Genomic DNA, 281,888 nt, shown 5'->3' with positions numbered 1-281,888 from the left:
GGGGGAGGCTGGGAGCGTGTCCCAGCTCGGGGGGACCCTCAGAGGCTGGGAGTGTGTCCCAGCTCGGGGCGGGGGGGATCCCTCGGGGGATAGGAACGTGTCCTGGGGGTGCTGGGAGCATGTCCCAGCTTAGGGGGACCCTCAGAGGCTAGGAGCGTGTCCCAGCGGGGCTGGGAGCGTGTCCCGGGGGGGCTGGGACATGTCCCAGCTCAGGGGGGGAACCCTCAGGAGAGGGGAACGTGTCCTGGGGGTGCTGGGGGCATGTCCCAGCTCGGGACCCTCAGAAGCTGGGAGTGTGTCCTGGGGGGGCCTGGGAGTGTGTCCCAGTTCGGGGGACCCTCGGAGGCTGGGAGCGTGTCCTGGGGGGGCTGGGAGCGTGTCCCAGCTCAGGGAGACCCTCAGAGGCTGGGAGCATGTCCTGGGGTGGGGGCTGGGAGTGTGTCCCAGCTCAGGGGGACCCTCAGAGGCTGGGAGCGTGTCCCAGCTTGGGGGGGATCCCTTGGAGGCTGGGAGCGTGTCCCAGCTCATGGGGGGACCCTTGGAGGCAGACCAGACAGTGGCTTGGGGCCGAGTTAGCCTAGGCTCTAGCCGGCACCGCGTTCTGTGGAGGGCAGATGGTGCTCTGGGACTCGGATGTGTTATTTGGGTGGGTGCACGGGGCAGAGGAAGTACCAGCATCAGGGCTCAGCACCCTTGCCCCCACACAGCCTAGCAGGTGCTGGCCAAGAATTCCAGGAGAGGGAACCAGGGTACCACAGGTGTTGGGCACAGAAAGGAAGGGGGAGGGTCAGGGGAGGACCCTGAGCTAGGGCCCCAGGCGAGCCCAGCGCTTTCCGAAACCTCAGGACAGGAGATGAAATCTAGATCCTTCTCCCGGGTAGGGCTGTGCTTCCACGGGGTAGCCGAGGGCCCCGTGTGGGCCGGACCATGAAACTGAGCACTCAGAGGGACCAGGTTTACGTTCTGCTTCTGGCCCGTGTCTGTTGAGATCGGCTCGGTCCCCGACCGGCGTCCAGCGTCCCTGCCCCCAGACTCACCGGCTGTCAGAGACACAAGGGGCAAATGTCCGTTGCTCTGCCCGGGAAGGTGTGCAGTCAGGGCCGTGTCTCCTCTGGGCAGGGAGGGCGGATGATGACAGAAGCAGGGACGCTGGTGACAGGGTCCTGGCTCAGGCAGCAGGTCTGGAGCCCAGGGAGCCTTAAGAGTAGCTGTTTGCGGCAGCGGTCGGCAAATGCACATCCTGGACAACAGATCTTGGCGCACGACCCAACGCTGAATGTAGTAACACGGGAGATGTGGGCTTATTTCTAACGCTTTCACTAATACTCCTTCGGCTTAGGGGGGAAAAAAGCCTCGACCACTGCAGGCCTGAGTCCGTATCCTCTGCTGATTCCGCCTCCCAAGCAAAATAACGAGCCCTTCCCGGAGGCTCCAGTGGGGAAAGGAAGCACACGGGCTGGGAGCCCTCTGTGCGGCCCCTCGGCCTGGCTGGCCTGCCTGCACCCGCTGCCCTGTGCTCCGCGCCCTTCCCGGCAGGTGCAGAGCCTTCCAGAGCCCCCGCTCTGCTGTCCTGCAGCCTGGCTGTGCCTCTGTCTCTGCGTCCGTGCGTCCCTGTGAGTCACAGCTCCCGAGGAGAGCAGCCACCGACTCAGGCGTCCCTCCTGGCTGTGGGGTGGCTGCGGAGATGCCGCCGCCCGGCCAGGTGTCCTCAAGGTGGTCGTCCTGGGCGGGAGCAGCCTGGTGAGATCTTATCAATCCTAACGCCAGATGAGCTGACAACAATGTCTTTGCAACAAGGTGCCACGCTTCCCATTGTTACATCAACAATTTAGATGTCTTCTTTGGAGATAGCGTTGTGCCCCAGGGAATTTGTTCTTGCCTTTTTTCTTTCTTTTTTTAAAAATTGTTTAAATGTTTATTTATTTTTGAGAAACAGAGACAGAGCGTGAGCAGGGGAGGGGCAGAGAGAGAGAGGGAGACACAGGATCTGAAGCAGGTTCCAGGCTCCGAGCTGTCAGCACAGAGCCCGACGCGGGGCTCGAACCCATGAACTGTGAGACCACGACCTGAGCCAAAGTCAGACAGTCAACCGACTGAGCCCCCCAGGTGCCCCATTTTCTTTCTCTTTTTTTGAACCCAGGTTTCAGTTTTCAGTGCGTACCTCTCAGGGATTCCAAGCAGCCATCATTCCAGAGACAGGGGCTGCTGTTCGTATTTTGAATCTGGGAAAGACGAGTATTTCAAATGGCGTATTTGCAGGCAATCAGCGAGTACGGTTTGTGAGTGTTTGTTTTCCGCATTTTTAAGACGCCGTGTGCCTGTTCCGACTGGTAAGGGCCCTTCCCGACTGCATCTTCAAAAACATTTCTGTGCAATAGCTTCTATTATCTGCGTTCCGCGGGAGAGGAAGTCAAGGTTACGTGACTCCCTCCATCATGCAGCCAGTACGTCTCTCTCGCACGCCCGCACACCACATCTTTTTCATTTCATCTTTTTCATTTCTTCACCCGTTCCTGCCGCCAGCCGCCCTCTCTGAGTGTCTCCCACGTCCCAGCCTCAGCTTACACACTGGGAACACGGAGGCAAAAACAGTGTTTGCCTTTGAGGACTTTGCTGTCTGGTGGGGAAGTTGGATCGGCAATCAAGAATGTCAAGGCAATATGCTAAGATAATTGAGAGCATTTTTAAATTTAAAACTGATTCAGTTCACGTTCACTGAGCAGTTATGGGCACTTCACTCCATAAGACACGGCAGAGATACAAAAGTAAGTACGACACAGACCCCTCCAGGGGCCCCCGGGTGGCTCAGTCGGTTAATCGTCCGACTTCGGCTCAGGTCATGATCTCAAAGTCCATGAGTTCAAGCCCCGCGTCAGGCTCTGTGCTGACAGCTCGGAGCCTGGAGCCTGCTTCGGATTCTGTGTCTCCCTCTCTCTCTGCCCCTCCCCTGCTCTTGCTCGCAAAAATAAATAAATAAACATTAGGGGCGTCTGGGTGGGTCAGTTGGTTAAGCGTCCGGCCTCGGCTCAGGTCATGATCTCACAGTCCATGGGTTCGAGCCCCACATCGGGCTCTGTGCTGACAGCTCGGAGCCTGGAGCCTGCTTCGGATTCTGTGTCTCCCTCTCTCTCTGCCCCTCCCCTCCTCTTGTTCGCAAAAATAAATAAACATTAGGGGCGTCTGGGTGGGTCAGTTGGTTAAGCGTCCGGCCTCGGCTCAGGTCATGATCTCACAGTCCGTGGGTTCGAGCCCCACATCGGGCTCTGTGCTGACAGCTCAAAGCCTGAAGCCTGCTTCGGATTCTGTGTCTCCCTCTGGCTGCTCTCTGCCCCTGTCCCGCTCGCGCTCTCTCGCTGTCTCTCAAGAAATGAATAAACGTTAGAAAACTCGAAGACACAGCCCCCTCTGCAAAGCGTCCCTGCCTTGCAGGTAAGGTGCACAGACAGGCAGTAGGTCTCATCTTGCAGACTCAGGTGTGCGGGAAATGCACCTGCGTGTCCCTGCTTCCACCTGCTTCCATTCTGGCTCCCGTTGCGGGAAAGCAGCAGAAACTCACCTCAGTCAAGGGCCCTGCCAAGGCTCCTGCACGTGGGCGGGTCCTGGGGTGAAGGTTTGAGGAGGGGTCCACACGGGTCAAAGCTGAGATGCTTTATTCTTTCTGTGCTGCCCCCATGTCACACCTGGGGGGCTGGGAACATTTCTGCTACCCCTGGGCCACAGGTGTGTGTTTATGGAGGGGAGGGAGGTCACCAGGGACGCCTCTGGGAGGCGGGCTAAGGTTCCAGCCACACAGATGCCCCTTCTGGGGACTGGCTGCCTCTCCTAAGAGAGACGTCATCCATGGCAGCGACGGAGGGACCGCTCCAGTGGGGCTTAGCGATGGGGGAGAGGGACTGAGCTCAGCTAGGGGCACAGCAGGGACCAGGGAGCAGGTGGGGGCCGTGGATGGAGATTCCTAAGAGGAAGCAAAGGGGGGAGGGGGGATTCTGCTAAATGAACTTGAGGACCTGTGCCGAGAGCAGCCCTGCCTGTCAGGTGTCCAGGGTGGGGATGGGCGCTTTGGTCAGATATCAGGGGTGGGGATTCCCTCACACCGTGCGGGACTCGTGCTAAAACACGGCTACGCAAGGGACAAGGACAGAGCGCTAGGCAGGGCCTCCTCGTAGGGAGGATGCAGAGGAACCCGTCTTGGCTCGGGCTGAGTCGGGGAGGGTCTTTGTCCCCCACCCAGCTGCTCTCCCACCTTCTCTGTCCCCCACCCTCACCGCCCCCCCCCGCCCCCCCTCCTCTCCCATGGGAGCCACAGACCCACCTTCTCCTTCCCTTCCTTCGTTCCTTCCTCTCCAGGTCCCTCGGCTGCTTCCTTAGAAGGCTCTAGCACAGTCTCCTTATTTGACTTAGGAAAGGACAGGACAGGGAGGGGGTAGGGGGAAAGACCAAGATGGGGGGGGGGGAAGACAAGGGCAGGGAAGGGGAGGGGGGAAGACCAGGACGGGGAGGGGGGATGGGGGAAGACCAGGATGGGGGGGAGACGAGGACAGGGAGGGGGAGGGGGGAAGACCAGGACGGGGGGGGGGGGGGGTTGGGGGGGGGAGACCAGGACGGGGTGGGGGGGTGGGGTGGGAGACCAGGACGGGGGTGGGGTGGGGTGGGAGACCAGGACGGGGAGTACAAGCAGGGTGGATGTTGGAAGTGTGCTCCTGTGACCCCCCAGACGCAGAGGGGTCGCACCCGCACGCGCAGAGCGACGGACGCCACGCAGACGCGCGGCCGGAAGGCCTACCAGTGAGCGGCTGCGGCCCGGGCCCGAGGCAGGGGAGCCACGCGGAAAGTCCGGGAGGAGCCGCAGCCGTGGGTCCGGAGAATCGCAAGGCTCCCGTGGCGGCGGGAAGGGGGTGAGGTGGGGGCAGATCGGGGCACCGGCCAGTGCCGTGGGAGCTCAGAGCCCGAGGGCGGGAGCGAGCACCATCCGGGGATTTGTCCTGGCTCCTCCTTGGCAGCCACAAAGATGGAGCCTCGCGCCACCTGCTGAGACGAAGGCTGACAGAGTCCCTCCCCCCCCCCCCAACCGTGTCCGAACCGGGTGGACATCCACCAACCGCCGGGCAAACGGAGCGGGTTGGGGGAGAGCCCGGCGTGTCCTCCCCGAGACGCGGGGCGCGGAGCCGCGATGCCTGGTCACCTGCGTGGGGCGGAGGGGTGGCTCGGGGCCGTGCCCTTGGGCTGTGTCTTGGCCCGGGGTCCCCCCCACCCCCCGGACAGCTCCCCGCGGAGGGCACGCTCCAGGAAGCGACCGTGTGTGGGCAGGCCAGAGGGTGGCACCCGGTTCCGGGCCGGCGGGCGACCTGGGCGCGGGCAGCAGCTGGGGAGGCGCCCGGCCGCCCTCGGGACCCAGAGCCCCGCCCGGCCTCCCCCGTGGCCCCGGAGCTCCGCTGGGACGCCCAAACGGCCGGTCCCGACAGGCCTCCCTCCTCCAGCCGCCGTGGCTGGCGTGCCGACGCCTCGTTTGCCAAGTGACGGGCTCGGTGACAAACGAGCCCGGGACTCACGCACCGCCGGGAAGCCACGGAGCCTCTGAGGCTGCGTCCCGGCGAGAACCAGGTCTGTGCAGCCAAGCTCAGCGAGACCGATCTGGCCGAGCCCCTCTTCTGGCTCCGGGATCTCACCTCGGGGAGTGGAGGTCACGGGTGTCGTCCCATACCTCTTCTGCCCTCCTACGTGTTCTTGGACGGGAGTCATTTCCTTGTTAATCAGAAGCCGGCTTCTTCGGTATTTTAATTCAAGAAAGACGCGGCTCCGTGGGCCAGCTCGGATGCTTCTGGAAACAGGACATCCATGGTCCTGAGGGTGAGGTCTGCATGGGGAAGGAAACCGAAATACGGGGCGTGAAGCCTTGCTGCGTCCCTGTTCCTCTGTCGTGCAGGTGGTTCGAGAGCCGGATTGGAGAGGCGGGCAGGCGTGAGGTGCAGCCCCGGGGAGGGGGATGGCAGGCGAGCAGGTGAGGCCCCTGTGCTCAGGGGCCAGTCCGCAGGCATCCAAGGCGGCTCCTAACCTTGGCTTTGGCTTTGTGCAGAAGAGCCAGAAGAGAGCGGGTCACAGTGAACACGCTGGAGGCCATGTACAGGCCAGCCACGCTTTGTTAATTGATTTGTCCCTGGAGGGCCTGGGCCGGTGACGGAAGGTGTGCTCAGGATCACGGTACGCTTGGGGAGGCCACATCAGAGCAAGAACCCAGACTCTTCCCCTCCCTCATCCTTGTGCCCCATCCGCCCCTGCCTCCGTCCCCCCATTCGGGACTCAGTGGGCTCTCATCAGGGGCCTGGTCCTTGCTGGACAGTGGAACCTGCCCACGAGCCAGTGGCTCACCTAATCTGACGACAGACAACGCACAGCCCCTGTATTCACGAGGGGGGCTCAGGGCGCCGCAGTGGGGACTCACCAAGTTAGGGGAGAGCACAGTGCGTGGCCCGTAGCGCCCCGCAAGTATCCGCCACCAGGGAGACGGCATAAGGACCCGCGTGGACAAGAGGCTGGGCCAGCTCTCCACGGGGCAAGTGCTCTGCCAGAGGGCGGGGCTGCGTGTCGGGAGGTTGACAGCGACGGTGGTGCACAGCAAGGACCAGAGAAGTTGCAAGAAGCCTGGGGCGGAGGTGCTGAGGGGAGCGCGAGATGGTGTGAGTGCAGACAGGGGAGGCCTCGACCGCCAGACGCTGGGACGTCAGAAACCTTCCCGACCGGACCCTGGAGGTGAGGAAGGGGACGGTGGAGGGTTTCTCAGGGTGCCGGGGAGGACGGCGTCTTGTTTACACAGGACAGGTGACACGGGCAGAGGCGTGGGGCCCCGGGCCTGGCCGTGGGGACCGCTGGCGATGTGGTCATTAAGGAAGCAGACAGAGAGACAGAGGACAGACACAGTTGCACTGAGGCTGGGGCCGAAGAGAGGTCAGAAGGATGGCCAGACGGCAGGCGTGACGGGCTGTGTCGAGCAGCACACCGTGCAGGTGCAGCGGGGACTCGGAGAGGGGACAGTTAGTGTCAGGGCTGCTTAGCGGACAGCTGCATCTCTGGGCGGACGGACGAGCCTGAGTGGCCTCCCCCGTCACCTTTCCAGCCTTCCTTACTAGCCCAGAATTTCGCTGTGGGTCCACGCGACCACCTGGCCCTGAAGGGACACCGCCACCACCGACCGCCGGGACCGTGCAGCCTGCCTGACGGCTCCCCTTCCACCCGGCCGGTTGTTAAGGTTTCAGAGGCTCCCTCATCCATCCAGGAACTCAGGGATGTTGCTTGAGCTGGATGGTTTCCATGGAAACCGAGCCCATCCGTTGGGTAATGGCTTCTCCGGGCGCTCATGTCTGCGGTGACCGGCTGGGCTGTGCCTGCGCCTGTGGGCGGGGTGGGACCCGCCACCCTGCCTGCGAAGCTGCCTTCCCTCCCTCTGCGCTCTCCCTGCGCCACACGGACGCCGGCCCCCACGCAGACCCCGTCTAGCAGGGCCTCCACCAGGCAGGTGCAGGGTGCGGCGACGTATGAAATGCTCCCAGCCCCAGCCCACTCCGTCCCCGTCTACAAAGTGGAGACCAATCCTAACTCAGGGCCAGTGTGGGGTTAAAGGAAGGGACATATTAAAAGTAGGGCAGCGACCAACAAGCTGGATTATTAAACATTTCGATCGTTTCTGACTGTCATCGTTAGGGTTCTGGAGACCGTTCACTTTCGAAGGGGGCGAGGAGCTCATTTGGGCTCTCCCTGGCCTGTTCTTTGACTCTTTACGGTTTTACTTCAAACCTGGAGGGGGAGGGAAGCACACGTACATTGGCACGGGGCCCTGATCGGAGAGGCCGCACGTGGACAGTAAGCCTTGGTGGGTTCGAAAGGGAGCACGGAGGCTAGGATCCTGCTTCCCGCTCCGGGGAGACATTTGTCACGGCCCCTGCCTGTCACTCCGTCCTCCTCACCCCAGCCCTGGGATAGAGACCAGACACCACCCTTCCCTGCCTCCCTCCTCCTCTCCCTCCTCCTCCCCTTCTTCCTCCTCCTCCTCCTACTCCTCCTCTCCTCCCTCTTCCTTCTTTCCTCCTCCCTTCCCCTCCCCCTTTCTTCCTTTCTCCCCCTCGCCTCCCGCCTCCTCTTCTCCCTCCTCTCTCTTCTCCCTCCTCCCTCCTCTCCCGCTCTCTCCTCTTCCTCTCTCTCCTCTCCCCTCCTTTCCTCCCGTCCCTCCTCCCTCCTCTCTCCTCCCGCTCCTCCCTCCCTCCTTCTCTCCTTCTTCCCACTAGGGATCAATGATGATGAGTCCAAACAAATCACTGGCCCATCATGCATTTGGGGTGAAAAGCTCTGGGGTTTTTGACTATTTCTTTATAAGACTGACCAGTTATACGCTACCAAAACTGAAACAGGAAGAAATAGAACATTTGAACAGACCATAACCAGGAAAGAAATCAAATTAGTAATCAAAAATCTCCCAAAAAACAAGAGTCCAGGGCCAGATGACTTTCTGGGGGAATTCTACCAAACATTTAAGGAAGAGTTAACACCTATTCTCTTGAAGGTGTTCCAAAAAATAGAAATGGAAGGAAAACTTCCAAACTCATTCTATGAAGCCAGCATTACCTCGATTCCAAAACCAGACAGAGACCCCACTAAAAATGAGAACCACAGACCAATTTCCCTGATGAACATGGATGCAAAAATCCTCAACAAGATATTAGCCAACCAGATCCAACGATACATTCAAAAAATTATTCACCACAACCAAGTGGGATTTCTACCTGGGATGCAGGGCTGGTTCAATATCTATAAAACAATTAATGTGATTCATCACCTCAATAAAAGAAAGGACAAGAACCATATGATCCTCTCAATAGATGCAGAGAAAGCATTTGACAAAATACAGCATCCTTTCTTGATAAAAATCTTCACGAAAGTAGGGATAGAAGGAGCATACCTCGAGATCATGAAAGCCATATATGAATGACCCAACACTAATATCATCCTCAATGGGGAAAAACTGAGAGCTTTCCCCCAAAGGTCAGGAACACGACTGGGATGTCCACTCTCACCACTGTTATTCAACATAGTATTGGAAGTCTTAGCCTCTGCAATCAGACAACACAAAGTAATAAAAGGCATCCAAATAGGCCAGGAGGAGGTCAAACTTTCACTCTTCGCAGATAACATGATACTCTATATGGAAAACCCAAAAGATTCCACCAAAAAACTGCTAGAACTGATCCTTGAACTGATCAGCAAAGGGGAAGGGTATAAAATCAATGCACAGAAATCAGTTGCAGTCCTATACACCAACAATGGAGCAACAGAAAGAGAAATCAAGGAATCGATCCCATTTATAATTGCACCCAAAACCATAAAATACCTAGGAATAAATCTAACCAAAGAGTTGAAAAATCTATACACTGAAAACTTTAGAAAGCTTATGAAAGAAATTGAAGATGACACACAAAGAAACCAAAAATATTCCATGCTCCTGGATAGGAAGAACAAATATTGTTAAAATGTCGATACTACCCAAAGCAATCTACATATTCAATGTAATACCTATCAAAATAACACGAGCATTCTTCACACAGCTACAGCAAACAATCCTACAATGTGTATGGAAGCAGAAAAGACCCAGAATAGCCAAAGTATCTTGAAAAAAGAAAACCAAAGCAGGAGTCATCACAATCCCAGACTTCAAGCTGTAGTACAAAGCTGTAATCATCAAAACAGTATGGTCCTGGCACAAGAACAGACACTCGGATCAATGGAACAGAATAGAGAACCCAGAAATGGACCCACAGACGTATGGCCACCTAATCTTTGACAAAGCAGGAAAGAATATCGGATGGAATGAAGACAGTCTCCTCAGCAAATGGTGTTGGGAAAACTGGACAGTGACAGGCAGAAGAATGAACCTGGACCACTTTCTTACAACATACACAAAAATAAACTCAAAATGGATGAAAGACCTAAATGTAAGACTGGAAACCATCAAAATCCTCCAGGAGAAAACAGGCAAAAACCTCTTTGATCTTGGCCGCAGCAACTTCTTACTCAACACATCTCTGGAGGCAAGGGAAGCAAAAGCAAAAATGAACTACTGGGACCTCATCAAAATAAAAAGCTTCTGCACAGCAAAGGAAACAATCAGCAAACTAAAAGGCAACCCTCAGAATGGGAGAAGATATTTGCAAGTGACATGTCAGATAAAGGGTTAGTATCCAAAATGTATAAAGAACTGATCAAAGTCAACACCCAAAAAACAAATAATCCAGTGAAGAAATGGGCAAAATACATGAACAGACACCTCTCCAAAGAAGACATCCAGATGGCCAACTGACACATGAAAAAATGCTCCACATCACTCATCATCAGGGAAATACAAATCGAAACCACAGTGAGATACCACCTGTCAGAATGGCTAACGTTAACAACTCAGGCAACAACAGATGTTGGTGAGGATGCGGAGAAAGAGGATTCCTTTTGCATTGTTGGTGGGAATGCAAGCTGGTGCAGCCACTCTGGAAAACAGTATGGAGGTTCCTCAAAAAACTGAAAATAGAACTTCCCTATGACCCAGCGATCACACTACTAGTCATTTATCCAAGGGATACAGGTGTGCTGTTTCGAAGGGACACATGCACCCCCATGTTTATAGCAGCACTATCAACAATAGCCAAAGTATGGAAAGAGCCCAAATGTCCATCTAGGGATGAATGGATAAAGAAGAGGTGGTATGTATATACAATGGAGTATTACTCGGCAATCAAAAAGAATGAAATCTTTCCGTTTGCAACTACGTGGATGGAACTGGAGGGTATTGTGCTAAGCGAAATTAGTCAGAGAAAGACAAACATCATATGACTTCACTCATATGAGGACTTTAAGACACAGAACAGATGAACACAAGGGAAGGGAAGCAAAAATCACATAAGAACAGGGAGGGGGACAAAATATAAGAGACTTAAATATGGAGAACAGACTGAGGGCTACTGGAGGGGTTGTGGGAGGGGGGATGGGCTAAATGGGTAAGGGGCACTAAGAAATCTACTCCTGAAATCGTTGTTGCACTATATGCTAACTAACTTGGATGTGAATTTTTAAAAAGTGAATAAATGTTAAAAAAATTATTTAAAAACCTGAACAACTGATGACTGACCATTCTTCTTTTGGAGTTGTTTGGTCTTCTCATTTGTCCAATTGACTTCCTTTTTAGAGTGCTTGTTTTTTTTTTTTCTTGGTAATAGTTTTTTTTTGTTGTTTTAGTGCGAGTATTTTGACAGATTTTTCAAACATTTGCCCTGTTTGCTTTTAGATGGACACTATACATATGTGCACAAAATATAAAACATTCCGATGGGTTCATAGTGCAAAGAAAGCTCCTTCCTTCCCCTCCCCCCATCACCCATTGCCCCTCTCTAGAGGCAGCTGTTGAGAGAGGACACTGGGCATCCTTCCTGAGGTTTTGCGTGGGTACACATATGGTGTATATGTATGTAGATATACACATGGTGCCTGTGTATGTATACATACGTGTACTCTTTCTGTGCACATGTGTGTATGTAGGATGTGTATGTATGTCTATCTATAGATCTACGTGTGTATGTAGATATGTTATAATATGATAAATATTACAGACTTTGCTCTATATGAAACATATACACGTGTATTTTATATTTATTTTTTTTCAACGTTTTTTATTTATTTTTGGGACAGAGAGAGACAGAGCATGAACGGGGGAGGGGCAGAGAGAGAGGGAGACACAGCATCGGAAACAGGCTCCAGGCTCCGAGCCATCAGCCCAGAGCCCGACCCGGGGCTCGAACTCACGGACCGCGAGATCGTGACCTGGCTGGAGTCGGCCGCTTAACCGACTGCGCCACCCAGGCGCCCCACGTGTATTTTATATATACCAAATCTTCATCCATTCATCCCTCAACCGACACGGGGGCTGTTTCCATGTCTTAGCTGTTGTGAATAATGCCGCCACGAGCGTGAGAAGGCAGATATCTCTCCCAGATACTGCTTGTGTTTCCACTGGTGGTATACCCAGAATCGGGATTGCTGGACCATACGGTAGATGTATTTTTAACTTTTTGAGGAACCTCCACGCTGTTTTCCACAGTGACTCCCAACGTACCTGCCGGCCAACAGTGCACGAGGGGGACCTTTTCTCCACGCCCTCGCCAACACTTGTTACCGCTTGTCCTTTTTGACAAAAGCCATCGTAACAGTTGTGAGGTGACACCTCATCTGTATTTCCCTGGTGACTCGTGATGTTGAACGCCTTCTCCTATGCCTGTTGGCCGTGTGTATGTCGTCGGGAAGGTGTCTCTTCAGGTCTTTTGTCCATTTTAGAATCAGGCTATCTGTTCTTTGTTTTGTTTCACCAGTAAGTTCTATGCGTCCTGTATTTTTCTTGGATATTAATCCCTTATCACGTATATGTTTTGCAAATATTTTCTCCTAGTCCGTAGATGGCTCTTCCGTTTTACTGATTGTTTCTTTCGCTGTGCAGAAGCTGGGTAGGTTGGTGTAGTCCCACTTGTTAGTTTTGCTTTTGTCATCTGCGCTTTGGCGTCGTGGCCAAAAACTCATTGTAAAGACCGGCGTCAGGGACTTTTTCCCTATGCTTGCTTTCTTCTAGGAGCTTTATGGCTTCTGATCCTCCCTAGAAGTCCTCGATCCATTTCAAGTTAAGTTTTGTGAGTGGTATAAAATGGGAATCCACTTTCATTCTTTGGCATGTGAATATCCAGTTTCCCCGGCACCATTTATTGAAGAAACCGTCTTTTTCCCGTGCGTGTTCTGGGCACTCTTGTCGAAAATTAGCTGATCATATATGTGTGGGTTTATTCCTGGGTTCTATATCCTGTTCCATTGGTCTATGTGTCTGTTTTTACGCCGGTACCATACTGTTTTGTTTGCTATTCCTTGTAATAAAGTTTGGAATCAAGAATGCTTGTTTTTTTTCTATTGAAGCATCTCTCTCGTTCATATTGGTTTATACAGACGTTTACATAAATTAGTGAATGTAGTCATTTGTAACGTATTTTTTCACAGTTTTATTTCTTTGTCTTTTTTACCGGTATTTTTGTCGCACAGAACTTTATATCTAATTAGTTAAATGTACTTTTTATATGTAGGTCACTGATCTATTTAGAATTTGTTTGCTGTCAGGTGGTGAACTGTTTTGCAATTTTAATTTTCCACCCAGGTGACTAGTCGCTGTCCCAGCCATTTGTTGTAGCCTCTTGTCAGATTGACCCTTGTATCATGCAGTTCCCTTCTTTGTCTCTTATTACAGCCTTTGCTTTACGGTCTGTCTTGTCTGATAGAAGTATAGTTGCTCCAGCTTTCTTCTAGTTTCCATTTGTATGGAATATCTATCCCAGATGTGGGTAGAAGCTTCTCTCTGGGAGACACCGGTGCCCTGGAGCCCAACAGAAGGGGATACAGAGGTGACACTCGCTGGCTGGAGCGGGGCAGAGGGGACACAGAGGTGGCACCTGCCAACAAAGAAAAAGGAAAAGAAAATAAAAGAAGGAAAAGAGAAAGAGAAAAGAAAGATGGTGCCCCCTGGCTTTACACGGCATGGGGTACAGGCAGAAAGAGGGTGCCCACCAGTTCTGTCCCCTGAGAGGACCCTGGTGGCCCCTGTCCCTCACACCACTGCTTTCAAGTTAGGAAATGAGGCTTTTTCACACACAGTCTGGGCCCTGGGCGGTGAGCGTGCACCAGCCCATTGAGAGCCATGCCTCAGCTCGCCTATGGGTCTCGCGCCAGCCCCGTTGGTCTTTAAAGCCAAATGTTCTGGAGGCTTCTCCCTCAGCTGCCATTCTTAAAAGTTGGGGTGGCCAATGTGGGGTGTGAACCCTTCAGTCCTCGGGGCGAAGCTGTGGGTTTTGGGTTCCCTCCCGCTTACGGGCCGCCTCAGAGGTGGGTTTTGTGGCGGGATTGGTCTTAGCCTTTCCTGCCCACTTTGAGGAGTTTCCCTCATGTTTGCGCGATATCAGGGGGGTCACTCTGCCAGTTTATGCTTTTTTTCAGGGGAGATTCGGTGTGTCCAGGGAGGAAGTGGGTTCAGGATCCCCCTAGTCCCCATCTCGAACCAGACGCTGAAATATTCCATCTTGACACTCAGGAAACTGAGCCCTTCCCTCATTCTGAAGTTCTGCAATTCTCTACTTCTATTCATGAGAACCATTGCCAATGTCGCGTGAGCCTTCTCTCCACCCGGTCGGAAAGACACATCCTCGCCTCTGTTCCTGACAATGACCTTTGAGGAAAGGACTGTTAACTACGACCCACCCCACCGACCTGACCGTTGTACTGAAGTGTGTGATCCCAGAGGTGGGTGGGATCTCAGAGCTGACGTTTCCAGCCCTTTCTCTCAGTCCCATTGAGATGAACAGTGTGTTCCCTGCCCTGGCTGGTGATAGGAGACTTCTTGTTTGTCCCTTTGTTTGTTTCCACAGTATTTACCGTGGCGCCTTTTGTGTCTATTTCCCTATGGGTCAGTTTTAGTAACTGTTTACATTGACCATTGGCTTCAAGGTTATGGCCAGGGGAGACTTACGATGCTGTATACAGGCTGCTGTGGGACAGGAAGTGTCCATGGGGGCTCAGTAGCAGGGGCTTGGGTGCCCCTGGGGGTACAGTTTCAAAGCATTTTTCATCCAAATCAAATCTATCAGGGTACAGTTTAAAGTGATACTGTTTCATTTCCTCCTTATCTGTAACTAGACATCCATCTTTAGCCCTAAATTTGAATAATCACTTGTTTTTCCTAATTAGATGAGTTTTGCCTAATTTATAGGATTAATGAAAAAAAGCAGCCTCTGGATGAACTTATTAACTTTGCTTTTTTTAAAAAACTGATTATTCATTGTTGTTCATATTATTTTTTCCTCCTCTTTTCCTTACTGTGTCCCCTCTGTCTCTTATATGTGGAGTTAAGTACTTAATTGTTTATATCTTTATTCTTTATTTTTTAGTAATAAATACATAGTATGTGATGACTTTGTTTTTATTATTGCTGAAGTATTGACATGTAGCATTCTCTTGTTTTTTAAGCATTTCATAATCGCTATTTTTAATTTTATTTTAGTTCCTGTATAGTTAACGTATAGCGTTATAATTGCTATTCAGATGTTTTTTCTTTTACCTGATAGTTAATTAGGATCCTGCTTTCTTAAGATTTTCAAATGATTGGATTTAAATTTTTTTAATGTGTATTTATTTTTGAGAGAGAGGGAGACGGAGTGTGAACAGGGGAGGGACAGAGAGAGAGGGAGACACAGAATCCGGAGCAGGCTCCGGGCTCCGAGCCATCAGCCCAGAGCCTGACGCGGGGCTCAAACTCACGGACCACGAGATCGTGACCTGGGCCGAAGTCGGATGCTTAACCGACTGAGCCACCCAGGCGCCCCACTCCCAGTAGCATTCTTCTGCTGAGTAGGAGATTGCTCTGGCCTGAATGTTTGTGTCCCTCCCCCGCCAAGTTGTATGTTGAAATCCTAACTTCCATGTGAGGGTGCTTGGAGGTGAGGCCATTGGGAAGTGGCCAGGTCGTGAGGGAGGAGCCCCACGGATGGGACAAGTGCCCTTACACAGGAGACCCCCCGCCACACAGAGCCCCCCAGCTGTCCTCACGGGAGGACGCGGCAAGAAGCTGGCTGTCTGTGAGGCGGAAGGGAGTTCTCTCCAGACACTGGCTCTGCTGGCACCTGGAGCGTGGATTCCAGCCTCTAGAACCGTGTGAGCTAAACGTCGTCCCCTCGGTTCACGGCATTCTGCTTCGCGAGTGGACTCAGGCAGGGGCGGGGGTCGCGGTCCTGCCCAGACACTGCACGCCACCCGTGACCCGTCTAATGAGAGGCCGAGAGGCCTCTGGGCATCGAGGTTAAGAGTGAGCTCGGTGGCCCGCCCCCGCTCCCCCCCCACCCCCACCCCCGCCCCAGGCCGCCAGCCCCAGACTGGCTCCTTGGCCTCGGCCACCCCGCCCTCGTGTGTGAAATGGGGTGTCGGCAGCTCCCACGTCGTCAGGTTTGCCGTGAAGATGGAGTGTGCTGATGCACGCAGGCTGTTCCCCACACTGTTCCCCGCTGCCCCCCGGCTCTCGCCCAGGACCCCGGAGCCTCACACGCACAGTCATCGCCCTTAACTCAGCCGCAGACAGACGCGTTTCGGCGTAAGTTGAATGTCCCCGGCACCGTGCTGCTTCTTGTAGGAAGCTCAGTACCTATGGGGCGGGGGGGGGGGGGTGTCAATATAGGAGTCACAGGACATGGTGACTAACAATTTGCTGCAAACTGAAAATAATAGAATAATGGTTACAAAGCAGGGTAGGGGATGCAACAGCCACACTTCGTCCCGGGACCACAGGACAGGGGAGCCCCTGGAGGAGGAGGGCAGGTGCCGTGGACAGATTCCGGGCTGCGTCTGAGCTGGGTCCACACGCGAGGACACAGCACCGGGGAGGCGCGGGCCAGGCTGCCCCGTGCCCCCCCCCCACAGAGCACCTCCCCAGCCTGCTGTGGCCCTGTGACCGCTCCTGCCCGGCCCAAGCCCCACCTCCCCCAGGAAGCCTGTCCCTCCCGGCTCTGTCCCCGAGCTCGGCCCGCGGCATCCCGGGACGGACGCCTCCCAACGCGCCTCCCTGGTGTCACGCGGGGCCCGATGCGTGCTGATGGATGGCGGGTGGATAACGCGATCACATAATGAACACAGGGTCCCACCAGCACGGCTGCGAGGGCCCTTTTCCCGCCAAAACCCCCATTGGTCTTTGAAGATGAGGAGAAACCAGAGTGACTTGTCTTTTGGGGGCTCACAATACACGTTCCTCTTCAGGAATCCAAGGGAGCAGAAGGGACCTGGCGCGTGATGACAAAGCGGGGGGGGGGGGGGGGGTGGCCAAGAAGGAAAGGGCGCAGAGACCCGGCGCACACAGCCCTGGCTGCCGAAATGTCAAATCGGCTGGAGTCAAGCCCATTAATCTTGTTTTATTGCAAGGTTCCCAGTCGTCCGCTGTGGCAGCCACACACTCGATGGATGGCTTTCCCTGCATCCGCCCGGCGCCTCGGCTGCCTGGGAAGCCAGATCTCGGATGAACAGGGAGAGGAAATTAAACGCCTTCCGAGCTCTGTCAGCAACCGCTGCCGGAGAGAGATGGGGCATCGGGGTCTCTGGCTGCCGGGCTGCTTCCGCTTAGTTTTCGCCGCATTTTTTACAAGCAGATCAAAGACGCTGCAGAGCTGAAGTCATCGCCGTAAATCTTCAGCGACCACCCGCCCCAGCGCGGCCAGAGTGGCCACAGCCACCAGGCTGCGATTCTGTTTGACTTCTTGTTGACGACTAGGAGAGAGCCCGTCCTGCCTGGCTGCTTTAATGCGCCATTCTTTGACCGCTGGGGGGGCCTAAACCTTTTCCTGAAGGTCGGGCTTCTCATCACATTTCTTCTTTCATCAATCGCCATTTGCCCTGTGCCCCTGATGTAATTAACAGTTCCAGCCAGCCACTCTGGCTCTATCGGGGGGCCTCCTGCCTGGTCAGCACAGGTGTGCAGGTGCGTGTGCACTCTGCTTCCTGTGGGGGGGGAGAGGGGAGGGGAGAGGGAGAGCAGGGAAGGGAGGGAGAGGGAGAGAGGGAGCCAGAGGGGTGGGAGGGGGAGAGAGAGCAGGGAAGGGAGGGAGAGGGAGAGAGGGAGCCAGAGGGGAGGGAGGGGGAGGGGGAGGGGGAGGGAGAGCAGGGAAGGGACGGAGAGGGAGGGAGAGGGAGAGAGGGAAGGACTGAGACAGAGGGAGGGGAGAGGGAGGGAGGGAGAAGGAGAGGGAGAGTAGGGAAGGGAGGGAGAGGGAGAGGGAGAGAGGGAGCCAGAGGGGAGAGAGAGGGAGGGAGGGAGCCAGAGGGGAGGTAGGGGGAGGGGGAGAGAGAGCAGGGAAGGGAGGGAGAGGGAGAGAGGGAGCCAGAGGGGAGGGAGGGGGAGGGGGAGGGAGAGCAGGGAAGGGACGGAGAGGGAGGGAGAGGGAGAGAGGGAAGGACTGAGACAGAGGGAGGGGAGAGGGAGGGAGGGAGAAGGAGAGGGAGAGTAGGGAAGGGAGGGAGAGGGAGAGGGAGAGAGGGAGCCAGAGGGGAGAGAGAGGGAGGGAGGGAGCCAGAGGGGAGGTAGGGGGAGGGGGAGAGAGAGCAGGGAAGGGAGGGAGAGGGAAGGAGAGGGAGAGGGAGTGAGGGAAGAACGGAGACAGAGGGAGGAGGAGATGGAGGGAGAGAGAAGGAGGGAGGGGGAGGGAGAGAGGGATCTAGAGGGGAGAGAGGGGGAGGGAGAGCAGGGAAGGGAGGGAGAGGGAGAGAGGGAGCCAGAGGGGAGGGAGGGGGAGGGGGAGGGAGAACAGGGAATGGAGGGAGAGGGAGAGGGAGAGAGGGAGCCAAAGGGAAGGGAGAGAGAGGGAGGGGAGGGAGGGAGAGGGAGGGGGAGGGAGAGAGGGAGCTACAGGGGAGGGAGGGGGAGGGAGAGCAGAGAAGGGAGGGAGAGGGAAGGAGAGGGAGAGAGGGAAGGAGGGAGACAGAGGGGGGGAGAGGGAGGGAGAGGGAGAGGGAGAGTAGGGAAGGGAGCTCTGGAGAGGGAGGGAGGGAGAGAGGGAGCCAGAGGGGAGGGAGAGGGAGGGAGAGGGGAAGGAGACCAGGGAAGGGAGGGAGGGGGAGGGAGAGAGGGAAGGAAGGAGACAGAGGGAGGGGAAGATGGAAGAAGAGAGGAAAAGAGTGAGAGGGAGGGAGGTCAAAACCAAAATACCACTCACCACAACGTGGCTGATAAGGCGATTTTCCCAGAATATTCTGCCCGGTTTTATTGTGATTTTTGTTACTTTTGGGGAACATAGAGATAATTCTATTTTTTAATCAATCTTATCCATCATGTGTTTTTTTCCCCTATCATTTCTTCAATATTTATTTCGGTTTTATTTTCATTTCTTGTGGTCAAATTTTGAAAAGTCTCAAATCCAGCTGAAATTTATCGCGTGATTGATATGCATGAATCACAAGTCTTCTTTCTTTTTCTAAATTACTTTGATTTTGCAACCATGAAACAAAACCACTTTCTCCGTGGTATTTGTCGCTCTTTTGTTTGTTATATAGAAAATTCAGGGGCACCTGAGTGGCTCAGTCGATTGAGCATCCGACTTCGGCTCAGGTCGTGTTCTCACGGTTCGTGGGTTCAAGCTCCGCGTTGGGCTCCGTGACAGCTCAGAGCCTGGAATCTGCTTCGGATTCTGTGTCTCCCTCTCTCTCTGCCCCTCCCCTGCTTGTGCTCTGTCTCTCTCTCAAAAATAAGTAAAAATTAAAAAAGAAACTCACATACCTGCACACACACATCATGTGATGTGTTTTTTTCTTGTGCAAATACTATATACTCTTCTATTATTGTTTATTTAGCATCAATTTCAACAGCCGACAGAACTAATACGTCCTAGAATTTCCTTACAGTTGATGTCACGTATTATTTATTTATTTTTACAATGATCTTTAGCCTGGACATTCATTTAGACGAACCAATATGTTCATGAGATAAGCTGGCTACCATTCGTGATCATAATGTTTCTCCTCTTACACAGATTTTCTTCTACTTTGCCCAAAAGTTTTATGTTTTCCTTCTAAAGATCACTCTCACAAAAACACTGCTACGTTGAATATAATTTGCGCGTCTCGCTATAATTTAGACGGGGCTTCTTTTTAAACCTGGTTTTTAGTTAGCTGTTGACCACGTGCAAGGAAGTGACTGTTTCATTTTATATATCTTGCCCCTGGCCAACTTAGTACACGTACAACAGTGAATTCTAAAGGCGTTCAGTTAACACGCTGCGCTTCTGTAGGTCTGCGGTCATAGTTTCCATATTTAATGGCACTTGGTCTCTTTTCTTACGCCATTTCAAGACTATGTGAGATGCAAATGACCGGGGGCATCCCGTGTCCCTGGCTTGAGAGGGAATCTCTGAACACTGTCACCTTGGAGTATAATGCTGAGGACGCCGAGATTGGGGCAGTTCTATTGTAACGACACCCACCGTTAACTGGTGCTTATCACGTACCGGCCAGTGTTCTGTGAACTTTTACACAGGCCGCTTCGGACACTGCTCACGTCGAAGCTTTCTTCCCCCCGTTTTCAGGGTGGGCTGTGCTGTTCCCGGGGACGGTTAACGCAGAAGGAGGGCCCAGGGCCTGGCACGTGGCTCCGTCCGGCTCTTTGCCGCTTCTGGAGGGCACGCTTGCGTTCCTATCAGGAAGCACATTCCGTCGGGACTGGGCGTTGAACTTGATCAGCCTTGTTTACGATGACCGTGAGATCTTTCCTGCTTGGTCTAACCCCGACTTTGGCACAGATTTACGCTTACCTCACATTCACAGGATAAGCCTTAGTTTGCCCCTGGAATATTCTATTTATTACCGATTTGATTCGTTGGTACTTTGAGATTTTTTTTTTTTTAATATGCACAACAGTGCTTGGTTTAGTCCAGACTCTTTCTGGTTGTGTGCTTTCCTTTAAAAGTTTCCTCCTTCAGGGCGCCCGGGTAGCTCAGTGGGCTGAGTGTCTGTCTGACTTGGGCTCAAGTCATGATCTCACGGTTCGTGGGTTCAAGCCCCGCGTCGGGTTCTGCACTGACAGCTCGGAGCCTGGAGCCTGCTTCGGATTCTGCGTCTCCCTCTCTCTCTGCCCCTCCCCTGATCACTTTCTGTCTCTCTCTGTCTCTCAAAAATAAATAAACGTTAAGAAAAAAAATTGGGGGCATCTGGGTGGCTCAGTCGGTTGAGTGTCCGACTTCGGCTCAGGTCACGATCTCATGGCTCATGAGTTCAAGCCCCGCGTCGGGCTCTGTGTGGACAGCTTAGAGCCTGGAGCCTGCTCTGTCTCCCCCTCTCTCTGCCCCTCTCCTGCTCACGCTCTGTCTCTCTCTGTCTCTCAAAATAAATAAACATTAAAGAAATAAAATAAAGAGCCCTTATCTTGCACCCCGAGTTTCATTCCCCTCTGAGGCTCCCAGAGAACACCATTTGCATGAATTTCCTCCTCTTTCATGTGTGGAGGAGGAGTGCCAAACCCAGGGCCCTGGGGCCTGGACTTGAGACACGACCCCCTCTTCCCAGCTGGGCCCCCGTGTCCTCACGAGGAGGAGGAGGAGGAAGTCAGACCAGGCCTCCTCTGAGCCTCCTGCCTTTCCTGGGCACAGCGCCTCTGGCTACAGGCAAACCACCTCGACCGCTGAGAAGGAGACAGAGTGACTGGGAATTCTAAGACGACTTGCTCACCCGCAGACGGTTACAGACATGGGCTGGGCCCCCCAGGTCCTCCAAGCGTGAGGGGCTGCGGGGAGGGAGCCAGGCCCCCAGGGGTCAGAGTCCAGGGACAGAGGAACCCGGAGCCTCGGCCTGCTCTGAAGGCAAGAGCGGGGACGAAGCAGGCCTCCCTGGTCTCTGGGCCCAGGTCTCTGGGCCCCCGGCTCCCTCCACTCACGTCCCTGCCCCGTCCAGGCTGAGTCAGTGTCTGCACGGAGACGGAGGTGTGGCCTAGACAAAACGATCTGGCTCAGGAGGGGAAGCACCGTGGACTCTCGAGTCTCTGGGAACCTGGGATAATTAGGTGGTAGGACGGCTAATGAATTTAAGGCAGATAATTGCAACTTAATGCACATCGACAAAACAATTTAAAGTACTCGTGCACATGAATGGCTTCTGCTTCTTGGGGAATTCTCCCGAGAGTAAGAGGAGGCTGGCTCTGGGCTCTGACACAAGAGATCCTGGTTCAGAGCACCAGGGGGTCTTTGAGGCCTGACTTGCCTACAGCTGGGATCCCCATCCTCAGGAAGGGCTTCCTGGGGCCTCTCGGCAGATAAGAGAGAGAGCCCACCTGCTGGGAGGACCCACCGCTCCCCAGACAGGTAAAGAAGTCTCCTTGTGATGCAACCCGGAGCCCCCTGGGAAACACAGTGCCTGCAGCCTGTCGTGAGGCCATAGGAGCCCGGGGCTTGGCGCCCACCCGTGAGGACAAATGTTTGGAACCATCCATACCCCTCACAAGTGAGAAAGAGGGTGTAAGGCCCTCAGCACCCGGGCTTCTGAAGCTGGGCTCACTGGAGGAAGCAGGCAGCCAGGGAGCACTGTGCTGGGGGCAGGGGTCCCACGACCGGGCCACACTTCAAGCCAGAACAATGGTTAAGCATCTGACCGGGGGGAAGGGCTTGTCTCTTAGTCATTTCCAGCCACTGAGCACCTCCTGGGGGGCAGGCGGGATCTGGGCTGCTCATGTGCCCTGTGACCGTGCTGGGGACTGTCAGCTGTGAGTCACAACATCTCTGGGCTCCTGAAAAGTCAGGCCATCCAGCCACAGTGGGCCCGGCTTCCAAGGTGCCAACAGTCAGCAGGAGCCGTGGGGCTCTCTTCTCCCGACGGCTAGGGGTTTCCTGCGGTCCGCACCCCCACTCTCTCGTCTTTGTCGCGGCGGCCACCTTCCCCGACCCGGCGCACATTTGAGTTTGTCTTCTTTTCTACCCGGGCAGGTGCTGTGTGGGCAGTGAGATCCGCGGGTGAATGGCTCGGGCCACCGTTGTGCGGGAGTCTGTTGGGCGCGCGAGAGCCCTCCTCATTCCCTCAAGAAGCCGCGGGCTGTTCTGGGCTCCATGCAGGTGCCCAGAACCGAACCCCCTTTGGCATTCGTAAGAGCGCACAGTCTCAACAGGGGCCACGTGAACAAAGGGTGAAACACGAAGTGTTTCCAGGTGGTGCCGGGTGGGAAACGGAACAACGGGCAAGGGTCCCCTTCGCGAGATTCTGCCACGGTGCCGTTGACGCCCGTCGGTCTCTGACAGGTTGGGGGTTGCCCCCAGCGGGGCTGTGAGTCTGCCCGGGACAGTCCTGGGGGGTTCACCGGGGACGGGGCCCGGGGGCCGACCCTTGAGGAGGAGCTCAGAGCGCAGGTAGATCCTAGTGGGGCAGGTGGGAGCCTGCAGAGTGAGCGGACTTTGAGTCAGGGCTTGGGAGTGAGTGAGGTTTGACCAGGTGAGGGGATCGTCCTCCCTGCGGGGAGGCCGAGCACGAGACACGGCCAACGCCACAGAAGACAGGGAGGTGGGCACGGATGCTTCCAGGGCTCCGCAGACAGAGGTCTGCCTTGGAGATGTTTCCAGGCAGCTCAAGGTGAATTCAAGGATGAGGAGCTGGCAGCCGTGACCTTCAGGTTCCTCCTTCTTCTCCAAGGTCATTGTCTATAATTTAGGGACCAGGGGACTCTGGTGGCGGGTGGCTGCGCAAAGCACACGGTAAGGTGTCCCGTGGCTGCTCAGCTAGCCTTGGTCTCGCGCCCTCTCTGCTCCGTGCTCGTGAGGGAGGCGCCAGGCCAGGTCCGGCCAGCTCAGCCGCGGGGACTCTGCGGGACCACAGGCAGCGGCCGCGGGAGGATGCCGCTTCCCGCGCCCTGACGTGCGCCCACCCGGATGGCGCCTCGTGTATTTACAGGCTTGAGCTCATTCCCAGGCACGGAAAGTCCACGCGTGCAACTAACATGTTCCGTTGTCTCGGTTTCTCCTCCCAGGGTGCGTGCTGGGTGGATAAGTCTCCTCTTTGGGGCAAGATTAGAAACCAGGCAACCTCACACACTGACCGGCATGGGGACCCCGTGCACCTCTCGTCTCGTCCTGACTGGGCCGCCGTGAGGCCGGCTGTGCCACCTTGTTCTTAGCTTCGTGGTCCTGGGCCAGTGCCTGAAACCCGGTGGGCCTTTCCATCTTTAAAGGAGGAGCGTTTGCCCGCATTTCGCTGTCAAGGTCAAGACGGGGTGTTTGTGGGAACTGTGATAAACTGAAGTGCACAGAAGTCAGCCACCGTCACTGTTAATATTGTTAAGACGGCTCCGGCATTCTTGAAAACACGTGGAAGCTCAGACAGAGCTGACACAGTTGGTTTTCCGGAAATTATTTCCAGAAAGTTATGGCATTTTTAGCTAAAAGACACAGGAAGCTCTCAGCCGGCTTCTCAGTGGGAGCAGAGCCGCAGCCATCGAGTGGGTTTTAAAACACGAACTACAAAGAGTGAAGTTAGTTGATTTCTCAGTTCATTGACTTGATTGATTCTCCCTCCAGAGCTGGCACAACCTGGTTTTGCCGCCAATGCGTCTGCTTCGAAGGCAGGCGGGGGTGGGGGTCGGGGGCCAAAGTGGCCGGAGGTGACAACCCTTGTCACGCGGGCACGTGGGCTGGATGGCGCAAGGCCCCGGGCTGATGGCAGGATAGCAGAGGTACTTAGACCGGCTCCCCCTGCCCGTTCCATGGGGTCCACAGACCCCCAGCCACCCCCCGTGTCTCCCGCCTACAACCAGCGGCTTCCACGTCTGCAGAGAAGGGTCCTCATGCCCCGTGGGACGTGCCGACCCCCTGCACGCCCCAGAGGAAGCAAACGCACTTGAACTGGGTCACTAACATCCTTCAGCTCCACGTCGATAGATTTTCGGGGGGGGAGGGTGGAGGGGGTCTGCCCCCTGCCCCCTCCCTGCACGGTCATCCCAGGCCCAGCGTAAACTTCCCCACTGGATTTTCGGGATGCACCTGGTCACGGTTGGGCTCTGCAGAAGCAGACTCTGACACGGGGTTTGGGATGCAAGCTGTTTATTGGGGGTCAACACCTGCAGAGGAAAGAGAAGAGACAGACTCAGCAAAGCCCCGGCCGACCCGGTGAGGGCCGCGGACGGACGACGTCCATCAGAGGTGCGCCACGGTGGGCGGAAACGGCCGGGCCTGCCTACCCTCTCGGCGCCGGCCACCAGAAGTGGGTTGCGCTGGGAGGACAAGGAGTCTTACTGCTGCTGGGGATAATCCTGAATGCTGATGGAGGAGGCTGTCTGACGGTGGAGGCTCTGTCTGACGGCGGAAGCTGTCTGACAACAGAGGCTCTGTCTGATGGCAGAAGCTCTGTCTGATGGAGGAGGCTGTCTGATGGTGGAGGCTCTGTCTGACGGCAGAGGCTGTCTGATGGTGGAGGCTCTGTCTGACGGTGGAGGCTGACAACAGAGGCTCTGTCTGATGGCGGAAGCTCTGTCTGATGGAGGAGGCTGTCTGATGGTGGGGGCGCTGTCTGACAGCAGAGGCTGATAGTGGAGGCTCTGTCTGATGGTGGAGGCCATCTGATGGCAGATGCTCTGACAGCGGAGGCTCTGTCTGATGGCGGAGGCTGTCTGATGACAGAAGCAGTCTGATGGTGGAGGCTCTGTCTGACGGCAGATGCTCTGTCTGATGACGGAGGCTGTCTGATGGTGGAAGCAGTCTGATGTCGGAGGCTCTGTCTGACAGCGGAGGCTGCCTGTCTGACGGCGGAGGCTGTCTGATGGTGGAGGCTCTATCTGATGGTGGAGGCTGTCTGATGGCAGAAGCAGTCTGATGGTGGAGGCTCTGTCTGATGGCGGAGGCTGTCTGATGGTGGAGGCTCTGATGGTGGAGGCTGTCTGATGGCAGATGCTCTGACAGTGGAGGCTCTGTCTGATGGCGGAGGCTGTCTGATGGTGGAAGCAGTCTGATGGCAGAGGCTGTCTGTCTGATGACCTCTGTCCCCACCGTTGGCAGCAGGGCCTTCCTTGAAGGGGCCTGGGCAGGGCATGTCTAGCGTCTGCACTCCTCAGTGGCGCTGCTTTGAACTCATGCAGGGGGCAGCTCAGCCAGAATCTGGCAGCCTCTCCTCCTCAGATGCTAGGAGTGGGGCACCAGTGGGGTCAGATGGAGCTGGTCTCCAGGCCACAGCTCATATGCACTGACTCCCTTCTCCACTAAAGTCCCCTGTCCTTTACCTACCCCTGCTGGCCTCCCTGCTTTCCTGGTGAGGGGACCAGACTCCCCCCTCCCCCAAAGGGGCTGAGTCCTTTGTCACCGTGCCTGTCTCAGGCTGGCAGTATTGTAACTCATCTGTTTCCTAGCTCAGATGGGCAGGCAGATGTGCAGAGGGACCCAATGAGTCAGAGGTTCCACACGTGTCTCCACACCCCCATCGAGAGTTGTCAGCCTGCCCCACCCCGACAACCGGGGTCATCCTACCCTGCCAAGGGGGTGACCACCTCTTGCCGCTGGCCCCTCAGTAAGAAATCAAAGTGCCCAGGCAGCAGCCACAACATGTTATCCAGTGGGACTTCTGCCGTGTCCCCTGGAGAAAATGTGTGCCGTCTGGGGACCAGGACCTCCAGCCCAGCGGAGCCCAGGGTGCTGTGGATGGGAAGTATAGAGTCCACCTGGGGGTCAGTAGGAGTCTGGGGTACGTGGGGACCCCCCCTCTTCTGCCCCTTGCATCCTGGACCTCTGTGTTCTTGCCCTTGGGGACACAGCTCCACGTAAAGATCTCAGATCTGTGCATGGACCCCGTGCTGCAGGCTGTTCTCCCATCCTACCTCCGCCCGGCATCTGGCGGAGGCTTCACGGCCGTGTAAGCTCTCGGACTGGCAGCCTCAGGGCGGCCGGGCACACGTGACCAGAGGGTCTCCTGGTCACTGGTCCCCTCCCACGACTCCTGTGCAGAGCTCAACCAGGAGCAGCCCACCGCGCGTGGTACTTCTGTCTTCGTGGTGGGAGGTACAGGTTGCAATGCTTCATCTTTTACTTTGGAAGAAATGTCCCAGCACATGCCTGACCGCGGGGCCCTGCAAACCGTATGGATGTGGCAGGACTTCGCGCTGTTTATCTCCAACACGCTGGGTGCACGTGTGACCGTCACCTCTTTCTCATCCGAATGGGCAACCTAATGCCGTTGATGTAATGGCCACCGTGACATGGTGTGGTGTGCTTACGTGTGCTGTGACATAGGACGTCCGGACGGTCCAGGTCTCTTCCGGTTATATCAGGACGGAGGATAGGAGACTTAGCGCGTGTCTGGGGCAAAGCCATCAGGGTGTATTGTTGCCTTTCCCACGCGGACGCAAGCTGTCTCTGATCCCCTTTTCTGAATGGACGGAAAAGAGCACACTTACACGTCCCGGAAGCTGGGTTCGTCTGTCACATAGAGATCCTGCGGTCGCAGTCGGGTTCTGACCTGGCTGAGCTGGCAGCCGTCCCCGGCTGCCCCCGGTACCGTGTGTTCTCTGCAGGTGCCAGGTGCACCAACCACCTGGGGACACGAGGGGACGGCCACCTCTGCCTGCTTTCCATCTCCGAGGGCAGCGGTTTCTTCCGCCACCTTCCCAGAGGCGTTATGTGAGTTTTGATTTACCGTCTTGTCCGGGGCGGGGGGGGGGGGGAGTAATCTCGGAGGCCTCCATCTGACCCGTCCACGCGACGGCCAGTGCCCCACAGGCCAAGGACCCAACGTGCCGGTCACCTGCCCTGCCAAGTGTGTCCATGAAGTCGGGGAAAGGGATCGCTGTGCGGGTTCGTGGCTACAGAGGGCCCTCAGGAAGTTGGTCCTGGGCAGGGACCCATCCCCCACACGGCCCTCACATCTCTGCACCCCAACAGCAGGGCCGCGATGGCATTTGGATCTCGGGGGGAGGGGTCACTGTCAGCTGTGACAAACAGTTCTGGAAGTATGTGGTCATTCCCCTTGCCTGGCTGTCCGGTCGCCCTCCTGAGTGGCTGACGGTCCTTTTGTGAGAGGGCTGGATGATTATTTGGTGTATGTGTTGGCCAGAAAGACGAGACGGTCCTTCCGTCTGGAGAGACGTCTCCTTCCTCCTGGAGACCCAGCCACCTGTTCCATCAGTGACTCTCCATCTGAAATTCGACTCCGGCACGGAGACAAGACAAGGGTTGGTGACGTCGTATTGGGGCAACTTCCATAAGCCTGTTGGTCATCTGACTTCTGCTGCTGCTGCCTGCCGGCCAGTGTCCTCATCCGCGGCCCATCTGTTCGGCTCTGAGGAACTCCCCGGCCACGGTCCCTCGCTTCTGTTCCGTCCTTGCCGGTCGTTACAGTAACTGCAAGTCCTTGGTTCTTGGCAGTTAACTGCCTACGCCTGTGTTGCTCCGGGGTCCGGTCACCCCAGGAGTCACGTTGTGTAACAGCCTCTCCACCATCAGCCTGGCCGGCGGAGGAGACCCCCGTGGGGCGGTGCAGCGGGGCACCTGTCTGACGGGTTTGGTAAACAGTCTGTCTGCTGGATCTTCCAATCAAATTGGGCAGAAGGTGAAGCAAACGTGGATTGTGGGCTGGACCAAGTTTTTGCCAGGCTCACAGGGTGCTCTGGGGCAGGAAGTGGCCGCCAGAGCCCAATTCTCTTGCAACTCTCGGTGTCCTGGCCTTTATCCCACCACCTCAGTGTCCAGACAGAACGTGCACAGGGAGGGGGTCTCAGGCACGGTGCCTGCGGGCGCCTGGCCGCCCTCCTGTAGTTGGGTGGGGCCCCTGGAAGCAGTTGGTAACCCATTTCCGTGTCTCCCACAAACCCCTGCGGCCCGTGGCCCTGATGGCGCTTCCTAAGCCTCTCTGAGACATGGTGGTGATGCCTTTGTTAGCCGTTCCCCTGCGGTAGTCACTGTGCCGGAAATGTGTGCGGGGTCTGGTCTGGGGCCCTAAAGGCTTTGGGCCCCAGTGACACAGTGGGGTAACTGCAGATGTAACAGGGCTTTGAGTTCTGGGAGATAAATCCAGAAGGTTCCCTCTGGCCAGTGGGCCTTTGAGCTCTGGGAGATAAATCTGGAAGGTTCCCTCTGGCCGGTGGGGCTTTGAGTTCTGGGAGATAAATCTGGAAGGTTCCCTCCGGCCGGTGGGGCTTTGACTTCTGGGAGATAAATCTGGAAGGTTCCCTCCGGCCGGTGGGGCTTTGAGTTCTGGGAGATAAATCCGGAAGGTTCCCTCCAGCCGGTGGGGCTTTGAGCTCTGGGAGAAAAATCTGGAAGGTTCCCTCCCACCGGTGGGGCTTTGAGTTCTGGGAGATAAATCTGGAAGGTTCCCTCCGGCCGGTGGGTCCAGGCATGAAGACCAGAGTCTGAAGACAGAGCAGAAAGCAGGCAGTCAGGGGACACTGACATGCTGGGGACTTGAGGCCGTGACCTGTGGGCAGGGTGGAACCATGGAAGGATTCTGAACTCTGGGGTGACGTGTCCAGAGGTGTGTTACCAGAAGGTTCCCCGGCAGCCCGAGTGGAGCATGCGGTGGAGGAGACCGGCATCGGGGCCCCGTTCACCTGAGGGGGATGAACTGTGCCGGGACTGGGACGGGGGTGGGGGTGGGTGGAGGGGGACAGCACAGGGACACCTGGGAGGTCAGGATGCACAGCGTGTAGGTAGCGGGAGGGCAGAGGCATTAACTCCACTCTCCAGTTTCTGTGTCTGGATCCACTGTTCTGACCGGGCCATTTTCCACAGAGTAGCAGGGAAGTCAGGTCAGGGGAAGGAGGCAGAAGTGGGGGGGTTGGGGGCGTCTCCATCTCAGAGTCGCAGGAATCAAAGCTCAGAGGCTGGCAGACGGCTAGAATCTTCCTCAGCTGCTGGTACCATATCTTCCGGTTCTGCTCTCCTGACGACGCTGGGGTCTCCTGCCCCTCAGGCCCCCGCGTTCCCCCCAACCCCGGAGCGTGAGCAGCCGACGGAGAGGCCAGGGCCAAATACATCCGAGCTCTTCTGACGCTGGGTCTACTTCCCGGCCCGGTCCTGTCCTGCCCTCTCGCGGAGCCGCTCCCGGCAGAGCGACAGCAGAGACCCCGCGGCTGCACGCACACCCGGGCCAGAGCCCAGCCCCCCACCTTGCAGGGCCTTGGTCAGGCTCTCCTCCGGCCGCACTGGCTCCGAGGGGCAGTGGAACTGTCCTAGATCGTGGCTAGCGTCCGGGGCCCAGAATTCCTGCCCAGTGGCCCCAAGTCTGCAACCAGCTCTTCCCCGGACCCAGTTCTTTTCTGCCCCTGATGTGCGCACCTCCAGGTTTTGGGGGTGTGGACAGGGTTCCATCTGCAGCCGGGGGTGTCCATACGTGTGTGTGCAAGGCCTATCTTAGTAGGGGAGGAGCCGGACCTTCATTTGCACGCTTGTTCTGGACCCTGCAAACATTAGGGGCTGCTGTAGAGCCGGGTCCCTGCCGTAGAGCCGGCTTCGTATCTTCGGTAACAATTGACATTTGGGACCGAGTAACATACAGGACTGCACACTATAGGGTGTTAGCACATCCCGGCCTCTACCCACCAGATGCCAGCAACACCGTCCCAATCACAACCATTTAAGGTGTCTCCTGGGGGCCTGGGGGCTCAGGCCGTTAAGCGTCTCTCAATTTCAGGGCAGGTCATGATTGCACGGTTCGTGGGATCAAGCCCGGTGTCGGGCTCTGTGCTGACAGCTCAGAGCCTGGAGCCTGCTTGGGATTCTGTGTCTCCCTCTCACTCTGCCCCTCCCCTGCTCATGTTCTGTCTGTCTCTCTCTCGAGAATAAATAAACATTGGGGCGCCTGGATGGCAGAGTCGGTTAAGCGTCTGACTTCGGCTCAGGTCATGATCTCACAGTCTGTGGGTTCGAGCCCCATGTTGGGCTCTGTGCTGACACCTCAGAGCCTGGAGCCTGCTTCGGATTCTGTGTCTCCCTCTCTCTGCCCCTCCCCCCACCACTCGTGCTCTGTCTGTCTCTGTCAAAAATAAATATTCACTGAAAAATATGCGTTAACTTTGTAAAAGAAAAATATATACTAAACAAAGAAGAAAGTCAGAATCTCCCGTGTAGCCCCCACTGAAAGGAGCTTAATCAGGCTCCACCTTTGAGAAGATTTTCAAAGAATTTGTGGACACATGTTAAAGCCTCATAAAGGGGTGTCAATTTTATTAGTCTTTTCTTTTTTATTTTTTTAACGTTTATTTATTTTTGAGAGACAGAGACAGAGAGAGACAAAGCGGGAGGAGGGGAGAGGCAGACAGCTCCAGGCTCGGAGCTAACAGCACAGAGCCCGACGCGGGCTCGAACCCACGAGCCGTGAGATCATGACCTGAGCCAAAGTCGGATGCCCAACTGACTGAGCCCCCCAGGCACCCCTATTATTAGTCTGTTCAAAGAACCATTATTCGGTCTGGTCGTCTGCATTATAGACCTGTCCTCTATTTCATTAATTCCCATTCTTTTCTTTATTATTCCCTCTGTCCTGTAGTCTCCCGTGTAACCAATTCCCTGCATCAAATTGATCCCCTTGTGCCCTGATACAGGTCTCCTCCTCCTTCGAATGTTGGGAAAAAACCAAAGGAAACAAAACTCTGACACACACACCCCATCCTTCACTCGCGCGCTCACACACACACACACACACACTCACACTCACACTCACACTTTACTGACTTGTGGACAGATTCAGGAGGAGTCTAGACTCCCTGTAGCTCCTCACTCATGGGCCTCGACCGCAGACCCCGGCCGCCATGTTGGTATTTTTCCAAAGTGATAATTTGGGGTGCTGAGTCAGCGGCCTTTCCCGCTGTGCCCTGCTAACCAAAGTGTGGAGTGCTGCATCAGCTGGCCCGCGGCCCTGGGACCAGATCGTGCCCACTGTATATGGGCCCCAGAAGCACAGCCTCCGTCCGGAGCTGGGCCCGACCCCTGGAATATTGCCAGATGGTTGCCCCCGATGCTTCAGGTAAAATGTTCCTGGAAAGGGTCATCATTCAAGGTCAGTGTGTACTCAGGGATCGATGCCAGGACTTCATCCAGAAGACTCTCCTGACCACCGTGAATAGCTCTCGCCCCGTACTGGGACAGACGTTCACCTCGACATCAGACGTCTGCTCTCTTCGGGGCTGACGCAGTCCCGCTTCCCCTCTGCTTTCCCATCACTGAGTGCCCGTGGCCACAAAGGTGGTCTTTTGCCCAGATGGTAGCTTGGCCGGAGGAAGTGGTGTTCTTGTGGAACGAAGTCATCCCTCAAAAGTACTGGATTTGCATGGTCTTATTCTCTCTCACTCATACATAAATTTCCTGGCGGGCATCCCCCCACCAAAGCTCCAGGCAAGGTGAGCGCACTGGCCCCCCGTAGAAGCACATGGTGCAGGACCTGTGTTCCTCCAATGGCGAGAGGAGGTGGGAATCCTGCCTGCACCCCCAGACCCAGAGAAGTGTAGGAGGAAGAAGAAGACAGTCGGGGCCAAGAAGCAGGTAGAGAGACAGGTGCATCCTGACTCTCTCCCAGCTGCAGCGAGCTTACCTTTACTTCCCCGGAAGGTTCCTCAGCTCCTGGAGGGGAAGGACAGTGGCTGGCATTTCCTGGTCCCCCTACAAGGTCACAGAAGCTGATGGTTCGTCTGGGAGGTGTAACCGGATCACAGGGAGGGCTGTTGCTGTGCGGTCAGGGGTGCCGGGGCTCTGGACTCTGTGACCAACCCCACCAGGAACTGACTGGGCATCCAAGCCCGACATCAGGGGACATGTGGCCCCAGAGAGGGTTGAGGTGGAGTCAAGGGAGTAGAACTTCTGAACCCAGATGGGACCAAGAGGATGGGCTTCTGATTCTGATGTCAGCAGGGCTCCTGCCCATCAGGGAACAGCAGTGCCACCAGAGAGACTGGAGAGCTGGAAGGGACGACTGGCCGGTGGCCCATACGGACCTGAGGTCTTTCCCTTCACCACTGGATCACACAAGCCACCTTCCTGCTATACCCAGACACCATCTCGGGCATGGACAAGCTGAAAGGGATATAAAAGACAGAGCATTTATCCAAAAGGAGCTGAATTCTCTAAAGAGACCATTTTGAATTATTAGATCAGACCGAGTTTCCTTGGATCAATTATGGTTCATAAAGAAGCTAGGGGCACCTGGGTGGCTCAGTCGGTTAAGCGAGGTTGCATTAAGGTCATGATCTCGCGGTCTGTGAGTTTGAGCCCCGCATCGGGCTCTGTGCCGACAGCTCAGAGCCTGGAGCCTGCTTCAGATTCTGTGTCTCCCTCTCTCTGCCCCTCCCCCATTCACGCTCTGTCTCTCCCTGTCCCCAAAATAAATAAACGCTTAAAAAAATTTTTTTTTTAAAAGAAGCCATGCTTTCTTTGCAAATCTTCACTTATAAATTTGCAAACCTGGCACAAGTCGGTATGTAAACATAACACTTTTGCTGCCAGTAGAAAGGCCACCACGGAGAGGGCTGAGTCTGAGCGAGGCTCTTCTCGTGACCCTTCCCCACAGGGATCGGAGGCAGGGGGCACCTGCAGAGAGGAGTTTTTCCTTCTAGGGGAAGATAATTGGCCTGGAGATTGCTTTCCCCCAGTTCCGCCCCAGGGAAGTTATTACGAAGCACGTAAGATATCTCTTCGAGAACAAACACCCCAGGCCCCTCTTAGACCCTCCTTCCTCTGCAGAGCTTGGGATCTGGGGGACGCTCCCCGCTCAGGCTTTGGCTCTGACGGGGCAAGTCCGGAAGCTTTCCTGGGCTTCTGGTCTGTCAGTGGGGATCGAGACACACATAGCCCTCGTGCCTCATGGCTGCGGCAGGAGCTGCTGGAGGCGAACAGGACCAGGAAGGTGCAAGTTCTGTGCTCATTCCGAGCTTCCAGACGCCTTCCTGTTCCCTCGGGTGTTAATGATGGACATCGATGGAAAGCCGTACTTCCCCACTTCTCCGTGCCAGGAAGACCCAGGGGAAAGAAAGTAGTTTTTGGAGCATGGCCTGGCAGCTAGGCTTTACAGAACATTCTGGAAAAGATTTACAAAACCAAAGCCTAATGGGAGCTTCCCGTTCCCCCACACTGGGCTGGCATTGCTGGGTCCCGTTACAGTCGGTTGCAGGGTTGAGGTTAGCCCACGGCACCCATGTTTGATCACAAGGAAGTCACTCTTTCGTGGACAGATCGGAAACGGCGCTCCGGGGCACACGAATTAGCAAAAGACAGCCCCCGTGGGCAGAGCAGACACGGAGGGGCAGGCCCTCACGTTCTTCTGTTGATGTCGCCTCCGCCAGGGAGCAAAGCCTGGCGGGTGTCAAGTGCCTGCTTTCTCCCCCGAGTGCCTCGATGCTGGCACGGCTGGGCCACAGCTGCCTGGTGGGCAGCCGGGTCCTGCTGGCGAAGGACACCCGCAGGCGGTCTGGTCCGACCACCCCCACCCCCGTCTCGCGGCGGGAACACTCAGCCCCAGCGCGGGGCCAGAGGGGAGCCCGCTAGTGGGATGGGCGCTCAGCAGAGCAATAGCTGGGCCCCTCCCCCGCGCCGCCCAGGCCATCCACGCGAGGCGCGACGTCAGCAGGGGCCGGGGGAGCATCCGAGGGTGCCAGGCTGCCTCCGAACCCCAGCTGTTGACTAAGGGCAGGCTGGCCTCGGGGGATGCACGGGGACAGAATCGTGGCTGCCGGCCGTCCTCCCCCATGGGAGCGCGATGGGCTCCCGTGTCCCCACCCCGGGGGCTGATGCAATCCTTCAGCAGGCCTCTCTGAGCACCGACTGTGTACCTGGGACGCTGGGGGAGGGGGGCAGAGCCTCTGCCACGTGGACTGCCCCGTGCGTGAGGATCTGGCACATGGGTGGTCAGGTGTGCGTGGCACGGACCTCCAGGGGACACATAGGCGCGTGGGAGTGGCGAGGAGGTGGCCGTGGTGGCCCCGTGTGACAGCGTCAGAGGCCAGCTCGAGGGCCAGTCTCTGCAGCAGTGTCACCAGAGGAAACACAGGTGTTGCCGCCTCCTCCATCTCTGCGGCCCCCTCCCCCCTCTCCCTAAAGCAGAGGAGAGACCGCTCACGTCTCGAAATCAAGCTTGCTGAAGCCGTGGTCCAATTGGGCCCTGGGAGATTGGCTAAGTGGTACTTTGTTTTCCTGGTGCATCCGCCTGGACGGCATCCTTCGTTCGTGTTCAAGCCGCCTTCATTAATATGAGCCCCCCCCCTTCTGCCCACCTGCCCCAGCCCAGGCCACCAAAGCCCAGCCCCTCGTCTGCAGGGACGGAGAGGGTGGTCTTCACGTGCGGGGCGAGGGCCGGTCGGAGGAGAGGGCTCCCGGCAACGCCGGCCCTCAGGACAGCACCAGGGGGGAAGCTGGTCCCCCCAAGTCAGGCTCGGCCCGGCAGGGGCCTCGGTGACAAACCACTGCTTGTTACGCGCCCGCGCTGCACGAGACACGGCTCGGCGCCTCGCCCGAGCCACCACGTCCTGGACTGCTCCGCACAGCGTGCGGAGGGATCGAAAATCCACTGCCCCATTTACAGATGGGAAAAGTGAGCCTGAACAAGGTCAAAGAACTGCCTGGGGTCACCCGGCTGGTAGACGGCAGAGCCCAGACTCAACTGCGTGCCAGGGTGCCATGTGACCTGTTACGGGTGCAGAACGAGAGTAAGCCAGAGACCGGGTGCCCGAGCCAGGACGGAGCAAGACAGCCGCGGCCCCACGGACGTGAGGAGGAGGGGCCGCCCCGGCCCCCACAGCGGAAAACCAGGGGAAACCGGGCCTGTGGCAGGGACTCATCGGGCTAACAGATGACGTCTGCCCCCCGACCAGACTGTTGCTCAGGGACAGACTTGTTCTCCCGGGGAGTGTCAGCCGCCCCAGACGACGTGGACTGAATTCTACCTCCCGAATGATGCCGAACGAAGTCCTAGCCCTGGGACCTGTGCCTGTGACCTTATTTGGAAATAGGGTCTCTGCAGATGATTAAGTAAAGATGGGGTCACTGGGGTGGCCTTAATCAAGTGTGGCTGGTGTTCCTATAGAGAGGAGGAAGTTGGACACAAACAGTGAGGCGCCCTGTGCACGTGCAGGCAGAGGCGGGACGGATGCACCTGCCGGCCACGGAGCACCACGGACTGTCAGCAAAGCAGCAGAAGGCAGGGGACGGGCAGGAACAGACCCTCCCAGCCCTCAGAAGGCTCCCTCCCTGCAGAGTGGCTGGTGTCGGACCTCCAGCCTCTGAAACGGTGACATTTCTGTTGTGGAAGCCACCTAGTTTGTCGTACTTTGTTATGTGAGCCGGAGAAGCAAACACCCCACCGCTGGGACGTGTGAGCCGCTCGGCCCCTTTCCCCGGGGGAGCCCCAGATTCCAGGAAGTCCTGCTGCCCTCACCGGCCTGAAGGGACCCGACAGTGCTGTCTGGTGCCAGGAAAGGCCCGAAAGCACTTGACCTTGGCCCAGGACTGACCCCGGCCGGGTCAGGTGAGCACAGGTAGTGGGTCCCTGGCTACAGGAAGCCAGGCGGAAGGCGGCTGCACTCAGGGCCGGGGGGCAGGGACGGTGGCTGTGTCCTGTGCTGCTGCGGGGACAATTCGCATCAGAAGATTAGATGCATAGTGGGCCACTCATTTTCTCTGCCCGTCACCGCTGTCTGGCGGAGAATTGGAATTCTTAATCCCCCCCCTCCCCGCCCCCGCTCTCAGCGAATGCATATTAAACTGTTTGGACAGCTTGGAAATTTTGTCGCAGATTCTTGATGAGCTCATACGTCAGGACGAATTTGCAGCCTTGTTTTCAGCTGAGTTCTTGAGTCAGGGCTTCAGGGGATCCGGCTTCTCCCGAGTCTACCACTGAGGCGTGGCAGGTGGCGATGGTCCCGGTGAGCCCACGAGTGGGTCTGATGTCCGGACCCACCAGGAGCCCTCTGAATTTTGCTCAAGGAACAAACAGTGAGCTTTCTGCCCGACTAAAAGTACACGTGCAGCCTTTGCCGGAGACCCCGAGAGGCCGGCAAGAACATTCGTGAAGCTTCCGGCTCGTTCTGGCGTGGGACAAAGGCCGCAGGGCGCAGGGGGAGAGGGCGGTGGGTAAGACCGTGGGGCGCCCACCCCAGCTCTGCTTGCCGCTGACCGTCCAGCTTGGGCCGGTCGCCCACGCTTTTCTGAGTTTCCTCTTCCTCGCCAGCAGCGTGGGGGCAGTGGGACAGAAACCTTATGGGGCTGCTGCCAATAGTGAGGAAGTACGTGTATAAGGGTTCTTTCTCCGTGCCCTCGCGTGATGTCCGTGAAGGAGGGAGGTTCCTCGTGTGAAACAGCAATGTCTCTTCCTTCACCCTCTTCCTCTCCGTCATCCTCCCTCGTGCCTGGTTCCTGTCGCCGGTCAGAGAAAGTCTGCAGGACTCTCCCACGGAAACGGTGCTGAGCCACAGGCCGTGGTCCAAGCCCCTACAAACGCTACACAGAACACACGGCCGTTTCAACAGGTGGTCGATCTCAGCGTCACTACCAAGACCCTTTACCCTGCGGCCCCCCTGCCGAGCCCCGGGTGCCGCGTGCCAGTCACGCCGACGGCACGTCCCACGCGCCACGCTTCAGGCGCTCCGTCAGCCACGTGAGGCGGGTGCCCGGGCCGTCGCTCAGCCCTGCTCCACACGTCCTCACGATTCCCCAGAACCTCCCCCACTGTGCCCTCTAGTTCCTAGCCTCCTCCTGCCCAGTGTGTCCCCGCTGTGGCCCGGGAGACCCCCACCTGCAGGCACAATGGCTCCAGAACCAGCCCGAGGACTCACGGAGGGATGCGAGGGATCCTGCCATGCCGGGAGGGTCCTGGGGTTGAGCCGCCCTCTCCACATCCACAATCAGGTGGCCTCTGTGCCCCACGCCTGGGCCTCTGGGCCCCACGCCTGGTCCTCTGGGCCCCACGCCTGGTCCTCTGGGCCCCACCTCTGGTCCTCTGTGTACCACGCCTGGTCCTCTGGGCCCCACACCTGGCCTTCCTGGTAGAACCTTCAGGACTGCGTTAGCCGGCCATTCTACTACTGCCTGGCTTCCTCTTCCGTCCTGAGCAGCCTGGGCTCCCAGAGGAGAGGCCAGTGGTGCCCCGGGCCCGATGACGGGGCAGGTCCGCTGGTCAATCAGCGCTTACACTTGCCACACGGCACCGGCCCAGCCCGGCTCACTGCTGCCCCAGGCTCCCGGCCATGTTGGACTCCGGGTCACCAGGTCACGGTGGGGCTGGAGGGCGGGAAGCTCGTGTTGACTTGGAGCGGCCGCCCAGGCAGGGGGAGCCGCCCCGTCTGCTCACGGCCCACCTCGTGGCTGGGCTCTGTGGTGAGGTCTGGGGGCCCGGCCACACGTGGGACGCCGAGCCGGCTGGCGGTGGGTGGCACGTGTGTGCAACGATTAACTGCCACACGGTGGCGGCTTGCTCTGACCACGGTGGGGCTGGAGAAAGAGGTGGATAAAAGAGCTGAAGGTAGGAAATGTAAATCTTATGTCGAAGGATGGAGATGAGGGCTTTCTTGGTTGCTAGAAACAGGAGCCTTGAGCCAGCTTAAGCCCGAGGGTGGCCACGGAGGTGGCTGTACCGAGGGCGCGGGGACTCGGCCGGCAGAGGAAATCCAAAGTCCCGGGCGAGGCCGCAGGCCGGCTTCTGGGGCAGCTCTCACTCCTGTGCTCTGCCCGGCCCTGTCCTCGACGTGGCCCCGGCCCCCGGCCCAGTCCTGTTTGCTGTAGTGTCTCCACAGGATCCCGGAGGTGTCGCCCACGAGCACGGGGCAGCCGGGCTGGCGGCCACTTTCTTAAATTCAAATTCAAAATTTGGGAGAAAGGACTCGACTCAGCTGGAACCCAGCACAGCTCGAGTTAGGTGGCCGGGAGATGGGGCCACGTGGGACAAGCACAGCTCCCTCTCTGTGACTGCGTGGACGCGGGAGAGCGGGATCCCCACCCCCACTCAGAGGCCTATTCCCGGAGAGGCGGGACCAGGTTGCAAACCGAGCGGCCGATGTTCCCTACATCCTGCCCTCCGACTGCTCCCGCGGGTGTGCACGTGTGTGCGTGCGTTGCACGAGTGTGTGTGAGTGTGCATGCCTGTGTGTAGGTCTGTGTGCATGTGTGGGCGTGTGGACGCGTGCGTTGCACGAGTGTGTGTGTGAGTGTGCATGTCTGTGTGCATGTGTGGGCGTGTGGGCGCGTGCGTTGCACGAGTGTGTGTGTGAGTGTGCATGCCTGCATGGGCACTTGTGTGTGCACGCCTGTGTGTGGGTCTGTGTGCATGTGTGGGCGTGTGTGCATGTGCGTTGCACGAGTGTGTGTGTGAGTGTGCGCGCCTGCGTGGGCACTTGTGTGTGCACGCCTGTGTGGGCATGCATGAGTGTGTGGGCACTTGTGTGCCTGCATGAGTGTGCACGCCTGTGTGTAGGTGTGCGTGCATGCCTGGGCGTGTGCGTGAGCATGCATGCCTGCATGGGCACTTGTGTGTGCACATGTGTGGGCATGCATGAGCATGTGGGCACTTGTGTGCCTGCACGAGTGTGCACACCCATGTGTAGGTGTGCATGCGTGTGTAGGCGTGCACATGTGTGTTGCACGAGTGTGTGAGCGTGCATGCCTGCGTGGGCACTTGTGTGTGCACGTGTGTGGGCGTGCACGAGCGTGTGGGCAGTTGTGTGCCTGCATGAGTGTGCACACCCGTGTGTAGGTGTGTGTGCATGTGTGGGCATGCACGCATGTGCGTTGCATGAGTGTGCGTGTGCATGCCTGCGTGGGCACTTGTGTGTGCACGCCTGTGTGGGTGTGCATGAGTGTGTGGGCACTTGTGTGCCTGCATGAGTGTGCACACCTGTGTGTAAGTGTGCGTGCATGCGTGGGCGTGCACGCGTGCATTGCACGAGTGTGTGCGTGAGCATGCATGCCTGCATGGGCACTTGTGTGTGCACGTGTGGGCGTGCATGAGCATGTGGGCGCTTGTGTGCCTGCATGAGTGTGCACACCCATATGTAGGTGTGCATGCGTGTGTAGGCGTGCGCGTGTGTGTTGCACGAGTGTGTGAGCGTGCATGCCTGCGTGGGCACTTGTGTGTGCACATGTGTGGGTGTGCACGAGCGTGTGGGCACTTGTGTGCCTGCATGAGTGTGCACGCCTGTGTGTAGGTGTGCGTGCATGTGTGGGCATGCACGCGTGTGCGTTGCACGAGTGTGTGCGTGAGTGTGCATGCCTGCGTGGGCACTTGTGTGTGCACGCCTGTGTGTGGGTCTGGGTGCATGTGTGGGGTGGGCACACGTGTGGGTGTACAGTCTGGGGAGCACTCCTTCCACTCTCTCTTTCAAGGGTGCTTTGGAAGAACAGAGAGGGCTGAGGGGAGTTCTAGGGTCCTGGGCTGCTCTGGCTTCTCCTCAGGGTCGTGGCCGGGACACTAGCTTCCGTGCCACACGGACACAGGGGCAGATGTGGTGGCTGGAGTCGGGCCCGGGCATGGAACTGGCCTCCAGCTGCCTGGATTTCCGGCGACATCCGTGCGTGACACACACGTCCACATTCTCAGCTCCGCTCTGTCCACGTTTAGGGAGGCTCTCTCAGACAGGAGCTGGTCTCTCTCTGGAACCATGGAGGCTGCGGGAAGTAACTGGAATGTGCTGGAATCCTCCAGTAACACTAGTGAGTGGAGCCCCGGGGGCAGACAGGAGGCTTCCCCGAGCGTCACTTTTGGGTGGCGAGGAGCGCGTCTTTCCAGACAGGATAGGAAGCTCCTTGCCAGCCTCCTTCTGCCCGCCTCCCTGCCGGCTCTGAGTCTCCACTCCTGGCAGCAACTTCCACGCTCGTCATGTTTCATTTGGCCCGTGGTGGCAGAGGGACTCCAGCTGGCCCAGCTTAGCGAGGACATTTCCTGCTCGGCAGCTGGGGAAGTTGCGGGGTCCACGCCACGACTGAACGGCCAGGCCTTGAGGTGCTTGGGGACCAGGCCGGCCCGGGGCTCTTGGCTGGAGGCCTTTGTGGGCCTTCCCACGGCGGGTGTCCCACCTAGCTGTCCAGTGGCACCCGGGCGCCGTGTCTCAGTCGGAGGGCTGGGTTTCTGGTGGGGACGATCTAATGGCCCAGCTCGAGCCAGAAGCCCACCTGGTGGCCAGGGAAGCAGAGCACACGACACAGACACGGCTGACGGGGTTCTTCTGGTGACAATGGGCAGCCACGGGGAATCGGCGATTGTGACGAGCCGGGCGCTCACCCCATGGCGTCTACACGGACCTGGAGGCAGATGGGCTTTGCCGTCCGCACGGCTGTTCCTCTTTGATTCCTTACAAGGGACCCTCGGCTTTTGCCAAATTCCCTCCGCATCTCTTCCTGCAGCGTATTTAGCAAACCGTAGATGTCATTCACTTTATCGCCGCACAGAAACCCACACTCCCTCCCAGGCTCTCTCAGCCCCGAGCTTCCCCGCCCTTGTGTGCGCTCAACGTGTCCCTCTGTCCACAGGGGAATGTTCGAGAACCGTGTCCGAGTTGGGGGGCGTGCGTTATCTGTGACGTCGTCCTCCACCTTCTCACGTCAGCATCGTTAGTGTATTTAGATTTCTTCCCCACCAAACGCTCTGCAAACACATCATCATCTTCTGGGATTTAGTGCCGTGAAGGCAAAGCGTGAGCCAGCTGACTTTCCTTTTTGTGCGAACCCGGATTTTTCTGCCTGGGCACTGCCTCCACTGTTTTCATTCCCTTTGAAGTGTATTGTTTGTTTTGTTTTGTTTTCTTGTTTTATTTTGTGGAAGGAGAACTGGAGAAGTGACAATGCGCACAGGCTTCCTCTCCAGTAAGACCCGCGTGAGCAGCGGAAGGACCCAGCAAACACCAGAACCCCGACGACTCAGCCGTGCTCCACGATCCTGGGTGCCGCGGGGTCCAGTGTGACGGCCGCGGCTGTCCCGGCAGGCAGCACGTCCGAACTCGGGCACGTGGGTCCCGGAGGGGGGTGGGGCAGCGCATCTGGGGGGTGTCAGGGGGCTTAACTGAGACAAGGCAGAAACGAAAGCTGGTCTGAGAAATAAAGTATCTCCAGGCGATGCCGTGGGCCTCGTGGCGCTCAGAGGTCACACGCCGGCAATAATAATACACGACCGCCTGGTTATGCGGCTCGCTCCAAAGCGCTCAGAGGCCAGGGTGCTGGGTTGCAGGAAGCAGGCCGGTGAGTGGATGGAGGCTCGGGTCCTCAGCAGGTGCGACAAGGACAAAGGGCCGAGGAAAGCGGGGTGTGCGGTGCCTGGTGGGTCCAGACTTCAGGGCAGAAGTGAGGACAGAAGCCGAGGGGGGAGGGGGCCCCGGAGGGTCGGACTCGGGACGAGGTTTGCAAGGAGGCTAAAGAGAATTTCATGTGAGAGGGAAGATATTTCAGCCGACCGAGACCTGGACAGGAGTAAGTTGACTTTTATTAATTTCCAAATTTCCAAAGTGCCCTTAATTTCTGTCTCTGGTCCTCCAGCCCACCCTCCGGCCGATGTCCTAATCCTTTCAGAAGACGCAGCCCCTCCTGGGAGTTCAGGTTGACTGAGCCAGAGCCTGGTTCACAGAGGGCGGCTCCCCTCCCTCTTTCTCTGTGGACCCCAGAGCCCTGGCGGGCTTTTCTGGCCACGGTGCATCATCCGTGGCTGGAGCAGGAGTTTGCTGCCCGTGTCCTGGATCGGGCTGGCCGGTGCCCGGTCAGGCGGACCTTCCCTCAGCCCGGCCAGCTGTATGCACCTGTTTCAAAACCTCCCACTTTCAGAGACGATGCCCGCCTTTCGGGGAGACTTTGTCTTGACTTCTCTGCTGCAAAGGCAGGAAAATTTTAAGACACCAAAGACAGAGTTTCCAGATGTTTCTCCTGCCCCTCAACGTCCCACTCAAGACCATGGCAAAGCCGCGTCCAGCGGTCACCTGCCCCGTCTTCAGCCTTCTGTGAGAGCTCGGACCGCTCCGTATTTAAGCAGTCCCGGACCCTGGCCTGTGAGTCTCCTGGACGGACGGACAGAAGCAGCTGGCCAGACCCACAGCCCAAATCCCAACTCCGGACGCTGGTGCCGCTGTGACTACTTCCCTCCGACACGGCCGTCCTGCGGCAGAAATGACGGGTCACTGCGGCACATCACACCCACTCTTCCGTCACCAGAGGCAGTTTTAAGGCTCGGGGACAAAACTGACTTTATTTTTGAGAAGTCACTCAAAGCGTGAAGGGCAGATTTATCTCTGTTATGAGGGGACATTTGGGGACGATGAGAGACCTTCTCAGGCAAGACTTCAAATACTCATCCCTTATTGCAGTGAGAAGGAGGACGGAGACCCTGGAGGCACGTTCGCCCTAGAATCTCAGTTCACGTGTCCCACGTCCCTTCCCTGGGGACAAAGTAAATGCGTTCAACAGACTTAAGGCATCTTCTAAGGCAGGTGTGAGCTGGGGGGGGGTCACAGGTGCTCCCATGAGCACTGCTGGGACATGGGTCCACACGGGACCCTATGACCAAGGGCCCCTCAAGGGGACACCACAGCCCTTTCAAGGGAGCCCCCACCCCAGCCACGGACTCCAAGGCAGAAAACTCCCGTGATCCTCCCGCCAGCCCCCGGCCCCCCACTCAGGGCCCTGGGAGCCTCTGGCTGGGTTTCCGTGTCTTCAAGGTCACGCAGAATATGTGTGCGGGCGCTGGGCCCTCCGTTCGCGGTCTAGGCATGTGGCACTCCTGTCTTAATGCCCTCGTCATGTGGGACTCCCCTGAAATGTTTTCAATTCCAGAAGTAATGGGAGAAGGGGTCAAGCAGATGCCTTCCTGATGACCCATGGACTTGGAGGGAAATTCTCTGCGAGCCCTGCCCTTCCTTAGGGACCTCCTGGAAGGTGGAGTGCTGGCCCGGGCCCTCCCTTTGACCATGGGAAGACCCCCCCACCCCAAGCCAGTTTCTGTGTCATGTGATGGTGCACGGCTAGGCGCCCCCATTTGTCTGCGTGAATCATGTGACCCTGTGCCCTTTGGAGCTACAGTTGTGAGGGGGGGCGTCGGTGCATGAAGGGTGACCCTCAGGCTGTCTCCCCACCCCCTGCCCCAGCGCGTCCCCAGCCCAAGGACCTCAGTGGACGTCGGAAGGCACGGGAGGTAAAGCCTCTCCCCTCGGTTCACGTGGGGACTAATGCACCCTCCGTGTCCCCTAGGGGGTCAGGATGCGGCCTGATGCTCCTGATCCCTGCTCCCCCTTAGCGGTTCCTCCTGGGGATGGGCCGACCCAAGCATCCCAGTTTGCACAAAACTGTCCCCTCTCTGTCAAGTTCCGCGTCCCCGCAGCTCCCCCATCCCCAGTCCCTCCGCGGGGCCGGCGCTCGCTGAGTAAACTGCGCCGATCTTCGTTTAGGCCCCAGGCCGTCCTCCGGAGCCAGAGCATTTGCCCCCACGGTAAATGCTCCCCAAGGACCCAAACACCTCCGGCGCAGCCTTCACATGGGGGAGGGGCAACGAGGGGCTGGGGGGGGCGGGTGGCAGACGCACCGGCTGCCGGTCACCTTGCGAGGACCGCACGCGGGCATCTGAGAGGCGGGCAGAGTCCGGGGCGCTGCGGGGCGGCGGGCGGCCCGAAGGTGAAAGCCGCCGGAGTTGAGTTGAGCCAGGAGGACGGCCAGCACTGAGACCAGGAGGGTCTTCTCCCACGGAGCCCTGGTGGGACAGCAGCCGTTTGGAAAGGGACTCATTTGCTCATCAGGTGAGCCCGTCTGTTGTCCCGAGAATCGGTCTAGTCGAGGAGAAACCCGTGGTTCGAACAAATGAGTGTGTAGGCAGCTCCTGAAAGACACAGCGAAGGCATTTTAACTTTCTCTTCTTGGGTAGACTTTTCTTCTGAAATCCCACAGTCGTGCCGACGTTACTGGTTTCTGAGGGAGCCGCACCATCGGGACCAGGCCAGGGGCTCCCCTGTTTATAGGTGAATCTTGGTCATAAGATGCCACCAACAGCTCAGCGGGGACACGGAGACCTCACGGGACTGGGGTCGCTCGTCCTCACCGTGGTCCCTTGTCCGTGCAGGGGTGGGGATGGCCATTGTGCAGCAGGAGCGAGAAGCGAAACAGAGGAGACGGGCCTGGGAGTCACCGCTCCCGTGGCCTGGGGGGAGCCATCTGGTCAGATGTCTGCTGGTGGTCCCTCTCCTTGGTCGCTCCACCCGGGACCCCCGAGTGTTAGCACGGCCTGGCCTCCCTTCCTGCCTGTGGACGTGGGCAGGGGTGAGGGGATGGGAAGAGAGCTGAGCGGGTCCCTGGGGAGTCGGGCTTCTTAGACAGGAGCACACTCACCCTGACGGGTTACGAGGCACAGAGTCCCAAGGGGCACAGGGAGAGCAAGGGCACAGGATCAGGGAGAGGCAGCCCGGCAGGGGCGGGGAGGGCTGGGGGGGGCGAGGCTGGGGGCCGACAGGAGAGCGGGCAAGGACTTCCCGGGTGACCAAGGAGTACAGGACGCAGGGGAGGCTGAGGGTTAGCCAGGCCTCCCAGTTTCCCCAGGGCTGGCGCGAGAGGCGGGGGCCGGGCAGCGGGTGGCCCCCAGAAGCCTGTCTCCGAGGGGCCCGCAGCCTGAGATGCGGCCACCCCGGCTGGACGCGGGGCCGCGGGCCTCGTTCGGGCGTCAGCTGCGGTCGCGGCTGCTTTTCTAACCACAACCCTGCGGCCGCCGGGACGTGATCGCACCCGGGGCTCTGGCATATGGTTGCTTATTACCCATAATGTCCCCGCTGCTGTGAATTTTCTCCTTTTCATCTTTTTTTATGAGTATTTTAATGGGAAGGTAGGGGGAGGGCGCGTCGGGCTGAATCTGCAGATGGTAATTTGAAGGCGCATTCCCCCGGCGGTGGCGAGTTCCGGAAGGAGCACAGCCCACGGGGACCGGAGGAGCTGCTCCCGGCTTGCGGAGCTGGACCCAGAGTCGGGGGGAGGGGCCGGAGCTGGCAGGGAGGCCAGACCGCGACCAGACGGGGCACAGAGAGAAGGTGTCCCCGTTCTGGCGGCAGGCCAGCGGGAGGGGGCTGGACGCTAGAACCCGGGAGCACGGAGCCACTCCCAGCCCGTGTGCACCACCAGGGTGGCCCCGGGGAGCTGACCTGCAGAGCGGCAAAGTCACCCTCAAAAGGTCAAAAGGACCCCACATAACACTCTGCTACTGCCATCTTGAAATTCATGGTAGTTAAAAAAAATTTTTTTTTAATGTTTATTTATTTTTTGAGAGAGAGAGACAGAGCGCGAGCAGGGGAGGGTCAGAGAGAGGGAGACGCAGAATCTGAAACAGGCTCCAGGCTCCGAGCTGTCAGCACAGAGCCCGATGCGGGGCTCGAACCCACGACACATGATGTTATGACTTGAGAGCCGAAGTCGGACGCTGAACCGACTGAGCCCCCAGGTGCCCCAGGTAATTTTTTTACACAGGGTCCCCACGTTCTCCTTTTTTACCAGGCCTTACCAATCATGCAGCCGTTCTTGTACAGACGCCTCGTGGGTAAGTGTGCCGATCACACCCACGTTCCTCCTGCACGACTCGGAGCACAGTGCCGCGGACACGCTGCGCCCCAGGGGGGTAGGGTTTTCCCCACACCAGGAAATTCTGCAGCACCAGCCAGGTGTCCTGCAGTGTAAGTCACTTGTGACGCCATCCACCCGGAGACTGTCCCCACCTCAGACACCAGTCACAAGGCCAAGCTGTCTCTTGCGCTTCTGACCTACCTGCTCCGGATGGGAGGCTCCCACGCGCCCCTCTCAAGTTCCATAATTTGCTGGAGGGGCCCACGGAGCTCAGAGCGTCGCTGCTCACCCGTTTATCATACGAGGACAGGATGGAGGAGGCCGTGAACTCAGATGGGAGGGGCGTAGGGCGAGGTACAGGGAAGGGTGCCGAGCTCCCGCCCCTCCCCAGGGGCACCCCTCTGCCAGCGCCCCCCATGTGCCCGTGTTCACCGCCCCTCTACTTTTGGGACTTTTACGGAGGCTTCACCATGTGGATGTGATCATCATTTGAGGGACCCTTTTCCAGCCCCTCACTCTGGAGAACGGGCTGGGGGAACTGAATGTTCCAGGCTTCTGACGGCAGCTGGGTCTTTCCCGCGTCCAGCCCCCACCCGGGAGCCACCTAGCATCACCTCGTTAGAACAAAGGATCTAGGAGTGCCGTGTCGGGAACCAGGGTCAAGACCAGGTATCAGAACAGCGGTTCCTGGTGCTCTGATCAGTTGGGAGGTGACGCGGGTTTAAGAGCTGTGTGCCAGGAACAGGGACGAGGACCAAATATAACTTTCTCATTATAAATCACAATATCGTAACAAGAAAACGTCTGTCTTGGCTCATATTGTGTTGAAGCCTCCCACATGCCTGTCGGCCACGCGTCACCCGTCACATATTTGGTGCCGTTGGCCATTCTGCCACAAAAGCACATTTCGCAAACACATCAATTGTTTTAAAACATGTTAGGGGCGCCTGGGTGGCGCAGTCGGTTAAGCGTCCAACTTCAGCCAGGTCACGATCTCGCGGTCCGTGAGTTCGAGCCCCGCGTCAGGCTCTGGGCTGATGGCTCGAGCCTGGAGCCTGTTTCCGATTCTGTGTCTCCCTCTCTCTCTGCCCCTCCCCCGTTCATGCTCTGTCTCTCTCTGTCCCAAAAATAAATTTTAAAAAGTTGAAAAAAAAATTTAAAAAAAAACATGTTAGTGTGTACATACTAAGGGACTGTATGGTAGGGAATTCAGCGTCTAGAAAGCGACAAATAATTGCTTGTTTTCTTGTTGCCGTCTCCCACTCTGTAGTATCGTTTTCATAGTTCTTATTCGGAGGACAACGTCCTCTCACACTGAAATGATCCTACGTGATTAGTGTAGAAACGACCCTTTTGCGGGCGTGCATTTTCACTTATTATTTTAACAGATTGCGGAGCGCCAGCTCTGTGTCAGGCCCGATAGAGACTGCGCTGGGGACACGGTGATAAATAAAACACAACCCTGGCCCTTGGAATTCTCCGGTAGGAGTTAGAGCTTGGTGAGTATCTTCATTTTGCCTTATTTTCGTTTGGGTTCCTAAGGAGAAATTCCACGAACAGAGATCGCAGGGTCGGGAAAGCCAAGTGCTTTAGTGGCTGCAAGTGCATATTATCAACTCGCTTTCCGACCCACCGTGCCCTGGGCCCCCTGCTCGTGTACCTGCTTCCCTGGAACCCCGCCGAGGTTGGGTATTATCATAAAAAAGCATCCCCCAACTTAAAGGGTGTGAAATGGAAGAGAACTGCTTCAGCTCGCGGGTGGTTCTTCTAAAGCCCACCCCTCCCCAGTCCCAGGAACCGCGTATTTATTTCAGCCTGACTCCACTCCGTCTACAAGGCACAGCCCCTCTTTCCCTCCACTATGGAGCTAAAGGATGTAATTCTCATTGTGCCTTTCTTAGAAAATATTGTGTGACCTTGTGAAATTTTTACAGCCTGTAAAACCATTTCCCTAGAGAGGAATCTTTGCTTCCCTAAAAAGTGCATCTCCCTAGAGCACTAGCTCCTTCTTCTCCCTGCCAGGAAGTGGGCGGGGCCGTTCCAAACTGAAGCCGATTTTATACACCCTCAAGCTCCCCGGGGGCCTCAACCCGGAGACCCACCTTTGAGTAGCCTCTCCTGCACACCTAGATGGAGGTCACGTGGGACCAACCTGGGCTGCAGTCGCTGTTGACTCTCAAGCCCCCCAGCGGCCATGTGGGGTATTGCACCTCCTGCAGTCGCAGAGCCCCGCCCACCGCTGCCAAGCTGAGCCAATGGCATCCCCCGCTCCTTGAACAGTTGGTCCAGTGGGTGGGCAAGCGGTTCAAGGCGGGCCAATCACAGTCCTGCCCTGAGATTTTTTTCCCAATCTGAGCTGGAGAAGAGCAGCCCCTTTTTCCCTTAGTCCTCTGTCTATGCATAGAGGTGCGAATCTGGACTTCCAGCTGCCAGCTTCCCCCTTTCCCACCCCATCCCACCAGCCAGCAGGAGAGACAGCCCCGCGGGTGGGTGGAGAGGGTGAGGAGGCTCCATGCGCAACAGCATTGGTCATCAATTCCGGTCTTCCCCACGGGCAGCTCCCAGCCACCTTTTTCCACACCCTTCCTACACTTTCACCATATGATTTTAAAAAACAACTCATGTTTTGTCTTCTTTGCTCATTGATGCTAGTTAGTGTATTTCACGTGCAGGTAATTAAGAGTTGATATTTATTTAAAGTCATGTGGAGTTTCCCCCTCATCTTGTGGGTTTGGTTGATCTCAGACCATAATCATAAAAATTCAGGTCGAATGGTTTGGCGCAGAAAGTCAGTCATTCCGCATGCACGACGTCCCTCGCCATGAGCGAGACACATTCCAAACGCATCTCCTAAACGTGGAAACTCGACATTCCCATCCGAGCCGTCAACCGCCCAAGTGGTTTCTTGGGTTCAGAAAGGGTGGGACTGGCGGTGAGCATTAAACTCCGTTTTGCTCCCTTGCCCTCAGACGCCAGAGCTAAGGTGAACAGCAGCAGCAGTAGTGGGGAGGCGGGACTAGAGCGGCACGCAGCTTCTGGAATATTTTGCCGAAAGCAGCCGCTGGGAAATTGAGATGCTCACCGAGGTGGCAGACAGGTGGGCCGGCAGCCCAGGCGAAAGACAGACGTGAAATAACTTCATTATCTGTGTCGTCCTCCCATCAGGAACCAGCACTGGGTGCTGGGGTCTATTTTTAGCAGAGGCATCGGGTTTTACAAAGATAGTACCCAGCTTTGTCGAAGGCCTCATTTCTTTCCTCTCCTGAGTCATCTGGACTGTTGCGACACTCCCACCCTCGCACGGGACTCAGACGTGTAAATAACAGCTGCCGGCTTGGACCGGCTTCTTTCTGTTCCCCACCCCCCCCCCCCACAGTGGGAAGAGGGAACTCTGTCACCCGCCGGGGCCCCTCCACAGTTACCGACCGAAGCACCCGCCTGCCGTCACCCGGCTCCTCGCCTCCTGCTGGCCAGGCCGTGGCGGAGAGTCAGAGTCCGGGGCTGAGGCCTCCAGGAAGGACGAGGGAGCAAGGAGACCAAAGTACTCTCCACGGCAGGAGCCTTGTGCCCAGCGGCTGCTCCCTTCTCTGCAGCTGGGCCTTCTCACGCTGTGACAGGTCAGGCTCCGCCACGGGGCCCTGGGGCCTACGGCGACGAGGCTGGGGGCCGACCGGGAGGCCCTCGGACAGCAGGCCGTTTGGGTGTCTTGTCGTTGCGTTGGCTTTACGTATATCCGGGCCGACCGGCTAGAGGAAGGGGTTGGCGTGAGAACAAGAGAGGGCCCCCACCTGGGACCCAGAGAGCCCGGGGGGCAAAGACCCTGAGGACTTTGTGCAAAGCCAAGCACTTCGTCTTCCTCGCAAGCCACTCTTTGGCCGCCGCCTCGTTGCCCCTCAATGAGATGTATGAAGGGAGGGGGTCCGGGCGCTGTTGTGGAGGGGGGCAGGCAGGGAGGGTCGTGGGGAGAGTCCCTGCCATCCTCCCGGAGGGTCCCACCATGAGGATGGTTGAGTGACAGGTGGCGTCTAGCTGGGTCCACCTGGGCCGTGCTGGCCAGTGCTGAGAAGAGTCAAGCCATAAAGTGATTGGAACCGTGTCGAAAGGAAGGGTCGTAAATGGTGTATTTGAGGAACAACGTAAGTGTCTATTCATTTCTGTTTGTTTTAGTCTGTTTCCCATATGGCCCCCTTCCTGTTTGCCAGCCCCGAGGACACGTTCCTCTCACTTCCCACAATGCCCTTCCCCGAGGGCTGTGTGGCTGGCTCCTCCCACGTCACCTCACATGGCCCTCCAGGACCCCTAGCTGATACCTGTTCCCACACCCCGTCCACAGAGGCAGCTTCAGCTAAAACACACACACACACACACAAACCACCCCAGAAATTCTGATTCAAATTCATTGTAAAATAGGAGTTTGGGAGACGAAACGTTCACTTCCAGATGGTTTTTCTCCTTTGGGGTGATTGAAATCAGGTTTTGCAATTCTAGAACTTCATGTGATTGTTTCCCAGACGATTTATTAATTCTCATAGTTTCACAATCTGCCATTGTCTGGACTACCTTACTGACCTGTGTCGTCATGGGAAACAGGAAGCGGGCCCGGCTTTCCAGATGGCCAAAGCCCCGGTGGGGACAAAGGATGAACCCACAACGGACAGAGCTCCATTCATTCGGTAATCGAGTGTTCATTCTCGAGGAGGTCGTTGGTCGGGACAATCTGTCGTACTGAAATTAACTAAGGCCCCGGCATCGCCAGATAAGGCAAGAAGATTGATGGGGCCCCGAGGAGACCAGCAGCAAAACTGTTCTCTGGGCCCCAAGAGGAAGGGCATGACGATGTTTGGCCCAGTAGAGGGAAGATTCTGGTAAAGGCTGACATGGGCTCGTAGGAGTCCCAGTCGCCCTGGAAAAGGAGGAAATCCTTTCCATGCTGATGAGAAAGGCACATGCGAGGTGAGGACAGAGTGATGAATGGGGGTGACAGGTGACCTGTCCAGCTCCGTCGGGGGGTGACCCTGGGGGCGCCCCTGGGAGTCAAGTGCTTCGCCTCCGTGTTGCCTCCTGTCCTGGTTTCTGCTGTCACCGCCGGAGAGAGAGGAGAATGGGGGATCCGCGAGCTCCTTCTGGCGGGTAGACGGTGGCTCTTTGGATTGGGTCCTCCCTCGCTTGCTGTTGTCCCGAAGGCTTCCTTCTTCGCAGGGAAGGAGGGCGGGAATCCAGCGGGAAGTCGGCATCGACCGTGTGCCGGGACCGTGATGGGGACCGGTCTTCCCAGGTGACCGCAGCCCCTGCCTCCTGGCAGCTCCCAGGCCGGTGGGGGACAGTGCCCCGGCAAGTGCCCCGGGGCGACTTGGGGCAGCAGATGGGGTGATGGAGGGCCTTGCGGGGGCACCCACCAAACTTCAGGGGTAGGGCATCTGAGCCAGGTTCTGAAGGTCAGGCGTGGTTCCGGGGGCTGGAGGAGCCTGGGGCAATGCGGGGAAAGGGGTCAGGTTTGCAGGGCCCAAGACGAAGGAAGATGCATGTGCGTGGGGCCTGGATGTGGCTCCGGAGTGGCCAGAGCAGGATGGACAAGGAGAGAAGGCCGAGAGGAGCCGGGAGACACAGGCGAGAGCCAGCCGGGGAGGGGACCCGCGTCTGCTTCATGATGGGGAGGGGCAGGGGGGAGAGGCTGGGTGACAAAACGTGGGAGCTGTGGTCCAAGGTGGTGGCCACATGTGTGCTGAGCCCGTGGGGCTGTAAAAATAAATACATAAATCAAAATAAAAAGATCCGGGTCCAGAGCAGGGGTGCAGGGGTCAGCCTTACACAGGGGAGGGAAGGTTCTTCATTGTAATGAGACAGGAAGAGGCTGCGGTTAACCGCGGAAGGGAGGGGGAGTCCGCGAAGCTAACGGCTTCGGCTGCCAGCTCTTTTCTCTGTGAGGCAGGTTGTAAGTCACCTATTATGTATCAGGCGCTCTCAAAATTTTTGTAATTAGTGTGGAGCACTGATTTCAGGGTTGACAAGGAACACCGATTCTGCAAGAGCAGCCGCGGTATTTCTGACAAAGATCAAAGGGAGAAGAGTGAGCTTTCCAGCTTCCCAAACATCTAAGAGTATAGTAAATAAAAAGCGTGGTCCTGTGCTCCACGGAGACGTGGACTGACGGAACAGCAGTGGACTCGTGCAGAAACGGGGATTTGAGGACAAAAAAGCAGCTCCTGACTCGTGCGGTCGGCATTTCCAAGAAAGAGAGAACGCCACGAACATCGGGTCTCCCGTAAGGACAGCGACAGATACGGAGTCGCCAGAGTCCCCACGGCCACCGCAGATCTGAGAGCGTGGACGGCGGGGGCGGGAGGCCGAGGAGACCGGGATGGGAAGTGAGCAGAGGATGTCACCTCCGGAAGGGAAAGGCTGGCCCTAACACGAAGCACGGAACGCGGTTCTGGGTTCGTGTTCACGGCTCCGGCCGCAGGACCGACGCGGGCAGCCCGAGGCAGGCAGCAGCCTCTGGACGAGGTGAACTCCACCGAGAAGGAGCGATGTCCCCGGGGGTCTGGCATCATAGGGAGGGAGGAAGTCAGAGGCAGAATTCAGAGACCCCTTAGGAGGGAAAGAACAACCCACCTCAACCCCACCAACCTCCCCCGTCAGCATCAGGGGCTACCGCGCATTTGCCTGGGAATCGGACCCATAGAACTCTTCTATAGAATTTCTCCTATGGAAGAAAGCCAGCCAACTCTATCCCAAACTGCCTTGAAAAGAAAATTTAAAATGTGAATCGTAACATTTTAGCCTGTGACCATTCTTTTCGCACAAGACCGTGAGGCCAAATACGACCGTAAGGTGATGCACTTTAGACCAAATCAGATATCCTCCAACTAGCATTTGGAGTCACTGAAAAACACATAGAAATAGAAGTTTAGGGGCACCTGGGTGGCTCGGTCATTTAAGCGTCTGACTCCTGATTTCGGCTCAGGTTGTGATCTCAGGGTCTTGGGTTCAAGCCCTGAGTCAGACTCTGTGCTGGGTGTGGAGCCTGCTTAGGATTCTCTCTCTGCCCCTCTCCCACTCATGCTCTGTCTCTTCTCTTTCTCTCTCTGTCTCAAAAAAAAAAAAGAAAAAGAAAAAGAAAGAAACTCGAAGATAAAGAACAGAAACGTAAGCGAGAGGAAGACACAGAAGCGATGCGAATGGAGGAAAGAAATGGCATAAAAAGGCAAAACCACCTCAAAATAAAAGATAAATAAATCATAACATGCCCAAGGGAAAAAGAGCCAAATTAAATTTTAATAAGGGGCCTTGAAGGCAAGGCACAAAAGTAGCCAAGAGAATGAAATCGAGTTAAAGAAGGAAGTAAAAACGGAGCAGAGAGCGAGTTATTGAAATGGAAGTCAGTACGAGTCCCAGAAGAAGAAACACAGCGGAACAGCATTAATATTCAAGACCTTAATCCAAGAAAACTTCGCGGATGTGAGAGAGAACTCACACCTGTGCACTGAAAGGCACTGCTGCGTGCTCTGGAAATTTTACCCGGAGTGGTCAAGTCCAAGACCACTATTAAATGATAGGATCAAATTAGTATTTACTTAGTAGTAAATTTAGTATTTAATTGGTATTAATATTAAAAAATAGTATTAAATTAAAATAATTTAATTATTATTAAAGAATAATAATATTAATAATGGTCCAAGACCATGATTAAAATCATTAGGATTTAAAGACGAAGAAAAACAATCCTCTGGGTCTCCAATCAGCAAGATCGGACTATTCACAGGGTAACAAACCAGGCAGGCAAGACACTTCTCAAGGGGAAACGTACAAGAGAGGTAAGCGCGGGGCCATATTTTCAGGAAACTCAAGGAAAAGTAGAAGGAGGCGCAAGTTTTAGACCCGGTCCCGCTGTCAAGGTGTGTAAGAGGACAGATTTGAATATTCAGGAGCTCGGGGGACACTGTGCACCCACATCCTTCCCAGGGAAGCAGCAACTGATGGAAAGATAACCCGGCAAATTTCATCCGAAGGATCAATGAGCCGGGAAGAAAAGGCAACCTAAAACCAAATGGGAAAATGAAAACAATGAGTCTATTTCAAACGAATAAACACACTGGGGGGGGGGGGGCGAACCAACGCAGGTCAACGTTGAAGTCAATGCCGTGGCTGTGGCTGTGGCCCCTCGGTCCAGACAAGCAAAGGGACAGTAAGCCTGGACTCCACCAGGATCGTCTCACTCAGAACGCTGGCTGTGGGGGGTCTGAAACCACACGTCTGTTGCAGCACAGAGCGAGTGAACGCCGTGGGGACTTTGCGGGGACCCAGTTCTCGCCGTGGAAGTAGGGAGATGCAGAACGGGGAAAGAAAGAGATTAATACCCCGTGTAAATAGGTACATATTTCCAAGGTCTGTCTGCGGACAGGACCCAGGAGTATGGCCCCCAAATGTCATTCCCACTAGATGGAAGTAGGTCTCTTGGACGGTGCTTGGCTCAAGGGCAGGAAGAGAATGGGCAACATGGTTCTGAGATACCTTGTGCCGGAAAGTTCCAATGAATAAATGAGTGACATGATGGTGGCCGGTCACTAGGAGGAAGGAACTGGCTTGCAGGGGACCCCACTGGCCAAAGCTGGGATAAGGTGAGCACCAAACTTTGAGCACAAGAGAAGTGGGACCGCTGAATGATGGCCTCCACAGACACGGGGGTCCTAAGCCCTACTGCCTATGAATGTCACTTTATATGGTGGAAGGGATTGGCAGATGTGATTAAAGAGCAGAGAGAGATCTGAACACGGAGAAGAAGTAGACCATCTATGGACCAGAGCCGGGTGCCGCCCTGCTGGCTCTGAAGGTGGAGGACGGGGACAGAAGTGGGCGAATGTGAGGAACTGGACTCTGGAAGCCGGAAAGGGTAAGGAAGGGCCCTCCCCCGGGGCCTCCAGGTGGAATGTGGCCCCATCAGCACCTTCATGGGGCTCGGAGAACCGACCGTGGACTTCCGACCTGCGGAACCGTAAGAGAACAGATGCGGTCGTTTGTTACAGCAGCCACGGGAGACTGATACGGTCAGCGGTGGACTATGAGTCAGCAATGCCACGGGAATCCCTGAATCCATTCGGCAGGTGGATGGGGGAAGAGAGAGGGCGGGGATAGGCAACAAGTGAGCGGAGAAATGGATGCGGGAAGGGAGGAGAGGGCTCTCCCTTCGGGTGGAGAGCTATCTGGCGAGTGTACAAGACGTGTGAACGTCAGAGTGAAGACAGGTCCGGGCAGGAACCACTAATGAACTAGGGGCTCGTTCTGATGAGGGTCAAGGGAAACGGTGACCGTGTTGATCACCCCCTGGTCCAGCGTCAGAATCGCTGTCACCAGAGCATCAGAAGGACATCTTGGGCCTCCAGGCGTGAGGCCCCGGAAGAAACGGAGGGTCACGCAAAATTTGAATCCAGGCATGAGCAAGCCCCAGACCAAACCAACCAGAGGAACGTGCTATGGAATATCGGGCCCCACGTCTCAGGATTGTCAGTGGACGAAGGAAGGCTGTGGAAGGAACGGGTCCGGGGTGACGGACGCCGGGAACCAGGACTGTGCTGAAAGTGGGCATCGGCGGCCCCACCCTGACCTCACACTGTCCAGCGCTCCAGCGGGTCTCTGGGCTCAGGTGGGAGACCCCGAGGGCAAGGCACCCCGTGACAGGGACAGAAACGACCCCTCGAGCAATGAGGGCCGCCCCGAGCCAGCAGGACCCCGAGATGGACCCCAGGACAGGGACCCACCTGATCTTCCCCGCCCACCTGCACGGGCCCCCCACCTTTGCCCACGTCTCCTCAGATAAACCTAGAGGTGGTTCTGCGCTTTGGACACAGTCTTTGAGACGCTAGTCTGCCATCTTCCCGGTGCCGGCCTCCGGAAATAAACCTCTTTCCTGTCTCACCCCCACTCGTCTCTCTGCCTTCGGATTTTGTCGATGGTGAGTGGCCGAGCCTGGTGTGTTTGGGGCCCGTGGAGCCCGGTGTTTGTGAAGCCTTGAGCCCCACGCACTGGAGGGAAAGAATGCCATTCAGAACAATACTGGGGGCGCCTGGGTGGCTGAGTCGGTTGAGCGTCTAACACTTGATTTCAGCTCAGGTCATGATGTCACTTGGGACCTCACCTGGGGTCAAGCCCTGCATCAGGCTCGACTCTGAGCCTGGAGCCTGCTTAAGATAAGAGACTCTTAAAAACTGAGAACAAACTGAGGGTTGATGGGGGTGGGAGGGAAGGGAGGGTGGGGATGGGCATTGAGGAAGGCACCTGTTGGGATGAGCCCTGGGTGTTGTATGGAAACCAATTTGACAATAAATTTCATATTTAAAATTTTTTTTTCAACGTTTATTTATTTTTGGGACAGAGAGAGACAGAGCATGAACGGGGGAGGGGCAGAGAGAGAGGGAGACACAGAATCCGAAGCAGGCTCCAGGCTCTGAGCGGTCAGCACAGAGCCCGACGCGGGGCTCGAACTCACGGACCGCGAGATCGTGACCTGGCTGAAGTCGGACGCTTAACCGACTGCGCCACCCAGGCGCCCCTAAATTTCATATTTAAAAAAAAAAAGATTCTCTCTCTCTCTGCCCCTCCCCTGCTCATTCTCTCTCTCTCTCTCAAAATTAATTAATTCTTTTTTTTTTTTAAAGAACAGTATTGGGACAAGAAAATAATTGGAACGTGATTGGTAGATTAGGTGAAATTACATCCTGAGTCTAAAATGTTTTGAATTTAATATCAATATTTTGGTTACATAAAGGGATATCCTTATTCTTAGGAAAAACACACTAAAGTATTAAGGGGTAAAATAAAAAAAATACAATATTAAGGGGGAAATGGGATAATGTCTGCAACCTGGGAGAATACATCTGCAGCAGATATTACAAAACAAAAATTAGTATTCCTAAAAATAATTGAGGAAGAGACCCCACAAATAACCCAATATAAGAACGATCGTATAATACGCACAGGAAATAAGAGAAAACACGCGTGAAGAGATGCCCGGGTCTCTCGTAACAAAAGAGATACAACTTCAAACGAGGAGATACCGGAAGGGTTGGGAAACACAAAGTGTTGGTACCAAACCCGGAAATCGCGGGACTGTGCAATAGTACAGCCGCTTCCGAAGGGCCGTGCGCCCTCGTGGGCACAGACGTTCACGCGGTCCTGCTCAGAACAGAAAGCTGGGAAAGGATGCGACGGAGGCGGGTCGTTTCACCGAGCGACGCCGAGCTGTGGAAGGAAGCGTCCGTGCAGACGCCACTGACCGATACAAGGTACCGTTTGCGCGTCTGTCGATTCTGCCTGTAGTTACGTGAAAGCAAGGGAAACGGTCCCGGGGGATGTGCAGCCGCGGACCCGCGGTGGGGCGAGTCCGCGGGCGCCCTGAGCGGGTCCCGCTCACGTCCCAGAAGGGGAGGGTATCGCGGTATCGCTTGCGTGATGAAGAGGTTCGTGTACGGTTCGACATTCGTTCACAAATGCGGGCAGCAGGCTTTACCTCCGCGGGTTACAACTCGGTTTTCTGTGTGTTAGTTCGTCAGCTACCACCCCCTGGACGGCGGTCCCCCGCTGGCGCTCTGGCTTCTGCCTTTACTCCTCCTGGTACCTGGGGACCGCCTCTGTACATCTGCCCCGTGGGGACTTGGAGACCAGACCCCGTGAGCACAAAGAAGTCGCGTGGACGTTCACCTACGCCCTGCCTGGGTGCGCGCACGGGACCCCTCAGTCCGGGGACAGACCTGAGGGCATCGTTGGGTGAGGTCTGCAGAATTACCCATTTTGGGAGCTCTGTTCTTTGGGGACGCTGTAAAATTATGGTGTTTCCCTCCCCGAACCTGATGACCAGAGCGTAGGAGGCTCACGGGGGACCTCCGAGTCGCCTTAGGGATGTCTGTGATGTCACGTAGAATTCCCGGCCGCCTTAAAATATCTGCAGGAACCCTGTGAAGGCGGTGTGGGACCGAGGGTCAGAGGGGGCTCCCTGATTCTCACGGCAACTCGTCTCGGGCGGGTTATGGTTGCCCTCGTCTGTTTTTTAGTGGAGAAACCGAGGTCCAGCGGAGGAGACTGGCTTTGCAAGGTCAGGGCTGAGGGCAGACCCCAGCCCCGAGCATCTCTACAGTATCACCTCTAGGTCTGGGGCATGTCCTCTGTTCTTCCCTCGCGCAAAACAGAGTGACGGGATGGGAGCGGAGGACAGTCCCGTCTTCTGTTAGTTCATCCGCCTGCACGGGCTCTGACACCGGCCTGAGCCCCGCACGGCGTTCTCCCCGCGAGCGCTGTGTGCTTGGGAGACGGGGGCCGGGGGAGGGTCCGCACCGCCAGTCCCGGTGGTCTGCGTCGGGATGAGCCGATGGCAGGAGGGCCTATAGAAAACTGCCAAGACGTAGCACCGTCTCCATTGTCAAGGAGAGAACAGAAGTTGAGATTTTCCGGTCATCGGTTACGAACACGGTTTCCCCCAGTGGTTAGGAAGCGGGGTCTCGGCCTCCCCGCGGGGCAGGGGGACCTCGGAGGGACCAGTACTCGCAGCCCTCGCTGTTTGCGGTTGCTGCCGTGTGCTCGTTCTGAACGACGAAGTTGCTAATGACAAAATTATAAAAGCTGGCCCGAGCCTGACCTGCGTAGTGTCACCGTATAAAAACACGTGAAGCCCTAAAGCCGGGTCTGCCGCGACAGGTGCACAGCGCAGGTGCGGGAGATGCACGGAGAGGCGGGGCTGTCCCTGCAGTGAGTGGGTGGGTGCAGGGTCGGGTCGGGGAGGCCCCGCGGCGCGAGGGTGCACAGCGTGCCGTCTGGGAGCGGACGGCCCCGACATCGTCTGACGCTGACTCACGTGCACCTGTGGTCGTCCGGCCTGCAGAACGCCGTTAGCACAAGGACATTGCTGACCCTCGCTGGGTTGCGGGAAGGTGGCCGGGGTGGGAGAAGGGCCGTCGTCCACCCCGCGGGGCTCCTGCTGGGACCGGTGGGGCGACTTACCAAAGGACCTGGTGAGTGAGATGTCCAGTACGGGCCAGAGCAGGTGTGGAGTCCTGTGGACGCCCAGGCTTGACGTCCAGCACGTGTCACTCGCACAACAAACGCTCAGAGTTCCATCCGTGTCATTTCCGTTGCTGTGTGACCTGGAACCAACTCCTGCCCCCTCTGAGCTTCCTCAGAGACAGTGGGGATCGGGGGGTTGGTCGCACTGTGACCTCAGTAAAGAGGTGCAGTTCAGAATAAGGGAGGAGGGACTTGTACCCTCTGCGGGGTCACAGCACCTGAGCCACGTCGGCCACTTCCGACACCCCGCTTTGTGAAGGGCACCGACGGGCAGGTCTGCGGGGAAACCGGGTCGGTCAGGCTCTTCGGAGAAGCAGAACCGACGGGAGAGACACATTCACGCTCGTGTTTATAATACAAAGACACCTCCCCTACGGGATCAGCTCGTGGGATTAGGGCGGCAAAGGCGTCCCAGGGTGTGCAGCTGGCAAGCTGGGGACCCGGCAGTCCTGGGGGGGGGGACGCTGCCGGGCCCAAGACCCGAGAGGAACCCATGTTTCTGCTGGACTCTGAAGGCAGGGCCCCGGAGTCCCGACTCCAGCCAGTCAGGCAAGAAGACTGGGGCCCTGGGGCTGCCGATTCAAATTCTGACCGCCCAAAACACCCACCGGACACACCCAGCATCACGCCTGACCAAATGTCTGGGCCCCCAGGCCCAGTCCAGGTGATACATTAAGCCAACCATCGCAGGAACCAAAACCCACCGTCCCCGGGGGATAGCCAGGGACGGCTAGCCGCCTCGTTTGTCGGCCGCGGGGTCTGTCCTGGGCCTTTGTGCCGCGTGCACAGTTGTTACGTGCACGGAGTCTGACTCGACGTAAGAGAGAGCTTCCCAGCGTTCCGGGTGGCCGGGGACGTGGCCTCTGTCCCTGCAACCAGCCCGACGCCCCTCAGGCAGGAGGCTGCCACACGGGCAACACGAGATGCCCTCCCCGAATGGTGTGTGTGACCCGAGGTTTCTTCCAAGCACGCGGCTCTTTGGTCCGATGACTGTGGATGAGCTTGAACGTGGGCCGTGTTGCCCACAGGACCCAGCTGCACCCGCCAGAGTGCTCGGCTGGGGATGCTCTCGCTCAGTAACCTTCAGGGGCTCCCATCACCTAGTGAACAACACTCAAACTCAGTGGCCCAACACAGGCCCTCTCCTGGTACCCGCATGCTGTCCTCACAGCCTGCCCCCACACAGACACTGTGCCACCAGAGGACGTGCTCGGATTCCCCGGGTCTCTCCGTCCCGTTCCTCCTGAAAGGGCAGGATGCTATGACGCCCTGTGAGTGGGCCCCGTGCTCTGACCCTCCCACCAGCACCTGCCACAGGACAGTGTCTGCTCGCTCGTGTCTGTCGCCCTCGGGAACCGGGCGCACGTCTGCTCCTGCCCCTGAGCCGTGTGCCCGGGTGCGGCATGAGGCGACAGTCTCGGATATCACTCACTGATTCCGACGGACGTGTCTGCCCTCAAGCTCCCTTCCAGCCGCGGCCTTTCCCTCTGAAACCCAGAACCTTCTGAAAAGCTCCTTACTCATACCTTGCCTCCATCCCGTTAATCCCTCCAACTGATGCCGCGGGAACGGCTTCCAGGTGCCAAGTCCCGTCCGGGTTTGGGGACAGATCCGGTAGTGGGACCTGATCTTGCCTTTCAGGACATTTGTGTCCCAGCAGGTAATGTAGAAACAGAGCCGATCGCCAGACGCCCCCCTGCAGGCACCCCAGTGCCCTTGCACTGGACTCAGAGCTCCCGGAGGGCAGGGATGTTCCGGACGTTTCACCTCGGCATCTCCAGTGCCCAGCCTGGCGGGGAGCCGCACGTGAGTGACGGACAAACAAGGACAGGTGTTTCCACATTTACGCCGGTAACGGGTCCATTTCTTCCTGAGCACCCGTCCACCGGATGCCAGATGCGCCCAGAATCTCGGACCTGAAAAGAACATCAAAGCTGAAGGAGTCCTGTTCCTGGTGGATCATTCCAGGTCCTTCTGCAACATTCCTATGGTTGGTCTCACGAGGACAAGTAAGCATCCCTGCATCCGGAGTCGTCTTGTGAGAGCGAGGGGATGTCGTTCTGCTGAGTTTGGATGCGGCCGAGGTGGAGAATGGGAAGCACGGGCTCCGGGGACGCCGCAGCGGGTCCAGAGCGGGCACCTGGTGCCGCGGTCCCTGTTCCTCGCGGCGCAGACGCTGGCACGTGCAGCTCGGGCCCCCTCGCAACCAGCACGCAGAAACGACTGCCACCCTCCAGCCCAAAGCCCGCGAGTTCCACACACCCGCCATCCCGGCCAAGTCAAACGCGTGGAAATTCACGGAGATCCTATTTGTCTCGGAATTAAAGCCACGTTAATTGGGGACATGTGACGGTTCACTCGGGGGCCTTTGTGTGGGCTTGCCGTGCGCATCTGTCGCGGAAACGCGGGAAGAATTTAGCCCGGTTGGACATGATACACGGAGGCAATTTCCGAGTCCCCTTCAAGCCGCTGTCGAGGACAAGCAGTGACCGTGCTGCAGAGAGATCATCTCATCGATTTTCTTCCAAACACAGCCTGGTTCCAGCTCACGGGGCCACACGATAACATCTTGTCTCCAGGAGCAGTCACGTCACGACAAATTAACCTGCATCGTAGGGGCGAATTTCTTCAAGTTCTAACCGTTGTCTCACTGCCTCCTGTTTGGGGACATGCTGGAGAAGGGCCTCTGAGCTCACAGACTCTGGTTTGAACGTGTGATGAGCTGTCACAGTCCCCTTGGTGTGGACAGAGCCCACGACAGGAATTCGGATCTGGGGATTCGGGAAGGACACGGATGGAATCTTTAGGGACCGAGTTACCGCGTCAACTAGGACCCAGAAGATGAGGGAGGGCTCCAGGGCTGTGGGTTTGGGTTCGTATCACGGCCCCGGTCCCCACGAGCTGTGTCCTCTCCGCCCGCAGACCCCACCTCCCCGCAGCCCACTGACAGCACCTGCAGAGGGAACAAGGCACGTCCCCTGCCCCCCGCCCCCACCGGGTAAGGGAGGGCTGCTGGGAGCTGAGAGCCCGGTGCGGATACTTGCGAACACGACCTTCTTCCTGCTTCTGTTTGCACGTGTGCACATGCACGGGGGTGGGGTGGGGTGGGGGCTCCGGGTTCACACCCCTGCACACCCTCTGCAGAGTCGAGGGCACCACAGGAACAGCTGTGGGCGTGATTGATGAACTCTAAGCGCTACAGTTCGTGGTGAAGGCCAGGAGGGAGAGTGTGGCTCTGACAAACCCCTTGCTTTCTTGATTGACTCTATAAGACCACATTTGTCCGGACGAGAGCAGGACAGGTGCCAGAGAGGACCTCTCACTAATTCAGTCCTGCATGACCTTCTCACTCAGAATGGGATGCGGGGTCCCCTTCCCGGACAGGGCTGTGGCCAGGCGGCCTCAGGAGGTGACTCCAGGGGCCCCCCCCGCCAGCCTCAGACCCTGTTCCCCACCCTCACGCCCACCCGCGTCCCAGAGGATCAACGAGGCCGTTTCCTCCTCTAACAACGGCCCAGGGGCGTCGCGGTGAAGAGCTCAGGCTCCAGAGTCACAGGTGGATTTAACCCAGAATGAAAGCCAAGTTCAACCTGTGACTCTCTAGATGTACTTCCTGGTCTCCCGTGGCCTCTGTTCCTGCGTCTGGAGACTGGTTAGAATAATACCTACTTCTTAAAGGTGAGTGAGTACCCGTGGGGACAGACGTCTTCGGCCCCTGTCCCATGCCACGCAGCCTCTGACTCCACCGTGCCCATGGGTCTCCTCGCGGAATTGTGCTCAGGGCGGGGAGTTGTGTGTTTTGTGCTCTCAGTGCCCAGAGCCCTGTCTAGGGCACAGCTGGCACATCGTGGGTTAGGTGAGTGACAGCGTGACTGCAGGGTCAGCCCGTGTCATCGCAGGGCAAGACGCCTTCCAGGAGTCGAGTGAGCGGGGGAGGAGCCTGTGCCTGCAGATCTGGGACGCTTCGGGAGGCGGCACAGCGGAGCAGACACGACCACGAATGCTGCTTCCGGGATGTCTGGGTTCCAATCCCACATCTCCCTCTGTGTAACCCTGAGGGGAGCGGACACCGGCTCCAGGGGCCCCCGGGGAGGGGCCGAGGCCCCTGCTGCCGCCGCACTGTCCCCCTTCGTCCCTCCTCCAGGCTGCTGACCCGGGCGCTCTCCCCGGGGACCCCAAAAACAAATCTCGTACCATCGTGGGCTCCCGAGCCACCTTCTGACTCTTAGCCTTGCAGACACGAGGGGAGCCAAACGGCTCTGCGAACGCGTCTCGTGGCCCATGTCTTTGCTTACGCACAGGCTTATTGCCATCACGACACGTAGCGTTTCTGCAGATCCGCCTAGGCTGCTTCTCGATACAAATGGAGAACGTCCCAGCTGCGTCACAGGAGTTTATCGACGGGCGTCCGTGAGCTCAGTGGGCACTCCAGACCCACATTAATAACGTATTTTCTGTCGCAGGAAGCGTCTCCTTTAAACAGCACGTGAGCTCTTTTTCACCTTTAATACAAATATCAGGAAACACTCCGTTCTTTCCACAAATACTCACCAAAGGCCTCTGGGCTCGGCCCTGGTCTGCGGGCTGACACAGCACTTACAGGGATTTCGACACAGTGTAAAAAATAATGACATTGCACGGCGAGCTAACACAAGTGCCTGGACGCTTTCTAGCATGAAGGGCGGGGGGATTCGGGTGAGGGCGTTGGGGGGAGGGGTCCGGGCCGGTGACACGATCGCTCCTGCCGGGACGTGCTGAAGTCCGGAGCGGGAACAGGCGCGCCGTGCTTGGGACACAAAGGCAGCCGGGGCTCGGTGAGAGGGGAGCGAGGCCGGGGGGAGGCCAGAGACCCTGCGGCTTTAGTCCCCATGTGGCAGGAGCCAGGGAAGGGGACACGACCGGATCTCATCCAGTTGGTGGGAGCCTTTGGCTCTTATGGAGAATGGAGTCGGAGGACAAGCAGAGAGGCAGGCCAGCGGGTCGGACCCCGAGCTAATCCGCGGCCAGGCGGTGCGGACCGCGGGTGTGCAGGAGGGGCGCGTGCCGAGTGTGTGTTTGTGCCCGAATCAGCGCGGGGGTGGGGGGGGAGGACAGTGGGGAGGGGTGAGCGAGCCCGCCCCCTCCAGGTGCACGAAGCGTGCCTGTCACGCACCCACGGCGATGGCCATCTAGGCTGGAGCTCAGAGAAGGGGTCAGAGAAGGGAAGTGAACCGGGCTCATCCGTATCCGGACGGTGTCCAATCCCAGGAACCGTGGACGCAAGGAGGAGGGCTCGGAAGGGAGAGGCAGAGGAGGAAGCAGAGAAGGGGAGGCTGGTGAGGAGGGAGGCCCAGAGAGGAAAGGGTTTGAAGGAGGGGGGGGAACGCGTCCTGCTGTGCAGCCGGTTACACGGACGGGACGGACGGAAGGAAGGAGGCAGAGAAAGGCCCGCAGGACGTCGCGGGACGGAGGTCTCCGCGGCCTCGAGGGGGCAGTTTCCGAAGCTTCCGTCAGGAGAGGCGGGGCTGGGGGGCGGGGCTGCTCCCCCGCAGCCCAGAACGTTCTTCTAAGCAGAGGCCTGGGCCCACCTTCTCCCCCACCTCACGGTCCTGGGTGCCTCATGAATAACGCCTGGAAACAGGGCTTTCGTGTCTGGTTGTCCACGGACAGAGAGCAAGTCGAGGGCCCGTGTCTCGTTGGTAGCAGGAAGTCGTAGGTCGCCGACTTGATGGGTGGCAGCCGTGCTTATTATTATTCTCCAGTCACCAGAGTTAACGCCTAGCGGGTGCTCAGTGGACGTAGGGCCCAGTGAGGGTCTCGACAGCTGCCCACCCCTCTGCCCTGGGTCAGCACACCCCAGGGAAGGCCTTCACCGTGGTGGCCCCGACCCTCGCGTGCTTTCCTGCCTCCTGGTGACAGCGTCCCCACGTCAGGACCCCCTCGCGATAGGGCTGCTGACGCTAACGCCAGGTCCCCGGGAGCCTCTTTAGAGCTTCTGGAAAACCTGGCCACTCCTTTGTTCCCTGCTCTCCCACTCTTACTGAACGGGTCTCCTGGCTCCCACCCCTCCTTCCCTTCAGCCCCTTCTCTGCGTTGCAGCCGGGGTGATCTCGTAAGCATGTAACTCGGATCATGGATTACGTCGTATCCCTCTGCTTGCCACCGTCCCCAGGCTTCACGTCGTACCGAAAATAAAACCTAACCTTTTACCGTGCCTAACGGCCCCTGCCGCTTCACGGATGTCCTTCCCACCGCGCTCACTACATTCAAGCCACACTAGCCTTCTGCCCAGACTTCATTCCCACCGCAGGACCTTTGCACTGACAGCTCCTTCCGCCAGGGGCGCTCATCCTGGGCCGTCCACACACCACATTCTCCAGGTCTTCCCGCTGCCCTAACTCAGGCAATACCTCTGCTCCCCTCTGAGGGGAAAAGCTTCCTTCAGGAAACCTCTTGCTGTTGGAAATTGTTTCCCTTATTTGCTTACTTCCTTGTTACCTGTACATTCGTTGGAATGGACGTTCCGAGACACCCGATCTCAGACTGCGTGCATTCGTTTCCTCCCTCGTTCGTTCAACAAGTATTCATTAAGCATCTACTGTGTTCGAGACATTGTTGCTCTGGGGACAATACTTCAGCCCCAAGCCAGTGCCCTGCACATTTCAAGTTGCTTAACAAATGTCAGTTGAATAAATAAAGGAATAAATAGAGCAAAGAACAGGAAAAAGTAGGTCACATACCCATCGCTAGTGGTAAAACCGTGCTTTGATAATAAAACTACTTAGTAACAAAATGCTAACACAGGCTGGCGGAGACATCCAAGTCGAACAGCATTGGTCCCGGAGAGAATGAGCCGGGGAAGCCTTCCTGGCCAGGACTTCGGAAATTATACAAGAATCATCACACCGTGGAACGTGCCTCTGAGCAGCCCGCGTGAACTTTCCGTGTACATCTCTTCTCTTCACGGGGTGACAACTCAGTTACTGATTTGGCCTCACTTATTAAGTGTTTTCCTTGCAAAGGAAAGGAAACTGTATCTGCAACTAACCACACGTGCGCTGCTGAACTCCAACAATGATATTCTGTCCAGGACTTAATGAGTCTTTCAGGAATCTTCCAAAACTGCTGAGTTGGGGTCAGATTTGAGACCGCAAAGAAGCAGTGTGTGCAGGGGGTGGGGTGCGGTACCTGGTCCGGCCCGAAACGCCTGTGTTCCTTCGGTCCCTGTTTTCGGACGCTGGTGTCGTTTTCTCATAACATCGCTTCTGTCTAAAACCGGGTGCACCTCCTCCCTCTCCTTTCCGTTACGAGGACTAGTCCAGATTGAATCCAAACCCAGGAACGGCCAAATCCCAGTGACTTGGCCGGTGGGACTTTCGGAAAGCCCGAAATCTAGAGAGAGCGCTGGGAGGTGTGCTTTTTTAAAAGTGCATTCAATGGTGTGAAGTAAGTTGACTCTTGCTGGTACTTGGGGGGAGGAATCTAAATAACAACAGACTAAAATGCCTTACGATAGCACATTGCGCATACATTTGTCCTCGTGAGGAAAATGAACATTTCCCTACAAGATCACATACATGCTATTTTCTCAACTCACTTGCTCAGAGCACTCAGGCGAAATGCAATCCAGTCGATCCGTGTGCGAACCTCAGGTTTACGTCTGAACTAGTATTTACTGTAAAAGTGAGAAGCGTTCTTAAGCCTGCTGTGGTATCGTTGCGCTGACATGATCCAGGCCCTCATCAGAGACTTCTTTTGGTGTCCAGACGTCAAAATATTAATCGCCTTCTGCGATGTGCTCGGAACTGTGTTTCGTCACTTTTCTTTAATGACTCGAGCGGGAGCTCGGTGACATTTGCGAATGGCAGGATGAACATTAAAGAAGCTGGATAAATTCTCTCTCCGGCATCCTCCCTGATACGATTTCATGGGCAAGAAATGTGCTGCGGCCTCTGCCCCTTCGGCTGTGATTCACTTACTTCACAGTGAGCGATGTCTTCATCTCTCTGGGGTGGAGAAAACTATGTTGATGTTGTGCTCACACAAGCACAGAGGAGCAGACAGGGCCGGATAGAAAGTCCAGGAAGCCATATATATGTTCAATAGACTTGTGTTAAAGGGGTAGGGATGGTCTTTCTTTATTTTTTTTAATTTAAAAAAATATTTTTAACGTTTATTCGTTTGAGAGACAGAGAGAGACAGAGAGTGAGCGGGGGAAGGGCAGAGAGAGAAGGAGACAAGGAATCCGAAGCAGGTTCCAGGCTCTGAACCAACACCAAAGAGCCCGACACGGGGCTTGAACCCACAAACCATGAGATCATGACCTGAGCCAAAGTTGGACGTTTAACCAACTGAGCCACCCAGGTGCCCCATCTTTCTTTCTTTTTTCAATGTTTATTTATTTATTTATTTATTTATTTATTTATTTTGAGAGAGAGAGAGAGAAAGTGTGAGCAGGGGAGGGGCAGAGAGAGAGAGAGAATCCCAAGCAGGCTCCACACTGTCAGCACAGAGCCCGATACAGGGATTGTCACGAACTATGAGATCAGGACTTGAGCTGAGATCAAGAGTCAGACGCTTAACCAGCTGAGCCACCCAGGTGTCCCCAGGATGATCTTTCTAATTAGTGGTGCTGATCAGTGGATACCCACATGGGATAACCCCCACCTGACACCAGTGTAATGTCAACTCCAGAAGACATGCAGCTCCAACCAAGAAAAGTAAAACAGTAAAGCTTCAAGAAGAAAACAGAGCATCTCCGTGACCTTGGAGTCTGTACGAAGCGTCTCCAACAGGACTCAAACTGCCAATCATAATGAAGAAACCGATACATTTCTGTATCAAAATAAAGAACCCCTATTGATCAGGTACCAACGAGAGAATAAAAGCGCAGCTCACAGAATGGAAAACAGTGCCTGTAATGTGTATCCGACAAATAACTCATTTTCAGAACGTCTAGAGAATTTCTACAAATTGCTAAGGAAAAGACAACCAGCCTAATGGAAAATGGGCAGAGCCGTGAACAGGCGCTTCGCAGATCAGGACATCCAAAGGGCCAACACACACATGAAGGGTGCAAATCTCCTTCATCATCAGGAAGATGCAAATTAAATGCACAATGAGACACCAGCGCACACCCAGCAGAAGGGCTAAGACGGAACATGCCCGTGAGTAGCATCTAGAGCAACTGGAGCCCCACGCGCACTGCGGAGGAGAGCCTCGGGGCCGCGTCACCCACCACGGCAGCATGGGAGCTCGCCTGGGGACCAGCAGCTTTACTGCCAGAAATGCACGCGTGCATTCACCAAAACCACGGATGAGCGAGTTCATAGCCCCAAACCGGGAGCTCCCCAGACGCCCACCAGTGGGTAGAGAAATCGTGCCACATTCTCCAGCAGATAACGCTGTGAAAATGGGGAGGCCACCACCATACACGGCAGCACAGATGTTTTCCACGGCATCATGTGGAGTGAAAGAAACCAGACACAAAGGATACAAAGTATACGCTCACTTGTTTCTTACCTTCCGCCTGCCTGCACGTGAAATCACATGGTTTCTGTGACTTCTCTCTCTTCACGCGCAAACAGAAAGCAGAATCAGGTCCGCAAACACAGAGAACAAACTGGTGGTTTCCAGAGGGAGTGAGAGGAGGCCCAGGCTGCCAGTTACGGGATGAGGAAGCCACGGACGGAAGGCACAGCACATGGAATACAGCCAATGGTGCCGTAACAATGCTGCGTGGTGACGGACGGTGGCCGTGCTTGTGGGGCCCAGCATAACGTACAGACGTGCGACTAATGTAACACTGTGTGTCAACTACACTAAAAAAAAAAAAAAAAAAAAAAATGCAAGGTACATGAATGTGTTTACATAAAGTTAAAAAAAAAAGGCAAAACGAATGTGTGGCCTTAAAACAGGAGGGCCACTTTTCTTCACCAGGTTTTAACTGGGCGGGGCATGAGGGAGGTTCTGGGAGGCTTCTGGGTGTCTGAGTGTCCTGTTTTTGTTTTTGTTTTTTTATCTGGGTGCTCATTACATGGATGGTTTCAATTTATGAAAAATCACCAAGTTGGACACTTCTGATATGTGCATAAAACTGAACGCTTACAATTTACGCATCAAATGAAATCTCACCGCAAGATATCTTATAATTTTTCAGTTTATTTTTGATTATATTTGGAGAGGCAGATTTTCTATGATAGCTTCCAACCAACCATTGTACATTAACCAAATTTTACACAAGCCATTTGAAAAAAGATCTAAAAATGTGCTTAGTTATTGGTATTATATAACGTTGATCAAGCACCAAGAGTGTGCTAACAGCTGTACAGAGCAAACATAGAAAAGGTTGACAGTCCCCGCCTTCAAAAATACCCACTGCTCCCCGAGTCTCACACATAGAACTTAAAAGTCACACCCTTTTATTCATAAGGCATAAATAAGGAAGTCTGTCGCAGTTTTCATTGTTCATCAATAAATATCTTATACCCTTTCCCCAATTATCCCAACAATTACTAATATCTTTGCCTTTAAATACAAATCTCTGTAGTACAATATACAGTATATACTGATTTGGTATTCACACGATGGACCATGATGTTCTTGCAAGTTGGTTATAATATGAAGCATGTTGAATTTCAACATTCACAAATTGCTACACCTCTTAACAGAATCATTTACTGTTGGCAGCACTTTTCCGTTGTTGTTTAAAAAAACGAGGTGCCGTCGCTCGTACACTGATAAACTGTAAACAAAAACAGCACTGCCTCGATTCCGATAAGGGCATCGGGACTCACGGCACATCAGAGCAGCGAGCGTCGGCACATCTACTAAAGTGGCCTGGCAGGTAGCAATCGCGTAGCCCCATGCCCTAAAATACTAACGCGCGACGGTCAGCTAGTAATGGTGATACAGAGGAACTTGCTTCGACCGTATCTGCAGTTTAAAGAAGGGGGTGGTGGCGTAAAATATCCGAAAACCGAGCCGGGAGACGTTTTTTTGCTTTTCTGCAAGGCTGTGTTCGAAGCAAATTCAGACTAGAAGAGAGGAATACGATTATTCTGAATTTAATGACTGGCTGAGGGTATCTGATTTCAGGACAATCCCTTAAGTGAGAACATCTGATTGTTCACTTTTCAAAAGCAAGAGAAACGAGGTGAATTTTGATAGTGTATGATTCTAGGCGCCAGGCATGGGAAATCGTACTTCCTGTGAATGCGCCGGAGACGATGGTACAAGGTGACGGCCGCTACGGGAGTCAGGCCAGTCCACACGGGATGAGAAGTCTCCTTCCCAGCCAGACTCTGGTCTTGCCCCGCTCTGCAAGTACAGGGATGGGGGAGGGGGACGGCTAGAGTGAGGGGGTCCGGGGAAAGAAGGCTGTCACAAGCATGGGGTCAGGAGAGAGAAAAGACCCAGCCGTGAACGCCACCTTCTCTAGATCCCAAGGCTCCGAGCATCTGTCAGCTTCAAGCTGTGGCAAAGATCCCTAACTTGGAACCACACTCCAAGCGATAAAGCTGGAGATAACCCGTCCCCACTGGGGCCATCGGGTTCCCCAGGGGCATCACCAGCCCTGGGTGTTTCTTCTCCGTCACGCGGCGATGATGTCGAGTTGAATTTTAAAGCCACACTAGACGGAGGGCCAGACGAGATTTCTCTGCTACCTCCTCAGACAGGAAAAGGGGAGAAGAAAATTCTACAGAGTCCCTTCTCTTCCGCACACGGGGTGGGGCTTACGGTCACACACCCTGCCTCAGTAGCTAGACACGTGGCTCAAGCAGGGCCCATCAGGAAGAGGCGATGGCAGTTTGGTCCATGCGCCATGGTCCTACCTGGCAAGGACAGCAGGGGTTGGGCTTGGACAAGGTTTTTCTCATCCCAGGTTGGCGCATCTCCACTTCTCTGCAAATCATGGAGCAAGAGGTTGGGAGCTACCTATCTCTGATGCTCTCGTGGCTTAATCTGTGATAAGGGGGACCGTGTCACGGAGCCGTCCTGGACGGCAGGAGAGCGGATAGGGTAGCTCCCAACTCTTACAGGTGGGAACCCAGTATCCCCCTTTGAGGGTGAAAGAAACAACCTTATTTAATGTACCCAACCCAGAACAGAGCACCAGAAAACGAAAATTCTGACAATAGACAGTAATGTATATATATATATATTTTTTTTTCATTTTCAACGATAAATCCTCAGTTCTGCATACTAAGGCTTAAGTTTCAGTCACCTAGTTGAAAGTCCACAGATAAACAGGAGAATAAAACAGGAGAATAAAAACAGTGACATAAAGGCCCCTAAACATGAAGGCTCACTACAGACAAAAGCATCCGTCCCTTAGTTGTTCACAGCGTGAAATGTTCCGACTGCCCCGTGTGGGGAAACGTAGACCTCGACAGAGCAAGCTGAGAATCATCCGAAGGTCTTGGGAACGGATGCTGGATCCTACTGCTTTAAAATCTGAGATGCTCCCCAAACCCCTCTTTCAGGAATTTATTATACCGTCCGGAGTGCTTCTTCCTACTCTCAACATTTGTTCATAACCCACCTTGTTCTCAGAAGACTTAAGGTAGCGAGCTTCTGCCATTTTTCTTTGACCCTGTAGCAAGACATTAGAGTCAAACGCCGAAAAGGATTCTCTCCGTGCAATTATGTCAAAGCACCATTCAACAGGTGGAAACTGGGATCAAATTCTGATCAAATTACAACAGCTTCCTGTACGCTGGAGAAACCTTGCTCTCAAGCTATTTAACAAAGAAGGACAATAAACCAAAACTAGGTGTTCAGATAGACATACACAGATAGATACGTAAATGGTTAAATAGAGATTTTTTTTCTTTTTTGCGCTGCTGACAAGTATTTGGAACTCTGGAGTTGGTGTTGCGTTGTGGAGAACACCTCCACGCCTTTATCGTATGACTGACAAGCTTTCAAGATCCTGTGAAAGCCACCGGAAGTGGTTTGCGGCACACAGAAACCACAGTCCGCGGTTAGAATGTCAAAGTTTCTACCTCGTCTCTACTCCTCAAGGCACAAGGACACGTTCCAAACTCTCCGACTCGCGTGTGAGAAGCAGAGTGCCCGGTACCACCAGGAGACAGAAGCCCAAGGAGCACGTGGGGGACCGCGTGGATGGCCGTGATTTTCCAGTACTGACCTTACGGTGTTGGTGAGCGGCTCTCCCCACACCCCGGGGTGTGGACAGGAAGATCTCCCGGCCCGGGTCCCTCAGCCTCGTACGCAGAGGGAGCACACTCCATGCTATGCCTGACTCGGCAGGTGAGCTCCTCCCTACGCCGTGCGCAGGAGAAAGATCCAGAATGTTCCATGAAGATCTGCAACGAGGATCATAATGGTGACCGGAGGGCAAGATTGAAAAGTCGTAGTCCTTGCTGCGAGTCAGCAGAGAAGTATCCTCTGGGGACACACAACCTGTGACTTCACCTGCAACGCAACATTAAGGAAAACAGAACTCATCAGGCTCTCTCCCTCCGCGGCCCCAGGCAGGCACGTAGCAAATATCTGCTGCGTAACATATTCCCCACCGCGAGACTTCAATAAAATGGAAAGAATCCAATTAATTTTTTTTTGCTTGGAATTCAATTTGCATGTTCTGCTCGTCCGTTACATTCTTTTGGTAGGAAAAGATATTGCACTTCTAACAACTCATCCGAGCGTCATTGAGTCAAAGCCAATAGGAGGGTAGGTCTCTCTAGAACGCACACTTCCTGAAGCGCATCTTGCCCACCGGCAGAAAGCCTCAGCGGCTGTGTCTCTACCCCAGCGAGCGGTCGCCACACGGCCCTGAGACCTCACGCCACAGAGGGAGAGCTGGCGGCAGCCAGCCGTGCACGGCGGGGCGGCCCCGGGCTCAGGATTTCATCGTGCAGATGGGCACGACAACCACGAGGATGACCGTGCACGCGGCAGCGGCGACCAGAGCGGCGATCTTGCAGACCTTGGCTCGTCTGAACTCCGCTTCCTTACGCTTCAGTAACGAGTCGTAGCCCGGGGTATAAACATCCTCCATCCAGTATTCTAAGTTGTTTGGGTTTAAGGACTCCTGTGTCTAGAAGCAATGACAAGACGTTAGGGACACGGAAAGTACTTGAAAGCAGGTCCCAGAGCGCCTGACTCGTCCGCAGCCCGGGACCACCGCGACATCCGCCAGGCCAGCCCCGCCTGACATGGGCCACCGAGGCCTCGGGCTCCTACACGCCACGACTACACCTGCCCCGCCCTTGCTGCCTGAGTCCACGGGTCTGACACGGGGAAACCACGGGTCTTCTCGCTGTGAGCAAGCAAATCAGGGCCGAGACACACGGGGCTCAACGCCAGGGGTCTGCGGCCACGAGCGGGCCGGCCGGGCCGTGGGACAACCAGGGAACCTCACTGACAGGTATGCTCCCCTACCGGCCCTAAGAACAGAGCCCTTTGAGGCAGGGCTCTCTCGTGGCTCTGATTCCGTTCCCAGATCCACACAAAAGCGTCTACTGAGAAATCAAAGTCCTGTCCCAGACGAGCAGCTCACACACAATCTAAAATATGGTCAGGCCGCTGCTCGGAGTCCCGGTCCACAGGGCCGTGCAGACGGTCCGAGGGCCACGGGCTGCGTCTGCGATGGCAGGCCCGCGCTGACCTCGGTCTCCCGTGTCCTGAGATTGACACAGCGTCTGTAGGAGAAACACCACAGTTCTCCTGAGCTGCCCGTGGACCCCGCTCCCCAGTGATGCGCTAATCAGTTCCTGTAACAGGGCAGAGGGGGGAGCAGTGTTCTCCCCCTCCGGCAAGAGCTTTTAATAACGTAGCGTCACGTGAAAGCAAACACAGAAATCCCAAGCAAGGTCACCTAAATCTCTGAAACACAAACAATGTATCCATCCTGGAGATTTTCTCGGCTTGTTTAATGCTCAAAACGTGCACGTTAAAGTCGCTCGGACACACGCACAAGATCACAAAACACATCCTTTGAAAACCGTTTGAAAACTGCATTGTAACGTGTTTTGGGGGGATGTTGGTGATTCTGACCCGTGTTACTTACTGGCCCGTCCTTCCAGACGCGCCTCTGATATTTGTCACCTGGCTCTGGGGACAGAGCAGCCTGGCCCCGTGGACGCACGCCAGGTGGGCCCGGTCAGTGGACGGGACGTTTTCCCAATTCCCTCCAGGCGTCTGCTCTGGGGCCCTGGGTCTCGGTGGGTTTCAGAAACAGCTCCCTTCCCTCGGCCTCAGATCCCAGGGCGACGACATCTGTCACTGGTGCTGGTGCCCGGATGCCCCCCGGGCTCTCACCCTGCCCATCGCACCGTGACAGCCCCTCCCTGATAGTCCCTCCCTTCCTGGGCCATCGTGAGTGACGGGACTCTCTCAGGAACGGAAAGTCTGTCACGACGGGGCTGGGTCTCTGCGGGGGCCCCCACTACCGCGTCCTCTGCTAGAGTCCCAGGGGCCCCGGCCTCCCCCAGCTGCCCGCTCCCGCCATTAGGACGAACACCCGTCTTCAGGCTCCAGCCAGGGGTCCCTCCCCGCAAAGTCTGCCCTCCACGGACACTTGCAATGTGTGGCTCGGCCACGAAAGCCCTTCAGCCATCTCACGGACACCGGACGGGAGAGGGGGATCCGGGACGGGTAATCTCACAGGCAGACTGGTCTGCCACGGTGAGCGGCCACCTGCGAGGGTTGGATGGCTGAACAGCAGCCCCCCCCCCCCCCCGACTCTGCACCTTCAAGACGGGCCCGGCTGCCTCTGCCTCCCAGGCTTGTCACGGAGGGAGGCCTGGAGCCAACCAAGCCCACCCTGCATGGCGGGTTCTGTCTCAAACAGAAGGAAGTTGGCTTCCTTTCACGGTCACGTACACCTTACAGGCCGGGACTCAGCCTGCAAAATAAACTATTTTTTATTAGCCTTCCTGATAACTTCAGGCTCTAAGGACAACAAACAGCGGTGATACCACAGTTTCCAGGGCCAGGGGCCAGGGTGGCTTGTTACCAGGCCCCCAGACCCTTGGAATGACAACAGGGCCCCCCCTTTGCTCCCGCCCCCGAGCGGGCGACCTCACACCCAGACACACGGGGCCCCGGAGATCGTCCAGATGGCGCAGCTGTCCTGACGTCACCTGAGTTTCCGAAAAGGAACGAGAACGAGTCAGGCCGCGCCTCCCGGCAACCCCTCCCCTCCTGCTTTGTGCAAAGGGCGCTCCCTCCTTGGCCCGACCTTAAGTGAGGTCACCAAAGCTCTCTAGTCTGAAGGCCTGCTGTTATTTCGGGCAATTTTGGGTTTATACTTATAAACGTGGCATGTTAACATGTCACGCATCTGTAGGGGCAAAAAGTCACCTGTGCCTGGGAACGGCCCCCTCCCCCAACTTCAAGAAGCTGTTTCAGGGCCCCCGGGCCGACTCTCGGTTTCGGCTCAGGTGATGACCTCAAAGTCTGTGAGTTCGAGCCCCGTTTTGGGTTCTGTGCTGACAGCGTGGAGCCAGTTTGGGATTCTCTGTCTCCCTCTCTCTGTACCCCTCCCCCCACCCCGCGTCTGTCTCTGTCTCTCAGAAATACATAAACGTTAAAATAAAGACATTAGTCGATCTATGACTCGTTCGATTCATCTGACCCTTTCATGATCGTGTACTAATTGAACCATCCAGGCCGTGAGACCCAGGAACGCAGGGGGAGTGGCCCCCACCGCGAAGCCGCACAGGGCCCTCCTGCAGGGCATCCATGCCCTGGCCCACGAGCAGGAGGAGGACAGGACAGGGAGCGGCCCGGAGGGACAGTGGACACAGCACACGCAGGGACACAGCGTGCAGGGGTAAGAGGGGCGAGGGGGCTGTCACCACAAGCCCCACCGTTAGAGTCTAGCCAGGACTGCCCCTTCCCCTAACTCCCGTCACTCAGGTTCACTGTGGTCGTTGCGGGGACACGCGGGCCCCCCGCTCTCTCGGCAGCCCAGGAGGAGGACCAGGGGCTGGGCTGGGTCCCGCACAGACTGAGGCTTGTCCGACCTGGGCCAGGCACTCGGCTCCCAGAACTGGCATCTCCTCGTCTGCAAGCCGCGGACCCTACGGTCCCCGCGCCCCGTGCTCACAGCCGCCCGGGAAAGAACGCGCAGCCCTGACTCGTTTCAGCATCACTTAACTGGCCCCTGAAATCCTTTCTAGCGCCTGCTTCCCGCCGGGGACTTTCAGCGCCTTGTCCCCAAACCTTCTCACAGCGGCTCTGCAAGGGACACACGGGCACGACCAGTGCACGGCATGGAGCGGGCAGAGGGGACGTCCCGGGTCCCTCCGCAGAGCAGCCCAGCGCTGGGGGAACCCGAGGTCTCTGCCCGCCACACCGCGCCCCCCGGCCCCCGCCACTGGCACCTCCCCCACAGCCCTCGACAGGCCAGGTCGCAAAGCTCATTCTGCAGGTGAGGACGGGATGCTTTCCCGTGGTGACACAGAGACACGGGCAGGCGCAGTGTGCACGGGACCAGGTGGGGCTGCCCACCGACGTGTGCCCGAACCCCAGCCCCTCGTGTGGTGGCCAGACTCGGGCCACGACTGCGTTCACCGAGCTCCCGGGGGTGGCTCTTACCTGGGACTGCTCCACACGGACACATAATCCGTAGCTTGGCTCCCACAAATATGTTTATCCCACGTGCTACATGTGGAAGGAGAAATCGGCTGGTGTTTCGTGAAGCTCTGTCTCAGGTCTCGTGGGCAACGAACGAGGAGGATGTACACTCGCTACAGAGCCTTAAACGCACCGGTTTAAGCTACTCGGCGGCCAAAGTCCGTCAATCAACCCTGCGTTCCCACTGCCAAATGTTTGCAAGCAAACCAGCAAAGTAACGCTCCCCTTGTTAAAGCCTCGGCTCCACGGCTGATCAAGGTTCAGAATCCCGGGGCGGGGGCCCCGGGGCGCCGGACGGCGAGGTCCCTCCTGCATGGGCTGGGGTGTGGGGGGTGCCTCCCCCCGCCGCCCGCGACCGCGCGAGACTCACCTGCAGGTCTAGGGCCGTCAGCTTGCCCTTGTCGCCCGCGTTCCTTGCGTACTCCTCGATGGTCCAGGAGGGCGGGCCCCGCTTCACCTCGGCCAGTTCCGTCAGCCGCATGTCCGCGTACAGGGGGTCATTCTTCATGTGCGCTTTGAGGGAGGCGGGGTAGGGGTGCGGGCTGAACACCTGCTCCACCAGGAAGCTGTCCTTGCACTGCTTGGGCAGTCGGTGCTGCGGGGGGACGCTGTATGGCCCGGCCGCCTGCAGAGGGGCACAGGGGAGGCCAGGAAAGTAGCACAGAGCCTGTGGGATTTCACGGCACAACCGGGCAGCCAGCGGCTTTCTACTGCGAGGCCCCGAGGGCGTCCGGGGAACAGGGGCCCCGAGGGCGTCCGGGGAACGGGACCCCGTGGGCATCCGGGGAACAGAATGCGGGGATTTAGCACAGATAGGAGGTACGCCAGGAGTGGGGGCAAGTGTCCAGGAAAAGTGTGCAATGGGATGGCCCCCACGTGAGCTCAGGCAACAAGACCTCGAGGACCAAGCCCTCGTGGCGTCACTGCCGTTAGCAGCCCTCCTCGCGCAGGCACGGAGCGGAGCCCAGAGAGGCCCCGCCGAGCAGGGGCGAGGCCCCCACGGAGCAGGGGCACAGCTGCTGGGGGGCTCGGCTTCCAGCTGGGCTTCCGGGAGTCTCAGCCCCTCGTTTTTCCCAGTTTGTACCTGGTGCGAGGAGTAAGCACCGCGGGCCCTTCCCCTCGAGGCGCTTCCGACATCGGGCCACCCTGCCCCTCGGGAGGGAAGCAGCCAGAGGGCACACGCCGGGAGCCTCCGGTGGTGCTGAGACCCTCCGGGGAGCGGCCAGCTGGACAGCAGTGTGGGGTCCCGGCCCGGGGGGACTCTGTTCTCCGTGAACCTGTCACACGGGGGTCTCACAGGGCCTCCAGGAAGCACTCGGTGACCGCCAAGCCTGGGTGGGCCCCCATCTCTGCACACTCTGCAGGCCCGTGACTGCCCGGCTCCCCGTCCGTCCGCCCCCTGGACGGCGAGGCCCGTAAAAGCGGGCACCTGTCAGTGTCCGCCTTTCTCCCCCTCTCCTGCCAGACCGGACGGCCGAGCAGAGGGCCGCCCGCCCGTGTGTCAGAGGGGGTCGACACCAGAACACGAAGCCGTGTACGTGACGTGGAAAAGCCAGGGAAAACAGGGCAGGCAGGGAGGAGAGGCTGCGGGTGCCTGAGAGGGACGTGTGCGTGAGCGCGGGATGGGCCGCGAGGCGCGAGTGTGTGAGTGTGTGAGCGTGGGCCTGCACGTGGACCGGGCCGGCTGGCGCCACACCGGCTCCCACAGCACGGGCTGCACGAGGCTGCACGAGAGCAGAGCAGTGGCCGGCACAGGCAGCAGGCCTCCCTGGGATCGGACAAGATCACTTCCGGCGCCTGGGGCTCAGTAGATGGAGCGTCCGACGTCAGCTCAGAGACTGCGGCTCAGGTCAGGATCTCACGGTCGGTGAGTTCGAGCCCCGCGTCGGGCTCCGTGCCGACAGCTCGGAGCCCGGAGCCCGTTTCGGATTCTGTGTCTCCCTCTCTCTCTGCCCCTCCCCTGCTCGTGCTCTGTCTCTTTCTCCCAAGAATAAATACACCTAAACAAAGATTAACATATATATATATATACGTATATACATATATGTATATAAATCACGTCTTTTACCCTCCTTCCTCCGATTCTGGACACTGAAAACTTGCGTGGAAGCCAGCCTCCCGCGTGGCTTCGTGAGCCCACAGCCCACACCGCCGTCACGCCCTCCCCGGCACCGGCCCCTCCGAGCGCCTGCGGCCCGTCCCGCAGAATCAGGGCATCGGCTCTGGCCAGAAAGGGGCGAGGAGGGCTGCCGCGGGCGCCACTGGCCCGCGGCTCCCCGCGGCAGGGGACGCGAGCATCCGTGTACGCCCGCCCTGGCACCGACGGGGAGGTGTCGGCCCTCAAGATGCAAAGGCACCGAGGCTCCCGGGAAGAGTGAGCACACGGCTGCGATGGCAGACAGCCACGGGGCAGGGGAAACGGGCGTCGGGTGTCGGGGAGCTGCCGTCGGGGGCGGGGGGGGCATTTCCTGACTGGGGACTCGCCGCCCGCTCCCCGCGCCCCGCTGTTTCAGGAGCAGTCATCCCTGGCTCGCCTGCGTCTCCCCCACACTCCCCGCTCCGCCACCCCTCCTGAATCCGAACCCCGCTCTCTCCCGTGGACGATACCAGGCACACGCTCCTTCCAGCTGGCGGACGGACCATCTGCCCGGGCCGTCCTCCCTGTCCTAATGCGGACCGTGCCCCAGATCTGGAAGGACAGCCAGGCTCCTCCGGGGATGCGCCCCGGGGCTGTCCCAGCGCGAGAGCCCTGATTGGTGGGCGCGGATTAAATTACCTCTTTGGACTTCTGGTGCCAGTCCTTACTCTCCCCGGGGCCCCTGTCCTTCGCCTCCTCCTCACCGAGGCCCGCGCGGCTGGCGTAGGTGATGGTGCGCCAGTCTCTGGGCGAGTTGGAGGTGCTGGCGATTTTGGACTCCGTGGCACTGTTCTCCTCCGTCAGGGACCTCGAGGACGGCCTGGTGAAGAGGCTCTTTTTTAAGGCCTTGACGCGGAGGCTCTCGCTGTTGCTTCCGCTGGCCTCTGAGCAGCACCAGTCGGCCGCGTTCTCGGGTTTGGGCCCACGGGGGCCGCCGTGCCCACGAAACATCCGGGGAGAGGCGCTCTCGTCGGACGGAGCCTCGCTCGTCCAGGAATTCAGGTCGACCTGCGCACCCGCCTTCTCGGGTTGCTGCATTTTCTGATCCAGCTTATTTAGCTTGCCCAGGACCTGCGAAATTTCCTCGCGGACACCCGACAGCGACTCAAGCTTCCGCTCGATCTCGCCGATCCTCAGCACCAGCCTGCACACGCTGGTCTTCAGCTCCTCTTCGGAGCGGTGGCTGCTGCTTTCGGGCCGGCTGCCCTTTTCTCCTTTGCTACCGGGAAGCCCGTTGGCGATTTTGGTTACGCTGTGCTCCGGCGAACTGTCGCAGTCCGACTTGTGGAGCTGAGACAAGGACCCTGTGCTGTTGTAACAGGAGGACTGCATCACCCCCGTGGAGCCACTGATGCTCATGTCGTCAAGAAATCGAAAAATGTCGCTGATGTCATCGCTGACGACCTCCGAGTCGTCGTCCGACTGCTTCATGGCGTGCCTGTCACTGTACTTGCTCTGCCCGGAGGCGCACAGGTCCTTGTACTTCTTGGGCTCCAACACGTGCTGCTCGGTCTGGGTGCCCACGCTGCTGGTGTCTGAGCTGAGCTGCCCCCCCGTGCAGCTAATGCTCTTGTCTTTGAACTTTCTGACCGGCTCGTGCTTCTCCAGGTCAACAGGGGACGAGACCTCTTTAGGTTTGAGCCCATCTGGTTTTGCCGCGTAGCCCCCGGGAAGGACCTGCTGTGGGTCGCTTGGCGCGAGGTAAGTGGGCCGCCTGTCTGGGGCGGGGAAACTGGGGGTCTGGCTGCTGGGGTGTGGATATCGCAGCTTCTCCTCAGAGGGGTTTCTGTTTAGGAAGGACCGTTCAAAGTCAGGGACCTCCTCGGTGTTGAGGCTCCAGCTTTTGGCCGGCCAGGGGGTCTGCTTGCCCGGCCTCCCCGGGCAGCGCCTGGCTTCCTGCGCCCCCGTCACTGGAGTGGGCCCAAAATACGTGGAGGCCTGCAGGTCGTCCAAGCTCTCGTGTTTGGCCCGCCTCTTGTCGGGCACCGGGGAGTACGTGCGGTTCAGGTACTGGCTGTTGTAGGGCGTCTCAAAGCTGTGGTTGAAGAAGGGTGTCCTGTGGGGCTCCGGGTGCCCCCGGGGCTCCCCACGCTCGACCTCTCCCTTGTTGGCGGGGCCAACCAGCGTGGGCGACACGGCCATCAGGTTGTGAAAATCCTCCTTAAAGATGTTCCTCTTCTGGACACAGGACTGGATGACAAAGGGCTCCGTGCCGCCACCCTGGCTCATGGGCAGGGAGTCCTGATCTGAGACGGGCTCGCTCTCAATGTTCATGGGGAAGTAGGTTCTCTGCATCTCACAGGGCTGGGGGCTGGCGATGGAGTAGGGCGCCAGCGCCTGCAGCCGGTCCAGGGAGGCCGCGCGGCCCTTCAGCTCCTTGCCGACGCCCAGCAGGAAGTTGGGCTCCGAGGCAGGCACGAACTGCGGCGGGCGGTCCTTGGGGTCCGCCTTCCGGCCCTGGGACGCCTGGCGGGCGGGGTAGCCCCGGCGGAAGGGCCTGTCGCCCAGCTCGCAGCCGAGGGGCTCGCACTGGGCCGCGGCACGGGCCTCCGCGTCCGCCCCGCAGGGCTCGAAGGGCGCCTCCTTGTGGCGCCCCTTCTGCCGGCCCGTGGGCAGCTTGCCCTTGGCCGCGCCCCCGTTCATCTGGATCAGGTTGAATATGGTCACGACGTCCGCGGCCACCATGATCTTCTTCGACTGCTGGTTGTTCCCGGGGCACTTCATCTTGTCCTTGAACAGCGTGGCCGGGAAGCTGGGGTCCAGACAGGCCGTGTAGAAGAGGACGCTTCTCAGTTTGGCGAGCTGGGACAGGTCGAAGCGGGCACACAGCGACTTGCACAGATCCTGGTAGGAAACGGTGTTTTGCTTGCTGTCCAGCTCCTCCAAGATCTTCATCAGGAAGAGGGACGTGTCCTGGTTGGTGTCCATGGCTGAGGACGTCAGAGCCTCGCGGCCGACGCTGAACGCTCCAGTCCGTTCTACAGCGACAACATCACAAAGTAGAGGGAGATCATAAACACCGGTGTAAACCAGGCCAGTTACGAACCACCTAGCGAGGCGCGAGGAGCTTTTTAATTTAAAAGTGTAGGGGCGCCTGGGTGGCTCAGTCGGTTGAGCGTCCGACTTCAGCTCGGGTCATGATCTCACAGTCTGTGAGTTCGAGCCCCGCGTCGGGCTCTGTGCTGACAGCTCAGAGCCCGGAGCCTGCTTCTGATTCTGTGTCTCCCTCTCTCTCTGACCCTCCCCCCGTTCATTCTCTGTCTCTCTCTGTCCCAAAAATAAACAAACATTAAAAAAAATTTTTTAAAAAAAATAAAAGTGTATCAGCAGCTTCGGAAACATTCATAGCCTACGACTTTTAAGTCCCTTCCCAGGAACCCACCTTAAAGAAATTGTCGATGACCGTGATTTATGTACAAAGATGTTTGCTGTGATGGCGTCTATAACAGTGGAAAAATGAAGCATCTTGAATGCCCAAATAACAAAGGAATGCATACATAAGATATGTTATGATAAACAATGACTCTTTGAAGCAGTAAGATTAGATTAAAGCGCATCAACAAAAAGGAGCAAACTATCAGTACAGGCAACAGCGTGGACGGGGCTCACAGGCATTGTGCGTGAGCGAAAGAAGCCACGTGCGTGAGGACGCCACTTTAATGACGCTCGGGAAGACACGTCGGTGGTCGCGGGGGCTGGCGGACGGTGCTTCCCTGACTGTCTACATCTGTCAAAAGTCACGCAGCCGTGTGCTAACACGTGTGACTTTCGCTACAGGTGAATTACACCTTCATTTAAAAATTACACACGGGGGGCGCCTGGGTGGCGCAGTCGGCTAAGCGACCGACTTCAGCCAGGTCACGATCTCGCGGTCCATGAGTTCGAGCCCCGCGTTGGGCTCTGGGCTGATGGCTCAGAGCCTGGAACCTGTTTCTGATTCTGTGTCTCCCTCTCTCTCTGCCCCTCCCCTGTTCATGCTCTGTCTCTCTCTGTCCCAAAAAAATAAATAAACGTTGAAAAAAAAAATTTAAAAATTACACACGGAAGACTTTTTAATGACAAAAAAAAATATGACACAATATTGAGCGAAAAAAATGAAAACTAGCCTGTATGTGTGAGAAGGTCTTCATTATACAAAGTGATATATTCTTGGAGATGACAATGAAAGAAATTAACGGACACTGAAATGTTAACAGTGGTTACGTTTGGATGGTAAATATGGACTTTTTTTTTTCTGAACGGTAATCTTCGTTCCTCAGTATTTTATTATGCAAATTTTCAAACATAGAGCAAAGTCGAGAGAATTTTATAGCAAATACTCATACACTCGCCATCTGGATTCCACCATTAACATTTTACCGTATCTGGTTTGTCACATATCCATCCATCCTTCATCGGGCTAGCTTATTTTGTTTCTAGTGCACTTCAGGGTAAATTGAAGGCATCTGAACACTTCCCCCTGAGCGTTTCATCATGCGTATCATTAATCCAAGTCCCAACAACGGTTCACAGCTTTTCTTTAATATAAGATCTACATGGGGCGCCTGGGTGGCTCAGTTGGTTGGACGTCCAACTTTGGCTCAGGTCATGATCTCACGGTCCGTGGGTTCGAGCCCCGCGTCGGGCTCTGGGCTGATGGCTCAGAGCCTGGAGCCTGCTTCCGATTCTGTGTCTCCCTCTCTCTCTGCCCCTCCCCCTCTCACTCTCTGTCTCTCAAAAAATGAATAAACGTTAAAAAAAAAAATAAGATCTACATGCACAAATCTTAAGGGTACGTTTGCTGAAGCTTCAATAAAAGCACGTCTGTGTAGTAACCAACTCCCCTGGAAAGATCTAGAACGTTCCGAGTGCCACAGAAAGTTCCCTCGTACCCCTTCCCCCTGTGTTCTGATGTGTTCTGTGTAATGTTATTTTTCTTCATAATTTCCCATCCTCTCTGAAATTCTGACGTCTGCTATTTCGTAATCAGCACACAAAAATAATAAGCCTTCGAAATGGACGGAAAAGCCACGTTAACCAGTCCCTGAACAGAAACATTAAACACACCAAACCGAGGGTTTCACAGAATTCCCTAAGACAGAGTAGAGCCCATCCATTATCGAGGACCAGGTCTGAGATTTACCAGGACGCCCAGGACACGCGTCTTCGGCCGCACCTGCCGGCGGGCCAACCCTGCTGATTGTGAAATCAGCCTGTTGCCCTGTTTTCTACAGGAACCGCATCTTTTCTCTGGACTGGTTTCAGCGGCTCCCGGCAGCGGGCTGTCCCTCCTGAGGGCAGAGCTCCCACGAGGAGCTCCCACACGTGTCTGCAGGGGCCACGGTCTGGATGTCCCTGTGGGGAGGAGGCAACGAGGCCCCGAGGGGTCCCGTTCCCGCCCAGAGCATGCTGCGGGGAAGCACGTCCTACAGGGCCACCCAGCCCGCCCCAAGAAAGCGCTCGGTGTGGGGACCATCTGTTAAAGGAGAGGACTCGAGTGTGGAGTAAGTGGGTGCAGGATGGTGGGGGACAAATGCACATTCTGCTCCATCACTGGGGACCCGAGCACCTGCAGAGACGCTCTTCCTGGACTCTGACAGCCTCACCAGACCTCTTGGGAGTGTCCTGACCGATGGGGAAACAGACTTGGGGGGTGTAGGGCAGCCACGGGGAGCAGCGAGCCCTGACCCCGCACGGCTCCCGGGAGACCCCGACTCTGCTTCCCCGGGGGGCTTCTCCACGTTCTCCCCTGCCCACTGGCTACACATTTCTCGGCCCCAGTCAGCAAGGCCCAGGGTCTCCGGCAGAGAAGGAAGGAATCACGAGTGATCTGGAAAGCCTGAGTCATGTTTTATTAAAACCGCTCATGGACGGCCAGGGGAAGGCACCTGCCGCCACGCAAGTGGGCGTGTGGACGCAGGGGCAGCCCGTGTGCGAATGGCCACAGAGAAACCCCACAGGAGAGCAGACCAGGCAGGAGCCTGGAGACACGGGTGCTTTGTAACGGCGGGACCAGCTCCAGCTGCCGCGGGCGGGCTCCCTCCCTCCACCACACTGGCAGCCCTGTGGGGGGTGGGGGGAAACGGTGCCCCCATCTCACAGACCGGAGACTGAGGTCCCAGGAGGGGTGACCGCCCGTCCAGAAGAGACGCAAGTTGCCGAGGGCCCGAGTGGGGGCAGGTATGGGGGCCGCTCTGGCCCGTGCACCTGCTGAGCCCCGGCTCTACGCAGGGGCCTACGCGGAACACGCACCACAGGACGGAGAGGGGGCGTCACGGCTCTCGGTGCGCTTGGGACAGTAACACACGTGCACATTCACAGACACACACACACATGGAGACCCACACCCCGCTCACTCAGCCTCCCCCTCTCTCAGCTCTCTCTGGGCCGGTCCCTCAGGGTGTGAACACTTTCAGCTCCCAGCACAGCCCAAAGCACATTGTGAGAGCGGCCGAGGCACCCACACACCCACCGTCTTGGGTCCAGGAGGCCGACACCAGCACGACACCTGCCAGCCACACGGTCCTCATGAATCTCGGTGGGCACGTGGACGGGGCAGGGAGGGCTCTCAGGGGGCCCTGAGCAGCTGGGCGTCTGGCAGTCAGGCCCCCTGAGGACCCCGTGTGGCCCCACGGACCGTCCCCCTCAACCCTGCCGAGTGCCCTACATCTCCCCGTGCTGGAACCCTGCTCCCCTTCCGGGGGCTCCTGTGGCAGCCCCTCCCCCACCCCTCACTGACCCCAGAGTTTAAGGGAGTCGTGCCCTCCTCGGTGGTCAGCGGCCCTCTGCCCGAGCCTGGGTCACAACATTTCTCACATGATCTCATGGTTGGTGAAGTTTTAACAAACGTCTGACAGGTATTCCAGGAAAGAGAGGATGGTGGAAAGCCAATAATCAAAATGATAATGTTAGAAATGTTTGAGACTGGAAACATGAACCTCAAACTCAAAGAGCAACCCCAAATAAGACATACAGAAATAAATTCACCTTTAAACAGCAAAACACACATGAAGAGAAAGCCCTGAAATGGTTGAGGCAGTGGGGGAGGGAATGAATTTCTGAGAAAAGAATAAAACTAAAAACAGATTTTTCAAGAATAAAAAAAAAAACAGACTATTCTCTTCTATAAAGATGATATTGTAATTTGGACCATCTTTCAGAGAAACCGAGGTCTGTTTACAAAATCCATATTGTGTGTATTCCATTAACAGATGTCCAGAATTATTGGTCCATTTAAAGTTAAAAAAAAGAAGAAGAAAAACTAGAAGACACAGACACACACAAAAAAGAAAACTAGAAGACATAGACACAAAATTCTTAAAGTGCTAAGGAAAAATGACTTATCGTTTATAATCCTATCACCAGATAAACTATTATTCAGAAATAAAGATTAAAACTAACTGCAGACGAAGATGCCTTTGTCGCTCACATTCCTCACTGTAAAAGCTACTGAAGAAGCTCCTTCAGAGAAATGAAAGACGGATTCAGAAAGAAGAAAGCAGTAAACATATAGTAAATTCTAAACACACACCAACTGTAAAAAACCATGTTAATGACTATTTTTAGAGCTAAAATAGAAGGGGGGTGGTGATCTAGGTTAAAACTCCCTCAGCATTACCTGGTATCCTCCAGAGGAGGAAGGAATGTTAAATACATTTAGATGTTAACTCGAAAATGTATGTTAGAAAACAATTTATGGAGGGGCGCCTGGGTGGCTCAGTCAGTTAAGCAAAGGACTTCGGCTCAGGTCATGATCTCGTGGTTTGTGAGTTCCAGCCCCTCATCAGGCTCTGTGCTGACAGCTCAGAGCCTGGAGCCTGCTTCAGATTCTGTGTCTCCCTCTCTCTCTGCACCTCTCCTGCTCACACTCTGTCTCTCAAAAATAAACATTTAAAAAATTTTATAAAGACTTATTTTTTTTTAATTTTTTTTAACGTGTATTTATTTTTGAGACAGAGAGAGACAGAGCATGAATGGGGGAGGGTCAGAGAGAGGGAGACACAGAATATGAAACAGGCTCCAGGCTCTGAGCTATCAGCACAGAGCCCGACGCAGGGCTCAAACTGACGAACCGGGAGATCATGACCTGAGCCGAAGTCGGCCGCTTAACCGACCGAGCCACCCAGGCACCCCTAAAAATTTTAAAAGAAGAAAAGAAAAAAATTTATGGATCACCACCAGGAGAACAGGAAGAAATTATAAAACTTAATGTAGAATTTTAAACGCATGTAGACAAAACAGAATAAATGAACAATCAATTAATAGAAGGTCAGAAATCAGGGAAATGAAGCAGTGACAAAGGAAGACAAGTAAAAATCATGAATAAGGTGACAGAAATCTTTCCAAATACATCAAATCACAATAAACGTAAACAAGCTAAATTCACCAGCTCAAAGTCTGTGACTCTCATTTGGAATTTTTTTTTTTTAATTGCAGCCAGGTGCCACCTATGAGCGATATACCTAAACATACTGTCACGGAAAGGCTGCAAGGATCAGGATGAAGTAGGAAATTTCAGCCAAAACCAAATCAGGATACAGTTGGTGTTTGTTATAGGCAGAATAGTACAATAGTTAAAGATCGTAGACTCTTCTGCCAGATAGCCCAAATCTAAATCCAGTAATAGTATTGATCTCGCATGACTGAGTTTTACGCATGAATGCCTGGAAAAGAGTAGGCAATTTGGCGGAAAAAGCTCAAGATAAGCAAATTCTATCGCCCTCCACATCCACCTCTGGTTACAAAGCAAGGTGACCATTCACAGGGTTCATAAGGAAGCAAAGCTGATTCTTTTTTTTTTTTTTTTTTTAATTTTTTTTTTCAATGTTTATTTATTTTTGGGACAGAGAGAGAGCATGAACAGGGGAGGGACAGAGAGAGAGGGAGACACAGAATCGGAAACAGGCTCCAGGCTCTGAGCCATCAGCCCAGAGCCCGATGCCGGGCTCGAACTCACGGACCGCGAGATCGTGACCTGGCTGAAGTCGGACACTTAACAGACTGCGCCACCCAGGCGCCCCGCAAAGCTGATTCTTAAAGACAGATTTTAATAGTAAAAGAGTACAGGGGGGTGGGGAGATCATATAATTGATATCATACAGCAGCTAATATGAATTTATTTACAGCCAATTTAAGGATACACTTCAAAAACATTGGGGCGCCTGCGTGGCTCAGTCGGTTAAGCGGCCAACTTCGGCTCAGGTCATGATCTTGCGGTCTGTGAGTTCGAGCCCTGCGTCGGGCTCTGTGCTGATAGCTCAGAGCCTGGAGCCTGTTTCAGATTCTGTGTCTCCCTCTCTCTGACCCTCCCCCGTTCATGCTCTGTCTCTCTCTGTCTCAAAAATAAACGTTAAAAAAAATTTTTTTTAATTAAAAAAAAAAGAAAAACAAAAACATAAAAATGCATGGAAAAGAAAGTTACAAATGGATGTGTCATGTGACTGGTGTAATTTGGAACAAAATGGATTGTTCTGCAATGTATATATAAAAAGGAAAGCACGAAAATGCACGTGGAATGAAATATGCCAGGTTTGGGACAGTGGTTTCTTTTGGAGAAAGACAGAGGGGGAGGAAGATGTGGAGAAGCCTAAAATGAAGGCCCAGCATTAGGCGCTGCCTTGACATCTGGTGAGACCTGGAGGGCCTCGAATGGCTCCCCATCTGCTCCTGCGGACAAGACCCCCCAGCCAAACGGGGGTTGGTACCCTGCCAGCCATGGAACTGTGCAAACAGGCCGATCACAGCCTCCCACGGGAAGTATGGGTCACTCACCGTCTTGTCACAACAAAGCCTGCCTCCCGCAGCCCGTGTGTCCAGTCTGCTCCCAAGTTCAAACCCTGTGTGGCCCCGTGTCCTCCTCCTCCAGGTTGTGAACGTGTGATTAATAACCACTGTCAGCTTCATCTGCCCAACGCCTGGTGTTTGGTGGGTGGCCAGCCCCAAGACTCCGGGAGGGGAAGCCCCCTCACCACGGGGGAAGGGCAGGTGATGGGAGCAGGACTCTCACAGTCTTTCCTTTGAAAACACAAAGCAACAAGCACTGTGGCAAAATGACCAAATGGAAGCCCCTATTTCACCTCAGTGGCAGATGGACATCCCTTAGGTCACTTTCCCCTCTTTTACGCACTTTTGAAAATACATACTAATTAAAGTACATTTTAAAAACTAGGAAAACAAGTTCCCGCTCAGACCTGCCAGAAACAGAAAAGAAAATTTTTATAAATAAGGCCGCAAAGGCGAGCAACTAAGAAAATCAACAAGACGCTATTTGTCCCCACCCCCACAGTCTTCTGTGGAGTTTCTCAAGTTCCCCGCATGAGTGAAGACGTATGGCGTCTGTCTTTCTCTGCCTGACTTATTTCACTTAGCATAACACCCTCCAGGTCCATCAATGGGATGGGGCTTTGGGGAGGGGGTAAATGGGGGATGGGCATCGAGGAGGGCACCTGTTGGGATGAGCACTGGTGTTGCATGTAAGCGATGAATCACAGGAATCTACACCCGAAACCAAGAGCACATTGTGTCCACTGTATGTTAGCCAACATACTATATGTTTAAAAAATGTTAGCCAACAAACTATATATTTGTTATATTGCTATATATGTTAGCCAACAAACTATATATTTGTTATATTGCTATATATGTTAGCCAACAAACTATATATTAAAAAAAATAATAAGTAAATAAATGAAAAAAAGAAAATTGACAAGACAGCATTTTGTTGATGTTCTGCTTTGTTCTGTTTGCATTTTTATGGCTCTGTGTGCTGGAGGGAACCCTGAGCAGTTACTTGCTTTAAGATAATTAGATGAGTTTTCTGGTCAAAACGCCGAGCTATTTGGACAGTCAAATGTTAAAATTTATGATACAGCTCCTATGATCATAATTTGGTGGAGAAATCCACGGAGAGTAGAAAGACAAGAAGGAGACCCAATGCAGGTAAGGATTCAACGTATGATGAAGGTAGCCGTTTGGGTCAATGAGAAAATAATGGTTTATTCAGTAAAACATAAATGCGTCCATATTAGGTATTATTGGAGTGACTGCTTAACGAACTGGTAAAAAATTAAGTTAGTTCTCAGTCGTTGGCATATACGAGAGGACATTATGCATGAAATACAAAGAAGGAGATTTTAGTTGGGATTTAGACAATGGGAGGTCAGGTAAGTGTCTTCCACACGAGATTCCAGAAGCTGAAATCACGGAGAATGAGACTGATCAGCTTGGATAACTGGAAATGACTTACTTACAATGCCAATAAACGTCATAAAAAATGAAAAAAAAGGAACTGGAATGCAGAAGCTATTCGCCTCTTACTGAAGGCTCTAAATACTACTACGAAAGGAGGAGCAGTCCAAAAGAAAAAAACAGTCAATTTACAAAGAAAGAAAGGCTAAGAAAATAATGTGCATCATCATAAATAAAGCAAACTAAAACAGCAATGTGTTTGACTACCTTCTAATTTATAAATCTAAAGTATTTAAGCTCATATTTTCTTTATGAAATGGAGAAGCACCATAATAAACAGACTTTTTGCCTGCTGCAGTAGAGTTGGTCAGGACGCTCATACCTGGGTGGCCCAGTCGGCTAAGCATGCGACTTCAGCTCAGGTCATGATCTCACCGTTCATGAGTTCAAGCCCTGCGTCGGACTGTGCGCGGACAGTATGGAGCCTGCTTGGGATTCTCTCTCTGCCCCTCCCCTCCCCTCCAAAAATAAATAAATAAATAAACAACCAAAAAAAAAAAAAACCCAGAAGGCACGTACCACTATCGGGGGGATGTGGGAAAGCAGGCAGCCCCCTGCACTGTGGCACCAGGGCACATCTGTGCGACGGCTGTTGTAGGAAGTAATCAGCGGTAACATTTAAAATAAAACTTAACACCTAAAATGAAAATATACTATTTTTAAATCAAACAAATCCACACTTGTAAGCATTTCTCCAAAGGAAAGAATCAAATATGTGTAAAAAAAAAAATGCTACAGATAACATTCACTTCAATATGGCTCACAGTAAGAAAATATCGCGGATAACCTTTGTATCCAACAACTGGTCATGTGAAATTGTAGCGCATCGATAAACAGTGAAATGCCATGCGGCCATTAATAAATCATGCTGCAAATATATATTCGTTGACACATTTAATGTCAATGGCCTTTCGTCAGTAAAAAGGTATGTCTAAATGGTATGTTATAACATGATATAAAATTGTCTGTAAACACACACCCTCTATATACCAAAACTAGTAGTAAGTGTCCCTGGCTGAATTTTTCTTCCTTTTGTTCAGGTCTGTTATCACTTAAATGTTCTGAATCATCTAATTTTCTAACAAACAATAAAGAGGCAAAGATTTTCAGGCAGATCCCAGCGCTGTAAATCGGGGAATAAATTATCACCTCTGATCTTTGGTTTTCTCATCTAGAAAAGGAAGGTATCACTTCCTCCTCCTGAGATCACGAACGGGGTCAAATGAGACATCCATTTTCTCATTCAAAAGATATCTGGCGGATGCCAGGCACTGTTTTTAGCCGTAGCGATACCGCAGGATACAGAGCAGACCAAAGCTAAAACAAAACTACCCTGCAGAGCCTGTCTTCTAGGTGGGGCGCAGATAATAAGCAAAATAAATCAGTAAAACCTACAGTACATTAGAGGCGAACTACCTACGGAGAAAAACAGAGGACCTCAGAAAGAACAGGGCAGAGGGGGCGGTAATTTTAAGATGGTCAGACAAGTCCTCAGGGCAAAGGCTGCATTTGGACGAAGTCCCCACACACGCATGGAAGAAACCCCTGGGGGAGGGGCAAGCATCCAGGGCAGAGGGAACAGCTAGTACAAAGGCCCTGGGGCAGAAGCACAAAGGGCACGTCGGGCTGCCCATAGAGGCATTTTATAAAATATAGCGTGCAAAGCGTGCCAAGAAATACTAGGTATTAGTATTAGCTCCAAAGTGATTATTTACCAGAACGTCTCCAAAAATGCCTTCCTAACGCTCAGGCGTCGCTTGTGTTTCCTTTTATTTTATTTTTTAATTTTTTTTTTTAACGTTTATTTATTTTGGGGACAGAGAGAGACAGAGCATGAACGGGGGAGGGGCAGAGAGAGAGGGAGACACAGAACCGGAAGCAGGCTCCAGGCTCCGAGCCATCAGCCCAGAGCCCGACGCGGGGCTCGAACTCACGGACCGCGAGATCGTGACCTGAGCTGAAGTTAGACGCTTAACCGACTGAGCCACCCAGGCGCCCCTCATGTTTCCTTTTAGAGTAAAATGCCAATAACGAGAGGTAGCAGGTCCCTTAACGTCCCCTCTCCCCGCCTGGAATTGTCCCCAGGCCACCTCCCTCCTGTGACCTCCCAGGAAGAGGTGAAGCCCTGGACCAGATGGTGCCAGGAGAATGGAGAGGGACAGACGGACGGCATGGGGGGAGGGGCAGGGACGCCACAACGTTGCCTGGCAGCACACGAGCCCCCCGTGCATTCGCGCCCCGGAAACCCCCGCATCCGCCCTCACAGGCCTGCCATTTTCCCTCGCCGGAACTCGTGTTCACGGTTTTCATTCGGCGACAGATCCGAATGCGGGCTCCAGATCCCACGTGCGCCCACCGGACAGCGGGGAGCGGCTCCGCGGTTTCCGCGCCTGATGCGCTTTGGCGACGGTGTCGAGCTTTCACTGTCGAGTTTCCCAAAGTGGGCCCCGTGGAACCTCTGGACTCCGCGGCTCAGTCCCAAGAGGGTGGAGTCAGGACTCGAGAGACGCTGACCAGGGCGAAGATCCGGGCAGATCGTCCAGGGCGTCCACGGCCCCCAGAGCCCAGAGAGAGCGTCGCCTGGGTTCTGCCGCCCCAGTGGGTGGCAAATACGGACCCTGTCAATCGCTGTCCCGTATGTGCTCCCTCCTGCCGCTGTGACGTGTCACCACAAACACAGAGCCTTAAAACGACACTGACCTGCCATCTGAGGGACCTAGAGGTGAGGGGTCCCCCGTGGGTTCACGGGGCTAAAGCCCAGGTACCGGCCAGGCGGCGACCCCCCCAGGGGCTCTAGGGAGGAACCTGTTTCCTCGAGGGTTTCGGTTCCTGGCCGAGGCTTCCCAGGACTCCTGGCCCCTTCCTCTGGCTCCAAACCCAGCAGTCACGTGACTGCCGCCTCTGCTCCAGAGGCCACGCCTCCCTCTGCAACTTTTTTGCCTTCTTCCCACTGGACTTCCCACTGGACTGTTGTGATGACACGGGCCACCCAGATATCTAGGGTGCTCCCCTTCTCAAGGTGCTTAATCAGTCTGCAAAGTCCCTGCTGCTATGAAGGTGACAGTCACAGGTTCTGGGGGCACCTGGGTGGGTCGGTTGAGCCTCCGACCTCAGCTCAGGTCATGATCTCACAGTCTGTGAGTTGGAGCCCCGCGTCGGGCTCTGTGCTGAGATCAGAGCCTGGAGCCTGCTTTGGATTCTGTGTCTCCCTCTCTCTCTGCCCCTCCCCTGCTCACGCTCTGTCTCTCTCTCTCTCTCTGTCAAAAATCAATAAATATTAAAAAAAAATTTTTAACAGTCACAGGTTCTGGGGGCCCCTCCCCACCCATGCCCCCCACCCAAGCACACAGAAGGAAGAAAACCTCATCACTGCGCTTTCTCATACTTAGGGGGACATAACTGGAAACCTGGGTCCTTCCCAGCGGCGAATGCTCTGCCCTAACTGATAAAACAGTACCTGCTTGGCCCAGCCTCTCGGTGAGAACCCTCTCTGGGCGGGCAAGTGAGGGGGTGACAGTTATCACCAGCGAGGTCAACACGGGCTCTCCTGTCCGGGGTCCTGAAATGCATCTGAAAATCCTGAAGACGCAGACGGCCACACTGCCTCGTCCTCTCCCCATTCCGGGAGCGTGCAGCACCCCGACCTGAGCCGGTGGGCATGGTGGCCTCCAAGACCAGGCAGCGCCCCCCTCTCCCCACGAGGCTGCTCCTCACACCAGAACCAGCCCTGCCCCAGGCCGGGCAGACGTCGGGGACCTGGTAAAGGGCAGCCCTCCCAGGGTCGGCAGACGGCCCCTCTGTCCGGGCTCCTCTGACCAGCCCTGACCGGCTGCGGCCACCCCGCTGATGGGATTCGGCCACAAGGCGCGGTCTGTGACTCAGAATGTGGGCTCGAACCCGGGTCTCCCCACCCCCGGCAACGGGCACTTGCAAGATGTGGGGTAAGCGGAGGCTCGGTTCTCAGCCCGGACGCTCGGCCTGGACAGCCCTGGGCAAAGCCTGGGAATCCGCATTCTGGAAAGGCCCCGAGAGGCTCCGGGAGGGCTGGCGGCTGGCGGGGGGATTTGGAAGAGTCACACTTCAGTGCCGCCGGCTGGGGTTCTTCCTCACGTGCTTCCCGATGGGGCCCTGTGCCTGGCAAGTCGCTTCCCCGTCCTGGCACGGAGCACAGTTCCCCTCAACCCAGACCTGGTCCTCGGTCACGCGGGGACTCTCGCCGAGGTTACAGGGGGCGGGATCGGGGCGTTTCCTTCCTTCCTGCTGCCGCCACTGAGTCAGGCCTCCCTCGTCCCTGCAGAGTGAGCTGTGAGTCATGCAGACGCCGTTCGTCCCCTCCCTCACCTGGCAGCTCCCGGAGCCACCCAGCCTGTGCCAGGCACCGTGCGAGTCACAGGGCGACGACACATAGGCTCCCGTCCCCATCCCTCCGGGGCCTCCCAGCTCCGCGGGAGAGGCAGACCAGCAGACGGGCCGTTAGCACCGCCCAGGAAGTGCGCCAATGGTGACGGGGACAGAGAGGGTGAGCCCGCTGCCCACCGCCCACGGCCATTCTTTGCGTCCGCCCGCCCCCCACCTGCCCCTGTGCCCACCCCCACCCCCACCCACTGCCCGCCCCATCCTGCACCCACACGGAGGTATTACTTCCCACCTTCCTCAGCCCCGTACACGTTCCTGATTCCTCCTGGGTGGCCGTCGCACAACGGTAGGCACCCCACAGGCTTCCAGAACAGTCTAAAGCCCTTCGTACTGCAGGACCCCCACCAATCCCTGCCGGTCTGCTGACCCTTTTGGTTTGTGTTCTCAGCCGTGTCCTCGAGTCTCCTCGAGTAACCCTAAAACCTGCAGAAAACTCGGCTTTCTCGAAAGCCCAGGGCCTCCTCGTGCTAATCACTCACTGAACACGAGCCACTGACGGCCACGACTGCCCCTCCCACCCGAAGAGAGCAGAGCGGCAGGCGGAAAGGGCACAGCAGGTGGGATACACACTGAGGAAGACGCTCAGGGCAGGGGGGGGGGTGGAGGGCTCAGTACCACCCCCCCCCCCCCGGGGCCAGGCCAGGGGACAAGGCTGCCACGAAAGCTCTCAGTAGCTGAGGGTAGGCACTCACACCCAGAGCGCCGGAAGATCCCACGGCGATGGTGCTCGGGAGGCCATGCTGTCAGGACGGCCCCCATGGGCGCAGGTGCAGCTGCGTGTGGTCCGGGCTCCAGGCCTGGGAGGAAGACGGATGCGGCCACGTGCCACAGCCGCCGGACGCGGGCCACTCAGCTCTAACACAGGCTCTCTCTGCCTTAATTCCCAGATCACAGGCAGCTTCTCTTTGTTATCTGGCTTCTAGTCTTCCTGATCCGGGAACGCATTTATCAGACTCACTTTCTTCCCCCTCGACTCTTACACCAGCATTCTGCGGCTCACGCAGCAGGCTTTAGGTTATCATGCGTCCTTCTTTAGAAGACCCACCCAAGGGAGCTCTCCAACGAGCCAAGACAACTCTCACCTCAGTGTGGCGGCCAGCCCCCGGTCCTGATCCCGGCGGAGCCCCGTCTCAGCGACCACCGGCCCTCCCGATGGGCCCTGGCCCAAAGCCAGCGTCGGCCTGAGCTCTGTGCACCTGTCAGGACAGGACGGACTCTCCTCCAGCCACAAACGGTCCCCAGATTCCAGGGGCTCAAAACACGCTCTCCTCCACGTTCCGTGTCCACAGCGAGTGAGCGGGGGCCCGTGCTCCGCATCACCTTCCCTCCGGGACTCACGCTGAGGGAGCAGCCACCTTCTAGGGCTTTCTCTATCACCGGAGCAGAGGGGAAGGGAGGATGCGGCGAGGTCCTCTTCGAGCTTAGAGCTCCCACATCTCTCCAGCCAAGCAAGGCGCACGGCCGCGCCTGATGTCACGTAAGCAGGGAAAAGCGACCCTCCACGTGCCCAGAGGGAGAAAGGATCAGAATGTTTATGAACAGAATGAAGAACCACACCACATACACTGCTTGTCACCTTTTGGAGAAACCCAGTTCCTAGATGCAATACGACAGGTTTAAAACATGTGTATTTTCGACCCTTCAGGTGGCCAAGATGTATGTTTCTAAAATATATCTGGCCTTCATCCACAGACCCTGAAAACGCCTCAGAGCCATAAAGGTGGAGTGGGTATCATGTCATTCATGAAGGTGACTCTGGACCCCACCCGAGGGCTGTGGCTGGTTGCCAGGAGGACCAAGGGTGTTATTAGAGGCTTGGACCAATCTGCAGGGAGGGGAGAAGGGCTGGAGGCTGAGTCCACGGCCACTGGCCGAGTCAGTCGTGACCATGTAGCAACGAAGCCTCCGCAAAACCTGAGAGGAGGGCTTCCTGGCCCCCTTTTCAGACAGCTTCCCCGTTTGAGGGACCAGGCTGGGCCCCCAGCCCTCGGAGGACAGACGCGCCTCTGTTTGGGCCCTTGCCCTCCGCGGCTCCTCGGCTGGCTGTTGATTCACATCCTTTCTCATATCCTTTAATAAATGGCAAATGGGAAGCGTTTCTGGGAGCTGCTCTGGCAAATTAATTGAACGCAAGGGGGAGGCGGTCGGAGCCTCCAATCTGTGGCCGGTCGGCAGTGTGAGGCACATGGGACAGCGGGGGGCTCACCACCTCTGTCTGAAGCGGGGAGGGGGCCCACCACCGCTGTCTGAGCGGGGAGGACGAGCCGGGTCCCGCGGGACGGAGCCCTCACCCTGTGGGATCTGACGCTGTCTCCAGCAGCCAGGGTCGGAAGTGAACTGAATTCCCAACACCCTGCAGGTGTCCAGGAGCTGCCTGTGTGGGGGGGACCCCAACGCCCCCGACGATGGAAATCTAAAAAGACTAGTTAACAACACTAACTACTTTAAACGTTTTCTTACGGGAAGCCGGGCAGCGCTCTAGACACTGGAGATACAGCAGCAAACAAATGCCGGCCCCCGCCTCCCGAGATCCACACGTAGTGGAATCATCCAGCTGTCATCACTTGGGCCAAATGACCTCCTCCTCATTTCTCATCCATCCAGCAAGCATCTGCCAAGCACCTCGTCACCTGCTGGGCACTGTGCTAGTCTCAGGAGATGCAGGGTCAGGGTCCTCGGGGACTCACGTTGCGGGGACACGGCGAGCCATCAAGAAGGACGGGTGCCAGTGACACATCCGTCACACAGGATAAGGTGACCACAGTGTTGTATTTCAAGCACTCAGAGAGAAGATGTGCCTCGTTCTAGAGAGAAGCCTTTCAGTGATTCCCCAGCTGTGTTCTGGGGGGCCATTCGGGGTTCCGGAAGGGGGCTTCGGGAAGTCCCGCTGCGTGATCAGGCTGCCACGTTCCTCCTCACTCTTCACTCCGTTTCGTGTACTTACCGTCATAGAAGATTCGATTAAAACCGGGGGGGGGGGGGGAACTGCTGATCTGATGTGACGCTGCTCTCTCGTTTGGTACGTGTGAAAATAAACGCGCCGAAGAGTTACGTCCCCAGGCTCATCCGACCCCGGAGCAGCACTCCTGAGGCGGGCCGCTAACCTCCACGGCACTCTGTCCTTCCTTTTCTTTTTCTTCCTTTCTTTTCTGATTTCAACGGACACAGACTGCAGGTAAGCTCCAAACACTAAGATCCAAACGTTCGTGGGCAAAGCTAATCAGGGAGGCTTTAAGGACATGTTTGCAGAGGAGGCTGGACCCTTTTCCCAGCTGGTTTGAGAACGGGCGTCACCACCGGGCAGGAGCAGAGAGCAGGGCCGTCCCCTGCCTTCTCGTCCTCCGCGGGCCACATCCCTGCCCTGCAGGCACAGTCACAGCTGCAACACCAGTTTCCGCTTCACGTTTTGTCAGGATTCGAGCAAGGGTGCACGTCGGCCATCGTGGGTGAGAAAACCCCAGGCGGGTCCTGCGTGCCGTGGACGGGGGCGGGACAGACCTCCTGACCTCTGTGGAGCATGAATGTTCCAGAGGCGGCGGCGGAGAGTTGGTGAACACGGAGGCTTTCAGAAGCTGGAAAGCCTCATCAGCGTTGCCCGCAGCCCTGACAGGGAAAGGAAGGGGCTCCTCTTTGTCTGTCTTCCAAGTACTAAGTGCGCTAGCTTCCTCACCAAACTCATCAGAAATGCAAATAAACTGTTTGATCTGCTCTCTCTCTCTCTGGCAACTGACAATTTATTTTCACACAGTCCCCGATATACACAAATCTCAGACACACGCACCGTAAGAATCAGACTTGATTTACCAGACACTGAAGGTTTTCCCTCCAGACGCCAGTAAGCTAAGAAAATCTCTAACTGTTCTCTTTCTGCAGATTCGCCTCTGGCTCCTGCTCCAGCCTCCTGTGCTGCCCGGGGAAGACGGCCCATCCCCGGGGGGTCGGGGGTCGTGCGACTCTCCCCACAGTGCCGGGAACCTGCCTCTCCCTCACTCTCTTCTCTTCACTGCTTGAAATACCGCAGCCAGGCTCTCGGGGAGCCGGCGGCCCGGGGCTCCTTCCAGAAGACCTCTGTGGCCATAGCAAGGGTGCTGCCCTCCACCTACAGGGCAGGCTCCACGGGTGTCGTGGTTCCCGAAAAGGGGAGGGAAGGACCTTTTACCGACCCTCTCCGTCCCAGGGAGGTGACGGCGGCGGCTGCTGGAGGAACCGGAGCCTCACTGGCCTCCTGAGCTGCCGCCAGGCTCCTGGCCTCTCTTCGCGTCAGGCGTCAAAGCACAGCCGGCTCAGCCGTGAGCAAGAAGCCTGCCCCCTCCCAGGGACCCCACCCCACCCGCAAGAGAACCGGGGTCGCAGCTTCTTAGGATAGGCCTCTATTGTTTACAGCGGAGACTCTGGGTTCTTACCCTCCTCTCAGGTCTTCGCCCAACGTGTGCACAACAGTTGAACACAGGGACACTCTCCCCGCAAAGCAGTGCTGATGGGGCGCTGTGACAGGTAAGCGACTCAAATGCCACCGCACCGGCAGCTCCCGGCACCCCGGGGAGCACACAAGCGATGGCTCCGGCTGGACTGGACGGCGGGGAGCACGACTCGGATGCTCGCTCAGGCGGGGCCGGCGGGCGGAGCAGGTAGGGAAGCCAGGGTGCACGAATCAGACGGCAGACGAGCGCTCGCTCGGCCACCCGGCCGGCTTCGGTGTTTCCCGGCAGGTGAAGGGGCACACCAGATGCCCCGGGAACAACGAGGACCCCATTTCCACTGCAACGTGACTGGACATCTGGACTTAAGACGTGGACGCCCCGCCGGCCCACCTGGGGTTGGTCCCGGCTTTCCGGCTCACTTTGCGCCCCGGAGGGGTCAGGCTGTCTGCACACATAGCTCATAAAGTTAACCCTCAAAATACCGTTTCCTACAAGCGGATTTTCGGCCGTGAAAACTTGCCCCAAACTGTACGGTCGCTTCCCCTGTTCCCCTTCCCGGATCCCTGATGTCTCCGCCAGCTTTGGCCGAGCCCCGCACCCCCCGCCCCAACACCTCTGCCACCGAGCCCAGGGCGCAGCGCCCAGGCCCGCAGAGCTCAGAGCCCGGCGAGGGCAGGGGGCGCGCCCCGGGCCGGGCGGACACGCACACACGCGCACTCACGCGCACACACACGCGCGCGCGCGCGCGCACACACACACACACACACACACACACACACACACTCCCGTGCGCCCCCGCCCCGCGCGTCCCGGGCTCTCCGAAGTTACCTCCGAGGCCCCCGCGGGGCTCCCGCTTCTCTCCGGCGGCGCGGCGCTCGGCCTCCAACGCCGCTTCTGGGGAAGGCTCCGCGCCCCCCGGCCCCGCGCACGGGCAGCCCGGGGTGGAGGTTGGGGTGGGGGGATCCGCGCTCAGCCGAGCGGCGCCCCCCGGGCTGCGGGCGGGGCCGGGGCGGGCGGGCGGCGGGCTGGGGCGCGCATGGCCCCGGGCGGCCCCGGCCCCGGTCTTTTGTCTCGGGCTGGGGGCGCAGAGCCGCGCGGGGCCGGGGAGCCGGCGGCGGAGAGGCCCGGCTGGCGGCTCGCGGTCGCCCGCCCCGGGGCGCGCAGCGGGCGGGGCGCAGGGGCGGTGACTGCGCGCACCCGGGGACGGAGGGGCGGGCCCGGGGAGGGGCGCGGCCGGAGGCTGCGGCGGGCGGGAGCGGGCGTGGGGGCGCAGCCGGAGCCCGGTCCCGGGTCGCGGCCGCCGCGCCGGCGGAGAGCGAGCGGAGGCTGCGCGCTGGAGGCGGCCGGGCGGCGGGAGCAGGGAGCGGGGTTCGCGTCTCCCCTGAGCTGAAGGTGACCGCGCCCCCGGGGCCGAGCCGGCCTGAGCGGAGTCCTCGCCTCTCCGCCCGGTGCCCCCGGCTCGCCCCTCCCGGGCCTCCGACTCCGCAGTCTCTGGCGAGGCCGCGGCCAAGTGGTCCCTCCGCTCGTTGATTTTCCCTCTTGGCCGGTCTCGGCTTAATTGGTACCCAGATTGGCGACTGGAGGTCATGTGACCATCCCGCACACACACACACACACACACACACACACACACACACACACTCGCCCGGCGAACCAGGCGTGGGTTTGCAAAAGTCAGATTGGGCGCAAGGATGGGCACCGGCAGCCTTTGGCGAGTCGCCCTGTGCGTCGCAGTGGGGCTGAGACGCAGCTGCTGCCTCGGGTGCCACCGTCTCTACAGACCTGTCCCTGCGGCTGGCCGAGCTCGCCTTGAAAGCCTTCGGGTCCCCTCGGCAAGAGAAGCACCAGAAAAAGTCGTTTCAGGCCCATGCGATCCCGTTTCAAAAGGAATGTAAAACCCCCATGGAGTGTCGGTCCCTGCGCGGGGACAGGGCCCTCTCCGTGGGCCGCAGGCGGTGGCTCTTTCCGGAGCACAGCCAGGATGCCAGCGCGGCCTTTGCTACCTGTGGTCTGAGCCCGGGGAGGGGGACGGGGGGGGGGGCACGCCTATCCCACCGGCCTCCCCTCCGTGCGCGCTGCCTGCCTGTGGCTCCCGCAAGGCTCTAAGAGTGAACCTGCTAATAACGGACACTTCAAATAAGGTCTGATCAGGGTGAGCCGGGTGGGCCGCTTGAGTTTCCCCGAGCTCCTCGCTGCGGGAGTTTTTAAATCATCTGCCTTTGGTGTCTCTTCTCTGGGAGGCACAAGCCCCTTCTGTGGAGGAGACAAGGGGACTCCAAGGCGGAAGATGCGAGTCAAGTTTGTGCGGTGCCTTCCACCTGCTCCAGGGACTCACAACTGGTGCCAGCACTGCCTCGGGTCTCTGGTCCGAACACCGTCTGTGACAAAGAGAGGCGTAATCCCAGAGAATACCGCGTCAGGGAAGGAGTCTGGTGATACCTAGAGATCTGGAGACTCTCTGGCCCCTCGAGTTCAGGTGATTTCAGACCCAAGCAAAATACAGATCTATTTCTCCAAAAAAAAAAAAAAAATGAGGACGGGGACGCCGTGTGCGGCAGTTGGGACGGGGGCTGTGGCAGCCCCCCGTTCCCTTCCCCGGTCGTCCTTTCTCGTTCTTCCTAGGGTTTCTCTGGGAAGGGCCACCACAGAGGTTCCGGGAGGAAAAATGAGCCCAAATCTGCTTTTTTCTCCACCAGTTCAGCCGAGGCAGGCTAGACGTTTATTTGATTTCTTTCTTCTCAAAAACCGTTTTGGAAACCAACGTCTTAAATTTAAAAAGGCGTAAAACGAACATGCAGATTATAGCTCTCTGACCCTAACAACCCCTGGATTCCAGCCAGGTGTTTGCCAGGGGATGTTCACGGTCACAAAGAACTCAGCCGGTGGTGCTCTCCCCTCCCCCGCTCTTGATTTCCCTAAGACTCCCCCCACCCCCGCAGGCCTTCACAAGCACTCCCCCCACTTCCTGTTTGGCTACTAAGCCCTCCTCGGGAGAGACACAGGTGCACAGGTGCACAGGTTAGACCTCAGCCAGGCGCTGTCCCCCACCACACTCTGGGAAGAGAGACCCCCTTTACTTTTCTGGGCGCACAGCGGGTAGCCCTGTGCCCACCGCATCCCACCCACCTGGGGGAGTCCTCACCGGCAGACTCACTCCTCTGCACCACCCCCAGGGCCAGAAGGCTACCAGACCACCCCCACCATTCGTCCACGGACCCAAAGCATAAAGGCTAGGGAGAAATGATCGGAATGCAGGCGTTAGTCGCCCGGGATAAGCAAGGCTTTTCATTCCTTTTCTTTATCTTTTGGTGTGGGGAACAGAAGGAGACAAGGGGATGAGACGGGGGGCGGGGCAGGGCACCATGAAGACAGCAATGGCATCAGCACCCAGAAACCATCCGGCTTTCAGCCGCCACCCCCATTCCCGTGTGTCCCTCCCCGATCCCCGCGTGTCACCTACAACACCGCGCAGACCCAGGCGAGGCCCCGGGATGGGATGAGCGGGGCAGCGCTGAATTCGGGACCTGGAGACCGGAGTGTGGACATCTGCTCCGTGATACAAGCCAGCCGTGTGGACACAGACAAAGCCTAGCTCGTCTGCAGCCCTCCAACACGCAGAATGCTGCTTTTGCTTACGTTTAATGTCTGGGCTGAAGAACGTGGAACAGAATTCGAGCTCGATTATGAAACCCCGATGAACCTGTGGGGATCCATGTGACCCCGTCTCAGCGCAGTGTCCCGCTCAGTGAAATACAGTCCAGCAGCCAAAAGAAATCTATCCTTAATCCAATAGTTTATCTGAATTTCTCCAGGACAGCGTCTTCCTCTCTTCATTACTCACCTCAGTTATTTCAGAGCTTCTCTCTCTCCAGGACCCTCCATATCTCTCCAGGACCCCATATCCCTCCTGGACTCCCATATCCCTCCCAGACCTTCCATAGCTCTCTCAGACCCCCATATCTCTCCCAGACCCTCATATCTCTCCCACACCCTCCATATCTCTCCCAGATCCCCACATCCCTCCCAGACCCCCACATCCCTCCTGGACCCCCATATCTCCCGTAGGAAACATTGTTTCTGTTTCTGTTTCTGCCCCTTCCCCCTCTGCTTTATAAGATCTCCATATTCGCCGTCCTCCCTCTAGAGGGGAAGGTCGAGAACCGGTCAGGATCAGGCTTCCCTTTTGTGACAGAGGTAGGGAGAAGCCTGTGAACACGCACGCAAGAGCACCTTAGGGTCCATCATAACTAGGTCTCCTCTGGGCACGTTTTAAAAGGCCCTCCTGAGTATTAGGAAAGGCGCTGGGTGTGGCAGCAGCAGACAAGCCTCTTGTCTCCAGCTCCCCCCCACCCCAACGGTCCTGGTTCACTTGACATGGCTTGGACCCTCTGCTGAGCTCAGTCTCACCTCCTAGAATTGGGTAGGATCCTTTGGGGGGGTCATTGTGAAGCCTGAGTAGATGCAAAGTGTAAGTCTCGTAATTAGCAGGTGTTTGTGGCTTTTAAGGTGACACAAGAGAGAAGGAAAGAAGAAGAGAAAGAAAGAAAGAAAGAAAGAAAGAAAGAAAGAAAGAAAGAAAGAAAGAAAGAAAGAAGAAAGAAAGAAGTGAGGAAGGAAGGGGAGGGGAAGGAAAGAAGGAGAGAGGGAGGAGGAGGAAGGAGGGAGAGGGGAAAGGATGGGAAGGGAGGAGGGGGAGGGGAGAGGGAGGGGGGCAGACGGCCATCTTGGGCATCTAGGCAAACGCCTGAGTGCACCGATGAGTGGGGAGTTGAGGCCCACGAAAGCTGTCCCCCACCCCACCCCACCCCACCCCACCCCCCGGCTGCAAGTCCCAGCTGCAGTCTCCTTCTTGGAGGAAGCGTGGCTCTGCTGGCTTGACAAAACGGCGGCACCAGGCGCCAACAAGGCCATGCCGCTGGCCCGGTGCTGTCTCTGACCCTGAGCCATCCAGAAACCCCACATCTTGGTCCCGTGTACCCCAGGCTTGTCATCTGCCAGCACAGCACTTACGGCCCGGCCCTGACCCTGGGGCTCCCTGGATCCCATCCTCCTAAACTCGCCTGTCCTGGGTCACATCGGAGGACTCCCAGAGACACACATGGCACAGAAATGAATGTCCGGGCTCATTTCAGACCCTGGTCTCCGAGCTGTAAGAGGAGAGTGGCCTCTCCCGTCTACGGCCCAAGGAAAGCCTGTGCGACACACCGTCCCTCCCCAGGCCGATCTCACCAGGGGCAGGGCTTTGGGGCACAGAAACAGGCTTCTGCGACAACGTGGGGTTGGTGGGGTGCAGAGTCACCGTGCGTCCCTAACCACGTGGCTGTGGGCTGCGCGGGGGGAGGCTGTCGTAGCAGATTCCGACCACGAAAACGAGGCCCGGGAGGAGCTGTAAAACGGATCTGAAACCAGACCTGAGCTCTAGTGAATCCCGGCTCGGTGTCCGCAGGGGGCCGCTGCCGAAACCTCCGAGAACGCTGTGTGTCGGGGGAGGGGGTGCTCAGAGCCCCGCCATGCTGCCTGGGAGCCGCCCCGATGAGGCTGGAGACCAGGGGCCTCTTCAGACCGAGGTGAGCCCGGCAGCCCCGTGGTCGTCTCCAGAAGGCTGCTGGGCTCACCTCGGTCCCAGGCTGGACGCGTCCCGGTTGTATTTGGACCTCGGATGCCACGCCTCTGCTTTGCACGTGGCCCCTTCCAGGCACAGGCTCCCGCTGGGGTGTCTGGCAGGTGCCGAGGACATTGGTCATTTTGTGGCTGCCCAGATTCTAAATTCTCTTCTTAGTTTGGAGAAAGTTGCCATTTTGAACCCTCAATGTCCCCTCTCCCCCCAACCCCTGGCGGACGGGGAGCGGGTATTGGCCAACCCAGGGCTCCTGCCTGACGCCATGAGTCTGAAGCCAAAGAATCTGGGGGCGGTTCGGAGACCGTCCCACCCCTGGCTGGCAGTGGCATCCGGGGCGCCACGTGAGAGCGGTGTGACTTTGTGATTGCTTACGTGGGAAGGTGCGGCGAGAGTCCCCAGCGGGAGTCACTAGACCTTTCTGGGTCTCTCCACGGCACCCGGGTGATTCCGGAAGCCTGACCCCTGAAAGTGCCCGGGACATAGCAGGGGCTCGGTGTTGGTCACACAGTCAGGCGTCCTTGCAAACGCCGCGGAACGTGAGTCTCATCCATTTCCGGGATTTCACCCGGGCGGCCCCCAGCCCGACTTGACGCTAACCCCACAACACGCACCTGGTGCCGGGCAGCGTGGATTTGGTTTGCGTGATCTGCTCTCTTGCCGAGGCTGGACAGACAGGGGGACGGAGCCACGGCCCGGGCACTGACATGACCTCGCCGAGGCCCCCCAGAGAGCGGGCCTTCCCTCAGGCTGATGGAACACGGTCCCGGCTAGACTGAGCTTCCGACAGAACGTGGTTCTGGGTCCAGTGTGCCTGAGGACACCGCCCGCCAGGACAGAACTCGATGGAAACGAGTGTTTGCCAGAAGTCCATTTATGCCGCCCCAAGGTGGCCGTGCTGCGTGGGCTGTTTTGTGATCGCAGCAGGGCCGGCCTCTCGTTCCGAGATCCCAGCGTTTCCCTGGCGGTACCCGGATCCCTGAGATCGACAAAAGTATTTTTAGGGGTTGGCAAACGGGCACGCCTGCAGGTTTCCCCTGAAATAGCCCTCCCCCGTATCCCGTCAGGGATGCCGGGTTACCGGATAACCTGACTCATCCAGAATCGCCTACCAGCTAGGCAGAAGACACGGCCTCGTTAGCACCGGATCGCAGGGAGGAACGCATCTGTTTGTCCCGTGAAAACGCCAAGGGCCACAATGTGCCAGGCCCTCTGTCGGCTACGCCGGAAAGCTGAGACGTCGCCAAGCGCCAGTACCCATGAAGAAGCTACCGCACGCCGGGCACGTACTCTGAGACTGACCTGACTTCAGCCTCACAAAAAGCCTCTGAGGCAGGGAAAGCCGCGATTCCCATTTCACAGATGGGAAACCAGAGAGCAGAAAGGTTTCGTTACTTCTCCAGGATCGCGTAGCTATAGGAGCCCGAGCAGGGAGCAGCCCCGGGCCGTCTTCTCTAGAACACGGTCCCGTGGCGCGTGTCTTTGCGCTACAGAGATGAGTGGCATCTCCATGGGAGGGACGGGTGCCCAGAACGTCCTTACAGCTCACAGGGGGGGGTCAGTGAGTACAGAGTGGCACGGGGACACTCAGGAGGAGGCTAGGCCATCTGAGGGTCACAGCGCTGTCACCTTGCTTGTTGTCCAAGGAATTGCTTCTTTTCTTTTTTGGAGTGCGTAACGCACACAACGGCACAAAATTTTACAACGTCCAAAAGGTACCAACGAGTCACCCTGTCTAGAGACACCTGCCCGACCAGTGTCTTCCTCCAGAGACAGACCATACAAGGAAAAGTGCATCGGTGTTTCTTATCACAAAACAGCGACATTCTGCACACATTATCTCGCACACTAATTGTGTTCACCACCAAGATATTTTGGAGATCACTCCATGTCGGTACTTGTAAGGCTCCTTAGTCCCTCCAGCTGAACTTTCACCTCAAGATACACGTAGATGTGCATGGTAGCTGGCTTGGCCTTTGCATGGTTGCATCGTGTTCCGTTGTACAAATTACCTTAATGTATTTAATGAGGTTCTACTACAGACCCTGAAGAACAAACACCTGCAGGAAAGATCCTTAAAAGTAGAGCCAATGAGTCAAAACGTGACTGTAACTTCCTGATATTAAAAATTTACCCTCCGGGGCGCCTGGGCGGCTCAGTCGGTTAAGCCTCCAACTCTTGGTTTCGGCTCAGGTCATGATCTTACGGTTTCGTGAGTTCGAACCCCGCATCGGGCTCTGTGATAATAGTGCGGAGCCTGCTTGGGATTCTCTCTCTCTCTCTCTCTCTCTCTCTCTCTCTCTCTCTCTCTCCTTCCCTCTCTCTGCCCCTCCCGTACGCACGCTACCTCTGTATCTCTCAAAATAAATAAATACACTTAAAAAAAATTCACCCTGCACTGAGGTTATACCAGTACATACTCCAACAGATCAGAAAAAGTTATCTGCACGATTTCGATTTTTTGGACAATGTGACACTTTCTTCATGGCCCCACTGAAAGTCAGATTCCTTTCTCGAATTTCTGTTTGCCGGACAGAGTTCAACATATGTCAGCGCGCTTACCGTCTAAATGCGTTTGGATCTCCTGTGCCTGCTTCCCTCTCTGACAGAGACCCAAGGGAGCTTTCCTGGTGGCGACACGCCTTTCTCTGTCCACGCCCCCTCCCGGCCCTACAGCGCCGCTCTGTGAAGGTTGACCCCGGATTACTTGGGGCAGAGACATCCAAGCGTCACCTGCCCGCTTCGGGATCAAGGCTGCAGCTTGGTTTTCTCCTCTTTCCGTCTTCCCCGCTCGCCTTTGTCGAATCTCTGAGTTTCTAAGTCACCTGCTTTCAGGATTTTGTGTCCAAGCCGACGCGCACGCGTGAGAACCGCTCGCACAGATCAAGAGGACACCTGTGGTAGTTTTAATTCTGTGGTCATTTCGTGGCAGGCTTCCTATTACACTTCCGTTCACTACGTGCCTGCGGCTTCTTTGCATCGGGGGGGGGGGGTGGGCAGATTTTGATGGTTTTCAAAGATGGCGGTGTCTGCCGCCCACCTTTGTGGCCGTAACGGACCCGACCACCCACTTCTTTGGACGGTGCTCCGCCACTCCCGTCACCACGTCGCTACCACGCCACTTCCTTAGGGTCTCCCCTCTGCACGCTCTTCCTCTGCCAAATACTGGCTTTTTATACACGTACCTTTATGTCTTTAAATACATTTCCCCGCTATCCAGAAGCACGACGTTCCCGAGACACCTTCCAAACCCAGAATGGTGTAAAACAAAAATGCAACTGCTGTTAACTTAAGTGGGGAATGGGTGTCCCCAGACGAAAAGAATAAGCTCTCCTCCCTGTTCCCATACCTTGCGACACACCTCGCTGATGGACGCAGCGCACGAGCGGAGACAAGCACAGATGCTCCCAGAGGGTCCAGGGCTCTAGAGGCTGGATGCCAGGTGCTGAGTGTGGCTCTAGGGAAGGGACTCGGGGGCTGCTCGCAGCTAGGGGGCACTCGTGGCTGGGGGGACACTAGCGTCTGGGGGGCATTCATGGCTGGGGGACACTCACGGCTGGGGGGGACACTTGCACCTAGGGGGGCACTCAGGCTGGGGGGCACTCACACCTGGGGGACACTCACGGCTGGGGGGGCACTCACACCTGGGGGACAGTCACACCTGGGGGACACTCACGGCTGGGGGGCACTGACAGCTGGAGGGGCACTCACACCTGGGGGACACTCACAGCTGGGGGGCACTCACACCTGGGGGACACTCACAGCTGGGGACACTCACACCTGGGGGACACTCACGGCTGGGGGGCACTCACGGCTGGGGGGCACTCACACCTGGGGGGGCACTCACACCTGGGGGACACTCACAGCTGGGAGGGCACTCACACCTGGGGGACACTCACGGCTGGGGGGCACTCACAGCTGGGGGGCACTCACACCTGGGGGACACTCACAGTTGGGGGGGCACTCACACCTGGGGGACACTCACGGCTGGGGGGCACTCACAGCTGGGGGGGCACTCACACCTGGGGGACAGTCACACCTGGGGGACACTCAAATCTGGGGGGGCACTCACACCTGGGGGACACTCATGGCTGGGGGGCACTCATGGCTGGGGGCACTCACACCTGGGGGACACTCACGGCTGGGGGGCAGTCACACCTGGGGGACACTCACACCTGGGGGGCAGTCACACCTGGGGGACACTCACACCTGGGGGACACTCATGGCTAGGGGGGCACTCAGGCTGGGGGGCACTCACGGCTGGCGGGGGGACACTGCCTCTCTAACGGCTCACTGCAAAACCAACACTGAGCACTACTTTCTTTTTGCTGTGTTTTGCTTTTGTCTTTCTCCATAAAGGCCAAAGTCCTCTTTGGGGTTTCCTGGTGGCAAAAACAGGCACCAAGGCCGAGTCTTTCACAAAAAGAAAGCAGCGTGACGCCGACTTCTGCAAGATGGGGGATCCACACGCATCTTCATTCCTTGATCATCAGCTTTAAGTCACGTCAACCCTCTGCGTCCCTCGTCCCCGTCACAGGTTTCATCGGAAACACAACGTGCGTGTGGCGTGCGCACTCTCGTCCGCGCGTGGAGCGTCACCAGGGGGCCTGGCAATAAACGGACCTACCTCGCCGGTCTTGTTGTGGACGGTGACTCCGTTCGTCTCTTGCGTAGCTACATGTCATCTTCGAGCCGTCTCTCTATGTTTATATGGCGGAATGTTACTCGGCCGTCAGTCCCGCCACCCGCAACGACGTGGATGGCACCAGAAGGTACGACGCTGAGTGAAAGAAGTCAGTCAGGGAAAGACAGACGCACAGGATTTCGCTCATATGTGGAACTTAAGAAACAAAACAGATGAACAGAGGGGAAGCGAAGGAAAAATAAAATAAGATAAAACCAGAGGGAGGCAAACCATTAGAGACTCTAACGATGCAGAACAACCGAGGCTTGACCGGGGGGGGGGGGGGGGGGTGCTGGACGGGGGAGGGGCGCTAGGAGGGCACCTGTGGGACAAGCGTGAGCGCTTGGGGTTGTATGTAGGTGACGAATCACTGGCTTCCACTCCCGAAACCAGTATTACACTACATGTTAACGAACTAGAATTTAAATTTTTAAAAACGTAGGAAAAAAAGAACGCTGTGTGGAAACCACACACCCTGTGTTCTTAAATATTAAATATTTTTCTCTTGCTTTTACACTCGGCAACAGCTTAAAGCCTCTTCCACGAAATCCTCAGACACCTTCTCTCTTGGAGCACCTTACTGGCACTGCTCTGCTGCTTTTGGATTGGGTCACTTTCTTGAAGAAGCTTGAGACCAGCTGGCATTTCCTCTTTTCATAAGTGATTAATCTTTTCACCTGGCTGCTCAAAGGATTCTTCCTTCCTTATTCCTTTCCTCCTTCCCTCCTGCCTTTCCTCCTGCCTGCCTTCCCCCTCCTCCCCTCCCTTCCCCTTCCTTTCCTCCCTTCCTCTTCCCTTCCTCCCTTCCTCCCTCCCTCCTTCCTTCCTCCCTTCTCTCCTCCCCCCTCCCTTCCCCCTCCCTCCTCCCCTCCCTTCCCCTTCCTTTCCTCCCTTCCTCCCTCCCTTCTTCCTTCTCTCCTCCCCCCCTCCTTCCTCCCGCCTTCCCCTCCTTTCCTTCCTTCCTTCCTCCCTTCTCTCCTCCCTTCCCCCCTCCTCCCCTCCCTTCCCCTTCCCTTCCTCCCTTCCCCCTCCCTCCCTCCTTCCTTCCTTCCTTCCTCCCTTCTCTCATCCCCCCTCCCTTCTCCCTCCCTTCCTCCCTTTCTCCCTCCCTCCTTCCTTTCTCCCTCCCTTCTCTCCTCACCCCTCCCCCTCCCTTCCCCCCTTCTCCTCCCCCCTCCCTTCCTCCTTCCTTCCTTTCTCCCCTCCTTCCTTCCCTCACTCCCCCCTCACTTTTAGCAGACACTATTTGTTGCTGATAATGTATCAATGGTTCCCGGAACCCAGTGTATACCTTTGGTCTGTAAGTTCAAACCTTCTTTCATTTCTGGAGAGTTTTCATAAATTAGATCTGGAAATGTCTCCTGGCTCACCCCCCTCCCGGTTTCCCTCCCTCCCTCCCTCCCTCAGGCCTGCCTTGCCAGCCCCCTCCGTGTGCATCGTGTGCATCGGCCTCTTTACCTCCCTTCCCCTCCCTGGTCTGGGCCAGGGAGTGCTCTCCCCTCCCCATGTCCCCTCTGTGTCCCCTCCATGTCCCCCCAGCGTCTCCCCCCATCCCCTCATGTCCCCCCACGTCCCCTTGCTCCGTCCCACATCCACTCGGAGCCCCAGCTGCACACAGGCAGTCCCTCTGTCCCGTGGCCGAAGCCACCACTCACACTCAGTGGTGTGTTCCCAGTGGACAATCCTGGCCTGCGGTTCACGGCCTCCGCGCAGGACCCCTTTCTCATCCCAGGCCAGTCCCCACGGGTCTCTGGCTCCCAGTGAAATCCAGTGTCTGGATATTTGACGACTGTCCTGGGCAGGGGACAGAAATCTCCAAGGATGCTCCCCCTCCCCGCCCCCTCTCTTCCTGTCCCTGTCAAACGAGGTTCAGGGACATTCTCCCCGACCCTCTGCTCCAACACAAGGATTTTTTTCCTCCTTGGGGGCCTCCTCCGCCCCCTGCTCCAGGGCCTTGCACCGCCTTGGGGAGCCCTCGCCCCTCCGTTTCCTCCTGGCTTCCTCAGGGACGGGCTCTGTTGCGGATGTCCGCTGGGGGTCCAGCCTAAGAGTAGTCACCCTCCCCACCCCTGCAGCTCAAGGTCCAGCTGACTGCCCTCCCCACGGGGCCACCCTGGGGCCAAGGCCGCAGGGACTGGCAGATGCGGGTGGCCCGGTCTGGGACCTGGGGTGAGCAGGCCTGCATTTGGGGCTGTCTGGGTGCTCGCCCCAGGTCCCCAGGCCGCAGCCGCCCCGGCTGGTGCTGACCCACAGCAGACCCACCCACCACGGCACAGACACGGAAACTGGAAGACGCATTTATAAATTCAACAAAAGCAGCTTCCTATCTGTTGAATTTAATGATAAACAATTTGGCTTATATTTTTGTGCATCTTCTTTCATTCCCCCCCCCCCAATAATTTGATTTTACTGCATAAAAGTATGGGTTTGGGCAAAGTGGGTTCAACAACAAAACCCAGCAAACAGTAACTGGTGTCTCACGCTGCAGAGTCTGAGGACGGCCCAGCCCTCCCCGGGGATGCTCCGCGAGGCCAGCGGCGGAGGGGTGGGGACCCCGGCTGAGGATATACCACTGGGGGAGTGAACAAGGCTGAGAGCCATGTGCGAACGGTGGGCCCATATCAGCAAGAGGGCCTGTGCTAGTCCGACAAAACCGGGGGCCACGGACAGATTCCACCAGCAGGGTTTGGAGCCGGGGCCAGAGCGGTAGCGGCCAGCGTGGTCAGGGGCAGCCGACAGCGAGACGGTGGGGTCCAGCGGTGGCTTCTGCCCGCCCGCCGTTACTGTCTGTGCGCAACAACCACCGCTGGTTAAAGGGCGGTGAAGGGGCCAGCACAGTGACAGCCAGCCTCCGCCTGCATCAGGGGCGGTTACGGGCGTCGGACGAAAAAATGAGATATGAAAACCCTCCAGCAGAATCCAAAGGCAGCATTATCGTCGGTGTTTGATTAAGCGTGGCAAATGCATTATTCCACGTCGTAAGTCTCCGGTGAATCCAGGTGCTTAAGGGACAGCCAGTTCCCAAGCCCTCGTCAGCGAACGCCTGTTTCGACAGTTCGCTCCTGGCGTGGAGATGCCCGCAGAAGGCTCACCGCAGGCTCCAGCCAGCTCGTCCTCAGATGTGAGCCGGGCTCCAAACTCCCGGGATGCTGGTAGGAGCGGTTGTCACAGGAGGCCCACGGCCTGGCCCTTTGTTTGTTTTCTTTTGCATTTATTTAGTCAGTCACTTATATTTTCATTATCTGAAAGAATGAGGGTAAAAGAAACACACGAATGAAGCAGGCTTGCCTCCGAGCTCTGTATTTGTTAACAAGCTTCTTCTAAACAACAGGGTTCGAGTCGCAGAGGCTTTGCAGAGACGGCACAAGAGATGCCCACGTACCCTAGACTGGATTCCACCTGCTGCTACCATCTGACGTTAACATGGTTCACCCGTCACGAGCGACAACCTTGCATCGATGCGTCCGTACGAACTCCGGTCGCCCAACATCTTCCGGGCCTCCATCGTCTGCACCCACTGCCTTGAGCTGTCCCAGGACCCCCTGTGGACACTGCGTCGCATTTCCCCGTCGTGTCTCCTGGCTTCTCAGACTGCCCCCTCGTTTGGGATGCCCTTGGCAGTTTGAGGCGGGTCAGTATTTTGCAGACTGTCCCTCACTTGGGTTTTCCTCATAGTTAGACGGGTTCTGGGTTGGAGGGAGGGAACCACAGAGGTGAAGTGCCCTCGGCACACATCAGGCCGCAGGGACCTACCGCCCGTCCGGCGCATCACCGTTGCTGCTACTTTGGTCACGTTGGTCACGCTTCTCCACCACAAAGTCGCCCTGTTTTTCCCCATTTCTGAACTATATTCCTTGGGAGGAAGTCGCCACGTGCATCCCACACCGAATTCTTCCAGATAACAGACGAACGCAATTGCCTTTTCTCCCTCGCTTCTTTACCTCCTCCGGCATGCTGAAATCGCTGCGGACCCCCCGCACGTCCCGGCTCGGCTGCTCCAGCTGTGGCCACCGGCAGCTCCATCCGGGGCCCCTGGACTTCCGGCCCACGGATCCAGGGGAGAGGTTGTCTCGGGCCACCGAGGGGGCATCTGTGACAGCGGCGTCACGTGGTCACCGTTACAGTTCCGCACAGAAACTCCAGCTGTGCCTCACTGCTTCCACCTTCGGCCCCACGTCCCTGCCAACCACGCACGTGACCGCGTGCCTACGTACGCACACGTCTTACTACCGATACGCTACACTCGTATGCGGACATACGCGTATATACCTGTAGGGACACGCGCATAGATTAGCAACAAAATGGCTTTATTGTCAAACAGGTGCTTGCATAGTAATAATGCTTAAACGTACACGGGTATTACACTTTACCAAATGCCTTAAGAGCTCCTGTGGGCTCATCTACTGCCTGAAACATCTGACTTGCGCTCACGTCTAGTAGCGTCGTTCACCAAGACGGGATTTCGGTAACACCTGACACGGCTCCGGCCGCCCCTTTCAGCTGACTAGGAACAGAACCAGACTGATGAACATCTCTCACGAAAAATAAATAAGACCTATTTTAGTTGGGATTCGGACGATCTCCCTGCTTAAACCTGTTGAGCAAAACGTTTACCGTGTTTTCACCAGGGCGACTTTCCAGGGACGAGGCGAACTCGCGGACTCACACGGATAAAAGCCGCCCACTCCATGGGGTCCTCCCAGACCCCACTCCAGCGCCTCCACCTGGCAGGACCCCCAGCCCACCCCAGTGGGCACCCCCCAGCCCCCACCCCGATGCCCCCACCCGATGCGCCCCCCCAATCCCCACCCCGGTCGGCCTTCCCAGCCCCATCTTCAGAGACCCTCTGTGTGCACTTCCTGCTACCCCCCACGTATCAGGACCACGGGGTTGTTTGGGAACATTCCTCATGGATCCCATCTCTTCTCTCCTCCAGTTACTACAGGTGCCAATGAGCGGTCTGTACCCACAAGACACACGGGGATGGGTGTAGGTCGCCCCCTGCAGAGCAACTGGAACATCCTGTCGTAGCTCCGTTCTGTGCATATGTGTTCAAAACATTTTGTTTTAAATCTTCATTACCTAGGCTTTTAACATCAAACGTATGGTTGTTTCCTTTTCCGTTATAATGTCCTTGAGATTTCCAATTTAATTAAAACTATCTTTTAAAAGCTATCTTATGAAATTTTTTTTAATTTTTTTTTTTTTTATTTTTGAGAGAGAGAGAGACAGCACAAGTGGGGGAGTGGCAGAGAGAGAGGGAGAGACAGAATCCGAAGCGGGCTACAGGCTCTGAGCTGTCAGCACAGAGCCCGACGCGGGGCTTGAACTCACGAACTTTGAGATCATAACCTAAGCTGAAGTCGGACTTAACCGACTGGGCCGCCCAGTTGCCCCTTGTAAAAATTATTCTTAATCGCACAATTAATATGTGAAATTCACGCTTGACTCTTTTTCGTTTCCTCCTAGTATCTTTCTGTTTCCTGCTGGAATGTATCCTGTAGCTCTCCCTTCCGGAGAGTCTGTGGAGGTAAACTGATCGGAGTCCTTATAAAAATGCTTGCATGTCACCCCCTAGTCGGATGATGACGTACTGATAATTCCAGCAGCAAACACACCCCCTCCTCCCCCAGCACCTTGTAGACTTCCTCTCTCACCCCGGGCTGCTGGGGTCAGCCTGATTCTCATTTGGACGTCGATATTCTGCCTGTGTTTTCTGGGAGTTTGGAGAATTTTCTGTCTACGTCCTTGCAGCTGAAATGCCACACCGCACGGCCGGCTGTCGTCACGGACTTGCTCCTCAACTCCCCCTACGTGGCAGGCGTGCGGACCACGGTCTGTCCACAGTTGGACGAAACGCCGCGCTCTCGTGGTTCCCCGATCCCGCGCCCCCGCCCGGTCTATGTATTCTCCGCCTCTCACGCTGCAGTTAGATGGCCGCTTCCGTCTCTGGACTGACCCCTCGTGTCCCTGGACGTTTCCTTTCTACGACCCGCATCTCCCTCCTCTGCGGTCTGGGAGGACGCCTCACTTCAGCCTACGGCTCACTCACAACCCTTTCCATCCGCTATTCAACTCGGTCCCCGGGGACTTGATTTCAGCGTTTTGCTGTTAGTCGCAAGATCTTTGGTGTAAACGTCCTTCTGGTCTCACGGGTGCATCTGCTCTCAGGGGGCTGGGGGGACAGGAAGGCCCCTCGCACAGGGTGGCGCGCACGGCTGGCGGGCGGAGAGGCACAGGTGTGCCGCTGGGGACGCGGCCGCCCGGGGCCCAGTGGAAGGTCGGCTCCCCCCATAGTGAGTGCTTCCCTCTTGGTTTAAATAGCAGGGGAGGCTGTTCTGAGTCATGTGATGGCTTCAGAGACTTTCAGGACCACAGGAGTCACCGGCGGCCTCTCCCGGCTAGTTTATGCCACGTCATCAGCAGGTCTGAGACTGTCCAGTCCCTTGTTGTCCAAATACCACCAGGGAGCAGGGCTGCTGTGCCTCCCAGCTCCCTAGCAGCCCGTCCCCACGTCACGGCCCGTCCCCAGGTCACAGTCCGTCCCCACAAGGGTGAAAGTCACACCACATCCAAAGCCACAGCCCAGCCAGATGGGTCACCTTAGAATCGTCTTCCCTTGTTTGGACACATTGTCTCTTTTGCAGGGCACTGGCTTTCCCCGAATGTTTACTGGCTCTTCCCCGTGCCCGGTCCTGCTGGCCGAGGTCTGGCCGCTGACCTGCCATCTAGGAGAAGGGGACGGACCCCCCCCCCCCGCCCCACAGAATGCGTGGTGCCTGCTGGAACCAGGCCAGGTGGCTGGGCTCAGGGCATCCGGGCCAAGTGTCCCCTGTCCTCTCAGGGGTCGCTGGCCTTCCCGGTGCACGTGCCTACAATCACTCTTCCCGCAGGAGAACATTCCTGCTCCCCGGAGAGAGGGGAGACCGTTTGCGTGGGGTCAGCCCAGCCGTCAGGACCCCCCCAACCCGTCCCCGATTCTGGTCCCTCCGTTCTGAGCCAGCACCCACCCGGTGTCCCGAGGCTGCCCCCCCTTCCCGAGCCAGACCTCCAGGGCCCTTCCCGGATCCTGGACCGAGAGTATCCAGGGCTGCTTACGTGCAAGACAGCACGGAAACAAGTTTTCACCGAAATGTTTTATCTAAATAACATCGGGGCCTCTTATCAGCTTTTCTGCGTGACTTTGGACAAATAGTTTCATCTCTCTGATTCCCATCTCTTCGGGGGCAACTGAAGGATCCCAGGAGATGATCTTTAAGTTCTTTCCACCTGAAACCCTGTATTTACACATCAAATGCGCGGTGTGACCGCCACAGCCAGGCTCCCCACCCCCACATTCCCGCGAACACCCAGCCTCCCACGGTGACCCCCAAGGACAGCCGGCGACCCGTCCTGCCCCGCTCGACCCTGCCTTCGCCCCTGGGTTTACCGTAAAACCTCGGTAACTTGGATGACACTAATATCAAATGTGTGATCATCCCGTGGCTGGACCAAAGTTTATCTTTGTTTCCACGGAAAGTGCAGATAAACGGGGTCAACAACACTCCCAAACCCGTGTTCCAAATCCTGAAGGAGCTGTTTCTCAAGTCCCTGCGCGCATTTTCGACACGCGCATTTATATCCACCAGGAACCCGCTTTTAACCCACAGCGTAAACACCAGAGGGCCTGGCGGCCTGGGGCTCCCGTCTGCGTTACCCCGACTCCTTTCCCGTGGCCCCGACGCAGGCCCGCCCCACACTTGAGGACGGGAAAAAACCCCGTGCCGCGCAGAAGAGTGCGTGACCCACACTGCAGCGGAAATGAGGCGGTGACACAGGGGACTCGGGTCCTGCAGCAGCAAATGGAGAATCTGTAACCACGGCGGCTGCGGCCGGTGGAAAGGGGACGCGGGAGGGGGGATGCAGGGGGAGGAGCCTCCCCCCTCCCCCCTGGAGGGGACTCCAGCCCTTCCGGTGGGCACGTACCGCCCACGGCCAGACGCAGGACGCCATTTCTGCAGGAAGCCTCGCAGCTTTGGGGGAGGACCCTGTCTTCAGGATCCACGCGTTTTTACGGTGCCACAGACGGCGCCACGGCCTGAGCCACAGGTGCACCGGCTGAGACATACCACGCCCGGAAGCAGACATGTTAACCGGTAGTTAATAAGACGCACCATCCCGCGATGCCTGGAAGTCCCCTCCAGTTTAACAGACGGACACTTACGGTCTCGTAAACTCTGTATTTTACATCCTTGCTACTGTTAAAGAGAAACGGATGAACTGACTGGGCCCCAGAACATCTGCGGCCCAAAACCTTGCGTCCGGAGTGGGCAGAAGAGAAGAGCGGCCCCGGCCAGGAAGTCCGCCGGGAGTGACCTTGCGCAGAGCACATCAGCCCTCTGTGCGGGAGGACTCCGCCAGGCGAGCCGACTGAAGCCGCCCCGTGCTGCAAACGTGGCACCTGGTGGCTGTTCACCTAAAGAGACACTTTGCAACTTCCTAGGAAGATGGGGGTCTCCCAGATTCCCCCGAGAAAGGGTTCATTGTCAGGGGTGTCACGAGGCACCCTGTATCCAGCCTGGGGCTGACGGAGTGAGGATGCGCGCGTGAGGAGGGGTGTGCACGGCACAACTAACCGCCCCTCAAACGGCATGCTGGGGGCGGACCCTCCTGAGCCAAGAAGGTGAACCCACAGCGCCCCTGGTGGCCAGCGTGCTGCCTGTCTGTCCCGTCATGGGGAGTATGTGGCAGTCGGTGTAGGGACAGATTTATTCCCACTTTCCCCATTTCCTTTTTTTTTTTTTTAAGTTTATTTGTTTTTTTGAGAGACAGAGAGAGAGAGGAGACACAGAATCCGAAGCAGGCTCCAGGCTCCGAGCCGTCAGCACAGAGCCCGACGCGGGGCTCGAACTCACAGACCGCGAGATCGTGACCTGAGCCAAAGTCGGACGCTCGACCGACTGAGCCCCCCGGGCGCCCTCACGTTTCCCATTTTGTATCCTACCTTCCTCCAGTGTCTCGAGTTATTTCCGTGATGGGTCTGTGTCCCCTCCCCCATATCTGCCCTGAAAATCAAACTTCACAAGTGCTTGGCCGTGTCTCTGCGGCTCCGCGGAGCTGACCCCACGGGAGAGACGGCCACGGCCAGCGAATGACTCTGTCCTGTGAGATGAGACAGGCAGCCCCCGGGGGCAGTCACCGAGCTGGCACGCCGGGAACTTCCAACCACCAGCAGCTGACCCTGCCAGGCCCGGATTTTTGGCCACGGCGACGTCTGTCCCCGTCACAAAGGAGGCCCCTCCTTCCCAGATGCGTCAGGCGAGGAACTCACCAGATGCTGGAAATTTTGATCCCAGTTGCCAAGTTCTGGGCTCAACTGAGGATTTCCAGACCGATTCGTAAAAAGTCAGGGTAGGAAGCTGCGAGAGACATTTCCCTGAAGCCGTCCGGGACGATGCCCGTGGCAGCTGTATCCGTGGCAGGACAGTCTCGGGGCAAAGGGAAGGAGTGTGTAAGGCACGGTGCATTCGCCTCCCCGGCCTGTCCTTCAGCCACTAAAATAAAGTTAGTGCGATGTCTGAGATACAGTTTATCAGACGCTGTATTTTAAAACTACAGAAAAGGGGTGCCGGGCGGCTCAGTGGATTGAGCTTCCGAGGCTGGATTTCGGCTCAGGTCATGACCCCAGGGTCATGGGATCGAGTCCTGCGTTGGGCTCCACACTGAGCATGGAGCCTGCTTGAGATTCTCTCTCTCTGACTCTCTCTCTCCTTCTAAAGCAAAGCTTTGTTTTAAAAAATGTGTGCAATTCAAGGGGCACCTGGGGGGCTCAGTCGGTTGAGCGTCCGACTTCGGCTCAGGCCGTGATCTCATGGTTCGGGAGTTTGAGCCCCGCGTCGGGCTCTGTGCCGACGGCTCAGAGCCTGGAACCTGCTTCGGATTCTGTCTCCCTCTCTCTCTGCCCCTCCCCAGCTAGCACTCTGTCTCTCTCTACCTCAAGTTTGGATAATAAAACATTTGAAAAAATGTTTTTAAATGTGTAAAATTCTAAAAATAAAATAAGGGGGGAGGGGCCGAGATGGCAGAACAGCACGCAAGTGTTTTGTGTGTCCTTGAAACGCAGCCAGATCAACGCTAAACCATCCTGCACACCTAGAAAACGGATTTGAGGATTAACGCAGCAATCTACACAACCTGAACCACGGAACTCGGCAGGTACGTGGAGAGGCGTGGAGAGGCGAACTGCGGGGGGAGAGGAGCCGTGGAGGGTGGGAGCTGTTTTTGCTTGTGGAGAGAGGACGGAGACGGGGGGAGAGTATAGGATAGCACCCCCCACCCCGGAAAGCAGCTGGAGAGAGAAGGAGGAGTACGCAAGGGACCGAACTAAAAATAAGATAAAAATAAGAACCACAAAAGGAATTCTATATGTTACCATCCCAACAGAGAAAATACCTCTGCGTAGGGGTTGGGAGGTAAGGAGCAGAAAGTAAAAGTCGCCAGGTTTTTTTCCCCCATAAAATTTCCTTGACAAGTATGACCTTGCCCCGAGGGGAAGCAAAGGCACAGAATTCAGGAGCTTCCTGCTCGGCAGACCTACCCCCGTTTATTACATCCCCAGAGCTGTCTCCCGGCCCCATAGCCTCACACACAGACCTGTAATTCAAATGTGTGTTTTATGTCTCTTGACCTTGGTGGGAGGACGGCTTTTCCTCAGGCCCCGACATGCTCGACGTTAGCCGAGCAGCCGCACGGAGGGAAAGCCTGGTCTGCCTTGTCCCTGTTTGCGGCCCCAACGACTGGAGACTTTATCCAAATCCTTCAGACAATTTTCTACAACCAGGCCCCCCCCCCCCCCCCCCCCCCCCCCCCCCCCCCCCCCCCCCCCCCCCCCCCCCCCCCCCCCCCCCCCCCCCCCCCCCCCCGCGCAAAGGTTTCCCAGCCCTGCTATCGATTCTCGATTCTGGCTTGTGACTGTGAAAGAATCCCTCCACCGTAGGCAGGAAACTAGTTAAGTAAACGCATCCCCAAATCACCATGACAAATGTGACCAGGAAACTGCTAATACCAAGTGGCCCGAGGCCGGCAGTCTGCAGGCTCCTCGATGATTCGGTGCCTGGTTAGAAGCTACGTTTACAGCTTTATTAGCAAAGACACGGGGTCTGACTGAGGCACTGACCTGCTGGAAGGGCGTCGTGGCTCCCCCTGCTGACCCTGCCATGGGCAGACCCCGGCCCGCAGTCGGGGCCCCGGTAGCAGCCCGCCCGTCTGCGGGTGTCCCTGTCCCCATTCCGGCCAAACCGCAACTCTTGGCTTCCCACGTTACCCTGTGCTTCCCGCCCCCAACCCCTCTGTTCTGCCTGAACCTGTCACACCTTTCCCCGAGCCGGGCCCCTCCTGACACCTCCCCGGATATTCCGAGGCCGCGTGAGGAACCAACGTGGTTTCTCTGCTGAGTCCCGGTCCTGACACCCGACCCCGAAGAGTCCATCTACGATCTCGGACTCCCTGCTGAAATCTGTGACTGAACCTTCTTACACTTGCTGGAAAGTTCTGCATTTCCCCGTGGATTTGCTGGCGCCCTCACCCCGCGCGAAGCCCCCAGTGCGTCCCACACGGGGTAGGGTCCTTCCCCTAATTCCCCCAACCCACCTAGGCTGATGGGGTCTCGCTCACCCCTGCACCCACAGCGCCCCTACGGGCACTCACAGGCACACAGTAGGTCCTCAGTGTCGATGAGCACGAACATGACCAGTCCCGGGAGGCCACGCTGTGCCTCCCGTCCTGCCAGGACCCGCCACCCTCACTCTTGTCCCCTGCCTTACCATCCCCGGCCCCTGCTCCAAACCACGTCCCATCCAAACTCGGCGCAAAGTCCCTCGCTCTCTGGCGCGTCCCCAGTGTGCCTGTCACCGCAGCCTTCTGTCCTCTCCCTCCACCGCGCGTGCCCGTGCCCACCGCGCCACGGGTCTCGATGGCCGCTCACCTCCCTGCACTCCCCGTCCATGCAGCAGGGTTGCGGGACAGTCACCGTGTGCGGGGCATGCGGCCAGCAAGATCACAGGCGTGCGCACACGTAGAGGTGGCTTGGGGGTCACAGGGCACCCGCGGACGCCGCACGCGGCCGGCTCACGGGAAAAGGTTGTTGAAAGGCTGCAAGTTTGCTCAAAGGGGAGAAGGAGGCACCGGTGCCTGGCCATCTTGCTCGGCCCTTGCGTTCCGCCCCCACCAGCAATTCACGTTCAAGGAGGGCACACACCAAGACCCTGGCATGCGCCCACCCGGGGAAAGCCAGACCCGATCCGGCCCTGGCAGGCCCCGGCGGGGCGGGCCGGAGCCGGCTGCCCTGTTCGGTGGGTGGCTGTGGCACAGCACGAACAATTCTCGCCCATCCCAGGGACACGCCCCGAACGTTCAGTGACACGAAGCCAGAGCGGCGTGATGCGTCCAGTCCCGGAACGGTCAGACCGTCAGCAGGCCTGACAAGGTCACAGTAGGGCGTCCTCGCCCCTGGCGGGCTCACGACGGGCCCTGCCCGAGACTCGCACATCCCTCCTCGCCCCAGCCAGACCGCGAAGGTCCCACGAGGAAGGGCACCACGTGCGTGACGCCGGTTCCCAGGCCCTCCCGCGTCCAGGCACGGCCCTGCGCGGTGAACACGCCTTCAGCACAGCTCAGCTGGGGCCACACGGGGGTTCCCTACCCGGACGGCGGCCTCCCCTCTTCAAACCCGGTCCTGGGCCCACCACTGAGGTGAGAACTCCAATCAGTAAGGCCTCTGAAAGGACCGATCAAAGCTTCTCGGTGGTTTGCTTGGGAACGCCAGTCCTCCAGGGGGTTCCACGGCCCACGTGGCCCGCACCCCACGCTAACGGCTGACCCGCAGAGCCCCGAGCGCGGCCACGCCAAGGACTGGCTTTCCCGTGAGCCGGGGTCTCCAGCTACCGCCGTCCACGGGGTCTCAAAATTGCTAAGAAGGACCAAAGGATTCAAACGACGAAATTCAGAGCCGTGAGCAGCCCAGGAAAGGCTCTCGACTCGCACGCCGCATTTCTATTGGCCGCCCAGCTTCTCCCGAGGAAGGATTTACCTCTGGTCGTGGCCCACACTAGCTGCCCCTGACCGGGAAGGAAACATACTCACCTGCCAGAGCGGGGAGCCATTAGTATGCTGTCCTTAGTCCCGCCCGGCCTCTGCTGGCCGTGTGGCCCCAGGAGAGTTACCCAACCTCCCTGAGATTGTTTCTCCCTGCACGCGTTAAGTGATGACACAAACCGTCAGCCCCGGAGGCCTGCGCATGCCTTTGTCTTCGACACTTATGAACAACCAGCCGCACTCAGGCTCACACCCGAGACAAATAGAGGATGTTCAGGGTCAGCGGTCAAGGTCAGGGGTCAGGAAGACTCACATGAAACACCTTGGGTACTGCGTTCCTGTCAACACATCCTGCATGAAAAAGGCAGGGCGCGTCTGTGGAAACGTATCATGACAGACTCAGGAAATCATAACTTGGATCAAACCTCTTGCACATCGTGGCTTCCGAGCTGTGCCGACAGCTGCCACGGCCTCAGCCGTCCCGCAGCCCGGGTACCGTCACCTTGCGTGCGCCTCTGTGGGGACACGGCACTTACGTGCTCCTCACAACCGGGACCTGGAACCTATGTGAATCACGAGGCGTCATTCGTGGTCCCAATTCGTGGTCCCAAATACAAGCACTTCACGTCGAGCGGAGTTGGTGGCGGAACTTCTTACGTGAACAGAACCAAGTTCCACGCAAGCATGGCAGTGAAGACTCGTCTGGCGCGCCGGCTGTCCTCGTGGTGGTGGTGCTCCGTGGCTGGCCACGTCCCCGTGCCCCTGCACGCGCTCTGGCCACGTGGAAGACGCGCCACCTTGTGCACCGCCAGCACAGGGCGCCGTGCTCCCTTCTGACGGACAGAACGGCGCCCTTTGGCAGTCAGGAACGGGATGCGTCCTCGGCCACTCTGCCTCGGTGGCTGTGGGGCCGCGATGCCAGCGTCCTGTTTATAAAGTCACGGGGACGATGCACGAGGGGACATCGGAAACACGTAACCATTCTAAGCATCGGAACCCCGGGCGAGAAACACAATAGTGTGTTTCTGGTTTGTTTGTTTCTGGAAGGAAATATGTAAGCCTCCTGGGTTTATGGGCTAAGTTAATGTTAAACACAGATTCGTTGAACGGGCAGGTGGCGGATGCGTGTGACATGCACGGGGTACGATGAAAAGGACAAATCCAGAGTGGCTCTCACCCAAGGCCACCTACAATGTCGCCAGCTACCGAGCTGCTGTCCCCAGGGTAGCTGAGGGGACCGGTTTCTCGGGAAACCGTGGCTCATCCAGTGGAGAGCAGCAAAACGACTAAAATCCAAAGTCACAGGCCAGTTGTTTGCCTGCTGCGGGACGAGGACCCCGGCCCCCCACCCACCTTCTGGAACACCCCTTCCCCCATAATACGTAGCGGTCAGCAAGCCCCAGGCCAACTGGAGACGTTCACTCTGATAAAACAGGCGGCTGAGGAAAGCATGCGAGGTGCTTTTATTTGGTGGAACGTTCAGTGGAGTTAACAGGGTATGAATTCCATCTATTCCAACGGCTTGGGTTTACTGATGGGGAAACTGAGGCTCAGAGACGGAAATAATCGTGCAGCAAGCCGATGGTGGGCGGGCCCACTGCCATGAGCTCTGAGCAGTGCTGCTGACCGTGCAACAGGGCAGCCCCCCCACAGGGAAGTCCCCCCCCCACCCAGGAAAGTCCCCCCCACCGCCCACAGGGAAGTCTCCCCCCAGGGAAGTTCCCCCCCACACACACAGGCCAGGCCCCCCACAGAGCAGCCCCCCCCACAGAGCAGCCCCCCACAGGACAGGTCCCCCCCCCTGCCCCAGCCCCTCGCTGTCTCTGGCTGCACCGGCTGCATCCGGGCGTGGTGGCTGAGTTATAATGGAAGCTGCAGAAAACATCGATTTCCTATAATGGTTTTATCTATAGAAACTTGTGAGGACATCTTCTGGCGACAAGATCTGGCATCGACCCTCCGAAAACCTTGGAGGAGACGGGACGCTCCCAAGCGGTGCCTCCCCCGCGTGAACCAATAACCCTTTGCTCCCCGAGAAGAGCCTCTTTCTGCGCGGCAGGCTGTAGCTCCTGACCCGTCCTCGCCACAGGACGCGTCGCGGGGCCGGAAGCCGGCTGCCAGCATCAGGGGCATCTAGCTGTGTCCGCGGTCGCGCAAGTTACAGGCTTCGGGAGAACGCAGTCACGGCGTCCAGAGAAGCCGCGCATCCAAACAAGGTTGTCCGACGCCAAGTGCGAACGGAGGCGGGAGGACAGTGTAAGTGCAGAGGCCAACAGGAGGCACAAGGGCAGAATGTAACCCCAGCGGAGCCGCGGACCCTCCCTCCCCCTCCCCGGAAAGATCTAAGCTCATGACAAACCTGGGCGGCAGGAATTCCCACCACCTCCATGCTAAGGGTGAGAAACGCTGCAGCCCAGAGAGGCCAAGTGACTTCTCCAAAGCCACACAGCAAAGGAACGACAGTCCCAGAAGTAGACCCAGGGTTTCCGGCTTCCAGATACTGATCTTCCTGAGTTTCCCCTCATGTCTCATGCTGCTCTAGCTTCTCGGCACAACCTCCTTTCGCTCGATGAAACGTAGGCATCTTGGAAGTTCCCCTCCTGGGTCACTTCCATTTGCTCCCCTCAAACGATTTTGCCGTCAGTCCCCCTCAGAGCGTCAAACGGCCCCTGTCTGCAGACGCCCCGTTCTCCCCCGCCGCCCCCAGCCACTGTCTGAAGCTCAAAGCCCCCTCTGCACCCGTGTCACAGACACTGGGGGTGTCTGAAACGGTTTCTGACGGGAGCCAGGAGGAGCAGGTGCGGCCACGGCCGGCCACGGAGCGGGCGCCCCGGACCCTCGGGGGAGGGTCCGCAGACAAGGCTGCCCAGGCCAGGCCTCCGTGGGGTGACGTGGGCACCCAGGACTCCACACGACGTTCACACAGGACTGGGGCCGGCCGGGGACCCTCCCCCGCGGCCCCCCTGCCCGGCGCCACGGCGTGGAGCAGACACGGACGCTTCCCGTTTTCACAGCACCGCGCGGTTTCCCAGGCGATTTTCTCTCCATTGTCTTCTCTGGTCTTTCGACGACCTTGTAAAGCAGGGAGGGAATGAACTGGAACTCCCAGTCTTATAAACGAGCAAACGGGAGGTTCCGGAGGCTCGGTGACTTGTCCGAGGACCTGAAACAGCCGTGCCGGGGTGGTCCTCTGCCCCCGACGCCCCACGCCTTGCCACCCAATACCCCCGCTTGGTGATGCCGGGCCGACCCTGGGCTGCTTTCCCCCTCGGCCGCCAGAAGAGGCAGGAGTCGGCAAGTTCTTCTGAAAAGGCCCGGATGGCAAACGTTCCGGGCTCGGGGAGCTGGAGAGCCTCTGTCACAACTATCCAGCTGTCGTGGCTTCAGGAAACCCAGACGCAAGTGAGCGGAGACCTGTTCCGGTAAAAGTTGACCTACAAAAACAGCGGGAGAGCCAGACCGGGCCTGCAGACCGTGGGCGGCCGACCACCGGCACGAAAGCCCGGAGACGCCGTCTGCTGCGTGGAGCTCTGCCCCCGCCCCCCTCCCGGCCTCCAGACCAAGATCCAGGCCTGAGCACGGCCAGAGCAGGCAAAGGGGCTCCACGCTCCGGGAAGAAACCGTGTGCTCGCTCAGAGCGTCCAGGACCCGAACGTGCCAGCGGGAGCCGGGGGAACAAACGGTGAGGATCCTGAGGGCGCGGGGCTCGCGCCGGGAAAGGGGGCACAAGGAACAGAGGCTGCAACGTGGCGCCACGCAGTCCCGTTCCCACGAGGCAGGGCTCGCCACCCAGCTACGTCCGTGTGGAGCCAGAGCCGGCGACCGCACGGCCGGGAGACCCCTCGAAGCTTCGGCTCCACGGCCTCCGGGAAATGTAGGGGTGCCAGAGCCGTCGGGAGCACAGCCAGGGAGGGTCCTGGGGTCAGAAGGACACGCGGCAGGAGGCCAGGGGCCCCCCACGCGACGCCCTCCCCGGGAAGGCGCAGACGGCAATCACACGCCTGCCGAGGCCTCGGACGGAGGCACCGGCATCCTTGGGGCACTCGGTGGCCTGGTCCTCTGCTGGCCTGGACGGACGGGCTCCCCGGTGACGGGGCTCCCCCAGAGCGGCGAGGGTCACGCGTAACAGGGGAGACAGACGTTCCTCCCGGGGCCCCTCCAAAGGGACCGTGGCTGTCCACCTGAGTGACTCTGTGTGTGGACTCCCGCAGACGGGGTCTGAGCCTGTGTGCCACGCCCGCTGCTCAGCTGGGCACAGGGGAGGAGGGATGGACACCCACTTCTGGGAGGTGGCAATGGGCGTGGCCGTTTGTCCAGGGGTCCAGAGGAAGCAAGACGGGGAGACCAGAGATCAGAAAGAACAGGGCGGGGGGCGAGGACAGTGCCACAGACCGCCGACGCTGGCCCACCCGAGGACCGACCTCACCCGGTCCCCAGTGACGTTGTTACAAAGTGCGTGCTTCCTGAGTCCGTCGCGCTCCGTCCTGCTGGGTCATCGTCTGCGACTCCCAGCAGGGAAGGGGATTCTTGTGCCAGGAACGCAGCCAGGGTCCCCTGGACGGGCAGCCACGTCTACCTGGACCACGTCGTGCCCGTGGACTGGCCGGCAGGGACCCTTGTCTCTACGTGTTGTGTCAGAACACTCCTGTGCCCCAGCCACACGGCGGGGACTGAGAGGACCATGCCCAGGACGTCGGGGACCCTCGGAGGTGCCCGGGGTTGGGGGGGTGGTTCCACCCAGGAACAGTGGCCAAGGGGCCAAGCAGCAGCCAGCAGCCTACAAAGGTGAGATGAAGGGCTCAGACCCCGCAGGGGTACAGGTCCGCGTCAGCCCGCAGGCAGCCTGGACGAGGCCAGTGCAGGACCGAGGGGCGGGAGATCGGGACGGGAGGCGAGAGACACCGTCCACTCCTGCCTCAGGACCAGCGGCGGCAGGGACGGGGCTCACTCTGCCGGTCCTCCCGCAGGCGGTCTGGACGAGACGGTGGCCGGAGTGGCGGCGGGACTCTGTGCGCGAGCGGCATGAGAACTGGACCGTATCCGCCACCTCGAGTGACTTCCCTCCCGCTCGACCCCCCTCCCCCGCCACTGGCAGAACAATGTGTTTGCACAAGTGTGACCCGAGGGCGCCTGGTCTGGGCTCCGCCACGGACCCCCTGCTCCTGGCCCCCGGGAGCCCGAGCCGCCTGCAGAAGCCCACCAGGCGCTCTCTCCCCGGGGTGCAGGTGGGGGGGGGGTGCTGACACCCCACGGGGCAGCCCCGGCCGCTGGGGCGGGAGCCAGAGGTTCAGCACCCCACTTCCATATCTGGTGCAAAACTGGGCAGCGCCTTCCGTCCGGCTTCATGGAAGGTCCCGGCACATTCCGATCTGAGTCTCCCTATTGCTCTCTCCTGCCCCGCGACTCCTGATCCCCAAGGTCAGTTCTCAAAGTAGACCACCTTCTCGTGAGCCTCCATCAGAGGGCCTGCTGTTGGGGGGGCTGCAGGGGAAGTTCTGCCTCTTGCCTGCCCCCACCTTCCTCGCGGCTCCAATTTCTGCATAAGACGGGTCGCTGAGGGTCCTCTGAATGACGAAGGTCTCCTTCAAAGTGACTTCCTGACTGTCTAAGACCCAATAACCACGTCTAATGAAAATGGCGGCAGGGTCGCCTGGGTGGTTCTGTCGGTTGTGCGACCGACTTCGGCTCAGGTCACGATCTCGTGGTCTGTGAGTTCAAGCCCCACGTTGGGCTCTGTGCTGACAGCTCGGAGCCTGGAGCTGCTTCGGATTCTGTGACTCCCTCTCTCTTTGCCCCTCCCCCGCTCATGCTCTGTCTCTCTCTCTCTCTCTCTCTCTCCTCAAAAATAAACAAACATTACAGTTAAAAAAAAAAAAAAAAAAGAAAATGGCATTAACGGTCCCCACCTGACACACCTTTTGTGGTCGGTGGCGTTCAGAGGCAGAGATCACTCCGTTCCTCGTCCTCCCTGCGCAGGGAGCACAGGCCCTCTCCACCCGGGCACGGCTAACCTCTACAGGCGGACGATTCTTTGCTGAGGGGCCGTCCTGTCTGTCCTGTGACGAGGACACTCAGCAGCCTCCCTGGTCCACCCTCCCGATGCCAGTAGCCACCCCCCGCCCCAGTTCTGGCATCAAAACTTTTTGCAGACTTTGCCAAGTGTCCCCTCGAGGCAAAACTGCTGCTGGCTGGGAGCCTGGGGCTGGGAAGTCCCTCCGGTCCCCACTCTCTGCCGCTGGGGCGGGAGCCAGCGATCCGTGGTAACACACGTATATCGGGGGCTGTCGTGGGCACCGGAGGGAGAGTGAGCAGGGCCTTGAGGCTGGGCAAGGCATCTGGACCGTGTCCCTGGGGCAACGGAAACCGTCAGTGGGGGTGGGGCAGTGGCCTGATCGGGGTACCCTGTAACTCACCCCAGTTGCTAGGCGGATAAACAGCTGGAGAAGAGGGGCCCCCCACCCCGGCCCCAGAGCCCGCACCAGCCTCTCTGGCCGGGATTCCTGCTCCCCGATTTCAGCTGTCGCTGCAGGTAAGAGCAGGATTGCATTTGACAGTTCTCACAGATGCAGTTTTTATGTGGCCTTTCCAGAACCCATTTAGGTTGGCATTTGAGTAACGAACACCAGGAGTGCTCTGCCCGACAGAGGGAGGCAGGTCCGAGACCTTTCCGACATGCAACTCAGACCGTGTCTCTGCCTCGCTTAAAACCCTTCATTACACGCAGAACAAGGAGAAAGGAATCCCAGATTCTTCTGCACGCGGCCCCCGCGCCAGCCCTGCTCTCACCGGCCCCCATTCCCACCCCGCCCCCCCCCAGCCCCGACTCGGGAACCGCTTCTGGAATGCGGAGAAAAAGAAAGCGATGCGGAAACAACAAGGTGTTAGATGTACAGTCAGAAGGTGAAGGCCCTGACTTCTGTCGCCGAGAGGAGGTGTCTGCATTGAAGCACCAGGAACGGAGCCAGGGCGGCTGGGGGGGGGTCCCCAATCCCCAAGTGGGAAGTCGGCCTGACATTCCGACGGACCCCTGACTTGTCACCAGCGACAATGGAGCTAGAAGAGAACCTGTTATCTGCTTAAAATGTTATTCTTCGCCATAGTATTCTTTAGGAGAAAAGGCAAAGCAAAGACATTTTTTTTTTAATGTTTGCTTATTTCTGAGACAGAGACAGAGGGTGGGCAGGGGAGGGGCAGAGAGAGAGGAAGACACGGAATCCGACGCAGGCTCCAGGCTCCGAGCCGTCAGCACAGAGCCCGACGCGGGGCTCGAACCCACAAACTGTGAGATCATGACCTGAGCTGAAGTTGGTCGCTCACCCGACCGAGCCCCCAGGTGCCTTTTTTTTTTTTTTAATGAGAGCAAAGACATTTTTAAACGTTTAAAGACTGACTTAACCCCACACAGACTTTCACTAGAAAGCCATTAGAGCGCATATTCAAACACAAGTAGAAAGCAGGCCATCGAGGAAACAACAGTGAAAACACAGACAACACGTGTTGGCGAGTTTGGTCAAACACCTACTTGAAATATCTGCTGTTTCTTATTTTTAAAAGTCAAACCAGAATTGTGAATAATAATAGCAAAAAGTAGTAGGTGTTCGACAGGAATCTAAATACACAAATCCCGTATCCATGACTGGGGGGGGAGGAGAGTGGAAATATGGCTTGTTTTAAGTGTAGTTAAACATGCAGTTTTAAAAACGGAGAGTAGCCATTAAAGGAACAGAAGCATTATCTGTAGTCTCCAAATCGAAAGCAACTGAAAAGAAGAAAAACAAGCAGGAAGCGTTATCAAGACGGTAGAAGGCAGAGAAGAGAGAAGGAAGCGGGAGGGCAGGCGCAGAGAAGCGAGTCCACCTATATTGGTAACACTGCTCCGTGTACACAGCTCGGGAGTCTGCAACACTGCGTGCAGGGCATGTACGAACACGTAACTCCGCAGTGAAAGTGCGCATCCACGTCCCTGGGGATGACACCCAAATTCATCCCGGTATTTGCCTCGGGGGACGTGGAGGCTAGCAAGGACCAGTCTCAGGAACGGATGGACGGCACGCCTCGATTTCCCCGCAATGCCTGATGTCTTTCAACGGAGCTCAAACACAGGAGCACGGTGTTAAAATTTGATAAACGCAGGTTGAACAACACCGCCGGCTTTCCCAGGTCTCCCGCTTGCCTAGGCGAACCGTCATGTCCGCGCCCCTCTCTGGCACTCAGGATTTCAAAAGCAGCAAGCACCCCTTCAGAACCAGACTCACACTGGAGACTGTTAATAAATTAGAGCAGAAAGGAGGAAAACTAAGATAAAAACAGAGAGGGAGGCAAACCACAAGAGACTCTTAAAGGCAGAGAGCAAACTGAGGGCCGCTGGAGGGGTGTTGGGTGGGGGGATGGGCTGGATGGGGGATGGGCATCAAGGAGGCCACCTGTTGGGATGGGCGCCGGGTGTTGTATGTGAGTAATGAATCACTGGGGTCTATTCCTGAGACCAATACTATACGGTATGTTAACTAACAGGAAGGAAGGAAGGAAGGAAGGAAGGAAGGAAGGAAGGAAGGAAGGAAGGAAGGAAGGGAGGGCAGGCAGGAAGCAGGAGAGTATGGAATGCCCAAAGGAACCAAGTGGGGTTCCTCTGTGTCCCCCCGCCCCAGGCCTTCCTCACTTCCTCTTTCTGTATCTAATCTAGAAAATACCGACCATGTCTACCCTTCAAGACCAAGGTCAAATACCCCATCTGCTTGAAGCCTTCCCAAATGCCACCAGGCAGGAGTGAGTTCCATAGAACTTTATCTACATACATCTTTTAAAATACCTTGCTTTTGGGGCACCTGGCTGGCTCAGTCGGTCAAGCGTCCAGCTTCGGCTCAGGTCATGATCTCGCTGTTCGTGGGTTCGAGCCCCGCGTCGGGCTCTGGGCTGACAGCTCGGAGCCTGGAACCTACTTCTGATGCTGTGTCTCCCTCTCTCTCTGCCCCTCCCCCGCTCACGTTCTGTCTCTCTCAAAAATAAAGACGAAAACGCCTCGCTTTTCACGTGGCATTGTGCGCACGTGTCCACACCACGTGCCCTGAGGGCGGCCACTCGGGTTCTTCCTCTACCCGCCTGGCGCTTAGCCAGGTGCCCACATGGGGCAGTTATTCAGTGTACTGTGTCACCGACAAGACTCAGCTCCCTTCTGCAAGGACATGACCAGCCCTGTCCAGCTTCCTTTTCTAGAATGAAATACTAACAGCTTCTAATTCTGGTAACTGCGGACTGGATGATCTGGGCCCCGCCTGCCAGAATTTTGCTAGGAATAGACAGGGACTTCCTTTACATGATGAAGAAATTTACGGGGGGGGAAAAACAACAAGAAAAGAGTACAGACGACCTCACACTTAATGATGATAAAAGACTGCAGTGTACCTGCTGAAATTGGGAAAGAGACACAAATTCCCACTCTCACCACGTGTCTGCAACGTCTTGCTGGGGACCTAGCCAGCCCACAACGGTGAGAAAAAGAAATAAAATACATAAAGATTGCAATGGAAAAAATAAAATTCCTATATTTTCAGGTGTCATGATTACGTTCATAAAATTTTCAGGAGTGCTACAGATAAAATCCTAAAACTAATAAGATCAGTAAAAAAAAAAAAAATGATCGCAGGAGACAAAATCTATTTTATTTCCATGTGGCAGCAACAGGCAGAAAATGAATATTTTCAAAAATGATATTTCTAACTGCACCAAGAAATGACAAGCTTCTAGAAATACAGAGACTAAAAAATACATGAAGCCTATACGGAGAGACATATAAAACTTTATTGAGGGAAATTTGAGGAGGGTTCAAATAAATGGAAAGGAACGGATCAGAAAACTCCATATTGGAAAGGTGGTCCTTCTCCCCAAACCACCTTTCGACTCGGTGCACTCCCAGGGAAAATCCCAGCAGGGTCGTACTGGGTTTAGGTTTTCGTTTCTCGTGTGGCTGGCTGTTTCCAACACATACGTGGAAACATCTAGAGTTTCATTTATCAAGTTACTGGCGGCCGCTGAAGTACAGGGACTGATCGAAGAGCTTGGAAACAGCTCCACAGATATGTAGGAATTTGATCAAGGACGAAGATCATACTGCTGAGCAGAGGGGAGAGGGTGGTCTTTCCAGTAAATGCAGCTGGGACAATCTAATGATGTCGGATGCTTATGAAATACAAAAAGCGACAAAAGTGGATTACAGACTTAGAGATGAAAGGCAGAATTATAGAGGTTTTCGTGGGAATAAAAGAGAATCTTCCTAATTCTGAGGTAGAAAATGTTTGGCTTTAAAAAAAATTTTTTTTAATGTTTATTTATTTTTGAGAGAGAAAGAGAGAGAGGGAGAGACAACATGAGTGGGGGAGGGGCAGAGACAGGGAGACACAGAATCCAAAGCAGGTTCTAGGCTCTGAGCTGTCAGCACAGAGTCCGACACGGGGCTCGAACTCACAAACCACAAGATCATGACCTGAGCTTGTCAGACGCTTAACCAGCTGAGCCACCCTGGTGCCCCATTTGGCTTTTTTAAAAAATAAGCCATAAGAAGTGTTAGTTATAAAGGAAACAATTGATAAATCAGACTGCATTAGAAACCACTGTTCATCAGAAGACACCTTTTAGAGAGTGAAAAGGTAACTCCAGAGTGAGGAACACACCTTCCATGGAGGAGCACCCCACGAGGAACTAGTACTCAGAATACATAAAGAACTCCTACAAACAAACAGGAGCACTCTTACATTGGTGGCGCCACCCTGGAGGAGAGGGAAGCGGAGACACGCATCCCCCACATCAGGGAGATGCTGGGCACGTGCCGGTGCCCCCTGCAGAAGTTTTCATAAGAGCCCCAAACTGGAAACAACCCAAATGTCCAGCAAACAGTAAAGTGGGTGAATAAATCCAAGTGTACTTATACGAGGGAATACTATGTAGCGATTACACTGGTGAGTCCTTAAAATGGAACATTGAGTGAAAGGAGGTTCTACTTATGTAAAGGTCAGAAACAGCCTCGGATGAGCTCTACGCCCAGGACGTGTGGACAGGTGGCAAACACAGAAATCCAAGCAGGTGATTACTACACAAGTGGTGGGGAGGAGGGAGGGGGCTGTGGTGCGAAAATGACACAAGAAGTGCTCCTGGCAGCCCTCTATTTCTTAACCTGCATGCGATAAGGTAGGATTTTACTTTACAATATTCAACCACACATTTGCTCTGTGAGGAAAAACAAGAGGTCGTCCTGGGGTGCTGACGGTGAATTTCAGGAGGCCTGGGATCGTCCCGGGCTGTTTCACTGAAGCGCTCACCTGACCCTGACCCCTGGCTAAGCCAAGACGTATTCTGATAGATGGTGTTGCACCATGAGCTTGGGTCTGAGGCCTTTCTGGGAGGCTTGTGCCCGCTTGTCAGCGACGTTCATGGATAACAGTGGGACAGATGATTCCCAGCTGGTCCCCAGGAGCATCCTGGAGGGCTCCGTCTTTGGAGCTGGTGACATAGCTCGTGCCTACGAGACCAGCAGAGTGTCGTAAACCCTGGGGTCCCTGGTTCCGTGTGTTCCCAATACCGGCCAGTGGTTCCCAACCTAAGAGAGAAGGCATGCTGGGCTCAAGCCTTAGAGAAGGGGACGATGCCATTCACACCTCACTTGCCCCAACTCTTGCTTCAGGGCGGCCTTTGGCTGGGACACAGGGCCTGACTTTAACACCGTGGCTTCATTTCAGATATTGGCAACGTGTTCTGTAGAATCTAAGCAGCAAATATTTAGGGTTTTCAAGCCAACAGGCGATGTCCTCTAGTCTTTCAACTGTGCCTCTTGAAAGGCTAATAGTCTTTCATACAATAAAAATGTAAAAGAGGTTCTTAACTCGTGGACTGTGACCCAAAAGGCAGTTAAGCCCGACCCCTACTGCAGCGAATTGGTTTCCCGCAACGAACTGTGAGTCTGTAATCGTGGCCACTGTGGTGGCTGATTTTATGTGTCCATGTGGGGGTGTTTTGGGATGAGTTTAACATTGACATGGCGAACTTGTGAGTAAAGCAGATACCATCCGTAATGTGGGTGGGCTTTGTCCCATCAGTTGAAGGCCTGAAGCAAACAAGAACACCAGCCTCCCTGAATAAGAGGGACTCTTCCGGTTGATTTCCCTCAGGCTTCCACGTGCACCCTCGTGCTCCCGGGTGTCCACACTGCAGACACATGAGCCAGCCTCCGTCACAGCACGAGGCAACTCCTCAGAGTAAATGTGTCTATGCGGACGTGCACCCTGCTGGCTCTGTTTCTCCGGAGAACCCCTGACTAACACATCTTGGGTCCTGTAGCAACCGAACCCTGCCTGCCTCTTACCATTAGCGTGTCTCGTAACAGAAATAGAACCTCTTCACGTCCATCAAGTGCTCGCTTTGAGCCCGCTGCCTTATCCGAACCATCTCATCGATTTCCCTCGACAGCCCTTGTGGGGTAGGCACCATTTATTAACGTCCACTTCGTACATGACGAAACAGAGGCTTGGAGAGCGTGCAGAGCCTCGATCTGTCGGAATCCGGAGCCTTCGCGCGCAAGCACCACGGTCCACGGGCCCCGGGAGGAAATGTGCGCACAAGACAGTCTGCCCACAAGGCGGCCGGGACCCTGAGTCAGCAAGACAACAGAGGACACGCTTAAAAGACACGAGTGAATTCAACTTGACTTGGGTTCACGCTCCGCAGGTGAGGGGCCTCTCTTCCCAGCCGCCTCGTCCACCTCCGTCACTCACACAGGCGGTGTGTCGTGTGTTACCGCGTGCCGGGTTCTCCCCACCGTCACCAGCACGCAGTTTACATGGCACACAAAAGGGCAACTTCGTCGGGTTGGATTCTCTTATGCCCACCAGGCTCGTCACCAGGGGACGTCAGAGCAGTCCCCACCTCTCAGCCCACCTCTCAGCCGGGCACAGGACGCCCTCCCGGAGCCGGTCCCGCCCCATCTCCGGCCTCCTCCCTGCCCACACGTCCTCCCCCACCTGCACAGGGTGGCCCGCCCCTCCCCCCCGCCCCCTGCCCTCACTGACCTCATGCACCCTTGTCCCCGCACTGTCCCAGGCCTCCACTCACACCGTTCGGCCATTACCACCAGGGCACGTCTACCCTGCTTGGGCTCATCCCTCCAAGGCCCTCCGTCGGCGTTAACCACAGGGCACACTGATCACTGTTGCATGACCGTGTCTCCCGCTGAAGGTCACCTCTTCAAGGGCAGGGACGTGGCCTTCCTGGAAATCAACCCCCTGGTTCCTCCCAGGAGGTCCCAGTGGGGAGTCTTCTCCAGAAAGAGTGGAACAGGGCAGAAGCCGGAGATGCCAGAAGGGAGGCCGCGTGCCAGACAGAAGGAGGAAGACGGTCTGGAGAGAGTCCCGGGCTCTGGGCCAGCAGAGAAATGGGACGCTGTGCTCCACTGAGTGTCCCTGCCTCACTGGAGGCTGACGGGATCTGAGGCTCAGATCCACCCGCGTCAGGTACGTGCTGGGCTCTGCCCTCGGGTTTGCACAACGGGACGTTCAGGAGCTCTTTACGGAGGAATGTGAGCGTCTCCCATTTCTCCTCAGGGTTGTATTATTCCCGGGAAACAGAACCGTACAAATATTAGGATCTCAAAGCTTGTGCTGGAAAAGGCCCTTGGCTCCTGGGAGGTCCTGCCTGGTAAGGGTGGCCGTGTCCACTCTCTGGGGCCGTGCCCGAGAGTCTACGCGAACAGTGAGATTTGCAGCGAGGGCCTTGCGCCACCCAGCATCAGCTTGACCTCTGGAGGGGATGCAGACTCAGGGCAGCCATATGGGGGGACAGCCATGGCCACGCCCCGCCCCCAGGGGGAGCTCAGGTGCGCCCTCGCTGGCAGTCCTCCACGCACACCGTCACACGTCACTGCCGGGAAATGCGCTGTCCGCACGCCTCCCTGGGAGAGGACAGCTGGAAGCCTCGTGCTTGGGGTCCCTGCAGCCTGCCCTCTGGGCCTTTCGCACGGCCAGCTCTCCTTTGTATCCTGTGCCGTAACCATCTCTAACGGGGTGGGACAGCTCTGTCCTGTGGGTCCCGCTGGAGAGTCCCCGAAGCTGAGGCTGGCCTCGGAGACCTCCCGGGTTTGCAGAGCTCCTGCCCAGGAAATACTTTCTTTCGCCAACTGACGGCACCGGGGGCCAAACAGCTCTCATCTCTGAATGCCTTGAAAATACCCTCGGAAACCAGGAAACGAACAGCCGCACTGGCAGTCAGGGGCTGGCTGGCCCCTGGAGACAGATGGCTGCGCTGAAAACCCGCCAACAATGACCCGTGCGCGCGAGAGGGGCCGGGCAGCGGAAAGGGCACCGGGGCCTAAGGCTGTCACCGCCGGAGGCGGAATTGCTCGGGGCCACGCCCAGCACGGCACATCGGTCACCGGTCAGAACAGGCAAACCCCACAAGGTGATCCCACCGGAACCCCTTGCGGTGGTCTCGGCACCGGTGAGGCCCCGGGGCCCCCGAGGAAAAGCGATACCTTCGGGGCTGACTTTGGTCAGCGGGAATACCCAGGAAAGCCCATCTCAAGGAAGTTCACTGCCTCTGTCTGAACGCGCTACTCCGTAAGCAGATGATCCGATGCGGATCCATTAGGATTAGGGGCGGCGGGCAGGACACGTGGCTGGCAAGGCCACTGGCGAAGCCGGTGGAGGCCGAGAGGGAGGTAGAGAACGTCGAGGAAAGGGAGGGAGAAGGATTTCCAGCCGGGAGGGGAGGGGAGCGGTGTGGACAGTCACCCTCTAGGTCAACACAAGCGGGTGCTGGGAGGGCCTGTGGAAGGCAGGGGACGGGAACAGCAGCCCCTGGGAGCCCGGGGAGGCCCGCACGGGGCGGGGACAGCAGGAGGCCCTGCCCCCTGGCAGCTCCCCACTGGGCCCCCCCCACCCCACCCGGGGCAGCCGCAGACGACAGCTCGTGCAGGTGCCCTGGTCAGCAGGGGAAGCTAGCGCTGGCCACGGCCACTTGTTTCCCAGGAAGACAGATCCCGGAGGCTGGGGGTGCCGCCCTCCTAGGAAGACGTTCCTTCCAGGAGCTATGCCCACTGACCTGCTCGTTCCGTGCTGGCCCGAGAGAAGGGTCAGAATCCAACAGGGCGGTGACCCCTCGGCCTCTGTGTCCGCCTCTCCCTGGCCAGGCCTGCGGCCGTATCACCCAGAGTTTGGGTGACCTTCACCTTGCCAGCTGCAGGACACAAAACCAGGAAAGGAGGAGACTCCTTCCAGAAAAGTCCACAGAAATCTGAGCCCCAGTCCTGGCGGAGGTGTTGAGGACAGAAGCGCCTCTAAGCAGGTCCTTCGGGTGCAGTTCGGATCACTTTGCAGGTGGGGAAACCGAGGCACAGGAAACTTAAATCACTTCCCGGTTAGTGGTAGGTCTGGCCACCTCTGGCCACGATGCCGGGTTCTAGCTCCAGTGCTGTGTCTCCCAGCATAGCAAGCTGGGGGGGGGGCTCCGGGAGGGGGCAGAGGCTGCGGGCACGGCCGGTCAGAGGGTCCGGGATGACCCTGCAGTGACGGTACACGGAGCACTTTAAAGCAGCGAAAGAATCAGGCAACGAAAGTGTCACCCTTGGGGTTTAGCCAGTGGCCCCAACAAGGCAGGGACCTGGTAGGCGTGGCCGTGGCCTCGTCTGTCTGCTCTCGTCCTCTCCCAGCACCGACGACAAAGACCAAACCTGGCCTCCAGCCTGGGCAGCCGGTGCAGCGGGACAGACCCTGTGACATTCAGCAGTCGTCCCAGAGAGCAGGTGCCCAGGTGAGCCGGTCGGGCGCTCACGGGGCAGAAGCTGCCCACGGGGAGAAACGAAGGCCGTTCATTCCTACCGATCCCTGCCCCGCCCCGTGGCCCCACACATCCTTCACCTCACCTTCATCCCGTTCTGCTGAGCGTGCGCCTCCAGGCCGTGCGTGCTGATGGGAGCAGAACGTGAGACCCAGACCTGCCGGCCTCGGCTCCCGCCTGCGGGGGGCTCCCTGCCCTGGGGTCGCGGGACCGTGTGCACGCTGCCTTGGCTTCCGCCCATGTGCTCAAGGCTGCCGAGGTCACAGACCTGCCGCTTTCTCCTCCCGCTTAACCCCCGCCAACAACCCGAGAACGCCGCCCCTGGCCGCAGTCAGCCCGTGAGCGGCAATCCGCGATAAGAGGCTTTGAAAATACACACGTACACACATACCTTGAACTTCCAGAGCAAAACTGGACAAAACAGTGACTCTGCAAAGTGAGGCAGACGCAGTGAAAGCACATTCGTGTGATGTCTGGCCAAGAAAAGCAAAAGCTTAACATGTTACAGATTTTCCTTCTCTTTGTGAGGGAGTCGGTTGCTTCCGTTTCAAAAAGGGATTGTAGGGGCGCCTGGGGGGCTCAGTCGGTTGGGCGTCCGACTTCGGCTCAGGTCGTGATCTCGCGGTTCGCGGGGTCAAGCCCCGCGTTGGGCTCTGTGCTGACCGCTAGGAGCCTGGAGCCGGCTTCCGATTCCGTGTCTCCCTCTCTCTCCGCCCCTCGCCTGCTCACGCTCTCTCTCTCTCTCTCTCTCTCTGTCTCTCAAAAATAAACAAACATTAAAAAGGGATCGTAGGGGCACCGAGGTGGCTCCGCCCATTAAGCGGCCGGCTTCGGCTCAGGTGGTGATCTCGAAGTTTGTGAGTTTGAGCCCCGCGTGGGGCTGGCAGTTGTCAGCGTGGAGGCCACTTAGGATCCTCTGTCTCTCTCTCCCTCTGCCCCTCCCCCACTCTCTCTCTCTCAAAAATAAATAAACATTACAAAGTGAACTGCAAGAACATATTCTTTAAGATCTGAAAATTCAGCTATCCTTGATGGAGCATAACAGATCTTTTATTTAATGCATTGATCTGTGTGATACTGGAACTTGGAAGTTCTGTTTTATAGACATTGTCTCTAAAGGTTTCAACGTGTTTGCTGAGCCTAATGAATTCAACTTTCTATGTGTGCAGATCGTGTTCAAAGCCCCCAGAACCGGTTCCTAAGACTTGCGTCCTGGGGGTGCTGTGTCCAGCCCGGCCCGATGACCGAGCTTCACGTTGTAACGAGACTCTCCTCTTGTCCCGTAAGGGGCAGGAGAAGGGCTGGGGGGGAGGGGAGGGAGGAGACACTGTGCACAGAGTTCAAGGGCAGTCCATTTCTCGAGGTAGGAAATCCATGGAGAGCTACCTGAGACCAGGTCAGAATGACCTCCTTTCCCGCCTTACATAACTGGGCACAAAGCGAGGCACTCCTCCGCCTCTGAATCTGACCATCCTGTCTGAGGAGGCGGCCTCTGTCTGCAGGGCCCGCGGGCCACCTTCTGAGGGGAGCGCGATGGGGGCCCCGCTCGTCGGCCGGCTTCCATGCCCCGCTGATGTCTAATCAGACGTCCCTCCTGACCGAGAGCCCCCCGAGAACAGAGGGCAGGTCCCCTCCCAACCTCCAAGGTAAGCCGTTCTTTTCCACAACGTTCGTGGCCCGGGGACCTCTGGGCCCAGCGCCACGGGTTCCCGCCTGCGTGGCTGGGACGCTTTCCGAGCTCCCGGGGGGCCTTCCGCAGACACCGACAAGAGCCTTTGGCCATCTTTCAGATTTGGGGTGCCTCCTTCAATAAGGTAGTTAAAGCCTGTTTTAATACATCATCTCATGAAATATTTACTCCAATTAGAGTCCGACATCCTCTTACTCCATTTCATAAAATGTTTAATATTCTACTATCTCCTTTCGACGACAAACAAGGATGTGTTAGTTGTCAGACTGATGCACTTCCACACTTTAATTAAGTACACAGGAAAAATTTGATTATGGGATCTAACGCAATTAATTACTTCTGATTCTCATACGTGATTCCTATTTAATTATCTCAAAAAGATAGACGCCCGTGTGCAATGCACAAGTATACACCCACTTCCCAAAGACCATGCTTCATGTACACAGCTTCAGAAATCACAGTATTTGAAGTACACTTCACTAAAGAGTAGTAATTATATCAGATATATGTCCCTGTGCCATTGATGGATTTTAGTAACATATCCCATGAGATGTGCTCTGAGTTACTTCTTAATGGTTCATTTTAAAATAATATTATTTAGGGGCGCCTGGGTGGCTCAGTCAGTTAAGTGTCCGACTTCGGCTCAGGTCATGATCTCACGGTTTGTGAGTTCGAGCCCCACTTCGGGCTCTGTGCTGACAGCTCAGAGCCTGGAGCCTGCTTCGGATTCTGTGTCTCCTTCTTTTTCTGCCCCTCCCCTGCTTGTGCTCTGTCTCTCTCAAAAATAGGTAAACATTAAAAATTTTTTTTAAAAAACACATGGCAAATAACGTTGGCTCTTTCTAATTTTATTAAAGAAAGAAAGAAAGCCTGACGTGACTGCCTGGTCTGCCAGCAAGGACTGGCTTTGCTAATTGGGTCATAGGGCAGATGTTCTCCAACCACTTGGCAAGTTAAATGTGAAGTACCAAGGTTTCACCCAAGATAAAAATGTTCATAAAGCAGGCAAAGCGACGAAAACACTTTACTTAACACAATATTGCATAGACAAAGTTATGCTGAAACCGACACTGATGGGGCGCCTGGGAGGCTCAGTCGGCTGAGTGTCAGACTCTTGATTTCGGCTCAGGTCATGATCCCAGGGGTCGTGGGATCGAGCCCTGCACTGGGCTCTATGCTGAGTGTGGAGCCTCCTTGAGATTCTCTCTCCCTCTCTCTCTGCGCCTCCTCTACCTATGCGCGCTCTCTCTCTCTCTCTCTCTCTCTCAAAATAAATAAATGAAGTTTAAAAAAAAGAAGTTAGCACTGAAATTTCCCAGCCATTCCTGATTAAACAAGGGGCTGTAAGTGCAGACAGCGTGTACCAAGAACGGTCACTGAATACGAAATGCACCGGGTTTTTGGTTATATTTCCACAAGGTTAAATAAGGAATAACTTTCATCGGTGGGTGGCATGCACTTGCAGAAAAGGCGGTGCAGTGAATTTGACTCCCGCAGCCGTGCAGGCGGGCCTAATGAGTCGTCAGCCTGATAGGAACTGAACCGGAAAGGTTGATACGTCAGCACGGGCGCCGATTTGTCGGAACAGGGAGGGAGTTGCCAGAATCGAGAGACGCTCTGCGGGGTGGTCTCCTTTCCCACCCACGTACCTCCGAGAACACGCTTTGTCAGCATTTGCATCTGGAGGAACGGAAAACGGAGACGGAATAGGTACTAAATCATGTCACGTTTCAGCAACACGTAAAACTCATCAGTGGGTTATGGTATCATTTTTCAACAGCCATCCATCGCGTTAGAAGATGCATTTTCAACAAACTTTGTGTTTTGTACTTTGTACGTGTGCTGCTTTGTGTGGATGTCTGCCTGCCAAAAGGGGTGCCCCACGTGCCCCCTCCCACGGCACGGAGCTGTCCCTCCCCGAGAAGGGCTGCTCATCGGTGGCCCAGAGCGGTCGCCCACAGAAAGTGAGCGGTCATGGTGTCTGTCACTTCCAGACCACGGCTGCGGAGGAGGGCCCTACGCCCTCCTCTCGATCTTCCCAGTGGGTGCTGCTAGGATGGGATGGCCCCTCCAGGAGAGAAGCCATGGAACGGACAGAAGCCTGAGTCCCCGAGTCACTGGGCAGAGAGCTGCTCACCTGAGACAAGGCAGTGGGCACAAGACAAACCTCAGTCGTTCGGGACGGGAATCGGGGGTTTGTTTAAGCGGCCGTCATCTTAAACAATACAACATGTAATCATTATTTATCGTACTCATAATAAATCACACAACACGTAATCTTTATTTGTCATCCTCGTAATACGTCTATGTTGTTTTTTTTAAATGTGTGTTAATAATGAATTACATTGGTAACTCGGTCCAGAAGAGACTTTTAGCACTTAGAGACTATGGTCTAGGGAAATTATTTAAAAATTCAATTCCCGGGGCGCCTGGGTGGCTCAGTCAGTTGAGCATCCGACTTCGGCTCAGGTCATGATCTCACGGTTCGTGAGTTCAAGCCCCACCCCGCATCGGGCTCTGTGCTGACGGCTCGGAGCCTGGGGCTGCTTCGGATTCTGTGTCTCCCTCTCTCTCCGCCCCTCCCTGCTCATGCTCTGTCTCTCTCTGTCTCAAGAATAAATAAACACTAAAAAAAATTTTTTTAATTCAATTCCCATTATATTCATAATCTTAGACGGTCTAGACAATTTGGCCGGAGTGACGATGAACATGAAAATGTATCGTATTAGGCTAAAACTGTGCCCTGGAAGGGAACTAGCAAAATGGATTCAAGGAGTTAAAGGGATGATATGGAATATCCTCAGGGGGAAAAGAGTTTGGTCACTCGCCGCTTGTAAAGGATGCTGTCTTGCCTGGCGCTCCCACCAGAGTCTCCCCTACAGCGTCCTTAAAATGGTTCAATACTTGAAAACTCTGTGTACTCAGTAGATACACAAAGTGTTAGGAAAACACGAGTTAGTTAAGTGGGGATCTACGTCTGGAGCTGGGATATCTTCACATTATTCACTGCACATGCGTTTATCGACGACTCTAGACTTGCCTGAGTCTGCATCAGAGGCTTTGTACCACACAGGGGAGACAGACAGCACTGCACTCAGGAACAGCCCTCCCTCTCTCTCTCTCTTTCCCCCCTTCTTCTCTCTCTCTCCCTCTCCCTCTCCCTGTCTCTCTACCTCTCTCTGTCTCTCACTCTCTCACACACACACGATGTCTGGAGTTTGCTATTTTGTTTGATCTTCTGAATTTTTTGCAGATTTATCAAGACAAAAATTGTATATATGTACAACAAGATTTAAAGGGGTAGAATATGACGATTTGATGTATGTACATATTGTGAAGTGATCATCACAATCAAGCCAAGTAATACATTCCTCCCCTCACGTAGCTGCCATCCGTGTGTGCGGTGAGAATATTCAACAGCTCCTCTCTCAGCAAATTTCAAGTATATCACTCAGTATCACCACCCGTAATCCCCATCCCATACCTTACATCCCTAGAACTTATTCTTCTCATCCCTGGAAGTCTGTGCCCCTTGGCTAACATCTCCCCGTTTTCCCCCACCCCCGCCCCGACAACCACCGCTCTAGCCCTGGTTCAAGGAGTTTGACTGTGTTAGACTCCACGTGAGATCAGACAAACTTTCTCTCCCACTCGGTAGGCTGCCTTTTCACTGTCTCCAGGTGTCCATTGCTGTGCGGGCGTGTTTAACTTGATACGATCCTACTCGTTTATTCTCGCCTGGGTTGCCTGTGGGTTGGGTGTCATACCCCAAAAAATCACCGCCAAGACCAAAGTCAAAGGGCTTTTACCCTCTGTTCTCTTCTAGGAGTCTCATGGTGAGAGGTCTCTCACTCATGCATTCTTCCGTCCATTTGGAGTCCGCCATTTTGAATAAGTAAGACAGCGCCCCCTCCCCAGGAAACGGGCCGTGGGAGCAAGCAAACGGCCCAACTCAAAATTGTAAAGAAAAGAGCTGCCTCGTTCACCTGGACATTCTGTGCTTTGTCCTGACGGCTGTCACCCCGGGTCCTGGATCTCGCCAGTTCCCGGTGCAACAAAGCCGGTAGCCAACCAGGCTCCGCGGCTCACGCAGACCCGCTGGTGTCTGGACTCACAGCCCCCACACACCCCACTTCCACTTCTCAGGGAAGCCACTGAAAGCAGTTCACGCATGGCTGGCAGGTGGCCGTAAGGACAGGCTTGGCGGGCGGGCTGCTTTCGATGGGCCCGTGCCGGGTCACCTCTGCTCCGGGTGCCACGCTCTGCCACGGCCCCGCAGCCCCGACAGAGTCCCTTCGTGACCCCACTCCAACATGGGCAGTGATGGGACCAAACCCGAGTGAGAAAGGGGGCGGGGGGGAACTGGGCACATCACCCCGAGGCTGAGTTTTACAAAATCTCGACATCGCACAACTTCCTGAAATATAATAAGCAAAATGACCATAAGATCTACCTCCAAAAGGCTTCTGGGGCACCTGGGGGGGGGGGGTGGCTCGGTCGGTTGAGCACCCGAATCTTGATTTCGGCTCAGGTCCCTCTGTTCTCTCTCTTTCAGGTTAAAAAAATAAATAAAAAGATAAAAGGCTTCTGTCTCTGCTATTCTGATTTGTTACACAAGAACCCCAAAAGTGATCATATACAGGGTCCTGATCTCCGTAGCCTGGTCTACAGAAATTACAGGGTGCTGTGTTTGCATTTAATGTAAGACAGCCTTTTATTAAGTAAATAAAGTTTTAGGATCGTAGGTCCCCTAACTTGGAAGGGGTAAGCAGAGGACTTATGGTAGGAGGCACCTAGCTGGGTTAGATATCCCCAACCCCAAGGGCCACCATAGTTTACCCTTTGCCGTGGATGTGGGGCTCGGTGGGGGGGGGGGGGTCTGACAGCCAGCCACCAACCACCTTCCTTCTCAGAATGGCTGCTGGTACCACATAAAAGCACGTCCCCTAAGTTCTCCTGATGGCGGTGGCTTTGGCCCCACCCACCACCCCCCTTTCTCAAACAGCTTGACCAGAGGCCCCAGGACCAACCCAGAAGAGAGGTGTGAAGGCACGGGGAATGTTTGCTGTTATCCAGGTAGGAGGGGACGGAACAGAGGTGGGGCGGTGTGCAACTTGCTGGCCTGGGGAGAGTGGTTTGTCTTCCTCCCTCCGCAAGGTCCAGAGGACCCGGAGCTGCCTCTCACAGGACAAGGATTGAAAGGCCAGAGGATGTCAGCCTAACTGTCATCCACTAAGCTCCTAATAGGGCCCTTTGATGTTTTGGGGATGAGACGATTTTGCGCCACCGTGGATTTCCGAAGGTCAGGAAAAGCCGCGGGTGGGTCCAGCATCGTGGGGACAGAGGACTGGCAGTTCAGGGCTGGCTCTGCCGTGACGGCTGGTGGACAGGAGATCATGTGTCTGCCTGGCTGTCCCGCTCAGCGACCAAGGCAGGGAGAAGGCGGGGCTTGGAGGAGGTGGTGCACCCAGGAGCGGGGGCACCGGTCTGCTTGGAGCCTCCCTGGAGCCTGTTTCTTGGGCTCGGTATCTGGGAGGCAATCTGACAAAGGAGGCGCGGTTGGTCCGACCCACCTCCTCACCCTGGTCCATTTGCAGATGAGCCTCCACAAGGACGTCCTCAAAATTAGCCATACTTATTCCAGGATTATCCCGAAGCCCCCGGATCCTTGTTAATCAGGCGGGTGACCCTGGCGGAAAGCGGCTGGAGACAGAAGCGTATCATCGCTTTCCATCTCGGTCTTGCTCAGCCCTCTGCGCAGGATCGCTTCTCCGGGGCCACGTGGCCTTCAGGCATCATCCAGCTGCGCGACACATCCCGGCCTCAGGCAGGAAAGGCCTCAAACCGCTCCAGTGAAACACAGCTCAGCCTCAGAGCTGACAGCCGAGTCTGTCCTCGCATGGCACTTAATCTTGTGTTCGTTTGCAGCAGTGAGAGGGACAGATGATTAAGTACCACGGGGAGGCGTGGGGAATTCACCGGAAGATGGGCTGGCTTGCATTAAACCCTATCTATCACCTTTTGCAGTTGGGGACAATCGAGCAGCCAAAGAAAATAGTCCAAGAGGGAAACCACAGAGATTTAAGATGCCTTGATGGAAGGTTCTTGACAAAGCTCCCAGACCGGTAAACCCTTTCCATCCTTCACCAGGAGAATCTAAGAATGAAAGAGAAAACGGCCCACGACGAGTCTCGTCTGCATAATTAGTGGCGCTGACAAAACACACACTCCTCGTGTAGCAACAGGACGCCTGGCACACGCTTGTTTGCAGGTGCACGTCGTGGGCAGCACCCGCCTCGCTCTCCGTCACCTCCCCTCCCTCGTCCGGCCATCGAGGGGCCGGCCAGAGCTGGGCCCTGCGGTCCCATAGAAGGAAACCAAGAAAGAGCGTCTGCTCCTTTAAAACGGACCAGAGGAACCAGGAGAAAACTCATTTTGCAGACATACCCTGACATTTCGCTGGAAAAGGCTGGCCCTCATCCTGCTGCCAGTGGGACGCTGGGAAGAACGGAGATTCTGAAGGATCCTGCTGAACTGGAGTCACCCGGCTCGGAACGGAAGATCAAATCCCAGAGTCAGGGGTGGGGGCGGGAAGGGACAGGAGTGCCGGGGGCCTGGAGGGTCCTGGAAAGCTCTGGGGTGGGGGTGGGGGGAAGCTCCCGGAAGGAGCCGGGAGAGTACTGCATTCAGTTCGGCACAGCCTGTGCTCCACAAATTCCCACCCCCTTTCCTGGGGCCCCCTTTCCTGGGGCCAGTAAGCCCCGTCCACCATCACTCCGCTCCCCCCGGGGCCCCCGGGGCCCCAGGCATCTTCTCTTCTACTTCTCAGTGTGACCCAGAAAGCCACCCGGCCCCGACCACCAACAGACGGCATTTTTTACGGCCCCTCCGGAGTCCCCTAATTTGGGGTGTAAGGGGCATTTGCACACGTCACCCCACCTCCTGTCCCTGCTCAGGGAGCGGAATGCGCAAACACGCGTCCTGGTTAATCCCTCTAAGAACAGGCATCTGTGTGTGTGCAGAAGTAGGGTCTACGCGGCAAATCAAAAGACAGGTCTCCACTGGTTTAGAGTAATACGTGAGGCAGGTTTGAGAGCGCTCAGGGGATGTCGGTTCAGTTCGACTAGCACCTAACTATCGATGGTCCGTCGGTCCCCTCTGGGGACGCCGGCTGGGAAGGCGGGCCCAGGGACCGAGCTCTGGTCAGCGCGGGGCCTGCGCGCACGGTCAGGGGACAGAGGACAGGCCGGAAGGAGCGGAGTCGGCGCGTGTCCACGCCAGGCCGAGCACGCAAGCTCACGCCTGTGACGACTGGGTGTCTCGGGTGCAGAGCCACGGGAGCCGCGCAGCTGCACCAGCTCAGGAGGGCGCTCACGGGTGCCTCCAGATGCACGGCCTCGGTCCGCAAAGTACCGCGCTCCGTCACTTCGGGGGCAGGAAAGCAGGCGTGTGACGTGGCGCAGCGGGCCTGGTTGCAGGGACTTAGTCGGTGTCCGAGGAGACAGACGCCGCTCGGGGATTTCAGGGCGTGGGAAGGGACGAAGGGGCAAAGGGAGAGCAGGCTGAGTCCGTGTGGGTGGGAAGCGGGGTCCCCCCCGAACAGTGAGGCCGCCGCACCAGTCTGCAGGACTCGGGAGTCTGTGCACCCTGGGAGGCGCGTGGGGGGTCCGGGAGTCTGGCCCTGCGTGGCCGCAAGCTGCTGCTGCCACCTGCTGGACGTGACGTCACGCGCAGGGAGGAAGGGTCGGGACAGCCTCTCCTCCGGAGAAAAGCAGCCTGAAGCCCCGCGGCGGGCCCGGCACGCGCAGCCCGGAACGTGGGGTTTTCCCGGAATGTCCCGGAACCAACCACCTCACGGAACACCCACCTCAGACCGGGCCGCTCACCCGGCCCGCGGAGCAGGACCACGGCAAGAACGCGCGGCATCGGGCGTGGACGCCGACCCAACCTGAGCGCCGCTCAAACCACAGAATGACCAGCCCTCCCCCACTCGGGCTGACACGAGCCACCAGCCACCAGCCACGGCTGCTCCTTTACCAAGCTGTGGCCTCGCTCCGCTCTCCTCCCAGATTAGATTCATTAACACGCCGGACCACAGAGGGACCCTGCTTCCCGGCAGCATCTAGCCCAAAGCCCCTCTTCCTTAGCCCCCCACGCCGAGTCACCCCCCACAAGCCCAAACCCTGTCATTGGTTCTTCCCAGCACCATCTTGCTGAGACGGCCGTGGCCAGTAAGTGATAGACCCCCCGCAATGAGTGCTGGCCCGGCCCGGCTGATTCCAAGAAAGTGCCTACCAGAGAGGGACATGGCTGCCACGTCCCCGCCGTGTCCCTGCCATGTCCCGGCCACGTCCCCGCCACGTCCCTGCTGTGTCCCTGCCACATCCCAGCCACATCCCTGCCACGTCCCGGCCATGTCCCTGCCACATCCCCGCCGTGTCCCTGCCACATCCCCACAATGTCCCTGCCGTGTCCCGGCCACGTCCCCACCACGTCCCCACCACGTCCCTGCTATGTCCCAGCCACATCCCCGCCACGTCTCCACCACATCCCCACCACGTCCCTGCCATGTCCCAGCCACATCCCTGCCACATCCCCACCATGTCCCTGCCACATCCCGGCCACATCCCGGCCACGTCCCCGCCACGTCCCGGCCACATCCCCGCCACATCCCCGCCGTGTCCCTGCCACATCCCCACCACGTCCCCGCTGTGTCCCGGCCACGTCCCTGCCACATCCCCGCCGTGTCCCTGCCACATCCCCACCATGTCCCTGCCGTGTCCCAGCCACGTCCCCACCACGTCCCTGCTATGTCCCAGCCACATCCCCGCCACGTCCCCACCACGTCCCTGCCATGTCCCAGCCACATCCCCGCCACATCCCCACCACGTCCCCACCACATCCCCGCCACGTCCCCACCACGTCCCTGCCATGTCCCAGCCACATCCCCGCCACATCCCCACCACGTCCCCACCACATCCCGGCCACGTCCCCGCCATGTCCCTGCCAAGTCCCGGCCACGTCCCCGCCACGTCCCCGCCATCCAGCTTCAAGCCTGCTGCCAGAGAGGCACACAGCCGCCACACTCCTGCTGTGCTATCTCCCCGCCACCGGGGTCACTTACACACAGCTGGTCGTGCCTCGCCGGCATGGTCCTCCCTCTCACTACGTTGCCTGTCATCACCCCTGTCCTTGCCATCTGAGCCGAAATCATTTCCGTTTCACTAACTCTGTGTCCCTTCCTCCCAGGTGACGGCTGCCTGGCCCTGTTGTGCTGGTGTGACCCTGGACTTTGCCAGGTGCCGGCCAAGACCCGTTTCGTGGAAGACGCCTCCAGGCCTCCACCCACGTCCCCCACCTGGAGGGAAGGACGGCTCCAGGACCCAGGAGCCGGCGGGGGGGGGGGGGGGGTGACAGCGAGCCTGCCCCCAGCCCCACTCCAACAGCGCGTGTCTGCTAGAGCCCTCTTTGCAGCTGCCACCATGCACACCAGGACCCTCCCGTGCCATGTTTCTGCCAGCCACTGTCCCCATCAGCAGCGCTGACCCAGATCCGTCACGGTCGCTGACGGATTCCAAAAGCTGCTGATGCCACCCCGCCACTCCCGGGTAACAGGTGAAAGTCGGGTCCGGCCCTGTGTGTTTTTGTTTATCTTTGAATGTTTGGTATCTGGGCGTATGATTTGGGACAAGGTAAAGAACTGCAGAAACCGGGACAGCCCTGGAAAGTTGAGGACCAACGAGGGGTCCTTTCCCCTGGGACATACTGTATTATTGACACCCCCTCTCAGCTGTCTGGACCTGGGGATTCAAGCCAGGAGGCTGGACCCAATTATTTGTGGAGGAACTTGGCAACCTGGCAGATTTTACTTTTGTCTTCTTTGTGACAAACACAGAAATGAAAGCGATAATGTCATTTGACCATCGCTAAATATCATTAATGTCCGCGAAGACCGTCCCTATTTCCTTCTCCAGGACCAAGAGCCACTCAGGGCTTTTCCCAAGCGTGGTCCCCACGCCAATCACCGTGCATTGGGTCCATTGTGAATATCGAGGTGCGTGGCCTGTTCTGCAGAGAATCACACCTGCTGAGGGGCGGCCCCCCTCCTGTGGAGAGAGGTGCGGCCATGCGCCACCGGTCCCTTGGAATGAGCACAAAGCACAGGTTTTATCAGGGAAACACACGAGCCAGGGTGATGAGGCACGCAGGCCCCTGCACTGCGCTCATCCGTGGAGAAACGCAGAGGGGCAGGCCCTCCCTCCGCTACCCCCACGACGCGGAGCCCATGAGCGAGTGCCATGCGGCCTGAGTTTAGACACCAGATGCTGGAACGCGGTAGACACTTTGGGAGGCGGCATTCTGGCTGCAGAGTTCAGGAGCCTCTAGTCCCATGGGAACCCTGTGCCCGGCCTCTCTCCCCCGGGGGCAGATGACATTTGTCCCAGGCAGACTTCCAGGCACCTGACGAGGACCCCTGCCTGGGGTCACCGCCGAACGATTCTGCAATACAGATCCACCCCCCGCCTCTCCTTTGCACAAATGTTCAAGAGCCAGTTTTGTCTGAGGGAACACATAAATCGGGGTCAAGGCTGGTTCCGTGCTTCCTGAAAACTGACCCAGCCACCATTACTGTCTGCACTCAGCCCGGGCGTTACCATCCTGCGGGTGCAAACACAGTCACTTGGAGATTAGTGAAAGGAAAAAAAATGCATGGAAAGAAAGAAAGAGAGAGAGAGAGGGAGGGAGGAAGGAAGAGAAAAGGTCAGCCCATGAAATGCACAAAGGGGTGCTGGACTGCCAAATGCGGGGGCCCCGGGGCTCCGTGCTCAGTCACACGGCCGACGGGATATTAATCATCACCTCGGAGCATCAGGTGATGGAAGCCAGCCGAGGGCTCTGCTCCTACAAGCCATGTGGCTGCCACTCGGTGCTCAGCTTTGGGGATCTCAGTGACCAGGCTTCCCGAAGGCACGGACGAGAGGACGGAGGTCGGGGTGCGGAACAGGCGGATGCGCCTTTGTTTCACGTTAAAATTGCGGAAAACGGAGACCTGCTTTCTCAAGTACGGTTCCTACCGCCCGGCTGCAAACACCTCAGTGCTTTGGTACGATCTTCACCCTCAGGAGGGCTGAATCACGTCCAGGTATTTCTTGGCCTCTGTATTTTGTGAATGACCTTCTTCTGACTTTTGCTGACAGCTTTCGCTTCGAGGTCTTTAAAAAGCAGGTTGTAAACATTCCTTATGTACGAAGGTATCGGCCATTTCTTCGTGACGCTGTGGGCAGGCAACTTTTCCCGGTGTGCTGTTTGTCGTTTTTGGTATTTGACTTACAAAAGGTGCAAAACTTAGGAGTTGGCTCGATCAGTCTTTTCTCTTAGAATTCCTACCTTTTTATGGTTAGAAAGCCCTTCCTAAAATAAAAGTTACATAAATGATAACTGTATTCCTTTCTAGTGATTTTATGGGTTTGCTGGGGTTTTCTTTCTTTTTTCTTTTCTTTTCTTTTCTTTTCTTTTCTTTTTCTTTTCTTTTCTTTTCTTTTCTTTCTTTTTTCTTTTTTTTTTTAGCATTCAAATCCACCTGGAATTTATGCTGAGCTATGGCAGGTATGAGACACAAAATCCAGCCATGTGATCTGTGATCAGTGATCTGATCAAACGTGTTTCTGACCAGTGCAGCCTGCCCCATGAGCCGTCCTGTGCACCTGCCCCCGAATCCGGACGGTTTCGTTGACCAGTCGGCACCCGGCCACACGGTTTTCAGCCTATAACTCTGAGATAGTAGATTATGTGACAACACACATTCTCCCTCTTTTTTAAATGTCCACAACTATTCACACACATAAATCAATCTTCTGTGTTAACTTTAAATAGTTTGGTAAAGTCCCCCCAAAACCTCCCGCTGCCATTATATTCAATGCGTTCACCAATTCTGACAAGTTGAGTGGTTTGCTGTATCCCGTTTGCTCTCCAGGAATTAGAAATCGTGTAAAAACTATAAATATAAATATCAATCATGTAAACTAAGCCAGAGTTCATGACGTCAGCAAACTTTTGTTCTCCTTCTCACTGACCCCAAACGGAATTTTGTTAATTCCTACAGTTATCTTATCTTCAGATAATGAGATCTTTTACTAATCACGTGACGCAAGTGGTTAACGCTTGTGATTGAGTTTGCCACGTTTATGTGATAACCTGGCTCGTTCTGAAATCTCATGTTCCTTCTAAGGCTTTCACTTGAGATAACTCGGGATCAGCAGCTCAATAGCGAGGGGGGCACGGTACGTGTAGATCATAACATCGAACGTTATCCGGTTTACAATTTAAAATGAGATGCTTTCAGCGGAGTTACCTCAACTCATTCTCACAGAATTACGAGAGACAAAACTCGGTGTTCTCCTGTTATAGACGAAGGAGCTCGGGCAGGGCAGACCTGAGTCTCCCCGATCCACACCGCTGGCGGGTGGCGGAGGTGGAGCCTGATGCAGGGACTGGATAAAAACATCAGCCGCATGTATCATGGGGGACAGTACGCGCGAATTCGTGTGACCCGGGACGACACCGGCTCACCCAGCGCTCCCTCAGTCTCCCACCTCATGGCACACACAGGAAGTGACATCATCACACGGCACACGGGTCAGGTGCACAGAGCTGAGGGTGCTGCCTCCTGCGGACACCCGTGTCGCAGGACACCCGGAACCCACGTAGAACCCTGTGGGTGCGACGCTCGGATTGCATGCCGTGGAAGGATATCCAGGGTGCAGCGTCAGGCCACAGTATACGGCTGCGAGTGTGAGCAGTGAGCCCTCATTACAGAACCCGAAAAGTCAAACAGCCTCATTACAGAACCCGGAGCGTCAAATACCCACAGTGGTAGGTATTAATTCCCCTTTTCTTTTGCCCTTGAGTCTACACAGAACTGGTCTCTTTCTTGTGCTTCGGCAACATCCCGTTGGTAGTTAAAGACAGAAACTAGGTGCCCCCAGAAGCTGCCGTTTACCAACCTAAACAGCCCTGCTTCCTCCGACAGCGTGATCAAGGGTACCCGTGCAAACCCGGCGCTCTAACATATGGTTAACACGGCTCAGGTCCCGTCCCCTGTTCCGTGTGGAGCCCACCCAGCGCCCAGCCCCAGCCCAACAGTCCTGTGAATTTCTGAGCGGATTCGAATCCCCAGATACCTGGGGGCGGGGAGGCGGGGGGCTTACTGTGGATGCTGCTCTTGGCCATCCTTCCCTCAGCTCTCGTCCACCTACCATGACCCACCTTGATTCCCATCCTACTGCCATCTCCACCACGTCCCGTCTAAGTGTGCCAATGCACACACAGCCTGTTCCTGTTCTGAACTGCATTGTTTTCTCCTTCTGGCTACACAAGCTTCCTCCTCTACCTGGTCTCTCCTCCCGGGCAGAATCCAATTTGTCCGAGTGTCTCACGGGGTGTCCAGAGCAGTAGCTCTGACATATAAGGTCAGGGGCATCGCTCTCGTGTCCCCCCCCATTACGCCCCTAGTAAATGCAGGGACGCTGTGCTGTCCGCACAAGGCAGGAAGACAAGGCCCTCCTGGATGCAAATCAGAGCAGCCGCTGCGGAAATCAGTGCAGAGGGTCCTGAAAAATTAAAAAATAGAACTACCCTATGACCTAGTCATTCCATTTGAGTGTTTACGTGAAGAACACAAAAATATTAATTCAAAAAGAGAAAAGCACCCCTCCGTTTCCAGCAGCGTTTGTTTACAGTAGCCAAGACGTGGAAGCACCCACGTGTCCATCAACTGACGAACAGACAAAGAAGTTAAGCTATATACACGCACTAGACTACTACTCGGCCATAAAAAGGAATGAGGTCTTGCCATTTGCAACGATGTGGATGCATCTCGAGAGTGTAACGCTAAGTGAAATAAGTCCGAGAAAGACAAATACCGTATGATTTCACTCATATGTGGAATCTGTAAAACAAACGAGCAAACAAGGCTCCCCTCCCAGAGGGGAGGGGTGGGGGGATGGGCAAAATACACGAAGGGGATGAAGAGGCGTAACCGTCCAGTCATAAAATAAATAAGTCGCGGGGGTGAAAAATACAGCACAGGGAATAGAGTCAACATTATAGTAACACTGTATGGTGACAGGTGGTTTGGGGAGCATTTCGTGTCGTGTGGGATTGTTGAATCACTGTGTTGCACACCCAAAACTAACATAACATTGTGTGTCACTATACTTCAATTAAAAATAACAGTTAGGGGCACCTGGGTGGCCCAGTCAGTTAAGCGTCTGACTTGGGCTCAGGTCACAATCTCGCAGTCCGTGAGTTTGAGCCCCACGTCGAGCTCTGTGCTGACAGCTTGGAGCCTGGAACCTGCTTTTGATTCTGTGTCTCCCTCTCTCTCTGCCCCTTCCCTGCTCATGCTTGGTCTCTCAAAACTAAATAAACATTAGAAAATATATATAAAAAGTCTATTGCATTTTCTCAAACATTCAGCCAGTTAATCCATACAAACACAGCTATGACGTGGGCAGCAGATACTTCCCCAAAAACCCCAGTCGGAAAAGGTTAAAGACGGGCTCAGAGAAGGGGCGATGAGCCAGGCAGGTGAGGGTCAAGGCCAGCTCCCTGAAGCTGAACTTCTTGATGACACACACCTGCCGGGACCCCACCCCAGACCCTGAGCCCAAACCAAGGTGGAGGATGGCTGACATCTCCTCTCGTGACATCAAACCTAGCCGTCCCCGTGGCGAGGATTGGAGTGTGCTAGCCTCCCAGTGCGGGACGCTGGAGTGGTCAAGCCAGGTCAAAGAATGGGTACCGGTGGTGGGGGGCATCTGGTTTGAGCCTCTGGTACCCCCAGGACTGGAGTCCGGCCCCTGATGGCAAACGGGTTTTCTGGGACCCTGAAAACCTTCCTTCTGGCTTGAGCCACACGGGTGAGCTGGTGTGGCATTCTCTTGCATAGAACCCACGTCCCCAGCCAGGCCAGCCACCTCACCAAAGTACCACCTGGGTCCTGGGCTGCAGGTGACCCCCCCAAGATCCCGGTGTGGCCAGCCCACCACCTCCCGATTTAGGGATTAGCCCGTAGGCACCCACAGGCAGCTGTCTGCACACCGGCGAGCTGTGTCTTCACGGAGAAGCTGAATAATCCCAGCAGGTATATCACGGCTGACTTCCTGGTCTCAACGTACATTGTTTACTTAGTTGATATAAATTCCAGCTCATTTCAGAGGACCCTGGGGTGCTGGGCAATGGGCTACTGGCAGAGGCTGACTGCCTGTATCGCTGGTAACAGGGAGGTACGAGGCCCGGGGCGGGGGCGCGAAGGAAGCAATACCATCCTGGTCCCCGTCCTGGCCCATCGCAGCCTTGGCTGCTCGAGTAAGAAAGTGACTCGTGGACGGAGGTTACGAAACGTGTGCCGTGGCCTCTCCACCCCGACGTAAGTAAGTCCTTCCCACAGAAAGACCAGAATGAACCAAAGTAAAGCCAGGGAGCAGAGCTCTGGTCTCCACAGGGACGGTGCTGTGTGCAGTCTCCTTTCCCTGCTCCCGTCCTGCCCCTGTAGTGGGCGGTGAGAGGGTCTGGGGCTTCCTGCAAGGAGACCCCCTTCCCTTCCTGTGCCTTCCCTTGAGTGTGTCTTTCTCTTCTTGTCGCTGGAGTGCGTTTACAGGGAATGTGAAGCCAGGAGTAACAGGCCAAGAGGCCAGCTGGCTTGCTCTTAGCCACAGCTGAGGGCCGGCCACTGGCTGTCAGAATGTCCACAGGGGGCCACGTGGTCTGAGCCTCATGCCCAGGTCTTATGTGGCAGGGAACGGGAATGTCCTGGGCCTACCCTCTGTGCAGAAATCTTCCCTAGGGTCTGACTGGCTGGCGTCACCGCACCCGAGGAGGCTGCTGGTCAAGGGGACAGGGTCTTCTGGCCATTTCTCTCTCCCTCTCTCTCCCTGTTTCCTTCTCCCACCCTTCTCTGACCAAGAACAACCAAATTGTAACTTTCATTTTTTGGACAGAAATGAATGGCAACACTGGGGCCTTTGTATCAGGCAAACGAACAGTTTCACACATTCCTACCGTCTGAGAAGCCAAGAGCCCCAACCCCTGAAATTCCGGAAAACACATCCCAGCTGTCACAAGGGTTCCTCTCCCAAGGTTGGGTTCTTCACGGTGGCTTCAGGCTTGAGCAGGGGAAACGGAGGGGCCGGCCCACCGTCTGCGGTACCGAACACAAGCTTCCAAATGAGATTCCTAATCCTCCAGGCGAGGATCCGTGAGAAAGCCGGGTCACTCCTTCTCCCAGAGAGGTCGGCAGCTGCACCACGGGAAGAAGCAGGTGACAATGTGTAGATCTGGGGGCGGATGAAAGTGAGGCAGTGGCCTCATCGGGCTTTGCTTAAGGTAGTGATTTGACTTCTTCCTCTTCTAGATTTTATCCTGTGACGCAATAATGTGTTCACTTTATAAAAGCAAAACTCAACACCCGAAAAACAAGTAATGCGGCAAAGAAGTGGGCAAAAGACATGAACAGACGCTTTGCCAAAGAAGACATCCAGATGGCCAACCGACACATGAAAAAATGCTCAACATCACTCATCATCAGGGAAATACAAATCAAAACCACACTGAGATACCACCTCACACCAGTCAGAGTGACCAAAACTAACAACTCAGGAAACAACAGATGTTGGCAAGGGTGCAGAGAAACGGAATCCTCTTCCACTGTTGGTGGGAATGCAAACTGGTGCAGCCACTCTGGAACAGTGTGGAGGTTCCTCAAAAAATTAAAAATAGAACTACCCTACGACCCAGCAATTGCACTACTAGGTATTTATCCAAGGGATACAGGAGTGCTGACTCGAAGGGGCACATGCCCCCCAACGTTTGCAGCCCTTTCAACAGTAGCCAAAGTATAGAAAGAGCCTACATGTCCATCGATGGATGAACAGATAAAGAAGAGGTGATTTATGTATACAACGGAATACTATTCGGCAACGAGAAAGAATGAAATCCTGCCATTTGTAGCAATGTGGATGGAACTGGAGGGTATTATGCTAAGTGAGATATGTCAGGCAGAGAAAGACAGACATCATATGTTTTCACTCATATGTGGATCCTGAGAAACTTAACAGAAGACCATGGGGGGAAGGGGAGGGGAAAAAATAGTTTCAAACAGAGAGGGAGGCAAACCATAAGAGACTCTTAAATACAGAGAACAAACTGAGGGTTGATGGGAAGGGCAGGGTAAATGGGAAAAGGGGAGATGGGCACTGAGGAGGGCACCTGTCGGGATGAGCACTGGGTGTTGCATGTAAGCGATGAATCATGGGAATCTACTCCCGAAGCCAAGAGCACACTGTATACACTGTATGTTAGCTAACGTGACAATAAGTTACATTTAAAAAATAAATTAAATTTAATTAATTAATTAATAAAAATAGAAGATGTAGATGAGGAAAACACAACACAAGATCTCTAAATGACACGTGATCTGCCATCGAGAAACACGGTGCTGTCTTGAGGATATTCTCTCTGGATTTTCATCTTTGCAAAAATGTGTGTGCGCACTTTGAGCCCCAAATGGGACCACGTTTTGAAACCTTCTTTTTGGCTGTTGATAAAATTATTTTCTTCATAAAGCTCCTGCACATTTTTTTTTTCAACGTTTATTTATTTTGTGGACAGAGAGAGACAGAGCATGAACGGGGAGGGGCAGAGAGAGAGGGAGACACAGAATCGGAAACAGGCTCCAGGCTCTGAGCCATCAGCCCAGAGCCCGACGCGGGGCTCGAACTCACGGACCGCGAGATCGTGACCTGGCTGAAGTCGGACGCTTAACTGACTGCGCCACCCAGGCGCCCCTTAAGTTCCTGCACATTTTAAAAAACTTTTTCCTCTGGCAGTAAAATAGGTAAAATTTTTGTCGTTACGGTAATTGGGAATCTTTACCATTACGTTTTCGAAACAGCTCTCCTTGCTTTGTAAGAAAATATTGGTTTTGTATATATTTTTAAATAGTCCACTTACTATTATTAGTTCTAATAGATCTTTAGTTAATTACCTTGGGTTTTCCACGCTTTGTTTCTTCTAAAACCATGGCTTTTCCTTTCTTTCCTTGGGCTTCAGTGCAGGAAGAAAAATCAGCTCTCAAAAGGAGTGCTGACACATTAGGGAACGTCTCACGCACTCCCCCGCTCCCGTGCGTCTGGGATGGTATTGATTTGGGACTGACCACAGGACGTCCTACATTCCGGTGCCGGGCAGAGTCTGTCTCCTGAAAAATGGCTGGACCCGCGGCTGGTGAGCGAGGCTGGAATGTTCGGCAGAGAGCAGGGCACCACGGGAACACCCACCTTCCGACCTCCCAGAGTGCCGTCTGGAGAGTCTGGGAACGGGGTGAAACCAGGTCCTGAGAAGGTCTATCGTCAGAAAATGGGATCAGTGGTCTGAGCCACATAACTGTGTCCAGGATGTGTATTTTTAAATCAATTTCCCATTTCACTCTATGAAGTATATTTCCGGGGGAAGAGAGGACAAGTAATCTATTTTGAAGCTCTACTTATTAAAGATTTTTCTCCCGTCTTTTCAACAAGCAGATACGGAATCGGGAACTAATCCTGGAACCTGTCAGGGATTTGGTGTGAACAAAAAAGGCACTTCTCTGCTCTGACCCTCTCAGCCCCTGCACGTTGGAGGTCCGCAGGATCAGACCTTTTTTTCCATGCACACGCGCCCTATGGCCGCATCGGCACACAGCCATCCGCGCGTGTGTGAACCCCGCAGGGGCCTCTCCGGCCTGACTGCCCCGGGCACGGCCGTCAGGACCACATCTCAGTGGGTAGCTCGTAGGGACCCCAGACTCAACACGGCCAACACAGCGCCCTGGGTCTGCCCCCACAGCCCCTACCCGAAAACTCTCCTTCCCACGGGCGGGCCCGCGAGAAAACGGGACAACTTTGCACCCAGTCCTACAACGTCGTGAAGCTGTCCTCGACTCCTCCCTTCTTCCTCTCCTGCCTCGGATCCACCCCGAGCCCGTCCCTCCACCTGCCGAAGCCACGGCCACCTCTGCCCGGACCCCTGCCGTGGCTCCTACCCCCGCATCCACCCACACGGCAGCCAGATCGTATCTGGAAGACAATCCAACCCAAACAGGAATGTTCCCAGCAGTTCTGTTTGAAAAAGCCCGACCCGGGAAAGAGCCCAGTGTCCCTCGGCGTGTGACTCGGTACATGTGGTACACACGTGCCACGGGGCCCTTGCCACACGGCAACCTCGGGAGTCTCTAGGGCGTTACACGGAGTGAGAAAGGCCGATCTCGGTAAACTGCATGATTCCCTTTATGGACCACCCTCAAAATGACAGGTAAGTGGTTGCCAGGGGTTAGGGACGGTGGAGGGAGGCAGTGGTACAAGGGGCTCCGGCGGGGAGACCTCCGTGGTGGTGGCTCCGTGGAGCTGTGTGTGGGATAGGACACATGGCACTGATGGTTCCGGAACTTTCCGGTCATCACCTAAGACGTTACCATTGACAGAAACGGACAGGAGCGGATATCAGATCTCTCCTAAAACTACTTTTCTTGAGATTTTTTTTTTTTTTTTTTAGAAATTTTAGGTTCACAACAAAATTGAGAGGAAAACAGAGATTCCCCACATGCGTCTGCCTCCACATACACGCAGCCTCCGCATCATCAAAACGCTCGCCGGCAAGACTGACTACACTTTTACGGAGGACGAGCCCACACGGACACACTGTCACCACCCCAAATCCACGGTTTACCCTGGGGTTCGCTCCCGGTGGTATTACACGTTCTAGGAGGCTAGACAAATGCTACCTGCATAAACCCACCGTCACGACCCCATGGAGTGTTTTTACTCCCACCCCGGCCACCACTGACCTTTGTATGTTTCCACGGTTTCGCCTTTCCCAGAACGTCACGTGGTCGGGACCACATAACAGGTAGCCTTTCAGACTGGCTTCTTCCACTCATTTCCCGCTGATGCCGAATGATATTCCGTTGTCTGGATGGACCAGAGTTTATCCATCACCCACGGAAGGGCATCTTGGCTGCCCCGAGTTTTGGTGATTACGACTAAAGCTGCTGCAGACGGTCGTGCGCAGGTTCTCGCGTGGACCCGATTTGTCTATTCCTCGGGGTTAATGCCTAGCCGCGAAGGCGTTGGGTCACGTGTGGGGTTTTGTGGGAACCGCCACGCTGTCTCCCGGGGTGGCCGCACCACATCCCCTCCAGCAACGAACGAGACTTTCTGCTCCTCCACATTCTCACCAGCACGGGGTGTCATCAGGGGCTCCGGATTTGGCTGTTCTGTGCTCCTTCTGCAACTTCCCGTGAACTTATAATCATTCCAAAATAAGAACATTTAAAACTCAGAACTGCAGAAGAACAATTTGACTATGCTACCTCCGTGCTGGCTTCCCGCCTCACTTGTGCATAAAGAACGTAGTCTCACCGTGACCCAGACGGTCTCCTGAGCTGTCCCGCTAGCCCCCCTGCTCACTGGCACACCTATCGTTCTATTCCGATGTTCCCCAAACGTGCCCTGAAACTCTGCCTCAGGGCCTTTGCACTTGCTCTTCCAGCTGGAACGTTCCCGTGCAAACGCCATCTCGTCAGTGAGCCTATCCTTGAACCCAGCCCCACTAATTCCTGTCTCACTCCATTACCGCACACCCCACGTCACCTGTCCTCACCGCACCATCGCGACCTGACCTCACGTATTTACTGGGTCGTCTGTGTCGAGACTGTTCTGGAGAACGTAAACTTCACGAGGGCAGGAAGTTTGTTTCTATGTTAGTACCTCCCCAGCGCGTAGCAGTGCGCAGCACACAGGTGTTCAATAAGTGATCACCGAATGGATTACTCAATTCACTGGGACTGTTGTCCTTATGGTTACGAGTTGCAACCTGAGTCTCTCCCAGTCTGTCTTGGGTTCTCTTTATAGCGCGCACACGGGTTTTACCGTGAGACAATCTAAACATCCGTGCAGCGGGACTCCCTTCCTTCTCCTTCTGGACATTGTATCATAAGTAGAAGGACCCCCGCCCAAGCCAAGGCTTCAAGTGTTTGCCTCTCTGGAAACTGCTGGGCAGGAAGCAGGAAGCAGAGAGGAGCTGCTTCTAGTCTCAAAGCTGTGAGCATCACTTCCTTTTCACGTTTGTTTTTATCCTCACGGTGCCCCTTTGCCAACCCTTCCGTTCCCAAGTTTGCCGGTAACCGGGGGCTCTGGCGGCGTTTCTGGCGGGCCACAACTTGCACACGCCGTGTAGACCGTGCGAGATCTTGGCTCTGTGAGCCGGCCAACGCTTTACCTTCAAATAGGCGACTTTACCCCCCTACCTGTGTCTGCGTGTCAGAGACACTTGAGGTTAGTCCTTTTACGCTAGTTTCACAGCTTGTATCTCTGCTTCAAAATCTTTGTAGAGGCAATGACTTCGTTGTTTTTAATGTGACAATGACACGTTCGGTCACAATTTTTATCTGCCCCATGCCAACATTGTTGGTAAGCGTTTTCCATTTTCAGTGTGTTTTCCCCAGTGTTTCTTCCCTTTTATCCTGTATCCTCGGATAGACCCAGGGCTTCTCAACCCAGGCACCCCTGGCATTTTGGGGTCCACGGCTTTGCTGTGGAGGCTGCCTTTGCACTGCCGGATGGATGTTCAGTGGCATCCTGGACCCCCGCCCCCGGATGCCTCCTCCCCACTTGTGACAACCAAAAGTACATCCAGACACTGCCAAGGGAGCAGCCCCCAAGTGTCCCCCCAGGGTCACGGTTCTCCCCGTCAAGAACCACTGGCATCGATCACGAGCTCCTGCCTCTGGTTGCTCATCCCTGAGACAGAAGGACACAAGCCTCTCGCGTGGAGATGAGCCCGTGCTGGGGCAGGTATGACGTCCCTGTCGGCGTGTGGCGAGGGAGCAGGAGCCAACGAGCGCCCACAACCCTCTTCTCCAGCCCCCTGGGACGGCAGGTGGCGCTCCACACAGGGTGCACCACTCTCCTCCATCCGCCTGGCGAGGGGGAGCCAGTGACCCTCCCAAAGCCTGTCCCTAAAAGCCCTCCGAGGATGAAGCCCAACCCTCTCTTACGGTGGCCTAGACTGTTCTGCTGGCCCTCACCTGCCTCTCCATCCTCGCTGCCCCTCGCGCACCTGTGTCCCCGCCCCCGCGCTCCGGCCAGCCCAAGTCCTGGCTTCCCCGAGCCATGCCCTGCCTCGAGCCTGGACCCCTGTCATCACGTGGCTCGGTGAATCCGTGGATGCACAAATGAGTGCCTTTTCTAATGTGTGTTTATACTTGAGACAGACACGGGGGGGGGGGGGGGGGGGGGGGAGGGGCAGAAAGAGCGGGAGACACAGAATCCGAAGCAGGATCCAGGCTCTGAGCTGTCAGCACAGAGCCCGATGCGGGGCTGGAACCCAGAAACTGTGAGACCATGACCTGAGCCGAAGTCGGACACTCAACCGACTGAGCCACCCAGGCGCCCCAATGTTTATTTACTTATTTACTTGAGAGAGACAGAGACAGAGCAAGAGCGGGGAAGGGGCAGAGAGAGAAGAAGACACAGAATCTGAAACAGGCTCCAGACTCCGAGCTGTCGGCACAGAGCCCGATGGAGGGCTCGAAGTCATGAACCTCAGATCATGAGGGGAAATCGGACACATAACAATGAGTCACCCAGGCGCCCCAGGATTTGCTTTCTTACTGATGTCATTCTGCCTCCACCTCCTCCTCTTCCACCTCCTCCTCTTCCACCTCCTCCTCCTCCACCTCCTCCTCCTCCTCCACCTCCTCCTCCACCTCCTCTACCTCCTCCTCCTCCACCTCCTCTGCCTTCTCCTCTTCCACCTCCTCCTCCTCCACCTCCTCCTCCACCTCCTCTACCTCCTCCTCCTCCTCCACCTCCTCTGCCTTCACCTCCTCTGCCTTCTCCTCCTCAACCTCCTCTACCTCCTCCTCCTCCTCCACCTCCTCTGCCTTCTCCTCTTCCACCTCCTCCTCCTTCACCTCCTCCTCCTCCTCCACCTCCTCCTCCACCTCCTCCTCCTCCTCTTCCACCTCCTCCTCCTCCACCTCCTCCTCCTCCTCCACCTCCTCCTCCACCTCCTCTGCCTTCTCCTCCTCCACCTCCTCTACCTCCTCCTCCTCCACCTCCTCTGCCTTCTCCTCTTCCACCTCCTCCTCAACCTCCTCTACCTCCTCCTCCTCCTCCACCTCCTCTGCCTTCTCCTCTTCCACCTCCTCCTCCTTCACCTCCTCCTCCTCCTCCACCTCCTCCTCCACCTCCTCCTCCTCCTCCTCCACCTCCTCCACCTCCTTCTCCTCTACCTCCTCCTCCTCCTCCACCTCCTCCTCCTCTACCTCCTCTACTTCCTCCTCCACCTCCTCCTCCTCCTCCACCTCTGCTTCCTCCACCTCCTCCTCCACCTCAGCCTCCTCTGCCTTCTCCTCTTCCACCTCCTCCTCCTCCACCTCCTCCTTCTCCTCCACCTCCTCCTCCTCCACCTCCTCCTCCTCCACCTCCTCTACTTCCTCCTCCTCCTCCACCTCCTCCTCCTCCTCCGCTTCCTCCACCTCCTCCTCTTCTGCCTTCTCCTCCTCCACCTCCTCCTCCACCTCCTTCTCCTCTTCCACCTCCTCTACCTCCTCCTCCTCCTCCACCTCCTCCTCCTCCTCCTCCTCCTCCTCCTCCACCTCCTCCTCCTTCTCCACCTCCTCTACCTTCTGCTCCTCCACCTCCTCCTCCTCCTCCGCCTTCTCCTCCTCCTCTGCCTCCACCTCCTCCACCTCCTCCTCCTCCTCCTCCACTTCCTCCTCCTCCTCCTCCACCTCCTCCGCTTCCTCCACCTCCTCCTCCACCTCCTCCTCCTCTGCCTTCTCCTCCACCTCCTCCTCCACCTCCTCCACACCCACCTCCTCCTCCACCTCCTCCACCTCCTTCACCTCCTTCTCCTCCTCCACCTCCTCCGCCTCCACCTCCTCCACATCCACGTCCTCCTCCTCCATCAACTCCTCCACCTCCTCCTCCTCCACCTCCTTCTCCTCTAACTACTCCTCCTCCTCCACCTCCTCCTCCTCTACCTCCTCTACTTCCTCCTCCTCCTCCACCTCCTCCTCCTCCTCCACCTCCTCCTCCTCCTCCTCCACCTCCTCCTCCTCCGCTTCCTCCACCTCCTTCTCCTCTACCTCCTCCTCCTCCTCCACCTCCTCTTCCTCTGCCTTCTCCTCCTCCACCTCCTCCTCCACCTCCTCCTCCTCCACCTCCTCCACCTCCTTTACTTCCTCCTCCTCCTCCACCTCCTCTACCTTCTGCTCCTCCACCTCCTCCTCCGCCTTCTCCTCCTCCTCTGCCTCCACCTCCTCCTCCTCCATCAACTCCTCCTCCTCCTCTACCTCCTCCCACACCTCCAGCTGCACCCAAGCTACTCTCTGATGTGACTATTCGCCGCAGCAAACGTGCATCATCCCAGTTTCAAGTGGGAGAATTGAAAAGTGCCTTCGTTGGGAGGTTCTGAGCGGAGTTTCTGCAGAGACGCGTTTCCTTGCGCTGAGAACCTGCCCAGCCCTCAGAGCCAAGGTGAGCCTTACTGGCGTTTCCATCCTGACCTCTTGTGGTCATTCCTCATATCGCGGCAGGCCTCAGAAAAGGAAATGCCCTGAGTGTTTCCGGGAAAAGTCATCAAGGAACTAAACACAGCAGTTGGAGCAGCGCCGACTGGGAACAATGTGCGTTCGCGCCACTTCCCTTCGGGGACTTCACTCTCACCGCAGACGGAAGACCCCCAGCCCAGCAGTGGGTCACCCTGAGCGGCCGCACACGGCCAGGGGCGGCTGGACCGGGGGTCCCGCCCGACTCCACGCCCGGTGCCCGGTACCTCGCTCACTGGGCCGAAGGGTGACTGTGCCTCTGCTCGAGCCCGACACCCGTCCTCCCCCGCCCGCAGACGTCAGGCTCTTTGTTCCCGGGCTCTGACTCGGGCCCGGGTTCCCACCACAGACCCCTCGGCCTCAGACCAAATACCACCTCTGGCTGTCCTGGTTTCGCCGGCTCGCATCTGGCAGACGCAGGGACTTCTCAGCGTCCGTAAGCGTGAGAGTCAGTTCTCACGGCAAACCCACGGTAAGTCCTGTCGTGTCTGTGTCTCCGTTTCTCATACACATACAGTCTGGAAGAAACGTCCCCCCCTCGGTGGCACCACATTCACAAAGGACAGAATCAGCAGCTCCAGCCTGAGCCACGTTCCCCTGCGACCCTTCCTCACCCCCGACCAACTACTCCTGTATCCGGAGCTTTCGCCAGGAATGGGTTTCACTAAGCCATTCATCTTTCAGAGCCTCTTGAGAGAAGTAAAGAGCATCCCTCAGTTTACTCTTACTAGCCGGACGGTACTAGCCGGACGGCTTTGGGAAAACCCGAGTAAATGATCCGTGCCTCGGTTTCCCCACTGTAAAACGGGAATGTTGAGAGTCCCCGCGTCAGAAAGCCATTTGGAGCGCTAAATGAGGGGACACACACCAAGCGTCTCCACTTGGGTTTGCTCACGGGAAGAGCGGAGGGTGATTTCTTCCACGGTGGCCGCGATTAGGATTATCTCTTAAATCCCCAGCCGCGTTAGAACAAAGGATCCAGGAGCGCCGTGTCGGGAACCCGGGGTCAAGACCAAGTTCCGGAACAAGCGGTTCCCGGTGCTCCGATCGCTCGGGGAACCACAAGGGGCTCGGCAGCTGAGCCTGGACCCGGGGACGGAGGCGGACGCGTGCACGTGTCACCGTGTCACAATTGCGCGTCACTCTCCTGTTGGGGGACACATGGCCTGCACGGGGTTTTGCCAGACGCCGGGGTCGTCACCTCCTCGTCTGCTGCGTATTTTCCTGGCAAGGTTTTTTGGTCCTTTTTTGAATGTCCGCGTCTCTCCGTCTGCTAAAGGAGATGTACTTGGAGCTCATGCTTTTGTCTGAGAGTTTCTGTTTAATTGGCTACATGTCCTTTTATCTTATTTTTTACTTTTTTTAAATTTACACCCAAATTAGTTAGCATATAGCGCAACAACGATTTCAGGAGGAGATTCCTTAGTGACCCCCCCACCACGGCGTGTCGCCTGGCTTCGTGCGACCCTCGGGGCCTGTTTGCCCGGCCTGCGCGCTCAGGCTCCCCGGGCCTGGGAACGTGCACGACCAGAAGCCAAGGCCAGGCCCTGGTCGGCGTCTTCCCGGAGAGTCGAGGAGGGAGGAGGGCGCCCCGGACGCACAATCGCAGCGCAGAGCAGGACCTGACAGGTTGTTCACACGGCACTTTAACCCCCCGCCCCGGGTACCAGCGGGGACACAGCAGGGAAGAGGAACAGCTGGAACCCGTCTCCATGAGCCGCTCGCCAGTCGGGTCTGCCGTGCCCTCGCCCCACAGGCTCGCCGTTCGGGCCGCTGGTCCCGGCTTCCTGACCTCCGGGGGGCCCTGGTGGCCTCGGGCCGACAGGCAGGACAGGCGGGCACGGGGCCTCGGTCCGTCCTCCAAGTCCCCTCGTCAGTGCCGGCCCGGCCCCGGCCCCTTCCCGCTCCTCCACACGCTGCTCCCCCTCCCCGAGGTCGCGGGCACAGAACGCGTCCTCGGATGCTCGCGCCTTGCCTGCTTCCGTAGTCCCTGCAGGCCGCGTCTGGAGGATGGCCGCTCGCCAGGTCACCGCCCTGAAGAGGGCACGGGATGTGTCAGCCTACTCTTACACACACGCCTGTACACGCGTACCACACACGTGCTTACACGCACGCAAACTAAGACACACACCGTGCACACGCACACACATATCGCGCGCACACACACACGCACACGCTCCCCTGTTGTGCAGCCTCCAGCTGCCGGTCCGAGTGCAATACACCCAGCGCGTCCGTGAGCGCTGGCTGTAAAACGCACAAACCGAGGATCGCTTCACACACGCAGTCCCCCCACCCCAGGGTCGCACCCGCCTGAGAACCAGTCCCGTTAAGATGAGCTGCCCTGTGTGGCGAATTAGAGAGACTACAGTTAATACTTCAACTGCCTAAAATATGACAAGTCAAGAATGAAAAGGACACGCAGCTCACATAGATGCTCTGCGAGGGCCAGCCACGGGAGAAGCCAGACGCCCTTCTGAAGGCTGTCCGGCAGAGCTGGGACCCCTGTCCCCCAGCCCCCTCACCTACCTGGGCCTCGTTCCTCCGCGAGGGACACGACTAGTAAGAGACGTGACTTGTTAAAACCACCGTGGCCTCGCACTCCAAGAGGGAGCGTGAACAGCGTGGTCTGTGGGCGCCCCCGAGAGTCGCGGCAGCAGCGGCCTCCTCTCCAGCAGGCCAGGTGCCCTCTGGGAATTCACACGCGGGGCACTTCCTCCTGTAGCCCCTGGGTCTCTCACACGAACCCCCGGACACGCAGAAGCTTCCTAGAAAGCGGAATGGCCCCGTCTGGGCTCTGCCGCCCTCGCTGGCCTCAGGCAGGCAACTGTTTCCCATCAAGTTTTGCAAGGCTTGTCCGTGATCGGCAGAACCAAGGGCCCGTCACACGAGCCCAGCACACGGGCAGGGACATCCGGTGACAAGCCACTGCAAGCTGCTGAACGTCCGCCCCGCAAGGAACGCCGCGAACGGCTGGCTGTACGTTTTCACATTTAGATTTTGACGTTCGAAGCCTCTCAGGTACCATTACGTCTGGTTTATTTACTCGTCTTGTTGGAGAGTGACGAAAGAGGGAATCGGCGGGTCTGAGCCCAGCGCTGCGCGGGGCACATTCACTCACGTGGTCTCACGCGGGGCTGGAAGACACACACGCACGCCTCCACCTGCAGACCCACCTACACGGTCAGAGGGCGGCGGCCTCTCCCCGGGCTGCCCGCCCCGGGGCTTCCGTGTACCCAGAGCTCTGTTCTGACCCTCACTTCGCGGAATCGGCAACACCTGTCATTTCCTTCCTCCCCACCTCTGTCCTGCTTTAAGTTGAGCGGGGCATTAATTTTTTAAATACGGGAGAGGAAATGCCATCAGGGACATAGGCACAGATAAGCAGTATTTATCTTTCAACTAAGCTAAGTAAGCCTCACGGAGCTTCGTTTCCACGTGACGTGTTCCAGCGCACCTCGCCCACGACGCGTTCACACCTGCCAGACGGATTTCTTGGTAGAGGTACTTTAAGGCAAACATCGGATCTTCCTTCGGGAGCTATTACGGAGACATGTGATCAGTAATGCATTAACTTCTTACGAACAGGCAACGCTATACATTCAGTAACGAATAATGTATTAAGACCTTAGTACGTGGCAGGCGCTATTCTAGGGACCAAGGACACGGCATGGAGTTTACATGTAGTGGCGTAAGAAGGACAATAAGCAGACAAGTACACGTATGTGTCAGTGGTGACAAAACTAGCTTCGAAGAAAAGCAAGGACAGGGAGACGAGGAGGCCGGGGCAGGTGAGAGGCTGCCATCTCGAATGGAGTCGTTAGGGTAGATCTTGCTGCTAATGTGACATCTAGCCAAAAGGAGGCCATGCAGGTGTCAGAGAGATGGTGTTCTAATTGGAAGCGGCATGTGCAAAGGCCCTGGGGCAGAGGCAAGGCCCAGTGTGTGATAGGAACAGCAAGGAGACCTGGGTGGAGTGAGAGAGGGGAGCAGGGCAGCCGGTATGCCGATGATGCGGGATCTCCCGGCCCACAGCGAGGACTCTGCCGTGACCCGAGTGACCTGTGGAGCCACGGGCAGGTGGTGACCCAGAATGACATGGTCTGACTTGGGTTTTAAGCAGACGCCGTGGCTGCTGAAATGGCACGTAGCACAGCCACTCCCCGTCTTCTCCCTGTTCTCGGCCCCTCTGTCCGGACCACATGATGACGCTGCTTCCTCAGTGACCTCCCAAATCCGAGGCAACAAAGTAACCAAGTCCCTAGTCACTGCTTCCGCTCGCCTGGGAGATTTGCCCACAGTCTGCGCACGCCTGCGCACAGACCCCGCACACCCCGCGAGGGCAGCCTTGCTCCATCACGCCGTCTGCACGGGCGCCCACGGCCCCCATGCGTCTGTAAGCTGCTTCAGGGCAAAGAAATAAAGGCACAGGTCTCCACGGTGCTCAGGCTTCGTTTTTATTAAACCACGCGCTGCCTCCGGGGAGATACAGCCGACCGAGGGCAACGGCCACCGGCTTCCTCCCGCTTCCACGGCGGGCACCTCTGCTCACCCGGGACGGGAAATTTCTGCAAAGCCGCCCGCCCCGGGGCCCAGCATCTCCAGACACAGAGGGAAGCAGACTAAAGAGCCCTCCTTCCGCACAGAGGCCTGGACACACACGGGCCGGATGACCCGGGCACCATGGGGCAGAGGGGGCGCCCGGAGCCGCCCCAGGAGGCCTCCTCTGGCCAGACGCGGCTCACTTCCTGTGGCCCTGCACAGCGGCCAGTCTCAGCCTGACCACTCGCTCTTCTCGGCGTCGCACACGTAACGCAGTCAGATGCGTCCCCGTCACCGGGCTCTGTGGGCGCCGGCCGCCGGGACACTGGGAGCGGGCGCCTGGGAGCTCGGTGCCCGCCCCCCCCACCGCCCCTCCCCGGGCGGCTCTGCCTCCGGCCCAGCAGGAGCCCGTGACCTAGGAGGGCAGCTCCGTGCTGGGGGCGGGGCGCAGGGACTAGGAGTGCGCCACCCGGGGGGCGGGCCGCTTGTCCGTGAAGAAGCTTTTCAGCAGCAGCACCTGGCTGAAACTGACCAGGAACAGGGCGACGGTCTCGCCGACAGACCAGTACGAGACCCGGCTGTTCAGCTCCTCCGCCCGCGCCCGGTCCTGGGCCTCGCGGAGCCGGTAATGCGTCTGGGAGTCAATCACCGTCTTCAGGGCCTCGTGGATGGTCACACAGGCCGACTCCATCTGGGCGGGAGAAGAGCAGTCACGTTCTAACCCCGAGAGGAGCGCGCAACCCGCACACGGCCCACGCTGACACCCGGGCCACGACCCTGAGCCGCCGGCACCCGAGGCTCCGGTTAGGAGGTGGCGGAGTCAGGAGCGGAGCCCACGTGTCTGAGTCCCGGGCCTAGGCCTTCGAACGCAGCCCTGGGGTCTCACCTAACATTCGGGACAGTGGCGGGCGGGGATCGCCACCCCGCTGGTAGGAGGCCTGACTGACCGCTGGCCCCGCACACAGATGAGAAAACTGAGGCTCCAAGAGGCCGTGTGACCCGCCCGAGGTCAGAGACGTGAGTCACAGTCGTGGGGGCCTGTTCCTGTACACACACAGGCACAGGAAGACACCCCTCTCGTGTATGCACACACACCCGACCGCACATATGAACGCGCACGCTTACACACACACGCTCACGTGGGACCCCCTTCACCCGGCTCCACGTACTGAGGCAGAACCTTGAATCCCTTCCCCCTCCCCCACACCTGCCCGACTCCCGCGACACGATGAGCTGTGACTAGGTCACACTGCACGGCCACCCTCACGCCACGGCCACCACCCCACCACCTGACCTGACCACAGGAGCCGCTGAAAGGGAGCAGAGCTCCAGCGGCCAGCCTAGAGGACACAGGCACGTGCGGGGACCAGAGAAGGTCTCTGGGGGCCGGGGCACAACAGCCGACAAGGACCCGAACCCGCCAACAGTCTGGCGAGCGCGGAAGCTGATCCCCGGCCTCACCCCGACCCAGCCCGGGGACCCGCATGGCCCGGACCGCCCGCCTGCGGCACTGAGGTGCACGTGGTCCGCTTCGGACGCTCGGTTACGCCACGAAGGGAGTCACAAGCCCGCGGTGGTCATGAGGCTCACTCACAGGTGACCTAGGACACGCATTTATCCAAAACCTAGAAGATTCTATCCCAACAAGGCCAGAGAAGCTCGCAACGCGTCCCGGAGACACCTGCTTCGGTCCCCAAAGCGCAGAGGTGAAATGTCCACACCGTGAGCGCAGGAAGGGAGGGGAGACCGAGCCACGGAGCCACCGCCTGACTGACCCCCAACACCCACCCTTGTGTCACAAATGGAACTGTTTCCGGGAGGCAAATAGGAGACTGTGGCCAAAAAGCAACGTCGCCCTTACTTGCCTCACGGGCTGTTCACTCCGGGCCACGGCAGGGGCCACACCAGGCCACGCGAGGGAGGACGAGGCCTCCTTTCGGCCCCGGTGTTTCCAAGGCCACGTATCGTGTCCACCCGATGACTGGTCTGCCGCCTGGGCTACGGTTTCCTGTGGACACGCGGGCGGCTGCTGTCACCCGGGTCCATGGGAAGAGCTGCAAAGTGCCACCCGGACAGGAAGCGACAGGGTCACTGCCACCCAGGTGGAATTAGGGGAGCTCCACAGGGCAGCAGCTCAAAGGGCAGAATCCAGGTAACAAACCCACTTTCTCGGGGACACCCGCACACCCTGTCATCTCGGGCTGGCGCCCGGCGTCGTCACCTGCCCCACACTTGGTAGGCGGCTCGTACCTACAGGCGTCAGACGCTGAGAAGCGGCCACCTGATCCTGGAAGGGCTCCTGACACCAAGGAGTTCCTTGATGTGTCAACCGGCTCCAAATGCCGGCCACAACAGGACCACCAGGGGCACAGACCTCTGCCGGACGCACGGCGGCATTCGTAGGCGCTGACGCCCCCCACCCCCGCCCCAGCTCTTCAGGTGACGCTTCTGGAGCTCACGAAGGCGCGTCCGCCATCACAGAATGAACAGCGGATAAGGGCTAGGAAGGAGGCCGCGGCGTGGGGTCAGGCTACTCTGCGAGCCCGTGTCCAGGCCAAATCACGACACGGCATTTCTGGAAGCCTCTCTAGTCCAGCTGCACTGGTCACTGCGGTTCTGCGGGCAAGACAGGGCAGAGCGCGGACAGACATGGGCACCGAGGGCCCCGCCACAAGCAGGTTCGGGGTGTCCTTGAGATCAGCGGGGGCCAGGGACGCACACGTAGGCATGCGCACCTGTGGGACCTGCACACACACACACACACACACACACACACTCACTATGCATGCACACACAGACTTTGCCTTTAAGCACAAGCAAAGGGCCCACGTGGGTTTCCGGGCTAGAATTCCACCCTCTACGCTTAGGTCCGTCCCACGCTCATTCAGAGACTCGGAGCGGGCGCTCCCTGGGCCCTGGGCCTGGCTGGGGGGCTCAGCAGTGCAGGTCGGCAGGTGCAGGCTCCTCCCAGGGCCCAGAATCACTGGAAAAGGAGGGAGGGAAGAGGAAGAGAGACAGGGAGGACCCTGAAGTCACAGGTGCAGAGGCCCGAGGCAGAGGACACGTCGGGTCCGCCGTGCGAGGCGCCACGTCGGAGGCCGTGTCCCACCCACAGGCCAGAGACGGCACCGCGGTTCTGAGAAGAGGGAGGCGGTGGCTTCACAGGAAGATCTCAGATCAGGTCCCGGAGGGTAAAGCAGCAACGGGCGGGAACGTAGCTCTCCCAGCATCAAGGCCACGGGGACCCGGGGGCAACACAGCACATGATGCACACACCCCCCCCCGAAGCACCCCCTGCCCAGAAAGGCACACTACGTCCCCAACACTGGGACCCCCGCCTGTGCCAGTGCACGGCCCGTGACCACGAGCTTTCCGTTAGGAAACCCGTCCAGCCTGCTTCCTACCCTGCGGAATCCCTTCTGCTTCCAAGAACCCTGTTTTCTCAGGGCCCTGGGCCCCGTGGGCTGGAATGTGGCTTCGCCCTGGCTGGTTCCCTGGCTGGAATCCAGGAGCCTCCCGGGGTTTCTGGTCACTGCTGTCTTGTGACAGTTGCTCCCTGGAGACACCCCGATCCGTCCCCCTCCCGGGACCATCCCCTTCCTCTGCTGCCACACCAGCGTCTCACCCTGTCTGTCCCGCCTGGCGATGCTCCAGTCTGCAGCCTGCAACTACCAGCAAGGTCCCCCAGCCTGCACCCCACGGGGCCCCCACGGACAGGAGCACTCGGGTCCTTACAGACTTCAAGAGCTCGGAGCCAGGGAAGCACGAGCTGACCTCAGAGCAGAGGTAGGAGAACCTTTAATCCTCCCTGGAACACCAGTGAGCGGCCCGGGGCCTCTGACCTCCGCTGGAAAACCTTCAGCCTCTGCTGGGATCTGCCTGGACTCTCAGGAAGTTCGGCCGCCCCAGGGGCACCCTCCCGGCCCCTGCCCTCTCCTGGGAGCCTGGTCAGGCTGGGAGCCAAGCTGGAGACAAGTCCCCGTGGCCTCAGCCCCGGCCTGGACCTTGGTCACTCTGGATCCCGCTCTTCCATCAGAGTTTGGATTCAGGGGCCAGAAAACATGGCCTCTGGCCCACCGCTGTGCTGGAAGAGGTGGGGGAGGGGGGGCAGGGGGTGTGAGAAAAGAGCCGGGGCCAATGGGGGATCCAAGACACGCCAAGAAAACAAGGTCTGGGGAGGGACGTGCACCTGCCGGCCCCTCCCGAGAGCCGTCCCTTAAACCACAGCTCTGACCACAGCGCCCCGTGGCTAACTGACATGGCCACACATCTCAGCCTGCCGCCAGCAGGCACCAGCACACAGGAAATGCCCGCCACACGGGAGCCAGGCTCTCAGGTGTAGACACAGACAGATGGTGCTCAAGGCTGGGGGTGGGGGCGGGCGGGGTGGTCAGAGGTACCAGGGGAAGGGACTCCCTCTGGAGGCTGGGCAGGAGAAAACAGGAGATCCGGCCACGCAGAAGGGGGTGTGTAATCAGTTTCCTGCAAGAAAACCAAATCTAATTCTAAGCCTCCGGGAAAGGATTTCTCGATCGCAGTGACCACCATTAAGCCTTTTCTCTACCCGATCTGTCTTCCACCGGTTAGAGGGGGAGACCTTCGGCTCCGCTTCCAGAGTTACCACATCTTCAGCACGGAGGCTGTTTCGTCGGTGAGCCACAGAACTCCCAAGAGTATGGGCTGTGAGACCTCCTACCCAGGACACGCCACAGGTCACGCGGCCAGGCTCAGACCAGGGCCGTCTGGCGGAACCTGCCACGCGTGGCCACTGGCCACCCGTGACTGCTGGGCCCCGGAAATGTGGCTACGCAGCCAACGAGGAAACGAGTTTTTAATTTCATTTTAATAAACTTACGTTGCAACAGCCGTACGTGGCCAGGCCACACCCCGGACTGGGTGGCGGTAACCCCCATCTGCTCAGGGAGGGCAGACGAACCCACGGTCAGAGCCACAGAGGAAGGGAGCGGGTGACCATGTGACCACCGAGAGGCCGCCCAGAAGGCGACCTGGCCCTGCTGGAGACTTAGACGCTCTGGTTTGGGATCAGGAGCAGCGCAGCCCCGACGGTCAATCCTGTCTTGCGGGGTCCCCTGGGCCCCGCCACGCAGTCATGTGGCAAGTCTGTGCCACACGCCACGACTGGGGGCAGGGGATACCAGGGTAAAGGGCACGGGTTGCTGGGCGGGCCTCAGGAAGCCGAGAGCCTGCACTGCGCGTGAGGGGCAGGAGGGAGACTGACGAAGGAGCCTGGGCTCAGTCTGTCACTGGCCCCGAGAGCCCACGCACGACCATCTATCCCCGATTCTCTTCCAGAGTGTGTGGGGCCCTGGCTGCGAGTCTGCTGCCCAAGCCGACTGTCTCTGCCAGCCCTCCCAGCATCCAGGGGGCCGTGGGACACCTGGCAACGACGGGCTGAGCAGAAGTGCGGCGAGTGACCCCCGGGCCGGGGGTCTGAAGAAGCAGGCGGGACTTCCGGAGGAAGTCCGCTCAGAGCCCAGAGGAATGGAGCAGGGAGCCCACCAGACAGCACCCCGGATTCCTACGTCAGTCCCTGGAGGAAAGCTCTCCACCAACCTAGGTTACCGCTTGAGTGAGAAAAGATCTGCCACAGGGTTAAGCCACCGACACGTGGCTGTCGCAGCTCACGTGGCCCTGACAACACACCGTACGAAGCAGGCGTTCGGTCTTGATGACGCACACACGCTGTACATGCAGGGGGGGGGGGGCAGGCATGGACGCCTCCCAAGCAATGCCGTTTGAAAGGCCGTTGGGAACACGGAAATTCCAGAGGATCTGGCGAAACAACGCAGAGGGAGAGCACAAGGGGGACCGTGTCCTTTAGGACTGCAACGCAGGAGGAGGTGAGGCCAACACTGAGCCACGCAGGCCGGGAGCTGGGGGCGGGGCGACTGAGTGCCGGCCAGGACCGGACCCGAGGGGAGGAGGAATGGGCTGAAGGCGGAGCCCGGCCCTCGGCCGCCGACGTCCACTCACCTGGGTGAGGGCCGTGACCCTGTTCCCCATGTCTGGGAGGATGGGGGGCTCGTCGCCCACTTGGAAGTCAAAGTAGACGGTCTTGTGAGAGAAGGTGGAGAACTCATTGCTGAAGCAAAACTGATAAACGCCCTTGACCTCGGCCCGGTGCGTGAAGCTGTCGTACTGCTTCTTGGTTTCCCTGTAGATGGTCTTTCCCAGGGGGTCCTCCACGTAGCAGTCCACGTCATAATGGCCTCCGGTAATGACCTGACAACCAGAGAGACACCCACCGTCTGCTTTACCAGTGGGGCAACCAGCGCACGTGCAATGCCGACCGGCCACCGTGAACTTCCTAGAACAGGTGCTGGGATGCTCTCGGTCGTCCTGGGGACGACACTGAGGTTGGGAGAGGTTAAGTAAATCCGCCATGGCCACACTGCTAGAAAGGGACAGGGCTAAGATTTGAATGCCCGTCTGCCCGACTTCCCAAGGTTTTGTGCTGCAAATGAGCTTAATCCTTCCCCTTTTACAGAAGAGGAAACTGAGGCTCTGAGATCAAGTAAATTGCCAGACGGGTCTAGTGAATGTTAGTATTATTACTGATCAAATGCAAAAAGCAAATACAGATTAGAGTGCTCATAGACCCGGTGGCCATCAGAGGTGGGAGGGTCCTTGGGAATGACACAGTTCAAACTCTTTATAAACATAAGAGTGACAAGATGGGCATTGGGCAAAATCACACAGGTGGTCATCAGCTATAACCAACGTCCATCAAGGGACACAGTCAGCGGCCTACATCTACTTCCAAAGTTCTTTGCGCAGATGGGAGGATTTCCTTTATAAGTGGTCGGCCCCCTGCTGCTGGAGGTGCCAAAATCAAGGTGACCATCTCTGACAGGGCATTCTGCCCTAGCAGTGACCAGACCACCTCCCAGGCCCCTCCAGCCTCATAATGACCGGTTTTTAGTGATTGGGGGGGGGGGGGGGGGGGCTGTTAACCCAGACACAATTTGCATGTGGTCCACAGAGATGTCAAAGTGGCCATACCAGCGACCCAGAGGCCATCCCACACCATGTTGTCCCCAGGCACAAGCCTCCTGCAGTGGCTCTGGCCAGAGAGGACCCATGAAGGGCCTGCCTCACTCCTGCTTGCCCGCCACCTCATCCCGGGAATGCCTGGGAGCAGGTGTCCACGGGCAGGTGGCCGTCTGGGGAGGATTCCCACTGGCACCCCAACCCCAGATCTGCCCACTCAACCTCCGGGGCAGATCCCTCACCCGAGACCAGTCCCCACCCGTGCGCCGGGCGGTCTGTGGGAGGAGGCGGGAGTGCAGGAGCGGCAGCATATGGCCACAACAGGACTGCCTGTTGGTAAACACTGCGCATTGTCCCCACCCCTGCGCTCACCCCGCCTCCGCCTGTAAACCCTGGAGAAGCGGGGAGTACGACCACGAACCCACCTCCCGCCCCCACTGCCGTGCTCGAGTACACGCGGGACAAGGCGGGCCGAGAGCGCTGCCTCCCGGCCCGCCCGCAGTGCCGCCCGTGGGGGCGCGGCCTCACCTGGTAGTCCAGGGAGAACTTGGCGCCCCGCTCCACGTCCTCGTGGAAGCACTGCTTGGCGCTGTCGGGCAGCTCGAAGGTGAGCTCGGCGCCCCGCGGCCGCTCGGCCCGGAGCAGGAGCAGCAGCAGCAGCAGCAGCAGCGGTGGCGCCGGCGGGGAGCCGGGACGCGCGCCCGCGGGGCCCATGGCGCTCCGGTCCGGTCCCGGCCGGGGCGGCGGCTGCGGGGCGCTGGGCGCGGACGTGGCGCCCAGGCGGCGCTTCCGGGGAAGGCGCCCCGCCCCTTCCCTGCTGCGCGTGCGCGCTGGCTCCGCCGGGCAGGCCACGCCCCCTCCCCCGGCGGCGCCCGGCTCGGCGGGAGGGTTGGGGGCGGGGCAGGCGGGGGCGGGGCAGGCGGGCGCGCTCCGCGGGAGCCACGCACCCTGGGGCCACTGAGGCTGCGCTCAGCCGCTCAGATGTCTGGGCTATCAGGTCAAGGCGAAGGTTCTCCTGGGATAAAACGCTCTTTCTTTCTTTCCCTTTGCCTTCTCAAAACCATGAAAGCGGGTAAATTGACTTACTGCCTTATCCATTACCATTGGCCTAAGAAGATATCTTGTATAATCACTACTACAGGGTTTTGATATTCTAAGAGCAGGTAAAACAGAAAAGACACCGACTGTGGTCTGGCTACTCAGTAAAGAATTTTTCGGGACAGCGTTATCACATGTGTATCCTGATTTCCGCAAAGAATCCTACAGCCCATATAGACCCCCACGTGGACGACAGGGAAGTGTACCGCCGCGGGGCACATCTGGCCGTGAATTAACGTGCGAAGCTCTGTCAAAGCAATCAGAACGGGTAATGTCATATTTGATGACTCTGTACCAGGCTCAGAGAAGGTATGTTGTGGTGTGCCTTGAGGCTGTTTCCCTGGTTCTGTCCCGTGGCACATTATTTTTTAGTAACTGATGTGTGTGTGTGTGTGTGTGTATACATACATATATATATACATATATATACACACATATATATATGTATATATATATATCGATATCAATATATGCATATATATCGATATATATGTATATGGACAAAACATGTAAGAAATAATCATTTCATCTAGATGCACCGAGGGAAGAAGCAAATGACAGATGTAAGACTAAAATGACCTTGGCCAGCTGCGGTGCTAAGATTCACAAGAAATTTTGCCAGGTTAAATGTTAAGTCCTGTGTTTAAGTTCCAAGAAAACACCTGCATAAGCTCAGAGGCGGGAAGCCTGACACGGCCGTAGCTCAGGGCAGGGCATTGGAAGCCTGAGCCTCAACAACACTTAGCTGAGGGTAAGAGTGGGAATGCACCAACTGAGCAAGGAGGCCTGACTCGCCCCCTGGGGGTTAATAAAGGAACAGAACTGTCACAGCACCTATGGGGTGGAAGGCAGTAACTGTCACACTGTCTCAGGCACTGATCAGAGCACATCTGTGTTACTACCTTGGGAGGGACATGAATAAAACAGGGGAATAAGTCACAGCAAGGTAGTTAGGAGGGGACCAGTCTCGTAAGCTGCCAGGAAGGCTGCTCAAACAAAGTGAAGTCAAAGGAAACGGGATATAACCTTGAAGAATAAAATCTGAGGATGAAGAAAGTGTTAACTTTAAAAAGTTTGCGTAACAGCAATCTTTACAGCTACCATTCAGCACCTACAAGGTGCCGGCCTGCAGTGTTAGCTGCTCGCACACTTCATGTATTTTGCATTAATTAATCTGCACGAGCAGCCATGCAAAAACAAAACAAAAAAAAGTGTTATTATTCCCCCTTTGACAAAGAAGAAACAGAAGCTCAGGAGGTTTAATTAAATAGCATTGGTTTCGGTCGGCCTTGGCCGTGTGAATCAGTGGCTTAAACCAACAAAGATGCACAATTTCTCGTGATTTCGTGGTTGGCTGGGTGGTGCTTCGGCCGCTTTCGCTTGGGCTTATTCACGCAGCCGCCTTCGGCCAAGGCTCCTCGGGGCTGGAGGTCCAAGATGGTCCCACTGAAGAGGCGGCCGGCTGACGTAGGCTGCTGGCTAGAGCAGCTCAGTTTTGCACGCATCGTCTCCCTCTTGTGGTCTACATGATTTCTTCATATGGCAGGCTCAGGGCAGCATCCCACGAGGGCCAGGACAGAAACAGCAAGGCCCCCCCACAAAGAACTACACTCCAATATCACTTTTGTCACTTTCTGTTTGCCGAAGCAAGTCCAAGGCCAGACCAGGTTCAAGGTGAAAAAATGGACTCCATCTCTGGATGGAGGAGGCCTGAGTCACGTTCAGAGGAGAAGTATGTTGGGTGGCAGGAATCTGTGGCCACTAAACAAGCTGCCAGGGTCCCCAAACTCAGCTTGTTAATAGCTAAGCTAGGGGTGCCTGGGGGGCTCAGTTGGTTAAGCGTCCAATTCTTGGTTTTGGCTCAGGTCATGATCTCTCGGTTCGTGGGTTTGAGCCACGCATCTGACAGCACAGAGCCTGCGTGGGATTCTCTCTCTCCCTCTCTCTCTCTTTCAACATAAATAAATAAACTTTAAAGAAAAAATCATCAAGCAGACACTGGGTAAACAAACAATTCACATGTTGTCCCCAGTGAATGAAAACACAACTCTAACTAGATTAAATGATACAAGAATATCTTACTTCATGTAACAGGAAGTTCAGAGGTAATGCAGCCTGCAGGCAGAGCATGATCAAGGCTCCAGTCCGTCTCCCTACCAGCTCTGCCCTCCTCTGCACGTTGGTTTATCCTCTGACTCCATTCTCTCATTGTCAAAAGAGGGCTGTCAAACCAACCAAACAAACAAATAAGCTTCGGAAAAACATGTTTATTTGGTCACATCTAGTAGGAGGTAGAGAAAATCTGTCAACCAGGGGATGTATGTCCTTCGTTCAGCCCAGCTGGTCCAGTCAGGCCATGTCTCCTCTGGATCTAAGGCACTGAGAAGGGAAGGCCGTCTGGTGATTGGCTTAGGCTGGATCCTTTAGCCAATCACTGATGAGGAGAATGGACTTGTCGTGATTAACTCAGACCAATCAGGACTTCCCTTGGAGGGAGCTGGGGAGGGAGCAGTGTCGCTTTAGTCAAAAGAGAGGCCAGGATATGGGGTGACCACGTGAACAAAATCAGGCCGGAAGGGAAAGGAGAAAGGAGGAATCAGACCAGCTAGGCAAGCAACAGTGCCCACCGTGGCAGGGAAAGGATTAAATACTTCTTAAATTCTAATGGGATCGTTACAAAATTAACGTAGACCCTTACCTCTCACCGTATGAGAAATTCTTTTTGCTCTGGATCAGGGGTGTCTATGATTCTGGGTCCGTCATCCCGGATGAGGCAGAGGATCCAGAACGGAGGTCTGGGGCGGGGGAGGGGGAGTGTCGTGTTCTGCGGGCTGTTTCTTTGGGCTGGTCCACACCTGCAGGGCCTGTGTGCTGCCTTCTGTCCCCCCATCACTTCTCCCCCCTCCCATCCTCCTCCTCCCCAGTCCTGACACATCACGCTCACCCTGTTCTGTGAACCGCATTACGTTTTTTACTCTGTGATGTCAAAACCCCCTGTCCATGATCAGTCCAGGAAATTGAATCACAGAACCACCTTCAGCTGAGGATGCCCAGTGAGAAGCGTCCGACACTTTTCCCTGCGTTGACCTGCTCTGGTATCATCATAGCTGTAAAGCATTACCCCCTTTCGTTCCTTGAGGTCTGTCGCTTACCCCTGGTGACCTCCCCGGGGGCAAATGCCATGGGTGACGCTTCTGTCCTTTGCACAGTGCATGCCGTGGGCTCTAGAACACCCTTGGGTGTGAGAAACATCTCACTCCTTTACTCTTCTAAATCTAGTTAAGAGTGATCTGCTCCCCTCCCCCCCCCCCCCCCCCCCACTTAACAAAGACGGTAAGAGTGCCCATGTCGTCCCGGGGGAGCTCCCCGCGCCCGTCTCCTGTAGGTCTTCAATGTTGCATGGAGCTCCGGTCCCCGGGCTCTGTCATCCACAGGCTCACTGGCCACGTGGATACATGTGCTGTGTGAGCTGCAGGGTTCCTTCAGGGCCAGTGGCTCAGATGCCCCCTGCCCAGCCTGACCCCCACCCGGCCCCTGCCCGGCCTCGCAGGATGCACCATGGACCACTCCCCTCTACCATTTTGTTCTGGAAGGGGGCGAGGTCCGCTCAAGGGACCCCAAACTTCCAAGCCTTTTATCAATCCTGGGAATGCGCCTCCCCCCACTCCAGGTGGGCCACTGTGGCCTTATCCCCCATCACTTCTCCTCCCCCCGCAGGGTCCCTCGTAATCTCTCCTCAAAGGATTCGGAAACTCGTGGGCCTGCTTTTCCTGAAGATAGAAGTGGGGAAGGGACATCCTGAAGCCAGTCCTTTTTTGTATTTTTGTTGACACAATTTCTTTCAACTGTCTAGGGGAGGTCCCAGAGGTAAGGTTGGAACTGTCCGGAGAGTCAGGGAGTGTGGATGAAATTTGAATCACAGAACTCTGGACTTTAAGAGACAAGGGCTAGTCCATTGGATTCTTACACTCTGCCCCGGAGCAGGACCTTGTGTAACACTCGCCGACACTAGAAGCAGGGCCCAAGGAGGGCCAGCCCAGCGACTGCTAAGTCCCCACAGGTGGCGTGTGTCAGACAGCCCCAGGGGAGGCCCGAGCAGTGAGGCCAGAGGAAGGAAGCCCAGCTCTCCCAGGGGAAATGCCCCTCTCAACCTTTGCCCCTTTCTGAGAGCGAAACTCCAACACTTCACTTACACTTTTGTGTAAGCAAAAATTAATTTTCAAAATGATGAGTGTGTAAAATATTGGGTGTCTGCTAAGGTAGACGTTATGGGGTAGTCACGTCAACCCCGTCGTAAGGAAAAGGTAATATTTATCGCTGAGATTTCACTACAGAAAAACGGAGAATGCTATTGAAGGATTGCAGAGTATCTTTTATTGACGTGTTAGAAATGCCTAACAGTTCCGATACATGGATTTTGATACATCTTTGAGCACGTCGTCGGCTTGAGGCTAGAGTAGAACGCCGTAGAGAACGAGCTCAAGCAACAGGGATACGTCCAAAGCACCAACACAGAGGCAGACGGTCAGACACAGCCTGCGTTTTGCAGGATACCGTTCACTGGATGAAATTCTAAGAACTGACAATGATTCAAACAAACAAGTAAAACAAAAACCGGCTTTGGAGTGTCTAGAAATTAAACCGAAGTCCCAGACTTTAAACTTTAGACTCGTGTCCCATATTTTGATGAACGTTCCGGAAGGTCTCAAGTGGATGGGTTGTTAAAACCACAGATGGCAGCGAAATTCTGTAGTGACGCCAGGATCCCGAAAAGAAAAGCTAATCTCCGACCTACGAAGCACATTTGAATCTAAAATATGCTTTTAAGAAGCATCGTTGTGAGGTTTGTTAACCTGGACAAAATCGCCTACTTATGCACGAACCAGGATAAAGCGTTGTGGTGGGCACGCTAGGTTGGAACGGCCTAATTCAGCTACTGCATCGTCAAACAGGGATGAGACAGGGACGATCCGGTGACTGTCTAGAGGAAGGCCAAGGGGAAGGGCACAAGTGACCGATGCAGGCGGGGAGTGCCGTGACAGCGCCTGCCACAGGCATCCGGGGACGGACAGGTCGCTCCGGCTGAGTAGCTACCACGTTTCGCGTTTCACCTGAGCTCATCGCTATGGATGTGCCGTGCTCGCTTCCAGGATGAGTCGGGCTTTCCGGTCTTGGCTGAAGGTTCAGACAAATGCTCGTGTGCAGCGCTGCTCCCCCACAGTTAGATGCAGGGCTTTCACCAGCACGAACGACGCTTGGAGAGCACTGGCCACACGTGCGTGTACACACACGTGTGCGCGTGCGTGATGGGCTGACAACAGCGGTAGTCTGTACGGTTCTCTCTGTAATGCTTCGGAGGGTTGTTTCTCTGCCGCTCATCGTGTGCCTTTGGTAGGAACCGTTCGAGACTAAAGGGCCCTGGAAAGAACACGGATTGTCCACACTAAACCAAGTCCGCGAGCCCTCGGTTTGCGCGAGTTTACGAGCTTTTCTTCCCTCCCTGCAAGGAACACAGGGCCACCGGCACTTCCGTTTGTGTTTGCCGGGAATCCTGAGAGCCCGACCACAGTCGTCCTACAGAAGCACAGTTCGAACGGCTTCAAGTGAGGGGCAGGGCCGAGCCAGCCAGACGGCGTGCGGCTTCGTGGGTCTTGACTTGTTCTGGCGCCGCCTTCTCCTGGAGCGGCGGTGATCAGCCGAGGTGATGGCGCCCCCCAGCGGTCTGACCTTGTCTGGAGCCGTTTTTGGTTGTCGCAATTCGAGGGAGGATGCTGCCGGCCTCTAGCGGGTGGACCAGGACAGCCCCCACGGCACAGAACGACCCAGCGTAAAGTGTCAGTGGTGCCCCCGCCCTGGAGGAAGCATCAAAAAATGAACATTTGGCTTATCTGTGAGCATCGTTGGTCGTCAGCACTTTTGTTCGGGATGCCCCGGTAAGGGTCTACCAAGTGTCGTCACAGAGACGCTATCGTATGAGAAGCGGATGTGGCAGAATTTACTTTTCGAGTGTACTTGGGGCTCAGGACTACGGAACCACGGAGGAGCTCAAGGAGACACTTGAACTTTTCAGCTGGACTTGACTGTGTTCTGTGTGGGATATTATGTATAACTTGTAGATTCTGAAGCCAGCCTCAGAGGCCTGGAGATGTGCGGGAGACTGGGCGACCCCTCCTCACCCCGGGTGCGGGACAGGCACGTTCTGGCACCGGCCCCCGCGCCCTTTGCAGACAACCGAGTGGAGGCTTAGAAAAGCCGAAGTCCCCAAGCTGGGAAATGACGGAACAGAGTTGCAAACCCAGACCTCAGAGCCTCTACTCCTTCCTCCACGGGAGGCGACCCCCAGGGACCACATTCTTCCAACCACAGAGCACACGGATCTGAGCAGCAGGAGGGAAAAATGAACGGGAAAACGACCAGGCCCGTCATCTGAAATGTGGCCCCGTCACACCGAGCGTGCTAAGTCTCTGCTTCCCTTCCTGGGTTTGTGCAACGGCTGGACAGCATCACCCGGGTTATCTCTACAAACCTCCCACTGCGTAGACACTTCAGATAATTCGCAGAAACCGGATTTCTCTGGAGTTACCTGGACAAGAGCAGGGGAGACGCCAGTCTGCACCCCCGGAAGTTTTCGGGCTACAACACCCGATCCACTCCCCGCCACTCTCTCAAGCCTGAGAACCACCCACTTGTGCTTTCCACGTGTGCGCGGCCCAGTGCTACATATTGTTCTGGCTTTGGGTGGGTGGGGGGTTGTCACCGACTTTTCAGAAGAACAGGCAAGAAACAGGTCTATTCTGGAAACCGTATCACATTTACCTCCAAATTAATTACCAGACCCTGGCTGTGTTTTCCCAAGATTTTGGCACGGCTCACGTCAGGGCAGGTGGATGAGGCCGATTTCACATCTGACGCACCAGTGACAATGGCACATCGGAATTTGGGGGACATGTAGTTGTATCTGGGGACTCATAGCACATCCAGATGAGCATGTGAACACAGTGTGATAGGGGGGTTTGGGAAGACCGTGACCGTGCCGAGCAGGACACTGCCCCATGACCCGGTGACAGGCAGCCAGAGCCCCTGTGATGGGGGGGCCCTCCCTGCCTTCCCCGCCTTCTGATGCTTCTGATGGGGGCTCTGTCCCCCCTTCTCCACCTTGGGCTGACACGTAACACGCAGCATGCCAGATCTCAGGGGCCAGTTTCGAGCTTTTGCACACATGACAAATTCTAAAGCCTCATTTCCTTTGTAGGCACTTTATAGATTTAGTACTAAGGGCATGCTTTCACTGCCGTCCTGGGATCTAAATTCTAGTTTGTCTGGTGGAAAGGAACTGATGTCAGGGGCCTAGATCACCGTACCAGCTGCGTTACTCTCAAACCCCAAAGGTTTTCTTCCTTCGGAGAAATTTATTCTCGGTAACCTCATCCCCAGAACCCAATTACCCTGAGCCCTTTTCAAGCAAACCCGTAACAACCCACGATCATTTCAGAAGGGAAGCGGGGCCCTGTTCCATACCCTGTGAGACGGGCCGCACAGCAGCACGGGGGGACGGGCGGGAGGAAGAGGGCCCACACAGCTGTGTTGGTCCGGATTATGGTGCCTGTCGTCGGGTACGTGGAGACCCTCTGGAAGTGTCTAGGCCATGATCTCCTCAAAGCCAGACAGCTGTTTCACATGCTCGACCTGCATGGAGTGCCTCCGGAGTAGTTTCTTTTGACTCCTCGAGTCAGCTCTCTTCGGTGAGCTGGGAGCCACGGGCAGCATGGATTTTAGGCTGCTGGCGAGTGGAGAAGAAGGTTTGCCGCCGGGCCTGATATCTGGGATGGGTGGGTTCAGATTTACGTTTAAAGGCGGAAGGAAGCCGGGCCTGGTGTGCGAGATGCGGTCCAGCAGCAGAGTCCCAGAACCTCGCCTTTCCAGAAGAGGCGGTGGCCTGGGGCGCGCCGAGCTGGGGGAGGTGCCGGGCGCCGCGTCCAGGGACTCGCGGGAGCCGTGGAAGAGAGCCACGTGGGAGCCGTTCAGCCTCTTCCTCTCGAGGGGCGCTTTGCCCGACTCCAGGGAGACGGGATGGAGCTGGTCAGCCCCTGGCTGCAGATCGAAATCGTACGGGTCGTCTTCCAGCCGCTTGCGGGACACTGACGGACTGACTCCAGCCTTCTCCTGCTCCACAGGGAGAGTCCCTCTTCTGGCCACACGAGGGTGGGACGCCTGGCCCTTGTCGTAGGCGGCCTTCCAGGATGCGGGTGCCGGCGAGCCTGGGATCTTCAGAATCTGCTCTGTGAATGTGGGGAACAGGGCGGGGTCTTTGCCGTCGATACTGCTGGCTCTGGAGAGCGGCCCCCTTTTGGGGAAGGACACGTCGCTAATGCTCTTGATGACCTCACTGTCTGTGCCCGCGCCGTGGGCGTCATCCTGACGCACGTTAGCAGCCAGCACGGACGGCGCGATCAGGCCCCAGGGTTCGGACTGGAGCCTCTTCAGCTGGGGCAGGCGGGCTCTCTTGAGGTTCCCAACTTTCCTGGTGGGTGACCCAGGCTCGTTGAGAGCCTTGGCGGTGTGGCAACCACTCGGATGCCCCGTCTGGACGCTGAAGAAGTCGTCCTCCCGCTCGCTGGGCGGAGCGCCCAGGCCCGGAGCCTTCAGCTCGACATCCGAGGGAGACGCGCACAGTGGAGGTGACTGTCTGTCTTCCACTTTGGGTGACGGAGGGACGTTAAGGTACTGTTTGGCGGTTTGGGCGCCCGCTGATGATTTATCTGTCGTGATGATAATCACCTCCTTCCCTTTGGCTCTGCAGGCGTCGAGGAGATGTCTCAGGGCATCTTTGTCATCCGCGTGTATCGCGTAAACCAGAGCCGAAGCCCCCGTGCGGTCCTCGAGGCTGGGGTCCGCGCCGTTCTCCAGGAGCAGGGAGACCACCTCTCCTCCGGCCCTCCTGATGCAGGCGTGGATGAGGGCCGTCTTGCCAGACTTGTCCTGGATATTGGGGTCCGCCCTGTTGGCCAGCAGGTACTTGACCATCTTGGACTTGCTGATGCTCTGCTGGTCCACGTGCCTGGTGATGCAGGCCACCATGAGAGCCGTCTCGCCTTTGTCGTTGCTCTCGTTGATGTAAGCGCCCCCTTCCAGGAGGAGTCTGGTCAGCCTGAGCCTCCCCAGCCACACAGCCTTTAAGAGGGAGTTTCCGTCGGTTCTCAGTTCAGTGTCCTCCTCCATCGCGCTGGCCTCCGCGTCTCCGAGCCACCGCGGCGACCAGACCTAGCGAGGGAAGAAGAGAGAAGCATGGCGTGCGTTCTGGAGGGGCCCGGGTGCTGATGGTGCGGCTGTCACAGGGCTGGATGCGGTCCTGTCCCCGCCTGATCCCAGGTGAGGCCACCTCGGCCGCATCGTCCGGCTCGTCTGCGTCCGTCTCTTCATCTGTGATGTGGTGGGAGGGACGGTGACGGCCGCCTGGTGAAGCCACGCTGGGGGTTACGGAAGAGCGGACAGAAAACATCCACACAGGACAGCAGCTGACATAAACCTGGCAAGCGATCGCACACGCGGGGGCTGCCCGCCCCACACTCACCTCAAATGCCGCTTAGGAAACTCCGCTCCATGCCCACGGGCACCTGCGTCCCACGAGGGAAGGTGTGTGTCCCCCCGGGTCACTGCCGCAGCGCCGACATCGGGCAGCGATTCACACCCCATGGGTCACCTCGTAGATAGCAGATGCGCTCTTCTCCCAGGCGGGCATCCGAAAGGCGGGGAGGGAATCCACCAGAAACACGGGTCACTATCGCGATCGGGGAGGAAGGAGAGAGAGAATCATCGCAAAGCAAACTCAACCTCGCGGCAGCCCTGATGTCACAACCCTCCCCTCCTCCCCCTAGTCTTCCAGAATAATGCCAAATAACAGCCTTCCCCTGGGCAGGTAGGAGGCGGAGGGCGGACGGGACCTCACGTTGCTCGCAGGCGTCACAGGGCACAAAGCTCAGGCTGCAGCTTCCTCCGCCAGGGTGAGTCTGCGGCCACCGAAGGCTTTTCCGCTTTCGTCCTCCCCGCGGCCGCCGCCCGGTTCCCGCACCCAGAGCCTCCAGGCCGGGTGTTGCCGGAGAGCCTTCCCCGAATTCAGACAGGCGGGCCCCCTCCCTGGCCCAGGCGGCTGCCGGCACAGCCCCTCCACGCGGACTCCCGTCCCTCCTGCCGAGGAGGGGCCGCGGTTCCCAGGGTTTCTCGTCGCCCGGTGGGCACCACGGCTTCCCGACGCCACTGCCGCGAGCGGCGGCCAGCGGTTCACAACGTCCACCGGCCTGGAAAGTCAGAGCCTGGCTTGGCCGAACGTGAGAGAGGGATTCACACCCCTCACAAGCGTTTCATACGCTCACAGACACTTGCTGTTTGTTTAGAAGGCCCAAACCGCACTCTCCCGTACACGCACATGCACACGCGTACGCACGCCTCGACGTCGCTCTCTTCCGAAGCCACGACGGCGGACGGCCCAGCTCGTCTCTGTGCCTCCAACAGCCGTGTCTCGGTGTGATCTCGTTGCTGTAGTGGGTGTTCCCGCGAGATCTTCTGCAGCAACGTGACCACCGTGCGGTCACGAGTCTCTGTCCCCCCGTGCTTCCGTCTTCAGCCTCCTACGGGTCTGTGTGTGTGCGGGTGTGCACACGGGTGTGCGCATGCACGTGTGGGGCGTGCGTGCGGGTGTGCACGTAAGTGTGAGCGTGTACATGTGTGTGCGTGTGTGTAGGGCGTGTGCACGCGGTGTGTGTGTGCGCGTGCGCACACACGGGCGCTGGCCTTTCCCATAGGCCCCACCATCCCTGCTCGGCACTGGCGCTGCGCACACAGGGTCAGGGTGTCGAGGTTTGTGTGCGGCTCTGGACGTTTGCAGCAGGATTTCCGGGCGCTACATAACGGAGCGGGAACGTGCAGTGAGGGTGCGAGGTCTCCGCTCAGCGAGGGCCCTTCATGTGCTGGCGCATCGCCCCCAGGGCCACCAGGACTCCTGCACACACCATCCGTCCGTCTGTCCACCCAGGGCTCCCACGCCTGCACGCACTGTCTGTCCATCTGTCCACCCAGGGCTCCCATACCCACGCACCGTCTGTCAGTCTGTCCACCCAGGGCTCCCGCGCCCACACACTGTCTGTCCATCTGTCCACCCAGGGCTTCCCTGCTCCCTGCACGCGCCATCCATCTGTCGGTCCACCCAGAGCTGTGCACCCCACACGCACTGTCCGTCTGGCTCTCAAACGCCCCGCTCGCTGTCCCCCTGAGCCGCTTTCTAACTGTGAGGTCTAACAGAGACCCCGCTCTGTTTAATTATTCACCACCCTGCAAACCTGGGCTCAAATGTTCCTTCCTTTCTAATCAAGAGGAAAACCACTCAAGGTGGAAGAGAGCCGAGTAGAGTTACAACCAGCTCAGCTCCAGGCTGTATGAACACCTCCCACAGATCACGTCCTTCCCCAACCACGAATGGCCAGTAAGCACACAAACAGGTGTTCGGCCTCGTGGGTAGTCAAACAAAACCAAATCAAAGCCCAGTGAGATACCAGGAGGCACGGTGTCCAAATTAGCATGGCTAAAATTAGCCAGCCTGGCAATGCCCGGGGAGGGACGGGAAGCAACGGGACCCAGTGGGTGGGAGGACGAGACCAGCGCTCCAGCGGGTAATTCCGCACCTGGGTTCTGTCTGTGGGAGCCCGGAAAACACGGCCACAAAGTCCTACCATCCCAGCGTGCACACCGCGCGCCAGGGGCCAGTGCCCCACCCCCCCGCCCATCAAGAGGAAGGGTCAGCGCATGACCCACAAGATGCGGCAGGAGTGACTGTGACTTTCGAGGCAGGGCCTCCGTGGGCCTCCCAGCTTCCAGTTTGCTCTCCTGGAGCCCCGCTGCCTCATAAAGACACATGGGTTGTCCTGCCGGGGAGGACACAGGGAGCCCCAGCTGACCGCGACCGTTCGGGCGAGGTTGCCCCGGACCCCCGGTAGTTACAAGTGCAGGCAGGACCCCGGGCGAGGCAGCAGATGTGCCCAGAGCCTGGTCCAAACTGCAGAAACACGCACAAACAAGTGGTTCTGGTTCTAAGCCACTCGTTTGGGGAAGGTTCGTTCATATCAATAATTACCGATAAATCTGTGCAGCGAACCAGGTACAAAAGCGTTCCCGACAGCACTATTCACAAAAAGCAAAAGTGAGACATCCTGCGATGAAGAAAATAAAGAAATTGTGCCGTATTCATACACTGGGACGCTATACAACACTAGGTACTCTTTCTCACAGACTCACACTCACAGACCCCCCCACACACTGACATACACACACTCACACACACACTCACACACACACACACGGTTGATAACCGCATCTCCTGGATTCCTGATACTTCGCCACCTTCTGTGCTGAGCCCTGGTGTGTTAATCTCCTGGGCCAGCCCCCTCCCAGAGCCTGGCCCCCCCTCCCCCGAGCCCCCGAGGCAGGAACACGGTCTTCTCTCCCTCGTCGGCTTCGGGGTAGTTGGAAGGAGGATGAGGAAGAGAAAAGGGGAAGGTCATGTGGGTGGACAATCGGGTCCTCTCTCCGTGTCGCGTGGGGGGCCGGCCACGTCCCTCAAGGTCGGGGGTGGGGAGGGAGGGGACAGCACGGGACATCTAGCTGGTGCCTGTCTCCCTTCGTTTGCGGTCAGGGGCCACCTCCTGCCCGGAGCTCGGCCTTGTCCCTAACCCCCGCTGCTGAGGAGAGAACAGGGTGGAGGCCAGGCATTCTGGTTGCTCCCAGCCCATCTACAGGAATGACCTTCTCTGTGCGCGGGGAGCTGCTCCTCGTATAGCCTCCGGCCAGCCTTCACCGCGGCCTCCCAACGGAAGTTCCTTACGTGACACACACGCCAGGAAACAAACACTTGTGTGAGGACAGGACCAGACCCTTCGCTCTCCTGCCGCCTGCCGCGTGCCGCCTGGCGAGGCCTCGAGACCCACTCTCTGCCCGGGGCCCACTCCCCGCCTCAGGGCTTCGGCCACCGCCTCGCCTCCTGGCCCCGGTGGCCTCCTCTAGGCGTGCCCCCTCCCCACTGCGTCAGGCCGGGGGGCCCAGGCCCACACCTGCGCTCGGCTGACCGGGGACTCGGTCTCCCCGGAGGCCTCCAGGTGGCGAAGCCACGCAGCACAGAAGCGTGGGTGCATTCACCCTCTCCAGAGTGTATGTGGACCGAGAGCGCGTGGCGGCGGGAGGTAGGTACCAGGCAAACTCTTTTCCTTGTCTTCCACCAGAGCCTGCTCTTGGCGGGTTCCAGGCTGCGGGTGGGATGCGGTAGATTATCCGCTCCCACAACCCAGCAAGCCGCGCTCGCTGGCAGGCCGTGGCTGGCTCAGTGCCGTGCCCCTCGTGTTTGCTCCGCTTGTCATTCCCTCACTCCTCCCCCTGCCCCCCGGGGTCTCCTAACCCCATAAAGCGTTGATGAACTAGCTCGTGTCTGCTTATGACATGTGCACTAATTTCTATTACTTATAACAGAGTAAGCCTTGACTGACACGCTGGGATTACCTGCCCACCCATCCATCCATCCACTCATTCATTCGCCACCATATAAATGTTGAGGGTCAATACACGTGCAAGGCATTAAGGACAAAAACGTGTGTAGAATTCAGGCTTAGAAGGTCCGGCGGGAGGCCGGAGGTCACCTGCGAGCCCCTGAGAGATGAGGACGGTCAGAAGCGGCAGTGCGAGGACGCTAAGGAAGCATGAAGCCGGAGGTGTATTCAATAGTGACTGATCGGATGAGGGCATCAGCCAAGAACTAAGTCACTTGCATTTGGGCATTTACCTCCTGCTGTGTGTGCATCACAGACAAACGTCAGGAACACCTAATGCACGAAAGACCACGTGCCTTTCAGGGCTTCCCAGCCTGTCGGAGAGAAGGAAGCAATTCTGACCCAAAGGGGCTGACGTGTGCCCAGAATTTTGAAACCCCGCGCACTTTGACTGCCCTGGGCACCATGGTTTAAAATTAGCAGCCCCCAAGTGGGTGTTTTTCTTCCCTGTGTTTCAGAAGAAGAGTTAACGGAGAAATGAGCAGAATGTGCCTGGTTCCTCTCCTCTTGTCCCCCAGCCAGCCCGCCCCTTCTCCCGGTCACTCCTCACGGCTGTTTTCTGTCTCAACCCCACCGTCATGGGGCGGGCACACCTCCCAAAGGCACAGGGACTGGAAGAGACACACCGAAGACTAAAATATCACCAACGCCAGGAAAAAATAAAACGATGCTTTCTCTGATGGAAGGGGCGGGTGGGTGGAAGTGATTACCATGTTCGTCCAGAAGCCCTGGGGCTGTTTTACCGTCCACAGAATTATGAAAGTCTAAGGTTTCCGAGGCTGCGAGGGGCCGTGTTGTCCAGTCGTTCCCAGTCTAGAAATGGGGAATTTCAGGACAGATCGAGTCCTTTATCTTGCTGAACCCAAGCTCTCTCACTCCCGTGCTGCCCCACATCTTTTGCCTGAGCAGTGTAGACCAAGGCTGCCTAGTAGGGCCCGGGACCAAGTGCAGCCCACAGGGACAGGTACGTCTGGCTTGACCGGCATAGTGTTTTAGTTTTGTTTCAGCTTGAATATTTTAAAATGGATCACTCGGGGTGCCTGGGTGGCGCAGTCGGTTAAGCGTCCGACTTCAGCCAGGTCACGATCTCGCGGTCCGGGAGTTCGAGCCCCGCGTCAGGCTCTGGGCTGGTGGCTCGGAGCCTGGAGCCTGTTTCCGATTCTGTGTCTCCCTCTCTCTCTGCCCCTCCCCCGTTCATGCTCTGTCTCTCTCTGTCCCAAAAATAAATAAACGTTGAAAAAAAAATTAAAAAAATAAATAAAATGGATCACTCATTGTTCAGTTTGGCAAAGGCCCTGCCACTGTCTGTAGTCTTACAACTGACCCAATTCATACATTCAGGCTACTTTCCTGGTCTTTGTAGGTATGTGGGTCTATGACACTGGGTGTAAAAGTAAACTGCTTGCGACTCAAGTCATGATGCTGTGTCTGTGTTGTCCCCATCACCTCCTAGCTTCTTACCTCTACAGGTTTGTTAGGACTCTCTGCTGAGCTGCCAGATGGAGAAGCCCTTTGTGTAAGCTTTAAAGCAGGGTGTGCTTCTGCAAGCCATTATAAAAAGGTAACCAACGGGGCGGCCGGAGGGGGGTGGTGCTCAGTGGCTTCAGCGTCCGACGTCGGCTCAGGTCACGATCTCCCGGTTCGTGGGTTCGAGCCCCGCGTCGGGCTCTGTGCTGACAGCTCGGAGCCCGGAGCCTGCTTCGGATTCTGTCTCCCTCTCTGCCCCTTCTCCACTGGTGCTCGCTCTCTCTCTCTCTCTCTCTCAAAAATAAATAAATGTTGAAAAAAATGTTTAAGTTCATATCTAAAAAAAAAAGTGACTCACAATTATTTCAGTGCAGATAAACTACCGTGTTTTGTCTCCTCCTGCTCGAGTCACCTTGGCATCGGACTTCCAGCTGACCTTGCCGTGTTTGGCACCGTGGTAAATCGGAGGATTGAGGCACTGCATTTGGTTCCAAGTCTACCTGTATTTGACCCCCGTGGGAAAGGGAGGCAAAAGAGGAGGGTCCACCGGCACCTGCAAACGTCTGCAGAGCACCTCCTGTTCCCAAGGAAAGAACTGGGGACACACATGACCGTACTTAGAGGCCCAGGGTTTCTAGGACTTTACCATATTCATGCTTTGTGTTCATCTTGTTTCTGGCTGTGGCCTTAATCTTGTCTCTCCCCTACTTTCTCAATTTGTGTTTGTTTCTTTTTTTCCAAGTTGAAGGATGTGCTCTATTCACGGCAGTTTCAGTGAGATCAGCATCCCGCTGTGACCACGTTTGCACACGTAAGTTTGCACACAATTATATCCTAATGAATCTCAGCTACTTCTGATACGTGTCCACCTGACCTCTTGTGTATCTTTATAAAACATCACTTGAAATTCTTTGTGGAACAAAATAAAAGATAATGGTTGAACATGTTTTCGGTTGATCACCTGGCTCCAGCTGGCACGGACAGCGTTTCTCTAGATGCACTTCAGGTCCACGATCACCCCGTAATCCAAGCTTCTGAGGGTGCACGGTCGTGGTGGGGCCATGGCAGAGAAGCAGGCCACCCGGGTTCTAAGCTCAGCCCTGCTGCAAGGTGGCTGTGAAATTAATTGCTGGCCAGCAGCATTTTGCCCAATGCACAGAACTCCGTCTCTGCCTTCCAAGATTGTTATAAGGGTCAAATATAGGCAATAGGGAAACACTTTTCAAAGTCCTATAAATATTTAAAGGATTATCATGTTGCATTAAACTCATGCAGGATCCTACCTCTGAGCCCTGATCTGGGGTACTCAGCCCGCACCCCAGTGCCTCTGCCATTCATCACCCAACCTCTCCCTCTTCCAACCACCTGCTCCCCATTTCTGTCCTCCGCCCCCCAACTGCAATGGGCCGTGTGCTGAGTTTTCCCACATACAGATCTCTTTGACCACCCTCCCCCACACGTTTGCAAGGGAAGCATTATGATCTTAACCTTACAGATACAGAGCCTGCCGCGCAGACAGGTTGTGCGATCTTGCCCAAGCGCGTATGTTTGTAAGCTGTAGCTTGGATTCGAACTCTTGGTTCCTCTGAACCCGTTAGGCGCTTTCGCGGAGGACATTCTGCCGGCTCTGGCACACCTTCCCACTACCGCCACCTGGCGTGCGGTTTACAGGTGTAGCCACACCACCAAGTGGTCGTATAGACGGGTTTACTTGGCCTCCTCTGCTCCCATTTTCTGATCCGCAGCACACGGATAATGGCACACAAGCTCGCGGCGCGCGTAACAACCGCAGAACGCAGGTGGGGCGCTTAGCACAGGGCCTTGGCCCAGGTGAGCGCTCCATAATGTTAGATCTTGAAGGAGTTTGGGTGCGCCTTTCAAAATCCAGGAGGCCACCGCGCTCGGCCATAGCATTCGCGGCAGCTTGGGGACATTTTATACCCCGCCTCTTCCTTCTGCAGCCACGGGAAGCAGTTAGAGGCGGATCCGACGCAGAGCTCCGCGTTAGCGTTCCCCCCCCACCCCACCCCCCCGCCCCGCCAAGGGTGGGGGCGACGGCCCGGGCTCTGCGCGCTGCCCGGCGCTGTCCGAGGTGCTGGACGCCGGCGGGGCGCGCTCCACGCCGCCGGCTCTGTGCGCAGCTTCCAGAAGGCCCTGCGCGGTAAGTGCGTCTCCATCCCTGCTCTGAAATGCTCACCTTCAAACTCTTTACAATTTCTGGAGCATTCTCGGGATCACAACCTCTCACCACCCTGTCGATCCTCAGAGGTTTCTGCAAACATGTAAGCTTTGCTCCCTCTTCAGTGTCTGCAGAAATCCAGACGCCTATCACCCAGCCCCGCTCCGCAACCATCTCCTACAAAAATCCAGGCCCCTGCGCACCTCACCCCCACGCGTCAATGCAAAAATGAAAAATGTAAACCCGTGTTCCACACCCTTCTCCCACAGTTTCCTGTGATAAAACCAGACTTCCCCCCTCCAGCCTCCCACTCCTGCCTGCGGCTCAACAGCGTGGGCTGATTTGGGGGGAGCGCAAGATCCCTCTCACACAGTGAGCCACCGGAGACCCCTGCGGGTGCGCTTACCTGCTGGGGGTGCTCACCAAACGAGGCCACCTGAGTGCAGGCCACCGGTAGTGTCATTGCTCCAGAAGCAAAGTCAGGGGCCCTCGGCTTGGCTTCGGGCCGCTTACCGAAGGGCGCTGCCAGGCTGACCCGCGCGGGCGCTGGGTTCACGCCGGGCCTCGCGGGTCCCGTAGAATGACTTGCCCGGAACTTCAAGGTTCGTCAGTAAAGCCTCTGCGTCACCCCTCGCTTCTCCCAGTTCAAGCGGGAACACGGCAGTTTCTTTAAAGAGAAAGAAGGAGGCGTGGAAGACGACGGTCTCGCCCAGCTCCGGTTTGCAGGTCTCCTGCGCAGCCCGGCCCTGCGCGCCGTCCCGGGGCCCCGCCGGCTGGCTGGCGAGCGCTGCCGCCCGCCCGCGCCCCGAGCGCGGCCGTGTGGGCGTGTGCGCCGGGGAGGAGCGAGCACCGCGGGGGCGGCGGGGGCGGGCAGAGGCGCCCGCCGCCCCGCCCGCACCCCGACCGCGGCGGCCAGGCGCGCCTGACGGCTCCGCCCCAGCCGGGTGGGGGCCCCCCCCCCCGGGCGTGCGCGCGGCGACCCCGGGGCCGGTCGAGGGGCGCGCGCGCCGCAAGCCTGACGCCGCACGTGCTGGACCCCGGGAGGGACGTGAGCCTGGGTCTCCTCTGCTGTCCACGCTGTTCTGCCTTCCTCGGGCTTCCTTCGTCAAACGCCCTGGGATCCAGGACTTCCGCCCACAGCGTGGGCGGGAGAAGAAGGGAAGAGGGGGGCTGTGGCGGTAAGACTCAGGGGAGGGGGGTGGGCTCGAGGATCTGTTTCCATCCCAGCCCCGCCCTTCAGCGCACCTGCTCCAGGTGCCCAGGACTCAAAGCACGCGGCATCGTATCTGCAAGGTGAGCGCGCCCGCGCCCCGGCTTCGCGGAGGCCTGCCCCCCACGTCTAGGGGAAAACAAGCACGCGTGGGGTGAGTGTTTCCTACAGGAAAGGCCCCCCTCCTCTTTGGGTCAATCCTAGTCATTTACACTTTCCTACAAAATTGCCCGCCTCGTTCACAACGGCAGACTCTCCTTGTAATTTTTCATCTTTTCCAAACGTGCCCTTACACCCCCTTTCCATTCCGACATGGTTGCCTTTCCCCCTAGTAGTTTCGGTGTTTACTTTGTTGTGGTTGAATTACGGGATCTGCCTAAGTCCCATTTTGCGGCCTGTTACAGGGCCGATAAACCCAGAAAGCATTTTTCCTCCTACTCCTTGCAGGAAACAATGAACGACCGTTCAACTGAAGGAAACAATGTGTGCTTTTGGATACATGCATGCGAATACACCCGTGAAGTTCATGACCTATCACTACGTGAAGTTCATGACCTATCACTACCCTCTACACCTGTACTTGGTACGCGAGGCAGGACGGGATTGGGGAAGCTGAGCCAACGCCGGAGTCGGACTGCATGGACTGAAATCCCAACCCAACCACTTGCCAGCCGTGGATCTCTGGTGAGTCGCTAACCGGTCTGCACCTCAGTGTCCACCTCCATAAAACTGAATTAATAATAGTATCTACTGTAGATGGAAGCCGCGTTTGTGGTGACCATGGCGGCACCTATCAAGTGGCCGAATCACTGTGCTGCACTTGAAACGAATACATTTAACATGTGTCAACTGTCCTCGACAAGAAAAAGGAAGAAAAGAAAAGAAAGGGTCTGCTTCATCAGGCCAGGGAGGAGGGGCAGCTAACACACGTAAAATGTCCCGTGCTCTGCCTGGTGGACAGTCGGCGCTCTCTATGTCTTTGCTGTGTTTGTCTACCTGATCCAGTAATATTCAAAGTAAACTGTTAGACTTTCGGGGTGCTTGAATTCACTTATTATTCAAGAAAAACGTATTGAGTTTGGGCCGTGTGACCAAATCTGCATTTTATTTTTTTATTTTTATTATTTTATTACTTTATTTTATTTTTTATTTTATTTCATTTTATTTTATTTTTTATTTCATTTTATTTTATTTCATTTTATTTTATTTTTTATTTTATTTTACTTCATTTTATTTTATTTTATTTTTGCTACATGCTGGAGACTGAGCTGTGAACAAGAAAGACACGTTCTCTGCCTTCGTGGAGGGCCCTTCTAAAAATCTGGGTTTGTCAGCATGTCTCTGGGCGTGTGTGTGTGCGCGTGTGTGTGAGAATCAGTGGTCTGCTGTTCCATGACCCCCAGCTCACCCAAAAGGACACGAGGCAAACGTTTTGCATGCTCTTCCAAATCCGCCTTCTGGTGGAGTCTCCGCCCCTTTGCCAGAGATGCACCCTACGTGCTAGACCCACTTGATTAACAACAACAACAATTTTCAAAAAATAATCCTTACTAGTAGTAGCAGAAAAGAATCCCCACTGTTGGCAATGCCTCCTAGCCGGAGACCTCCAGGAACACACTTGCAGGTGTATAGCCGGACGGGACGCATCGGGCATCTTAGCAAGAAGGTGCTAGAACGTGCTGCAGAATCAGGGCTTTGGTTGGGAGGCTTAGGGGAGGGTTTGCTCCACTCTTAACAGAGGAGAATCACGTCAGACGGTATTCTGACGCCACAAAGAACATTAGAAAGTGATCCTTGGTGCCATGCTTCCCACGCACTGTTTTTGTTTTTCTGTTTGTTTTTAGAGATAATTGACCTATAACGTATTAGTTTCAGATGCACAACATCATGATTCAGTATTTGTATGTACATCTTGCAAAATGATCACCATGGTAATCTGATTAACGTCCATCACGTTACAGTTACAGTTTTTTTCTGGTGATGAAAACGTCTAAGATCTACTCTCTTAGCAACTTTCAAATACATGGGGGTGCCTGGGTGGCTCAGTTGGTTGAGCGTCTGACTTTGGCTCAGGTCACGATCTCATGGTTCATGAGTTCAAGCCCCACACCGGGCTCGCTGCTATCAGCCTGTCAGCACAGAGCCCACTGAAGATCCTCTGCCACCCCCTCTCTTCCCCTCCTCTGCTTGTGCTCCCTCAAAAACAAACAGTAAAAAAATAGCTTCAAGTAATAATATAGGACCTATTACTAACCATAGTCCCCATGCGATACATCACATCCCCATGACTTATTTTGTAGCTGGGAGTTTGTACTTTTTAGCCTTCTCCCGTTTTGCTCCCCACCCCATCCTGTGTCTGGTAATCACCAGCGTCTTCTCTGTGCCCATGAGTATACCCTCCGTTCCAAGCCAGGGCAGGGACAGTGTTTATTTCCCAGCCTGAACGGGTTCCCTGCACAGAGTACACTTTTGGTCAGTCACTGTCCGTAGGGAAGACAGACTCAGAGGTCAATACTGAGCTGCTTGGCTGGAGCTGTAAGCAAGGAGCCTTAAGTCCTCTGATTCATTGTCTGTACCCAGATTTGGAGGCTATGTTCTAGAGCCATGAGGCGTTTTCCCAAGATCACTCAGCAAATCCATTCCAGGTCTACTAGGTCTCTTGAGGTCAGTGTCGTGGGACTGGATGTGTTCCAGGCTATGACACATTTTTAAATAACTTTGACTAGATTGTTATTGTAAGTGTGTTATCGGTATTGCCTAGAAAACACAGATAAGATATGGACATGTTCTTCCAGTCCTTTTAGCCCACCTTTAATGTTAAAAAAAAAAGTTTCTTTCAAATGCATCTATTGCACATGTAAATCGGATATGCTTTTTGCCGCAAGTATCAGAAAGCCCGTCTCAAACAAAGAGGGACTGATCTTCTTACACAACCGCATGTCTGAAGGTGGGCCACTGCTGATGAGGGTTCAGAGGTTCAAAACTCCCAGGGCCAGCAGCTGATGCCTGTGGCATCCCCCTGGAGTTTTCCAGAAGGCTGCTGTCAGCTCAAGCCATGACATCCACATCCCAGACATACCACTGGGAAGGAGCGGAGGCAATCACATCTTTCCTCTTATCCGAAGGGCAAACCTTGCCCAGATGTACATCGCACAGCCAAGTTCTCCTTGAATCTATTAGAAATGGGACATATCTGAGGACGCTGGGAAAACGGGAAGCCAGACTGCTATGATTGGCTTAGATCAAGAAATGCTTCCTTTCCTTGGTCTGGTCTAATGCCAGATCCGAAATGAATAATACGACTGTCACAGTGCTTGTTATTAAACACTCGGGAGGTGCAGATGAGCAAGAAAAAGAGGCTGATATAATATTTATAATACACAAGTGTAATCTATAAAACTAGAATTAAACAACAGAGTACGCTGTATTAGTCTTGTTTCCTTAAAAATCAGCTACGAAGCCATCCATCTAGAGGTCTATTCCTCTGTGACTTATTTCCACACGACTGCGAGTTCTTCTACTTCCTTGTCAGTGGCTGCGTGAGACATGAGTGTGCGCGTGAACCGCAACACCTTTAACCAATTCTCTGTTTCAGATGTGACGCTCTCCCGTGGCTTCTCTCCGTCGTAAACCACACTCCGGTGAAGGCCCTTTCGTCGGTCTTTTTCAAATTTCAGAATTATTTCCTAAGAGCAAAATACTTGAGGTTCCCGAGGGAAAGGTATGCAAAACTTCACCATTTGCATACAGAGTGCAAAGGGCTGCTCCGTGAAGGCCGTACCACTTTTCATTACCCCTTGCTCATGGCTAAGTGCATCCTCCACCTTATGAGATCTCATTGTTGAAGAAACTTGCTAACGTGATAATTAAAAATGTATTAGGTCATTGTTCTCGTTTGTGTTTCTTTTATTACTAGTCATGGCTGAATTTTAAAGAAGTGTTTATTGCCTATTTTTCTGTCAATTGCTCATTTATACCTTCTAAATTTTCTCTTGGTGTGTTGGTGATTCACAGTTGGTTAGAAAGTGGACATAAAGTAAATAAAATTGTTCATAATTTCCTTATCCAGAAATGAGCACTATTATTCATTAGTTATTCATGGGAGTTCATAATGGGTTATGTATTCCTCTCCCTCTCCCTCTTTTCCTGTCTCTCTCTCTGTCTCTTGTCTCTGTCTGCCTCTCTTTCTGTCTGCCTCTCTGTCTCTGTCTCTATCTGTGTCTCTCTTTGTCTTTGTCTCCTTGCCTCTCTCTCTGTCTCTCTCTCTCATGTCTCTCTCTCTCTGCCTTCTCTCTGTCTCTTGTCTTTCTCTTTGCCTCTCTGTCTCTCTCTCTCTGTCTCTGATGTCTCCCTTCCATCTATATATCGATCGATCTCTCTATGTACCTATCTTGTGACTATTTCCTTTGGACAAATACCCCAAAGTCAGATTTAGGAGTCCTACACTAATACTATTTTTTAAAAATATTTGCCAGTTTGAGCGGCGTGCTTGTAAGCTTTTCTCTTTGTCCATGATCACACCCTCTGGCATTCCCAGTGTTGGCTCTGTGGGGCTTCCTTTCTCTTTTTTCTTGGTGAGACCCAACCAGGGCTTACCTATTTCATTGTTTTTCTTCCAAAGACAGATCTTTGACATTTGTTAATTGCAGTATTTTTCTAGTTTCAATTCACTATGTTTTACTTTCATTCCTATTAATTCCCTACCCTTGTTTTCCTGTTTCTCTTGCTATTTGTTTTCTTAGCTTTTTGAGTTGAATTCATAGTTAATTCTGTCTTACTCTTCTTTGCATACAATTGACTTTATTCAAGGATACAAATTATCTTCCAGGTACAACTTTGTGAATCCCCCTCTTTTTTGTCTTCAAAAGGAAAATCACTTTTTGAAAAATACGACACTTTAATACAATTAGAAATTTTAAAGAAGATAGAAAGTACAAAGAAAATAGAAAATCACTTGAAATTCTTCTTTGCAGAGTTAACCATTGTTAACATTTTGGGGAACATCTTTCCAGAAATTCTGTTTAATAAATGTATATAAAAATCTCATGCAAATGGTGTCCTGCCATACTTTTAATAGTATACTCTATAATGAAACTGTTTTTCTGTTAATGACTGTAACACACATAATAGGTTTCAATGAGTCCATTGTATAAATATATTATAATTTATTTAACCCATCTACAGGAGATGCACATTCTAAGTTATGTCTAAGTTTTCATCGTGATAAACAACTATAATACGTTTGCCCAGCTATCCTCTAGGAGTAAATATCTACAAAAGAAATTGCTGAGTGAATGTGGGGAAAAGAATGAACACATTAATAAGTATTTCTAGACAATCCTCCAGAAAGATTATAAAAATTTATACTCTCACCAACAGAACACGATACTAACCATTGTCTTACCCCCTCATGGGGTCTAGATAACATCAAGCTTTTTAATCCCTAACAATCCGATTAGCAAAAAAAAAAATATATATATATATATATATATCTTATTTTTGTGTGTGTGTGTATATATATATATATCTTATTTTTATATTTCTTCAGTTACTAATGTTGATGAACTGTGTTCACCAGTTGTCTGTATTATGTTTATATGTGCACATGTGTGTGAGATCGACTGCTTATATCCTTTCCCATTTTTCTGACTTCTTAATTTTTTAAGCTTTCTCCATATTTTGTATTTATGTTCTTAATCTGTCATACATATTACAAAGATTTTCCAGTGTTTTGTGTTTTAGTTTTATGTGTTGGTTTTGTCGTAAGTTTTTAATTTTTAAATTGTCTGAATCTTTCTTTATTTTCCTTTAAAACTCTCGCCTTCCAGACGCCACACTTACGGTGCCCTGGCCTCAAGACTATGAAAGATCCAGGTTCCTCCTGAGGCTCTGGGGTTTGGGGTTTGGGGTTTAGAGTCAGATGTTTGCTCCTTCTAGTCTGTCGTTTGTTCAGTGCATTGAGATGAACCATGCTCCCAGTCACAGACTCACTACCCCAGTGAAGAAATCTCTCTTCTCCCCACCGCTTTTGAATGTCACGAAAACTCGTCTTTATTCATGAGCGTCCCATTCTGTGCTATTCTGTCGACCCACCCGCCCCTCCTTGTACCACCTCGTTCTCACTGTCAGCAGTTTACAGTTTCGGATGTAATGGCATGTATTTCTCCTTAAACGTCCTTTCCAAACTTCCTGAATTTTACCGCAGATTTGCTCTTTCCGATCAACCTTAAAATCATCTTAGATACTAACGGTTACATTTTTCGTCAAATAGTGGTTTGTTTCCAAATGTAACGACACTACCGAACAATCTTCTTTTTGCTGAAAATAAATTGGGAGGTCTGTATTTCCAGCAAAAAGTCTCATGTTCTTTTTTAAGACCGCAGTCTGGCATGGAACCACACTGCAGACCTCCAGAGAGGCCTGTGAGCCTCCGGCCTCACTCTATGCAACGGGCTGATGGGCTGAGTTGCGTGTCCACCCCACCCCACCCCCGGCCTCCCAGTATTCCTGTGTTGAGGCCTAACATCCATGTGATGGATGGTACTTGGAGGTGGGCCTTTGGGAGGCAGTTAGGGTTAGATGAGGTCATGGGGGGGCCCTCATTATGGGTTAGTGCGCTGATAAGAAGAGACAGAGGGAGCTTGCTTCCTCTCTCTCCACCATATCCCGACACTGAGGGAAGGTAAGGAGCCCTCACCAGGCACCCGATCAGTTGGCACCTTGGTCTTAGACTTCCCAGACTCCTGATCTATGAGACATAAACGTTTATTGTTTGAGACACACGATCTACAGCGTCTTGTGAGGGTGGCCCAAGAACAAGCCCGTCTACACAAACTCAACATAAGCTTTCTGAGTTCAGTCACCTGAGTCTGTTCATTGATGACTCTCTCCCCGCAACACTCACAGCTTTTTCCCCTTGGATGAGGTTCCTAGGAGAACAAGAGGTGTTTTCTGGAAATAACTCCTGGTTGGTTGGTTGGTTGGTTTTTATTCCTTCAAGTCTGTGCTATAAGCATGGAAACACTTAGCAATTGGCTGGATTACCCATTCTGGTGAGGGAAATAGGCTGCTTAGAAGGGACATTATATGGGGCGCCTGGGTGGCGCAGTCGGTTAAGCGTCCGACTTCAGCCAGGTCACGATCTCGTGGTCCGTGAGTTCGAGCCCCGCGTTGGGCTCTGGGCTGATGGCTCAGAGCCTGGAGCCTGTTTCCGATTCTGTGTCTCCCTCTCTCTCTGACCCTCCCCCGTTCATGCTCTGTCTCTCTCTGTCCCAAAAAAAATAAATAAATGTTGAAAAAAAATAAAAAAAAAAAAAAAGAAGGGACATTATATTTCAAAGCAACCATCATGGGAAACCATCATGGCACTTGGCTTCCTAAGCAGTAAGACTCCCCTGAAACCCCTCAAAACTCTGGGCACCAGCCTATGGAAAGCAGTCATATTGAGGTAAGTTGGTACCCAGTGAGGACTCATGGATTTGTGTATGAGTAACGATATATACATGTGTATTTGTGTACATATGTGCATACACACACACACACACACACACACACACACACAGACACCTACAAAAGTTTATTCTAAACTTGATATAAATGACATGTAATATACTACTTACATATAAGAATAAAATACACAATATGTTCTGTAAATTCTGTACAATCGATTTTCACAGAATGGTTTCATTGATTTAAAAAAAAATTTTTTTAACATTTATTCATTTTTGACAATGGGAGATTCAGAACATAAGCGGGGGAGGGGCAGAGAGAGAGGGAGACACAGAATCCGAAGCAGGCTCCAGGCTCTGAGCCGTCAGCACAGGGCCTGACGTGGGATCAAACTCACAGACTGTGAGATCATGAGCTGAGCTGAAGCCGGATGCCCAACTGACTGAGCGACCCAGGCACCCTGGTTTCATTGATTTTTAACAAACTCTTATATCCCCAGTCAGTCTACAAATGCAGTTCAAGCACGATCTCACAAATGGACTTTTGTCCCCTTCCACCAACTCCTTCCTTCCAAAACTTACTGTCGTACCATCAGATATGTGATCTACTGTTAAACTATCTCTCACCCCATACAAACTACATTCGTGACACTCAAAACCTGTTTCCGTTTCCACACTAACTTTAAGTCTGATCTGCGTTATTATAACTCTTCTCATTGATATACAGAGAAACCTTGGATTGTGAGGAATTGTTCTGTGAGGGTTCCGCAAGACGAGCAAACATTTCTAATACATCTTAACTTGATAAAAGAGCGATGTCTTGCAATACGAGTAGGACGTGATGCCGAATGTCACATGATCACAACTGAGCCAATGGTTCTTCTCTCTCTCTCTCTCTCTCTCTCTCTCACTGTGGGATTTGTGGGTGATTGTCTCCCATGCTTGGATGCTCGGTCTCAGGCCGTGGCGTTTGGCAGAAATCCGTGATTTTTCAGCACGTTGGAAGGTGCCCGTAACAGGCACTCGTGTATTTTTTGTCACTTCCAAGCACCTGTGGACAGTCCTTTGCTTTTGCATCCAAGAGTGAGCTTAGGAACGCTTTGCTCATTCCAGGTCAGGCTGCCTGCAGATACAGACCCTTTCCTCTGCTGCCTTATTGCCAGTTATATTCGATAGAGTCTATGACAAGAGTTCAGTAATACTGTACTGTAGTCAACAGCCGTTAGTGACGGTGAAAGTCGTCCTCCACAGTGACCCTCCTCTCTCTCGTCTCCCTCACACCAGCCACGAAGGTTTTCGAAGGTAAGTGCTGGTTAATTTGTTTTTCTTTATATTTTGTATTTTCTTTATTATTTTGTATTAGATGACAGTATCGTAATCGTTTTTATGTGAATATTTTTGGGTTGTGGAACCATTCACCCGAGTTTCCATTATTTCTTATGGGGAAATTCGCTTTGATATACGAGTGCTTTGGATTACAAGCATGTTTCCGGAACGAAACACTGATAGTGTGGACAATCAGTAAAGCAGTAAGTCAAGCCCCGGGTTGTTACACCTGCCAATTCGGTTATGCAGATGCTTCCAGAATGTCCGATTCCAAGCTGCCAACGGGCTGTCATGATGCAGAACTGGGGACAGAGGCACACCATGCCGTTCCCACCGTGCAGACACAGCAGATCCAGGGAGCCACGGGAGCACAGACGGCAGTGGAATGCATCAAATAATTAGGAAGGGAGGAATTCTGAGTATCTATTACCTTTGCTTTTAATAGAATGTAATTGTAAGTGTATATATTAATTTTTGTCATGGTTACGTCCAACAAAGGCTCTCAAAGTTCTGGGAAACGACCCGCCCCTGTGAGCAGGCAGGGGACTCTAGCGCCTGCCGTCCGCACCCCCGGAGCCGTGGCCCGGCTGGGCTGGAAGAGGCAGACACCTTGCCCAACTGACATTCTGCGTGGATGGAGAAGCCGGCCTTCGCGTCACCCAGGCCCAGAGGTCGTGGCCACCAAAGCCACCCTCCGGCTCCCCGCGACGGGCCCAGCGCGTTCTCTCTACGACGTCCTGCTCTCTGTGGTTCCAGCAGCCGCAGCATCGCCTGGGATTGTTAGCAACGCAGAATCCCAGGCCGCTTCCAGGCCTGCTGACTCAGGAGAGGAGCGTCTCCAGGGCGGGCGGCCCGAAGCACAGGAAGGTGGGACGCCCGCTGAGTTACCTGGGTCCCCGCGTCGGAAGATGCTGAGTCGAACGGAGCGGGGCCCGAGCACGGAGATGCTTTCAAAGCCTCTCCAGCTGGCGGAACATGAAGGCCGGGTGAGAGTCTCAGGCACACCATGTCCCCTCCAGGACGCCCCAGCCAGAATGTCACCGTCACCGTGGACGTCCCTGCGCCCTCGTTGGTGTTCCCTCCTCTAGAGGCAGGGAGAGGCTGGCTGCAGGGGGCGCATGCAGGGTGGGGGCTCCGGTGGGGAGGCTGCTAGTGAGCTGGTCCGCGGTCCCTGCTGCCGTGCTCACGCAGCAGGAGCGAGGACCCATCCTGCCCTTCGGGGAAAGTGGACTATGGGAAGCAGCAGGGGCAGGGAGCCCACAGCGCTGGGTCTGTGCCCAGCCCGGCCCCTCCCCCCCCATCGCCTGCATCTGTGCAGACCGCGCGGAAGGCGTCCTCGCGGAGACAGGGTCACCATCGGCTTCCTCCCCACCCTGTTCCGAAGACTCCTGCAGAAACTGTTTTCACCTTCTCAGATTTGAGGCGCTTGATACAAACACTCAGCAAATATTTCAGCAAAAATGTATGTCCCCAAAGAGCCGCTCTATCCGGGATAAGTCATGATCGCCAGTGTTCCTCTGAAATGCCCAAAATAGAGCGGTGCTGGCGGTTCCCGGCGAGGCGCGGCCTTGTTTCGCTAACCTAGTTAGGAGCTGTCAGCTCGTGCTTCGGGTCCTGTGAGCGTCTTGCCGTTCTTTGTCTGAAAACCCTCCCCAGCCCCCCCGAGGACCTTCACACGTGCCAAGTTCCAGGACGCGGCCCGGCCCGCATGTTATGGAGACGCAGCTCTGGCTCGCGGACCCCAGGAGCGCCGTGCGCACTGGCCAGGGGGGGAGGTGCCCCCGAGCAGAGGACCCTCCGGAGCCCGTCCTTTCTCACTCCCTCCACACTGACAGATGTGGAGGGACGTCCCTGCGTTCTAATCCGGTTCCCGCCCTGCTCCAGGAGAGGAAGGGGCATGCCCCCCCCCCCATTGTGGAGACAGCACCCTTGTCCTCACGGCTACGTGCCAGAGCGGACTAAGACAATGGCGGTCAAGTCCACCGCTGCCCGGGGGGCAGCAGGGACCAGCTCGTCCCAATTCGTCAGGGACTCTCGGTTTCAGCACTGAAAAGGCTCGGGTCCCACGCAAGAACCCTCTCAGTCCCGGGTGAAGCAGGGCCACTGGTCACCGTGAGCGGGCAGCCAGAAGCCACCTCTCCTACAACCTGGAAAAACAGCCTCAGCTCAGCAGCACGATGGAATTCCGTAAGGCGAGTCCCATGGGTATAGCCAGTAACCAAACCCCCATCCGGGGGACACCAGGGGTGATCCAGTCCGGAGGCCCCGGAGCTAAGACCGGGGACGCGACCCAAAGCAGCCGGCTGCCGAGGCGAGCACAGAGCAGAGCGGCCCGAGGGGGAGTCGCGTGGGGGTCAGAAGAGGGACCGAGCAAGGTCACTGCAGCCAGGCCGCGCTCTGTCCCCGGCCCCGGGGCTGCGGCCAGACAGGCGAGGACAGTGGCCCCCCACAGCTACTGGCTGCCACACAGAGACTCTTCAAAGGACAAAGGGACAGAAAACCGTCAGAACCTGTGTGTCTTTATTATAAAAGGGACGCATTTATAGTCGAGAAATGTGAAAAAGTACAGAAACACCATAAATTTCAAACCTCACACGAACCGCCACCTTCAACAAATCACCTGTCACATCACCACGTATTTCTTTCCCGCAAAAGCCAGGGGCCCACGCGGTGCAGTCCCAGCCCAGTTATGTGTCGTGAAAAATCACTTTCCGCGAGTCATCAAAAGCACCTGAGGTCTCCACTGGAGACGCTCAAAGAGAATCAAAAGACATCCAATTTCTAATCCATAGAAGCACTTCCTAAACGTTCCCTTCCCGTCCACGGCCTCTGGACCCCAGCACCTGCAGCCGCCCCAAAGCCCTCTCGGTCGCCCTCCCAGCCACCGCCAGCGCTCTGCCAACCCCACAAGCCGTCTCCAAGTCTGTCTTCCTCCTCGGAGGCCTCCGTCCCCTTCCCGCCAGCACATTTGGGCTCGAGCCCCACCTGGTAGCTCACCCTTCACTTTCTGCCCCTTTGCCCAGTGTCCCCAGGGAGAGTCCGGGCTGGGAGAGAGGAAGGAGCCAGCAAACGGTGACAGCACGCTCTTTCCCCCCACCCCCCACTGTCAACACAGAGCCCCACATGGAGCTCGAACCCACAAAACGTGAGATCATGACCTGGGCCGAAATCGAGTCAGACGCTTGGAGCTCCTGGGGCCGGAAGGGGATGCTCAGTTGGCTAAGCGTCCGACTTTGGCTCAGGACATGGTCTCACGGTGCTGGAGCTCAAGCCGCGCGTCAGACTCTGTGCTGACAATGTAGAGCCTGCTTGGGACCCTCTCTGCCTTGCTCCCGCTCGCTCTCTCAAAATAAATAAACATTAAAAAAAAAGAGTCGGATGCTCAACCGACTGAGCCACCCAGGCGCCCCCAGAATATTCTTTCAGGGACAAGGGGAGGAAAAGAAAAGTATCGCAAAATATGCAAATGCCTGTCATGTCACAGTTTTTAGAAAATAAAACTGTAAATATTTCATACTCTTTTTTTTTTTAGTCAAACTGCAATTACACTGTGGGTGCAATTTTATTTTTATTTATTTATTTGTAAAGATTTTAGTTCTAGGTCATGTCTACACCCAACTTGGGGCCTGAACTCACAACTGGGAGATGAAGAGTCGCTCCACCAATTAGCCCCAGCAGGTGCAATTCTATATTGTAATCCGTTACCTTTATACCGTATTCATTCATTCATTCATTCACTCATTCAGCAAGTACTTATTGTGGGCTTATTACATGCCAGACATTGTCACTAGGGAAACAATGAAGAAACAAAACTCGATGCCCTCGTGAAGCCTAGCGAAGTGGTCAGAGGTGACACAGATATAAAACAAAGTGGGGACGCCTGGGGGCTCGATCGGTTCAGCGTCGACTTCAGCTCAAGTCACGATCTCACAGTTAGTAGGTTCGAGCCCCGCGTGGGGCTCTGTGCTGACAGCTCAGAGCCCGGATCCTGTTTTGGATTCTGCGTCTCCCTCTCTCTCTCTCTGCCCCTCCCCTGCTCGAGCTCTGGCTCTCTCTCAAAAATAATAAACATTAAAAATATTTTTTTAATAAAATAAAAACAAAACAAAACAAAGTATGTGTTATGCTAAAAGGTCACAGATACTCTGTAATTTTTTTAGCAAAGTGAAAGAGGTCGGGAGTGCTGGTTAGAGGGCTGTTTACTTCCCAGTGAGGTGACGTTTGAGCAAAGGCTTGGCGGACGAGGGGGGAGCCATGCAGGGTGGGGGGAGGAGGGTGTGGCAGGGGGCCATCGCTTACACTGTAGGACACCCAGCAGCATCTCTGGCCTCCCCCCACCGGATGCCAGCGGCACCCCTCCCCAGCATGACAACCAGGAATGTCTCCGGGTCCACCAAGTGTCCCACGGATGCAAAAGGGCCCCCGGTTAACCACCATCGAGGGCTACGCGTTCAGATCACCTGAGGAGCTCACAGTGGCCCGGACTCCTCCTCAGACCAACTAAACCAGGGGCTCTGGGAGCACTGGGAACACTATAAGCTCCCCAGGATTTTTCTAATGTGCACCTGAGGTCGAGGACCCTTGCCTTGACCTCGTGGTCCCGACCCTTGAGCGCACATCCGAATCCCCTGCAAGCTGGTCAAGACCCAGCGTGGGGCCCGCCCCCAGAGTTCCAGATTCAGGAGGTGGACACGAGGCCTGAGGCCCACGTTTCTACCAAGTTGCTGGGCGATCCTGGTGCGGGGACCGCCCTTGGAGCGATGCTCAAATTCTGATGTGCGTGGGAACGACGCGGCCAGCTTACTGAGAACGTCAGTTTGCACAAACATCCTGACTCTGCGTACCCCTTGCGGGGCCCAGACCTACCCTTTTAACAAGCAGTGTTCCAGGCTATTCTGATGTAGGGGCTCTGGAAAACCCGAGTCCTGACACGGTGGATGCTGTCTGTACCACACCGGGCTGGTGAGGCCCCTCTTCCAGAAGCAGGCTCAGCAGGCTTGGGGGCAGGAGGCTGAGGCCCGAGGCAGAGACAGCCCCATCGCTCACTCACCTGGGAAAGGGAGGGAAGGGCTCAGGGTTCGTCAAGCGTGGCCACACGAGGCCCAACTTCTAAAACGGAGGCTCCGAGGACCCTAACTGAGACCCCCACGGCCGGGACCCGTGCCTGCCGCTTCCCTCCCCAGACGCCAGCTCACCGGGAGAGGCCTGACCCTCACGTCTCCAGGCCTCTACTCACCCTCCCTTGTCTCCTGCGGCGTCCGGCCCGGGTGTGCTCAGACCTCCCGCCCACACACGGGACAGCTGTCGCTCTTCCCTCGCTCGTGCCTGGTTCTCCCTGCCTCCCTTCTACCCGTCCACCCCATTGTCACCCCACCCCCTCTCGCCCCTCCCAAATTAATAAACTTTAAAAAATTAAACAATAAAGTCAACATAATGACGGAAACAAAGGCAAGAGGAACGTAGCTTGAATTAAATCTCCCGACCGCTCGCTCCCAGCCACCGACAGACACCCCCCCCCCCCCCCCCCCCGCAGACACGCAGGGCGGGACCTTGTTCCAGGAACTCGTGGCTGCCCTACTCCCTTCGCGTTGTCCTTTCCTTAGAGACTGCAAGTAACCTGATCTCAACAGCAGCTCGCCCCTCAACGGCCCGAAAGCCTTGCTTCCAAATTCCTTAGAGACTCACGCCGTCCCTGACGCCCACTAACTTAAAAGTATAGAAGCAGTCACGCGTCACAACCCCGGCGCGGCTCTCCCTGCCCCCGGGCCCTGTCCTGTGCTTTCCTAAAACCACCTTTTTTGCGCCAAAGACGCCTCGAGAATTCTTTCTTGACCGTTTGCTCCAGGACCCCATCGAACGTGTTAATTGGTCATACTGATTGCGGCCAGGAGCCAATGCATGGACAGAAGTTGAAGACACAGCACAGGTGATGGGCTAGCAGGGGCGGGGTGGGGTCCGAGCCCCAGACCGGGGGACGGCCCTGATGGTGCAGGAGTCTCACACACAGGACGCCAACCCTCAGAGGGCTGGGCGCAAGCCAGGACTTACCAGAAACACGAATGACCAGCCAGACTGCAGTCCCAGGCATGATGAGATTCTGTTTTTCATCAGTCAGAACTTGGCTGTCGACAGATGAGGAAACGGAGGTTCCGAAGGGTTAAGATCAGGGCCACGTGGCCAGCACACGACAGAGCCGGCTCAGGATCCAGGCAGCACGGCCGCAGTTGGCGCTCACAGACGTGCTATGACGGCTTTCTTTCTAAAGAACAATCACATATTGCGTAAGTATGCATTTCCACAAACCGATGCATGTAAGTAAACGCACACACATATGTGCATATATAATTCATATGAACATTCACGCAGAAGAGGAGACATCAAAATGTGGAGAAGGGTTACTCTGGGTGATTGGACTACAGCTGGCCCTTTTTCCTTTTTGCCTTTCTGTATTTCTAAATTTCCCCCAAAGGGTAAATCACTTGTGCATAGGAGTGGTTTTCCGAAAACAAGCCAGCCGGGGGGAGACCTGGCGGAGGCATGGATCAGACCCCTGACGTTCAAGTCCAGCCCCTCGGGAAGCCTCCAGACGGGGGTGGGGCAAAGGATGCATGCGTGAGTGGGTCTCAGAAGGTTCAACCACCACTTGGTACCTGCAAAAGCCCGCAGCACCTTCCCTGGGGACGGCGGTCTCTAGCAGAACCACCCTGGCACAGGGTCGTAGCCTCTCGGCTTAGATGTCTCCCTCCACTTTCCCCCACGTCCTCCCGCGGCGGAAATCCCCCAAGATGCGTTCCCCCCACATGTGCTCCTGCCCCCCGGCTGCGGCCATGCGGCCAGGCCCTCTGCAGAACCAAGAGGAGATCGACGCCTCCCGGGGCCCCTCCTCAGAGCTTGGCCCCTGTGGCCCCGGCTCCCAGGTCGGACGGTTCTCCCTGACCCCGTGCAGGCGGCCACCTCAACCCAGGCTCCCGCTCCCGGAACCTCACCTTCCCTCCACAGCCGCTGTTCTCCAGAAAGACGTCACTTCCTTCCAGAGCAGGTGCCTGCCCTCCTCGCGGCCCCGCCCCCGGCCCCGCCCCCGGTGGCAGTCACGTGGGAGAGGCCACGGGGGGGGGGGGGGGGGGCCTCCACCTCCCACATCCAAGGCCCTTGTCTGTAGCTGGAAATTTTGGAGTGAGCTACTTAGTGACCGGATTCTGTGAGGCTCTTCTGCTCCAATATTATTTTTTAATAAAGTGTCTTCAAGGATAATTTCGCAGACAAAAGAAATTTTGAAAAGCAGGAACTTCTGGTTGTCCTCTGGGAGCTCTAGAAAATCCAGACAGACGTAGGGGTGTGAAGAGAGCCCCCGGGAGACAGCTCAGCCGCAGAAGTCCGCGGGGGGGGGGGGGGGGGGGGAAGGTGGCAGGAGAGGCGTGCGCGCTGGCAGTTGGGGACGCGGGGGCAGGTGTCCCGACACAAGTGTGCAGTGGTGGCTGGGGGCGCAAGACCCGGAGCGCGTTCCGACGGCGGCTTTCTGCTCCTTGTTCCGAGCCGGGCTCTGTGGTTTCCCAGGAAGCTCTGCCCACAGAGTGAGGCCCTTCACCAGGCTCGGGGAGCCTCAGGGAACCCGGCGAGGCTGCGCGCCTCTCCCCTGCCAGACGCACCTGCCCACACGCTCGCCCGTGGCGCGAGCCCAGGGCCAGGCGCTCGCGGGCGGACTCGAGGTGGCGCTCACGACGGCCAAGCTGGACGCCTGTTCTCCTTCTGCTGGAAACGTCCCCCCCTCCCCCCCGGGCCACGCGGAGAGGAAAGAGCCAGAGCTCCGGAGCCTAACCATGAGGCCTGCGCATCTCTCTCAGCCACTTGCCCGGCGGGTTCTGGGCCCTTCTTCCTGCCTCTGGCCTCAGCCTCCTTTTCCCTAAAGTGCAGACGACGTGAGGATTACATCTGAGGCCCTCAGGGGGGCTTCCCCCTCCACCCCCCACCCTCCAGGCCCCAGGCAAGTCCTTCCTCCCTGGGGAAGCCTCTCTCAGAGGCAGCCCCCTGGCTTGTTGTATTTCTGCACCCGGTTCCAGCAGGTGGGGGGCGCTGTCCACGCCGGTCAGGACCCCCACGCCGGCTGGGAGGGCCGCAGCTCAACTCCGTTCTGACACCATCTACCCCGAGGCAGCGTCACCTCCCGCAGGCTAAGGGCTCAGTCCTGCCAGACTTCCCCCACCTCAGACGCTAGTCACAAGTCCAGGGTGCCAGTCCCAGCTGTCACCTGCACCTCTACCCACCGACTGGAGGTCAGAGGTCCCCACCGCCCCTCCTCCTCCGGTTTGGCTAATTCTCCAGAGCCGCTGCAGAACTCAGACATTTCACCTACGAGATTCCTGGTTCTAGAAGGTTATGATTGTGGAGACCAGGTGTGGGGAAGGGGGCGGGGGCCCCATGGGTCCCCGCACCCACCGGGAAGCTCTCCGAAACCTGTCCCTCTGCGATTGTGCTGTTGTTCTGGAGGCTTCGCTGCACAAGCACGATTGATTACATCACTGGCCGCTCGTGACTGAACGCGATCTCCAACCCCTTCCCATCACCGGAGTGGGGGAGGGAAGACCCTTGAGAGTTCCAAGCCCCAGTCACACTTCTGTTCCTGTCTTTAGGTGACCCACAGCGGTGGGCCCAGAGGCCAGCTCGTTGACACAACGACAGACACTTTATTAGTCTCACCGCTCGGGAAATTCCATGGGTTTTAGGAGCTCTGTGCTGGGAGCAGGACACAGACCAAACGTGTTTCTTATTATAAATCACAGTAGTTCACTTGTGCTCCCAACTGACCCTGTGTTCCTTCCTTCCTTCAGTCATCAAATATGAGTCAAGTGTCTCTGTCTGTCCTCAGGCCGGGCACAGCGAGGGGAAGACAGCAGTCCCTGCCCTCGGAATGTAAGGACCAGGCAGGACGCAAGCGTGCAGCGACCCTCCAGGGGGGCCGTAGGGTCTGCAAACGGGGGCAAACGAGGGGTCAAGGGGCAAGGACGAGACCCTGTGTCAACAAGCACATGATACCGTCTGTTTCCGGACCTCGTGGACTCCGTAGACCGCTAGCAGGCTCGGGGGGCAGAAGTGGGAGTGAGACCTCGGCGACAGAACCTAACAGGGGCACGCAGGGACTCTCGTGCGTGGGTGACGTGGCCTGACCCCCGGGGGGGGGGGCGACTCAGGAAGGGAGGTGTTTGTGTTTGGCTTGGGCTCTTTTTAATTAAAATCCCTCCTTTGCAGATGAGGAGGCACAGAGAGGAGAGCCAGCTTGTCTGCAGGAGGAGGCAGGGTTGACGCGGGTTCTTCTGGCGCTGGCACGCAGGGGCTTAAGTGAGAGGAGAGGCCAGCAGCGTCTTGAGCCCTGTCGGGAAGTCTACATCTCTCCCAGTGGCTCTCACGCTGCCATGGTGACAGGCAGTTAAAAATAGTTCAGGCACAATTGAGCCAGCCCTCCGCCACCTGCAAAGCTCCCGGTGAGGCTGGAGCAATGAGCGAGGGCCGTGCCCCCCCAGGACGGGGCGCTCCGTGTGCAGGGCGGGGTGCCCCGAACCCTCTGGGTGTTTCGGCGGCTTTTCTCACGGAGGCGGACGTGGGCCCGGCGCATCCCGAAGGAACCCTGTAAGCCGGGGGCCCCGGGACGGTGGGGACAGCCTCCACCCCGGCCTCCCTGCCTCCCTCGTCCTCTGCCCACACCCCCCGCTTTGCAGCTCCTGCCGGCATGTGTCTCCCTCGGAGTCCTAAGAGGGGCCGTCCTGTGTCCCCTCCCCACTGCCCCGCCCGCACGGGCCCCGTCCCCGACCTCCAGCGGGCATCCCATACCTATTTATGGAATGAACAAGCAAGATGATGAAAATTAGCGTCTTTAGCTCCTTGTGTCGAAACACACTTTAGTATTTCTGACCCAGGCCCTGGTGGGCCGTGAGACGTTTGGTCTAGCACCAGACAGCCAGCACATCGGGGCTGGGTCTCCACAGTTCATCCGGCTCACGCGACATTCCCGTCGTGCAGGAATTGAGAGAGGGAGAGGCGTCCTCGGTCACACGGCACCCACCTGCTCAGTCCCCGGGGCCGCGCTTTCTCATCTAGAAATAGCAGTGGACTCTGAGTGAGCATTCTCGTAGGCCGAACTGTTTGAAGACGGGGCTGCCAATGAAGATGGTTGTTTCCAAGAGATGCTCAGGCACAGGCTTCCGGACACCTGGGGGAAGACCAGGGCTGTGCGGGCAGCTGTAGACTGTTCCAGAATCCTGGGAGAGGAGAGGAAGGACAAGTGCACCGTGCCTCAGGACGGGCTATTTCATAACGAGCCCAGTGCAAACATTAGCTGCCGACTCCTCACAGTCCAGAGAGGTGACTGGGTATTATTAGCGTCATCTTATCTGGAACCGGGTCACACGAGAAAGGACAGTCCTCCCGGATGGGTCCTGGGACCTGCCTGTGTGCATGGACACTGAGGACAGCGGTCAGAGCCAGCACTCTGGTGGACCCAGCTCAGGCCCAGCCCCTCCCCCTCCCACGCCTGCCTGGGGCTGGGGCCACCTCTCCGCTCACACCCGCCCGTTCAGGCACCTTGGACCTGGAAGGCCGATGGTAGCCAAATATCTCCCTCCTTTCAGGCATTCTCTGCCTGCAGGGTGTCTCCACTCGGAGGGCCCAGGGCCCAAGCAGCATTTCCCCCTGAAGTCACCTTCCTCTTTAAGCCCCGATCTTCTGGTCGTCCCTAACCCAGAGCTGAACGGCCCACCTCCTGCCACCGCTCATCACCCTCGACAGCAGAGTCCCGTCCATCCCTCCTAAATGGTCCCGGCAGCACTGGGACGGTCTCCACCTCCGACCTGGGCTTCTGCCACCCACACCCTAGCCAGCTCTCCAAAACACACCCGTGTGGACCTTCTGATCCAGCCGTGACACTCATGACACTCGTCTGCGGGACAGGGTGTGTGGCTCCCCGAGGCGATGACAGAGTCCCCCGCCTGGCCCGCAGAGCCCTGTGGCCATGCCAGCCCTAACTTCAGCCCCACAAGGGTTCACGTCCTGTACCTCCGATGGGCGCCGTCGCTGCCCCAACCCCAAACTCTGTTGTCTCTCTCTCTCACTTCTGCATTTTCCTGGTCCTCCTGCCTGAAGCTTGAGCTGCTCTGTATGTGAAAAATATAAAGAAATCCCCCTGCGGCTAGCAGCATATTTCCAGTGTTTGCAGCTAACTCATCAACGTCTTTATCACAAAAACATTGTGTGTGGTGTCATTTGTGTTGCTCAGACCACAACGAACGGGCTGATGATCCGGGCCGTCCTTGCAGCCGGCGGGTCAAGTAGAGAGGCCTGTCTGTCTGGGTTTCCCCTTGGTCTCGGGACTGTCGGTCTAAAATCGGGAAAGTCCTGGGCGAGCCAGGACAAGCTCGGCGCCCTAAGTGCCCAAGGGCCGTTCGCTGGCACACGAGGACCGGCCTCTTTCAAACCCTTCTCCTGCCTCTGTGGCTGTCCGTGTCTGTCCCACGCCTGCAGATAAAAGGGCACGTTTGAGGCATGTGGTGGGCTCAGCGCCCCAGGCCCTCTCCGGCTGGTGCTTCCTGCCCCGCCCCTCCTGACCCAGTGCTGGTCTGCTACCTCGCTGCCCCTCGGCATGTCTGGACTCCTCCTTTCCAATGGGGTCACCACCCTGCGCTCCGAATGCGTGCACATCGGTTTCCTGCTTCAAGCGGTCAGCAGCCCAGAGGCTGGGCACGGATGCACTGTGAAGGAGCACTCGAGCCACACGAACCACTCACGACTCACAGGAGAGGGGAGGGCAGAGCCCCAGACACGGAAGGAGGCAGCTGGCAGCGGGGCCTCCCGCCTGCCCTGCGAATGGCCGAATACCGTCTGGCTTCTCGGGCCCAGGCGCTCAGAGAGGGTTGGGCAGGGATGCCCGGAACGCGCGTCGTGGCGTGGACGGCACACAGCGCTTGTCCCAAGACACTGCTCAGAAAAAGCAGAAATGCCAAGTCCCAGAGACGCTGCTCCAGGAGCAAAACAAGAAAACCAAGTTCAGACGCCCCTTCTCCAGATGAGGGCTGAGCAAGGTGACCTCACGTCCTGCCACATTCTGTCACCGAACCCTGGCATTGCCAGCGGGGAGGGCGACACGGACGCAGGAGCCAGACGGGTTTCTGGGTGGGCGAGTCGGTGCCCATCAGACGGTGGAGCCCGTGGGGGAGGAGCCTGGAGGGGTGGGGCCTGGAGGGGTGGGGCTGGGAGGGGGTAGAGCCTGGAGGGGGAGGAGCCTGTGGGGAGGAGCCTGGAGGGGGGAGGGGTGGGGCTGGGAGGGGTAGAGACTGGGGGAGGAGTCTGGAGGAGGAGGAGCCTTGAAGGGGAGGATCCTGGAGGGGTGGGCTGGAGGGGAAGGAGCCCATGGGGGAGGAGCCTGAAGGAGAGGAGCCCGTGGGGTAGAGCCTGGAGGGGGAGGAGCTTGGTAGGGAGGAGCCTGGAGGGGGAGGGACCTGTTGGTGGGGCCTGGAGTGGGTGCAGGGAGAGGAGTCCATGGGGAGGAGTCTGGAGGGGAGAAGAGCCTGGAAGGTAAGGAGCCTGGAGAGGTGAAGCCTGGAGGGATAGGGGGAGGAGCCTGCAGGGGGAGGAGTGGGGGGAGGAGCCTGGTGGGTGGGCGGAGCCTGGAGGGGTGGGTGGATCCCAAGTCTGGACCTCAGGCTCCCGCAGACGTACCGGGCGAAGGGTGAGTGTTCCAGAGCAGGGGGCAGGCAGCCCGGCATCTTGGGAGGTTGGAACAACTGCATTGCACTCGTGTGTGCACGAGTGTGTGCACCAGTGTTTGACTGTACCACCTCTGCCTCTTCTCTCCTCTCCCCCGTTTCCCATGTTGGAATTTCAGGGCCTCTACTAACCACGGAGATGGACGTGAGTCCAGCACCCTCTCTGGCCCCGGCAATGCAGCACAGGGATGTGGGAGGGTCCACTTTATGGCCGGTAAGGCTCGCTGGGAAAGCACCTTGACCCCGAGGCCTCAGTCTGGTTTCCCTATTCTCTCTCTTTTTTTTTTTAAGTTTATTTACTTATTTTGAGAGAGAAAGAGAGGTGTGAGCAGGGGAAGGGCAGAGAGAGAGGGAGAGAGAGGCCCAAACAGGCTCCAGGCTGTCAGCACAGAAAGAGCCCGATGCCCAGCTCCAACCCACCAACTGTGAGATCGTGACTTGAGCCCAAATCAAGAGTCCCATGCTTAACGGAGGGAGCCGTCCAGGCGTCCCTGGTTTCCTTCTTCTTTTCTTTCCTCTGAACTGGGCCTCCCATCCCGTCCTCAAACTACAGACAGGCATGTCCCGCCCAGGGCAGAGCCAGCCTCGGCCAGCAACAGGGTTGAGGGCACCGGGAAGAAAGCGTGTGCCCACGTGTGGGTGGGGACAAGGGAGGACCCTTGGAAGGGCTGGCAGGCACGATCTCACCAGTGGAGCAGCCTTTCCCCTCCTCCAGGAGACGCAGGAGTGAGAGGCAGGCTGGGAAGGGACGGCCACCTTCCGGCAGCAGAGAGCCCGTGGCTCCCTGTCCCTGCAGGTGGCAGGTGCTAGGTCCCAGGAGGGGTCCCCGCGCGGTCTCTCCAGTTGCCTGTGCTGCAGGCTCCAGGCTGGCTCTCCCTGACGGTCCTCCCCTCCTACATGTGCAGGACGCAGGCGGGTCCTGTCCCTCCACACGGGCTCTCTGAGGGAGAGCTTCTCTCGTGCCTTCCCAGAACAGTCCTGACCAAAGGCCGTGACTCATCTCTGCGGAGGAAGCAGGGAGGATATCAGAGTTCAGCCTGTCATGGAGCCTTGCTGAGAAGGGCCTGGGGTCACAATGAACAGAACGGGATTTCAGTCCCAGACAGCCACCAGCTCGGAGCCACGTCTCTCCCCAAGCCTCTGTCCCACCGGTGGTGTAAGGGGAATACTAGTGACAGTATTGCTGAATGCGTGGGCGCCGTGGGTCATGCGTGCACGTGGCACACAGTAGGCAACCAGTAAGCAGCAGGTTCTTCCTCACCTGTGCGTCATCCTGTCTCTCCAGGTAAGCGCCATCGCCCTTCACCCTGGGCTGGACCGGGTCACAGCCAGATCTGCACAGTTCCAGAGTAAGATACAGCATCCTGGCTGTGCGTCTTAAGGACGCAGCTCCCACGGCCTCGTGAGTCTGTGGGATCAAGGCCGCTGCACTCCTGTCTGCTTCCAGTCTGGCTCTGGAGGGAGAATGGGGTGCAGTCTACAGATGGGAGCCTCAGAACCTTCCCCGAGGGCCTCAGGGGGGACAGGCAGGTGGAACCAGGTAGGACAACCCAGGGCTTCGTCCTTGAAATCTGTGACAAGGTCAACAAGCACGTCAGCAGCTCCTGGAGCCTCAGTTTCCTCATCCACAAAATGGGATGATGTGCCCTTCCTCGAAAGCAGGATGCACAGTCACGGGCCTGAGCGGTTCTTTGTGAGCTGCCCGGGTCCACACAGCTGGAAGGTTACAGAGGGTTATGGCGCTGTCACCTGAGGCACGTCTGTGGCTGCGGGTGCTGGACGGTTCCCTCAGCTTTCCACAGCTTTGCTGGAATCACAGCTTGTAATTAACGCACAGTGATGTGACTTGACCCAGTTTCCCAAATTGGAAGGTTTCAACTGCAGACGATGAAAAAGGGAGATTCTTGTCGTCCAAGCAGAACCAGCTAGATAAACCTCCCTTCTCTGGGCTTTCAGCTTTCCGCGGGGCCGATGAAATATACACGTGGAGCAAATGAACATATTCACTCCCTCAACAGGTTTTGGTCGAGTCCCTGCCCTGCCTTACCGGACCGGCTGTGTCATCCTGTCCGCACACAGGTTCTGGGAGGGGGGCACTGACTGCTATCCTGATGCACAAATGAGGAAGCAGAGGGCCCAGAGGGGCCAGGACCTTCACCTGGAGGGAGCAGAGGCACGGTTAACCCAGGTGTCTGTCCCCCGAGGTATCTGCCCTTTTGTGACACCGTGTGGCCTCTCCAGGCTTCTTGCAAAAGGGAGCTGGGGCTTCAGGAGCAGGTGGGGCTGGGCAACAAAATACGGCTTGTGAATTCCCCCAGGGTCCCCAACGGCCATCCCGACCTTTCCTGGGACCCAGCTACTCGTCCCTGTCTCCGTTCCCGGCAGGTGGCCGTTGGGATGCATCTCCTGCCCCTCTTTTCCCGGCCAGACTTGTCAAGGGGCAGCTGGACCAGCGCTCGACCGTGGTTCTGACTTGTTCCTCACCCACCATCCCAGGACCGGACCGGCACTAGGCTTCATCTTCTGAACCGGGAGTCTCCCCCACACCCCGGGCTGGAGGGCTGGAGGGCAGTGGCCGGCAGCACAGGCCGCGGAGTCCGACAGAGTGGGGTGCTGTGGCTTGCTCCCCATCTGACTTCGAGGAGGTACCCGGATTTCTCTATGCCTCAGTTTCCTTATCTGAAGGCTGGGGGTAACACCTGTCCCCCAGGATTGTTGTAAGCAATAACCAGACAAGGGCGTGCCCTTGTGGCGCACGGGACGCTCGGCGGGTGCTGTCCCCTTCCCCCCCCGCCCACGTTCTTGCTTCCAAGGAAGCACGGCAAATTCTGACCGTACTGGTTTCCTCTATGATTTCTTATTTTTAAAGGTTTAACTTTAATTTTGGTGAGCAGAGCAAGAGTCACGTGCGTGCACACATGCACATTCACTTGCAAAACACACACACACGTGCACACATGCTCACACACACGCACACACAAGGCCAACCCTACATCTATTCATCCCTCCCACACCTCCCGACCGATCAAGTGTAGGAAGAAGGCAGGAAAAAGTGACAGCCGTTGGTTGCCCACATACGGTCCCCTGCCAGGCCTGCCCCCCGTTGAAAGTCACGGGGATGAAGATGTAAATCAGTCTCGTGATGAGCAGGTTCAAGGGAGACCCCAAGGGGCTAGGTCTGCTCTGCCCCGAAGACATCTGACGAATCCGGTGAGTCTCGGAGTGGCGTCGGACCAGCAGCCTCAGCAGCACCTGGGAACTTGCTAGAAAAAGCGAATCCTTGGGCGCGGCCCCGGGTCTGCTGACTCGGAAACTTCTGTCATATGCTCTTGAGAGCCGCTGGACTAAAGACGTGCAGATTTGCTCAAAGGTGACCTCTTCTGGTTTCTGAGATTGTAGCTGTGCTGGTAGCCTGGTCAGCGGCATAGAAGCAACTGGAAGGTGCCCCCGGTGTTGCAGCCGGACCCCGCGTGGCCCCGGGCATCCATGTTTCATCACACCAGTGCCGCTGGCCCGACTCTGGCCCGCGCTGTAGTAGCCAAGCCCGGGGGCTTCTCTGCCCGGCCCGGGCCTCCCCCGGCGGGTCTGTGCCGGACCAGTGGCCACATTCTGTTGCCACGCACAGGTCTCGCTAGCACACCGTGGCCTGTGTGCCTCCAGTGTCCTGAGCATTCATCGGTGACCTCTTCTCCAACCGCTTCGTTTCTAGCCGTTGACAGAAGATTCGTTTGTCTGCTTTAAGGTATCATTTGAATACACATAGTGCCAAGTTTGGGGACCTGGTATTCATTATTTGCATCTCTGCCTCAGGTGGCCTTGACAAAGGATGATGGAGGGAGGGCTTTTGGGGGGCCAGCCTTGTCCTGGGGCACACGTCCCACCTGCCCACTCCCTGACCTCAAGGGGATCCAGGACTCACCTGGTAGGAGGCCTTCCAGCCTGGGGTCCCTGGGGAGACCCGGCTGCTAGTGCTTTTCACCGCACACCCAGAAAGGGGCCCCTCTTTTAACATGGGACTGTACCTTCATTTTAAAATCCGTGTTTAGACCTGTTCCCACAGCACCGTGCAGAGTCGTCTGTCGTTATTCTCTGAATGTATCTTCTATGGTTCCAGTTTTTATATTTAAGTCTTGGATCCACATAACGTTTATATGCACGTGAAGAATAAGTAAGAAATCCAAATTTTTTCTTTCAGATAACTGACCAGTTTTCCCAAAGGTTTGTTCAGTTCTTACAGATACATTTAATGATGCCATTTTAATCACATGCTCAATTCCGTATGTACTCGACTCGGGTCTGGACTCCCTATCCTCCTATGTGACCTCTCGCTCTCTCCTGCTCTAAAAGTTTGTTTTAAATGTCTGTGGCCTTGGCCACAGTTTTAATACCTGATATTCTTTATCCTTCGCCAGAACTTTATCCGATCCCAATCCTGCGTTTATTCTGTCAGACACAATCTAGTTTTAACTTATCACGTTCCCAACAAAATTTTGTCGGAACTGGATCGGGAAGGCCCTGAATTTAGAGATTCAGGGATTGAAAGTGTCCCACCAAAGCGTCTTCCAAAGGAAAGCAAGGGAGGCTTTGACTTATTAAAATTGTTTTTATGGCTTTTAGTAGGAAGTTTCAATTTTCAGCCCGGAGCCCCAGCATTTAGTACATTCGTCCTCACACCTCTCTTTGTTTCTAGCGTAAAGGGCTTCTCTCCCACGAGACTTCTAACCGGTCATTCTTCGTAATAGTAAAGTTTTTATTGGGGCCCAAACTTTATAACCAGACGCCTCTTCCTGTGCAAGTGTTGTGCCTCCTACGTTGTTCTCACGTGTGAGACCGGGAGCACTTCCTTCCGGTTGTGCTGGCTTCCGGGGGAGGGGGGTTATAGTGTCCTCGTCAAACACATCTATTAGCATCTATTCCGACACCTTAAAAAGACCACGTCGAAGCCCGATGGCTAGCAAATCCGTTCGTAAGCGTTAGCTTTTCCCACACCGAACCACCCGTGCAGGCGGGGATTTATCTCTCTTTGTGTGTCTTTCTTTTAATGCCGTCCGAGGCCTCCTTGCCGGTATCTTATTTAGGAATTTGCGAGGGTTATCACAGTCGAGATTGACCTGGATGCTTCTCGTTTTGCCTGTGGTTTGGTCAAGCGTTGGGTGGGACTCTCCCCGTCTGGGAACAGAAAGTAGCACGGAAGTTATCTGTATCGTAAACATTTGCAAGAAGTCACCTGGGAGGCCTGTGGCCTTAGCACTCGCAAGGACGGTGGCTGAATTCTCACGTCCTCAGGTGATTTCTACACCTTACCACCTTTGGAAGGTCCTCACAGCTCTGCATCATCCATGCATGTGGGACTCACCTGCGAGGCTGGCCGGCCCCGTGCCTGCAGGTTGGGGACGGGCAGAGGGACGGCTCTCAGACACCTTTCCTCAATTTCTCCCACAGTCTGACTCTCCTTTGGTACATTTTGGTGACTCATATATATTTTTTTTTTTAGAAAAGTATGCATTTTATCCACATTGTCTAATATTTAACCACAGAGGCTGTGCAAAGCACTCTGCAATCAAATCTTAAGTCCTCCCCCTGCTCTCGGTTCCAATGTTGCTTGAGTCTTCTTTGAAAAAACAATAGACAAGTCAGAGGGACGAAAAGCACAGGGAACGTAATCAATGACACGTGCCAGCATCTGGTGGTGACAGACAGTGACACCCCCCCTTGTCGAACTGAGTGCCGAGTGCCGTATAGATGTGCCACGCACCTTAAACAAGCACAGCATTGTGTGCCTATAATATTTCTACAAAAAGTAGGCTGCGCTCCGGTTTATCATGTTTTAATAATTTTTTTCAGCCGATATTGAGGGTAGGTTCTTGAATCTCTGTATCAATTTTTTCTGTTTTCGTTTTTCTACTTGATTGCTTTCTGCTCTTCTCTCCATTAGTGTTTTCCCTCTGCCTTCCTTAGGTTTGTTTCATTATATTTCTTCTAAATTCTTGAATTAATCGTTTAATTTCCCTTCATATCCTCCTTATTGAGTAAATATTTCAGCTAGTAAATTTTCTTCCAAATACTGCGTTAGCCCCGTTCTATAGGGTTTGATAGACAGGGTATATTATATCATCACACTTTATCTTTATTCATATCCTAGAGCAGATCTACCAGTAAACGTACAATGGGAAAATATCTGTCATTTTTTTTAAGTAGGCTCCACGCCCAGGCGTGGAACCCAACACGGGGCTTGAACTCATGACCCTGAGACCAAGACCTGAGCTGAGATCAAGAGTCGGACGCTTGACCGGCTGAGCCACCCGAGCGCCCCCGTATCTGTCATTTTTAAGTGTATCGTATCCACATGTAAAAGTAAAAAGAAATGCGTAGACTTAATTTTAACGATATACTTTCTTTAACCCCAAAATAACCCCAATATTATCATTTAAACATGTAATCAATAAAAAAACACGCATATTCATGAGATAGTTTACATTGTTTTTTCGTTTTAAGTCTTCTGGTGCCACGTGTGGCTAATTGCTACCATATTGGGAAGCACGGCATTAGAATTTCAGCTTGGTCTCCTTTTCGATACAGAGTTGTTTAAGAAGGAGATGAAAACCTAAGTAGACCTAGGTTTTTTTATTGATGTTTTTGTCTTTATAGTTTGATTGCATCGGATCGGGGAATATGCTCTGCACTATTTCTGTGTTTTACTGTCATATTGATATTAATTGTATTTTTAAATTAAAATTCCATAGGTTCCTGAAAAGATATGAATTGTCTGTTTTTAGGGTGCAGAGTTCACTTCATTATTCATAATATCCATCCCTGTTTTATGGAGGGAGGTCTGCCAGACCCACTGTGAACTGAGTTAACATCTCTTATAATGCGCACACCTTGGAGGTGCTGGAGGGTGGTTCCGGAACACCACGATAAAGCAAATTTCACAATAAAGCCAGTCTAATGAATTTTTGGTTTCCCAGCGCATATTAAGAGTTATGCCTGCGGGGGCACCCGGGGGGTCAGTCAGTTGAGCGTCCGACTTCAGCTCAGGTCACGATCTCGTGGTCCGTGAGTTCGAGCCCCGCGTCAGGCTCTGTGCTGATGGCTCAGAGCCTGGAGCCTGCTTCCGATTCTGTGTCTCCCTCTCTCTCTCTGCCCCTCCCCCGCTCTCTCTCTTTCTCTCTCCCCCTCTCTCAAAAATAAATAAACATCCAAAAATTAACAAAAAGAAAAGAAGGGCAGCTTCTGTGAAATGTGAGATGGGCCATACTCTCTAGTCAGCTCCCATCTTGTTTTGCAGCTTAAAAAGAATCACATTGATGTTATTTTGCTCATTATTTAAGGATTCAGAAGAGCCATATATTCATGGGAAATTACAAATTTTATCTTCATAAAGCTCCCCCTTTTGTCTTTCTCTTTTTGCCTTAGATTAAACTTTTCTCCTTATTGATATACAGCTGCTGGTTTTGTTCGCGTTTATTGACCTGAATTTACCAGCCATCTTTAGAGGAGCTGTTTTGTAAACAGCATAGAGCGGGGTTTTTGCTGATACATACTGTTCAAATAGGTGGTTAAACACAGAGAATATGGTTGGAGGAAAACTGAATGGTTCCTCTGCTCCCAGCCCTACAGTTTATCTGTGGGAGGAAGACCGTGGGGGCCTATACGTCTGTAGAAGATCCCAACCCCAGCACTAGGGGCCTTTCGGACTAGATCACCCTACTGGGGGCCGTCCTGTGCCCTGTGTTGGGGACTGTCCTGTGCCCTGTGTTGGGGACTGTCCTGTGCCCTGTGTTGGGGGCCGTCCTTTGCCCTGTGTTAGGGGCTGTCTTGTGCCCTGTATTAGGGGCCGTCCTGTGCCCTGTGTTGGGGACTGTCCTGTACCCTGTGTTGGGGACCATCCTGTGCCCTGTGTTGGGGGCCGTCCTTTGCCCTGTGTTAGGGGCTGTCTTGTGCCCTGTATTAGGGGCCGTCCTGTGCCCTGTGTTGGGGACTGTCCTGTACCCTGTGTTGGGGGCCACCCTGTGCCCTGTGTTGGGGGCCATCCTGCTCCCTGTGCTGGGGGGCCGTCCTGTGTCCTGTGTTGGGACCATCCTGTGCCCTGAAGGATGTTTAGCAGCCTCCCTGGCCTCCACCTTCCAGATGCCAGTGGCACCTACCCTCCCCCCCAGGCTGTGACAACCAAGAATGTCCCCAGACGCTGCTGCACGTCTCCCCCGCTTAGATCCCTGATCTGGAAGGTACATTCCACACCTTTCTCCTGGGCCTCCCACCCACCGATCCCCAACTGTTCCCTCCAAATAGAGGTGTCACCGTGACTTGTGTGGCAGGCACACTGCCTCCCAGGGGTGGAGAAACGCCTGCTTTGAATTTGAGAAACTTCCATCTCTGGTGACACCTTTCAAACTTACGGTTGGAGGTTGCCATCCCGCATCTGTTTGAAGGTGGTCACTTTGCTCTTTGCCAACGTGCCTTCTGCTTCTGTGTCTCGTTACGTCTACGGGGAGGCAGCCTCAGCTCCGAGGCACCACCTCGCACACGGTCTCCCTCCATCCCGGCTCTGGCTCTTGTCACCGCGTGTCTGATGGAGACATGGCAGGCTTCAGTAAAAGCGTCATTAAGTCTACAGTCAGCTCCCGTCAGATGGCATTAAACAGAGGGGGCTGAAAAAAGAAACAGCGTTCTCCGAGGGGGAAATATTTTCACAGGAGTATTTTGGTGTTTGTTAACGTGCCGGAGTTAATCGAGGAGCGTGGGAGGCGCTGAACAGAAATCCAATTTGTAGTGATTATTTCCAAATTAAGACTAGCGCAGAAACCTGTCTGGAGCGGGAGGTAGGGTGTGCTGTTCCCGAGAAGAGGTTTCGAAGGTGTAGGTGGAGAAATGGAGAAAACCGAACGACAGTGCCCTCGTGCAGGAACGGGGACGCGCCAGCGGGTCTGGGGACAGCAGCGGGGTCGGCGTGGAAGGAGGCCCAGCGACCATCCAGAGAGGTCCGCAGGGCCCGCCCCCACCCGACCCTGCAGCATCCCCCAAGTGCATCTGTGAAGAGCTTTTGTGCGTTTAGCACTTTAGGTAAAATGGATGTATGCACGTGACAGCCCATAAAGGCATTTATTATGAGGTTCCTAACTAGACGGGGACTCGAGTAAGCCGTGCAAGTTGCGGGGAACGGTCGCTTCCCTCCATAAACGCCTACCGGGCCCCATACGGTACGCGTGGCACGGAGGTGATCCTCCCACCCTCTGCCACCAAGAGGCTCACGATTCTCCGTGGAAGACGAGGTAAAGCCCCGACTTCAAAGCTGCGTCACCGGCCCCAGGATGGAGATCTGATGGCCGTCAGAGGGAGGAGCACAGAACACTGGCTGGGAGGTGGGGCAGGGACAGAGAAGTCAGGGAGGGCTCCCTGGAGAAGCTAGAACAGAGCAGAGCACGATGCGGAGTGGAAGTCAGCTGGTGGGGGCGGCACAGGCGTTCCCGGCAGAGGCGCACACGAGCAAAGGCACCGAGGCCAGTGACGCGTGGCGGGCGCCGAGGGGGTAAAGCAGTTCAGGACCGCGGGATCATAAAGCCTGGGGCAGGCGTGGCCACGACGGGCCTTGGGCGCCCTCTCCCAAGTCCGTGGTGGGGACCCACGGCCCTCCCGTGGGCGCTCCTGGGTTGCATCCTCGACAGCGGCTCCGATGTGGTCTCCTCGTCTGGATCCGCTCCCCTCCCGCCCTGTAACTGTTGGCTGGTCAGTCTGTTCCTCTCCCCTGTGCACACACGCCCTCCCCCCGGTGGCTTCCAGTGTCGTCTCTGTGCTGCGGAATCCCAAGCGTGCGTGGGTAGCTTCACACCCCCACCTCCCTGCCTGCCCCTTGGGCGCCTGCGGCAGAATTAACGTTCGGTTGGAGGTAACAAAGACCTCAAGTAACAGTGACCTTGAAAGACCGAAGCTCAGACATAAGCCGTCTGCGGCCGCTGTGACCGGGGACCCAGGCTCTGCTAGGTTCCTGCTCGAACAATCTGAGGGCGTGGCCCGTGTGCCCGCGGCCCCAGATGGAGCCGGATAAAGGAGCCGGATGAAGGAGGGGGGCTGGAGGAGCTGGTGCAGGTCAGGTGTCCCTCGAGAGGTTTCCCAAACTGAGCGAAGGGACCAGACCTTCTGGCCCCAGGTCACTCCGTCACCAGACGCGGGCTGCGCCGGGAGGGGCCGCGACTGGGTGAATTGGCTCCCCAGCCGAGGACACGCCCTGAGAAGAGGGCCGAGCTGGAAAGCGCCCGTTCCCTGGGGCTGTTCAGCCCTGCAGGTGGGGACACGTGGCCGGCGTGGCCACCCCCCCGTGGCGCTCACACCCGGTGCCGTGGGCACGTTCCAAGAACACACGGGAAGAAGGTAGTGGGTGCACCGCCTTTCTGCCATCACAGCGGGTCTGGGGGTCACAGCTGGTCCTTGTCTGCTTCCCCCGCTGTGCGTCCGGGACCCCCCACCCTGAGTGAGCCTGTCCTCTGCTCTGGGGGAACTCTCTCGCGGGTGACCTGTGGTCTGAGCCCGTCTCAGGCTGTGGCTGTAACACCCTTCGGATGACGGGTTTCGACCTCACGCTTAGCGGCGATGACCTCGCCCGGGACGGTGACTCCTCTCCCGGTCGGCACAAAGAATGCAACGGGGCCAGGCAGCAGCTTGATATCCGGGAAAACCCTTGTCACGGCCCTCGGGGGCTCGTCCTCCGCCCAAGGGGCAGGACCTCTGACTCCACAGAGTCCGAAGCTGTGGGCACGGGGTGCCCACAGTCCCCACGTGGGCGCCGGGAGCACGTCGGCCAGGCCCGCTGCCTCCCGCATACCTGGAGAGCCACGGAGGCCAGCCCAGAGGAGCAACGGCGGTCCCAAAGCAGTGGGGCCGAGGACGGGCCGCGGAGGAGCACATCTGAACCGGAAGGCCAGTGCTGAGGGTTAGAACTGTCCAGGCAGGAGCTGACGTGGCCTCATAACGGGATATTATTAGAAACTGACATTTCCTTCAGCAAGAGAAAGCACTTGTCACCCAATTAGCGTCTCCGGGAACATCAGCAGGCAGCCTGCCGGGTGGGAAAGACATTTGCGAAGCTTTCTCCGCGCTCGTGGAGGCAGAACGTTACAGACCCGTTCCAAAAATAGCCCAGACGACCTGCAGGCGGCAGCCCGGCCGTGTCAGCCGGAGCGGTGGGGACACGCGAGTACTGTCGCTCCAGGAAGACAGGGGCACGGCGGCCTCCGCCCGCAGCCTCGGCCTCCTCTGGCTTCTCTGTCCCAGACCGCGTCCCGCTGTTCACCTGCGCGGCTGCCCCGCTTCAGAGGCAATCCGGCAGGACCAGAGGCGCTCCGGCGCTCCTGTCCCCCCAGCACCACCCCTGACCCTGCCATCAAGTTCAGTAACTGTTGAGTGGGACTGCAGAGCTCTGTGAGGGAGCCCACCCTGCCACTCAGTGGTCAGCAATAATTCAACGGGCTGTTGGGGAAGTCAGGGACCGGTGAGCCAGACCTAGACCGTCGAAGGCTCTTCACCCCTTCCCGTCCTCGGAGCGTGCTGCTGTCCTCACGATGGGAGCCACGCTCAAGGACGCAGATGTGACATGGTGACGTGGGGTTGAGGCCGTCTGCACGGCGGGCACGCTGAACCCAGTTAAAGCGTCTCTATGAAGCGTTAAGATCCCGGAGGGTAGCCTCAAAGACCCACTGGTCGTGAGGCTGTCGAGACGAGCTTCCCATGTCGATCCCCTGACTTAGGAAATCTGCCACCTGCCGATCGGAGCGGGCTGCCTCTTCCTTCAGTCCCCCCCCCCCCGACCCTCCGCGTGTGGGGCCAGTTTGCAAACCGACACGGGCCCCTCCGGTGGGCCAGACACGCTGCAGCGGGGGTTACGTGCATTATGTTACTCAATCCTCTCAAAACCACCATGAAGTAGATATCGTTGTCCTCATTTCACACGGAAAGAGACTCCGGCACAGAGCCAAGTAATTTGCCCCAAGCCACCTGTTGCTGAGCGGAGGGCCCATCTCCAGAAAAACCAGTCCCTGGAGCGCCGATCCTCAGACAGACTCCGCAGCCAGCTGTGAGGTCAGCGGCCGCTGGGCACTTTCGGGTGCTGACCAGGAGCCGACGTATGCTCGTCAAGGACTCCTTCTTTTTCCGCTATACGTTCCGCTGCCACGCTAAGGCCTCTGTATGTGCCAAACAGTGCGCCGGACACGGCCGGCTGAACGTGGGGCCGCTTGGCCTAGGGGTTACGGTGTAGGGAGAGGGGGAAAGAAAGGCGCCACAACACGTCCGAGTAAGCCAGGGCTCCGCGGGGAGCGCACAGGCTCGCCGGTGGACGAGGGGATGAGATTTGCCCGATGGACGTTGAGCTGCGGCTGGGATCCGACAGGGTGAGGGCTGGGCTTTGGGAAGAGTGTTTCCAACAGAGCAGAGGTCACGTTCAGAAGCCGGGATGTGATAAAGGGTGTGATGTCTTCAAGGGACGGGACGTGGCCTGGGACAGGAATTGGGGAGGACGTGGCTGTAAGCGGGGAGCCACCAAGGAGGCTGTGGTCCCTCTGGGTGAAAGATGAAGAGATCCTCGCCCCGAGGGGGCGCCGGGAGAAGTGAACCGTTCAGGAGAGATTACGGAGACGGAGCGGGTAAGCATGGAAGTTGATTGGATGTCACGGTCAGGAAGAGACGGAAGGAGAGAATGACGGCGTGTTTCTGTTCTGATCCGCTGTGGTGACGGAGGTGCCGTCTGCCGAGAGGGGCACGTCTGAGATGCCGCCCGCTTGGGTGACGGGTGAGTGGGTGATGGGCTTAGCTGGACAAGTGCTGTAGCACTTGAAAGGTCCCTAAGACGCGAAGGCGAGGGGTCCAGGAGGCGGTACAGTGGAGGGGAGGGGGTGGAAGCTGCTGCAAGGCGGCCCAGGGAGGGCAGTGGGAAGGCAAGCCATGGGGTTGTTCCGCTGAAACGGGTTGTAGAGAGTAGCCGTAGACTAGGAACACCGGCTTCCCAGTCAGTGTAAACCCAGCTATGCTGTGATAACAAACAACCCGACGGGCTCAGGGCTCTAAGAACACAAAGGATGATTCGTTTTTGCTGATGTTCCGTGGCTATCCCGGTCAGCCGAGGACCCGGCTCATCACAGTCCCTCCCAGGTGACGCAGAAGGTGCTGTCTGTGCGCTGCCTGTCATCCTTACAGAGGGGACAAAAACTAGACGGACTGGCACTGGCAACTTACAGCTCCAGCCCGGAAATGACGCCCGTCACTTCCACTCACGACTCACTGGTCAGAACTAGGCGCTCGGCCCCACTTAAAGGCCAGGGAGCTGGGAAGTGTGTCCCACAAACAGGGGACCCAGCGACATCTGGAGACCAGCACTAAAGACGACCACACCGTGGAGACGGGATTTCCAGGGGCCCTGTGGCCAAGCTCTGGGAAGAAAGAGGACAGTGGTTGTTGGGACCAGACTCCGATGCGAGTTTATCTGATTCCAGAACCCATACAAACCAAAACTCTGAGATGCAATTTATATGTTATTTATAGGTTATTTATAGGTTATCCAACATATCTGCAACGGATCAATTTACTTTTACGACCAGCAAACATAAGTGTTATAGGGAAAATGATTTCTATATAATAATTACCTTCCCCTTGTCGGTTAAGCGTCCAACTTCGGCTCAGATTGTGATGTCGTGGTCTGTGAGTTTGAGCCTCGAGTTGGGCTCTGTGCTCACAGCTCGGAGCCTGGAGCCTGCTTTGGATTCTGTGTCTCCCTCTCTCTGCCCCTCCCCCGCTCACACTCTGTCTCTGTCTCTCTCTCTCTCTCTCAAAAATAAATAAACATTTTAAAAAAACAATAACTACCGTCCCTAGACAAGGAATTTCTCTCCCTGCCAGCTCTCTTAGGTGCTACCTCTTCCTTGCTCCTTCTCCCAAAGCCTGATCAAACCCACGACATGAAAGAGGTCCTCACCGGTGCTCAAGTTTGCCCCTTTCTGAGATGTTAGTCCAGGAAGATGCTTACAAGATGGCAGCACTTCCGGTGGGAGGCGCCCCCAGGCTGGAGGGAGAACTGCCATTTCCAGTATGAAGAAGGTACCACCCGGTACCCCTGCAAACCCGCTGCATCCGTGGCTGTGTTCCAGTCCACGCCCCGCACCCTCAGCCTGCTGTCCAACCTCCAGCCACGTGCTCCTCTGAGGATCTCACACATCCCCCTGACGCAGGCACTTATTTTCAAAGAATCATGGGCGTCATCGCAGTCCTGCCCTCCTTCCTCCACAGCTGCTGCCCTGGCCCCACGAAGCTTCCAGCGCGTCAGCACCAGGCAGAGCGCCCCCCCCCCGGAATTCAACCCCATGCCCGTGATCACAGGGTCAGCAGGAACCCCAGACCAGCACAGATGGCCTGTTTCACCCTGTGACTGGCCCCTGGGTCTCTCAACGTGCTCGCCAGAAGGACACGTTTGTTCCCACTGCCCTGAACTTCAAGGGGAAGGAGCCAGAGCCCGCCCCCCTTTACCGGCTGTGTGACTCAGCCGTCACCTCCCTCAGAGGCTCAAAGGATGCAGGGAGGCAGCAATAAAGTAGAAACCTGAGTGCAAGGAACCCCTGCAACTCAATAGCAAAATAATAACGAAACAGCAATAACGATAATGACCCAAGGGAAAACGGGAAAGGACTTGAACAGGTGCTTCTCCACAGAAGACATCCAGACGGCCAACAGACACATGAAAAGATGCTCAATGTGCCTGATCATCAGGGAAATGCCAATCAAAACCACAACGAGGTACCACCCCACACCCATTAAGGTGACCACTGTCACAAAAAGCAGGAGGTAGAGGGTGAGGAGGAATGAGGACCCTCGTGCGCTGGGAGTGGACATGGAAAAAATGGCGCAGCGACCTTGTTAGAGACTATGGAGTTTTCTCAAAAACCCAAAACTAGAACTACTGTACGATGCTTGCGTATTTTGTCCAAAGGAACTGAAAACCAGGATTTCAAAGAGGTGTGTGCACTCTCATTTCAGACCAGCATTAGTCACAACGGCCAAGAGGCAGAAACAGCCTGAGTGTCTGTCGGTGGATGAACAGATAAAGGAAGTGTGGTCTCTACCCACCCGGGACGATTCCACATCGAAAAAGAAGGAAATCCCGTCACCTGCCATGATATGAAGCTTGAGACATTGTGCTCTGTGAAATAGGAACTTGACAGAATACAGCATGATTCCACCGACATGAGGCATCCAAAGCAGTCAAACCCACAGGAGCAGAAAGTGGAACAGGGGTGCTAGGAACTGAAGAGCGGGGGGAGACGGCAAGCGGCTGTATGGCGAGGGCAGAGTTTCGGGCACACAAGATGGGAAGCTCTCGAGACCTTCCGTACCACAGCGTGCACGCGGTTAACAACATCACATGCGTGTATACCTCACGTGGCTTTCAGCACAATTTTTTAAAAAGTACAAATGTGGAACGAATCCGGAAATGGCCGTGAGCGTTGCTTGTTCTTAACCACGTGGCTCTTGGACCTAATTAAAAAGCAAGAGGGTGTGGGGGGCGGGGGAGCGGGGAGGGTGGGGGCGGGGAGGAGCATATAACTCCAGAGCCCGCTTCATTCTGCTACACGGGCACACAGATACATAAGAATTTAGTTTCATCAATCTGTACACTTAAGATTAGCACGCTTTAATACTTTCATGGCCGCATAAATGTTATACTTCAGTCAAAACCAGACCTTAATTATTCCCACCACAAAAAAGAATGGTTCTCGCGACAGGCTAGAGACATCTGCGAGTTTTACAATGGCAGTCTTATGGCAATACATAAACGTATCAAGTCGGTGTCGGGGAGGAAATATTTTCCTCTACTTTCAAGGTTCTTTTGTGTGGTCTAAGAATTAAACTGACATGAGACGGATTAACAGGAGAAAATAAAATTTAATTATGTACCTATGGGGAATCCGCATCAAAATGAGAGGTTCCAAAGACATCTGGGCAAAAGGAGGTATACGGGTCGTCCCGAACTATGGGTGTGAGCTTCAAAGGCAAGGAAGGCAATTCACAGGAGAAATGGAAAGAGAAAATGTTTGAACAAACATGTGCTGGGCCATCCAGAAACAATACGACTGAGAGAGGATTTCGATCCAACGGGCCTTGCTGGGCTCGTCCCTGTCGGCCACTCCTAGTTCATGTGCTCCCGTAGTTGGGTGGGGTGAGAGCTCCCTTCCTGGAGCAGGTCCTCTGCGTAAATTCTTTCAGGCATTTAGGCGGGAGATGAAAAAGAAAACCTTCCTGAGTCTTCTCTTTCTCAAAAATAATTAGCCCCAAATAATCCACAAGCCAAAGAGATGCATTTTGGGATGGCCCATTTTGCTCCCGTAGCTCAACATCAACACCTTGAACTTGCACAATGTTACACGTCAAATATATTTCAATTAAAAAAAAAAAAAAGGACACCATTCAGCTCCTAAAGGGAGATGTGAGAATATCTTTGTAATCTTACAGCAGTGATATTTCTTAAACAGGACAAAAAAAAAAAATCACAGACCATTAAAAAATGATAAATTGAATACAAAACGATATCTAACTTGTTAGAAGTTCTGAGGATATTTCGATTTGGAGTCTCACCCGGAGACACACTTTGACATTAGCGGACTTGCTTCAATATGCAGCTTGCAGACTCCAGCCCAAGCTCTTTCCAAGAGGAGCTTAATGAAGACACCACCTTAAGGGCTGAAACAAGCTCTCGCTGCCATGGCAATCCCGCAGGACATCCAGGGGCCCCCTCAGGTCCCAGAGCTGGCAGGAACGTGGGCCACGGGGAGGGCAGCAGACAGAAGACCAGGCGGGGAGGCAGAAGCTGCCAGAGGGCCCGTCCTGCCACCAAGGAACAGATTGGAAGTGACTCGCGTACACAGCACTCTGCAAATCACCAGGATCAGCAATGTTTGCAGAAGGGGCCGGAAAAATAGCCCTAACGCAGGGCTGGTTCGGGAGGCTCCCCGAGCGGGCATCCACATCGGACCCTGCAGAACCCCCGGGACCGGAGCCATGGCGCAGGGGACAGGAAGACAGAAGAGGGCTCTCTAGGGCAGGGGCACCATCTCAGAGGGGGCTGAGGGAGAGGAGGAAGGCAGGGAGACGGAGGGAAGTCAGCTCTGCCTAAAGTCCCCCTTTCCCATCACCATAGCAACCCACGTCCTAGAATAATCACCAGGGTCCTTCATCGTGACGGACGAGCGAAGTGAGCCCACAAAGGCGACTTGCCCCGGTTCAGAAAGATGTGCCCGCTGGGGTGTCCTCAATGATTCAGGCAGCGGCCGGGACGCCTGGCCCTGGGCCGTCAGAACCACGGTTCCTGGGCTTGATGCACGGATTCTGCTCGAGCAGTGATGTCCGTCCGGCAGATACACCGATAGATAAGACGGATGAGGGTGTGGTGCACCGGGGAGGCTGCGGAATTCCAAGCCCACCTTCGCAAACGGGGGCGACGCAGCGTTCTGCGATGAGACGCGCCCTCGGCTGCCATCGAGGATGCGGCCAACGCAGAACAGTCCAAGTATGACTCTGAGACGAAGAAGGACAGAGAAATGCAGGCCAAACGTCAGACAGGTTTGAAATAGCCTGGACCTCATCCCATTCCTGTGCACGGCCCTGCCCCCATGCCTGCCACGGGGCCCGAGGCTGGAGCACCGGCCAGCCCCCTGAGCTTGCGTGGCCACACTGCTCCAGAGGGCGTCAGCTCCCGGTGTCACCACGAGTCAGGCTTGGACGTGGAGTGGAGGAGGAGGAGGGGCGGGCCCTGCGAGCCCGGCCCAGAGGGCATCTGTGTAGCCGCACGTACAGTGTCTGGGGACAAGGGCACAGACAAGAGGGAAGCCAGGCCGCAGGTGCATGGGGCACAGCCAGTTCTGCAGGTGAACGGGCAGCGAAAGAGGGGCCCAGGAGAGGGGCCCAGGGTCTGGGGCAGGTCCGGGGCCCTGCTAAGGGGGCTGAAGTGAGGGCAGCGAAACCAGAGGAGAGACCCACGGTTTGGGAGCCTTGGGACTTTGGCTCCAATCGTCCACCTACCCCCGGGGTGACCAGAGCCGGGAGGGGCTCTCCGGAGGGAGAGAGTATAATGGGGCGGGGGGAGTCACAGGCAGGGGTACCGGAGGCCAGGGACATCCTGTCTGACCACCAGGAGGGTGGACAACGGATCCCACCCGGTTGCCGGTGGTGGCTCGGCAGGGCCAGCCAGACAGAAGGACACCCGCAGTGGTGGGTGTGAAGAAAACCTCTGTTCTCCCTCCCTGCACCCATCTCCGCTCCGAGGGCCGCGCCAGGGCGGGAGCAGGGCAGTCGGAGCCGATGGCACCTGCCCCTCACCCCGCCCAGCCTCCAGCCTCCATCCGAAACCCCAGCCCGGCCCAGTCTCACCTGCTCTGAGGGGAAAGGGAAGAAAAGCTTTAAATAGATGTGAGATCGACATTTTTACACGAACGGAGCCGAGTTCTGCCTAATTGCAAGCCACTGAACTTTCTGGAAGGAGGCTGAGCCATCGCTAGGGGAGCCGCTGCCCAGAGGGAGGGCCAGGGCAGGGCAGCTGCAGGGGAGACGAGTAATCCGTTTGGATTCCGTTTGGAATCCACACACCCTGGCCAGTTGCAGCTGCTTCACAAGGAGCTGTGCTAAGGCAAACCGCTTGGCTCCGGGGCTTTCTAGCAGCTGGCGGCAGGATGGCGAGGCCCGCGCCCAGGGCCACGGCTGCGAGCAGAGACGAGGCTGCGTGGCAGGGCGGGTCCCCCCGCCACTGCTCAGGGCGGCTGCGATCACAGGGCAGCGGGGAGGGGGCAGCACAGCCCGCGGAGCCTGACCTGTGCCCGAGGGTGAGGAGGAGGGACGCGGGGGTGCTGGGGCCGCGGAGCGAGGGGGTGCTGTCCTCCAAGCCCAAGCCACACAGATGCTGACCACTCACATGCGCCCCCGCGACTGGCCCGTGTGTTGTGTGTGTGTGTGAGTCCTGCAGGGAAAGGTCTGGAGCTAGACAGCGTCACGCATCACGTCGCCCTGGCCCAGCCACCAGGGCGTGGCCTCCTCTGAGCTCACACAGTCTCCACAGCAGTGTCACACGGTGTGGCCCCTGGCCGCTTGTGACGCCATCTCTCCCCAGATGGACAGAGTCCCAATGCTGGGGAGGGCCCCCCTCATTGCTCTCCCCCCGGCACCCGGCGAGGACGCAGCCGTGGTGTCCAGGACTGTCTGTGTCTCTAGCGAATGGCTACGTGAGTAGTGGAATGACTGACTGACCACATGGATGGACGGATGAGTGCATGAACGAATTCTCTGGAAAACACCATTTTCCAGAACGTGTTCTCCCTGTGCGGAGGGGCCGGGCTCCGGGCAGGGGCGGCAGACAATAGGAGAGGTCTCTGCTATGAAATGTCCGTGACCCTCACTCAGCGTGACAAACCTCATGACAGGCTTGACTAAAGCCAGCTGCCCTCCGGAATCATCCCCCAAACAAAGCCGCAAGTGTCCTCCCTCTGGCGTCCAGCTGCTAGACTGCCCGCTGCCCGTGTTCTGTTGCAGCCTCAGCCGTTTTCAAGAGCAGATTGGGGGGCGCCTGGGGGGCCCAGTCGGTTAAGCCTCCGACTTCAGCTCAGGTCATGATCTCACGGTTCGTGAGTTCGAGCCCCGCGTCGGGCTCTGTGCTGACGGCTCGGAGCCTGGAGCCCGCTTCGGATTCTATGTCTCTCCCTCTCTCTCTGCTCCTCCCCCGCTCGCACTCTGTCTCTCTCTCTAAACAATAAATAAACATTTAAATTTTTTCTAAAAAGGAACAGATTGGGCAGCGCTCTCCGCATTGGGGACATGAGGGGTGTGATTTGGAGTTATCCACGCTTCTGCCCCCGGAGGGAAAACCTTGACTTTGCACCTCCTATGTCCCCGGCAGGGAGCTTCTTCCCAGGGCCCAAGTCAGCTCCCAGCAGACGTGTGCTGAGTGCGCGCTGGGGAGGGGATCTGCGCCCTGGGTGGGGGGCAGTGTGCGGAGGCCTTCACGGGCCACAGGGTGCTGGCCAGCGGGGCGGGGGGGACGCAGTGTCCCCGGGATGCAGGCCCCAAGTGCTGCCCAGAGCTGCCCTCGGCCCCGGGCGGCTGCCGTGAGCCAGCTGCTGAGCGTGCAGAATCCTGCTCGGATACATGACCGCTGAGATGCACAGGGGTGGGGGCGGGGGCGGGTTCCCCGAGTCCCTGCTCGTGAGCGGCCGGTGTGCCCCTTCACGCTGTCCCCGACACCGGCAGGTGACCGCTCTCACAACACACGCTTTTGCAAAATAGCACTTCACTGATTATTTCCAAAAACTTGATGTAGAAAAGTTTGGCTGGATTCAAGATCGGTTCACACGAACCAAAACAAAATTCAACATCACAAGTGCCAGAGAAGGAGGGGAAAGCATGTTCCAGTCTTCAAACATAATTTCAAATGGTGAAATGGCTCTTAATTTTTTTTTTTTTTTATCATTTCCTGGTGGGGAGGGGGGTGGATATTTCTAGTCAGTATGCTGGGTTTAAAAAGCCTGATCAGAAACTCCATGGAGCCGTTTCAGGCATAAAACCTGATTATTAAAAATATAGATGGACACAAACACAAGTAAGTTTCTCACTAAGAAACTTGAAAACATTTTATTTCTAAGTTTTATTTAAAGCCAATATTTTGTATTTTCTCTGATATTTTTGTTATTTTACTCACTCTAATTATACACTATAAAGAAAATATAATGAAAAATTTTTAATGTTTATTTATTTCGGAAGGAGAGAGACACAGAGCACGAGCAGGGGAGGGGCAGAGAGAGAGGGAGACACAGAATCGGAAGCAAGCTCCAGGCCCCAAGCTGTCAGCACAGAGCCCGACGTGGGGCTTGAACCCCCAACAGCGAGATCATGACCTGAGCTGAAGTCGGACGCTTAACTGACTGAGCCCCCCAGTACTCCCCTAATGAACTTTCTCAGTAGCCCACAGATGCCCCGCGTCCCCGGGGTAAAGCCCCGCGAGCCGGGTGCATGTTGCTGTCTCTGCACCAGAACGCCGGGGGCCCCGGACAGAAGTGCTCACATTCTCAGAATCCTTTGCTGAAAGTATGAAATTCTGGCAGAGGCTTAGATTTTAGAAACTCAAAGCTCTTTCAAGCGGAGAAGGAATGTCGAGAAAACTCATAAAACCGGGCTGCCAAGACGGATACGTGGTGGGTTACGTTTTCCCAGCGTGATCGCAACAATCCCTTCCCTCCCACGGGACCGTCTTACTCGATCTCACTGAGGCTCCTTCCAAAAGGAGATGGGATCTGAGCTCCCTCCTCTTTCAACCTGGTTTGTGGCTGCGGTGGGGCCACGTTGTATAACCCCCTCCCCCCCCCAACCGAGCCAGGTTGTAGAAGGTGATACTTGGTTTTCCTGCTGTGTTGGCTACGCCGGCTCTTGGAGCCCAGCCACCGTGCCGGGAGGCCCCCCACGCAGCCCCGTGAGGAGTCCCCCGTGAAGAGTGTTCCGGGTGACCCCCCCCAGCTGCCATGGCATGCGGCAGAGAGGAGCTACCCGCCCCCCACACACCCCAGCCTCATGGCAGCTTCGGGAACAAAACAAATGGTTGTAATTTAAGCCACGACACTTTACAACGATTAGTTACGCGGAAATCGTTGGCACGATGAAGAAACAAAATCATCGGATAAAATAGGTCAGACGGGGGCTAAATTAGCTACGCTTAGGAAAAGCCTCCCAAAATGTGCGTGCCCTTAAATCCAACCGTTCCAGTTTGGGGGATTTAATCCTGAGGAAGAAGTGAAAGATGTGCTCTAGGACTTCGTCGCAAAAAATATTCTTCAAAACAGCAAAAAAGCTGAAAGCCACCTAAACGTTCCGTAGAGAACTGGGTGCTGGGTGCCGGGTGCTGGCGCATCTCGTTGTGCGGGGCCCAAGCCTGTTCCTCAGAACCCCCTGGGGAACCTTGTACGGGAGAGAACTGGCCAGCCCTCCCCGTTCCCGTCCCAACGAACACGACTTTGTTTCCAGTCCGGGGCTGGGGACACCTGTTCTGACCCCGCTCATCCTCCTACCTCGTCCCGCGAGGGGGGCTCTGCGTCAAAGGTGCACACACTGTCAGCTGCAGTAGATAATTTCCCGCAAAACCCAGAGCGATTTATACTCCTACCGGTAACGGAGGCGCCCCTGGCAGCACTGGGGCTCCTGGCTCCCTGGGCGCCGTCGGGGAGACCCCAAACACGCGCACTTTGCTACGTAGCTTACGGTTCCCCGGTGGCTGCTCTCTGCCCTCCACCTCCATTGCCTCTTCCAGGAATTTCTCCCGTGGGTCCTCTGTTTCCCTCCCTTCCTGTTTGTCCTCTCATTTTGTGGGAGTTTGTTTTTTGCTGCCTTTGTGGATCATATAAGTTTTAAGCATTTCCCGTCAGACCTGGGCTTCTTCGTGGCGGCCAGCCACTCCCTGTGGTCACGCGCTTACACTAATTTTCGTTCCGTTTAACTCGTGTCCTCGGTCACACCAGCCTCACGGAGGCCCGATGACTACCCCCGCCCGGCGGCTGCCTCCCCAGACAGCTCGGGACGGACGGAACGTGTCCATCTACCGCGAGTGCCGTCGGAGGCACTGACCCAGCCGCCCTCGTCCCCTCTTTGGTGATGCCTTTGGCCGCACCTAGTTTGAAGCTTTTACATCGTTAAATCTGACATTTTTTTAATGGCTACTAGGTATATCTTTCTTGCTTGTAAAGGCCAGCCCTAAGTTTGTTTAAAAAAAACAACTTGTTTTTACCTCCGATATTTTTATACTTTTTCTCACTTAGATCTTCAACCCACAAAGCGGTCACCTTTGCATGCGGAGAGGTTCGACGTCTACTTTTATTTGGTTTCGTGCGTGCGGCAATATAACGTGTTCGATAGCCCGCCCCACGTTTCCCTTTGCGCACCTGTCGCCCCCTATCCTGCACTGCGGGGCACTATCCGCTGCATTGCACACTCTTCCCCAGCGAAAGACGGGGCCTGACCCCTGGGAATGGGAAGGAAGCAGCCGAGGGCTGCGGGAGCGGAGACAAAGGGACAGGTCCGGGGCAGTGAGCTGGGATGGGACCGCGTGCCTCGCACCCGCAGCGTGGCCCTTGAGAACTGCGTTCCCCAAGCTCGGCTGCAGGGACGCCCAGGTGATTTGGACCAGAAGCCCCGGCCGGTGCCCGGGTGCTCTCAGTGAGCGGCCTCTGGGTTGGGCCTCCGCCCTATGCAGCAGCCGGGGTGCAGGCAGGCCCTCGGCCCCAGGAGCCACTCTTCTGATTCAGATGAGGGCCCGGCGAAGAGGCCTCCCTCAGAGGGAGGGCTGGCTATGCGGCGTGGGGGGCCCCGTGGAAAGTACAAACCCAGGGCCCCCTGTTAACAATTAAGAGTTCCAAGGTGGTGAGAGCAGAGAATTGAACCAAGTACGGAGCTGTCCCTGCTCCTGGGGACGGAGGGGCCGGGGAACAGGGGCCTGACCCCAGTGGAGGTGCCCCCGTCCTCCCGGCACCAGAGCCCCAGTCCCAACTGCAGGGGTTCCTGGTGTCCCCACCCCCAGCCACTCCCAAAGCCGCGGATTCTGTCCCCAAATTAGGGGCTCCGCTTAAACTGTAGTTAGAAACTCAGCTCCACAGAGAACCCACCCCCAGCACAGCCAGGTCACCACTAAAGGGTGTGACCTGCGGGTGTGGACGCAGCCCCCGGGACCCCCACAAAGTGAGCAGGAGGTGGGCTCGGGGCTCCATGCCCTGGAGTCAGACCGACCAGGGCCCACATTCAGCTCCTGTGCTCGGCGTCTGGGCCATCGGGGCCTCAGCCAGGACACCGCGTCCGCATCAGGGACAAACGCGCACGGCAGAGGTGAGTGCACGGGCCCCCGGAGAACCCCGGCTCGGCCGGCTGCCGGCTGCCTGGCCTACAGCTCCCGGCCCTGAAAATCCGTGTGCCTCAGTTTCCTCAGAGGGAACGGGGCACATCAGCAGCACATTCCTCACTGCGCTATTTTATGGACTAAGTGAGAGGCTCAGAGCCCTGCTTGCACCAGGCAAGAGGCGTCTGGGCACCTGTTTGCGGATTAGGTACAACAGAGTCCATGACCGTGTGGGGTTGGAGCGGGAGGCTCTGGGTTCGAGGCTTTGCTCCACTCTTCCCGCCAAGGAGCCTTGGGAAGCCCTGTGGCTGCTGAGCTCCGGTGTCTCCGGCCTCTCGGTGGGGCCACTGGCGGGGCCTGGGTTGTTGCGGGAGCCACGGCACCTCCGGGCCCCAGTGCTGACACGCGGGACGCGAGGGCGGCTGTGGTCCTCACGACTGCGGTTCGGGTCATCAGAGCCCCTGGCACTGCTGGTGACCCAGGAAAGGGCGGGGCCCGTCCAGTGTGCGGAGTGTCGACCCCGCGGCGTGTGGCCAGCGTCTTGCGGATGACTAAGCACCCGGAGCTGAGGCGGCACCTGCCCTCCAGAGGCCCACGCTCCCCCGCCCTCCTGTCTCCTGTGGCCTGTGGCAGACAGACTCCTGGTGCGGGGAGGGAGGTGGGTGGGGGACAGACAGAGGGCAGACAGAGGGTGGGGTCACAGGTGGTGCGGGAGGGAGGAGGGGAATGGACAGAGGGAGGGCGAGGTCAGGGGTCATGCAGGGGAGGGAGGAGGGTGCAGGGCAGAGGGAGGGCGAGGTCAGGGGTGGTGCAGGGAGGGAGGAGGGTGGCAGGGCAGAGGGAGGGCAGAGGGAGGGCAAGGTCAGAGGTGCTGTGGGAGGGAGGAGGGGGATGGCGGACAGAGGGAGGGCGAGGTCAGGGGTCATGCAGGGAGGGAGGAGGGTGCAGGGCAGAGGGAGGGTGAGGTCAGAGGTGCTGCGGGAGGGAGGAGGGGGACGGACAGAGGGCGGGTGAGGTCAGAGGTGGCCCGGGGAAGGCCTCCCGGCACCGCATGGCCAGCCGGGCTCCCGGCTGCATCTCACCGCCTGGGCTCTGGGGACACAGAGACCTGGGGGTACCTCGGCTTCTTCACCTGGAAACCCGTTCAAGACCGAATTAGGCAGAGTGCGTGGACACTGTCGCTGACGGCAGCGACGGCGGCTGCTTCTACGGTACCCTCCCCTGGCCGCGGTGAGCCGTCGTCACGGAGATGGCGGGGTCCTCCACACAAATCCAAACCCAGCAAGTTCACCTGGAGGTCGCAGGGGTGAGGGCTGCAGAGGCGGGAGGGGCCTCCGGTCTCAGCTGCTTGGACCCCACGCCCAGGACGAAGGGAATTTCCTGAATCTGGCTTTGCTGCCCCCATTCCGTTCACGAAACACCGGATTCCTCCTGCATCCATAAAGATGAAGACATTCCTCCACAGGGACTTAATCTGGGGGCTGCGTGCCTGGCCCCTGAGAAAACCCAGGCTTCCTCTCCCTCTTTGGTCTAACCCGGCAGCTTTGGGGGCCGCAGACAGGCCTGTATTCCCCTTAATGCCCTGGAATTGCTTACTCACTCCGAAATCCGCTGCCTCAGGGGTTTCCCGCCACAAGTAAGCCTTCCTTTCAGGGGCAATCAGGCAGTAGCCCAGAGCAGAAAGGGGGAGTGGGGGGCACCTGCTCGCCCAGCTGGGTCTCTGCAGACAGCTCACGCACGGGGCCCCTCCCGTCCCTGCCCCCAGGCACGGAGGCCGAGGGGAGGCACCCAGGCCCGGCGACGGCCGCGCGGGGACAGGAGGGACGCGCGTCTTCCCCTCGAGAGGGAGGACACGTGGGCTGGAACCAGATCTCCTGAATCGCCACCCGGGGTCCTCCCCACCTTTGGCCGAGGTCGCCTTCCAGACCTGCCGTGAGATGTTCATTGTGCCGTCGCTGGCACAGTCTGGGCGCGGAAGGTGGACACGTGCAGGGCCGTGTTCCAGAGCGTGGGACTTGTCTACGGAAGCCCTCTGCTCCTCCCCACCCCCCCACCCCCCCCCGGGGAGGCGGTTCACCAGCTGGAATCTCTAAAGGCTGTTTTGGGTCAGGAGGGGTTGGCCCTGCGAGCTTGTCAGGTCCGGGGGTTTTCGCTCAGCAAGCACGCGTCGTGAGCTGGAGGAGGAACCTGGGCCTCGGACCCGGCAAAGGTAGACTCAGCCCCCACCCTTCCGCTGCCCGGCCGTGGCAGGTCACTGGGCGGGTCCCTGCTCTGGATCAGTGTCCCCAAATGCCCAATGTGACTGGCCCTAAAACCTGCCTCTCAGGAGGTTTGGGGGCATCGACTGGTGTCTCATAGGTGAACAGGTGCAACCCCCCTGGGCCCGCCCCCGCCGCGCACCTGAGGTCTGGGGTGGGTGAGCAGGAGTCGGACAGGCCCGGGGTTCAAGTCCCGACCTGCCGCCCTATTGTGCGATCGGGGCCTGTCACCTAACCTCTTTGGACCCCAGTATCCCCGACCATACACTGGAGGCGATTGGTGGCAGTCCCTAGCTGACTGTCGGAATGATAATTAAGTGATTTAATACAAAAGCAAATTGAAAAGTTACTAACGTTTAAAGGTAAAGGTCTCTGCACAGAGATTTCCCGGTAAGACCTAAACAAAAGTGAGCTGTACTTTTAATCATTAGCGTTCCTCACTCCGAGGGACAATACAAGGTATTTTTCTATCTTTCCTTATGTCTGTCTTTGTGCCGATCCAAAAAGCAAAACCAAATTGGGAGCATGCCCACCGCCCACAGACAGAGCCAGACAGGGCTGTGAAAACAGACCAAACCTTTGGAGAACCGTCTGCTCTGTTGCGGCTGTCGTCCTGAGGCCATAAGCCAGGCGACCGCCCGCTACTTCCAGCGTCCCAGGACCCCGCGGGGGACGGGCAGCTCTCAGTCTCCTGGTGCTCGGCCATCAAACCGTCCAGCCCGCCCCTCATCGGCCTCTCTCCGTCCAGAGGAGGTGACGGAGGCCCCACTGACCCCCTGTGCCTCCCGGCGCCCACGGCCTGTTCACCTCGAGGCCTCCTGAGCGGCTTTCCTCGAGCCGGGACCCAGGGAGGAGACCTGCAGGGGCCGGGTCACCTAGAGCCGGAGGGACTGGAGGAGACGTTTGCCCCCGGCTGTGCCAGGTTCTACGCTACTGAGGAGGAAAGGAACATAAAAGGGTTAAAGGCGTATGTGGAGTCTGGGCGGGGGGTGAGGGCTCAGCCGGGCACAGTGTGCCCTCCCTGCAGGGACTAGGACAAATCTCTGAGCCCCTGGTATCACTATCGGGCGGCCAGGGCGGACAGCACCGGGTCAGAGCCGGGAGGCCCCCATGTGACCGCCACGCCACGGGCCTCGGTTCACGTCCTGCTGGTGCGTTCCCAACCGACTCAGACCCAGGCCAACGGCCTGCCAGAGACTCTGACGTAGCCGGGGCCCGTGAGGTGGTTCAAAACGCCCGGCTCTTTCCAGCGTGCAGCTAAGCCTGAGAGCCACTGTTAGGAGGTCACATGCTAATCCAACTTTCAAACTCTATTTCTTCTTTAAGGAAAATCATGATACTTAATCATAGCCAAAAAAAAAAAAAAAGATAAAGGTGCTGGTTACCTGCTGGGCTGGGACACGAACCCTCGTGTGCTAATCTGGATACACGTCCCTCCGAGTAGAGGCGTTTGTGCTTCTCGGAACGTGAATCCGCGGTTTTGTCTTGCTTTCCATGTGTGTGTGTGTCCCTCGGTCCCCACCATTTGCCAGTTCAACGGAAACGTACGGAATTTGCTTTAATATAAGCCATTATGAATTTAAAGGGTCGCACTGAATCAGCAACATGATAGGCAACCGTTTTTAATGGGGCAGAAAGAAAAGAAGTTTGGTTATTGCCCTGAAACGTTCCGCGTTCACATTCGGTCCCTAGGCACGGAGTCTGACATCTGCCGGCCGCTGGGAATGTCTGGGGGGGTGGGGGGGACCTTCACTGGGATCACATGGAAATTCCTGCTCTCGCTTTGTTTTCTCCAAGATTGCCTAAACTCCCAAACCCGTTTGGTCTCTTCCCTCACCTCCCAGCAGATACTAGAGACAGGCACCCACAGGAGTTCTCATCACGCAGGGACCCCGGCCCCAGCGGCACAGGGCACGTCTGGAAGAAGCAAAGGGGGGGACTCACTGAGCACAAAACCCAAAAGCTGCCCTGGCATCCTCGGCGGGCAGCACGGACCGGGTCCCGGGGCCGCCGGGGTCCGGGCGCCTCCAGAGCGGGTGACCCTCGCGGCTCCGCAGGCTGTGACAACCACCTACCCTTATCAGTTCTCCGTCCAACACTTAGAGTCACAAAGCTGGCTGGAAAAGTGATAAGGGAATGTGACTGGCGGGCAAAGAGGGTTTGATGAAGTCTGCAGGACGACTGAGAGCTGACGGCTGACTTCCCGGCGGCCCCTCCCGCACCCGGCCTGGGGGGAGGGGGGTGCTCCGCCTGCGTTTCTGCCTCCCCTCGGGACATCTGGCGGGACGTTCACGTTCCTGCACACAGAGACTGAGACATGCTATGCAAAGTAGTAGATTCCTCGCATTTTTTAAAAAGCAGATTAAATTTTTAACCTAGTTTAAATATTGAAATTAATAAATAAACCAAAGTGAGCAAAGTCTTTACCCAAAAGCTCCTTACGGGTCTGGGGCAGGCCCCGCGCGCTCGACTCCTGGGGGACTGTCTGTCCGCCACACCCACATGCCATTCATAAAGCCCCTGGCGGAGTCCCCGCCCCCGGCCGCGATTGGTCCTCCAGAGGTGCGGGCCCCAGGCCAGGGCCCACCCGCCCAGATCTGCCGGGCTGGACTGGACCTGTGCACCGGGATGGGGCGATGGGGCCTTGACCGACCGGTCGGGGTGCGGTTCGGGTCTAGCGGGGAGCCATCCCTGCCCCACCACGTCAGATTCCTCCCTCTTGACTGTTGACCGTCCACACTGACCCGTGCAGAGGTTTTGGAAACCAAAACCCAGCGACACGGCTTCCGTTGCAGAGACCTGAACGCTGTTCTCTGCCTCAGGGCAAACCCAAAGAGCGCTGCGAGCTCAGGGACGGATGCCTGTGGAGTGCGGCGCTGTGTAAAGATGCCCGCTTTGCTCCCCGGCTGCTGGGTCACCTCCTCGTTGTCTAATGTGGAGCAAACTGCTGAATCTCTCCGAGCCTCTGATCCCTGAAACACACAGCACCGCCTAACTCCCAGGCCCCTCTGAGAAGAAAGTGAGGAAAGGACTAGAAAGCACTGTGCTGGTACCGAGGGCCCAGTCCAGGGCACACAGCCTTTAGCAGATCTCACAATCCCTCTGAATCGCAGCTGCTGCTTCTGCAAAGGGGGGTCTTAACAGCTACCTCACGGTGTGGCTGTGCAGATTAAATAGGTGAACGGTGTAAGGCTACGTGGCCTGGACTTAAGTCCTGACTGTGCCATTCACTGGCTCTATGTCACTCCCCCGGCCTCTGAGAGCCTCCCTTCCGCATCCGCACGAAGGCCGCAGCGATCCCCACTCTGCTACCTCACGGGGCTGGGGTCAAGGTGACCCGAGGTGAGCTACAGAAGGCCACAGGCACAGAGAACTGAAGAGACGGGCAGCTGATGTCATTAACAGGATAACACAAGCACGGACAGTGACCTTGACCTTGACCTTGCCACCAGGTAGCAGCTATTCCTGCTCATGTTCCCAAAGAAGCTGCACCAGTCCTCTTGGAGGGACTCCCCGGGGTCCAGCCCTACAGACCAGCTCCTGTCCCACCTGCACCCCATAGAGAGGGCACCGATGACCCACAGGGCTCCGGAAACCAGCTCCTTATTCGGCAAGAGCGGTTGATAACAGCTGCAGCCCTCCCGCTCTGTCAAAGGTCCGGGGCTCAGAAAAACGGTGCAATCGGGGCTCCAGCCGGTGGGACGACGGCACCAGTCCCAGGATCAAGGAGGTGAGCGCTCAATGCTCAAGGAGTCCAGGTGTGTGGGAGGGAGGAGCACCTTGATCTGAGGTGGTCTGAGCTCCCTGACCCTGACCTGACATAGGTCAGCGTCCCGCAGACCACCCTCTTGGGGAAGCTGGTCTGTACGGTGACCACACGCCTGTTCTTACTTGGCCCAACCTTCTTGCTTTACCCGTGGGAAAGCACAGCCCAGGTTGCAACTCAGCCACAGTCCCAAGGTTCCAGCCCTCTGGTCCTTGACCCTGGACCACAACACGCTTACGATGCAGACCAGAAAGCGGGTGTCTTCCAACGGGAGCTAGGAGGCCCAAGAGGCGGAGGAGGGGGACACTGTAGCTGGCCAACCGCTGACCTGCGGGGCCCAGTCACCTCCTCCCGAGGACCCAAACCGTCCTTGGACAATTGTCCAGGACAGCCCCGGATGGCCGTGTGCACTGAGGCTGGAGGCACACCGTCAGGCCGGTCACAGCACGCTGGACATCGGCTCCATTAGTGTGGGTCCCACCAGGGAAGCACCAGGAAAGCCACATGACACGGTGACAAGGATCAAGGAGGTCTGGAAAGAGGAGGGTGTCGGGGACCATCAGGGCAGGTGAGGGGGGTGAGGGGGTAAGAGCTTGAAGCCATCCCATGGCAGTGGAGACGGTGCCCTTTTCTTTAATTTAAACAACACGTTCTCCAAACACCTACATCCGGGTAGCACCCACGGGCCGGATGCTGAGCTCAGGGTTCCTCACACATCATGCACACTCCTGAGCACGTGTACTCGGGTGGGCTCGCCCCTCCTGGGCGCAGTGAGGGTCATGAGAAGCAGTCAGGGACACAGAGTGAGATGAGCTCCGTTCTCCATCCCAAGGCCCCTCGCAGACAGCAAGGCCGGCGAGCGGAGAAGGGGACCCCCGTCCCGCGGCAACACTTTACAACTTGCGAGGTCCCGGCTGCGCCAGAAGGGGAAACACCAGGCGTGTGCGCCCCCAGACTCACTCCCACCCGCCTGCCCCGGCTGCCCCGCCCGGTAGGGACTGAAACATCAGGGGCCCTCTCTGGGGGCCCGGGGGGGGGGGCCGCCTGCTCACGGCTGGACCACGTGCTCGAACCCAGGCCGTCCCCTCGGCTCGGTCGCTCTGTGGCCCCAGAGCTGCACCGCCCTCCAGCCTCTCCTGTTTGCTTTTGCTGTGTCTTCAAGGCTTTTTACCAAAACATGTTCTAAAGCCACCAACGGGCCTGTCCCTGCAGCTCTGAATACGTCCTTCTAACGGCCACTTCGTGTATTTATTAGCGGACTCGGGTGTGCCCACCTCTGATTCAATACATTTTCTTAGCGATCAGTTCGACTCTCTACAGAAGAAAACCCACTCAGAAACGTTAGGTAACGTGTCCGACGTTTCACAGCTGGTCAGAATTACACCCCAGATGTCGGCCCCGTTTCATTTCTCCTGCACCACCGGGCCTCTCCGAGGGCACAAGCGAGCGGGTGGGCGTCAACACCTCTCACGAAGACGCCAGGTCGTGCGTGACTCTTGAAGCAATTTCCTGCTCGTTAGCTCGGAGGCCGGGGGACGGTCACGGCCAAGGAGGCTCGAAGGGGGAGCAGAGTGAGTCCTGAGAAGCTGAACCACGCCCGGCCCATCTTTCGTGAACGCCCGTCCAAACGGCTCCCCCGCGGACCCGACCCGGGCTTTCGGCCAGGCCTCTCTGGCCTCGCGGGGCCCTGTGGGTTACGAAACCCCCATCTTTCCGGTTCTCCGGCCGGACGGTCTGTCACATCCACTTTGCATCGCACATAATCCCTTCCTGCCGACTGACTGGTTCCGCCACAGCCTGTCTGTGAGCAAGTTCCTCGCGGGCAGCGCTGACGGCGACCCCCAGCCAGCCAAGCGCCCGCACAGACGCACACGCCCCCTGGCTGGGTGTCCGACGGGCAGTGGAAGGGACCGAATCAGGACAGGTGGGGAGGGAGAGGGACACCGGCCAGCCCCTGCCCAGACTCGGCTGCCCTGCCCGCCATGCTCCGGGGCCGTGACCCCTGTGTCCTCCCAGCCTCCATCCGGTTGGGCTCACTTCACCCAGTTTAATGAGCTCAGGAATGTGCTCAGCTGAGACACCGGCTGTTTGCTTTGGCCCCAGAAACGTGCCCCGGGCTCTGCTCATCTGCTTCGGGACGGCCCGGCCCGGGCCTCAGAGAACAGCAGTGGCAGCGGGCAGGCGACGCCCAGAACGGGCTCCGTGCCTGCATTTGCTGGATGGGGCAGCGCGGCGGACGCGATCCGGGCCTGGCCCGCAGCGACCTCGCGGAGCCGCCCCTGGGAGCGGCCTCACCGCTGCACCCAGCAGGTCAAGAACCAGCCGCGGCCCTGCCCGAACCCCGCTCCTCTCTGCTCCTCTGACGCCCACCTGGAAGCACCGTGTGAGCCGAGCTGACGCCCCGGAGCCGCGGCCGTGGGGAGTGGGGGGCAGGCGCGCTGAGCGGCCCCGCTGATGTGGTCGGACAGATGAACAGGGGCTCGGAAACGGAGCCACGGCCCCCAAACCAAACTGGTTAGGATTTGGTCCTCACTCAGGGCTTGGGTGTGTAAGAAAAGACAGGAGGTAACTGGTATTGAAATGGCCCCGGGGGGCTGGGAGGTGAGCACGCCCCCCGACGGTCACAGGGGGCGCCCTGCTCCGCCCGGGCTCAGCCCCGCGTGCGCCCCTCTCTCTCCCGGCCTCGTTTCCCCACACCCCGCTGCAGTTACCGTTGGCCCTGTGTCCCCTTGAGGACGGGGCCCTCTCTGAGGGCCCTGAGTGGCGAGTGAGGGACGTGGGAACCCTCCAGAGCCGGCACGAATATCTGGAGGCGTACACGAGACAGCTCCTGTGCACGTGAGCAAGCAGGACACCAGAGCCGTGCCCCACGCAGCACCGGCAGTGGGGACGCCATCAGGGTCCTGCGTGTGCCCCCGGCTGCGCGTGGCTGCTGTGCTGGCCGGAGGGAACTCCTGGGCCTGTGCAGACCGCGAGCTAGACGTGAGGGGGAAGCTGCCCCCCGCCGCCCCGCCGTCGGGGTATGGCTCTGGAATACGCTCCCTCCGGGGCGTCTAGTGGGATCCACCTGTCCACACCCTCTCTACTGGTCTCCTTCTCTTCTCTGTGTTCCCCAGTCAGCCTTCTAGATAAATCCCTTGTAATCAACCTTGTCTAAGAGCACCCTTTCGGGGGCACCCGGGCGGCTCGACTTTGGCTCAGGTCATGATCTCTCAGTTCGTGAGTTCAAGCCCCGCACCAGGCTGTCAACGCAGCGCTTGGAGCCCGCTTTGGATCCTCTGTTCCCCTTCTCTCTCCACCTCACCCCTACTCATGATGTGAGCGCTGTCGTACAAACACTCTCCCTCTCTCTCTCAAAAATAAATAAACATTAAAAAAAAATTTTTAAAGAGTGTCTTTTAGGAAGCTCCCAGCCTAAGACCATCTCCTGCCATTGTAAACCCCTTTTGCCAAGAATACAATCTGTGATCCCAAGCCCCCATTTCTATCAGGAACCAAGAGGAGGATAAGGAATTCTAAATTCTTTCAGAAGGAATTCTAGAATCAAGGGATCTTAGAGTAGGACCTTCAGGAACAGGGGTCACACGTCATCAAGTTTTACAGCTGTGGGGTCTCTAGGGGTCGGCCAGGTTCAGCCCCCGGCTTCCCCAGTGGGGCGTCTAAAGCCGTCAGAGGAGAATGTTGCCCGGAGCTCTGCCCTCTGGACGCTCGCGCTCGGGGCTGGACCCTCTGTGCCACGTGGCTCTCAAGGCGCTTAACCAACTGGCACGTCCCTCCCAAGGCCACGGGCTAAGTTCGCAGCCAAAGAAAAACATGTTCCGACATTTCAACTCTCCCACAGACCTTGCAGAAACTTAGAAGTACCCAGCCCTTTCTCAGCCCGTGTGTCTAGATGGCGAAGAAAACACAACTCGAAGAGGAATTATCTGCACAGTTTAGGCCTAGCAGACATTTTTTCTGATGATAATCATTCAAATAACGGCCTGATCTCCAGGGGCTCCTGGGGGGCTCAGTCAGCTGAGCCTCTGACTTCGACTCAAGTCGTGATCTCACGGTTCATGGGTTCAAGCCCCACATCGGGCTCTGTGCTGACAGCGTGGAGCCTGGAGCCTGCTTTGGATTCTCTCTCTCTCTCTCTCTCTCTCTCTCTCTCTCTCTCTCTCTCTCTCCCTCTGCCCCTCCCCTGCTCATGGTCTCTCTCTCTGTCAAAAATAAAACATTAACTAATAATAACAATAATAGCCACATCTCCAGACCTCTTTGTGGCCTTGGTCAAGGAGGCCCAGGACTTCTTAGCGGAGAACAGAGGTTCTCGACATCCAGTCCTTAGGAAGGGAAGACAGAGCTCGAAACGATCCGGTTCACACATCTTCTAATTCTGCAGCCTGGCTCTTAGCAGGCTCTAGCCTTGGGGAGCGTACTTCCTCCTACAGAGGCCCCCGGTTCGCGGAGCCCCCAGCCCTCTTCCCAGGCTCAGCTAAGATTACGAGGCGAGGCCAATGACCCCTGCCAGCAGGGCCGTGTCCCCGCCCGCGCCGCTAGTGCCTCACGGCCCTCGGGTATGGCGTGTGCTGCCCCCTAGTGGTCGGAGCACCACCACCCACCGGCAGCTCCCAGCGGCCCCTCTGACGGACAGTCAGACAGACCGATATGGGACTCATGTGCGCCGTGTGGGGTCAGGGGGCAGGACTGCACCTGCAGGAGGTCAAGAATTAATGGTTCTTCATCCCGGAAGGTGCCCATCCTGAAACAGGAAGTGAGCGTCCATGGCAGGCTGAACCGCGGCCTCCAGACGACCCGTCCGAGTCCAAACCCTTGGTATCTGCGGGGGTGACTTTAATTGCAAATAGGGTCTGAACCTAGCGACCGGGCCCCTATCAGAGTAAGACGAGGAAGGTTAGAGATCCAGAGACGCAGGGGGGAAAGGCTGAATGAAGACAGAGGCCGAGGTTGGAAGGAAGCAGGTATAGGCCCCAGGGGCGTCCAGGGCGTCCAGTAGCCAGGAGAGGAGCAGGGAGCAGACTCCCTCACGGCCTCCAGAAGGAGCCAGCCGGCTCATCCCTGACTTTGAACCTCTGGCCTTCAGAGCCATGGGAGTAGACGTCCGTGTTTTACACCACCTGGTCTGTGGTCGTTCGTCACAGCCCTCAGGACACTAACACAGGCCCCGGAGACCGCTCTGGGGGGAGAGAGGACTGCCATGTGGCCGTGGGGACGGGACGGTAAGCTGAGGGGCCCCTGCTGAGTGCCCGCGGGAGGGGCCGGACTGTGAGGTCCCCCCAAAAGGACCCTAAACAGGCATCGTTGTGACCTCCCCACGGGGCTGTGCCCGTCATTCTCTCTCAACTCTCAGTGAAGCTTAATTAAAGACGGGGCTGGGGTCTGCCATGCTGTAGAAACATGAGGGGCAGTCGGGGCGCCTGGGTGGCTCAGTCGGTCGGGCGTCCGACTTCGGCTCAGGTCACGATCTCACGGTTCGTGAGTTTGAGCCCCACGTCGGGCTGTGTGCTGACAGCTCGGAGCCTGGAGCCCGGTTCGGATTCTGTGTCTCCCTGTCTCTCTCTCTGCCCCTCCCCTACTCATGCTCCGTCTCTCTCTATCCAAAAATGAATAACGTAAAAAAAAAAAATTAAAAAAAAAAAAAAAAGAAACATGAGGGGCGGGCCTGCGAGCCATGGGGGGACAGAGTCCTTCTCCCCGGAGACCAGGGCAGTGGGAGCACCTGTCACGGGCACCAGAGGCAGCAAGGAACAGAGGAAGGAGGGGCCAGGGTGCATGGCCTTGACCTAGCTGCCCTCTGAGTGTGCCGGCAACTGCAGCCCAAGGACCTGCAGGAACGGGGCCTCGGGACCCCTTGGTTGGGGGGGGGTTGTTTCTGCATCAAAGACAGCACAGGTTTGTTCTATTCTAGGGCGGTTGAGAGGAACGTGACCCGGTTCCACAATCACAGGCCCGAGACATCTGAGGCAGGTGAATACGCCTGCGGAGTTTCCCCAAAGCGCCAAGAAGTTAGCACCCCCAAAATAGCGGTGCGAGCAAAGAGAGGGCACAGCCCAGCTCTGGGGCGGCCTCGACCTCCTTGCCTCCTCCACCCCCCTCTCTCTCCGGCCCCCACCTCCCTCCTCGTCTGGCAGGTCATGCCCGCTGTCGGAACTTCCCAGCGGCCCCGACGAAGCCAGCTTCCTGCAGGGGGCCCTCCCGGGTCCGTCCCGCCTCTCCACGTCGTACAGCCACTGGTGCCAGCCTGCCACGCACCGTGGCCAGTGCTGCCCATCAGAGACCCTCAGAGAGCATCTACTATGGGGGGCCGTGCTGTGGAAGGAGAGCCACCCTTGTTTTTTGAAAAGGAGGTCATTCATTCATTCATTCATTCCCTCAACTAACCACCCTGGCCAGTGCACTGAGCACCTGTGGGCACCAGCCCAGAGCCACCGGGGCGGGGGGGGGGGGGCATACAGTGTCATAAATGCCACAGTGTGAGTGTGCCCAGGAAGGTGCAGGGGCACAGAGGGAGGGAGTCAACACTTTCGGAGCAGGGACAATTGTCTAGGAGAGGGTGACCGTACAACTCACTGCCCCACCCAGGCCATGACACTTGGGAGGGTGGTGAGTTCCCTGGGCGACAGGTGCAAACCAGAAGTGTCCCAGGCGAGGGGGGCATCCGGTCACCCTCACTCCGAAGAGTGCTTAGGGGTCCCCATCCTGAAGATAAGAGTCCTGATCCCAGACAGTGAATAGCACAGAGATTCCAGAAAGTTTTGTGTCTTTGGGGAGATGTGCTGACGGGGATGGGGGTGGTGGGACACAGGACTGCAAACGTCCGTTCAGACTCGGTCATTAAAGGCTGTCAGATGCCAAGCCAACAGTTCTGCCCTTATTCCTCCAGAGTTAGTGTAGTGCTGGAAAAATCATTAGTGTCACATCTACAGGACAAAAACAGGGCATAAAAGAAAGGGACAAAAAAGGAGGGAAATGTATATAATCATATCGGCAAAGGAGACTTTATAAAATCCAGCATCCCCTATTACAAAAAAAGTATTCTATGGGGCGCCTGGGTGGCGCAGTCGGTTAAGCGTCCGACTTCAGCCAGGTCACGATCTCGCAGTCCGTGAGTTCGAGCCCCGCGTCAGGCTCTGGGCTGATGGCTCAGAGCCTGGAGCCTGTTTCAGATTCTGTGTCTCCCCCTCTCTCTGACCCTCCCCTGTTCATGCTCTGTCTCTCTCTGTCTCAAAAATAAATAAATGTTAAAAAAAAAATTTTAAAAAAGTATTCTGTGAACTGAAATAAGAATATTTTCCTAATATAATAATGATTTCTATCCCAAAACCCCGACGTTAAACGTAATAAGCATCACAGTTCAAATTATGAACGGAAAATAGCCTGCACACACAGTTTACACAAACATGAGCATATAGACACACACATGGCTGTGCACATGTATATATATTTTATATATTTGAGAATACATTTAATACAACACGTGTGATACCTACAAGAACACAGTGGTAACAAACACCGGGACTCACAGAAGATTTTAATAATTAGAATTACAGAGCATTTTCTTGAGGCAGAGATAAAATTATAAAGATGTCCAATCCTGGGGCGCCTGGGTGGCTCCGTCGGTGAAGCGTCCGACTTCGGCTCAGGTCGTGACCTCACGGTTCGTGGGTTCGAGCCCCACATCGCGTTCTGTGCTGATCGCTCAGAGCCTGGAGCCTCTTTCGAATTCTGTGTCTCCAACTCTCTCTCTCTGCCCCTCCCCCACTCATGCTCTCTCGCGCTCTCTCTCTCTCTCTCTCAAAAATAAACATCAAAAAAAATCTTAGGGGCGCCTGAGTAGCTCAGTCGGTTAAGCGTCTCACTTCGGCTCGGGTCACGATCTCACAGTTTGAGTTTGAGCCCCGCACCGGGCTCTGTGCTGACAGCTCAGAGCCCGGAACCTGCTTCGGATTCTGTGTCTCCCTCTCTCCCTGCCCCTCCCGTTTGCACTCTGTCTCTCTCTCATTCAAAATAAACATTAAAAAAAATTTTTAACAAACGAAATAAAGACGCCCAATCCCAGGAAAAATCATAATCGAATTCTGTAACAGTTTTTCACTTGCAATTTTGGGGGAAATAAACGCATGGGGGAGAAAAACAAGGCATCTATGAAAAGTGAGGGGAGGGACTTGGCCTGAAGAGTGTCCCCGCCAGGCCGTGGCCCTGACCCGAGGACGGCACAACACCACAAGTTGGTGGCAGGTCCTGAGATGACAGGCCGGACACGTAAGCGACCACAGTAAAAACACCCAGTTTCGTGAAACTTCAGCGGAACGTGAGGAAGCCAGAAAGTTACCACACGGCACGCAGCTCTGGGCCCCCGAGGGGGTGACGGGGGCCTGAACTCCAAGGGGCTGCTTGTCAACATCCCAGCCCCCTGCCCGGCCCCCAGCTTCCCTGCCGCAGGGGTGGGGGGAGGCTGCCTGACCAGCTCTGTGGGGGCCGCGGGGGAGTGACACAGGCCACTTCCGGCCCCAAACACAGAAGAGCCCGGCGTGACTTTGGGGCACCGTCCCCTGCAGCCAAGGAGGCCCTGTGCCAACATGGAGCCCTCTCAGAAGAAGGAGGCACCGCTGCTCGCCTCCCGCGTGGGGCAGCGTGGCCGAAAGCCACGGGCAGCGTGGCCGAAAGCCCTCTGCTGTGATCTGGGACAAATTAGCCGCCGCAGCACGACCCGGCCTCTCCGGACGGACACGACCGGCCACCTCGACGTCGACGCTTCAAAGCAGTGGTTCTCGGACCACGCGGATCACCTGGGAGCTTTGGAAAAGGCCCGTTCCCAGGCCACCCTCCCCCAAGAGCTCCCGATCTCCCAGCTGAAAACCGCTGCTTTTCGGTAAGAAGCTAGCTGCTCTGTGAGTCAAGTTCCCGCGCGGCTCGCGGCTGGGTCAGCCTCTGCCCCGCACACTCGGTTATTTCCACACGCGGCTTCGTGCTGCCCCGGGCTTGTGGATTCTCGAGAAGCTGTGTGAGTGTAGATTTGGTGACAGGCATTCTGAGGCTGAGCGGGGGAAGACACCATCCGTGCCCCGTGTGAGAGGCACCTCTACCAAGAGGTGGCAAGAGGGGCCTGGTGTGAGGAGACTCGGCCTGGAACATTCAGCCAGGGTTCTGCGCAGAAAGCTCCTCGAAGGGAGGCCCTCTGGGCTTCCGGAAGCGGCTGCACCTGTTCCGCCGTGTTCTCAGTCCTCTCCCTGTTGCAGGGAGGGAGCGTTCCCGGGCCCCGGATTCCAGGGAGTCAGAGTCACTAGGCTCTCACGGAGGCGCTGGCGGGGCCCCACCGCCCGGGGCGGGCTGAGACAGGCAGGGAGCGCTGCGCTGGGACGTTGCCCCGAGTGCTTCAGAACGTCCCGTCGGCACGTACAGACTGGTCTCTGCACCACCTGGGAAACGAGGAGTCCCCGCCATAAGAAATACGTCCCCTCTCCTGCTTCCCACCCCGGGCATGCTGTGGCCTGAGGGACATCTGTGGACACACAGGCCTATGGAGAGGGACAGAGGCCAGCAGGAAACAGCAGAAGCCGAGACCCAAACCGGCCCAACACACCCTCCCTGGGAACGTCCAGGGAGGCACAAAAGAGCAAAGCAACCTCTAACTAGGGCGGAAGCCCACACACCCGGCGGACGGGGCCCAAAGCTGTGGCCATGTGGGGCGTGGTTGTGCACATAACCCCTGGGCTCTCCCAACAGTGTGAGAAACGCAGCCACTCACTCACAGGTTCGGGAAGGAGGACTCGGGTCGGGAGCACTCGAGAAGGAGGGCTCGGGTAGGGAGGACTTGAGTCAGGAGGACTCGGGTCGGGAGCACTCGGGTGGGAGGACTCGGGTAGGGAGGACTCCGGTAGGGAGGACTATGGTCAGGAGGACTCGGGTAGGAGGACTCGGGAAGGAGGGCTCAGGTCAGGAGGACTCGGGTAGGGACTCGGGTCGGAAGGACTCAGGAAGGAGGACTCGGGTAGGGAGCACTCGGGAAGGAGGGCTCGGGTCGGGAGGACTTGGGTCGGGAGGACTCGGGTCGGGACTCAGGTAGGGAGGACTCAGGTCAGGAGGACTCGGGTAGGAGGACTCAGGAAGGAGGGCTCGGGTCAGGAGGACTCAGGTAGGGACTCAGGTCGGAAGGAGTCGGGTCGGGAGGACTCAGGAAGGAGGACTCAGGTCGGAAGGACTCGGGTAGGAGGACTCGGGTAGGGAGCACTCGGGAAGGAGGGCTCGGGTCGGGAGGACTTGGGTAGGGAGGACTCAGGTCAGGAGGACTCGGGTAGGAGGACTCGGGTCAGGAGGGCTCGGGTCGGGAGGGCTCAGGTCGAGAGGACTCGGGGCCTGCAGGGCCGGCCGTGGGCCCCAGAGTTGAGTGTCACAGTGGCCGGTGGAGGCCTGAGCCCCCAGGGGCTCTGTCCAGGGGGTGGCCGTGGACTTCCTGGACCAGATGATGCTCGTGTGATGGTGGAAGTGTGTGGAACCGCGGGGTCGGGAGGGGGTGAGGTGGTGGCAGCTCTGGGTGGGACCCGAGCTAGGAGGCGGGGACTCGGGCAGTAGCGCCTGGGCGTGTAGCTGGGGTCCTGCCCAGTTCCGGGCAGACCCTATTTCCAGAGAGCAAACCAGGGACCGAGGCAGGCCCATTCTTGCAACGATGCACGAAAACGCAGATGCGGGGGCAAGGCTGGGTCTGGCTCTGAGTTCCAGAAGGACCCGGGTCGCCCCTCATCTCCAAGAGCGGCCGCCGGACCTTGGACGTAGGGAGGACGTCCCATTGGCTGGTACCCTGGGGTGGGCTCGCCTCCGCGGGGAAGCTGCAGGCGTCCAGGTGTGCTCGTGGGATGCGGAAGATCCACAGGGGGTAAGTGGTGGGTCTGGCAGGAGGAACGCATCCCACCACCTCTGTCTGGAGACTCACTTCCCACGGCCCCACCCTCCGCTCTCTCCCGGCACAGGGCTGCCCCGCACACCTGCGAACACCGCGTTGGCACATGCCGCCGTCCCTTCCCCTGCGGCCATGGCCCCCTGCAGCCTCTGCCTGCTGCCTGTGCTGCTCGCGGCCACGCGTGGGGCCACGCGGAGCACGCTTTGTTCCCGGAAGACGGTGGCCCCGCTGGGCGCAGTGGGGCTGTGAGAGGAGGCCTAGTCCAGAGCAGCTCTCACACTGCAGAGTTCACGGCCACCGTGCGCCCGCCCACTGCACCTAAAGCCCGTACTATCCCGCCCTGAGGTCCGCTGACCCCCTGAGAGGCGAGGCAGGCTCGAATTGGTCTTTTTCCCAGAATAATAAAATTGCCATCAAACTTTAGAGCAAATGTCCCTACTCACACAAAGAAATCTAGTCAGAGTTGTCTGAAATTAGAAGATAAGAGAACGGAACACCTGGTTATCGTGGTGTAATCACTTCAAGGGCTACTAGACCTAGTTAACCACTACACTTAGTTAAGTACCATACCTAGTTAACTACTACACCTACGTAACCACTACCCCTAGTTAACCAATATATCTAGTTGACTACATACCTAGTTAACTACTATACCTACTTAACTGCTAGACCTAGTTAACTACTACACCTAGTTAACTACGACAACTAGTTACTATACATAGTTAACCACTACACCTACTTAACTACTATATCTAGTTATCTACATACCTAGTTAACCACTACCCTTAGTTAACCACTATATCTAGTTGGCTACATACCTAGTTAACTACTATACCTAGTTCAGTACATACCTAACTACTATACATAGTTAACCACTACACCTAGTTAACCACTACACCTACTTAACTACTATATCTAGTTATCTACATACCTACTTAACCACTACCCCTAGTTAACCACTATATCTAGTTGACTACATACCTAGTTAACTACTATACCTACTTAACTACTAGACCTAGTTAACTACTAAACCTAGTTAACTACTATATCTAGTTGACTACATACCTAGCTAACTACTAGACCTAGTTAACTACAACAACTAGTTACTATACATAGTTAACTACTACACCTAATTAACTACAAGTAGTTAACTACTACACCTAATTAACTACAAGTAGTTAACTACTACACCTAGTTACTATACCTAGTTAACTACTACACCTGGTTACTATACCTAGTTAACTACTACACCTAATTAAATACCATACCTAATTAACTACTATGTAAGTTAACTACTGTACCTAGTTAACTACCATACCCAGTTGTGCATACTTACTTAATTGTGAAAACTTACTTAAACTCCCTGGCACCAGTGCCTCCTGGGACGGTGTGTCTCTGGTCTCTGGACGACACCCGGCCCTCCGCCGGCCCGCAGCACGGGGACAGCAGGACGGGGCGACGCCAAGAGCCCGTCCAGCTGGGGCACCAAGGTCACCCAGCATGCTTCCTTCCCCCCATCTCGGGCTGGAACGATGGAGAAAGGTCCCACGCCTTCCCCTTCTCCGTCTGCCGAGAACCCGTGACCCCTCCCTTCGGAACACACTGTCACATGATGCGTGCACTCCCCGCGTTCCCACACAGTGACCTCCTCGTGCTTCTGGAACGCAGACACCGTGTGCGCCTGCCACACGGGCACGCGGACACGTGCGATCAGGAGGCTGCGGTAGGAATCAGGCTCCCTTTCCCCCCCCCCCCACCGGTTCGCAGCCGTGCGTGTTGTTAGGGTTCTCACCAGAGGTGGCTCCAAGCTTCACAGCAGAAAGGGGAGGTGACACCTGGAAGGAGGAGGCCTCTGTCCCTGACCCGGGGCGTGGGAGCCTGGAGGAGGAGACCCACACGGATTTGTTCCAAGTCCTCATCCCCCGATGGTTCCTCCTCCCCGTCATCGTGTGAGAACAGCTGGACCCCAAATGACTGGGAGGCAAGACCACGGTTTTCCTGGCCCGCGGCCGGGCTCGGCACTCCGCACCCAAAGTGACAGGGGCACAACAGCGGAGACCCAGATCCTCGCACCGAGGCGGCTGTCGGGCCATCCAGTGAGGGACGAGGGGTGTGGGCGAAGGAAGTAAATCAGAAGCCGAGAGGAACTTCCAAGAAGGAAAGGATGTCACCGGAAAGAGGTCATGACAGACCCGGTCTCTTCCCTTGATTTTATCCGTCTGGGATTTGCCGTTGGCGAGCACGCACCGTGACAACCCTGCGAGCACGTTGGGGTGACGTATGATTACGCTTCCGGGCGGGCTGGAAACCAGCTTACCAAATCTAACCCAAGACTCTGGAATGCAGGCGGCTGTCACCCGGCAGGAGGTGAGAGACGGGGCCGCCACGAAGGTGTGGAAGCCGCATGCCCTGCGGAGCCGGGCGCCGTGCTGACCAGGCGGCACGATGCCGTCGGGATCCGAGACCCCTCCGGATGGCAGCACGGCCTCGGGAGGAAGTGCACGGGCCCTAACTGAGTCCACGGGATCAAACCCACCCCTCACAGCTGGTTATCGGTGCCCAACTGTCACTCAGGGGAGTATCTCCCTCGTTACATCCGCGCAGGGACAGGCAGTCTCTGACCCGCTCACGGCGTCTGCAGGAACGGGGAGAGGAAACAGGGAGGCCCTGCTGTAGACAGGAGCCGAGGGCGTCCGCGTGACCCTGGTCCCCCCTGCCCGCTTATAAAGGGAAGCCTGACATCTGACAGTCTCCCGGATGCCCAGGAAATCCCGGGTGCAGAAGGCTGCCTGGGGGACAGGTGAGTGGGACAGCTCCACCGCCTGGGATGGGAGGCCCGATGGGGCCGCAGGTAGGGCCGGCCACGACCTGCCCTCTCTCTGGGCAGGCAGGGGCGGCCCGCGGGCCCTGGAGGGAGCGGAGGAAAGGTGCGGACACAGCAGAGCAGGGTGTGGTCTGGGGAGCGTCCAGGTCAGATGCTGGGTCACCATCACCCGCCCCTGGGAAATGAGACATCCAAACGGCAGAGTCAGTGGGCAATTTCGGGCCGACGGGTTGACGAGGCGGCCAGCCAGGAGCTGGGGCGGCGCCTGAGATGCTCACGGAGCCAGGACTGGGTGGGCTCATCGCGGTAGAATGCTCAGCACGGAGCCGGCCCCCGGGGCAGAGACAGCTGGTGCCTTCCTCCTCGCCCTCCTCCGTCCCCCACTCGGTGCCCTGCGCGAGGGGGGCACTCGGGGGCGGGTAGGCCTTGGGGGTGAGCCCAAGGAGGGGGCCAGACGGGGACTAGTTGTTCGTTCCTGCCGTGGTCGGCCCCGCCCTCTTGGAAGGGGCCTCGGGGGTCCCCTCAGGGGCCAGCAAGCCCAGACGGCGGCCTCAGCTGGCGGAGGTCTGCAGGGTCCCCGGCGCAGCCACCAACCTAAGAGCACAGGGGGCTGAGTTGCATTCCCTCCGTCACCGGCGTGTACCTGGGCGGCTGCTTTCCATTTGTCCTTGGCTTCCCCACATCACTGGGAGACCGGATGCATGTGCCAAGCGTGGGCCCTCTGGGTTGTCTGAACGTGAACACACTCCAGAGAGGAAGCTCCTAGAATTCAGGAGCCCTGGATGCCCTTGCGGTTCATCTAGAGCAAGGGCTCCAGGGAGACGTCGCCAGGAAAGCAGGCCCCTCAGAGAGCGGGGCGGAGACCTTCGCCCCCACACACACAAGTTTCGTGAAATTTCGGGGAATTCACAAAATCCCCGGCCACGGATCCCCGGACCGCGCAGGAAGAGCCTTGGCCCAGCCCCTCAGCTTTGCAGGAGGAGATGCTGAGGGGATGCAGAGGGGAAGGGAGCTGGCCGAGATCACACAGGGCTAGTGGCAGGCCGGCGGGAAGGGCGGGTGGGCGGTGCTAGCTGCCATAGCCCCCTCCTCTCCACTAGGTGGCGCCTGTGCCATGTGTTACTGGTGTCCCGGACAGAACGCCTCCAAACTGGGTGATCCAACTACCTGCCCTCCTGTTACAGACGGGGAAACTGAGGCCGAGAGACAGCGAAAGGCTCCTTGAGTTTCCTGAGCAGTTATCTTCCTCCTGTATGATAGTTCCCCTTCCAAACCCGTTTCCACACTGGAATTTTGGGTGTCATGGCAGCTCCTTGGGGATGGGATTGGGTGGGGGGGGGAGCCAGGGCTGACCCCAGACCTGCACGCTAAGTGATCGAGGCGTGGGTCCCTGCGCCCCTCGCCTCGTGCTGCCACCCGACCAGCCCCTTTTTACCTGTCTACATACTGGGCTTCCACTGGGCTTTGTTCATCCGAACAAGGGATTCTGTGGCGAAAACAGTTTGAGGACCCGTGTCCCAGGTGGGCTCCAGGGGTGCCCTAGCCCAGGAACCCCACAGCTCCGCGCCAGGAACACGTGGGCGTTTCCAAACTGGCAAAGGCACGTGGCCCTCTGATCACATGGAGACATCCTGGGAGGCAGCCAGCCAGCAGGAGCAGGCTTCCCGACTTCAGCAAACCAGCTTAGCTACACGCGTTACCTGAGCACCTGCTCTGTACCAGCGTTGGCTGAACACCTACCCGGTATCAGCCCTGTTTGCTGAGCACCTGCCTGGCATCAGTCCTGCGAGCTGAGCACCTGCTCTGATGCTGTGTTTGCTGAGCGTAATCTCACGTCTGCTAGTTCATCAGCTTCTCCCAGCATTCAGCACTGTCTGCAGGGATAATCTTCGCATTACGGAGGGGAACACAGAGGCTCAAAGCATGTTCGAGAGAGAAACATGAGCCAGATGTTCCCCGGGATGAAATTATTCTGGACTCCCAGTCTCTCCAGAGGAGCCCCAGAAATGGAAGACAGGCTTGCAGGTGCCCCCGCCCCCACCCCCAGGCTCATACCCGTGGCCCCTTCACTCCCCCCGCCCCTCGGGGACACCTCTCCACCCCCCCCCGAAACACACACAGGCTCAGTCCTTTCCTCCCTGGCCATCCCCAGCCCTTCTCTTCCGGGCACCAGCCGGACTCCGACAGATGAGGACCCCAGACGCCTGCTGCCTGGATCGGACAGCGTGCAGCCAAACCCCCCTCCCCTGCTCCCCAACGCCCGCAGGCCCACCACCGAGCGTGTTGATACTTGGGGCTGAAGACTCCCCCCGTGGGAAAACCGGAAGCCCTGGGAAGGCACACAGTGTAATCAAAAGTGAGGCATTTGAACCCCACAGTGAAGGAGTATCCAGTCTTTTCCAGAGAGCAAGGAGAGAAGAGAGAAATCCTATGCTCCGGGCACCTGGGGCGGCCAACCCCCCTCCCCTCCCCTCCCTTGCCTACTGGCAGTGCTTTCACCCCCGGACTCTCGCATTTCCAGGTGTCTGCCCGGGCCAGGCCGGGTGCTGGGTGCAGCTAGCCAGATCTGCGAGATGCTCTTGTCCCCTCCGGGAAGGCGGGAACGAAAGCACAGCACCAGTGGGGGGCGTGAGGGGCGTTTGGGGCAGGCGCCTCGCGGTCCTGCGGGAGCCGGAGCATTCCCTCTACTGGGGAGTCCGCCAGGTTCTCTCAACAGGGAGATGGGCCTGGCGCTCGGACGGTTGGGGGCGTGCTCCCGGCAGGGGGAGCGGGAAACTTCTGCAAGTGAAAGAACGCAAAGCCAAGATTGAGGACAAAATCTAACAGTGATTCGGAATGAGGAGAGAAACCACAACAAATCCAGTACTTCAGAGCCCGGAGACATTACCAAGTTCAGGAAAGTCAGAAAAAGAACATCATATTTTGATTAACAGAATGCCTGGCTTCTACCTGAAATACTCGCCTCCTGTATTTTTTGTATGCATAACCTTTGATGGCCTCTGCATGTGACAATGAGCCGGTGGGCGGTGCGATTGGCCTTTTTTTGGGGGGGGGGGGTAGAGAGAATCGGCCTTTCCTCCAGCCGGATGGATCAGAAAAAAGTGTTGTCGTGATAATGTCACCACCTATTATTGGTGAAGTTAAGTACATTTTTAGGATGGTTACTGATTTGAAAACCACTGTCAAGGACCTTTCACATGTGAACTGTAAGATTTCAAGGCACTTCAAAGGGGTTGTTTTTTTGGGGGGGGGTGGGGGAGAGGGCTGCAAGGACTTGTCTTAAATGCTCCTTAAACTGATGGTGCCCTGTCTCAAAAATAAATAAATGTTAAAAAAAAAAAATTAAAAAAAAACAAAAAGGGGCGCCTGGGTGGCGCAGTCGGTTAAGCGTTCGACTTCAGCCAGGTCACGATCTCGTGGTCTGTGAGTTCGAGCCCCGCGTCGGGCTCTGGGCTGATGGCTCAGAGCCTGGAGCCTGCTTCCGATTCTGTGTCTCCCTCTCTCTCTGCCCCTCCCCCATTCATGCTCTGTCTCTCTCTGTCTCAAAAATAAATAAATGTTAAAGAAAAAATAAATTAAAAAAAAAAAAAAACTGATGGTGCCCTTGACTTTGCGGCCAAAGCATTTGGCGGGCAGCACGCTATACGTTTTACGCTGTCTTCGTCGATGCTCGTATCTGTTCCAGATTAGCAGGAAGCTTCAGTCTTTTCCAAGCAGGGGGACAGGACGGCTCCCTTGGCGGTCGAACCTCCCGAGAACCGCTATCCGCACTGAAAATGCAGCTGTTGCTCTCAGTGGATCGGGGCGCTCACTCCTCAGCACGGATCGCTTGCTGTCCATTTCGCTGCCCACGTTTGAAGCTTTTGCCCCGTATCCCGCTTGTCTTTCCTTGAACAGCCCCTCCCCTCTCTAGCGAATAAGCTGAACAGCCTCAGAAGAAGGATTCCCTCGTACCGTCCGAGTCAGGAGTCGGTGCTTTCCCATTCGTTCTGTGGAAAACATTCCAACACGTCCCTCCAAGCTACGGTTACAGTGGTGGATTTGAGCTTAGAGACTTTGCAAGTAACCTCTGCATGTTGTGTCAGTGTTTGAGTTCGTCCTCCAACTCGAAATGTAGGAGTATGTTCCTTAAAACACCGCGAGAACACGCCGCGCGGCTTGCACCAGGCATTTTGGGGCTCCGGCGAGGCGGGCATGAGTTGGGGGGAGCCGCCCCTGTGCGGGAGGGGCTTCGAGTAAGACCCCCACGGCCCCTCGCTGTCGTGACCCAGAAGCGCAGGCCAGGGGTCGTACCACAGCGGGACGTGTCAGGGGCATCTCCAATTACACGGGCGCGAGCGTCAGTGTGACGGGAGGGCCTCCGAGGAGGAAGAGCCAGGGGGCTTAGACAAGGGCGGGCAGGATATCCTACTTTGGCCAATTTCTAAATGACTTATTGTCACATAAACACACTGCCAGGGCCCCTTGCAGGGCCTTGGACGGGACTGTGCCGGAGAGGCCCGAAGGCTGACGTTCTTTAGCCTCCTGTAAATCCGTTTGGGGTATGCGAAGGGGTCTGTTGGATGGAAAGCAAAGAGAATTCCAGGCGGCAGCACGAGCAAAGACAAGGTAGCCAGTCATTCAAATCTGCCTAACTGGTAATACATCCAGTGCAGCTCGGGAGTCAGCAGGCTGGGGACAGAGATGCAGGTCAGATCACCAAAGGTCTGTGCTCCGCCTGAGGAGGTTAGACCATGCCCAGCTCAGGTGGCCAACATGGTGGTCCCACGTTATACACACTTCCCCTCCATTCTCAAGGGGCTTTTTCCCGTCTTTTCCTTCCTTCGCAACATCCTTGTAACATTTTTTTAAAGTTCTGACCAAATCCAAGGTGGGAAGCATGGGAGCAGGGCCTGAGGAGAGCTGCCCTTTGAGGGCAGGATTTGAGAAGTGCGCGGAGTCCGGCACCCTCCCCAGTGACCTCTGCTCGCCCTCTCCGTAGACGTGGGGAGTGTCCCCCGCTTGGACAGTGCGGTTCCCGACAGCGACACTGGAAGCCCAGAAGCAGAGAGCGAGTCTGCGCACAGAGCAAGGCCTTGCCCCCCGGGGCGGGGGCTCTGGGCTCCGCCAGCCATTTGTGCCACCTTGGGCTTGTCCTGATTCAAACCCCACCCCTGTGAGGCAGCCAGGCGGTCACTGTTATGCCTTGTCCCCTCACTGAGGGAACCGAGGCCCGCGGGGGTCGGACAAGTCACTGGGGACAGGCTTACAGGGCCCAGCGGCCAGGACTCAGTCTTGGGGCCCGAGAGCGGCCCATCCTAGCAGTTGTCACAGGACAGCCTGTCTTGGGAGCCGTGTCACAGGTGATCTGAACCCAGACCCTCCGAGGACGGCTGTGTGCCGCGGGCCGAAGAGCGGTCGTCCTTCCAACCCCGACCCCGACCCACCAGGGCTCGGCCCCAGGACTCTGCCACACGCCCCAGGCCCTAAATATGAGCGGGAGGCCCTCACCTGCTACCGTCACATGATGGTCAGTGTTACAGACAACGGGTGGTGAAGAGAGAGGTCAAATCATTGACACTGAGACCGCTTGGCCCCTGTATTCCCAGTGAGGTTCTGGGGTCTCCAGCGGGGCCCCTGTGCTGTCCCCAGCCTGAGAGCCACCGCCTCCCAGAGGCCCAGCGGGGAACGGGTGCTGGGAGGCCCGCGGTCCTCTGGGAAGTGCACACCCAGCTCCGCGTGCTCCCTCACGTAGGCTCTGCTGTCACAGGACCCATGCCGGAAGCTTCTATCCCCCCACGGTGAGAGGGGCAGGAGGAGGGGCGCTGGTGACTGACTCCTGGTAATTGATGATTAATTTCCCACGAGGGGTCAGCCGGGGGACCGTCTCCAGCTTGCGGGTCTGGATGAGGAACTGATGGGGTTCAGACCACAGGGCAGGTGGTCAGAGTCGGCCTTGAGCAAGGCCGGTGGATCGGGGTGCTGGGCGGAGTCCCGGCTGCCCTGATTTCTGACCCATCTGAGTCCAGAGAGCGTGGGCTCCGCCCCCAGTCGAGGGCTTCTTCTCGAGCTGTGATGGACACACAGACGCCCTGACCCCTGCTCAGTGGGCCCGGGGCGGCCCCGAGACGGCATCGTCTCTCCAGCACTGCTTTCCAGCCCTCCGCTCAGCTAGACCCCGCACCAGCGGAGCGGGTGGCCCGATGACCCGGGGAGCCCCTGACAACACCGGCACAGGGAGGGAGCGCGTATGCCGGTCCAAACCAGCCTTCCAGGGCCAGGCTTCCGAGGCTTTTGCCTCTTACAAGCTGTGAATTCAGTCCTGGTGAAGCTGTCTGGGCCTCAGCTTCTTCACTGGGACAACCGGGTACTCAAGGGTGTAGGAAAAAGGCACAGCTAAGGTCTGCAGGGCGCAGGGTAAGCGTCCCGTGTCACAATCCGTATTAAGCCGGTTGTTGGGGTCAGAGCTATAGCAAACCTCCACCTGCCATGAGACCCCCCCCTCCCAGCTGCCGGGGGCTGCTCAGGTCCCCGGGTTCATTGACCCCTGTATCCCCTCCCCCAACTGGCAAGCGATAGGAGGTGATGGGACAGAGACACCAGTCCTCCTGTCTCCAGTCTTCCTTTGTCACCCCAACAGTGAACCCCGGAAAGCATGACAGGCAATCTGTGTCCAGGTAATAGTCACTGAGCATTTAAACATGGGGATCTACACCGTGACCGTGCACCATAACCAGAGGGCTTTGCACGGCAGGAACAAGGTCTCAGTCTAGAGGTTGGAGGTCTGGGATCAAGGTGGAACGCATGCTCCCCTTGAGGCTCCAAAAACACTCCCTCCTTCCGGCCCCCCACTCCCTCCTCCCGGCCCCCCACTCCCTCCTCCCACCCCCCACTCCCTTCTCCCGGCTCCCCCAGTCCCTCCTCCTGGCCCCCCACTCTCTCCTCCCACCCCCCCACTCCCTCCTCCCACCCCCCACTCCTTCCTCCCTGGCCCCCACTCCCTCCTCCCACCCCCCCACTCCCTCCTCCCGGCCCCCCACTCCTTCCTCCCTGTCCCCCACTCCTTCCTCCCTGGCCCCCACTCCCTCCTCCCGGCCCTCCCACTCCCTCCTCCCACCCCCCGCTCCCTCCTCCCTCCCCCCCACTCCCTCCTCCCACCCCTAGCTTGCAGCAGCTCCAGGACTACCTCTGTCTTCTCATCCTGCCTCTCCCCTCCTTATAAGGACATCTCGCTGGATTGAAAGTCCTCCCTAGATCCGGGCGCCTCACCTCGAGATCTTTAACTGAGAACACCTGCAAAAACCCGGCGTCCATATCAGGTCACGTTCTGAGGTTCCCGGCGGATGTATATTTGGGGGACCCTATTCAACTGCCCACGGGCACAGCCTTCAAAGCTGACGATGGCACCGTTCTCCCACTCAACAGTCCTGAGCCCAGTGCTCGGCCACCTGGCCGTGGACGCCTTCTGTGCGTGCCTGTGGGGTGTGGGGCACAGAGGGGTCTTGGCACGGGAGAGCCTCCCTCTTGGCCCTTCCCTCCCATGGAGCACGGCCTGCATCACGAGGAGTCTGGAAGATACCCCTCACAAACAAGCCAGGGCCTGGGACATGGGCTGGAAGGGCAAAGACGGGGGTACTGGGGGCCGGAGGGGCAGGGCCTGGGGTGCTGGGGCCGGAGGGGCGAAGCCGGAGTGCTAGGGGCTGGAAGGGCAAGGCCTGGGGTGCTGGGGCCGGAGGGGCAAAGCCAGGGTACTGGGGGCCGGAGGGGCAGGGTCTGGGGTGCTGGGGCCGGAGGGGCAAAGCCAGGGTACTGGGGGCCGGAGGGGCAAGGCCTGGGGTGCTGGGGCCAGAGGGGCAAAGCCAGGGTGCTGGGGGCCGGAGGGGCAAGGCCTGGGGTGCTGGGGGCCGGAGGGGCAGCAAAGCTATGTGGTTGCCGCCCACCAATACCTGATGGAGGGGAGGGACCCCATGGGCACTACAGAACACACACAGTGCTTGGCACGAGACAAAGAAGCTTCCAGAGATGTGGTGACCCCCGTCTGCCTGTCCCCGGAGGGCGGCTGCTCCCAGAGACCCCACTCTCGGCCCTGATTCTCACTGAGCACCCCGGGGTCCACCACGTGGTCTGGATGCAGCAGACGTGTCTGGGGGCTCCCCGCTCCTCCTGCCCTGAGCTCCGGGTCCAGGGGCCACCGTCTGCTGAGATGCCACCAGCCATGCTCACAAGGATCGAGAGCATCGTTCCGTGCTCCCTCCTGTCTGGACTTGTCCTCCCTCCTGTCTGGACCGGTCCTCCCCCCAGTCTGGGCCAGTCTTCCCTCCCATCTGGGCCAGTCTTCCCTCCTCCTCTGCTGCCCAGACAACGGGGTTTCTCACGTTCATACGGCGTGCCAGGGAATTCTCTGTTGTGGGCGTCTGTCCTGGGAGCCATGGGGTGATTGTGGGAGCACCCCACAGTCCCCTGATGATAACCTGCACCATCTCTAGCTATGACCAAATGTCCCCCAAGGGCCACATCGCCCTGGTTGAGGCCTCCAGGCCACCTCAACCCGCCCACCTTCCTCACCGCCTTCCACCTGGTCCCACCTGCTTGACTCCCGACTCAGGCCCGATGTCTCAGCACCAACGGTGGGGTCTTCCCCTTCCACCCGAACTATCAGAACAGTCCCCTAATTACTCCGAGGACACTCAGTCTGGCCCGCACCCCTTCTACTGAAGCCAGTTTCTATCCTGCCCCCAGATCTGTCTGAGGCAAAGCCCGCCCATGATGCTGGCCTTAAAATGCTTAGCTGGCTTCTAATTCCAACCAGGTGGACTTAAAGATGAACCGGTCCTGCCACTCCCACTAGAACTTTCAGAGATGATGGGGCTGCTGGGTGCGGCCCCTGCTGTCCGGCATGGTGGCCCCGGATCACCTGACATGGGCTCGTGGGACTGAGAAACTGAGGGTTTAATTTTACTTACAGGTAATTAATTTATCAGACAGAGCACGTCTACGTACCCAACACGGCTTGCGTTTCCTCACATGACCGTCTAGATTACCAGCTATCCACTTGGTGCTAGAATCAGCTGGAAATCTCTAAGGCATCACCCAGGCAGTCAGAATCTCCGGGGTGGGACCCGGGCCTTAAGCTCCTCGGTGACCCCACAAGCTGTAGGGTTGGGAACCTCGGGCCGGGCCCTGCTCACGTCCCCGCCCCTCACGCACACCCTCCCAGCCCCAAACAATTCAGCCACGCGCTTACGATCTGATGCCATCTGGGTCTCTGTGCTCTGATCCACGACCCGGTCCCTGTGTCCGGAAGGCACTCCACCACCCCGTTTAAGAGGACACCCAGGTTCGTGGGTGAGGGGCCTCGCCTGGATGGTGGTCTCATGAAGCAATTTAGGGGATGAGGGTTTGGATGGCGAGTGGTCTTGGGCGGGGAAGGAGTGAGTCCCCCGGGAAAGCCAGGTGGGGGCCCTGAGCCCTTTTCACCCCGGGACGGGACAGGGCAGCTCCGGGAGCCGGTGCTCAGGTGACAGACAAGGGCCTGGCGGCTCAGACGGCTAACGGGTGTCGGTGCGGGAACTGAACTCGGCAAGAAGCTGGTGCCAGAGCCCGCCGTCTGGTTGGCCCTCCGGGAGCTCGGCACAGTGGGGTTCCTCTGTCCGCGGTGCAGGTGGAGACACAAGGAAGTGGGCTGGACTGGCCCGGACAGCACAGCAGGACGGGTGGGAGGGCAGGGCTCAGAATCAAGGCTGACCCCAAAGCTGGGCTCTTCACGAAGCTGACGTGAGCTGTTCACAAAGAAGGGGGACCTTTTGGAGGGCAGCTCAGCAAAGGGACCAAGGTTTCTGGCTCTGTCACCCAACCCCCGTCGCCACGGTCTCCGCTCCTGGCCACTAATCACGACTATTAATTTCTACTGTCGCCGGCTCCTTGGATGTCTTCCTTTATGTCTATCGGCCCTGGGGCCAAGCGGCAGTTCAGAGAGGGGGCGGCTAAGCTGCTGCAAAGGCCCCGGGGCGGCCACCTGCCAGCCAGAGGCCAGACCCCGGGACGGCTCGGCTCCGTGAGTGTAAATCCCACAGCAACCTCGCCTGGGGCGGATCTGATGGAGGCTGGCCAGAAAGAGCCTGCTGTTGGCCCAAGCACTTAGCGCCAGACTGTGGCAGAGTGCTGGAACCGGGGGTCAGGGGACCTGGGTCCAGTGTCCACGGCTGAGGAGTCTGCGTCCCACCACGAACCACCACCAGGCTTGAGCTCCTGCCCGGCCTTGGGATTTGGCACCTGCTCCCAGCTTTGGGTGTGCAGAGGGCTCACCTCCAGACCAGCTGAGAAGCAGGTGCTTTATGGGGACCGTGCGCGAGCCGAGCACAGCCCAGGTGCGGGCTCCAGGGGAAGGGGGCTGCCAGGCTCGGGGCTCCCGAGGAAACGTGGCCTCCACGGCACCCACCTTCCCGCCGCCCTCCCGGTGTGGCTGGATGAGCAAAGTGCGTTCCTGGGGCCAGACGCCCTCAGTCCAAAGAGTGGAAGGGAGGTGCAGGAAGTGGAACTCCGTGCGGCCTTAGGCTGGCCTGGAAGGAAGGAAGAACCAAAGACAGTGCTGAGCCAGGAGCCGGTGACTCACCACGTCCTCAGCTGCCCTGCGGGGCCCTGGGGCTCGGTCAGGGTAGGGCCCGGGGGAGGCCCACGCAGGGCCACAGCGACCACGGCCGGGCGGCCAAGGAGGGAAAGTGGGGAGCATCCCGGGACAGAGGTCACCTGCTCCCCCGGCATGGGGCCACGTCCGCCCGACTCCGGAAGGGACTGCCAGGACACCTTCCAGAGCCCACCGGGCAGGCAGCGGGCAGAGGGGTGGGGGCGCGGGGGCACCAGAGCGGGTGCAACCCCACAAGAGCTGGGAAGAACGACGGACCCAAATCGAAATAGGGGATCCAAAACCAGAACCCCGGGCCTGCGAGCAGGTCCATGCGAGGCCTGGGGCTCTGGGCTCTGAGGTCAGTGTGACCCCGGGATGGACTCCGGCAGGGGTGGCCACGGCCGGGGCAGGGGGTCCAGGGGCCTGTGGTGTCTGATTGGCTGGGGGATGCATCCTCCTCTAGGAGCTGGGTGGCCAAAAGGGGCTCCTGTCACCTCCCCCCCGGAAACAGCGGCCCCTGCTGCGTGAGCAGGGAGGGGTCAGCAGGGGTGGGCCGGGAGGGAAACGCCTCAAAGGCCCGTGGACACGCACACCTTGCACGGACACGGTCGGCTGGGCTCTGGGGTCCAGAGAGGAGGAGGAACCCACGAACGTCATCCAGCAGGTAAGTGGCAGAGTGGGTTCCAGATGCCACCACACCTGGGGTAGCAAGGGACAGAGGACACTGCCGTCCCCCACACGGTGACATCTGTCACCTCCCGTCTACCTGACTGCCCCGCACAGAGGCCCCCAACACGGCGGTCATGGCTGGTCTTCTGAGCGCTAATATTAACGTTCATCACTTGGGGCACCTCACATACTTGATCTCATGGATGGGAGTCCTCTTTCAAAATCCTGTGAGGGATTTGGATCCTGCTTTGACAGATCAGGAAACTGGGGCTCAGATAGGTGCGGTCACTTACTCAAGGTCACACGGCGATTGGTGGCACAGCTGGGATTCAAACCCTTTGCTGAGACTCCACGGCCCCCTCCCAGAGGAAGTGAGCACACGGCCTCCCCCGCCAGCGAGAGCCTGTGGTGTCTGTCCTCCCCCGGTCTAGCCAGGATTCGGGCTTTCAGTCTCCTCTTCCGAAATTTGCAAATGCCCTGATGCCTACCTGAGGGGACTCTGAAGTTCTGGGGGAGGGACCGTACTGTCCCCCCTGAAAGTGGTCCGCACTGGCTAGACCGCTCCCCTCCCCCCCATTCAAGGGGAGGCTCTCCCACCAGACCGTTCCAGAATGTTCTGTGGAGTGGGTCTGGGGGTGGGGCTGGGGTGGCCATCCAGGGTCCACACTGCTGAGCATCTTTCCCGCAGAGAGGCCACGGATGCAGCAGGTGCCAAGGGCTTTGTAAAGTCTGATCCAGCTGGGGAGGGGGGAGAGCAGTGGGCTGGAGGTGGGGGTGAGGTGGGGATCAGAAGGAGGCAGGTGGGCCCCGAGCCTCAGGATCTTTCCTCACACTCGGGAGGGAAGGAGAGACCCACTCACAGAACCGAAACAGGCCTGAGCTGGCCGCGGCCGCCCCTGCCCCCCGGGTCCCCACGGCAGCCCTCGTCCCCACACAGGATGAAAGCAGGAGCGGCCGTTCCCAGGGGCCCTGGCGATCAGCCCCATCCACACACTCAGAGAAACACGATGGAAATGAAAGGTATGTTCGACGTTTGTCTTTTTACATTTCGAAAAGCATTTCCAGTTCCAAAGCAAACTCTCTTGTTTATAGTTTCCAATTTTTTAAACACGAGATACAGAAGAACACTCACTCAAACCCAAATCTAACACCTTTGCTGATACCGACGCTTCATTGGGTCTGTGAAGTGTATGCCTGAGCCCTGAACCCACCGCCCTGAGCCCCGAGCCCTGAGCCCACCGCCCTGAGCCCACCGCTCCAGCCCCTGGACCCCTGCCCCAGCCCCCCGCCCCAGCCATAACAACTGCTAAAGTCCTTCTGTCTGCCCTCTAGACCTTCATCTGGGTCCCAATAAACATGCAGTGACATGTGCGGTCAATCAGTCAGGTCAAAGCATCCCAGGGGTTTTTGTTATGTTAGGATCGCAACGATACGCGTCTTAAATAAGGAACAAATTGTAGAGTTTTAACACAGGAATACAAAGCCGGTCCCCCCCCCCACCCCGCACCCTGGGGCGGCGGGCAACCAGGGGCCGCGGCTGTGACTCAGTGTGACCGCTGACCCAGTCGGGCCGGAAATGTCAGGAGCGCATCAGAGGGACGTGGCTCATCGATGTGGCATCAGCGCCTGCCTCGGGGGAGCTCCGAGAAGTGCTCTGAACGGAGCCGACAGACCCATTCGGTGCCAGTTCCGGCCACACCTCACAGAGCTGGCGGCCCAGCCCACAGCCGTTGGGGTCCGTGCAGGGTGCCACGGCACAGGGCAACTTCCCCGAACCATCACGGTAAATGCCAATCGCGGAACACCGACTCCATGCTAGGCAGTAACCCACCGAACCCCCACAGCACCCCGTGACATAGCCAGTGTTGACCCCACTTAGAGACGGGGAAACTGAGGCTCAGAGGACCATCTGCCCAGGGAGAGCGCCCGCATTCTGCTCCCGCCCCCTGCAGTCAGAAGGCACAGGCCCCTTCACTCCGCCCCCCAGAAGGAAGATACCACCTCCCCTCTTGACAGATCGGAAACCCGCGGCCCAGGGAGGTCCAAATCCACATCCTCCCACGCTGAGAGGGCCTACCCTCCCCACCCCCAAGCCCAGCGTGGGGGTGGTGCGGGGAAATGCAGAGAAGGGCTGGTTGCATAACACCCCTCGTTCTCCGCCAAAAGCCGCGAACACCCACTTTCCCCATTCACGAATCCCGGCAGTGAGAGGTGGGAGCCGGGGAAGGATATTTAAAAAAACTGTCTTCAGTCAGGGAATTTCACAGTATAATTATGTAGCGAGGCACCAAATTAGCAGAAAGAGGGGCCGTCAGCTGCGGCAGCCGCACACCCCTGCCCACGTCCCCAGCTCACAGCCAGCCGGCTGGCGGCCTCCCCGGGGACTCGGCCGCTGGATCCCGGACACGCCAGTCCCGCTGCCGGCCACGTGGTGCCGGAAGGGTCCCCCGAGGCCGTGACCCCCACGCCCACACCTCCCAGTCGGGGACACTGAGGCCCCGCCCGGAAGAGGGGTTCTGTGCCGCAAGTCCCGCGGCCCCGGTGCCGTGCCCACAGACCCGCCCAGCCTCCCTGCAGCCCAGAGACAGAAATAGACCGTGCTGGGGCTTCCAGAGTCCAAAGTAAAGGCATGCACTCGCGCTGCATTGTTGCCATGGTTATGGATAACAAGGGCTACGCTAAAGCACGGCAAATTAGCTAATAACCAGAGAGAAACTCCAGCGGAGGCACGTTCCACACGAGCAAACTGCTTCGCTAATTTGGTGGCAATCTGGACCCCGGTGGCAGGGCAAGGGTGGCAGTGAGCGGGGGTGCGGCGCCGGCGATCACGGCGGAGGTGAGAGCTGCCCCCTCCCCATCCCCTCCCCCCATCACCACACGGGAGGCAGGAAAATGGAAGGTGTCTCAGGCCGGCAGGGAAGGGGGCCGGTGGCTGGGCTCTCTTCTCTCCAGGACCCTCGGGGCGGTGGCCCCTGGCCCTCGGCAGGATGGGTCGCCGGTTCTGGGTGAGAGCTGGGGGAAGTGAGGCGCTGACTGATTGGTCCCTGGAGGAATTTCCTCTGAGTCCTCAGGCCCGACCGTGCCCTTGCCGTGGCACTCGCTCCTCCTCCCTGTACCCAGCATCTCCGTCTCCGCAACAGGACCTTTCAGGTCCTCCCCCCAGGAAGAGGAGAGCTGCTCCCCTCCTCCCGCCCCCACCTCCCGCCCCCGAGGCTGGACGGTCCTACTGGCTGCTTTGGACCCGTGGAATGCGCGGCCCTGAGTACTGAAGTCCTTTGCGACCCACGAGACTCGGATCTCCTGCCAGCATCTGTGGACCACAACGGCTAACTACCTGCGAGTGAGTTGGGTAAAATCATGTTCCAGATCTAACACGAACCAACCGCGCTCCCAACCTCAGGACCACTGCAGCCTCTGTTCCCTGGGCCTGGAACACGTTTCCCTCTGCAGTCCCCAGGGCTTGCTCTCCAACTTTTCAGATCTGTGTTACTCCTGGTCCTCCCAGGACCAGAGAGATCAGCCATGCAAGGCTTTCATTAGGGGAAATGTCCTCATGAAAGGAAGTATGGATGAGCAGGGGGAGGCCAGGGTCGCGGTCTGGTGGGTACGGAAGTCTGACCCCACGGAAGGAGAGAAGAGAGGAGGCAGCATGGAAACGTCCTAGGGTTCTGTACAGGCTGAGGAAGTTTTGGCAAAATCCCTGAGCCAAAGCTTGCCGACGAGGGGTCGGGTCTCCCTGGAGAGGTCGAAGTTGGCAGGAAGCAGCTTTGGGAGATGTAACCTTCCAACCACTCCCCTCCAGCATCCCAACCATCCTCCCCTGCCTTGTGCCTTTTTGATTGTGCTTATCATTCACAGACTCCGTAAATTACTTGCTTACTTACCAATTTTCCTATCCTTTGCCATGAAAAGGTAAGCTTCATGGTTTGGGAATTTTTTTTCCAGAAATGAAGAGATTTAATATTCAAACCACCCAGACGAAACGTCACGGCAAATTTGATTAAAAAAAAAAAACACCAAGAGGAAGTAAAACGGACACTAGGGGAAGGCAGGGGCGAAAGGAGGGAAGGGGAAGCCAAAGGCACGGAGCATGCTTGGGTGGGCGGGGTGGGGGGTCACCACCGCTCCAGCCAGGGACAGATCGCAACACACAGACAGGAACGGTCCACACCAGCTTCAGTCTGTCCGGAAGCCAGAGAGACGTGTGGTGTGGGAAGTTTCGTCTGTTTTGCTCACTGCTATATGCTCGGGACATGGAATAGTGTCTGGTAGTCAAATAAAATATTAGAAGGAACGAAGGAGGGAGGGAAGGAGGGAGGGAAGAGAGGGAAGGAGGGAAGGAAAGAGGAAAGAAAGGGAGGGAGGAAGGAAGGAAGGAAGGGAGGAAGGAAGGAAGGGAGGGAGAAATGGAAGGAGGGAAGGAGGAAGGAAGGAAGGAAGGAAGGAAGGAAGGAAGGAAGGAAGGAAGAAGGAAGGAAAGAAGGAAGGGAGGGAGGAAGGAAGGGAGGGAGGAAGGAAGGGAGGGAGGGAGGAATGGAAGGAGGGAAGGAGGAAGGAAGGAAGGAAGGAAGGAATGGAGGAAGAAAGCGAGCAGAGGGAGGCAGGGAGGAAGGGAAGGAGCAGAGAGAGGAAGGAAGAAAGGGAAGGAGGGAGGAAGGAAGGAAGGAAGGAAGGAAGGAAGGAAGGAAGGGAGGAAAGAAGGGAGGGAGGGAGGAATGGAAGGAGGGAAGGAGGAAGGAAGGAAGGAAGGAAGGAAGGAAGGAAGGGTGAAGGAAGGAAAAAAGAAAATAAATGTTCCCTGATAGGTAAAGGGCCACTTTCAACTTCTGCAAGCCCCATGTTACGGACTAAACATTTGTGTCCCCCAAAATTCATATGTCAAAGCTCCCGACGGAATGTGGACGTGTGGCCGTGGGAAGGGAAGTAGCGTTAGATGAGGTCCGAGGGCGGGGACCCCAGTGAGGCACCTGGGAGCGAGCTGACGCTCTTCTCTGCACACGCGCGAGGAAGGCCGTGCGAGCACACGGCTCGAAGGTGGTCCCCTGCAAGCCTGGAGCAGAGCCTCACTAGAAACCGAATCAGCCAGCACCTTGGACTTGGCCTGCCCCGCCTCCACGGCTGTGAGGACTGTCTATGGTGAAAGCCGCCCAGCCGGCTGTTTAGTCACGGCAGCCCGGGTTGACCAAAGCACCCCAAGCCCCTCGTCAGGCCATGGACGGAGGGAGCATCAGTCAATTCTTCAGGCCACTCTCAAGTAGACATTTTCTTCTCGGTAAGCCTGTGTGTTGACAGGAAGTGGGAACGCCTTTCTGGCGCCGCTGCTAGTTCACAAGGAGACGGGGAAATTGCACATTGGTGGCAGGTGGTGGCAGGCACGGATGAGGGAAGGGGGACCGTGTCCTCTGGCCAAGCCTCTAAGATCCCACCCACTCAAATTTCCTCTCAAATTCCTGGACATCCTGGGGCCGCAGTGCCCTGATGACAGAGGTGGGGGTGGGGAGAGGGCTGTGGTCTGGGGCGGGTTTCCCTACCTTGTTGCTATGGCAACAGAACGCAGCTGCAGGGGCCCCCCTGTCACTGCCCGCAGGGCTGCGTCCCATGGCGTCTGAGCAGGGCTGTCGGGCTGGGGAAGGAGGGAGCAAACGTGGAAAGGCCCCGTGGAGCCTCGGGGGACTCAGGGCGGCAGGCGGCAAGAGGGCTGCAGACTCGACCTCCTGGGCGCCAGGTCCCTGGGTGTGCGCACGGGCCCCAGTGCCGCCCTCTTCCGGTGGAAGGGACCGCTGGGAACCTGGAGGTACCAGGACCCCCACCTGGGCGAGCGCTGCTGTGTTCAAAGTCTCACAAGGTGCTTCCCCCAGGCTCCACCCACCATTGTCACCACAGCCCCTGCTTCCGCCAGAATCTGGGGACTTGGCTTAGACGGGAGGCCCATCTCCCAGACCTGGTAGTTGTTCCGCGTCCGCCTCTAAGCCGAGGGCGGAGTCGGGGTGCCCTGCTCCCCGGTGTGCCGCCCTCGTGACCGCTCTGGCCCCAGGACGTGGCATCACTCCCAGACCACCCGGCACGGGCTCCGGCTCTGCGGCCATTCTCCGGGCTCGAGGCTTCAGTGGACTCTTCTCCGTCCTGACCCCCGGCCCCCTCCAGCCCCCCTCCCACCCTGCGGCCCCCTGTCCCAGGCCGTCCGCCTTCTCTCCACGTGAATTGTCACAGCAGCCTCCCAGCCAGCCCCTGCCGCCACTTTCTCCTGCAGCTGGGGCCTGGCGCGGTTTGGGCTCAGGGTCTCCCGCCTTGTTTCAAGAGCATGACCCCTGGCCCGACCCTCCCCCAGCAAGGCCCACAGCCTATTGGGACTCTGTAGACAGAGCGCAGGGGTGGGGGTGGCGGGTCATTGGGAGGGGTAGGAGCAGCGTCCCTGTGGCCCTCCCCCATCCTCCTCCTTCCCATCTCCGCCGCCACCGCTTGAACCCGAACCCTCCCGCCCCCAGGCCAACACGACGAGACCCCCACAGGCTGACACCAGCAAAGGCTTGCAGAACCCTCATGCCGGGGGTGCCCACGGGGCGGCTCGGCCCCGGCCAGGCCCCCTGTCCCGCTGCTACAGGCCATCCTAGTATCTTCAGCAGTGACACTGCCGTGGCCACAGTGACGGAAACCGGTGCGCAGAACCTGTCACCCGCTTGTTATCTCGGGTAGGCCTCGGGGCGAGGTAGGGCAAGTCCAGGTGCGATCCGCTCAGCAGTTCACAGTCTCACACACGCAGGTCCTTCCTTCTCTCTTTCTGCCACCACCAGCTGGCCGTGGCCGGCGCCCCGTCACAGCCCCAAAACGTCTGTCACGGTTGCGGACGTCCCTTGCGCACCTGCAAACACGCAGCCTCGGAGAAGGGCTCCACGCCGGCCACCCTCGAGCCAGAATTGCCCGGCCAATCTTCCCGCCACATCTCACTGGCTGGAACGGTGCCCCACCCCCGTTCCTAAGCCAATCACTGGCAAGGGGCGTGGACCTACGTGGTTGGCTAACGTAATAGCCACACCCCCGGGACTAGAGCAGGGCCCAGGTCCCCTCCTGCTGGGGTCTGCAAGGGGGAAGCAGCGGGTGGCCTCGCGCAGACCATCACCGGCTCTCTGCCTCCGTATTTGTGCTTAAATGGACCCGAACACATGTGGTCAGTTCCCCTCCAAGGACAGGCCAGGGCTGAGAGCTGCGGTCTGGAAGGCAAGGAGCCGTGGCCACCAGACACTGAGGACATTATGCTGAACCAGGAAATGATGCACACAGAACAGTGGCAGCGGCGGTGGAAACAGAAAAGAGAAGACACGTGCGAGAGAAATGTCAGCCTTAGAATCAGCGAGTCTTGGCAAGTCCTCGGGCGCAGGGGACTAGGGCAAGGGGGCCGAACATGACCGTGGCGTGCTCCAGCCAGGGCGCTTTGGGGCGTGCTGAAGCCGTCGGTGTTGACGGGGCTGGACATGTTTATTCTGGATGCTGGGGAGGGGGAGCTGCGCGCACACAGCACTCGAGGTCTTCGAGGCCTTGTCTGGCTGGTTCATCGGGTTTGTTTCTCCCGGCAACCCAGCAAGGCAGGCACGGCGGGGCAGGTAATGGCATTCCCACTTTACAGATGAAGTCGATGGCACCTGTTGGTATCATGGGCCTCGGGTCCTCGGGGTGACAGAGCCTGGAACTGGGACAAAACCTAGGCCCCTGAACTGGGGAGGTCAGGCTGATCCAGGCTGGGATCTCTTTGATTTCTGCACTCAGTCTTTGCCCAGACTGCACCTGCCTCCATTTTCTGGCTTCAGAAGTTGAAATCTCTGCTTCCTGTGTGGTTTTTACCAGAGATGTTCTTATTGGTCACTTTCAGAGGCACCAACTTCCTTCTGCCATATTTACCGATATTTCTGAAGCATAATAATAGGAAGTCGTTATTATTGTCTCTGAGTGGGGAAGGACTTTGTAAGACGGCAAACTTAGAAGCTGTGAAAGAAAGAAAAAGAGAAGGAAGGGTGGGGGGGGAGGGGAGGGAGGAAGGAGGGAAGGGAGGAGGGAGGGAAGGAAGGAGGGAGTGCGGAGGGAGGGAAGGGGAGGATGAAACTAATAAATTGAGCTCTGTAGAAGTAAATACTGCAAAGCCACCATAAACAAGGTCAAAATGCAGTCTAGGAAAAATACAGTATTTGCAATCCATATCACACAGGGCTAGTTATCCTAATAGATAAAGAGCTCTACAAATCAATCTGAAAAAAAAAAAAAAAAAACAAGCAAATAAGAAAAAGGGCAAAGGATATGAACACAGATTTCAGAGAAGAAAATACAAATGTTTCTTGAACCTGTGAAAATATACACAACCTCAAGTTAATTTTTTTTAATGTTTATTTATTTTTGAGAGAGAGACAGACACAGTGTGAGCAGGGGAGGGGCAGAGAGAGAGGGAGACACAGAATCCGAAGCAGGCTCCAGGCTCCGAGCTGTCAGCACAGAGCCCGATGCGGGGCTCGAACCCACTGACCGCGAGATCATGACCCAAGCCAAAGTCGATGCTTAACCTCCTGAGCCACCCAGGCGCCCCTAGTTCAGGCAGAATTCAATTCCTTGCAGCTATGTGACTAAGAGCCCTGGCTTCAGCTGGGGGCCACTCTGAGTTTCCAGAGGAGAGGGTTTTTTTGACAATAAATCATGGAAATAAGCATACAGAGCAAGGAACTAACCCTGAAGGCACATCCGACCATATACCGGATGGATCCTGGATGGATCCTGGGGATGCCCCAACTCCCCATATGTGATTCCAGGACCCCCTCCTCACGGGGCCCCATGTCACCAACAGGCTCACCTCCTGCCTCCAGCTCTACCCGCCAGCCAGCCCGACAACCCTCACCGCTCCTGTTGTACCCCTCCCTGAGAGAGGACGGTCACCCTACGCCCTCCACTTTCTTTCACAGGCTTTTATTCATCTCGTAAGCTCAGTCCGGGGCTCAGCTCTCCTATGAAGCCTCTACCAGCCCCAGGGCTAGCCCCACCCCCTCTCCTGGTCACTCTGGGCACTTGGGACAACATCGCCAGCTTCCGCCCGGTGTTGGGCACCCACTGTGGTGCCAAACCCTGTGCTTCACCCTAGCTTCTGTTAAAATCCGTCCTCAAAAACATTACTATCCATCTTTTAAAAAAAGAGAAATAGACACTTACAGTCACTGCCTACACCAGATGGCAGAGCTAGGGACGGACCCAGGATTCAAACCCAGGACTTGCCCCTTCCCACAGCTGCAGGTTCCATTACAGTTCCTCCCCCTCTAGGCCAGTGTATCTGAAACTCTTCTAGACGTTGGCCTTTGGCAAGAAACACATTTTGCGTTAAAGTCTAGTCCTTACCTACAAACAGTTCAGGAAACGATATCCTTTCTACTTTCAGTGCCCTCTGGTCTTTTCTATTTTATTTCATTTTCTTTTAAGTTTGTTTATTTTTTGAGAAAGAGAGAGAGAGAGAGAGAGCGCACATGCAAGGGGCAGAAAGAGAATCCCAAACAGGCTCCGTGTTGTCAGCTTGGAGCCTAACACAGGGCCGGATCCCAGGAACTACAAGCCCATGACCCGAGCTGAAATCAAGAGCCAGACGTCCGACTGAGCTACCTAGATGCTTCTTATTTCATTTTCTTAAGTGCTGGCTGTGATCCCCCAAGCTGATTCCGTGGTCCACGGACGGTGGCGACTCTGAGTTTGTCTTATTTATTTATTTATTTATTTATTTATTTATTTATTTATTTATTTTTAAACTAAAGTTAGGTAACACACAGTGTAGTCTTGGCTTCGGGGGTGGAACCCAGTGATCCATCACTTAGACATGACACCCAGTGCTCATCCCAACACGGGCCCTCCTCAGTGCCCATCACCCGTCTAGCCCATCCCCCACCTACCTGCCGCCAGCACCCCTC

General features: G+C 56.9%; 3 protein-coding genes and 3 long non-coding RNA genes across 17 annotated transcripts; 1 reads left to right on the top strand and 5 right to left on the bottom strand.

Moving 5' to 3' along the window:
- Positions 1 to 3,633: 3,633 nt before the first annotated feature.
- On the bottom strand, positions 3,634 to 4,441 carry LOC111560975. Its single transcript, XR_002743326.2, has 2 exons — positions 4,313 to 4,441; positions 3,634 to 3,955 (listed from the first exon to the last, which is right to left on the bottom strand). It is a non-coding gene; the product is annotated as an uncharacterized LOC111560975 (long non-coding RNA).
- Positions 4,442 to 69,240: 64,799 nt separating this feature from the next.
- MINAR1 (membrane integral NOTCH2 associated receptor 1) lies at positions 69,241 to 81,774 on the bottom strand. 2 transcript variants are annotated; one of them, XR_006598713.1, is made up of 4 exons: positions 79,486 to 81,774; positions 77,080 to 77,334; positions 76,671 to 76,736; positions 73,036 to 73,164 (listed from the first exon to the last, which is right to left on the bottom strand). XR_006598713.1 is itself a non-coding variant. In XM_023254793.2 (3 exons), the coding sequence occupies exons 1-3, from the start codon at positions 81,772 to 81,774 to the stop codon at positions 72,967 to 72,969; spliced, it is 2,742 nt and encodes a 913-aa protein (XP_023110561.2). In that variant the 3' UTR covers positions 69,241 to 72,966. The 2 variants fall into 2 exon arrangements, 1 of the variants encoding a protein (XP_023110561.2); XM_023254793.2 differs by lacking the exon at positions 76,671 to 76,736 and having other exon boundaries at positions 69,241 to 73,164.
- Positions 81,694 to 176,787, bottom strand: TMED3 (transmembrane p24 trafficking protein 3). 3 transcript variants are annotated; one of them, XM_045058708.1, is made up of 3 exons: positions 176,518 to 176,787; positions 174,973 to 175,221; positions 81,694 to 81,824 (listed from the first exon to the last, which is right to left on the bottom strand). In XM_045058708.1, exons 1-3 carry the CDS (start codon positions 176,701 to 176,703, stop codon positions 81,786 to 81,788), a joined length of 474 nt encoding a protein of 157 aa, XP_044914643.1. In that variant the 5' UTR covers positions 176,704 to 176,787; the 3' UTR covers positions 81,694 to 81,785. The 3 variants fall into 3 exon arrangements, with proteins under 3 accessions (XP_044914643.1, XP_023110563.2, XP_003986814.1); XM_023254795.2 differs by lacking the exon at positions 81,694 to 81,824 and adding an exon at positions 157,650 to 158,157; XM_003986765.4 differs by lacking the exon at positions 81,694 to 81,824 and adding an exon at positions 168,873 to 169,669.
- Positions 176,788 to 181,438: 4,651 nt separating this feature from the next.
- ANKRD34C (ankyrin repeat domain 34C) lies at positions 181,439 to 211,323 on the bottom strand. Of its 9 annotated transcripts, none has more exons than XM_019831757.3 (6): positions 211,290 to 211,323; positions 210,352 to 210,562; positions 209,170 to 209,353; positions 194,726 to 194,986; positions 186,659 to 186,865; positions 181,439 to 186,348 (listed from the first exon to the last, which is right to left on the bottom strand). In XM_019831757.3, exon 6 carries the CDS (start codon positions 186,304 to 186,306, stop codon positions 184,726 to 184,728), a length of 1,581 nt encoding a protein of 526 aa, XP_019687316.2. In that variant the 5' UTR covers positions 186,307 to 186,348; positions 186,659 to 186,865; positions 194,726 to 194,986; positions 209,170 to 209,353; positions 210,352 to 210,562; positions 211,290 to 211,323; the 3' UTR covers positions 181,439 to 184,725. The 9 variants fall into 9 exon arrangements, with proteins under 9 accessions (XP_019687316.2, XP_044914640.1, XP_011281006.2 ...); XM_045058705.1 differs by having other exon boundaries at positions 194,833 to 194,986; XM_011282704.4 differs by lacking the exon at positions 209,170 to 209,353 and having other exon boundaries at positions 211,290 to 211,308.
- LOC109500451 lies at positions 194,175 to 199,414 on the top strand. Its single transcript, XR_002157979.3, has 4 exons — positions 194,175 to 194,301; positions 195,547 to 195,683; positions 195,977 to 196,213; positions 199,125 to 199,414. It is a non-coding gene; the product is annotated as an uncharacterized LOC109500451 (long non-coding RNA).
- Positions 211,324 to 232,706: 21,383 nt separating the features above from the next.
- LOC109501086 lies at positions 232,707 to 236,481 on the bottom strand. Its single transcript, XR_002742741.2, has 2 exons — positions 235,455 to 236,481; positions 232,707 to 234,602 (listed from the first exon to the last, which is right to left on the bottom strand). It is a non-coding gene; the product is annotated as an uncharacterized LOC109501086 (long non-coding RNA).
- Positions 236,482 to 281,888: the final 45,407 nt, after the last annotated feature.

This window comes from Felis catus, chromosome B3, assembly GCF_018350175.1.
Source record: "Felis catus isolate Fca126 chromosome B3, F.catus_Fca126_mat1.0, whole genome shotgun sequence".
Taxonomy (NCBI): Eukaryota; Metazoa; Chordata; class Mammalia; order Carnivora; family Felidae; genus Felis; species Felis catus.
Note: the sequence above shows the minus strand (reverse complement) of the source record. Positions and strands in the feature narration are given on the sequence as shown.

What these genes read in the sequence shown, in the direction of transcription:
- MINAR1 (XM_023254793.2), bottom strand. Translation starts at nt 81,774, where the DNA reads ATGGACACCAACCAGGACACGTCCCTCTTCCTGATGAAGATCTTGGAG. An exon ending in GGCACCAGAAGTCCAAAGAG is followed by an intron (nt 77,335 to 79,485) that starts GTAATTTAATCC and finishes GCCCCTCTGCAG; the next exon opens with GCGGCCGGGCCATACAGCGT. An exon ending in TGACGGCCCTAGACCTGCAG is followed by an intron (nt 73,165 to 77,079) that starts GTGAGTCTCGCG and finishes CATTGCTTCTAG; the next exon opens with ACACAGGAGTCCTTAAACCC.
- TMED3 (XM_023254795.2), bottom strand. Translation starts at nt 176,703, where the DNA reads ATGGGCCCCGCGGGCGCGCGTCCCGGCTCCCCGCCGGCGCCACCGCTG. An exon ending in AGTTCTCCCTGGACTACCAG is followed by an intron (nt 175,222 to 176,517) that starts GTGAGGCCGCGC and finishes TCTGGTTGTCAG; the next exon opens with GTCATTACCGGAGGCCATTA. An exon ending in GGGTCACGGCCCTCACCCAG is followed by an intron (nt 158,158 to 174,972) that starts GTGAGTGGACGT and finishes CCCCGTTCCCAG; the next exon opens with ACTCTCCAGACGGCACTCTG.
- ANKRD34C (XM_019831757.3), bottom strand. Translation starts at nt 186,306, where the DNA reads ATGGAGGAGGACACTGAACTGAGAACCGACGGAAACTCCCTCTTAAAG.